Raw genomic sequence first — 288,358 nt, forward strand, 5'->3', positions numbered from 1 at the left:
TGTTGCGGTATGGTCAGGATGTTTGTGCCAGCAACTGATTATTGGCACAGTAGTACAGCAAATAACATTGCCTTCTCACAGATATTGGTTCTCTGGCTGAGTCCTTGGTTGTGGTTCCCTCTGTCTGCATATACTCCATGTCTCTGTGTGAGTTTTATCCCATTGTTTTGGTTTCTTGTCCCAGACCATCAGCTGTATTTTGTCACATGCTTTGTAGGAGGACCTCTGACCTGGATCCTACCTCTTCTAAAAATAGCCCTGCTCAGAAGTGTGAATAGACCATCATTAGAGCTTGTGTGTGGCCTAGTGACAGCATGATCATTATTTCTTTAACATTCTTCACAATCAGACCTCAGAAGTGTACACAGAAGTTCAGTACAGCTTTTCTAAGGGTAATGCACTATCTAAGAGCAAAAGGATGGAATACATTACAGTAATCATTATTTTTCACTTTACTCGCACTCAAACATCTGATGTTTATATGGGCAGTTGTTTTTTTTTGGGTAGGAGTAAGGCAGCATGCTGTGTGTGTGTGTGTGTGTGTGTGTGTGTGTGTGTGTGTGTGTGTGTGTGTGTGTGTGTGTGTACATAAATAGATATAAATATATATAGAGCGACAGCAACAAGTTGAAATATATTACTGCAGACATTTGTTTTTTTCACTTTTGTGCTTGTCTAACATCAGAGTAGTACACATAATGTGGTCCCTTTTGGGTAGGGTGAGGAAGCATGTTGTATATATGCCTGTCAGCAGCAACTTGAAATATCTAATTGGGCCATCTGTTCATAGGTTCATAGGTAGGTAGTAGGCTATTGGCCCTAGGGCCTATATAAGCCTAGCCAAATGGTACCCTGGCTTTTGCCACCCAAGAAAATTATTTTCCTGTGCACCTGTCATGCAGAGCCACAGAAGTGATCCCCAAGGTGAATTTCCTATCTCCCATCCAATCATCAAGATTTTTCTTGAAGAGTGCTAATGAGGAGCTTTGTTTGATATAGATAGGTAGTTTGTACCAGAATATGGGAAGTCTCTGGGACAGGAATCCATCCCTCCAACATGTTTTGTTTATTGTGGTGACAAAGTTTAGGTCCCTAGAGCACGTAGCTCAGAGGGATTGGGATTTCTTTACGTGGAGCATGTCTAACAGCTCTGGGTTTGACATAGCTTTGTATGTTAGGCAGAGATCGCCTCTGAGTAGGAGATATGCGACAGAGTAAAGCTGGAGTTTTTTGAGACGGTCTGCGTAGGGCATCTGTTTGAGGCCGATAATCCTCTTTGTGAGGTATTTCTGTGGCCTTTCCAGTTGTTGTAGATGTCTTGTGAGGTGCATACCAAAAGGGGCATTGTACTCTATAATGGGTCTAATGAGTGATGAGTAGAGGGGAACAATTACCTCTTTTTTCCTGGATGAGAAACCTTTTGTGATGAGGTGTGCCACGTAGAAGGATTTCCTGACTACTGTAGTGATGTGATTATCAAAGGAGAGACTACTGTCCACTTGTGTCCCAAGGTCTCTCATCACACTTTCGGTGTTAAGTAGACTACCGCCTATGTGGTAGTTCATGGGTACAGAGTTTTTACCAAAAGGGATGACAATGCACTTTTTGGCATTGTTCTTTTATTTTCATCACAATCTAACACCAAAGGAATACTTAGAAGGTAATTATCTTATTTTCTGGAGGGTAGAGAAGCAAGGTATTATTCCCAGATATGATTTATATATCCTGACAAGCACTTGTCTTCTCAATTTTTTGGGAACTGCTAGTTGGTCAGAGTTGAACAGTAAGCTTTGGCTACAACTCATTTCTTCCTTGAAATAACAAAAAACAAGATTGAATTTCTTTTCCTGCTCATGAATTTTGGAAAAAGCTTTACAACGCCCTTAAGACCATCTTGTACCCCATGATTTCAGGGAGCTGCCTGGCTTAATTCAGTTACTTCCTCAACAGTTATTATAGTGCTGTTGAGGCCAGTTAGGGAGTATTGAAAGAATGAAGGAAAATGCTAAAGGATAACAGAAAACATGAAAAAACAAGAAAGAAGTAATCTGTCTGGATGTTGTGATGTCAGGATAGGAGGAAACAGGGGGGGGGGCTCGATGCAGGGAGAACCCATGTGCAATGGTGGGGGGTACCCTGATGATCTTTGTCTAGGGCACTATTTCACCTAAGGCTAGATCTGTTGATCATAGTCGGACAAGATTATATAATAAAGTGCCTAGAATGAGTGGTCTCTGAGGCTGATGGTAAATGGTCACTGACCTGCCACAATATAGCTAATCCCCATTCCATTTAGCCCCATTTATTCAATTGCTTCCTTCCTTGCCCCTTGCTTTGAAGTCACCAGTCACTATTATGTTCATTACTCACAGTCCAAATGAGCTGATGAAAGAACAGTCCAGTCTGTAAGAAAAACTCTTCACCAATCTAATTCTCACAAAGCTCATATGTATTACCATTCTACTCCGTACAGTGATACTGGAGTAAGCTCTGCACAGCTGATGCTTGGTTGACAAATCATGAGTATTATATTTATTTTTTAATCCAATTTAATCCAATGAGTGTTCCTTCCAAATTTGTCCAGGAAAAACAATCAAAAAGCAAGATTCTTACAAATTCTAAGATGGGTGATAGTCCACCCAAACTTTACCTCTCCAATTACAACAGAAAGCATGGATAAACCATGATCCTATACCATACAAATGCATGATTAGTGCTATTGTAAGACATAACCAAAGATATATCCAGGACAGTCCTGAGCAGTTTCAACCAGAAAGCTGAAAATCCAAAAAGAGTCTTGCCCTGATGATTGAAGTAAGGATGACATCGTTCACTAACCAAAGTATACAGATATTGTCATGTATACTCCCTTAGCCAGCTACCCAAGATAAAGGTGAAATCTCCAAATCCAAGTTGAGTCATGAGGCGATCCAGAGTAACTTGAAGCCTAATGTGATTCTGCCAAAAAATAGAAAAACCCAGCCAAGCAAGAATTTTCACTGTGTGGTAACTTATGCCTCTTATAAAGCAGGACCATGGAATACATGCAAATGACCCCTTAAGGACATTAAGTGTTTCAGCTAAGTAAGTCTTTATGGTTACATTCAAGCCCATAAAGCCAAACCCCACTAGCTATGGGCAATACTGTTTCAGCCTTTTTATTACCTCGTCAGCACAGCATAAGTGGATAGTTTGGCTAGACTTCAGAAACCCAGGGTCTTTAATCCCAGCTGATACCTGTATAGATTAAGGCACCTGCAAAATATCCCAACTAATATCCAAACCAATGGCCAAAAAGGTCACATGGACAAATCATTCAGTCAAAACTGCAAGAAAAACCCAGCCAAGCTGATATTTTCACTGTATGATACTTAAAACCTCCTGTAATGGAGGTCCATGGGATATATGAAAATTGCCTCCTAAGGACAACAATTGTGTCAGCTACATAGCTTCTGAATGTCTATGACTTTTTTACTTTTTAAGTCTTTATGGTTATGCTCAGGCCAATAAAACCAAACCCATTAGCTGTGGACATCTATGTTTCGGCCTTTATAGAGAGAGAAAGAGAGAAAGTGTATGGCATTTACTGTATCAAAATTTCAGACATTTGTCATACGACTTAAATGATTCAACTCACAACGATTCAAATACACACTAGTTCAAATCACAAAAATTTGAAAGAACACAATCTATATTTTTGCAGAGGGCAAACCCCCCGCAACACACGCACGCATATGGCACACATGCACATCTCCTTGACACAGCTGTTAGGGTTGTCACCGTCAGTGACTAATGCTTAGGTAAGGAAGTTTCTCTTTTGGTTATGGTTGTGTCACTGCAGAGATAGTATATTATATATATAAAACAAGTGTTTTGCAGTTTTTATACTTTTATATTTTTTTATACTTTTATTTTTACCAATAGCAGAAGCACACTGTATGCTTTCCTTTTGTGATTCATAAAGCTTTGCTTAGATTTTGATTCACTAATGTAATAACGTGACATGTCAGCATGGCACACTGACTACAGACTAATGGGACTAACCTGGCCAACAAAGGACAAATGAAACAAATAAATAATGAAATAGCCTGTGTGTGTGTGTGTGTGTGTGTGTGTGTGTGTGTGTGTGTGTGTGTGTGTGTGTGTGTGTGTGTGTGCACGTGCATGCGTGTGTGTATGTGTGTAAATGTGTTTGAACTTTTGAAACTGTTTAGTACCCATAATGCATATAGTACTCAGCTTAGTATGGAAGAAGATGCTAAGATGGAAACACTGCTTTCAGTATGCTGCCATTATGTCCAGAAATAAAGTTGCATCATAACATTGAAATACTGAGTCTATCTATTGTCATTAGTTATATTGTAGGGTGGCATGACAGCATGCAAGTACAGAAAAAGAAACATACACCTAGAACAAAGCTCACCAGCATCGTATAGTCTGCTATATGGCCAGAGTATTTAAAATGTGAAGATATACTATGAAGCTGGCAAAGTACCAGAGTATAGCAGTGAATGCCTGAACACAGGTTTACTTTCAGCTTGGTAAATGAGGCTGTAAGGGGCTGAAACATATTGGGATAACTGAATTTCTGGTGTAGCAGAGACAGCTTGATATTATCTGCTAACTTACTTTGAGCTAATATATCTCAAAAGGACAATGTGGGAGTCCAACTTCATACCTAAGTATTTCTGAATAGGCATCTGGTGCAAATTCACAGGAAAGAACAGACAAAGCTATGGCAGAGGGCTAGTTATAGCTCCGGTACAGTAGTCACTGGTAAACAAGTATAACTTTTGTTTTTGTCAGGTACATTATTACAACACTGATAGTTCAATCATATTTCTTAGCCATGGAGTTCTACTTTTATTTTCCTGTTGAACATTTCAGGCAACTGGGTATTGGAGACAGATTGCATTGTCATTCACATTTAACCATACAGAAACAAATTATGGTTATAAACTATAGCACAATAATTCTTAAAATCAAAACATTTGAATTCTGCAATCCTGTAGAAATTCGAAAGTGATGTTGGTGAGATGACTGATTTTAAAAGAATAGGGCTGCATGGGTCCATTGGCTTATATACAAAGAGAATAGTTAGTAATATTCAGAGAAAGACCTATGTGAGTTGCTTGAGGAGAGCTGAATGCTGAAAAGTACTGAAGGTCTTGGGCAGAACCAAAGCAATGGCTAGAAAACATACATATCACAGGGAGATTAAATGACTTACTCAGCGTTGTCGTCTCACAGTAAGACGCTGACCGGTTCGACTCTTAGCTAGAGTGTCTTCTGCGTGGAGACATGCTTGAATGGGCGTACCTTCATTGAAGGTTGTGCGTTAGGGCTGGCAACTCAGCACGTAAAAATCAACTGCCAATCATTAGCGGACCAGAGTTCCACTGTGGCGACCCCTAACCGGGAAAAGCCGAAAGACACAACAACTCAGGGTCACTCAATGAGTAGCTATTACTGGATTCAGACTCTGGCCATCAGATTTGCATCATTTCATTTTAAACTCACACATTCACTGGAAAGGTGTAGCTGCAGTGCTCCATAATATGATGTATAAAATAATAACAATAAATGATTCACCTTCTGTGTTGCTGTCTCATAAAGGAATCATGTTCCCTACAGATTCTTAACATACATACTCCTTAGAGAGTTTCAGCCAAAGTCCCTTTAGAAAGGGTGTGGAGTAACTATTTGGTTTCAAGTAACATTGGCTTGTCATTGGAGAGAACATTAAAGTGATCAAACCTTTATTTTGGTTTGAAAGCCTTAAAGCTATTCCAGAGCTATAATTTGAAAAAAAAAATAAAAATAAAAAAAGAGTAGTACTTTTTCCTATGGCTTAAGTTCTGCTACAAGATTAAACATTACTGGTAGTGAAAAGGTTACAGAAGAAGGGCCTAACAATAAAGTAATTCATAGTGTCTGTGGGGCCCTCAGGCAAGCCTTGCTCCCCCCTAATTCTCCACCCAGTGCAAAGCTATTTTAAACGAACAGTGGCTCTGTTTCAAAGCTCCAGCCTCCAAGGCACAAGGCCAAGTTATGAAAGTAGTCAGAGAGAGAGAGAGAGAGAGAGAAAGAAAAGGGAGGACAGCCAGCCAGAGGGCTTCCACATGACTATGCAGACTGCACAGGGCCCCTCTCTGGTAGGCAGCACACCAACAGCAGCAATCGAGTGACAGAAGAGGAAGCTGGGGACTTAGCATCACAGGGCTGGAAGTCCCCAGCTGGTCTCAGCAATCTCTCACACACAGTAAAACTGCATCAGTCTACTTGAAATATTACAGTGTCAAACTACTACTGGCTTCCAGTACCACCCTCTGTCCTGTCACTGCTTAAAGGATCTCCTTAATCTATCTGCTCCCACCCCCTACCCCCCACACACACAAAGTGTAATGCCATCTACTATGACACCTACTGGATATTAATCTGAAATGAACTTCCTAAGTCTTATGCGGTGTGCATGACAGTCATAATCTTCCCAGCACGTGTCAGTTTCAGTGCAATTTAACTCAGTCACGGGGAGAGGCAGTTAGGAAGGTATCAGCGCATGAATAGCTACCGCTTTTCCAAAGCCACTTGTTGTTATTGTGGTGCCTTGGCAAAAATACAGTGTGTGTTCAAGGACAACAGCACACTCCCAAATACTTTTTTTGAGGTCATCTTAGAAAACTCACAGATTGACATGTATGGCTTATTTACATATATATTCTCTTTCTGCCTTTTTATCTTTTACATTTTCTTCCTCTTTTGTTTGTATCTTCTGGCACGATCAGGCATGCCCTTGCTGACACATACTTTGCCCTCTAATGCATAATACTCCATCCTTGCCTCTAGGGATCACAAATGCCTTTCTTGCATTCCTCAAATACAACCCTGCCCACTGAAACATAAACCACTTCTGTTTTAAAAACAAATACAGGGGTGCAGGAACTATCTGACCCCAACAGTCCAACAAAAGCTGTTGCAAAAAAAGAATTTTGCATAGCAGCAATTTACATTTGATAGATACCCAGTTTTAGCAATCCTGAAAAATGTACTTAGCAAATGTTAGAAAAATGAATTTGCATTTATAGAAATATTTTAGAACCCACCTACTTCACTAGAATATCCCCTAATACAGCAAAATATAAAAAAAAAACAAAAATCATTAAGAAATGCAATATAAGGGTGTCTTGGAACTGAGAAAAGTGGAAAAGCTGTAGTGTTGTTCAAAAAATGTAGTAAGAAGGGGAACGATGTCCTGTATCAAACAAAAGAGTAGGAAGAGAAGACAAAATGTTCTGACTTAAAAGAGAGAAATTAAGAAGAATGATCAATAAATACAGGAGAGCATACAAAAATGGCAAAAAGATAGGGGGGGTCCCATGAGTACACCAAAAAGGCAACAAAAGACCCCAAGTAGCCCTACAGAGGGAGGGAGGCTGTCAGAGGGGTATGGTGTGATAAGGGATGGGCTAAATAAATTCTTGAAATACTTTGGGGAAGAATGGAAGATTTAACAGGACATCGTGTTACTGTAAGCAGGGGGGAGAAGCCTGAAAATGCTATAGCTATTCATAAACACTGAATGAGGTTTTATAACTATTGTACATGTGAAGCATGAAGTAGGGTTCCAGTATAAGAAGGCACATTCAGCATGGACAGAGGCAAATGGACACATGAGAAGGCACAGTCGGCATGGACAGAGACAAATGGACACATGAGAAGGCACAGTCAGTATAGACAGAGACAAATAGATACATGAGAAGGCACAGTTGGCATGGACAGAGACAAATGGACATGAGAAAGTGAGTGGGAGACATGAAAAAGGAGCATCATTGATGGAAAAAAAGATGCACTATAAAATGCAGACACAGAAAAAGCTGGCAATGGGGCTTGGTAACCAGCTGTCAGAACTACAGAGTATTCCGTAAATAAAAGAGTGGTACCAAAGGGCTAGAGATTGGTGACAGTAGTTCTCTGACACATAATAGGAGCTAAGAAACAGCTGAAAATTTATAGCCATGTTAATGTCACATCTGTCCCAAAGAAGGTTATGGAAATGATTCTGTGGGCAGGCTAGCAGAGTCGATAAATGCTAACTCAGCTGCAGATGACCAACAGCACAGCATCTGGCAGCAGTGGTCATGCTAGCCAAGCTTGTGCCAGTTCTACAACTGAATTATCAGTGAGATGATGAAAGGGACCCTTGTGAATGGGATATAGTTAGACTTTAGTAAGATTCTTAACATATTTCACAGGAAGTTAATCAGTAGAGTGAACTGTGTGGAGTGTGGTACAGACTGGTGTAATGTATAATAAACTGGTTGACTGTCTAGAAATAGTGGATGGTACTCTGCTGATGGAGGGAAGTGCTGACTCAGGAAACAATAGAGTGCCACAGGGTTCACTGTCAGGAGAGATCCTTTTTAGCATGTGCATATCAAACCGTAGGATAGGGTTGGAAAATATACTGATCACATAGTCTGATGGCACTAGCATCTATGCAGTGGTTATAAATGGCTCTACCATTATCTAGAGATCTGCTATCTTTTTTCAAAATACAGCAGCTCTAATCACATTTCTAGGTTAATACAGCATGAAATCCAGTAACTTGGGCACACAACCTAAAGATAAGTATTTAAATATTACTGAGTTTTGAACAATAATTAAAAAAACACAGGCATTCATAAAGGGAAGCTTCACCACCCCCACACCATCTTACTTATACATTCATACTCTGAAGTCACTCCAGCACAAAGAAAGAAGTATCATTAAAGAAAAACATAAAACATACCTTACTCTTTTTCCAAGTTGCTGTGAGCTCAGTCTTTACAGCCGTATACTTCATACACACTTAACCTACTAACATCATTACAATATGGAACACACAAAAAAGTGACAAAAACACATTCCTGAGCAATCGTGCCTAAGTAAGTACAAAATTAGCACACAAGCATCAAGCAGCCAAATGGAAACTGTATCTACTGGCCTGACAACTAAATGAGTGGAGTTCAAAATGGACATAAAGTAGCATTATTTTACTCAGGGTGAAGGGGGTCCATAGAACAATGTCAGTCAGTCAGCACATGAGTTCAGTGATGCTTGGTACAGCTGGAAAAATATATAGGACAGGGGTGGGGGTAGGGCAGTGGCTTACATGTTAGCTGTAGCACACAGGTTAATTAGAAAAATCATAGGCTTTTCCAACTACATCCATGTACATTTCAGTAGTCTACAGATGCACTGAAGCTAAACAAAATAAGAGGTTCCTGCCCAGAGCATCTGCACAGAGTGCAGTATTCAGTGCCTGTTTACTGTGGTGTAGTTAATAGTTCAAGTAACTATAAGAGTAAGCTCACGGTCAATGCTCATGGTGTACACTGTAATAAAGTGGCTCCAAGTATGTCCGGGCCTCCAGGTGAATTTCTTCAAAGTATTTAATATGCAAAGAAGAAAAAGTGGCAACAATGTTATCAATGACTCAGTTGGGAAACGTCACAGAATTTAAACCACTGATCCTATCTTTATCTGCATACATAAACAGAACTGAACATGCTTTTTTTTTCCTGGAATACATCATTCCTGCAGAAAATGTGGCAACATTATTCAATGTTTTGAGTTCCCCCACATACAGTTTGCTTCAGAATCTAGTTCAACTGCAAAAAGCAAAGGATAGTGCCTACAGCCAGAATGCAGAAATGTTAAATGGACATTGTGTGCCAAAATTGCTGGCAACTTCAGAAAAATTTAATGTAACACGGTTAGATACTGCACCAAAGTAATGTGATGTGAACTGTAAATCTGGTTAGAGTTTAAATGAAGCAATTAATGATAAACTCATGAGTCACGTTCTCAGTGCATCTTGCCAGAGGAAACATCTTTCTGAAATGAACGCAAGGTTTCCAGAGGTATTCAAGATTGGCTTGAGCATGGAGATCACAAACAGAGATACATTACAGTTGATGAAACACAAGGTAAAAGTTAGTCGTGTACTCATGAAATACAAGCTAATCATGTTAAAGGCAAAAGGTATTATTATCCAGATGTTTGTAATTATAAAAAGGGTGGACACCACAAATAGAGAAAAGGCATGAGTAAAATAATAATTGTCACAGTAAAAAAAAAAAAAAAAAACTAAAGATTTATTTTATTTTATTCTACCTTTGTTTACCTAAATAGTCAGACTGGGTTTGTCATAAATCCCTATTTAGCAGATGCCTGGGGAGCAAAGCTTCATATATTGTACAATCATTAAAAAGAAATTAAGCAAACACAATTCAGACTTTTTACAGTGCAACAATCCACATTTGACATATGTATCCTACATACACCCACACACACACACATACACACACACACACACACACACACACATATATATATATATATATATATATATATATATATATATATATATATATATTTGTTGTGTCTTTCGGCTTATCCCGGGTTTGGGGTCGCCACAGCGGAACTCTGGTCTGCTAATGTTTGGTAGTGGATTTTTAAGTATAACATGATTTTGTGCATTTTCACATCTACCACCTTTTCAGTCAGACATTTGTTTTCATGCACGCCCCTAATTCATAGGTTCATAGGTACATAGGTTCATAGGTAGGTACTAGGCTATCAGCCCAAGGGCCTATGTAAGCCTAGCCAACAGGCTTGCTGTTCCTGAACTGTTTGAAAGTTTCTGTGAGGCCATTTTTGCTTGGGCTGGAGGAGGGTCTCTCTGTTGATCAGTGGCAGTGACTAACATTGAGCAGCTTCCCTGCCCCCCGTAGAGGTGGTTACTGACTTGAAACTGTAGTTTTATTGGCCACTAGGGGTCATTTCCATAACTCCTTCATCTTCCTCTCTTAAAACCTAGTTGCCTCGTGGTTTGGGTGTCTTTTCAGGCTTGTTGGCTGTTGGTGAAGCACCCTCCAAGAGGAAAAAACGCTGAGAGAAGAAGGGAGCCACATTTGAGATTTTAAGTATTTTTCTCTGTTTATTTGCTAAGTTTTTACGCATAGCTGCCTAGCTTGAGCATTTTCTGGCTTGTTAAACTTGATTTCTGTATTAGTAGCTGTATTTAGAGCACAACCAAAAGCTGTTTGCTGAATTTCCTGTTTGCACTTAATTTTAAATCGTTTTTTCTTAAAACTTGCATATTTTCTGTCCTTGACCTAGCACTCTTGTGTGGGGTCATTTACTGCACTGTTATAACTTGATATTACTTGTGAACCTCTGCTATCTCTGTAAAAACAAAAACAAAAAAAAAATCTTGCTTTTTCCCACTTTTCTGAGAGTTAAAAAGTTCAGTTACAGGCTTGCTGTTCCTGAACTGTTTGAAAGTTTCTGTGAGGCCATTTTGCTTGGGCTGGAGGAGGGTCTCTCTGTTGATCAGTGGCAGTGACTAACATTGAGCAGCTTCCCTGCCCGCGTAGAGGTGGTTACTGACTTGAAACTGTAGTTTTATTGGCCACTGAGGGTCATTTCCATAACTCCTTCATCTTCCTCTCTTAAAACCTAGTTGCCTCGTGGTTTGGGCGTCTTTTCAGGCTTGTTGGCTGTTGGTGAAGCACCCTCCAAGAGGAAAAAACGCTGAGAGAAGAAGGGAGCCACTTTTGAGATTTTAAGTATTTTTTCTCTGTTTATTTGCTAAGTTTTTCTGCATAGCTGCCTAGATTGAGCATTTTCTGACTTGTTAAACTTGATTTCTGTATTAGTAGCTGTATTTAGAGCACAACCAAAAGCTGTTTGCTGAATTTCCTGTTTGCACTTAATTTTAAATCTTTTTTTCTTAAAACTTGCATATTTTCTGTCCTTGACCTAGCACTCTTGTGTGGGGTCATTTACTGCACTGTTATAACTTGATATTACTTGTGAACCTCTGCTATCTCTGTAAAAAACAAAAACAAAAAAAAAATCTTGCTTTTTTCCCACTTTTCTGAGAGTTAAAAAAGTTCAGTTACAGGCTTGCTGTTCCTGAACTGTTTGAAAATTTCTGTGAGGCCATTTTTGCTTGGGCTGAAGGAGGGTCTCTCTGTTGATCAGTGGCAGTGACTAACATTGAGCAGCTTCCCTGCCCCCCGTAGAGGTGGTTACTGACTTGAAATTGTAGTTTTATTTTCCCTTTTGGGTCTATTCCTGCTTCTTTCCAGCCCCTGCTATCAAGCACGCTTGCCACTTGAGCAGCATCGGGCAGCGCCGGTTAAACAAGGTTAAACTCTTTCTGGGTCCAGAAAGTCTGTTCTTCAATTTTTCCCTTAGAACTGCTCTGTTAGGAACCTAAACAGTTTACACCTACACTAAAAAGTGCAGCACTTGTTCCAAATAGCTTTTTCTTCTCAAAAAGCTCAGCACTTGTCTTATAAGCATATCCCTTGTCTTATAAGCATTCTCTTTGCAGGTCAAGCACTCCTATATTATACAAATCACTCACTAGCAAAACCCCCCCAGGAGTGCCCACTTCCCTGCTAAACCCACTACTTTTCTGTCTCATACCAACTCATAATTCTTTCTAGCATGTCGAAGGGTCAGATGCTGGCGTCCTCTCCTGCCCAGTTGGTGAATCTGGGAATTCTGAGACAATGTTACAATTGCCTCATGTACACGGACAACCCTCTCCTCCTCCCACGTAACACTAACACTTGTGAGAGATGCAGCTATTTAGCCAGACTGGAGGCTGAGCTCTCTCAACTCAGGACTGGCAAGACCAGGCAGGAGGAGAAGGCAACTACACACACCACAATACCAGTCTCACATAACTCAACCACACCACTGAATCAAACACATAAACACACTAAGACATACTCGAGGCTCTGAGTAAAATTTACCTAAACAGCAGAGGCCTCCAAAGCAGACACCCAAGCAACTGCAAACTCAATACACCACACAAACAACACATAAACAACAAAATCAGTGTGCAAAGCAGTCACTGCCCTTAAGGCCAAATACAACACCAAACATACTTGTCATAGGTGACTCCATAGTCAGACACACTGGCGTCCGCTCACCAGACTGAGTAAGGAGAAGGTCACAGTAAGCTGCCTGTCGGGCGCTAGAATCCGCCACATAACACAAGCACTCAGGTCTCTCAACAGCAGGTACAAGTACGACTCAGTCATTGTCCACGCTGGTGTCAACGACCTGAGACGTACTTCCTTGGACTACATGAAAAGAGACATTGAGGAGCTCTCTGATTATGTAGCCCAGGCAGGTATGACCCTGACCTTGAGCAGTATCCTACCTTCACCTAGAATGATGCCACAATACAGTGATAAGATGATCAGCTTTAATAATTGGCTTAAATTCTGGTGTCATTCAAAGGGGATCCAATGTCTGTCTGCCTGGGATGACATGCTGGACAAGCCACGCTGCTTCGCAAGGGACGGCTTGCACCTGTCACCCCTAGGCTTCCGGATATTGGCAAAGGCTCTTGCCACCCCCATAGCGCCTTTTTTAGGCAAGACTCAAATTCTAAACCTACCACCCTAGAAGACAAAAAAGTAAAAAAACTAAGGGTAATGCTGCTCAATGCCAGAAGTCTCAATCTCAAGATGCACGCACTCGAGGCCCTTCTCAGTATGGAGAACATCGATGTCTGTGCTGTGACAGAAACCTGGTTCAAGGCTCCTGAGAGCACCCCAGCACTAGCAGGTTTCACCTCATATCATGCGTTCCGGCCCCAAAATCCGGACAACACCAAGAAAGGAGGGGGTGTCCATATTCATAAAGGACACCCACACCTCAAGGTTGGTGGCAATGCATGATGCATCGGAGACCATCCAGGTGCAATTAACCATAGGCAAGACTGCTCTGCAATTTATAGCATGTTACAGGCCACCCTCTCAAACTCAGGAACCTCACATGGCCTTCCTGAAAACAATGGAGGGGATAAATGTATCTCCAAACACCATCATACTAGGTGACTTCAACTACCCTAATATAGACTGGGAACAATACTCAAGCCCAAACACTCTAGCCCAAAGGTTCCTGGAGTTCATAAACTCAAATGCCATGGAACAACTAGTCACCATCCCCACAAGAGGAGAAAACATACTTGATCTCATCATCACGAACATGGGATCAAAATGTTCAACACCGGAAGTATACCCCTCACTGGTGAGATCAGATCATAAACTAATCTCGCTGGAGGTCCTCATCCCGCCCCCACCTGAAATAAAAAAGACCACAGTGAAAAATTTCTCAAAAGCCGACTTCACACTTCTAAAAACTAGTGTGGTCTCCTTTAAGGCCCCTGAGCCAGTGGTAAACATTACTCAAACCGCTGAATCACTTACAAATGCCTTCTACCAGCACCTACAGGACTGCATGGATCAGGCAATCCCAAACAAAACTAAGACTCTTTGTACCAAAGGCAAGCGTCCAGTCTGGTGGACCCCAGCCATAAACAAGCTCTACAACAAAAGGAGGAAGCTACTACAAGATAGAGCAAAATCCTTGAAAGGTAAGACACCTTTGATCATTATAAGTAAAAAACTAAGAGCTCTCATAAAATCATCCAAGGCAAATTTTGAGAGCAAAATCGCCAAGGACTCAAAAGACAATCATAAGGCCTTCTTTAGCTATGTTAGAAACCTAGGAGGAAACTCCCAGATATGCTCAGAATTAGTTCAAAATGATGTGAAGATTACTGAACCTACACACATTGCCAACATACTGGCTGACAGGTTCAGTGCAAACTTCTCCCCCCCTCCAAAAGGAGAGATATCTATACCAGAGGATTGTAGCCCCCCCAAACATCTCCAACGCCCAGGTGAGAACTGCTCTCTCCAAAGCAAAAACACAGCATCCATGGGACCGGATGGTGTCCCCGGCTGTGTGCTCCACGAACTCAATGAGGAATTAAACCCGCAGTTAGGACAGCTGTTTAATCTTAGCCTCACCTCAGGATACGTACCCAAGGAGTGGCGCACGGCGACTGTGGTCCCACTTCACAAGGGCGGTGCTTCCACCGACCCTGGAAATTACCGTCCCATTAGCTTGACAAGCCTTATCTGCAAAGCCATGGAGAGGATCATAATGGAACTCATAAATAAAGACATAGGGAACTTGCAGACTTTGGATCCAACCCAGTTTGGCTTTGTCAAAGGCAGATCATGCCTTTTAAACTTGGTTGACTTTTTCGAGACAGTCACCAAGGCCATTGATGAGGGAAAGGCAGTCCATACAGCCTACCTTGACCTGGCAAAGGCCTTCGACACAATACCCCACTCAGGTATCATCAAAACACTCATCAGCTTGAATGTAAACCCATACATCACAAGATGGGTTGCAAACTGGCTAAGTGACAGAACCCACAGGGTCAGAGTTGCTGGAGCCATGTCAGACTCAAAGCCTGTCACAAGTGATGTCCCACAGGGCTCAGTCCTGGGTCCACTCTTGTTCGGCATCTACTTTTCTGAAGTACAAGCAAACACAGGAGGGTTATGGCTGACAAAGTGTGCAGATGACTGCAAACTGGGCGCCATAGTCGAAAACACATCTGACACAGATATCCTTCAGAAGGGCCTCACAGAAACGGATAACTGGTGCCAGAGCCATGGCCTAAAGTTAAATGCCAAGAAATGCATAGTCATACCCTTCGGGAAAAACAAGGTTACCCCTAGCTACCATATAGGTGGCAATCCACTGAGCACAGAAGAAGTCATCAGGGATCTGGGGACCCAGGTTGACAGTAGCCTTCGCTTGACACTCATGTTGCTAAAGTAGTTAGGAAAACCTTTTACATTGCCCACCTGATCATGAAGGGATTCACATCTAGATCAAGGGAGGTCATCGTCCCCCTGTACTCATCACTCATTAGACCTATGATGGAGTACAATGCCCCATTCGGAATGTATCTGACCCGACACCTGCAGCAGCTGGAAAGGCCCCAAAAGTTCCTCACCAAAAGGATAAAGGGTCTCAAAATATGTCTTATGCTGCCCGACTGAAAGAACTCCAGCTCTATTCAGTCTCATACCGCTTGCTCAGAGGTGACCTGTGCCTGACATATAAGGCCATGTCAAACCCTGATTTGATAAATATGCTTCACCTCAAAAAATCTAGATCCCTCAGAACCACAAGGGCGGGAGACTTAAACCTTGACACGGTTATTAATAGAACGTGCTGGAGGGACAGATTCATCACCCAGAGACTCCCTATGCTGTGGAACAAAATCCCGGTACATGTGAGGCAGAGCACCTCGCTGGCCTTGTTCAAGAGAAATCTTGACCAATGGATGGGGGATCGCAGATATACCCCAGGGATTACTTCAGTGTCACTGCTTGACAGAGGCACAGCAAAATAATAGGCATAGTTTTATTCAAACTAAAGGGGTGGCGAAAGCCAAATAACTATGGGCTAGGCTTATAAATGCCCTTGGGCAGATAGCCTAGTATGAACCTATGAACCTATGAACCTATGAACAAGGTTCCCTGGCTTACGCCACCCAAGAAAGTTATTTTCCTATGCCACTGTCAAGCAGAGACACAGAAGTGATCCCCGGGGTGTATTTCCTATTTCCCATCCACTCATCAGAATTTTTCTTGAAGAGTGCTAATGAAGAACTTTGCTTGACATAGATGGGTAGCATGTTCCAGAGTATGGGAAGACCCTGGGACAGGAATCTATCCCTCCGGCGTTTCCTGTTTATTGCGGCGACAAGGTTTAGGTACCTAGAGCATGTAGCTCACAGGGATTGGGATTTCCTTAGGTGTGGCATGTCCAACAGCTCTGGGTTTGACATAGCTTTGTATGTTAGGCAGAGATCACCTCGTAGTAGGCGATATGCGACGGAGTAAAGCTGGAGCTTTTTGAGGCGGTCAGTGTACGGCATTTGTTTGAGGCCAGTAATCCTCTTCGTGAAGTACTTCTGTGGCCTTTCCAGCTGCTGCAGATGTCTTGTGAGGTACATTCCAAAAGGGGTGTTGCACTCTGTTGCCTAAACTATATAAAACTTGAACTCATCTATATGTGAGTCACACAAATGAGGATTCACTCATTTGTGCAGTTGCTGTTTTTTACACCCGCACAAACTTGTTGGCCAAATGAGTATTCTACCATTTGAATTGCAACTAAATAGTTTGTGAAGGAGGAATCAGCTGTAAAAGTTAATATTAAACTTGAAACAAATCAAGTATGTGAACCAAAATGTGTCATATGAGTTTAAATCAGTGCAAGAAGTGCTTAAACTAAATGCAGAAATGTCAAGATGAAGTGTGCTTTCATTTTATTGAATTGGGGTATTGCACCAAAGATTTACAAAAATCTTTGAAATATTTTATGTTTATTTGCATATTTAGTCCCTGTAATGTTTTGCATTACAGGGTAGACACAGTTATATTTTTCTGGCACGCCTGTCATGCCCTAAGCTAAAAACTGTATGGGCCTCCTCGAAATAGATTACATGCATACATCTGCATTGGTAGAACTGTATATATATCTGCTAACCTCATCAGATCCAAACACAGTGAAAGTTTTGAAACATGGAGAGATCAAATATAAGATGACTTCCCAGCTTAGTTTAGCAGAAGTATATAAGTGGGTAAAAAAACAAAACCAGAAGTAGACAAAACTCGGGCAACCACTGAATGTGCCAAACAACTGACGAAAGAATATAAGGAGAAGGATCAGTCGAGAAGGCAAGACATTTGCAAAAGGCATAAATACAGCTGCAAGCATAGAAAACTCCTGGAACAACCTCATGTAGATCAGCATCTGATGCAAGAATGGTTAAGGAGAGGGGAATTTAAACCAAAATATGAAAAGTTAATCTTAGCAGCCCAGGATAGTGGACTGCATGCACATTGGTTAATAAAGTCCGTTGAACATGTGTGAGAAACAGACAAATGCAGGTTCTGTAAAACAGAACTGGAATCAGTTGTACATTCTGTTGCTGGGTGTGATACACCAAAGGCAGAGGGCTTGTATACTGAAAGGCATAATAATGTGGCAAAACTGTTGCACTGGGGATCGTGTAAACATTACAATATTGTAGTAGCTGAGAAGCATTGGAAACATGAGTCACAAAGCATTATAGAGAATGAAGAAGTTTATATTATATGGGATCACCCATTACCAACAGTTCAAAAAATAGGTGTGAGTAAACCAGATCTAGTGGTTCACGAAAAGAAGGCAAAAGTAGCATTGATCATTGAAAATACTACACCCAGTGATGACAGTGTCTTATGTACAGAGAGACACAAAGTCATTAACTACCAGGATTTGCAGGCAGAAATGAGGGCACTGTGGAAAAAGGATACCCATACACTTCCAACAACAGTAGGAACAATGGGTCTCATAAAAAATAATTTATGGTCTTATTTAGATATGCTAGCGATACATGTAACACTATATGAATTGTAGAAGGAGTTAGTTCTGGGCACATTGCTGATGTTATGAAGTGCACTTTTGGCTACTATCAAAGATTGAAACAATACTAATTTCACGAGCTTTAATCATACTTCGACTCAGGAATGGGATCCATTCCCATCATGGTATTAGAAACCCAAAAAACTTGGAGAAATTTAACCGTGAATTACCATAACCTGTCTTTGCCTGTTTTTCTATCATAGTGTTGCTGAGTTCTTCCTTCATTGTCAGAGGGGCAGTTGGGCCCACCCTTCACTCATTCACACTTTATCCAGTGCAGCCTGTATCAATTTCTGACGTCAGTAATTTCTGTAAAGCAACATGTAACTATCCTTTCCCCACAGTGTGTCTCCTTCATATTATGTCCTATCACTCGCTGTCCCAAATCTGCCTGCTCCTAATATCTTCCTGTGCTCTTCACTTCATATTCTTTGGATTCATTTCTTATTATGCTATGTATATCCTAGATCTCCACCTTTCCTCTTCAGTCTTTCCTTACCCAGTGTACACTGTTCTTGTAATGTACATTTTATCAATACAAGGATGCTGTCTTATCTTTGGAATTTGATCCCTACCTTGTACTATAATGTTGGTGATAAAAAAGAATCCTTATGTAAGTGCTCCATTGTATTATTTCTCTCTGCTACTGTGAAGTACTCTGACAAAGCTGCAGTGCTGAAGGTTATTGACTTCTATGATTGTCTCAATATATTATATGTATTTAACATATCTGTTAGCTTCTTAAACATCAAGGACACCTCATCCTTCAGGAATTCAGTGTAATTCCTTTTCCTTTTGGTTTTGTCTAAATAAGAAACAAGACTGCTCAGATTCTGCCCTACATTAGGTCAATTAAAACTGCCCCCAGTACCAAGACTTGCAATCAGCTCAGGCAGCCGCTACTTCCTACTGGTGATGGATAGAACCCCAGTCCCCCTAGCAGCTCTCTGTCTCTCTCTCTCCCTACCACTAGCTCAGTCCCTCCAGCAGCTGGCTACCTGCCTTTAATTCTGTCCCCAACAGCTCTCTACCTACCATTAACTCTGTCCCCCTGACAACTCTCTAACTACCACAAGCTCTGTCCCCATCACAGCTGTCTACCTACCACTAACTCTGTCCCTCTGACAACTCTCTAACTACCACAAGCTCTGTCCCCATCACATCTCTCTTCCTACCACTAATGCTGTCACCCTGACAACTCTCTTACTACCACAAGCTCTGTCCCCATCACAGCTCTCTTCCTACCACTAATGCTGTCACCCCGACAACTCTCTTACTACCACAAGCTCTGTCCCCATCACAGCTGTCTACCTACCACTAACTCTGTCCCTCTGACAACTCTCTAACTACCACAAGCTCTGTCCCCATCACAGCTCTCTTCCTACCACTAATGCTGTCACCCTGACAACTCTCTTACTACCACAAGCTCTGTCACCAGCACAGCTGTCTACCTACCACTAACTCTGTCCCTCTGACAACTCTCTTACTACCACTAGGTCTGTCCCCTCACAGCTGTCTACCTAGCACTAACTATTGCTGCACATGCCCACTTCTGTAGTTCCTACCAATCTGTCTGGCATTTAAATACACTGGCATGGTCATAATTCCCACCACATTATCTGACCACACAGTATATGTACATATCATACTATATGTCCCTATATCACCCAGTGTTAAGTAGAGAGCCCTTGTAATGCCACTCTCCATATGACCTTTGAGTAAACAACCTCCTGCTGCAGTTCTTTTCAGCTCATGTTTCCAGCCAACAAGTATATTTATTTTCCTTTCTGTGAGACTGTGGTGTAACTCCTCATGTAATGTATGGCCCTTTATAGCACCCTCAACAATACCTCATGCCCTCAGTGCGCCAGTTTTTAATTTCTGCAGGACCTCATAGAGATAAACACCTGAAAATAGATTAGAATCTTGACTGCTGCATCCTGCAAAGGTGGTTCTTCTTACCTAGTTTTTCAGAAAATCTATTGTTTCAGCTGAGAACTTAGAAAATATACAGTTTGACTGCTGTCTTCACCTGAAGCTGTTCTGTTTTCTTTTTGCCAAGCTGACAAAATACTTATTGAGGCAGACAACGGTCCCCAAAATATTCTGTGCTAAATTAAATCCTCCAATATACTGCTCTATCACTGATTCCTCCCACATTTGACTCCTTCAACATACTATCAGCTCTCTATGGCCTCTCTCACATCATCTGAATCACTCAGCTTTCTGGCCCCTACAGTAGCTTGCCAAGACAAAAACCCTTCAACATACCATACCCTTAAACTGTGCATCTTCCCAGATGCAGGTTCCTTTGTATGACATGCACCATTCCTAAATAACAATGGCCTTTCCAATATCACTTTACATATATCACTTGATCTCCTAGCAAACTACAATCTAGGATCCTTGAGAGTGCATTCCCAGATCATGTTAACATTTCAAGTGCATGTCCTACTCCCCCTCCCCAATCTGGTTACAGCTCCCTCTCTATCACCCAACTGCCTATTTACTCTCTAGCTCCTAATAAACCAAAGGCCTAGGAACTATATTTCTGCAAAAATGTTCCTTTTCAGCAGAGCAAAAACACACTTAGATTTAGAACACAGCGACTAATCAGATGAGGCTGAAAATCATGAAACATTAGGTGAATGTGGTATTGAATGGGGTTGTGTGCTTCCAGAACAACCCTATTCAAAACAAGAACTGAAATCTTTTCTTTTCAAAACAACTTTTAAGCCTCCTTATATAAGAAAACACAATCAGATTTATTCGCATAGTAATTGTTCCTTTGTGATCTATGAGAAAATGAGGTATACAATTCAATGTACAATATCTTGTAGTATTTAAATTTAAATACTTAATTTAATACTTTCTGAGTTTATCTTTAATATATTTTATTTTTTCCCATTTAACTTGGCCTCCATAAATGATGGTACCTTTTTTGTTTAATATGATATGCATTTGTAAAAAATTACATAAACCCAGTTTAATAAACTGAACAAACAGAAAATATGTCACTTTGAGCTTTCATACTAGTGATTGCAAATGGTTCCAGAAGTGACCTTTGAAAAATGAGGACTATAATTAAAGAGAGAGAGAGAGAAAGAGATTGACACTGAGACAGAGAAAGTGAGATACTGAGAGAAGGCTATATTTGCTACAGATTCCTAAGTATGAAATATTCATCACAAAAGATATAACATATAAAATATACCAAAAGAAGATTAAACAGGTTATAGACTAAATGCAGTTATAATAAGTAAAATACGAATATGCACTTATAATTATGTTGTCATTAAAATCTAAATATCTTTTCAGTGATTATGACCAGCAGAGCATAGCATCTCATATGAAATCAGAACAGCAGGTTTGGTACTCAGTAAGCCTTTGTGTTCTTTATTGAAAAGCAACTTATTTACATTTGCCTACCGCTCAAAATAAATCCCATCATTCTCTGTAAGTGCAGAGAAGGACCTGTCTGTGGGAAATCACACAGGCACTGGGAGCACTAACTGCTACCAGGACCAATCACTGACAAGCTGGCAGATGTCAGGGGCAAAATAGGCATGCTGATTAAGAGGGTCAAGGGGTCAATTCAGGTTCTGTCTCCTCTAACTGTTCAACTTTTGCAAGGTCCTGACCTGTATGAAAGGAAGGGCCATTACCTCTGAACTGTTACATAAGGGGATCTTATTGATGAAGTTGGCATTGTGCTGTTGACATTTCTGACCTTCTATAAATAGCATTTATACAGCAAATTCATACTGCAGGGAATATCTGGTTTGGGTAGTCATTTTCATTCTACAAATAGTCAGCAGATACAAGGATGGTAATAATTAGATAGGACTGAAAAGATAATCGGGTTGCCTTTTTTTCTGTTATAAAATCAGTAACATGCAATGTATTTCTCATTATGATACTGGTTGTGGCTGTTCTTGAAATTTTGGACAATATCTGCATTATACTATGACCTCTGATGCCTCAACCGGTGGCTAAAGCACATTTTTTTACTTCCATCTTTAATCTTTAGCCCCGCCTCACACCACCTCCTTTACATAAGTCCATGTATCTGGGGTTAAGCACTTTGAAATGCTTTGGAAAAGGTGCTGTCTTTTTTATGCAGAGGGATAAACCCCTGGCCATGACCCAGATGATACAATCTGAGGTTGATTGCAGCCTGGTGCTGAAGAAGCTAAGTGGGAAGGGTGGGAGTAAGCAAACAATGCTGGCATACCCATCATGAGAAGAAGGGGTCACCCTGATCCACTGAAATACTGTGGGTTTTACATCAAGACTACACAAAGGTTCAAAGATGAGCATCTACTGTGTAGTGTCTCCATGTCCAGTAGGTGATACAATCACATACAGTAAAGAATAAATCTGTCCGTGGGCTGGCACTACCAGAAAATTTCTCTTCAGGTGTGCTGCTGTGGGGTTGCAGGAAGTTAAGGCAAACTTAGAAACCCAATGGATGTATGGATGATTTACCCTTCTGGACACTGGCTGAAGTGGGGGATAGTTGGCAGACAGTGGGCAATGGGTAGGAAAATATTCAGCAAAAAATGCTATGAAAAAATAAAATAGAAAATATTAGCACAGTCCCCTGTATTGTCAGAATCAGAACTCAAGCTGGCCTATGGAAACACTTTGTATACATGAGTCATGAAGTCTGCCAAGGAGTACTAGAATAACAGACTATTGATTGGTGTTCTGTGCAGCCATATAATTGCTGAAGTATATGCACTTGCCAGTTACGTATATATTATTTTGTCAAAATACATTTCCACCGAATACCTCTTCATCAACACCAAACCATTGAAATTCACTTTGGCGAATCTCAGAATTCTTCCTAGGGCAATGAAACAATTGCCCTGTAGCACAATGGAACACACAATGCACTAAATTAAACTCACCCATTTGGGGGGCTGCACCTTCCCAAATGCATGAGATTCCACTACATGGGGAAAAGGGCAAAGTTGTCGAGTTAGCCGACTACTTCCTTACCCTGGGAAAAATTCCGCAAATCATGGTAATGACTTTCGACTGTTTGGTGTCGATGAAGAGGTATTTGTTTGAAATGTATTTCGATAAACTAATATAGACCCTGCCAGTTTACTATTGGAGAATGTTCAAATACATGGAGATAAAATACAGTAACAAAATAAAAAAAATGAGGGAAAAGGGGTGATGCTTACTCTTTCTGAGATGCCTCTCAACTTTCAAAATACAGAATTCAAGGAAGATAACTAGGCAAACACATTCCTCTTCAACCACAGACATTAGTGGGTCGAAGTGACCCATGTCCACAGCAGATGAAGCACCTGTCAATGGAATGATTAGACTCTTTTAGTAGCTAGTGACAGAAGTAGGGAGTGAGCATGTGCCACAGCTGCTTATTCTCTGCCCTCTTCCAGTTGTTGTGGCCACTTCTTGCTGATTGGACAGTGACTCCCCTGCACATTTCCACATCTTCAGTGGTACAAAATCATGAGTCTTTTTAGAAATATTTCACTGAATCTACAGCCATAATTAATAAAGAAACTCAGTGTTTTAAGACCCATTTTCAGACTCCAATCCCAAAAACGTGAATAAATAGCTTTATCACTGACTGTCCCGCAGCAGTGTTTTAACTGCTGCATTACTCTACCTGAAATCTATCAGCCCCTAAAATGTGACTACTAACTCTTTCATAAGGTACTTAACATGCCCCTAAGATTAATTGTTTGTCCTCAGTTCACCTCAAGTACAGCTAGACTGACTTGTAAAATTAAGCAAAAAAACATATTCATGCACTCTCTGAGTCCATCTAAAATGATTTACTTCTCTAAAAGATGTGTTCAAGTTGTTTTCATTAACAACATTGACACCTTATTTGATTAGACATGTGAACTCTATTTTTTTCTGTAATTCTTTCTATCTGCAGCTAACCACGGATCTTTCAAAACACTTACAGGTTTAATTACAGAGCTACTTCCAAGCTTGGGAATGGTCATTTGGAGCTAGCCCTGCTACCTGAGACTTCAAAGATCCTAGTCTGCCCTTGGTTACTGATGTCAGTTATGTGAAGTCTGCATGGCTCTTCTATGTCTATGTGGGCACCCTCTGGGTGTTTGGTTTTCTCTTATTTCTTAGAAGTGAATCTACAGGAAACTATGAGATGGAGTCTACTTCCTGAAAACTGAATTATTGAGTGTGTGATGGTATATCAGGAATTAGAAAATGGAGCTGAGTTACACATAAAAGCATCTTTGTTAAGTTTCTGTAATTATCTAAATTGAATTTGGGAACAGTCCGTTAGGAAGCCTGGCAAGCCTATCTGAACTGAGCCTGAATTTGTATTTGGTAGAAATTTCAGATACTGGTATCTCTCTCTGTCACCATATCCCCTACTATGTCTGAGCTACTTGATACCACAGCTAGAGCGCCTGCTTCTGCCCTCTTTTTTTTTTTTAGACAGTTTAAGAGACAAGAAGGAGGACACCAGGAGCTCACCCACTGGTGTCACTATTTAACTCATTACTACTTGCCTCTGCCACCTGCCAGATGCTTTGGCTGTGTGGGATTGCTATAGATTTTTCTAGAACTTTTCTACCCCCTCAATGGCATGACATCACAAGCTTGCTTTTTTAAATGTTAAGCCGAAGAAGTGGCCATCTGCTTGTGATGAAACTATATTTATTGAATTAATTTTACACTCCAGTTTCTAATGCAAACAAAAGCAAATACCTTCTGCTTTTTGGCTTTTACTTCAACACCTCAGTTATTACTCTGCTGACTTGTTCTTTTCAACTGTCTTCCATTCACTATTAAGGATACTTAAAGTGACACTAATAGCATTTGTTTAGCCTCACTTGACCTCAAGTATATTTAGAATGCCAGTTTTTTAAAAGCCCTATTCAGCCACAATGTAATTGATGGCCCACCTAAAGGTATTTAATTACCCTGCATTTGTTGTCAGAAAAACTCAGTGCTTTAAATTGACACAGAAAGTCTGTTTACAGGATTTACAGTTTTTTTATTTACTTTTCCTAGCTGCAACTAGTCCTGTAAATGTTATGTAATGTTATGTTATTTTCAGCATTAATTGCTGCCCTTCCTCTTGAATCTTGCATCAAGCTACCCTATTTGCTCAGCAGTAAGTCAGACACCAGCTTATAAGACTATATTAAATGAAGAAACAGCTTTGTTCTGAGTTGTGTCCTCTATTCTCCACTCTCTTCCAAAACTAAAAGGTCACTCCACCTCAGTGTCCTTTTACCCAGCTCTTGTTCCATATGCTTTCTTGAACAGAAACCTTTAACAGTTCAAAATCTTTAATATAAGATTAGGACTTCATAAAAAAAAAACACAAATAAGGCCAACTTGGACTGCATAAGCTGAAAGAACATCTGTATTACAGAGGAGCATGATTGAGTAGATAAATACAAACTGGACATTGTACTCAGCCAAAAATATACCTAATGGTAAACAATCAAAATCATTTTTCTGAGTGACCCAAAGCTCTGCACACCCCAAAGCAGTAGGCTGCATGCCAAGCCCCCCCCCACTACTTAATATATTCAGCTTTGAGGTGGCTCCATCAATCCAGAAATATTGAAAAGGTTCCAGGTTTGGCTGCTATTTTGGCTATGTACCTTTGGAGAGGTTCCACTCTGCCAAGAAAACTACTTCCCATCATTAGGCATGCTATTCATTATATTCAGTATACTTATATAAAAAATACCATCTAATGACATTTTCCAATACTGCAAAAAATAATATAAAAGGAATATATTTACAAGGTGGTATACCCCTCCCTTATGTTAGAATATTAATATTTAATTTGCAACATATTAGATTTTGAAAACTTACAAATCTATAATCTTCATTTGTAAAGCATTAATATTCAGTGAAACCACAATTCATCTTTTGGAAGTATTCAGTATTATTTGTCTGCAATAGAAATGTCCAGGCAGCCAAACAGGCCTTTAGTAAAGCCAAAGTATTTTCCTGCTCTTTTAAAGAAATCATTTTGTTGCTGTCTTACATAATGCTTATGGTGAGTAGGAACATGCCTTTCATACATAGAATATCTATGCCAAACGGAAGCAAGCAAATCTGGATTTCAAAGCATTGCCTCTTTTGCTTACAACAGCTACTAGCAGGGCAGCTTCTCAGTTACTGCTTCAGTACATATGTGAAGTGTCCCTGGTAACTAAATGTTAGACCCTGCACTGCTCAATGAATCTTCCATTCATTTCTCAGGTTTGCATACTAAAACATAGTCTGTGAATGTAATTCTTGTTTGAGCTGTGTCACTCTTCAAAGATGAAATATTACCCGTGACCATGACACAGGCCCTGAACTTCTCTGAATTGTGGGGCATGGCTATGTGAGGCAGATGTGGGGCAACAAATGTAAATGTTTTGGGACTGCTGGCATTATGATGAGGGGCTTGTGAGAGCTGGACTATGGGTAGTACTCAGTATGCGATAATGCAAAGAGAAGCAAATCCACCATCCGGTATACTTAGGAAAAAAAGCAGTCATAGCATATATTGACACCTTCAGTGTCAGCCATATGAGGTTAAATGAAGAGCTGTGGAAACTGCAGGGGTACTGCTTTCTGCATGTGGAATAATGTACTCCCTCTTAAACAGAAGAAATATTGTAATGCATTATTTACACACTTTGACATTATATGTTATTTCCTTTGCACCTGAGGGTTCATAGATTAGTACTAGGCTAACTACCCTTGTGGCCCATTTCAAGCCTAGCCAATTACCCCATGTGAGAATCAAACCCAGCAACTTGTGTCTGTAAGGTAAAAACCTTAACCATTATACCATCCTGCACATTGAGTTCCATCTGTTCCTTACAAAATACAATGATTGAACAAAAAATTAATTGTTCTTTCACTGTAAAGAGTCTAACTCTATAGGCAGGCTTTTTTTTCATACGTCTTCAGGAAGTTACCTTTTCTTATGTGTGAGATACACCAAATGTCTGAGTTCTCTCTTTCTTTCTCTATGTTCACAAATAGTTGCTAGGCATACAGCCCAGGAGAACACTGAGAACCTGAGCCAACATCCCAGCTGACCAATAGCTGTCTGTTTAAGTGATTTGCTTAAACAGTAGGTAAATGTCAGTTGAGGGTATCAAACCCTATTCTTCAAGGAGCAGTTTATTAATAGTTCATAGCCTAAGTCCACTGCACTAGCTGCCAGATTGTGATGCCATCTAGCCAGGTACAGACAATTGTTTGGGGATCGTTTGAATTTTGCAGTTAGATCTTGCAACAGAGTGCACATTCATGAAATAAATAAGTAGGTTCCATAGCTACAGAAGTTTCAGATGGATTTGGGAGCCAGATAAACAGGTATAGTTGTTTTACTGAAGGACTACTTAAAACAATATATTGTTGCACTGACTGTCTAAGAAATACTAAATTAAATACACTGAAATGGCAGGAGACTGTGTTTATTGCTTCAAACAAAACATTTATAGTTCCCAAAGGAAAGAAAAGCAATAAAGATAAAATTAAGTAGACTTTGTTAGTCTGCTGTATTATGGCAAAGGGTTGAACAAACAAATCTGATAGGAAAGTACTTATACTCTGCCTCCTGTTGGAAAGGTTTAGTGATCAAAATATACTAAGGTCAGAAATCAAAGCAAGCCATTTTCAGATAAGAAACATCTCTTCAAAAGGCTAATGGATACTGCAGTAGAGAGTGCACATAATCCAGGTTCACAGCAGGCCAGATAGATGACAGCTATGCCTTCAGAGGCAGGGTTTCTTTATGTAACTCAGGCATATAGACCGAAGAGTAACACTAACGCAGACAGTTACTTAGCTTATGCAGTGTTTATTTTCTTACAACTGTAACAATATTCAAAGCTGATCTCCCCCCGCTTTATCCCCATGCCATTCCAATTAGCCCCACCCTCCTATTCAGCTGTCCTCTGAAGCCCTGCATTGCTTTGACGTCTTCTCCTACCCCTTCTTAGTTTTCTTTGTGGTTTCCCATAATGTATTAGAATTTGTGGCATATACATTCATCTACTTTGATCGAGTACATGTCAAAATAAAAAAACAGTCTTCTAAGGTATGGGCTAGCATGGAACACATACAGTTCAGATGTTGTCCTTTCGTGGCATGTCCACGGGTATAAAATGCGCATGAGTTGCCAATTTACTGTTTGTATAACACTGATGAACACATTATTCCTTCCTTCTAGGCATTCTAGAATTAACTTGCTGCATTGTAAATAGTACAGCACAGCACTGTGCACGAACTAGTGCGCCAGAATCTCACAAAACACACCCGTCTACAACACTCATGGCAAGGCTTCAGGAACAGTATAGTATATATCTTGGCTCCGTTATCACAAGCCAGATGCTCAATACATACTCATAAATATGTGTCAGATTACATCCTTTTCATTCTATTAGTTCATTTGTTCAGTATGTACAGGTGGGCTGCACATGGCTTCTCACATTAATATCTGATTAGCTGTCTCCAAGACACAGAGCTCTGCTGGGATGGGTTACTACTCAGTACATCAGTGTTGGCATGATAGTTTATTGGTCTGCAAACAATGTTATCTGTACATGCTGCCAGACAAATTCTTAGTGATGCAGTCTTTGTGAACCCATTTGAAAATATGCTTCTTTTCACTAAATAAGCAATCTATGGTTTGCCATCTGTGTATGTAGAAAAACATGAGCATATAAATACTTATATGATATTGTTGGATTCCAAAAATTATGGCTCTGAAGTTGTAAACACATTTTCAAAGCAGTTTTCTGTACAAGACATAAAACCAAGTTCCTATTCATAAGATTAAGCTTCATATGCGACTATATACTTTCCGTTAACTAAATAAATAATATCAGGCTAGGACAAATTCCAGTGCCTGTTATGCTATTTCTTGTTGTTTTCTCCATGCCCGTAATACATATCTGTGTAACAAATGGTACAATAAGGTTAATGAGGTTGCCAGATTTATTAAATAAGTAAACCTTAATGTAATTTCAGTTCAGTAACATCTGTAGGAGAGACAGCCTTTATGGTGGCTTTTGAATTAGTATCTGCAGGTCAAAACTATTTACCAACTCCAAGAAATGAAAACCAAGAAATAAAAATCTACAATTTATTCAGAGCTTTCATCTCACTATAAATTAAAAAGACTTCATCAAATCAAAATGAATAAAAGCTTTTTATCTAGACTTTAAATAACCTTCCTCTCAACAGCAAATAACCACGACCATGTGAACCAATTCAAAAATCTTGTACATTAAAAATAACCCAAAATATACATTTAAAAAATAATAGTTTATTTTTTATTCTGGCCTCAGTTTTAGCACTGCTTTAGTATTGGTGGAAGCAGTGAAGCCTGGATTTTTTACTTACATCAGGGTACAGTTGCCATTCCATTTCCCCCTCATCTAAGAGTGTTTCTAGGTCTTCCCTTTATTATCCAAATCTACATGATCCAGCACAAACCATTTACATTCCCCAAATTGACCATGAGTCAATGTATGCTTTCCCAATGCATTCCTGAGGCCTAGTTTTCTCCAGACATAAATGTGTTCTTAAATACTTTGTGACAGCTTTTGAAACATCCTGCCTGTAAAACACCTTGCAGCTGTCACAAGTTGTCAGATAAAAAACACCTATGGAATTACAAGCGCACCTTGTTTTAGTATTTAAACCTGTACCCAACTGTAGTGCAAAAGATGGTCTCTTACTGATGCCATATTTATAAATGCCCACAGCTTTATTTGTCATTTTCTTTTTCTTTTTTGAGCTATTTCTCTCCAAAATCATTCTTAAATTGTTGTTTGTCTTGTTAGTGAAAGCTGGCTTATTGCCCACAACTCAAAACACTTTGCAGTTACCTTACAAAATTCTCCAACTAGTTAGGATCATTTCTTTAATTTATTGACTATCCGCACCACAGTCTAATACAATGGAAATGGGTTATGTCCTTCTCCTCCTAGTCATGCACCTTTGTAATGATCTAAAGGAGAGGCTCATAGTAATGTGAAGCTGGAATGAGGTTTCTTCACAGGGTGGATTCGCTCATGTTCCATAACACAGGGAGGAGCCTGGGAACATGGTAGGACCTCAGAGTACAGCCACTGCTCCTCCATATTGAGAAGAGTCAGTTGAGGTTGTTTGGGTACCTTGTGAGAGTGCCCCTTAACACCTTCCATGGGAGGTGTAACATGTGTAACCCGCTAAGAGGAGAACATAAGCAGATTCCTGAATATCCTTTAGAACTGGAATTCTAAATGACAGGCCCAGATGAATCATGTAATGACCAGTCAGCAAGCATCTTGAAGAGTTTAGCTGGCTGCAGTAGATGCAGTGTGAAATACAAGTTTTAGTGTAAGTGCCAAATGTGAGTTTTTAGACTGATGTTCTAAATATTGGCAGTAAACCATCCAATTACACCTAAGAGATCAATTTGCAGCTCATGCCAGATGTAAATATGAGAACTACAAATTTTGACCAGATTATCTGCATATAATAATGGTTATAGATTAGGACGGACAGTCTGTAAACAGTTAAAAAAAATGATATGAGTGGAGGTGGCATAGAGACCTAAGTAACTGTAAGGTAATACAAGATGGAGTTAAAAGGGAGGAGGTTTGTTTGACTCTGAATGACTTAATTACTAAGTGTCCATTGAAGTGGGCCAGAGGATCCAAGTTAAACTTTTGTCAGTGTGGGTTTGAAGTAACATGGGGTGGGTGATTACATCAAAAGCTTTTATACACTCAAGAGACAGGGCCCCATTAAATAGGCCCAGTTCTATGTTAAAAATAAAGGAAGGTAGTCAATATCTAAACTGTTACAATGATGCTTCAGCCTTGCTAAAGAATATGATAGGAGTGGCCTCACAGCTCCAGGTTCAGGGTTCAATAATGACTTTCAGTCTCTCTCTGTAGAATTTGCATGTCTTCCTTATTTCTGTATAGACTTCCTCTGAGATTTACCTTATCCTTTTGGGCTGGGTCATGAATGGAAAGGTTTCATGGACCAGTCCACCTTCTCATTTAAAAAAAATGAATTACCAGTGTGTCTTTCCAGTCCAGGAGAATACAATCATGCTAAATAGAAAATGAAATAAGTGAATCACGTGTCTGTACATCAGCTTGCCACAGAGCTCGATGAACCAGGGGTAAAAGCTATCTGAGCTAGGACATCCAGTAAAAGGAAATTCTTCCAAAATTTCTAATACTCATGGCTGGCTTTATGCATAAACAAACTAGGGCCCACCTAGGATTCCACTCTGCTGGGCCTTTTTTTTCTATTTATTTATTTATTTATTTTCTTAAGGTATAAAAGGCAGCACTTCTTTACTTTATGAAAATAAATAAACAGTCTATCGTGCTCCAGTTCGAAGATAAAACAGCTGCAGTACCTGTGACTTTGCTAGATTTCTGCAGGTCAGTGTGTGTGTGTGTGTGTGTGTGTGTGTGTGTGTGTGTTTGTGTGTGTGAGTGAGTGCACTTGTGTGTTTAAAAAATGATGATTTTTATCTGTGAACACACACAATACTGCTGAACATGTATTTAACTTTTGTATAGTAGTAAAGAAAAAAGGAACAGTTAGCAAGTCATTATCATTCACAAATAAGGAATAAAATGAATTACAGAACAGCCAGATCACCAGAGCTTCTAGGGGGTTTGCTGGTCCTGACAACTCAGGTAGTATGAGTGGATTTTGTCCCAGGCTTATTCGCAGCCTCTGTCCTGAACCCCACATAGAAACTGGCCTTCAGAGGTGTGCATAGAAGGTCGCTGTAGGTTATGTCGGGAGGGCTGGAGATGGTGTGGTCATTATTTTATTATCTTTTCTCAGACCTCAGAGGTGTGCACAGAAGGTAAGTATAGCTTCTCTAGGGCAGTGTACTATTTAGGTACAGCAAGTTGGAATGTATTACTGTGATCATTATTTTTTTTTTCATTTTCCTGACAATCAAATCTCAAACATTATACAGGTGGCTAACTTTTGGGAATAGGGATAAGGAGACATGCTGTATATATGTTTGACAACAGCCACTTAAAATATATGATTGTGGGCATTCATGCCTTAAGTTTTATATCACTCTAACACTAGGGGATGCACAGAAGGTGATTATCTTTGACTATCTTTTTTAGTGGTGGGTAGGGAGGCAGGCACAATTCCAGGATATGATTTATGTATCCTCACAACCGTTTGTTTTATCAGTTTATTTTGGCAGACAAAAATGATTTCTTTCTTGAAAGATAAAAAAAATTAACATATTTCCTTTGTTGTGTCTCTTGCTCTGAAGGATTTCTTCCTTTTTAAAGCTACCATATCATTCAAAGAATCCAAAATTACTGTTACATGTAGATTATTCTACAAGTCCAAAGTACAGCAAGTTATGTATGGCTTGAACAATATTGACTGGTCAGCTCCCTGTCAGTCCACTAACCCTGCTCTTGCCCTATTATTATTTAAATATTGTATTCTCCCAATTATAGACACATTACTCAACTAAACAAAAGCAAATTAAAGGACATCACTGCTGCTGCTTAATTGCACCTAACCTGAAAGCCATGTAAGAAAACCGCTTGTAGGGAGTTAATGCTCTGTTGTAGCAGCCAAAGTAAGTACACTGAAAAAACGAAACTACAGAGCAAAACAATGAAGGGGCTCAAAGTGCTCACGCAAAGTCCCATATAACACCAAACAGCAGTCACAGGCAAAAAAATGCTCCAACGTTGTAAAAAATAGAAAATAGGAGTTTATTATAAGACAGGGTAGCGCTTTCGCTAAATAGCTTCTTCAGCCCAATATTGGGCTGAAGAAGCTATTTAGCGAAAGCGCTACCCTGTCTTATAATAAACTCCTATTTTCTATTTTTTACAGTAACCTGAAAGCCATAATGAAAAGTAAATGTAAACCCTGGGTACTGCAGAAAGAAAGCAATTCTCCAGAGCATCATTATGGTTTTCTTTCTATAAGATATGTTCATAATATAAAATTTGTTGAAGTCAATTCCTCATATCTAAGAAATAAGCAAAACATCATGGCTTCACAACCCAGACCCTTCTGCAGGATTATCAAAGACATTGCCTATTTATACAAAAGCTTTTCTAAGAAATCTCATCCATCTCTATGTGAAACCTGCATTTTCTCCTCACTTGTTCATCATTAGCACCTACTGTTAATAGCATAAACATCTCATTATCCAACCCCAAAATAATCATCAAGCCCACCCCAAACTCCATCATCATTCCAAATTAAACCACAGTTTTCTACATTCAATCTATCTTTTCCAGGGCTCTGAGGGAGCTTCCTAAAAAAAAAAATGATTAAAAATAGTCTATTTCGTATCCACCCATCTGTCCCCAGACTCACTGCTCTCTTTAGTTATACACCTAAAAAACATCTTTAACCTCCCCTTACCTTTACATGTAGTCCACCCACAGTTCAAGCATTCCCAGATGATCCCTGCCAAAAAAACAAAAACAAAACAAGCAATCCCTCTCTGTAATCCAGTATGTCAGACCACTTTAAATGCTCTAATCCATTAGGAAAATATTCAAAACTCATACATAGTCATCTGTTTGACCATGTCAACAAATGTTTATTTACTGATGTGTAACAGGGCTTTCAAACAGGGCACAATACCCATACAGCAGTCCATACTACAACGGAAAAAGTTTTCACAGCCACAAGGAAAGGTAGGTTTACTGGGGCACTGTTTATTGATCTCGGTAGCATATTTGAAAGTGTAAAACATCAATTCTACTTAACAAACTTGAAGTTGAAGGTTTCAGGCAAAACATGATATAATAGTTCAAAGGCTACCTTACCTACAGAACACTCAAGGCCCAGCCAGGTAGCTTAGTGGCAGAAGAAATTACATTCAGATCTGGTACCCCACAGGTGCAACCCTTGGGTCCTATTTTGTTCTCCTTTTAATCTATACTCAGCATTACTAACATGGTCTACTCTTTTTAAATACAATTTATGCTGACAGTATTATTCTACAAAGCACCTCCTCTGCACCCATCTGACAGGAACTACAAAAGATTTCCTAAATATATGTAGGTGGCTGCCCCTCAACCACCTTATCATTAACATCTCAAAATCTGATTCCAGGTTATATGGTACCCTTTAAAAGTTGTCTAATAGCAATTCTTTAACCATAGCTAATCCTCACAACATACAAATAACTCATGTATCTTATTCCCTATGCCTAAATCAGAGCTTTGCCTTTCCTTCAAAACCTCTACTCGTGCAATAATAAATTCATCACTTGATTAACAGCCTTTTACTCAGGCTCCAACCATCTCTTGCTAAAAGCTTGGTATGCCCCTGGTATTAATAAGCAGATACCCTAACCTGAATATGCTCTCCCTGTTGTTACACTTAATTCCTCCCAAAATGCAAATACCATTCAAACTACGTACTAACTGCAAATACAATGCTGCCACTCTCACACTCCAGAGAATTCCTTCCATCTTAGCCATATGAGAAAAAAGTTTTAGCAAAATTGTACCAGCTAGCTGAAGCCAACTCATGACTGTCCCTAGCCTCAGAAACTACCTGATCGCCTCACAGTAAGACGCTGTCCGGTTCGATTCTCAGCTAGAGCGTCTTCTGTGTGGAGACATGCATGAATGGGCGTACCTTCATTGAAGGTTGTGCGTCAGGGCTGGTAACTAGGCCCGTAAAAATCAACTACCAATCATTAGCGGACCAGAGTTCCGCTGTGGCAACCCCTAACCGGGAAAAGCTGAAAGACACAAGAGGAAAAAATAGACAGGCACTTCAAATTACATTATTGATGTTTTTGCATACTGTCAAGGCTTCATGTTTCTTTATATTCCTGTCATGTCTTTAAATTCGAACTTCTGTATCTATTTCCATTTGCAACATTTCCTGACTCTAGCATGACTAGGAAAAATCTAACATAGTATTTGAACAGTGCAGCAATAAAACCTTTGCAAACACATTACGTCCCCAACAGTGAAACTTATTAAACCACTGTAATTCTTCTCATGTCTTAATCTTGCTTCTACTGTCCTATCCCTTCTTGATCCTGAGAGCAAACACTTAATTTTACAGAGCATAACAGAATAATAATGAGGAAACACATAAGAGTAACACACCATAAAGATGGTCCTATATGTCTTATAAGCAAAACTCTTGGTATTTCTCTCTCCATCTCTCTCTCCCTGTCTCTCTCTCTTCATCCCCTCTGCTTCAATAAGTTGTCACTGGCTCTCCAATTGTATGATTTTAACTTTGTGAATTAGGAATTCCCTATTGGTCTGCTGAGATAATGCTCAAATTTATAGACTGTTTTTTTTTTGCAAATTTTCAATCGTTTTAACCCAGAAAAATGTCAAACTGGGAATGTGTGTTTTTATTAGGCTATTTTATGTGTAGCTGTTGATACACATTACTTTGAACCACCATTCTCCTGTTTCTGTCATAATCTACTTGGTCCCTGCCTTCCTCTTCCCCTTCCCTATGTCTCTTCCCCCTTCTGTGCCATCAGTCTGCCTCCTCAGCATTTGCCCAGTGCCTGACCCCGAGCAGCACCTGTAACTTAGGGGAAAATGGCAGTACACAGCTTATGGCAAAAGATTGTGAGTTTTTACCTTCGGACACATTGCTCTGGTGCCCTTCTTGTTACTGTGCTTAGCCTCACTGCACTGTGTACAGACAGGCTAATCTTCACGTGAACAAGCTACAGAGTTGAATGTAGACTATATAAGATGTTCCAATTGCAAATACTGCTGGGAAGCATGCTGCCCAAAAATTCCAGGCTGCATAACATATATGTAAATCATGACACATAACACCTTAAGCTAACACATCTTTGTTCTGCATGGGATCATTTATTATACTGCTGGCTGCAATGTATAACTTATATAATGTTAAAATTGTCATTACTATGATGAAATCTGATACCTACTTTCTCCCTCGCCTCATTTTATGATTGCCTCTTCAAACATGAAAAAATAAAGGTTGTGTTGACACAATTCACGTCTGTAAAATTATTGTTGGGATAGTGTCAAGCGTTCAAACCCAGAAATATGTGAATGTCATGTTTAATGTTTTATTTACATTACTACTATGTATGTAAGTGTTGTCTATAGATCATATTAACCTACCTTTATCCTGCTTATTGTGTCTTAGCCATGTTTCTACTTTTCAACCCCCGCTTGCATCCACAACATGACAGATTACTTATTAGGACAAATATAAGAGTAACACACCACAAAGATGTTAAAAAAATGTCCCAAAAATATAATATGCTTTGCCTGTCCCTGTTCCTGTCTCCATCTCTCTATTTGTTCCCACTTCTGCATCATCAAATTTTACTTTTGTATATTTATTATGCTACTGGATGTAATGTACACATTATGGGATTTTACAAATATTATGAGTGCAATGAAGATGAATGCATACATTCTCATTTGCTTCAGTCTATCAGATTTGAACTTTGAACTTTGTGAAGGAGTTCTTATGTGGTGTGGTTAGATAATACTCTGGTCCGTAGATTTGTTTTGGAATACTGACAAGGTTTGAATCCAAACACTACTCTCTTGCTGCTGTATGCTTGTTCCCAATACTTATCACTGTCTCTTACATATCTTGCCTGAGTAATTATGATGACAAACTGAAGAGTAACAACACAAAGATGTGCAGAAACAGACAATAAGCAAAGCTCTTCCTAGGTCTCTATCCCTGTTTTCCTCAGATTTTGCACAGAACTTGGCATCATGCAGCAATGCTGCCTAATGTTAAATAACATTTCACTTCTAATGGCAAATGTTGAAGATTTTAATTTTGACCACATTAGCATGGTTCACATTACACAGATGTGCTTAGCCCTGCTGTTCTATAGAGATACATAGTGGTAGTACTATTACGAGGCAGTTCATGTAAGATATGTATTATGCTGATAAGATGACATATAGGTTAATTGGTAAATATTAGGCTAGTTGTTCTTGTCAGCCATTGTAAGCTTAGCTAAATGCCTTTCCAAAGGTGAGAATCAAATCTTGTACCTTGTGTCTGTGAGGTAAACACTTTAACCATTATGCCAACCTCCAACTCCCCATTGGAAACACCTGATTGTATGTAACATGACAGGTTACTAATCAGGAAAAACACGACAGTAACCTTATGGGATGTTACACCTGTGCTTATTGAGATGAAGGCTGATGCCTACATTTTCCCCTTGCTTTAATCTTTTGTCAGTGTCCCTTCAAAGGTGTTTGTTACACCTTCTTGAGTTCCTGTGTTGAACTGAGATAATCCCCCTGTCTGTACACTTATTATATACTGTTAAGAGTTTGAATTCAGCAGTATGTCATACATTTATTTAATGTTTTCACATATTAGTAGTATGTGTGTATAAGTGTATCAAACAACAATATCCTCCTTATGTCCTCATCATATTGCCACTCTCCTGTCTTCATCCATATTGGAAACACTTTATTGTATATAGCAATACATCTGAATTGCACAGAGTTTCAAAGGCTATACACATTTCCGCATGTTAATGCTTGATGTTGTCATCCATACCCTTGAAAAAATATTGAGAATCAATGACAATTGGTGACATTAGGAAAGGCTATAGATCTGATTTTGTAAATTTATATAGTTCACAAATTGCAGGATAACAGCACAAATATGTGCAGAAATGAACCATAAACTAATCTCTTAGTATGTCTGTATGTGTTTCTCTGTCTCCAAATGTCCCCCTCTTCCCACTCCTGTGTCATCAAATAAAGCACCTTGATTCAAAACTCTTTCTATAAGCCATGTTTCCACCAGTAATAACATGTTTGGTCCCTCATGTGTTTCATAATCATTCACAGCATGCTCATGTTGTCCCAGAAATAACTGCATCATATGATGTACATTCAATGATTTTTTATTACTTTTTAAAACCATGCCACAATAGTCAGATGTGGACCATATTGCTGATATACAATTAAGGTGACAGGATTGAAGTGGCTGCATGTACTTCTATGTTCTAAGATAAAATAATTATGACACATACTTTGTTTATAGATGTATTGCCTGCAGAACTCAATCATGTTATATAAACACACAAAATTATGCAACAGCAATAGCAATATGCTACAAGTACATAAAAAGTCATTGTATTTGAGGACTGTGTAACCATACACCTGTATCATACATATACAGTGAAGGACTGTAACTGTCATGACAAATGTGTAAATCATGACACACAAGACATGACCATAACACATATCTGTTCTGTATGCCATTCGATTTAAACATGCTTGTATGTCTATGCTGCTTATTTGTGCAAAGGTTGGGACACAGCACCATAAACTACTACTAATTCCCAGTCTAAGTTCAGCACCTCAAGATATGATTACTCATGCACTAATACTTATAGGTTCATAGGTAACTACTGTGCCATCTGCCCTTGCAGGCCAATTTAAGCCTAGCCAACTTCTCATTTTGCGCTCAAAATTACCTAACCCATTTGGTTATAGATTGGCCTTACCCATCCCATGGTTGCTAATTATATATTACCCCAATCCAAATAACTGGGATCAAACCATAGATAATTTGAGAGGACCCATGCATGGGGTAAAGCATTTAGGAGCTGCCTCTGTCTATTGGTAGTACAGGGAGCAGTACTGGGGTAAACTTTCTATTTCTCAGCCTAAGTTGTGCTTGAATATGGACAGGTATAAACTTTGTTTTTTGTTGATGGGGACTCTGTCCCACAATATCAGTATCCTCTGTGAGATATACCTGTCTCGTCAAGCCATTATGTTGATGTTGCAGAAGAGGTTTACATCCCTAGACTGAGTATATCAGATGCGATCTGACTTGGTGATGTGCAGTAAATCCATCAGTAATGGGTCAGAGGATGCCTTGTATTCCAGACACTAATCACTTCTTAGAAGTCTGTAGGATACCAAGTATAGTGACAGGGTTTTGAGTCGGTCCATGTAAGACATGTTGTTTAGGCCTTGTATCCTTTTAGTAAGGTATTTCTGTGGGTATTCCAGCTGTTGAATGTGTCTGGACAGATACATGCCAAAAGGGGCATTATATTCAATGACTGGCCTAATGAGGGCTGAGTAAAGGGGGATAATAACATCCCTAGATCTAGACAAAATCCCTTTGTTTATAAGCTGTGCAATATAGAAGGACTTTCTTACGATAGACACATTTTGGTCAAAAGTTAGATCACTGTCAACATAAGTTCCCAAATCTCAAATGACTCTTAGGGGTGTTTTGTCAATATGGTAGTTTCCTGTGATAGATGACTTTCCAAAGGATACAATAATGAATTTTTTTGCATTTAGTTTCAGTCCAAGATTTTGGCATCAAGTTATTTATTTAAGTCTTCCTGCAGGATGGCTAAGCCATTTGGGGGATTAAATACCTGTTCTTAGCTTGCAGTCATCTGCAAACGTAGTCAGCCAGAGACCTTTGATACTGGCTTTTTCTTAAGAAAAGCAGATGCCAAACAGGAAAGGTCCCAGGACAGAACCCTGGGGGATTCCACTGGTGACTGGTCTCTTTCTGGAGGCAACTTCCCCTATTTAGATTAACTTTCACCTATCAGTGAGCCAGTTGGCAATCCATTGGGTGAAATAAGGGTTTATTCCCAGTTTATTTAGCTTTTCTGCTATACCTGAGTGGGAAATTGAGCCAGAAATTTTGCCAGGGGTGTGCTTCTGGGAAAGAGTTTTAAAAAATTACAAGAAAGAATTATGTGAATAGGTTGTGCAACTTCTGTATGTGTTAATGGAATTTTGTAACCAAGGCATCTGGATTTCACAGCGATGTTGACTCAGTTGATTTAGTCTGTTAATGTGTGTCTGCACTCCAGCACTTACACTTATAAATTTATGATTATGGTGTGTAACCTTTTCACACATAATCCATCAGTGTTATTTAGCAGTGTGCTGTCATGTTTTGGAAGTATTTGTATTGTCAATGTACATTGCCCAAGCATGAACCAATACAACTAACACGACAAAATAAATGATCACTATTTCCATACAATCATCTTGGGATGAGCTGTCATGAAATCTTGCTTGACAATCCACTGTTTACGATTGTAATTGTCATTGAAACACCATACATTGAAACAGGTATATGTCACTCCCAGTAATGCAATATACATGAATGATAGTATATAGATGTTATCAGAGCAGTATGTAATTACATGGGAAAGAACAGTGCTGTACATTGTCGAGTCCAGACTCATGCATACATCACAAAACCTGTGATGCAGACTAGCTGATCTTCAAACACTGATGCTGTGTCCACTTCTATTCATGAGAAAACTTTAACTTTGGAGACAACTTCCTCCGCATTTTATCCCACTTTTAACAACAGCAACTTCTCTGCAACCCACTGATGAGGTCATACTGTCAAAAGTGCACCCTCTCCCTCTCTAAGTCAGATTTCTTCTGTGGCATTTGCAATTCACACTGTGTCCTCCAACTTGTGTAACTCAATAGGTAGGAGGTTCAATTCCAACAATGCTGAACTTGCTTGTGTAGGTGCATCAAAAGTGTCATTTACATAGAGCTTCATTGACAGAAGTGCTGTATCTACTTCCACTCAGGAAAAGCATTTAAACTGGAAGATGACTCCCTATCCCACTTTTAACACCAACATCTCATCTGCACAACACCCATGAGGTCATCCCATCAAAAGTGCACTCTTGCACAGTAATAGTCAGACATCTTTGGTGCTTGTAGTTAATGCAGTGCTCTCTAGGTTGTTTGACTAGATAGGTAGGTGTTTGAAATCCAGAATTGCTTAAATAGTGTGACTGTGTGTACTGTTATGTACATGTGGCTACATCACAATACACATTATGTACACTTCCACTTAGGAGACATATTTACAGTGTCCGAGAGCTACCCTACACATTTCTAACATCCTCAGGCAAAAAAAAAAAAAACAGTAAAGCAACAAAATATAAGACTCCAAAAGAAATGTTGTACAGTTGTTAAGTAGTCAAACTCCACACCGCTTTGTCTCCAACCAGTTTATTCAAAGATTTAAAATGATAAAAAAGATAAGCACTTTCATCTTAAGTGTTAGTAAGACTTCATCAGATAAAAAATATATTCCGTTTGCTAGATTTAAAGTTCAAAGTATGTCACATGATAGCTAAAAGCTCTGCTGTTTAAAGCCACAGTAACTAAAAAACGTAATGCTCAGTTAATAAAATTTGCCCATTGGAATATAAAAACTGTCAGTTCAAAATCAACCATGACAATGCATAATAAATACATAATAAACACACAGTTAGCCTACTAAATATTGAAAACCATATAAAAACATACTATTTTTTTTAAAATCCCCAATACTATATTGTCTTATCTAAGATAAGCCTTCAACTTGAGTAAGCATGTAACCCATGTAAGTTCATTCAACCCTGGTGGGCTATTTGCGTTTAGGCATAATTGCCATCTTAACTCTTGTTTTTCAACAATAAACCCCATGGGCCTCACCTCCAGTTCATGCTAACTTGCTCTGCAATAACAAACTTAAAGAAGTGATTGGGGTTAGATAAAATGTACTTAGACAGTGTGTTAGTATTGTTCCCATTCCTAATCTGATATGACTGTTCGCAAACCCACTCCTTCAGCATGTGCTCGGTTTTCCCAACATAAAAACTTAGTCCTGGCATAATGCAATGTATACAATATGCTAATTCTTAAAATTATCCTTTCTTTTTATCACAAATCGTTGACCATTAATAGTGAATTTCCTGCATCAAAAAACATGTTTACTATACTTACAGGCGCCACACATATTCATAACCTCATCCATTTCCTGATGTACACGTGTGTGCATTTTGAAAGAAAGATTTTAGGCAAAGTCCTTTTCTAAATATAATTGTGGGCTGCCCCCCCCCCCCCCCAGTTATTTCATTCAATAGATGTCCAAATAGTGAGAATGCAGGAGAGGATAATGAATAAATTGGAGAGGGATAAGTCTGATTATCTTAATAGCAAGGCTTACCTTGTCCCACCTTTATTGCAACAATGGGGCCACAGAATGGTATATAACAGACGTCAACCCACTGCTGTAACACAACAACATGAGCATGGGGAAATTGGAGTGCAAGGGGAAGTTTACCTCTGGAAGTCCCTTTGGAGTATCCCCCACTTTGACGATCAGAATGTCTAAAGGGGAAACAACAAACTCAGTGACCACACTGACAGAATCAAATATACTCTCCACAATATTAGTCGAGAGTTTGGGGGAATCCTGGATTGAGGAAGAACAACTGGAAGCAATAACACAACATATGACCTCACTAGAGCAAGAATAAGAATACCAGTTGATAGTCAACCAAACAGGTGACTTTAAAATTTATAATTATAGTTCTTGTTTTATGCAACAACATCATGGTGACGTTTTATCCAAGGATTTTACTTTTATCATTGGTAGAAGGGTGAATGTTGTAGAAGCCCTGATTGACTTGAAGCTTTATATTATTAAGCTTAATTTAAACTTTAAAAAGCAAAAGCAAACTGCTGCACCAAAAGGGACTGTTCGTCACAAGAAAAAGAATTAGCAGAAACCACAACACGTACAGTCCCAACACGGATTTTTCTCTTGGAATTAAAGTTTTTTATTGAAGGAATCGTGTCGAAGGACTCATTTTGGATGTTTAGTATCCGTGTTGGGACTGTACGTGTTGTGGTTTCTGTTAATTTAAACTTTATGTTTAGAACTAATGATACGAGAGAGCAGGTTTGGAAACTACCTAGCTTATATAATCCACTACCCCACCAGTCATTGCAACTGTTTGAAAAAAAAATGTGCAAATTGGACTTTATATCCATTATGGGCAGAAAAACTCCTGCCCATAAGAACAACAAGGACTACAACTTATGTCATGAAGAAATAAAACTGTTGCGGGACTTAAAATCTTGTGATATCCAGACTATAAAAAACAGACGGGGGGGGGGGGGGCAAAGTGGTGATTATGGACAACATACAATACGCTGGAAGAACATATATTGTTTTTTTTCTGATGTTTCCAGACAGGTTTCTAAACATGATCTAAATATTACCTATGACAAAAATAATGTAGCTTTATATGATATGTTAATGCAAGGCCAGATCATGGTAGACTAATATAATTTTTTGTGCACCATATACTCCTCTATACTGACTATCTTTGGAGTACCCAAGTTACATAAAGACCTAAATAATCCACCAATGCACCTGATAGTGGATGCAAGAAATTCTGTAACATCTCCTCTGGCCAAATTTCTGGATTTTTATCTTAAGAACAAGGAGCAAAAGATTCCTTATTTAAGTAAAGATTCTTGGAACTTCCTTAATAAATGTAACTTATTGGGATTTTATGAAAATGTCATATTTCTGACAATTGATGTTATGGATCTGTACACCAGTATTCCTCATGATGTAGGAATACAATGGTTTACCGATTTTTTTATTTTCTGAAACTGGACTGCCCCAGGTTAAAGTGAACTTGTATGAACATTTACTATCTATGGTGTGGAATAATAATTAAATCTTTTTCTAGAATCAGTTTTTTTTTTTTGCAATTAAAAGGCGTAGCGATGGGGTCAGCATGTGGGTCACTATATGTGAACATTTTTACGGTGGAATAGGAGAAAAAATATGTTTTGAATATCACCTACAGGTATTTATGACACCTAGATTCTAGGTACTTAGTTGATATTGTTATTGTATGGAAAGGAGATATGGAATTGCTACTTGAATTTACTGAATACCTTAATAATACAACATCCTTCTTGGAATTTACACGACATAGGATGAGACTATATTTCATTTTTGGATGTCATGTTGGCAAAAGACTATTTGATAAAAGTACAAAGGACGGCTAAACCAAAGACCCGACTTCTTCTTTCGGCTTTTCCTGGTTAGAGGTCACCACAGCGCATAACCTGTCTGCTCATGATTGGCAGTGGAGTTTTACGGTGTTAAGTTGCCAGCCCAGCACCCAACCTTCCACAAAAGGCACACACACACACACACACACACACACATGCACTCATGCCTAGGGCTAGTTTAGAGTATTCAATCCACCTACAGCATGTCTTTGGGATGTGGGAGGAAACTGGAGCACTCGGAGGAAACCCACGCGACCACAGGGAGGACATGCAGACTCTGCACAGAAGGCACCCCATCCGAGGATCGAACCTGAGAACCTCTTGCTGCAAAGCTAACTGCTGCACCACCCCAGCCACCCCATCCAGCCCTCCAACAAGGCTCCAAAATGGAAAGAGCAGAAGCACAAACTCACCAATGCCTGCATAAAATATGATCCCTCTGTACAGCTCTCATCTCATCACATCTAGTGATGATGCACTACTAGGAAACAAAACTCTGAAATCTGTTAGAGGAAGGCTTGATAACAGGTAGAGGTAAACTCAAATTAATAAATTAAAGTAAAATCCAACATTTATTAATTTACAACATTAAAATAAGCAATTTCATCCATTTCACTTAATGGGCATTTAAACACTTAAACATTTCCTTCCGGCAAGTACAACCCTTCCCACCCGTTGTTAAAGCAACAATACCTCCCTTTACCAAAATTCATAAAAGCAGTGAGATGGAAGTAGGATAATCTACATTAAACACTAAAATACAAGAACTATTAGAAATAAAAATAATTATTAATATAGACTATTTAAACAAAAGGTTTATCTCAAGGATCTATAGGAAACTGACATACTCCAATTCCTCCTTACATTACACCAGTTTTCACACCATGACTCAGAAAAAAAGCTGTCCTCAGAGGCCAATTCATTCAGGCAGCAAGAATAACTATGAAATACAAGAATTTTATAGATGAATGAAATATATTAAAGACAATGTTTCAAAAAAGAGGGTACCCTGACTCTGACAGTTCTATGGAGGAAGTGATACATAAAAGAAGGGTGAACAATTTTACCCCAATTCTGGGAAAAGTAGATGAAGTGACTGGCAGCAGTTCAAATATTAATTAAGAGGCTATTAGTACAACACAGACTATATCATATAATGAGTAGAGCTGCAATTTAATTACCACATATTCTGCAGGCAGTATGGCGGTGAAATCAATTTTACATAAAAAATTAGTGTGTAATACATGAAAATAATGAGACGGGTAAAAAACTAGGGGGGCAGCCCACAATTATATTTACAAAAGTACTTAGCCTTAAATCTTTCTTTGAAAATGAACATACATCTACATCAGGAAGTGGATGGGGCTATGACTCTGTGCGGCACCTTCAAGAGTGTTATTCATGACATAACGAACATGCCTCTTCCTGTGGCATGAATGGTTGGGACATAGCTCTCTGATATCTGTCATGGCATGTGTTCAAGACTGGCAAGATGCAAATGTTGAATATGTCATTGATTGTTCCCAAGCTGTACTTATTTTCAAACTAGTGATACTCTGTATTGCATGCTTTCATCCAAACATTTACATATTCTTATAATTCTTTTCTTCACACTGTAGAGTTCTATAGGATGAGAACTTACCAAACATTTCTTACTGCATGACATGCTGCAAGATCATCAGAAAGGGTGATTTGGCGTGTGTTATGAGATTTGTTTGTGATTTGTCTTGTTTTTTTGCTGTTATGCTAGTGTTTACTGTAATTCCTTATGTGCATGCACAGTATAATGATGTAGTACATGCACTTCATTTACCAATAGAGACATTGAACTAATGAATGTCATCAGATACGTGCTGTCATTTGTTGCCTATATATTTTGACTGTTATTATATTATTGTTTGCAATTTACATAAATATAAAGCACATGCTTGTCTAATACACAAGTAAAGGCACTAAACCCACTATCTATCCCTGCAAGAGACAACATATGGCAAAGACATGCCTCTTTCTGAAGTTCATTTCTTCTTGTTCATACATGCTGAAGTAAAGAATACAGTAACACTGTCAGTTACCACTAATACATTCCTTGGATATACATCTTATATTCAATAACTACATTACATACAAATATCCCCTGCTGTATCTAGTGTCCCTGTATATACATCTTATATGCAATAACTACAGTATATACAACTATCCCTGCTGTATCTAGTGTCCCTGTATATACATCTTATATGCTATAACTACAGTATATACAACTATCCCCTGCTATATCTAGTGTCCCTGTATATACATATTATATGCAATAACTGCAGTATATGCAACTATCCCTGCTGTATCTAATGTCCCTGTTTATACATATTATATGCAATAACTGCAGTATATACAACTATCCCCTGATGTATCTAGTGTCCTTGCATATACATCTTACATGCAATAACTGCAGTATATACAACTATTCCAGCTATATCTAGTGTCCCTGTATATACATCTCATATGCAATAACTGCAGTATATACAAATACCCCCTGCTATATCTAGTGTCCATGTATATACATTTTATATGCAAAAACTGCAGTATATACAACTATTCCTGCTGTATCTAGTGTCCTTGCATATACATCTTACATGCAATAACTGCAGTATATACAACTATCCCTGCTGTATCTAATGTCCCTGTTTATACATATTATATGCAATAACTGCAGTATATACAATTATCCCCTGATGTATCTAGTGTCCTTGCATATACATCTTACATGCAATAACTGCAGTATATACAACTATCCCTGCTGTATCTAGTGTCCCTGTATATACATCTTATATGCAATAACTGCAGTATATACAACTATCCCCTGCTGTATCTAGTGTCTCTGTATATACATCTTATATGCAATAACTACAGTATATACAACTATCCCTGCTGTATCTAGTGTCCCTGTATATACATCTTATATGCAATAAATACAGTATATACAACTATCCCCTGCTATATCTAGTGTCCCTGTATATAAATATTATATGCAATAACTGCAGTATATACAACTATCCCCTGCTATATCTAGTGTCCCTGTATATACATATTATATGCAATAACTGCAGTGAATACAACTATCCCTGCTGTATCTAAAGTCCCTCTATATACATCTTATATGCAATAACTACAGTACATACAACTATCCCCTGCTGTATCTAGTGTCCCTGTATATACATCTTATATGCAATAACTACAATATATACAACTATCCCCTGCTATACCTAGTGTCCCTGTATATACATACTATATGCAATAACTGCAGTATATACAATTATCCCCTGCTATATCTAGTGTCTCTGTATATACAGTACATCTTATATGCAATAACTGCAGTATATACAACTATCCCCAGCTATATCTTGTGTCCCTCTATATACATTTTATATGCAATAACTACAGTATATACAACTATCCCCTGCTGTATCTAGTGTCCCTGTATATACATCTTATATGCAATAACTACAGTATATACAACTATCCCCTGCTGTATCTAGTGTGCCTGTATATACATCTTATATGCAATAACTGCAGTATATACAACTATCCCTGCTGTATCTAGTGTCCCTGTATACACATCTTATATGCAATAACTACAGTGCATACAACTATCCCCTGTTGTATCTAGTGTCCCTGTATATACAGCTTATATGCAATAACTACAGTATATACAACTATCCCCTGCTGTATCTAGTGTCCCTGTATATACATCTTATATGCAATAACTACAGTACATACAACTATCCCCTGCTGTATCTAGGGTCCCTGTATATTCAGCTTATATGCAATAACTGCAGTATATCCAACTATCCCCTGATGTATCTAGTGTCTCTGTATATACATCTTATGTGCAATAACTGCAGTATATCCAAGCATCCCCGATACACCTAGTGTCCTTGTATATACATCTTATATGCAATAACTGCTGTATATTCAACTATCCCCAGCTGTATCTAGTGTCCATGTATATACATCTTATATGCAAGAACTGCAGTATATACAACTATCCCCTGCTCAATCTAGTGTGCTTGTATATACATCTTATATGCAAAAACTGCAGTATATGCAACTATCCCCTGCTGTATCTAGTGTCCCTATATATACATCATATATGCAATAACTGCAGCATTTTCAACTATCCCCGATGCATCTAGTGTCCTTCCATATATATCTCACACACAATAACTGCAGTATATCCAACTATCCCCTGCTTTATCTAATGTCCCTCTATATACATCTTATATACAATAACTGCAGTATATCCAACTATCCCCTGATATATCTAGTGTCCTTGCATATACATCTTACATGCAATAACTGCAGTATATACAAATATCCTCTGCTGTATCCAGTGTCCCTGTATATACAGTACAGGTTATATGAAATAACTACAGTATATACAACTATCCCCTGTGTGTCTAGTGTCACTGTATATACATCTTATATGCAATAACTGCATTATATACAACTATCCCTTGCTGTATCAAGTGTCACTGTATATACATCTTATATGCAATAACTACAGTATATACAACTATCCCCTGCTGTATCTAGTGTCCCTGTATATACATCTTATATGCAATAACTGCAGGATATACAACTATCCCCTGATGCATCTAGTGTCCCTGTATATACATCTTATATGCAATAACTGCAGGATATACAACTATCCGCTAATGCATCTAGTGTTCCTGCATACACATCTTATATGCAATAACTGCAGTATATACAACTATCCCCTGCTGTATCTAGTGTCCCTCTATATACATCTTATATGCAATAACAGCAGTATATACAACTATCCCCTGCTGTATCTAGTGTCCCTGTATATACATCTTATATGCAATAACTGCAGTATTTCCAAATATCCCCTGAAGCATCTAATGTATTTGTATATACATCTTATATGCAAAAACTGCAGTATATACAACTATCCTCTGTTGTATCGAGTATTCCTGTATATACATCTTATATGCAATAACTACAGTATATACAACTATCCCCTGCTGTATCTAGTGCCCCTGTATATACAGTACATCTTATATGCAATAACTGCAGTATATACAAATATCCGCTGCTGTGTCTAGTGTCACTGTATATACATCTTATATGCAATAACTGCAGTATATACAACTATCCCTTGCTGTATCTAGTGTCCCTGTATATACATCTTATATGCAAAAACTGCAGTATATACAACTATCCTCTGCCGTATCTAGTGTCCCTGTATAAACATCTTATATGCAATAACTGCAGTATATACAACTATTCCCTGATGCATCTAGTGTCCCTGTATATACATCTTATATGCAATGACTGCAGTATATACAGCTATCCCCCAATGCATCTAGTGTCCCTGTATATACATCATATATGCAATAACTGCAGTATATCCAACTATCCCCTGATGCATCTAGTGTCCCTGTATATACATCTTATATGCAATAACTACGGTATATACAACAATCCCCTGCTGTATCTAGTGTCCTTGTATATACATCTTATATGCAATAACTAACTACAGTATATACAACTATTGCCTACTTTATCTATTGTCCCTGTATATACAGTAACTCTTATATGCAATAACTGCAGAATATACAACTATCCCCTGCTGTATCTAGTGTCCCTGTATATACATCCTATATGCAATAACAACAGCATATACAACTATCCCCCGCTGTATCTAGTGTCCCTGTATATACATCTTATATGCAATAACTGCAGTATATCCAACTATCCCCTGATGAATCTAGTATCCTTGCATATGCATCTTATACGCAATAACTTCAGTCTAACTTTCCCCTACTTTATCTAGTGTCCCTGTATATACATCTTATATGCAACAACTGCAGTAGATCCAGCTATCCCCAAATGTATCTAGTGTCCTTGTATATACATCTTATACACAATAACTGCAGTATATACAACTATCCCCTGCTGTATCTAGTGTCCCTGTATGTACATCTTATATACAATAATTGCAGTATATCCAACTATCCCCTGATGTATCTAGTGTCCTTGTATATACATCTTATATGCAATAACTGCAGTATATACAACTATCCCCTGCTGTATCTAGTGTCCCTGTATATACAGTATGTCTTATATGCAATAACTACAGTATATACAACTCTCCCCTGCTGTATCTGGTGTCCCTGTATATACATCTTATATGCAATAACTACAGTATATACACCTATCCCTTGCTCTAGCTAGTGTCCCTGTATATATAGCTTATATGCAATAACTACAGTATATACAACTATCCACTGCTGTATCTAGGGTCCCTCTATATACATTTTATATGCAATAACTACAGTATATACAACTACTGCCTACTGTAGCTAGTGTCCCTTTATTTTATTTATTATTTATTTATTTTACATTTGTTTACTGGGATAGTCCGACTGGATACATGTCCATTTTCAGTGGAAGCCCGGGGAGAAAAGCTCCACATAGATAAACTTACATAGATTACACACAAATTAAGAAACAATTATAAAAACAAAGTGATTATATACAATGGCTTAGTAGTGTTCCCTAGTAGGGACTCACAATTCTCATGGACAAACACAATTAAAAGTAAGAGACATCAGACTGGAAGCAAAGCTTGGTGACATAGTCACAAGTTATGATAATTACAGAATATGCTTTCAATTTATAACTTAATCAGGGTTGATACATGGGTGTAGCCAATTCACTTTGAGATACTGTTTGAGGTTTTTTTTGAAGAGACTTTTGGAGGATTGTAGGGTTATATAGTTTGGCAATGAATTCCAGGTTTTACCAATGAAATTAGCAAACAGGGATTCACCAGCAGAGTTATTAGCTTTGTGGGTTTGGACTAGTAGTTTTTCGGCTGACCATAGGGATCTCAGGTTGCTATGTGGCTTAATAATATTTTTAAATGAGGAGGTATTTTCAGGATGGTACAAAATTTTGTGCGCTATTAAGAGTTCATTGAATTGAATTAAGCTGGGCAGTTCTAGCCACTCTAGCTGTTTAAGGTTTTGGCAGTGGTGGGTTGTATAGGTGGAGCCAGTGGCGAATCTGGCAATATGACTGTAGCTATGGGACGGCTTACCTAGTTCGGATTTGTTGAGGTTTGAGAGTACAGGCGAGGCATATAAAAGAGTAGAGTAGGTGTGATCGGGTGACTGCAGTCCTAGCCAGTGGGGTTAAAAATGTTTTGTTTCTATACAATGATCCAAGCTTTTTATTGATGGTCTGTATGGTTTTGTTGACCTGTAGGTCAAATTTGAGATTATTGTCTATGATAACCCCTAGCAGTTTGGTGTAATGATCTGGGGAAATAGTGATACCATTGTTAGATGTGACAGGGAATGAAAGTGTGGTAAATCTACTAGTGGGGGAGAAGAGTAGAAGTGTAGCTTTATTGGGGTTCAGAAGTAGGCATTGGTTGGTGAGCCAGTTCTTGATAGTGTTAAATGTATTTTGGGTTAAGGTTTGCAGTTCGGATGGGGATGTAAATACATCGTATATGCAATAACTGCAGTAAATACAAATACCCCTGCTTTATCTAGTGTCCCGGTATAGACATCTTATATGCAGTAACTGCAGTATATCAAACTATCACCTGAAGCATCTAGTGTACTAGTATATACATGTTATAAGCAATAACTGCAGTATATCCAACTATCCCCTAATGTATCTGGTGTACTACTATATACATCTTTTACATAATAAATGCAGTATATCCAACTATCCCCTGCTGTACCTAGTATCCCTGTACATATATCTTATATGCAATAACTGCAGTATATACAACTATCCCCTGCTGTACCTAGTATCCCTGTGCATATATCTTATATCCAATAACTGCAGTATATCCAACTATCCCCTGATGCATCTAGTTTCCTTGTATATACATCTTATATGCAATAACTGCAGTATATACAACTATCCCCTGCTGTATCTAGTTTCCCTGTATATACATCTTATATGCAATAACTCCAGTATATACAACTATCCCCTGCTGTATCTAGTGTCCCTGTATATACATCTTATATGCAATAACTGCAGTATATACAACTATCCCCTGCTGTATCTAGTGTTCCTGTATATACATCTTATATGCAATAACTGCAGTATATCCAAATGCCCCCTAAAGCATCAAATGTATTTGTATATACATCTTATATGCAATAACTGCAGTATATCCAACTATCTCCTGCTTTATCTAGTGTCACTGTATATACATCTTATATGCAATAACTGCTGTATATCCAACTATACCCTGATGTATCTAGTGTCCTTGTATATACATCTTATACGCAATAACTGCAGTATATACAACTATCCCCTGCTGTATCAAGTGTCCCTGTATATACATCTTATATGCAATAACTGCAGTATATCCAACTATCCTCTGATGTATCTAATGTCCTTGTATATGCATCTCATATGCAATAACTGCAGTATATACAACTATCCCATGCTGTATCTAGTGTCCTTGTATATACATCTTATATGCAAAAACTGCAGTATATACAGCTATCCCCTGCTGTATCTAGTACCCCTGTATATACAGTACATCTTATATGCAATAACTGCAGTATATACAAATATCCCCTGCTGTATCTAGTGCCCCTGTATATACATCTTATATGCAATAACTGCAGTACATACAACTATCCCCTGCTGTATCTAGTGTCCCTGTATATACATCTTATATACAATAACTGCAGTATATACAACTGTCAATTGATGCATCTAGTGTCCCTGTATATACATTTTATATGCAATAACTACAGTATATACAACTATCCCCTGCTGTATCTAGTGTCCCTGTATATACAGTATAACTTATATGCAATAACTACAGTATATAAAACTATCCCTTGCTGTGTCTAGTGTCCCAGTATATACATCTTATATGCAACAACTACAGTATATACAACTATCCCTTGCTGTATCTAGTGCCCCTGTATATACATCTTATATGCAATAACTGCAGTATATCCAACTACCCTACAACTATCCCCTGCTGTATCTAAACTGAATCCAAATTGTAGCTTGCTACAGATACCCACCATGCCCCAGGATTCCCACTCCTCTTTTCTTGATGTACTGGAAAATATTAGGGTTCAACCAAGCACCCTAATAATGGGCGACTTCAACTACCCCACCATTAACTGGGAAAACTACTCATGTACTAACTACTTAGCGCAACGCTTTCTGGAATTCATAAACTCCAATGCCCTAGATCAACTTATCCACACCCCCACCAGGGGCAACAATATCCTAGACCTAGTCATTACCAACATGAGTGACCGGTGTTCCACACCTGAAGTCAACTCCTCGTTGGTCCGATCCGACCATAAGCTTATCACCTCTGATATCCACATCCCACCCCCACCCCCTATTAAGGAAACCACAGTAAGAAATTTCTCCAAAGCCAACTTCATGCTTCTTAAGACAGAAGTAGTGAACTTCATGACACCCATGCAGATGGACAATACAACCAAGACGCTATCCTCCAAAAAAAAGGAAGCCAATCTGGTGGTCCCCTGCCATAAACAAACTGTACAACAGAAGGAAGAAACTGTTGCAAAAGAGAGTAAAATCCCATGAGTGGAGGAGCTCCCTGGTCAGCCTCAGTAAGAAGCTGAGATCCTTTATAAGATCCTCCAAAGCTAGCTACAAAAATAAAATTGCCACTAATTCCAAGGACAACCACAAAGCATTCTATAGGTATGTCAAGAATCTCAATGGCAACACCCAGATCTGCTCTGAGTTACAGCACAAAGGCATGAAAATTACAGAACCAACTGGTATTGCCAACATCCTGGCAGATAGGTTCAGTGCTAACTTTACCCCCCCCACCCCCTAAAGGGCCCATATCTGTACAGGAAGAATGCAGAGTCCCTGTAATCACAACTACGCAGGTGAAAGCTGCACTCTCTAAAGCCAAAAACACAGCATCCATGGGACCGGACAACATCCCAGGCTGCGTTTTACATGAACTTCAGAATGAACTGGCTCCCAACTTAAGCACCATGTTCAATAATAGCCTCGCATGAGGCTTTGTGCCCACTGAATGGCGCACAGCAACAGTTATCCCACTCCACAAAGGGGGAGCCACCACTGATCCCAAGAACTATAGACCTATTAGCCTGATGAGCCTGGTCTGCAAAGCCATGGAACGTATCATCATGGAACTCATAAACAAAGACATTGGTAACCTCCAAACTCTGGATCCCACCCAGTTCGGGTTTGTGAAAGGCAGATCATACCTCCTGAACCTGATCGACTTCTTTGAGGCAGTCACCAAAGCCGTAGATGAGGGTAAAGTGGTTCACACTGCCTATCTTAATCTCACAAAGGCTTTCAAAACCATCCCCCATTCTGGAATTACAGCTAAACTCAATAAACTAGGCATAAATCCCTACGTCACAAGATGGGTTGCCAACTGGCTCACTGACAGAACCCACACTGTAAAAGTTGCAGACTCCAAATCTGACCTCAAACCAGTGACAAGTGGAGTACCACAGGGTTCCATCCTGGGACCGCTCCTGTTTGGTATCTACTTCTCTGAAGTACAGGCTAACACAGAAGGCCTCTGGCTAACGAAGTTCACAGATGACTGCAAACTAGGAGCCATAGTCAAGTCCCCAAATGATGTGAACATCCTACAGAAGGGCCTCTCTGAGACAGATGCCTGGTGTCAGAGCCATGGTCTCAAGCTCAATGCCAAAAAGTGCAGTGTCATCCCCTTTGGTAAAAACTCTGTACCCATGAACTACCACATAGGCAGCAATGTACTTAACACCAAATGCGTGATAAGAGACCTTGGGACCCAGGTGGACAGTAGTCTCTACTTTGATAGTCACATCGCCACAGTAGTCAGGAAGTCCTTCTACGTGGCACACCTCATCATAAAAGGGTTCTCGTCCAGGAAAAAAGAGGTCATCGTTACCCTCTACTCATGACTCATTAAACCCATTATAGAGTACAACACCCCTTTTGGAATGTACCCCACAAGACATCTGCAGCAGCTGGAAAGGCCACAGAAGTACCTCACAAAGAGGATTACTGGACTCAAAAAAATGCCCTACACTGACCACCTCAAAAAACTCCAGCTTTACTCCGTAGCATATCGCCTACTCAGAGGTGATCTCTGCCTAACATATAAAGCTATGTCAAACCCAGAGCTGTTGGACATGCTACACCTAAAGAAATCCCAATCCCTCCAAGCTACATGCTCTAGGGACCTAAACCTTGTCACCACAATAAACAGGACATGCTGGAAGGATAGATTCCTATCCCAGAGACTTCCCATACTCTGGAACAGGCTACCCATCTATGTCAAGCAAAGTTCTTCATTAGCACTCTTCAAGAAAAATCTTGATGAGTGGATGGGAAATAGGAAATACACCCCGGGGATCACTTCTGTGTCTCTGCTCGTCAGTGGCACAGGAAATTAACTTTCTTGGGTGGAGTAAGCCAGGGAACCTTGTTGGCTAGGCTTGCATAGGCCCTTGGGCTGACAGCCTAGTACCTACCTATGAACCTATGAACCCCTAATGTATCTAGTGTCCTTGCATATATATCTCACACACAATAACTGCAGTACATCCAACTATCCACTGCTTTATCTAGTGTCCCTGTATATACATCTCATACGCAATAACTGCAGTATATCCAACTAACCCCTGATGTCGCTAGTGTCCTTGTATATACATCTTATACGCAATTACTGCAGTATATCCAACTATCCCCTGATGCGTCTAGTGTCGCTGTATATACATCTTATATGCAATAACTACAGTATCTACAGCTATCCCCAGCTGTATCTAGTGTCCCTGTATATACAGTACATCCTATATGCAATAACTGCAGTATATACAACTATCCCCTGCTGTATCTAGTGTCTCTGTATATACATCTTATATGTAATAACTGCTGTATATACAACTATCCCTTGCTGTATCTAGTGTCCCTGTATATACATATTATATGCAATAACTACAGTATATACAACTATCCCCTGTTGTATCTAGTGTCCCTGTATATATATCTTATATGCAATAACTGCAGTATATACAACTATCCCCTGATGCATCTAGTGTCTCTGTATATACATCTTATATGCAATGACTGCAGTATAGACAACTATGCCCTGATGCATCTAGTGTCCCTGTATATACATCTTATATGCAATAACTGCAGTATATCCAACTATCCCCTGATGCATCTAGTGTCCATATATATACATATTATATGCAATAACTACAGTATATACAACTATCCCCTGTTGTATCTAGTGTCCCTGTATATACATCTTATATGCAATAACTGCAGTATATACAACTATCCCCTGCTGTATCTAGGGTCCCTGTATATACATCTTAGATGCAATAACTACAGCATATACAACTATCCCCTGCTGTATCTAGTGTCCCTGTATATACATCTTATATGCAATAACTGCAGTATATCCAACTATCCCGATGAATCTAGTGTCCTTGCATATACATCTTATATGCAATAACTGCAGTCTAACTATCCCCTGCTTTATTTAGTGTCCCTGTATATACATCTTATATGCAACAACTGCAGCATATCCAACTATCCCCTGATGTATCTAGTGTCCTTGTATATACACCTTATACACTATAACTGCAGTGTATACAACTATCCCCTGCTGTATCTAGTGTCCCTGTATATACATCTTATATACAATAACAGCAGTATATCCAACTATCCCCTGATGTATCTAGTGTCCTTGTATATATATATATCTTATATGCAATAACTGCAGTATATACAACTATCCCCTGCTGTATCTAGTGTCCCTGTATATACAGTATGTCTTATATGCAATAACTACAGTATATACAACTCTCCCCTGCTATATCTAGTGTCCCTGTATATACATCTGATATGCAGTATCTGCAGTATATACAACTATCACTGCTGTATCTGGTGTCCCTGTATATACAACTTATATGCAATAACTACAGTATATACACCTATCCCCTGCTCTAGCTAGTGTCCCTGTATATAGCTTATATGCAATAACTACAGTATATACAACTATCCACTGCTGTATCTAGGGTCCCTGTATATACATTTTATATACAATAACTACAGTAGATACAACTATTGCCTACTGTATCTAGTGTCCCTTTATTTTATTTATTATTTATTTATTTATTTTATATTTGTTTAGCGGGATAGTCCGACTGGATACATGCCCATTTTCAGAGGAAGCCCGGGCAGAAAAGCTCCATATAGATAAACTTACATAGATTACACACAAATTAAAAAACAATTATAAAAACAAAGTGATTATATACAATGGCTTAGTAGTGTTCCCTAGTAGGGACTCACAATTCTCATGGACAAACACAATTAAAAGTAAGAGACATCAGACTGGAAGCAAAGCTTGGTGACATAGTCACAAGTTATGATAATTACAGAATATGCTTTCAATTTATAACTTAATCAGGGTTGGTACATGGGTGTAGCCAATTCACTTTGAGATACTGTTTGAGGATTTTTTAAGAGACTTTTGGAGGATTGTAGGGTTATATAGTTTGGCAACGCATTCCAGGTTTTACCAACGAAGTTGGCAAACAGGGATTCACCAGCAGAGTTATTAGTTTTTTCGGCTGTCCGTAGGGATCTCAGGTTGCTATATGTCTAAATAATATTTTTAAGTGAGGGGGTATTTTCAGGATGGTACAAAATTTTGTGAGCTATTAAGAGTTCATTGAATTAAATTAAGCTGGGCAGTTTTAGCCACTCTAGTGGTTTAAGGTTCTGGCAGTGGTGGGTTGTATTGGTGGAGCCAGTGGCAAATCTGGCAATATGACTGTAGCTATGGGACAGCTTACTTAGTTCGGATTTGTTGAGGTTTGAGAGTACAGGCGAGGCATATAAAAGAGTAGAGAGTAGGTGTGATCGGGCAATTGCAGTCCTAGCCAGTTTGGTTAAAAATGTCTTGTTTCTATACAATGATCCAAGCTTCTTATTGATGGTCGGTATGGTTCTGTTGACCTGTAGGTCAAATTTGAGATTATTGTTTATGATAACCCCTAGCACTTTGGTGTGATGATTTGGGGAAATAGTGATACCATTGTTAGATGTGACAGGGAATGAAAGTGTGGTAAATCTACTAGTGGGGGAGAAGAGTAGAAGTTTAGTTTTATTGGGGTTCAGAAGTAGGCATTGGTTAGTGAGCCAGTTCTTGATAGTTAAATGTATTTTGGGTTAAGGTTTGCAGCTCGGATGGGGATGTAAATACATCATATATGCAATAACTGCAGTAAATACAAATACCCTCTGCTTTATCTAGTGTCCCGGTGTAGACATCTTATATGCAGTCACTGCAGTATATCAAACTATCACCTGATGTATCTGGTGTCCTAATATATACATCTTATATGCAATAACTGCAGTATATCCAACTATCCCCTGCTGTATCTAGTTTCCCTGTATATACATCTTATATGCAATAACTCCAGTATGTACAACTACCACCTGCTGTATCTAGTGTCCCTGTATATACATCTTATATGCAAAAACTGCAGTATATACAACTATCCCCTGCTGTATCTAGTGTTCCTCTATATACATCTTATATGCAATAACTGAGGTATATACAACTATCCCCTGCTGTATTTAGTGCCCCTGTATATACATTTTATATGCAATAACTGCAGTATATCCAGCTATCCCCTGATGTATCTAAGGTCCTTGTATATGCATCCTATATGCACTACCTGCAGTATGTACAACTATTCCCTGGTGTATCTAGTGTCCCTGTACATATATATTATATGCAATAACTGCAGTATTTCCAACTATCCCCTGATGCATCTAGTGTCTTTGTATTTACATCTTATATGCAATAACTGCAGTATATACAACTATCCCCTGCTGTACCTAGTATCCCTGTACATATATATTATATGCAATAACTGCAGTATTTCCAGCTATCCCCTGATGCATCTAGTGTCCTTGTATTTATATCTTATATGCAATAACTGCAGTATATACAACTATCACCTGCTGTATCTAGTTTCCCTGTATATACATCTTATATGCAATAACTCCAGTTTGTACAGCTATCACCTGCTGTATCTAGTGTCCCTGTATATACATCTTATTTGCAAAAACTGCAGTATATACAACTATCCCCTGCTGTATCTAGTGTTCCTCTATATACATCTTATATGCAATAACTGAGGTATATACAACTATCCCCTGCTGTATTTAGTGTACCTGTATATACATCTTATATGCAATAACTGCAGTATATCCAGCTATCCCCTGCTTTATCTAGTGTCTCTGTATATACATCTTATTTGCAATAACTGCAGTATATCCAGCTATCCCCTGATGTATCTAAGGTCTTTGTATATGCATCTTATATGCACTACCTGCAGTATATCCAGCTATCCCCTGCTGTACCTAGTATCCCTGTACATACATCTTATATGCAATAACTGCAGTATATACAACTATCCCCTGCTGTATCTAGTGTCCATGTATATACATCTTATATGCAATAACTCCAGTATGTACAACTATCCCCTGTTGTATCTAGTGTCCCTGTATACACATCTTATATGCAATAACTGCAGTATATACAACTATCCCCTGATGCATCAAGTGTCCCTGTATATACATCTTATATGCAATAACTGCAGTATATCCAACTATCCCCTGATGTATCTAGTGTCATTGTATATACATCTTATACGCAATAACTGCAATATATCCAACTATCTCCTGCTGTATCAAGTGTCACTGTATATACATCTTATATGCAATAACTGCAGTATAACCAGCTATCCCCTGATGTATCTAAGGTCCTTGTATATCCATCTTATATGCACTACCTGCAGTATATACAACTATTCACTGCTGTATCTAGTGTCCCTGTATATATATCTTATATGCAGTAACTGCAGTATATACAACTATCCCCTGCTGTATCTAGTGTTTCTGTATATACAGTGCATCTTATATGCAATAACTGCAGTATATACAACTATCCCCTGATGCATCAAATGTCCCTGTATATACATCTTATATGCAATATGCAGTACATACAACTATCACCTACTTTATCTAGTTTCACTGTATATACAGTACATCTTATATGCAATAACTGCAGTATATACAACTATCCCCTGCTGTATCTAGTGTCCCTGTATACACATCTTATATGCAATAACTACAGCATATACAACTATCCCCTGCTGTATCTAGTGTCCCTGTATATACATCTTATATGCAGTAACTGCAGTATATCCAACTATCCCCTGATGCATCTAGTGTCCTTGCATATATATCTTATGCGCAATAACTGCAGTATATCCAGATATCCCCTGCTTTATCTAGTGTCCCTGTATATACATCTTATATGCAATAAATGCAGTATAACCAATTATCCCCTGATGTGTCTAGTGTCCTTGTCTATACATCTTATACACAATAACTGCAGTATATACAACTATCCCCTACTGTATCTAGTGTCCCTGTATATACATCTTATATACAGTAACTGCAGTATATCCAACTATCCCCTGATGTGTCTAGTGGCCTTTTATATATATCTTAAATGCAATAAATGCAGTATATACAACAATCTTCTGCTGTATCTAGTGTCCCTGTATATACAGTACATCTTATGTGCAATAACTGCAGTATATACAACTATCCCCTGCTGTATCTAGTGTCCCTGTATATACATCTTATATGCAATGACTGTAGCATATACAACTATCCCTTGCTGTATCTAGTGTCCCTGTATATACATCTTAAATGCAATAATTGTAGTATATACAACTATCCCCTGCTGTATCTAGTGTCCCTGTATATACATCTTATATCCAATAACTGCAGTATATACAACTATCCCCCGATACATCTAGTTTCCCTGTATATACATCTTATATGCAATAACTGCAGTATAGACAACTATCCTCTGATGCGTCTAGTGTGCCTGTATATTCATCTTATATGCAATAACTACAGTATATACAACTATCCCCTGCTGTATCTAGTGTCTTTGCATATACATCTTATATGCAATTACTGCAGTATATACAACAATCACCTACTCTATCTAGTGTCCCTGTATATACAGTACATCTTATATGCAATAACTGCAGTATATACAACTATCCCCTGCTGTATCTAGTGTCCCTGTATATACATCTTATATGCAGCAACTGCAGCATATCCAACTATCTCCTGCTGTACCTAGTGTCCCTGTATATACATCTTATATGCAATAACTGCAGTATATCCAACAAATACCTGATGCATCTAGTGTACTTGTATATACATCTTATACGCAATAACTGCAGTATATCCAACTATCCACTGCTTTATCTAGTGTCCCTGTATATACATCTTATATGCAATAACTGCAGTATATCCAACTATCCCCTCAAGTATCTAGTGTCTTTGTATATACATCTTATACGCAATAACTGCAGTATATACAACTATCCCCTGCTGTATCTTGTGTCCCTGTATATACATCTTATATGCAATAACTACAGTATATACACCTATCCCCTGCTGTATCTAGTGTTACTGTATATACATCTTATATGCAATAACTACAGTATATACACCTATCCCTTGCTCTAGCTAGTGTCCCTGTATATATAGCTTATATGCAATAACTACAGTACATACAACTATCCACTGCTGTATCTAGGGTCCCTCTATATACATTTTATATGCAATAACTACAGTATACACAACTACTGCCTACTGTAGCTAGTGTCCCTTTATTTTATTTATTATTTATTTATTTATTTTACATTTGTTTACTGGGATAGTCTGACTGGATACATGTCCATTTTCAGTGGAAGCCCGGGGAGAAAAGCTCCACATAGATAAACTTACATAGATTACACACAAATTAAGAAACAATTATAAAAACAAAGTGATTATATACAATGGCTTAGTAGTGTTCCCTAGTAGGGACTCACAATTCTCATGGACAAACACAATTAAAAGTAAGAGACATCAGACTGGAAGCAAAGCTTGGTGACATAGTCACAAGTTATGATAATTACAGAATATGCTTTCAATTTATAACTTAATCAGGGTTGATACATGGGTGTAGCCAATTCACTTTGAGATACTGTTTGAGGGTTTTTTTGAAGAGACTTTTGGAGGATTGTAGGGTTATATAGTTTGGCAATGAATTCCAGGTTTTACCAATGAAATTAGCAAACAGGGATTCACCAGCAGAGTTATTAGCTTTGTGGGTTTGGACTAGTAGTTTTTCGGCTGACCGTAGGGATCTCAGGTTGCTATGTGGCTTAATAATATTTTTAAGTGAGGGGGTATTTTCAGGATGGTACAAAATTTTGTGCGCTATTAAGAGTTCATTAAATTGAATTAAGCTGGGCAGTTCTAGCCACTCTAGTTGTTTAAGGTTTTGGCAGTGGTGGGTTGTATAAGTGGAGCCAGTGGCGAATCTGGCAATATAACTGTAGCTATGGGACGGCTTAACTAGTTCAGATTTGTTGAGGTTTGAGAGTACAGGTGAGGCATATAAAAGAGTAGAGTAGATGTGATCGGGCGACTGCAGTCCTAGCCAGTGGGGTTAAAAATGTTTTGTTTCTATACAATGATCCAAGCTTCTTATTGATGGTCTGTATGGTTTTTTTGACCTGTAGGTCAAATTTGAGATTATTGTCTATGATAACCCCTAGCAGTTTGGTGTCATGATCTGGGGAAATAGTGATACCATTGTTAGATGTGACAGGGAATGAAAGTGTGGTAAATCTACTAGTGGGGGAGAAGAGTAGAAGTTTAGTTTTATTGGAGTTCAGAAGTAGGCATTGGTTGGTGAGCCAGTTCTTGATAGTGTTAAATTTATTTTGGGTTAAGGTTTGCAGTTCGGATGGGGATGTAAATACATCATATATGCAATAACTGCAGTAAATACAAATACCCCTGCTTTATCTAGTGTCCCGGTATAGACATCTTATATGCAGTGACTGCAGTATATCAAACTATCACCTGAAGCATCTAGTGTCCTAGTATATACATGTTATAAGCAATAACTGCAGTATATCCAACTTTCCCCTAATGTATCTGGTGTCCTAGTATATACATCTTTTACGCAATAAATGCAGTATATCCAATTATAACCTGCTGTACCTAGTATCCCTGTACATATATCTTATATGCAGTAACTGCAGTATATACAACTATCCCCTGCTGTACCTTTATCCCTGTACATATATATTATATGCAATAACTGCAGTATATCCAACTATCCTCTGATGCATCTAGTGTCCTTGTATATACATCTTATATGGAATAACTGCAGTATATACAACTATCACCTGCTGTATCTAGTTTCCCTGTATATACATCTTATATGCAATAACTCCAGTATGTACAACTATCACCTGCTGAATCTAGTGTCCCTGTATATATATCTTATATGCAAAAACTGCAGTATATACAACTATCCCCTGCTGTATCTAGTGTTCCTCTATATACATCTTATATGCAATAACTGAGGTATATACAACTATAACCTGCTGTATTTAGTGTACCTGTATATACATCTTATATGCAATAACTGCAGTATATCCAGCTATCCCCTGATGCATCTAGTGTCCCTGTATACGCATCTAATATGCAATAACTGCAGTATATCCAGCTATCCCCTGCTTTATCTAGTGTCTCTGTATATACATCTTATATGCAATAACAGCAGTATATCCAACTCTCCCCTCATGTATCTAGTGTCTCTGTATATACATCTTATTTGCAATAACTGCAGTATATCCAGCTATCCACTGATGTATCTAAGGTCTTTGTATAGGCATCTTATATGCAGTACCTGCAGTATATCCAACTATCCCCTGCTGTACCTAGTATCCCTGTACATACATCTTATATGCAATAACTGCAGTATATACAACTATCCCCTGCTGCATCAAGTTTCCCTGTATATACATATTATATGCAATAACTCCAGTATGTACAACTATCCCCTGCAGTATCTAGTGTCCCTGTATACACATCTTATATGCAGTAACTGCAGTATATACAACTATCCCCTGATGCATCAAGTGTCCCTGTATATGCATCTTATATGCAATAACTGCAGTATATCCAACTATCCCCTGATGTATCTAGTGTCCATGTATATACATCTTATACACAATAAACTGCAATATATCCAACTATCTCCTGCTGTATCCAGTGTCACTGTATATACATCTTATATGCAATAACTGCAGTATAACCAGCTATCCTCTGATGTATCTAAGGTCCTTGTATATCTATCTTATATGCACTACCTGCAGTATATACAACTATTCCCTGCTGTATCTAGTGTCCCTGTATATATATCTTATATGCAGTAACTGCAGTATATACAACTATCCCCTGCTGTATCTAGTGTCTCTGTATATACAGTGCATCTTATATGCAATAACTGCAGTTTATACAACTATCCCCTGATGCATCAAGTGTCCCTGTATATACATCTTATATGCAATAACTGCAGTATATACAACTATCTCCTACTTTATCTAGTTTTACTGTATATACAGTACATCTTATATGCAATAACTGCAGTATATACAACTATCCCCTGCTGTATCTAGTGTCCCTCTATATACATCTTATATGCAGTAACTGCAGTATATCCAACTATCCCCTGATGCATCTAGTGTCCTTGCATATATATCTTATGCGCAATAACTGCAGTATATCCAAATATCCCCTGCTTTATCTAGTGTCCCTGTATATACATCTTATATGCAATAAATGCAGTATAACCAACTATCCCCTGATGTATCTAGTGTCCTTGTCTATACATCTTATAAACAATAACTGCAGTATATACAACTATCCCCTGCTGTATCTAGTGTCCCTGTATATACATCTTATATACAATAACTGCAGTATATCAGACTATCCCCTGATGTGTCTAGTGGCCTTGTATATATATCTTAAATGCAATAAATGCAGTATATACAACTATCCCCTGCTGTATCTAGTGTCTTTGCATATACATCTTATATGCAATTACTGCAGTATACACAACAATCGCCAACTCTATCTAGTGTCCCTGTATATACAGTACATCTTATATGCAATAACTGCAGTATATACAACTATCCCCTGCTGTATCTAGTGTCCCTGTATATACATCTTATATGCAATAACTGCAGTATATCCAACAAACGCCTGATGCATCTAGTGTACTTGTATATACATCTTATACGCAATAACTGCAGTATATCCAACTATCCACTGCTTTATCTAGTATCCCTGTATATACATCTTATATGCAATAACTGCAGTATATCCAACTATCCCCTGAAGTATCTAGTGTCCTTGTATATACATCTTATAAGCAATAACTGCAGTATATACAACTATCCTCTGATGCGTCTAGTGTCCCTGTATATTCATCTTATATGCAATAACTACAGTATATACAACTATCCCCTGCTGTATCTAGCGTCTTTGCATATACATCTTATATGCAATTACTGCAGTATATACAACAATCGCCTACTCTATCTAGTGTCCCTGTATATACAGTACATCTTATATGCAATAACTGCAGTATATACAACTATCCCCTGCTGTATCTAGTGTCCCTGTATATACATCTTATATGCAGCAACTGCAGTATATCCAACTATCTCCTGCTGTACCTTGTGTCCCTGTATATACATCTTATATGCAATAACTGCAGTATATACAACAAATACCTGATGCATCTAGTGTACTTGTATATACATCTTATATGCAATAACTGCAGTGCATCCAACTATCCACTGCTTTATCTAGTGTCCCTGTATATACATCTTATATGCAATAACTGCAGTATATCCAACTATCCCCTAAAGTATCTAGTGTCCTTGTATATACATCTTATATGCAATAACTGCAGTATATCCAACAAACGCCTGATGCATCTAGTGTCCTTGTATATACATCTTATATGCAATAACTGCAGTATATCCAACTATCCCCTAAAGTATCTAGTGTCCCTGTATATACATCTTATATGCAATAACTGCAGTATATACAACTATCCCCTGCTGTATCTAGTGTCTTTGTATATACATCTTATATGCAATAACTACAGTATATACAACTATCCCTTGCTGTATCTAGTGTCCTTGTATATACATCTTATATGCAATGACTACAGTATATACAACTATCCCCTGCTGTATCTAGTGTCCCTGTACATAAATCTTATATGCAATAACTGCAAGTATATACAATTATCCCCTTCTGTATCTAGTGTCCCTGTATATACATCTTATATGCAATAACTGCAGTATATACAACTATCCCCCTGATGCATCTAGTGTCCCTGTAAACACATCTAATATGCAATAACTACAGCACATACAACTATCCCCTGCTGTATCTAGTGTCCTTGTATATACATCTTATATGCAATAACTGCAGTATATACATCTTTCACCTACTGTATCTAGTGTCCCTGTATGTACAGTACATCTTATATGCATTTAACTGCAGTGTTTACAACTGTCCCCTGCTGTATCCAGTTTCTCTGTATATACATCTTATATGCAATAACTGCAGTATATTAAACTATCCCCTGCTGTATCTAGTGTCCCTGTATATACATCTTATATGCAATAACTGCAGAATATTCAACTATAACCTAATGCATCTAGTGTCCTTGAATATACATTTTATACGCAATAACTGCATTATATCCAAGCATCCCCTGATCCATCTAGTGTCCTTCTATACACATCTTATATGCATTAACTGCAGTATATACAACTATCACGTGCTGTATCTAGTGTCCCTGTATAAACATCTTATATGCAATAACTGCAACATATCCAACAATGCCCGATGCATCTAGTGTCTTTGCATATATATCTTACACACAATAACTGCAGTATATCCAACTATTCCCTGCTTTATCTAGTGTCCCTGTATATACATCTTATACGGAATAACTGCTGTATATCCAACTAACCCCTGATGTATCTAGTGTCCTTGTATATACATCTTATATGCAAAAACTGCAGTATATACAACTATCCCCTGCTGTATCTAGTGTCCCTGTATATACAGTGCATCTTATATGCAATAACTGCAATATATACAGATAACCCCTGCTATGTCTAGTGTCCCTGTATATACATCTTATATGCAATAACTGCAGTATATACAACGATCCCCTGATGCATCTAATGTCCCTGTATGCACATTTTATATGCAATAACTGCAGTATATACAAATATCCCCTGATGCATCTAGTGTCCCTGTATATACATCTTATATGCAATAACTGCAGTATATCGAACTATCCCCTGCTGCATCTAGTGTTCTTGTATATACATCTTACATGCAATAACTACAGTATATGCAACTATCCCCTGCTGTATCTATTGTCCCAGTATATACATCTTATATGCAATGACTACAGCATCTACAACTATCCCCTGCTGTATCTAGTGTCCCTGTATATACATCTTATATGCAGTAACTGCAGTATATCCAACTATCCCCTGATGCATCTACTGTCCTTGCATATATATCATATACGGATAACTGCAGTATATCCAAATATCCCCTGCTTTATCTAGTGTCCCTGTATATACATCTTATATACAAAAACTGCAGTATATCCAACTATCCCCTGATGTATCAAGTGTCCTTGTATATATATCATATATGCAATAACTGCAGTATATACAACAATCCTCTGCTGTGTCTAGTGTCCCTGTATATACAGTACATCTTATATGCAAAAACTGCAGTATATACAACTATCCCCTGCTGTATCTAGTGTCCCTGTATATACAACTTATATGCAATAACTGCAGTATATACAACTATCCCCTGTTGTATCTAGTGTCCCTGTATATACATCTTATATGCAATAACTGCAGTATATACAACTATCCTTTGATGCATCTAGTGTCCCTTTATATACATCTTATATGCAATAACTGCAGTATATACAACTATCCAATGATGCATCTAGTGTCCCTGTATATACATCTTATATGCAATAACTGCAGTATATCCAACTATCCCCTGATGTATCTAGTGTCCGTGTATATTCATCTTATATGCAATAACTACAGTATATACAACTATCCCGTGCTGTATCTAGTGTCCTTGTATATACATCTTCTATGCAATAACTGCAGTATATACAACAATTGCCTACTCTATCTAGTGTCCCTGTATATACAGAACATCCTATATGCAATAACTGCAGTATATACAAGTATCCCCTGCTGTATCTAGTGTCCCTGTATATACACTTATATGCAGTAACTGCAGTATATCCAACTATCACCTGATGTATCTAGTGTCCTTGTATATACATCTTATATGCAATAACTGCAGTATATCCAACTATCCCCTAATGTATATAGTGTCCCTGTATATACATCTTATAAGCAGTAACTGCAATATATCCAACTATCCCCTGCTGGGCCTAGTGTTCCTGTATATACATCTTATATGCAATAACTATGGTATATACAACTATCCCTGGATGCATCTAGTGTCCCTGTATACACATCTTGTATGCAATAACTACAGCATATACAACTATCCCCTGCTGTATGTAGTGTCCTTGTATATACATCTTATATGCAATAGCTGCAGTATATACAACTATCCCTGGATGCATCTAGTGTCCCTGTATACACATCTTGTATGCAATAACTGCAGAATATTCAACTATAACCTAATGCATCTAGTGTCCTTGAATATACATTTTATACGCAATAACTGCATTATATCCAAGCATCCCCTGATCCATCTAGTGTCCTTCTATACACATCTTATATGCATTAACTGCAGTATATACATCTATCGCCTACTGTATCTAGTGTCTCTGTATATACATCTTATATGCAATAACTACAGTATATACAACTATCCCTTGCTGCATCTAGTGTCCTTGTATATACATCTTATATGTAATAACTACAGTATATACAACTTTCCCCTGCTGTATCTAGTGTCCCTGTATATACATCTTATATGCAATAACTGCAGTATATACAAGTATTCCCTGCTGTATCTAGTGTTCCTGTATATACATCTTATATGCAATAACTGTGGTATATACAACTATCCCCTGATGCATCTAGTGACCCTGTATATACTTCTTATATGCAATAACTGCAGTATATACAACTATCCCTGGATGCATCTAGTGTCCCTGTATACACATCTTGTATGCAATAACTACAGTATATACAACTATCCCCTGATGTATGTACTGTCCTTGTGTATACTTCTTATATGCAATAGCTGCAGTATATACATCTACCGCCTACTGTATCTAGTGTCCCTGTATATACAGTACATCTTATATGCATTTAATTGCAGTGTATACAACTGTTCCCTGCTGTATCCAGTGTCCCTGTATATACATCTTATATGCAATAACTGCAGTATATCCAACTATAACCTGATGTGTCTAATGTCCTTGAATATGCATCTTATATGCAATAACTGCAGTATATCAAACTATCCCCTGATGTATCTGGTGTCTCTGTATATACATCTTATATGCAATAACTGCAGTATATCCAAGCATCCCCTGATACATCTAGTGTCCCTGTATATACATCTTATATGCAATAACTACAGTATATACAACTATCCCCTGCTGTAGCTAGTGTCCCTGTATATAGATCCTATATGCAGTAACTGCAGTATATCCAACTATCACCTGATGTATTTAGTGTCATTGTATATACATCTTATAAGCAATAACTGCAGTATATCCAACTATCCACTGATGTATATAGTGTCCCTGTATATACATCTTATAAGCAGTAACTGCAATTTATCCAACTATCCCCTGCTGTGCCTAGTGTTCCTGTATATACATATTATATGCAATAACTGCAGTATATCCAACAATCCCCTGATGCATCTAGTGTACTTGTATATGCATCTTATACAAATAACTGCAGTATATCCAACAACCTACTGCTTTATCTAGTGTTCCTGTATATACATCTTATATGCAATAACTGCAACATATACATCTATCGCCTACTGTACCTAGTGTCCCTTTATATACAGTACATCTTATATGCATTTAACTGCAGTATATACAACTATCCCCTGTTGTATCTAGTGTCCATGTATATGCATGTGTTATGCAATAACTGCAGTATATACAACTATCCCCTGCTGTATCTAGTGTCCCTGAATATATATCTTATATGGAATAGCTGCAGTATATACAACTATCCCCTGATGCATCTAGTGTCCATGTATATACATCTTATATGAAAAAACTGCAGTATATCCAACTATCCCCTGATGCATCTAGTCTCCCTGTATATTCATCTTATATGCAATAACTGCAGTATATACAACTATCCCCTGCTGTATCTAGTGTCCTTGTATATACATCGTATATGCAATAACTGCAGTATATACAACAATCGCCTACTCTATCTAGTGTACCTGTATATACAGTACATCCTATATGCAATAACTACAATATATACAACTATCCCCTGCTGTAGCTAGTGTCCCTGTATATAGATCCTATATGCAGTAACTGCAGTATATCCAACTATCACCTGATGTATTTAGTGTCCTTGTATATACATCTTATAAGCAATAACTGCAGTATATCCAGCTATCCACTGATGTATATAGTGTCCCTGTAAATATATCTTATAAGCGATAACTGCAGTATATCCAACTATCCCCTGCTGTGCATAGTGTTCCTGTATATACCTCTTATATGCAATAACTGCAGTATATCCAACAATCCCCTGATGCATCTAGTGTACTTGTATATACATCTTATACACAATAACTGCAGTATATCCAACTATCCACTGCTTTATCTAGTGTCCCTGTATATACATCTTATATGCAATAATTGCAGTTTATCCAACTATTCCCTCATGTATCTACTGTCATTGTATATACATCTTATATGCAATAACTGCAGTACATACAACTATCCCCTGCTGTATCTTGTATCCCTGTATATAGAGTACATCTTATATGCAATAACTGTAGTATATACAACTATCCCCTGCTGTATCTAGTGTCTCTGTATATACATCTTATATGCAATAACTACAGTATATACAACTATCCCTTGCTGCATCTAGTGTCCTTTTATATACATCTTATATGCAATAACTACAGTATATACAACTATCCCCTGCTGTATCTAGTGTCCCTGTATATACATCTTATATGCAATAACTGCAGTATATACAACTATCCCCTGCTGTATCTAGTGTTACTGTATATACATCTTATATGCAATAACTGTGGTATATACAACTATCCTCTGATGCATCTAGTATCCCTGTATATACATCTTATATGCAATAACTGCAGTATATCCATATATCCCCCCTGCTTTATCTAGTGTCCCTGTTTATACATCTTATATGCAATAACTGAAGTATATACAACTATCCCCTGATGCATCTAGTGTCCCTGTATATACATCTTATATGCAATAACTGCAGTATATACAACTATCCGCTGATGCATCTAGTGTCCATATATATACATCTTATATGCAATAACTGCAGTATATCCAACTATCCCCTGATGCATCTAGTGTCCCTGTATATTCATCTTATATGCAATAACTACAGTATATACAACTATCCCCTGCTGTATCTGGTGTCCATGTATATACATCTTATATGCAATAACTGCAGTATATACAACAATCGCCTACTCTATCTAGTGTCCCTGTATATACAGTACATCTTATATGCAATAACTGCAGTATATACAACTATCCCCTGCTTTATCTAGTGTTACTGTATATACATCTTATATGCAATAACTACAGTATATACAACTATCCCCTGCTGTATCTAGTGTGCCTGTATATACATCTTATATGCAATAACTGCAGTATATCCAACTATCACCAACTATCACCTGATGTATCTAGTGTCCTTGTATATATGTCTTCTATGCAATAACTGCAGTATATCCAACTATCCCCTGATGTATATGGTGTCCCTGTATATACATCTTACACGCAATAACTGAAGTATATCCAACTATCCCTTGCTGTACCTAGTGTCCCTGTGAATACATCTTATATGCAATAACTGCAGTATATACAACTATCCCCTGCTTTATCTAGTGTTACTGTATATACTTCTTATATGCAGTAACTGCAGTATATCCAACTATCACCAACTATCACCTGATGTATCTAGTGTCCTTGTATATATGTCTTCTATGCAATAACTGCAGTATATCCAACTATCCCCTGATGTATATGGTGTCCCTGTATATACATCTTACACGCAATAACTGAAGTATATCCAACTATTCCTTGCTGTACCTAGTGTCCCTGTGAATACATCTTATATGCAATAACTGCAGTATATCCAGCTATCCACTGCGTTATCTAGTGTCCCTGTAGATACATCTTATATGCAATAACTGCAGTATATACAATGATCCCCTGCTGTATCTTGTGTCCCTGTATATACATCTTATATGCAATAACTGCAGTATATACAACTATCCCCTCATGTATCTAGTGTCCTTGTAGATACATCTTATATGCAATAACTGCAGTATATACAACGATCCCCTGCTGTATCTTGTGTCCCTGTATATACATCTTATATGCAATAACTGCAGTATATACAACTATCCCCTGCTGTATTTTGTGTCCCTGTATATACAGTACATCTTATATGCAATAACTGCAGTATATACAACTATCCCCTGCTGTATCTAGTGTCTCTGTATATACATCTTATATGCAATAACGGCAATATATACAACTATCCCCTGCTGTATCTAGTGTTCCTGTATATACATCTTATATACCATAACTGTGGTATATACAACTATCACCTGATGCATCTAGTGTCCCTGTATATACATCTTATATGCAATAACTGCAGTATATGCAACTATCCCCTGATGCATCTAGTGCCCCTGTATCTACATCTTATATGCAATAACGACAGCATATACAACTATCCCCTGCTGTATGTAGTGTCCTTGTATATACATCTTATATGCAATAACTGCAGTATATACATCTATCGCCTACTGTATCTAGTGTCCCTGTATATACAGTACTTCTTATATGCATTTAACTGCACTGTATACAACTGTCCCCTGCTGTATCCAGTGTCTCTGTATATACATCTTATATGCAATAACTGCAGTATATACAACTATCCCTTGCTGCATCTAGTGTCCTTGTATATACATCTTATATGCAATAACTACAGTATATACAACTATACCCTGCTGTATCTAGTGTCCCTGTATATACATCTTATATGCAATAACTGCAGTATATACAACTATCCCCTGCTGTATATATTGTCTCTGTATATATATATATATATATATATATATATATCTTATATGCAATAACTGCAATATATACAACTATTCTCTGCTGTACTTAGTGTCCCTGTATATACATCTTTTTATGCAATAACTGCAGTATATCCAACTATCCCCTGATGCATCTATTGTCCTTGTATATACATCTTATACGCAATAACTGCAGTATATCCAACTATCCGCTGCTTTATCTAGTGTCTCTGTATATACATCTTATATGCAATAACAGCAGTATATCCAACTCTCCCCTCATGTATCTAGTGTCTCTGTATATACATCTTATATGCAATAACTTCAGTATATACAACTATCCTCTGCTGTATCTAGTGTCCCTGTATGTACATCTTATATGTAGTAACTGCAGTATATACAACTATCCCCTGCTGTGTCGAGTTTCCCCTGTATATACAGTACATCTTATATGAAATAACTGCAGTATATATAACTATGCCTTGCTATATCTAGTGTTGCTGTATATACATCTTATATGCAATAACTGCAGTATATACAACTCTCCCCTGATGCATCCAGTGTCCCTGTATATACATCTTATATGCAATAACTACAGTATATACAACTATCCCCTGCTGTATCCAGTGTCCTTGTATATACATCTTATATGCAATAACTGCAGTATATACAACTCTCCCCTGATGCATCCAGTGTCCCTGTATATACATCTTATATGCAGTAACTACAGTATATACAACTATCCCCTGCTGTATCTAGTGTCTTTGTATATACATCTTATACGCAATAACTGCATATATAGAACTATCCCCTGCTGTATCTAGTGTCCCTGTATATACATCTTATACGCAATAACTGCAGTATATACAACTATCCCCTGCTGTATCTAGTTTCCCTGTATATAGATCTTATGCGCAATAACTGCGGTATATACAACTATCCCCTCCTGTGTCTAGTGTCCCTGTATATACATCTTATATGCTATAACTGCAATATATCCAACAATCCCTTGATGTAACTAGTGTCCCTATATATACATCTTACATGCAATAACTGCAGTACATACAACTATCCCCTGCTGTGTCTAGTATCCTTGCTAACTGCTATCTCAGATGAGCATCTTTTTGACATTTATATCACATTCACTCCCCTTGTTACACTGTTGCTTTGCTAGCATGCCTGTTTTTATTTATGTGCATGGGCCAATAATTCTGAACAGGATTAATTATTATTACATCAATATGAAAGTATTTATGTTAAAAATGGTCTTTGTGAAATAAGCACATTTTACTAAATTATCTAAGCACATTTCCCTGTTTATCCTCCCCTGTTTCTTATTGCAGCTCTAATCTCACTGTATTATGTGTACAACTCCCCCATGTAACTTCCCATGCATCTTAGTTCTGTCAATAAACTTGCTCTTGTTTTGTATTAGGTGTCTGCACATGCTCGCTTACTCTTTTGTTTACACTGTGTGCTCGAGTTTCCATGTACCTTTTTGTAGCCACTAACACTTCTGCTGGCCATGAAAAGGTGTTGATAAAAGTGTACGTTTCCTTAGCAGGGTGTATATTCAGTGAGCACTGCTGCTCATTGCGCTAAAACATAGTATTGTGTAGCCTTAATTTAAATGTTAAGTGTACACACTTGTCAATGATTCTCAGGGATTGTTTGGATCAGGATTCCATAAGTGATCATTCCACTTAGCATATTAACTTTCATAGAGTAAAACATAGATGTTAAAATATGTATATGTTAGGTTTCTCCACCGGCCTCCGCTGAAAATGTACTTGTTCCAAGTTGAGTTTCCCTGTAAACAAATGTTAAATAAATAAATTCATTGGAATACCAAATAGATATAGATATTGATATCTATATCTATCTGTCTATCTATCTATCTATCTATCTATCTATCTATATATTGATAGGTAGATATATATATAGGTAGAGATGATACATATATAGCTATAGATATAGATATTTGTATATATAAGTTATGGTCCTACCTTTTTTCTGTTTATTTTATATTTTCCATCCTTTATGGATGGACTTCAGTAGTCACTTTTAGTATGCAACTGCAATCTTTATTTCTTTTTATTTGTCTTGAAATCTCACCTAGAAAATGGTAAACTATCTTACTGTGAGTTAATGTACTCACCAAAATGGAAATAAATAAATAAATAAATCTACTAAGGAAAATACTAACATAACTGGTATTTGATGAAGTATTATGGTATCAAAGAAAAAAGTTACCCTAACCTAGAGAGCTTCTTCAAATATAAGACACACAGAAGTTGCAGTCAACAATCAGACATACAATGGCTGGCTCACTTGCACAGTAGGATGGTGTAAATCTCTGGAGCTTGTAGACCTGAGTTAGATTACATTATTCAGACACCAGTGAGCTAGTCAGGGAATGGAGAAAAAAGCAGCTGATGTTTTCCTTTGGGAAAGCGTGGGAGAATCTCACACCTCCACTGTATACCACAGGCAGATCCCTAGTATGGCAATAATGTTTTTACTAACATTCCTTTGGACATGAGCTCCACCACCTACAGCTATTGTGTGTGTGTGTGTGTGTGTGTGTGTGTGTGTGTGTGTGTGTGTGTGTGTGTGTGTGTGTGTGTGTGTGTGTGTGATACACTGTGGGAAGTGGTGATTTGACTGTATGTTTTCTGGGTTGCACCCTCAGCAGTAGTCACAGCATTACAGTTTGTGTTTTGCATTAAGCTTTATAAATAACAGCTGGCTTTGTCAGTACCATTTTTCTTTTTTGAAGTGTAGATCTTTAGTTCATGTTTAGTTTGTGTATTTTAGCATATAGTGCATTGTTTTCTTTACTTTTTCACAGAATAGCGATGTGTCATGCATACCACCCAAAGCCAGACATTCCCAATACCTGTGTTTGAATAGCTGCCCTCACACAGCATACTGAATTATCTCTTGGGCTGCATAAGAGAACAATCAGGTATATAGCTAACATTATTTCCATGTTTTAAAGGATGGAAGAAGAAAACAAACCAAAACCTGGTATCAGTCCATTACCTGCAGGTATTAAATCTTTTCCCCCTGTAAGGAGTTACTCTAGCACTATGCCTTTTGACTTTTGTTAGAATTTTCTTCTGCACTGTGCCTTTGGTCTCTGTAAGGAGTTAATCTAGCACTATGCTTTTGGTCTCTGTTAGAAATTATTCCAGCACTATGCCTTTGGTCTTTGTTAGAAGTTTCTTCAACACTATGTCTTTGGTCTCTATTAGGAGTTACTCCAGCACTGTGCCTTTGGTCTCTGTAAGGAGTTACTCTAGAACTATGCCTTTTGAGTTACGTTAGAATTTTCTTTAGCACTATGTCTTTGGTCACTGTAAGGAGTTAGTCTAGCACTATGCCTTTTAGCCTCTATTAGATGTTATTTGAGCACCACTCCAATGGACTCTGTCAGAAGTTACTCCAGCGTTACACCTTTGGCTTCTGTTAGAATTTACTCAAGCACTACACATTTGGCTTCTATTACAAGTTACTTGAGCACTACACCTTTGGTCACTGTTAGAAGGTACAACAGTATTATGCCTTCTGGCTTCTTTTAGAAGTTACTCTAGAACTATGCCTTTGATCTCTGTAAGGAGCTACTCTAGCACTAAGTCTTTGGTCTCTGTTAGAAATTACTTTAGCACTATGCCTTTGGTCTCTGCAAGTAGTTATTCTAGCACTATGCCTTTTGGCCTATGTTAGGAGTTTCTCAACACTACACCATTAGCATCTGTTAGAAGCTACTCCAGCACTACTCCAATGGCCTCTGTTAGAAGATACTCCAGCATTACACCTTTGGCCACTGTCAGAAGTTACTTGAGCACTGCACCTTTGGCCACTCTTAGAAGTTATTTGAGTACTACACCTTTGGCCACTGTTAGAAGGTACTACAGCACTATGCGTTTGGCATCTTTTAGGAGTTACTCTAGAACTATGTCTTTGGTCTCTGTAAGGAGTTAGTCTAGCACTAACCCTTTCATCTCTGTTAGAAATTTCTCCAGCATATGCCTTTGGTCACTGTAAGGAATTACTCAAGCATTATGCCTTTTGAGTTCTGTTAGAATTTTCTTCAGCACTGTGTCTTTGGTTTCTGTAAGGAGTTAGTCTAGTACTATGCCTTTTAACCTCTGTTAGAAGTTACTCAAACACACCATCAATGGCCTCTATTAGAAGTTGCTCCAGCATTACACCTTTGACCTCTGTTAGAAGTTACTTAAGCACTACACCTTTGGCCTCTGTTATAAGGTACTCCAGCACTATGACTTTGGCATCTTTTAGCAGTTACTCTAGAACTATGCTTTTGGTCTCTGTAAGGAACTACTCTAGCATTGTGCCTTTTGGCCTGTGTTAGAAGTTACTCAACACTACACCATTAGCATCTGTTAGAAGCTTCTCCAGCACTACTCCAATGGCCTCTGTTAGAGGTTACTCCAGCATTACACCTTTAGCCTGTTACAAGTTACTGGAGTACTACACCACTGGCTTCTGCTAAAAGTTACTCAACACTACACCTTTTACCTCTCATAGAAGGCACTCCAGCACTATGTCTTTGGCATCTTTTAGGAGTTACTCTAGAACTATGCCTTTGGTCTCTGTAAGGAGTTACTCTAGCACTATGCCTTTTGATTTCTGTTAGAAATTTCTTCAGCACTATGCCTTTGGTTTTTGTTATAAGTTTCTTCAACACTATGTTTTTTTAGTCTCTGTTAGAAATTACTCCAGCACTACACCTTTGGCATCTGATAGAAGGTATTCCAGCGCTACTCCAAGGCCCCTGTTAAAAGTTACTCCAGCATTACACCTTTGGCCTCTGTTAGAAGTTATTCAAGCACTACACCTTTGACCTCTATTAGAAGGTACTCCAGCATTATGCTTTAGGCATATTTTAGGAGTTACTCTAGAACTATGCCTTTGGTCTCTGTAAGGAGTTACTCTAGCATTATGTATTTTGGCCTCAGTTAGAAGTTACTCAACACTACACCTTTAGCATCTGATAGAAGTTACTCAAGCACTACACCTTTGGCCTCTGTTAAATGGAACTCCAGCGCTATGCCTTTGGCATCTTTTAGGAGTTACTCCAGCACTAAATACATCCCACTTCTTCCACATGTGTTGGAGTATAGCATATATAACTAAGGCTATGACTTGTTAGCAAGTTTTTTATCCGTAGTCTTGGATCTAATGCCCTTAATCTCTTCTTGTATATTTTGTGCTTATAATTGGGCCATTTAACAAGACTAACATCTCCAAACTGATGTCAAAAAGAGGGTCTTGTGCCTAGTGGAGTTTACCTGGTGGAATAAATAATTAAAAAAGTGAAGGGCTGGAGGGCAGCAGCTCAGTGACCATAGAATCATAACATGTAGGAAGTCCCTTGATGATTTACAAATGTCCACTTTCATTGCAGCTATATCTGTAAGGGCTCATGATTAGTGCAGCTGTAGCTGTGAAGGACAGTGCTCTATGCTGCTCTAATTTTGAGGGGCCCATGCTCAGTGCAGCTATATCTGTAAGGGCCCATGCTCACTGCAACTGTAGCTGTGAAAGTTACTGCCCTGTGCTGCTGTGACCCACTTGCCAAGTTCTCATGCAGTGGCTATAGCAGTGAAAGGTTCCTGACTACTCCTTTAGAGTGATGGCCACCAATAGAAGGCCCCTGTCCCACATGATCAAGGAATGATGGTGGCTGTAGGGATATTTGCACAATATTCATGAGCCATATCAGTTGTAAGAGTTCTGTATCACCTCAAGTGGCTCTTTTTTCACTGGGGAAGTGAACACATGCAAGTTATGCAGAATAACCCTTGATAACCAGCTCAGGATCAATATTCACATACAAAAGGCAATCAACAAAAACAGTTTCACTTTAGGCAAGCTGTACAGAGCAAAACATTCCAAAGAGATAAAGCTGTAGCTGGTGTAGCCAGATCATACTTTCTCCCTTCTCTCTTGTATTCTTCCCACTGTTGGACTTATCTAAACTCTACTGTTATAAACAACATTGAACAAGCTTACAATAGCTTTTGCATAAAAAAGCTGAGACAACCATTCCCTTTCATTTCAGGAATTTGGCTGGCTACCATTTAACTATTTCTTTACATCTGCACAAGTACACCTGGTTCAAAAAATTAGTTTGCAAACCTAACTGCTTATCTCCAGTTAGTACAATCACCTGGAGAGTTTCTCCTCTTCTTCCTCCTCAGATCCTTAAAAAAAACCTATATTTCACCAGGCTCCCATCCAAGTAACTATTCAATAAGCTTTATGACTCATGTTCTCGTTTTGGATTTGAACACTCTAGAATCACCTTACTCTTGAAATAAGAAACACAAAAGGCAAACAAATTCAAACCCATTCTGCCCACCCACTTCATAAAACCTTGATATGCAGCTGTGGCATTATCTGAGCTCACACACAACTCATATTCTGGTCAGGGAAGAGGTTCCAGGTACTCTTATTGAATCTCTTCAGGGCTCAGTGCCTCCAGTGTTTGTTAGGGCTGATGTCCCTTCCAAGAAGAAATAAACGAGTCAACTTTTGTACATCCCAAGGACCTCCAAAGGGAATGGCAGGAGTTTACTCAGGGTCTTAATGGCCCTGAAACCTCCCAAAGGATTTTCTGGGCCTCCCCCCCCTTGGACTTCAACTGCTTCTAAAAGGCCTAGAGAACCTGATCCCCCAGATAAGGATTCAGAGTCTGAAGGGTCCTTATCTTACTCTTCTCAGATGCCTTCTCCTTTGGCTTATGGCTCTGATGAACAGGAGTCCATTAGCCCTGACTTTCCTTTTGAGGAGTTGTCTTTTGCAGACAGAGTAGCCAGAATGATGGAATACTTTAAGAGGGATTCTTTTCAGGTGTCTGACATTTCTTAACCTTCCACAGTACCTCTTGTGTTGGCTGCTTTGTTAGGCATCTTTATGGCTCTCTCTAGGACTCCTGATTCTCAGTCCCTTGCTCCAAAGAAACCTGACAGGTTCTATAAGGTTCCTGAGGATTGTCAATTCCTGTTTAAGTGTCCTTCTGCTGATCCTGCTGTCGTGTCGGTCTCCTCTGACAAAGCCTTCTCAGCTTTTGCCCTCTACGATGCTTCTGACTTCAGATAAGGATAGTAGAGCCATGGAGAAACTTGGTAAGAAGGTCTATACTGCTTTCACTTTGGCCTTTACGCCCATCAACTACCAGACCCACATGACCAGATATGCTCTGGCCTTGCTTGCCCAGGCTTGTCAGGTTATATCTGACATCTATGACCCTGAAGATAAGTTTTCTGCTCTATCTACTTTGGGTTGTACTTCTCAGGTTGCTCACCACTCTATCAAATGCAGCTGTGATGCTTCTGATGCTTCTTCTAGAGCTGTTGCCTTTGAGTCTGTCATGAGGAATTACTCTTGGCTTCACCTGCAGTCATTACCTGAAGACATTAAGACCAAGTTTCTAAATGCGCCTTTGGATAATAAAAATCACTTTGGGGTGCTGCTGATAATATGTTTAAGTCTCTTCAAGAAAAAGGTAAAGCTCTGCAGGATCTTAAACATATTTTTGTGGCCCATGTCCCTAAGTTCCACAGAAACTATCCTAGTAGGTCAGCTTTTATTCACAGGCAGCCTCGTCAGGCCACTAAAGACAGGAAGAGTGGTAGACAAGCTCCTCCTGTTAAGTGTTCTCAGGCTCCTGTAGCTCAGAAGCCTCCTTTATCTGGCAAGCCTACTTCTCTTTGACACCTTGCCCCCCCCCCAACCCTCAGCCAGTTTTTTTTGTCCCTTTGGTTGTCCCACTGTCTTACTAATCTCCCTGTGTCTTACAAACTGGCAACTCATCTCCTCAGATTCTTGGGATCTGTTCATCATCTGTTAGGGTTACTTCATGGTGTGGAACTCCCTCCCTCTTTTTACAGGGATTCCTCAGCCTACTTGAGAACAGCTTCCTCATTTCTCAGAGGTTCTTGGGTCCCTGGTGGACCAGGGAACTATTCAGCCTGTCCATCCTTCCCAAGTAGGAAAATGATTTTACTTCAGAATGTCCCTAGTTCCTCAAAAGGAAGACTCCTGGAGGCCTATTCTGGATCTCTCCTGGCTCTACACCTTTCTCAAGGTTTCTTATTTTTGGGTGCTTTCTCCTCAAACCCTCTTTCCTCTGTTGCAGCCCCAGGTTTTTCTGGCATCCTCTAATCTGAAGGATGCTTAGTTTCATATTTCTATTCACCCTCTTGTCAGGAGGTTTATACATGTCTCTGTTTCTTCCTCTCATTTTCAGTTCTCTGCTTTGCTATTTGGCCTATTTACTGACCCAAGGGTATTCACAAAATGCCGAGCTCCTGTGATTACCTTTTGCAGGCTCCAAGGCATTCAGATTTTTCCTTATTTAGATGACTTGCTGATTCAAGCACCTTCTCCCAGTTGCCTGTTACAAGCTTTGGAATTCACCATATCTCTCTTTCAAAGTCTGGGGTTCACTGTCAACTTGCAAAAGTCTGTCTTGACTCCCTCTAAGGATGATGTGTATCTGGGCTGCAGGACTCAGACATACTGATGTTGGCTTTCTTTGATAGCTTTCTTTCAGTCTCTTCTTCCTCTGCCTGCCATTCTAGCCAGAGAGTTTCTTCAGGCCCAAGGATTCACAGCCTCTTCTATTCCAATGCTCCCTCCTGCCAGACTGTACATGTGGAAGCTTCAGTGGTACCTCAAGTCAGGTTAGCTTCAGCATTGCCACACTCTGGATTTCATAGTGCCTCTCCTTCCTTGTCTCAACTAGCAATTTGAGTGAAGAATTCAGCAACTTACCCTCAACCCAGACCTGCCCTGTAAGCCTTCAGTTCCTTCTCAAGAACTGTTCAGCGATGCCTCAGCCATCAGGGGGGCCTCCCGTGGTCACCTGAAAGTTCAGGGTCTCTGGCACCCCCATCAGAAGTCAGACCATATCAACATCAAAGAGATGAGAGCTCTGATTCTGGCCCTTCAGGCTTTTCACCCCATGCTCTCTGCAGGCCCTCTGAAGGTTTACACAGGCAACACCACAGTGATGCGGCATGCCAGAAAGCAAGGGGGCAACAAGTCTTATCTTCTTTGTGGTCTGGCTCTTCAGGCCTGGGATCTGGCTATCAGTTATCAACAAGCTCTTTGGGCAGTGTATACTCCTTCAGAACACAATTTAGTGATAGACTCTTTGAGCAGGTCCAAAATACAGGCTCACAAATGGATGCTTCACAGAGATGTGTTTCTGGACACAGTCCATTGGTGGAGTACTCCTCAGGTAGATCTTTTTGCCTTCACTCTGAACAGTCAGCTCCTTCTTTTCTGTTCCAGAGTGCCATGCCATCTGGTGTGGAAGATGGACATCCTTTCTTTCCCTTGGAAGGGGATGTTTCTCTATGCCCCCCCCCCTTCCTCTACTTCCAAGAGTTCTGCAGAAGATTCAGCTGACTCAGTAAAAATCTTGCTAGTGACTGCCTTTTGGCCAAGACAGCATGGGCTCCCCCTGTTAATGCATCTGACAGGGGCAATCACCACAAGTTACCTCACCAGCTGGATTTCCTCACGCAGGACAAGGGGTCACTCATCCATCCTCACTTGTTCACTCTTGAACTGATACTTTAGTTGATAGGGTTTTGATCCTTTTTAGGCGCCTGTTTTCTGAGGACGTGCTCAAGCTTTTACAGGAGGCAAGAAAACCTGCAACCAGATAATCATATATGTCCAAATGGAAAAGATTTTTGGTCTGGTGCCATTTTTGTAGCAGGGACCCCATTTCAGTGGGGTCCATCTGGTCCTCTCCTGTTTGTGTGAGCTGCTCCAGTCTGGCTTGGCCTGTTCTTTTGCAAGTGCCCATATGTCAGCTATTTCTGCTTGTCTGCCCTTAAATCCTCCTTTGCCTTCTTGTTTTGAGGTTAAACAGTTTCTCAAAAATGTCTTACATTTGAGGCCCCCAGGAAAACTTATTCCTCCTCCCTAGGACCTTAACTTTGTTTTGAAAAAAATGACCCAGGCTTCTTTTGAGCCTGCAGGATCAGCTACCCTGCAACACTGTACCAGGAAGACTGTTTTGTGGCTGTCTTGTACTTATGCTCAGATGGTTTCTGAGCTTCAGGCCATTATGGCCATGCCTTCTGTTTTGATATTTCATAGAGGCAGGGTGTCTCTTCGTACTAACCCTTGCTTTATGCCCAAGGTTGCTAATGGGTTGTCCTTGAATCAGACAGTACAACTCTCTTCCTTTTTTTCCTTCCCCTCAGTCTGCTAGTGAAAGGTTCCTGCATACCTTGGATTTTCACAGACAGCTCAGGTATTATTTGGAAAAAACTAAGAACTTTTGTAAGTCTGAGAAGCTTTCTGTTTCTTTTCATCCCAGGACATCGGGTTTGGCTGTTTCTAACAAACTGTCTCATCCTGGATATATAAGGCCATTTATGTATTTTTTTCATGCCTACTTCCACCAGAGCTCACTCCACTAGGGCTGTTGCCTCTTCTGGTGCTTTCTTCAAGGGTTTGGATACCATTTCCATCCTTGAAGCTGTTACTTGGTCTTCAGTGCATATCTTTACTGAGCATTATAAATTATATATGGTCTCCAGGACCAGAGTAGGTTTTGCTAGTGCCATCCTGCATGGGTTTGTTGAAGGCTCTTCCCAGCCTTTCACCTCCACTCCTTTGCTTGAGTTTTTGTACTCTCCCTAAGTTGAATAATTACTGCAAGAGTGATGTAGAAGGACATAGTACAGTTGTGTAAAATCTTACCATAACAGTAGATGTCTTTCTCTTCACTGTTGCAGTATTCCGTCCCTCCATCCATCCCTCTGTTTCTTTTGAGTTTCGATTGGGTCACCTTCCTGGGTGAGGGCCCCCTTTTTTACATCGGCATTTTCTCTCCTTGGATGTGCATAGTCTCATTTTGTCCTCTGGAGACTGTTTTCTACTGGGGCATTTCAGTTCTGGGTAATTGCGTCTGTTTGTCAACTTTATGCCCTACATCCTGTGTGAGGAGCATACTTGTGATGCACAGCACATACAAGATTTAAAGGCTTTGGTATACTGGCCAGATGTTGGGCTATCCTTCACATGAGATCCCTAAGGTGAAGAATACTGCAACAGTGATACAGAAGGACATTTTAAGTTATGGAGACCCTGCCCTGTGCTTATGGAATAGCATTAATAAATCTTCAGAAAATATGCTATCACCTGTTATACTCAAAAGAAAATTAAAGGTTATAGTTGTTCAGCATTCATATTGTGTTATGTTAGCATCAGATATTAGAAAAGCTTGCTATATAAGTCAGTAATCACTTTTTCATTCAATTTATTAATTTGGTAACCAGTTAAACAAACTAGCCAAAAAGATCTTTCACAGAAATAAAACAGACATAAGGTAGTAGTAAAACCATGCTACAACATTACTGTACTGCACGCAGCTACATAACATCAAGTAAATGTGCGCCTGAGTACTTCGTTGTAACATTACAGGATATAATAAACATTCAGAATATAAAAATAAAGGTAAATAAAGTGAAACATTTTTGAAAACACCTTTAACTATAAATACACATTTGCATGATTTGCATCATGGCTAATAATCAGATTATTACGCTCTGTCTGTCTATGCTCTTGTTCCCACCCCACATAACTAACTCTACTTATTTCACCCTCAATACCATATTCTACTTCTATACCTATGACATTTATTCTCTAATCAGTATTATGTTACATTTATTTAATTCTAGTACATTTCTTCCTATTGTTTTAACTGTTATGACTGCTATTCTAATTGATGAGTTCTACATTTGTTTGTTTACACAATATTAATAACTCTCTGTACTAATATTGTAACTGTTAAATGTTGAAAATACCTTCTGTTATGGAGCTTTTCTCCCCAGGACTCCATTGAAAACGGGTTCTTTATGGCCCAATGGACTATCCTGGTAAACCAACGGCAATAAATAAATAGATAAATAAATAAAATATACAAACCAGAAGACCATTATTCAATGCCAGGGCATCAATGGTATACAAAAACGGAATTACTAATACTCTTCTAGCTTCCTGCACGCAGCAAGTTCTGTAAGGATGTAGAAAGTATATGTGTGGAAAAAGACAGCTTTCTGTTCTTTTTATATTCACTAGACCAGGAAGCACAGTTTTACTTTGCATCATGGCTAATAATCAGATTATTACGCTCTGTCTGAAATCTGACAGCCACCCTTGTGTTCTATCAGCATACAAAACTCCCAGAGCTGACTTTTACATAGTTGGGAGGGGTGGAGAATAATAAAGCTTCCATTTGGCGTGTCTCCCAAGAACAGCTGTGGGAATTGTTAGTTTCTCCATCTATTAACTTCTTTGCTAGGCATGGCCAATGAAAAGAATCTCTCATCCCCAACCCCCCACCAATAATGGAAGTGTTGCCGTCAGAACTAGGAGGAAGTTTTCATGCCTCTCATTTTCTATCCTTTAGTGATCTTCACTACTATATTCAGGCATGCATTACAACTATACATTTCAAATTCATACATCAAGCTCTTATACAAGTCATGTAGCCTCTCCCAAAAAAGTGTCCTTTGGCCTACGGCAATGGCACGTATGCTTAATAAAAACATGTATATTTACAATACACACGTTCACATTCACATATTTTGTAATAAGTTGTTAATCAGCCTACAAGAAACAACAACAAAAAAATGCTAATTGCTTTTGCTGACTCCACTGTTTCATTTCTGCTACTTTTTCCCCTTTGGACATAACTTTTTTCATGATCTATGCCATGCAACAACTTGATATACAAACAACCAAAGAAAAAAAATCACCCTCTCTTAATTTGCATGCGTTGTAAAAAAAAATGTATGCAGCTGCCCAACAATCATCTAAATTACTGTCATTAATCATGAATTATCATTAACAACATGTCCTATGTGGACTGACTCAAGGCCCTGTAACTATGCAATGTATCCTGCAAACTGAAAAGAGGTGACCTGTGTTTGGCATACAAGGCATCTTCTGACTTAATATTGATAGCTTTTTTGCACATCAGTAAGTTCAATGGCATCAGAAATACTCGGTCTAGGGATCTAAACCTCTTCTGCAATGTCAACAGGATGGTTTGGAGGGACAGGTATATATCACAGAGGACATCACTGGTCTAATACAGACTTCTTAGCCACATTAAACAAAGCTCATCCCTGTCCATAATCAAACACAATTTGGGTCTATGGATGGGAAACAGAAAATTTACCCCAGTATTGCCCCTTGTGCTTTTAATGGGCAGAGGCAGCCCTTAAATGTTTTATCCCATGCATGGGTCCCCTCAAATGATGTATGGTATAATCCCAATTATTCTCATTAGGAGTAATATTCAATTATCCACATGGGATGGGTTAGGCAAGTCTCTAATCAAATGGGATAAGTTAATTCGATCACAACAAGAAAAGTTGGCATGGCTTAAAATGTCCCATAAGGGCAGCTAGCCAGGCACTGACCTATACATTATTAATATAAAACAATAAAATATTCATAAAGAATGCATGTATTGTTTATAAGAATTCATGTCTATACAGCTATGTGCACTCAGATCTGCTATCAGTGAGTCATAATCTCAAGAAACATTACTGCAAATGAGCATAATAAGTTTTACAGCTGAATAAATACATTTGTTATACACAATGTACTACATGAGTACTGTTTTATCTGTATCCTCTGTAAATATTTGCTCAAAAGGTGAACAGAAAACCAATAGGCAAAGACCACCTCACTGTATGTATATAAATATATATATATATATATATATATATATATATATATATATATATATATATATATATGTGTGTGTGTATATACACACCAGATTGCATATTTTTCTGTTATCCAAATGCTTTACTTACCTGCAGCTGGTATCTCAATATGCATCTGTAATATGTTGGTGAGTAGTAAACCTCAATGGAATGAAAATACTGTGTACCATTTGTAGCTCCTTATGAAATGCAAAAATGTTTAACTATTTCATAGGAGGTACTTTTATGCATGCATTATACATTCTTTTAATATTTTATTTCTTTTGCTGGTGCAACTGTAGTAATATACTGGAGATCTTCTCCCTGTGTCTCTACTGAAAATGGGATAAAAAACACTTTACATCCTGATAACTATAACATAAATGAAAGCAATAAATATAACTGTTGAAGTAGAATACATAAGTCCTAGAATCAGTCAAAATTATGTTTTCAGAATTAATTTGAACATTGAGGAGTACTTGATATTTCCTTGCCTATACCCTTGACTATAAAATCAAAACATCTAATTTTGTGGCAAAATGTCTTTCAGGAATTTTGAGGCAACGGCAATCTTTGTCACTAGCCTTTGAGGTTTCTCTTTCAAACAAAAATAAATAATATAATATAGCACATCTCTTATTTCAAATTCCTTAACTCACAGTGTTTAAAACTAATAGCAAAGTGACAAAACGTGTGGTAATAAATGGCATACACACACACACACACACACACACACACACACACACACACACACACACACACACACACACACACACACACACACATACACACACACACACACACACACACACACACACACACACACCCAAACAGACTCACCCAAACCTGGCACAATGCCTTGCCCTTATTTAGTTCCACCTTGCCACCCAAAGAAAGACACCAGTGTCAAAAGTGGTAGAAGGGCCCTTGGTTTAAAGCTTTAACTGAATGAAGACAGACCCCCATCAGTACATTGCGACACCAGTGCCAGGAATGGTATAAGCTGTGATGCCCACCACTGCTGCCACTACTTGATGGCCACAACTACCACCAATATGTGATGTCCCCATGCTGGGCCAGTAATCAAGGAGCCTGAATCCTCACCACTGACACTGGAGAGGGACGTGCACTTGGAATACAAATGGATAAACTCAGTATTTCCAGATGCAGCCCTTCCTGCATCAATTATAATTTCCCTTAAGATCACACAGGGAACACACCCACCACGGGTCTGGATTCTCTATATCTATCTCGCTTCAGTTCCCCAATAAGACTCCCCACTGGTACAGCTTCAGGGTTAGGTCCTCAGCCGACTGTCCAAGCCAAGTCCCCAAGCACTCTTTCTGTGAACCCAGTGCTTTGTGTCCCTGTCCCAAGTAGACACACACACACACACACACACACACACACACACACACACACACACACACACACACACACACACACACACTCACTCACTCTAAGATTTAATTTTCACACACACACACACACACACACACACACACACACACACACACACACACACACACACTTTAAGATTTAATTTTCACACACACACACACACACACACACACACACACACACACACACACACACACACACACACACCTGGGAAAGGCTGGCACAGATTACCCACTCTACTAACTTTTCCCAGACTACAAGGTAGATTCACTGCCACCAGTCAGCTACTATAAGGCTCTTGAAAGGATATCCAATTATTCCGAGTGAAGTTAATATTAACACAAATGATAGTAGCTGACCAAGACATCTAGGCCTTTTGGAGTGGCCCACACAGTGTCACCAACTAAATATAAGTGCTCTCTAAGGGTAGATACTTTCTACAAGGATCAGCCACAATAAAAGTTTTAAATATATTTAATAATAAGAATAAAACAACATGAAAATATTGAATATATATTTATAGTAAGCCACATAGTTCTAATCACAGAAAATATTGAAATTAATTTTGATGGACAGACTCATACAAATAAAGAAAAACACTCTCTAAACTAAGCTTCACTATATTCCTGACTGAATCTAAGAGAATTTACTGTTCCCTAATAAAATACTTGGGCAAGGCAAGATGAAATACGTGAACAATCTTTCTAGTCAGGCCCTCAAACAAAATACTCAAAACTCTGAGATTCATTTTTGTAATATCTAAAATATAATTTCCAAGAGGGCTGGCAGAATGACCACATCTGGTCACCTGACTCTAAGTTCTCACAGTATACCCCTTTGAAGCTGAGACAGGAATTTAGAATAGATGTCTACAATACACATCTAAATGTTTATGGCAGTGCCTGGGGCTTCCCCTCATTTTACCGAGCTAATGAACAAAGGCTTTTTCCAGACCTAAAGTCCCTGGTCCTATTCAGCACTGTGGGGTACTGTTTTAATGGTTTAATAGCTCATTTATATTTCCCTTATTTTTCTTAAAGCATGCTAGCTGGTTAACCGTTGCTGTCCTAGTATCCTCTATTAAAACATATATATTTAATTGAGTTACAATAACACATGTACATTTCTTTTCATTTTAGCAGGGTGCACTGTTGATACATTTTAACACAAGCAAAACTCACAAAAACATTTTCAGCACAAGCATCTGTACAAATCAGTCTGATATACAAATGACATACAGTTCTAATATATTTGTAACACAAGCAGCTTGTATAAATCAGTTTGATATTCAAATAACATATCATTCTTTACAAAACTCCAGCTGGCTATGCTGGCACTTGCTCATATCATCACATAAGCATCTTGGTTTTATGTCTCATCAAAAGAAAGGCACACCCCATCAATATAGTGGTGCACAATGTCAGGACAGGTAGAAGGGCCCTTGTTTTAATAACTCATCTGAAGGAAGGCACACCACCATCTGTACAGTGGCACACTAGTGCCAGAAATGGTAAAAAGGGGTCTTGGTGTAATACCTCATTGGAAGGAAAGCATACTTCATAATAACAGAGATACAGCAATGTCAGGAGTGGTAGTAGAATGACCCTTGGTTTAATCTCTCATATGAAAGGTACACCACTGCCAGGTATTATATGAATGGCTCTTGGGTTACTGTCTCATCTGAAGGAATGCATACCACATCAGTACTGCAGTACCCTAGTATCAGGAGTGGTAGAAGGGCCCTCATTTTAAAGTCTTACCTGAAGAAACAAAGCACAGCTCATCAGTACTGTGGTACCCTAGTGACAAGAATGGTAGAAGGCCCTTTGCTGCATACCTCTCATCAGTACAGATTTTCACAGAATGTCCAGACTTTTGCCTAATATTTTTGGTCTGTTTCTCATAAAATTGTGGTTTTCTGGCAAAATCACTGGCAAATCATTCAAGGCTGAAGTCAGAAAATAATGACAGACAACTGAGTTTCAGACTTCATATCCTTCATAAAAATACATGCTAATGTAAAACCTGTTATTCTATCAACTTTCTAGGTTTGTAAGAATAGTATTTAAAAAGTGTCCCTATTTTTGGACCTTTGTCCCTCCCCTCATTATTTATGGCTTTGTCCAGATTTCCTGCTCTATGATTTTGAGAGGTATGGCCCTTGGCTTAAAGTCTTATCTGAAAGAAAGTGTACCCTAGTGCCAGAAGTGGTAGAAGGACCTTGGCTTAAAGTCTCATTTAAAGGAAGGCAGACTTTGTGATTACAATGATACATATAGTGAAAAGGATAAACAACATAATTTTAAGTTTCAGATTTCAGTTAAACTTATTAGCATGCTTCATACATATAATAAAAGTAAAACGTAAGAAGTAATAAAGTAAATAAATAAAAATGCATAATAAGTTGTATAAGTAAAGAACTACCATGGAATCAACCTAAAAAAAAATGAACAAAAGCCACATGAGCTCCCTAACATACATAGTGACAAAAACCTGACTTGCAAACATACCTCTCAACCTCTTACACAAGAAATCTTGACAAAAATGATATTATTGGGGGACAAAGGCCCAGAATTATGGACAAATTTTAAATATTGCTCTCACAAACTTAGGAAGTTTACAGAATAACAAATTTTGCTTCAGCGTGCATTTTCTGAAGGATATGATTCTGAAACTCAAACGTCTGTCATTTAGTGACTTCAGTCCTCAGTGATTTGAGAGAAAAACAGAAATTTTATGGGGTGCAGGCCAAAAATATAAATAAAAAAAACAGACTTCCTGTGAAAATCTGGACAGCTAAATGAGGCATCCGACTAAGGTACTGTATCTTTATCAAGAGGATAAGACAGGGATACTCCCTATCAAAGTTGAAAGATATAAAACAGGAAGATGCCAGCAAATAAAAATACAAATTGCATTTCCGTGCATGCAGACATGAAGAATTGCTCTACGGATTTATACGTACCCTCTGTGTCTGCTTGCCTGCAAGAACAATAGTGTAATCTGCTTCAATACACTTAACTAAATAGTATTTGTATGTTTGACATACAATTGCTACACTGACCTATGAGTGACCCCTTGCAGGTGAGAATGCATATGCTACATGCAAGGAAAGAATGCTAGCCTTGCAAAGCCTATAGGCCAGCTCCAAACTGAAAAGGTTAAACTGCTTTTACAGCTTATACTCAGGAAAGATCACAATAACATGTGTTGGCACATGAAATAGACTTGTGCAGTGGCATACAGCTTTGAAGCACACCAAAAGTATGTTTGTTGTCACTGCTGGGGGTTCAAGCATTATCCTGACTTCACTTTACATCTATTTAGTAACCCTTGGGAAAGTTGCCAAGCCATCCAAGGCTTTGCATCAGCATTACCAATTCCAAAATTACTATTTATGCAGATAAGAGTAACTTCTTTACCAAGAAAAAACTTAGAAAATGCATATAACAAAATAGCATTTTCCAGTCTGTACTTGTTAAGGTGATACATGCTACAGCTTTCAGACAGCAAACTTACGGAATTCTTAACACTGTATTTCCAAGCTTCTAGTTAAATCTCACAGGACAAAAAACAGGTTTGTATGTTCACAGGATCTGTTGTCAAGTTTACATTCTACTGGCCTTGAAGAAGTTGGGTTGCTGTTTTCTAGCACTTAATCACTTACTTCTCCTGATATAGTAATGGGAAGCTTATCCATAATATTGGAAAGTGTTCAATAATGTAGATGCCACTTTTTGAATTAATAATATTTACTTTTTTCCATTAGGTTCCATGATGAGATATTAGATCCTCCAGCAGTGTTTTGCAACCATAGGCTTTCAAACAAAGAGTGGCGTACAGACCAGGCTGATTAAAAGAAAACATAAAGACAGTTCCTGATGCATTTCTGAATAGTTCAATATGACTTTTTCTGTTAAGAAGTCATTCCACTTTTTCAATTTCTTTCAAGTGGCTTGTTCGAAAGCCACAAATTGCAGTATTGTATTCAACAATGGGTCATATTATCACGAAATAAAGAGATACAATGATCTCTGGAGTGTCCAAATATGCTCTTTAGAATTAGGTGGAATACAGAATATGGTTTTCTGACCTTAACAGATGCACACTGTTTAAAGTTTAAAATGTTGTCTACCACTGTCCCTATATCTTTCATGATGGTATCATTTTTTTAAGATATGAACATTTATTTTTAATCATAATTTATGTCTTGTTTTGTGAAGTCTCATAATAGTATGTTTACTGACATTAAAAGTGAGTCATTACAACCGCATCAGGTATGTATTTATATAAAGCATCTTAGAGAAATTGGCATCTTTTATTTATTTATTTATTTATTTTTTAGCTTCATCACAGCTAACCATCAGCTGCTCTTAGGGGGGTTTTCTCAATCACCAGATATACCAAACCTCACTCCTTGGACTTTCTCTGGCCCATGATTAGAGCTGGTGAGCACACTGAGGCATCTTAGCACACTGTCAGGAGGATGATTTGTTATGTGCCTATTATCCCATCCCTTGCATGCAAAAGTCCCATCCAAGAGAATGATGTATATTGTCAGAGTGCCATCCTGCCTCCAGAGTAACTCAGCCACAGCCCTGACCCTTCTCTGGGGACAGTAGCCCACACGCATCCCTATTCTCCACAGGCATCAAAAGCGAGATGTTCCCAAACATGCATACCCATCACCAGGATGGGCATGCTCATCCTCTCTGCCTACACCATCAATAACCCAAGTTGCTAATTAAGCTCAGGTCACCTGTGCTGTAATCAAAGTTCTGCCCTTCTGTGTCTCTGCCAGAGGCTTAGAATTCAGCATTTTTTACTGAAATAAGTATGTATCCAATTTTCAGTCTTCATCAGTTTTCAGTTTCTACAACCAATTTCCCATTTTTATATCTAAGAATAAGCCAAAAAAAAGCAGAACTAGTACAGCTGCGTGTGTGTGTGTGTGTGTGTGTGTGTGTGTGTGTGTGTGTGTGTGTGTGTGTGTGTGTAACACTACTACCAACCACTGTCATGAAAGACAGGTACTCCCTATTGATGTGTGTGGAACCTACTGCCAAACACTGTCAGGGGAGACAGGTACCCCCTATGGCCAACCACTGTCAGGACAGACAGGTACCCCCAATGGATGTGGATGTGTGTGTGTGTGTGTGTGTGTGTGTGTGTGTGTGTGTGTGTGTGTGTGTGTGTGTGTGTGTGTGTGTGTGTGTGTGTGTGTGTGTGTGTGTGTGTGTGTGTGTGTGTGTGTGTGTGTGTGTGTGTGTGTGTGTGTGTGTGTGTGTGTGTGTGTGTGTGTGTGTGTGTGTGTGTGTGTGTGTGTGTGTGTGTGTGTGTGTGTGTGTGTGTGTGGTGTGTGTGTGTGTGTGTGTGTGTGTGTGTGTACCCCCTATGGTTACATGTGTGTAACATTACTGCAAACCACTATCAGGACAGATAGGTACCTCCTATGGATGTGTGTAAAACACTACTGCAAAAACTATCAGGGTGAACAGGTAAACCCTTCAAATGTCTTTGGAACCCAACTGCCAACCACTGTAAGCAGATACAAGTACACACCTATGGATATGTATGTGGAGCATCACTGCCAACCACTGCTAAGACAGAGCAATAACCTCTACAGAGGTGTGTGGAACACTACTGCCAACCACTGTCAGGCCAGACAGGTACCCCCTATGGATGCATGGAACACTAATGTAATGCTACTAATTTGTAAATTATTCCTGTTGTGTGGGATACTGTTGAATACCTTTGGAATGTTGAGACAAGCAGTATGCACTCTCTGTCTTCATTAAATGCCAATATTACCTCTCCAAAGAATTGCACAAGATTCAAAAGGTTAGCTTTCTCTTAACAAATTCATATTATTCCATATTTAAGAGAAGTATCTCCCCAGTGTTTTGGATAAGCTCCATGGTGACCTCTCCACAATTTTACTTAGAATGATGGTCAGGCAGATGGGTCTAAATTTGCTTGTGTCTGATGTCACTTCTCCTTTGTAGACTTGGATTAATAAAGCCTCTTTCTATAGGTCATAGATGTGAACACATGCTAACATGTTATTTAATATAAATAATATGTGTTTAGTGAGGGTTTCCTTGAGTCTGTGTGAAAAAAGCACGTTATGTTGCCTGATCCCACAGAACTTGTTTTTTTTTTTATTTTATTTGTGGTAGCACCTATCACATCTGCAGGGTACCTCTCAACTGAATCATTTAGCCCAAATTCTAGGCCTCATTCTGTTTTCCAGCTTCAGCCAGCTTTACCCATTTTAAGTCACTGGCTCAGCATAGCTCAACCCTCATTTACATTACTCCACTCATAATGGAGGAGCAGACAACCTGAGTGGAGAAGCCTTGCCTTTCCCATTAAAGAACCTCTGATGGAATGGTTAGGAGAGCAGTGCTGGAAGACAGTGTGGAGTTGGGAGTATGTGCCAGGTTTGATGCTGCTTTCTGCTAACTCTTGGGTATACCGTTTTCAAATTTGTGAATCTCATCTTGCTTTGTTTCTGTCCTAATGAGATATTGCTTCTTCCAGCTTTACCACTTGGGCTATAGCTTAATTGTTCATGCATTCCAAGAGGTAAGTGGTAAGATAATGGCATTATAGAGACTCAAACAAGTATCAGATTGTGAAGCAACAATAATTACTGGAAACCCAATAATGTTTTGTTGAGAGACAGGTTGTGCATGTTTTAGGACTGATTCTTCCAATAACAAAAACTCACAGAGTATGCTGTAACTTTAGCACATTAAATTAATTAACTGCAGGTGTTAATGAATTATATTTTGTTTGGTTGTTGTGTTAATAGTCAGAGATTTCTCCACAGGTGGTAGATGAATCCTTGTTTAAACTCCATATCAAGATCTTTGTATGTTATTTTTAGTGTTTACTTTTGTTGTAGAGAAGTGTTATATGAGGTACTGCAACTGCATAAATTTTAATTGCCACTGAAGTTTTGTATTAAAAGGGAAAAAAGAGAGGTAATGGATTCCTAAACACATTGATGTTCCTAAAACATATTTTAAGGCAAAAAAAAAAAAAAACATTTTAAAGATTTTGTTATGACATTAATATGTGACTCAAAAAGAGCACTTATATGCTACTAAAATGAAAGGATGTATAGGTATGTGTGGTCTTATCATATATTATATAGTTCATTTTGTGTTATTAATGCCAGTAAATGAAACATAGAAAAGTAATGTACATATGCACATATGAACAATTGTTACACAGAATGGTAACAGGAAAGATGAAAAAGGAGGAAAGGTAAAGGTAATTCTTTGGCAGTGAACAATCTAGTAAACTGTTAGACTAACAAATTGGAATGAAAATATGAAAACTTGGAAAAAATAAGAATAATTTATATTATGGGTTGATAATAAAAACTTTGCAGTCAGCTGTATGGCAATTAGTAAATGTTGTGAGGGAATAAAAACAAGTCTAAAAGGGCTTTGAAGCCAAAGAAAGTATTTTTTTCCTGGAGGGCACCTCATTGAAAGTTTGAAGATGAAGACTGTAAGAAACACAAATAAATAATAAAGCCATGCTCTCTGCAGTTGAAGTGCAGAAGAATTGCAACATGCATCATTTTTGGCAATTGGCTGCAGCAGACAGAAAAAAATGTGATACCTGTCATTCACAACTGGGAAGGAAAATGTAGAATATGTTGATATACTCTGTAAATAATACTGGACTTTCCAAAATGTGAAAGACAGGAAAGATATCTATGTATAGTGAATAGAATATTTATTTGTACTGTACACTGTTTGCACATAAGTAGGTATAGCTTGTTAACGTACAGGTGAAATGTACAATAAACGTAATACAATGATGGATGCTTTATCACAAGTTTTGAAGTTATTGCTTGGTCAGAAAATGAATATTACAGAAGGTTAAGGGAGAAAATGAGGTAAACTATACACTGTATAAACAGAAAAGGCATTATTTTGTGACACAAAGAGAAGTGAAATGAATAGTCATTTACGGACATTGTGTGATTGCTTAGATGGATGTTTTAAGTTTTAAAATTCAGTAAATAAAAAAGGATATTCTGATTTGAGTTCTAATCTTGACATTTAGCACCTTATTCTTCTTTAGTTAAAGTCTGTGTGTATGGCTTTGTTACAGAGTATAAATTTAGAGTTTCAGAGTTATGTACTACTGACATCTAAACATACAAGTTCACCATTATATTTTGAAGCTGAAGAAGGTTTAAAGCACTGTGTTTGCTGATCCTGACTCTTTGATGATGGAGCTTATGGTAGAGTAGTTTTCTAAATCCAGGATATCCCAGCATTTTGATTTCTCAGGCTGGTCCTAATCTTTAGAATGAAGTCTGGATCAATGACAATTTCACCTCTTATACTGGTGTACATAGTATGCCAAAACCTTCATTCACCATTGTGATTACATATTCTGAGTGTCATGATACAACTCTGAGTGGATGGTCTACATGCCTACCAGAGACACAAAGCTGCATGCCTCTAGAATAAGAGAGGGGACTTACCTTGCCTCCTGACAGGACAGATGTAATACATAATTATTTCTAAAATTTTCACCAAAGAGCAGATGACAGATGACTGATATTGGGAAACAGAGAGAAAGGACATGATGTTTTGGAAACTGGTTTCTTTAAGGAATGTTGAACAATGAGATAGATGCTACTGTTAACAAAGCCATTAAATGTCTAGAAAATAAAATCTCATTTTTAAGAATTCTAGAAGGATCATGTGGACCGCAGAATCATATTTAGTGTCATTTCTTCAAGTAGGAAATGTAAAAAGAAGGAGTTCGTATGTACATATGCAAATGAGTGTTAGGAGCAGGGCTTGTAGGGCAATTAAATATTTTTTGGAATAGGCAATGTCATGGGGGAAATACTTAATATTCATTGTGTTCTAGCTTAAGCGTTCATTGGAAAGGGGTTGGAAATTGTGTGGCATTAATTAAATATTTCATTGTTTTCTGGAATGTTTAGTTTGATCAAAGTAAATTGGATGCATTCCATGTATTCATGTAGACATGACTGCATTTATTTTTATCCTACTAGTAGCTTTTAGCTGAATGCATACTGTGTGTTTAGTATAATTACTACGATCCTGCTTCTAGCTTTTCCAAGCATTAACATGCGTCTTCTAAAATGTTTTCATATCAGTAGTTAATAAGATTGTTCTTTTACATGCTACTCTTTTATTGTGATAAAGAGAAGAGCTTATCCTGAATAGAGGTAAATGAATTAAAAAATGCAGGTAGAGGTGAGCTGAGATGTCCTCATTTCTAAAAGCAGTAATGATTCAATAGATTCAGACATTGATCAGTAGGGAAGTACAACTGAAGGTGATTTATTCGATTTAAAAGAACAAAAAAAAAATCTGAGCAATGATCATGAAGAATACTTGGAAGTGCCTGTACTAATATAGCTTTATGAGGAATATTTGTCATAAGCAAATCTCAGGCATAGCTTATGTTTGTATTAGAGTTATGTCGCTTTTCTTACTTTGGTTACCAACTGAGAGATTTAGCACCAAAGAGAAGTTTCTCTATAGCAGGAATTTGTTTTGTCCATTCCGATCTACATTTTAGGTCACCAAGAATAATTCATTTTTATTTTGTGGAAATGAGTGAAATTTGATGATTTTTTTAATCTGTTACTTGACTCACAGAAAGGACTTCCTAAAAGTAATTAGAAAATTAGCTAATTTAGTTTATTGTTAGTGATACCATTATGTTTAGTAATTATAGTTGGTGAAAGGTTTGCATTTTTCTTTACTAGAAAGGCTACTCCACCATCAACCACACTAATACTTGACCATTGATACTAAATCACTACCCCCACCACCACTACACTGATACTTACCTTGGCTGAGGATGAGACTCCATTTTATAGGTTCATAGGTTCATAGGTAGGTACTAGGCTATCGGCCATGGGGCCTATATAAGACTAGCCAAAAAGGTTCCCTGGCTTTTGCCACCCAAGAAAATTATTTTCCTGTGCCTCTGCCAAGCAGTGCTGCAGAAGTGATCCCCGGGGTGAATTTTTTATTTTCCATCCAGTCGTCAAGGCTTTTCTTAAAGAGGGCCAATGAGGAGCTTTGCTTGACATGAATGGGTAGTTTGTTCCAGAATATGGAAGTCTCTGGGACAGGAATCTATCCTTCCAGCATATTCTGTTTATTGTGGTGACAAGGTTTAGGTCCCTGGAGCGTGTGGTTCAGAGAGATTGGGATTTCATTAAGTGTAGCATGTTTGACATAGCATTGTATGTTAGGCAGAGATCACCTCTGAGTCGGCAATATGCGATGGAGTAGAGATGGAGTTTTTTGATACTGTCTGCGTATGGCATCTGTTTGAGGCTGGTGATCCTCTTAGTGAGGTATTTCTGTAGCCTTTCCAATTGTTGTAGGTGTCTTGTGAGATACATGCCAAATGGGGCATTGTACTCTATAATGGGTCTGATGAGGGATGAGTAGAGAGGAACAATTACCTCCTTTTTTCTAGAGGAGAACCCTTTTGTGATGAGGTGTGCCACGTAGCAGGATTTCCTGACTACTGTGGTGATGTGGTTATCATTCAGCTATATCGTCCAATGTTGGAACTATGCTGTGTATCACATTTAGTTTTGTTAAGTGTAAATGTAAATGGTTTCCGTTTTGTACATCTACTGTCTGCTTAGAGAAAATATGAATAGAACATAAAGAGAAAGATGATTTTTCTGCAATACTCTAATTTCACAATTAAGGCACGATAATATGCTCACATTTTGCAGTCATTTTGTCACTATCAAGATTGGATTCAGACAACTTTGCCACAATACAACAGCCATGCTTAGGGTATGTGCAATTCAAAGATACAGATACCACTAGCGGTAAACATGGAGCATCAGAGCTGGTCTTGGTATATGCTAATGGCTATATAATACAATGTCAATGAGCAACATTACTAAAATGAGCAGCTTGGTATATACAAATGAGGAAAATTAAGATGGCAGAACAATTCAGAAACATATAAATGCTGTGGCGTACAGTGCACCTGCCAATGAAGTAAGCATCACAGATTCTCCATATTCATTAATTCATTAAAAAAATGTTAGGGTTTGCCACTGCATTAGTAAATGAGTGTTTGCAACAGGAGGTCACTGCCACCCCAAGGCAAAGTGGTACATGACATCAACTCCAGATATGCAATGTCATCTGACATCTCTTAACATTGCATGCACTCCATCTTGCTAACATTACTGACAGCTACCGTATAGATAGGAATACCATGCAAATCATGATGGACACGTGTTGTCCTCATCTGCACCCCCAATGGGACTGTGGATTAACTATCTTAGGGGATGCCAAGGTATGCATGGCTTTATGTATGCAAGCTACAGACACATTTCAGCAACTTATTGGGAACACAGTGAGGGTATCTCAGGCATCTGCCTTTAGAAGACTACATCGGTTTCTCAGTTTCATGGTTCAGCAAGAGGGGAAAAGAAAAAACAGAACCAGCATAACGTAGATCCTGAAAACCTCAGTTTATTGTGACAGGTTATTAAACATTCACGTAGACAACACTTTTGCACCAGACCGGTTTCGGTAGGGTATACACAACCTTCTTCAGTGAAAATGAACACAGCAAAAATGTGACAGAATATATAGAGGTCACTGAATACCTATTGGATAATTCAAAAATTATCATTCAAGCCAGGTGGGAATAATCCCCCCAGTTTGATAATCCATTTCTTTTCCTTAGTGTTAAGAATTGAATGCCAACCTGCTTTGTTAGTCCTATTCCCTTGTATAATATCAATGGCCATAAATGTAAATTTAGCAGTGGTATGTGCCAAGGAATGTTTGTATAAAGCATTGGTTATTTTGTTTGTCTTGATATTACTGATGTGCTCTGAGATTCTGATTCTAAGTGGCCGAGAGGTCTGTCCTACATAAAAAGCACCACAGTGACAGCTGGCCAGATAAATAATCCAGTCACTGCTGCAGTTGGCAAAGAATTTGATGTCATAGACCTGGGAACAGTTCATACTGGAAAACTGTTTAGATTTGTTGATTTTATCACAGTTAGTACAGTGTCCACATGGAAAACAACCTGTAAGGGGGTCCCCTGAAAGTGTAGTTTGTTTAAATTGTGTGTGGTTGTTCTTACTACCATGTTTGAAATGATTAAAGAAACCCCCCAGGTTTTTGCCTTTTCTAAATGAAAACTGACACCGGTCAGGAATGAAATTGGAAATATCAGAATCATATTGTAAAATGTTCCAGTGGGTGTTGATACTGTCAATCAGTTGGTTCAAATTCCTAGCATAGATGGTAGTAAATCTTAATGTAGTGCTTTTATTAGGAATGTGTTTTTGGTACTGGAGAAAATTGTTTCTGTTGGAGGAGTTGGTCATGTTGCTGGCACTAGACACATGGCCCATAGCATAGCCTCTGGACCTGAATCTTTCCATGAGATCCCTCCTGTGATGTTGGAAGGCATTATCAGTGGAACAAATGCGTCTGATTCGAATGAATTGTGACTTAGGGATGTTCCGTATAACATGAGGGGGATGAAAACTGGAGGCGTGTAAGATGGTATTGTATTCAGGATGTTTCCTGAATACTTCCGTAGAGAGTGTATTGTCAGGCAATTTGGTAATAGCAACATCCAAAAAAGTAATTTTGCTATAATCATAATGTGCCATAAATTCCAAACCCCAAATGTTGTTGTTTAAATAGGAAATAAAATCCCTTAGACCATGTGTGTCCCCTCTCCAAACCATCCAGCAATCGTCTAGATAACGGCACGAAATGTCAATATGCTCCAGAAAAATATTGTTCTGACAATTATAAATTATGTGATGTTCCACAAAAGCCGTAAAGAGGTCAGCGTAAATTGGAGCAAAAGAAGCTCCCATGGCTGTTCCCTTAACCTGCCAGTAGCATTTGTCTTGATAAAAAAAGACGTTGCTGGTTAGAACAAATTTAGCTAGTTCAACCAAAAAAGAGTTAAAGAGAGGTTGATATAAACCAACTTGGTCCAACCAGAAGGACAGGGCCTCCAGACCGGACTTGTGAGGGATGTTGGTATACAAGGAACAAACATCTAGAGTGCACATTAACCAGTCCTCTTCCAACTGGCTATCAGATATTATATTGAGAAACATGCTGGTGTCGTGCATTCTTGATCGTACAAGACTCAGCAAGGGTTTCAGATGTTGAGTGAGAAACAAAGAGAGGGGTTCTGTGATGTACCCTCTCCCAGAAACAATTGGTCGCCCAGGAGGGTTGATAAGACTTTTATGGGTCTTTGGCAAAAAATAGATATATTGTAAAGTAGGGTCATGAACAATGAGTTGCTGTGCAATGTCATCTGTAATGATGGATTCATCCTTGGCCCAAAGAATGAAGTCTTCAATCTGTTTCTGAAACCTGGATGTTGGATTGATTGTCATTAGTGAGTAATACATTTGGTTAGACAATTGTCTAGTGGCTTCCTTATCATAGTCATGCCAATTCAAAATAACCACAGCACCCCCTTTGTCAGCTGAAATATTTACAATATTTTCATTTTTCTGTAGTTCAACAATAGCCTGCCTTTTGGCTGAGGAAATATTGTTGGATTTCCAACGTAATCCTTGACCAGAAAAATGTAGATCTTTGAGAATGTTGCGCTGAAATTGAAGCACATTGGGATGCATTGGTGGATTGAATTTAGATTTGTGATAAATGAATTTGGCACCAGTAGAACTATTGGAATCACCAAAAAACAATTTTGGGTTTAATAATCTACAGAAAGCAAGTACATCCTGAGCCATGCTGTCTTCAGTAACAGTAAACCCAGGTACAAATGATAACCCTTTATTCAAAATTGACAATTGGGTGGGAGAGAGTACAAAATCAGACAGATTCAGGACATTATTATCAAAAACAGGATTCATTTCTCCAATACCATTTGCAATAACCCCTGAATGTTGGTAATACCTTCTGTGTTTCCTGCCCCCCCCCTTGTTGCTTTGACCTAAAGGGACAAAACCTGGGTTTCTTTTGGGGGCCGGTGAACCCAAAAATGGACTGTGGCTCACTATCTGTATATGAGGATGCATCCTCAGTGGATGACCCTGAGGTATGTCCAGATTTTTTAAGAATGGATCTTGGTCTCTTTTTCCTGGAGGATCTGTTAAAGTTGGGGGTAAACCTTACTTGTTTAGTACTCACAGCAAAGGGATTAGAACCCTGGTAATCCCCTTGATCCCTCTGAAAATTCTTTAACTTCCTGTTACGTAATTGTTCCTCCAATGTTTTAATATCCCCTGCTATTTTATTAAGATGAGGTTTAAAAAATGGTTCATCTTCATAAGGTTTAATAGCCTCAACCAACCTGGTAACAGACTGAATCTCAGAATCTATAGTCCTGTCATAGAATTTGGATAGAGATTCCACAAAGGATATGGTCGCTCGTTGTTGGCAGCAAGAGGGGAAGCATATGTGGTTTCCACATACTGCAGAGGAGAGAGCAAACATCAAGCAAGACTTCTGTGATGTAGCCCCTTTTCCTTAGGTACTATAGGTCATAGGCTGCACCAACATTGAAATAAAGGCCTCACCTGGTAAACCAGGAAGGATGCATGTGAACCGCAAAGTGCATTACTTCATCAACTTCCAGGAGGTCTGTAACACACAGGATATCATCTACAATCTGTGTGTAGCCCAACCAGGCAGTTTTCATGACACACACATGTATTGCACACTTGTGACCTATACCAACTTTTTACAAGAGGTGACTTCCACCATGGCATCTTATTGGTGGTCCAGGATATGCCCTGACGCCTTAGCTGATGACACCACTCAAGAATCCACAAAGTAAAACAGACTGGGGGTAAAATGACATCTGTTTGCAAACAAGGGACATTATTGGGCTTGTATTTGGGCAGTGGAAGGCATTTTTTCACTGTTTGGATTCATCCAGCAACATCCTGCAGTATGATGCTGGCATACATGCAAAAATATTAGCAGTATGTGTAATGTTACACAGTATTGTATTGAGGAGGCCAATACAGCAATGAGGACAGTTGCTGGGGGACACTACATAGCTCACTAAGCACTGGAGGCAATGCCAGATAAGAAGTCAGTGGAGGAGCCAGGACAAACATGCAGGAAAGTGGCAGCACAGTATGCTCTGACATTGGAAAAGAGGCAGCAGCTTGCACTTAGCTTCAGCCCATAGCAAAGCAAAATCTAGTAAAGCAATTATACTACAGTAAAAATGATGCATGCAAAATAAAACACCAGACTATACTTATCCATGCATAGGCTGACCTCACTGTGCATCTGACATTGGCAAGTCAAGTAACACTGGCCAAAGGGCAGGGCATAGTTATTATTACCTGCATAAGTGGCAAAGGGATTACATGAGTGGATGCCTTTCAAAGGGATATGTGAGAGTACAGAGGACAAGTTGTGTGCAGTTGTGTGCAATGACAGGATTGGGGGATGGTTAATGGAAAAGGCATTATGATAAGTCATTGTCTCAGGAGGTGTGTGTATGTGTGTGTGTGTGTGTGTGTGTGTGTGTGTGTGTGTGTGTGTGTGTGTGTGTGTGTGTGTGTGTGTGTGTGTGTGTGTGTGTGTGTGTGTGTGTGTGTGTGATACACTGTGGGAAGTGGTGATTTGACTGCATGTTTTCTGGGTTGCACCCTCAGCAGTAGTCACAGCATTACAGTTTGATCTACTGGGCAGGTCCAGGGCATGCATGGTAGAGGGTTGAGCACCCCATCTGCACAGTGACCCATGGATGCTGGCTCAAGCAGGAGTAGCACTGTCTACACTATGTCTCTTGAAAGATATTGGCATGCTGCATGACCATGAGCAATGTACTACAACTGCTATGACCCTAGGGACATCCTCTCCAGGGTGTAGACACCTTCACAATACATGTAGCAGTTGATGTGTTAACACTGTAGGTGAGTGGTCTACCTTATCCACAACCACTCTGGCCACCATGTGTAGACGAACCAGTGGTATGGCTGTATTGATGTAGTTTCACACATAGGAGGAGAGCTTGAGAGGACAGGACACATTCCAGTAAGTGATTTAGTCTATCTTGCACATTCTACATTATCCTTACTAATTTGGCCATGGCTGTGGTGGTACTAGCCTATGCCTCCATGATGGCCCATGATTTACATCAGCTCCTATACGGCTACCACATGGTGGTTTCAACAGCAAATGCGTCGAGCATTTGGTTTGACATTGTCACCGTTTGTTTTGTTTCATTTTGGTATTACTATTCATTTTTCCATTCAAAGAAACAATAGTAAACCATGATGGGACTATTTTTTTATTCATGAATGCAGTTATAGAAAAAAGTAAAAAATGAAAGTAAAGGAGGAAAATGACAAATAGTTGAAGGAGTTGAAATAGCAGTTGCATTGGTATTTGCAGATGATATGGTGTTTATTGGTACAAACAAGGTGTAAACAAGAGAAGTACTAGATATAATGGAGACATTGCCATTGAATAAGAATAAAACTAAAGGAATTCAAAAACAAGTGCAGATAAGAGGAATTTATTATAATGAGAACTAAAGAAATGTTAGATATAATTTATATAAAGAAAGAAAAGACACAGCATAGCAGGGCTAATATAAAAGGATAAAGAAGGTGATTCATTTATGAAAAGCTTTCAGAATTATTTTGCCAAGAAAGTATATTTATTAAATGGGGCTATATTAATTTATTGCACAGGAGTAATTATATTATTCCAATTTTAATTTTATAATTTTATATACTGTTATAATCATAATTATATCTCACAGAGGATACTGCTGCTCTGGAACAGGCTCCCTATCCACATAAAACAAAGTTCAGCCCTGTCCATATTCAAGAACAACTTGGATCTATGGATAGGAAACAGAAACTTTACTCTAGGACTGACTCCTGTACTGCTACTAATGGATAGCGGCAAGTCATAGATGCTTTATCCCATGCATGTGTTCCTTCAAATTATCTGTGGTATGATCCCAGTTATTCTCATTAGGGATAATATATAATTGTCAACTCTGGGATGGGTAAGGCCAGTCTCTAACCAAATGGGATTGGTTAATTCAAGCACAAAAAGGGAAACTGGCTAAGCTTAAAATGGCTCTCAAGGGCAGCTGGCCTAATGCTTACCTATGAACCTATGAATGAATAGTTTATCAGGAAATAAGGAAAATAAATTGTTGCAAATAATTTGTATGTCCATTTGAGATTTAAGAGTACTCTCAGTTAAAAGGAAGACAGTATATGATATGTAAAGCAGAAAGGAGGTTTGGGTTTATCAAATACAATTTTCTACATCATTAAACGTGTTTTATTTTAAGCAAAGTATTTAACGAGACCAATAGCATATTTGGGAGCTTAATGAAGGTTAAATATAATGATATATAGGATATTTTAAGACAGGAAAAGAAGAGAACAGATAAAAATTAAAGTTTAACAAAAAGAACACTCTAAAGTAGAAAATAAATCTTGCTAGATTATAAGGTAAATGAAAAGACTGGTATAAATATTATGGAAGATTATTATTTTATGGATGCATGAAAGAATATAGATGAACAAAGAAAATCAGAAATTGTAAAGAGGTAATGGGGATTGTCATTGGATAAATTACTAATTAAATGAAATGTGAAATATAAATATTATAAATACTGATGGCATTAAAAGATAAATATATAATGTGGAAGAAGCTACTAGGCATGTTTTCATGAAATGTACTATTTTCAAGAATTTGTGGGAAAATAGTAAAATATGGTACAGTAGCTTGTTTAGAAATGCAGATTTTAGACAACATTATATGTAGAAATATGAGAATGAGAAAGATGAAGAAAATGACCATAAAAAAGTGCCTCAGTGAACAAGGAAACCCAGAACCAAAATAAGTACACTGCAAATGGTCTCCATCTGAAAACAGCAGACACCTACAAGTAGTGTATAAAAAACTCCAAGTTTAATGATAGATAAAAACTTTCAAAGGTACATACAAATATTACCCCAATAAACAAATATATCATTCCAAGTTGTGTAGAATAAGTTGAGCAAACACTTTTGTCCCTTTAAAGGTACAGGACTTTATCAGAACATAAGATAAAATACACTAGAAATGAAACAAATAAATACTGGTCCATATCTATAACCAACTGGTATTATTCATTTACGATGCTGGGATTTTAAGTACATTTAAGTTTTTTAAGTACTAGATTAATTACGTCATAGCGCAATAACTGGTTTTAAACTAAGTTCCCAGCTAAGGGAATAAGATTATAAAAATAATATTATGCACACACATTTTTAATATATATCCACTTTTTAAAATAATTTGGTTTTGGACACGTTTTAACAGATAAAAATCAAATGGTATTTAAAATTTAAAATGAAATATGTTTAATTGTTTAGGGTTTGTACATAGTTCCTGGGTTGGGTTGTGCCTTATTATCAAATATGATTACCATATGTAATTTGATTGTTCCATTTTGAATTGGTTAAGGGTATGGAACAGTATTTATTTACTTCATTTGTAGTGTATTTTATCTTATGCTCTGATGAAGTCCTGCGTCTTTGAAAGAATGAAAGCATTTGCTCAACTTATTCTACACAGCATGTAATCTTAAAATATTTACTTGTCGGGGTAATATTTGTATGTACCCTTGAACATTTTTATTAATCATTATTTATACACTACTTGTTGGTGTCTGCTATTTCCTGGTAAAGATGAAGAAAAATAGACCATATTTTAGTGTCTGACAGATTTTTTGGAAAGAATTGTGTCAAGAAGTCTACATAATAAACAGTGGAACGTGGAAGAAGTTTTACATAATATTAAATTTTAGATATGGCAGAAAGTGTAGGTGGTTAAAATGCTATGATATAAACATGTATTGACATACGTAAATAGTCCTAAATTGCTTTGAACTTAATGTAACTATGTTTTTGCAAATAAAACAACCCTGTTTTTAATAAGTGACAAGTTCTTTTACATCTTACCAGCAAGTCAAGTAGATAGGCCCTTGGTTTAATGATTCATTTAAATGACAACATACTCAGGAGTATAGTAACCCCTATATGCCACATTGCAGTGTCAGTATTTGAAAAAAAAATCTGAGCATATGATGTCAGAAAATAACTCACAGTCTTCTGATGTTTCAGCATCAAAGTACTGCAGTACACATCCTACTAAAATGATTCACAGTGCAAACTGGAGTTTTATCAAACTATCCTAGGACTTATTTAGTTACCTCAATGTTCGTTTATGGGGCTACTCTTATTAATTTACATATATCAGCTAACTACAGGATCAAGGTGGAAAAGTGAAAGAGTACAGTAAGTAGATAACCAAGCACTACAGTGAAAGGCAGTCACATTCTGTGAAATGCAAAAGAAATTCAAGTATATTTGTTCTCTGGCGAAGATGTTAAAGGACAAGTGGCTCATACCTTTCCCCTAAAATATAACACACTATTGCTTGGTCACAGTAGCCTCACTTTAGATAAATTGGACAACTCTTACTAATACAGTAGTGATAATCTTTAAAACCTAGTAACACAACTTGGTCAAAACAAGCCTTACAAACTTTACATTTACTCTGCCAGTGTGGTTTCTAAATATGTATGACAATGATTTCCTTCTTTTTTAGACATTTATCCCTTCATTATCTTTGTGCAACCATGGATTTAGTATTTATAAGCTACGGAAGGGTTTGCAGCTCACATTGGGGTTCAGTTTCCTCCCTGCAAAAACACATCTTATTTTATCATCAGTTTTATATGTCAAGCAGTTGTACCCAGTGAGTTGGTTCCTTAAGAATTAGTCACTCAATGAGTTATAGGAAAAGCGTTACAGGAAGTGTTTCATGGGAGTAAGGAAAAATGAAAAGTTGTGAGAGAAATTTAGAAATTGTTATACTGTTTATGTTTGCATTATTGATTTTTCAGGAGTGCTTGCATTGTTTTGATTAGTTTATTTAGTTATACTGGAATGTTTTAAATCAATGCTTTATACATGGCCAAGGAACCAAGGTACTGGGAGCAAATAATTAGAGAGGGGGGAAGGTAATAGAATAGGAAGAGGGTAAGAATACATTTTGTACTGCAGGCCACAGATTGTCTTTCCTGTCAAGGATGGATGTCAGAGTATAGGCAAAGAGAAAGGAATAGGGGGATCCTAAGTGAAAGACTGATAAGAGTTTTTAATAGAATCTAGAACAGAAGCTGCTGTTAAAAAAGGGATAATTAGTAGGGAGTATAAAATATTGGATGATAACTATTGAAGTCAATCAGAGGAGGTTTATATATATATATATACATATATATATATATATATAGCTCCCAAATATGCAAAAAAGTCTAGAAGATTTGGGATTTTTGCTTGGAAGTGTTTGCATAGGCATTTTTATACCCCAAGCAGACTCTGAAGAATTTTTTTTCAGCTAGATTAAAATGTTGGAGGTGTAATGGAGAAGAAAGAGGTAATCAGGAGCATATATTTTGGGAGTGCAATGAGTTGACAGACTTGAAAAACTCCCTGTAGACTGCCCTGTCATAAATACTGACTGAGCAAATTGGTGGAACTAAGGAAATGATTTTTTTGAACTGTGATACAGAATCAGAATTGCCTAGACATAGGAAAGCCATGCTGAGTTTAATTCTGGTGGCTGCCAAAAAAGCAATTACTAGAAAATATAAATCAAAGTGTAAACCAACAGTATTAAAAGTAGTGAATACAGAATATAGTAACAGAGATAAAAGATCCGGAAGTGAGATCTTAAGAAAAGAGTGGGAGAAAATTACATAGAAAAAATAGAATTGTGGGAACAATACAGGCAGAATAATGCTTTGGAGGAGGCTTGAGGTTTAAGGGAAGGCAAGAATGGAATGAGCTATGTAATGTTCAATTGACAAAGACAGTTTAGAAGATTATATCTGATATATAATGTTTGCAACTGAAAATATGTCAATATGATTTATTTTCATTTATTTAAATGTATGATTGGCTATGTCATAAGTAATAATTCAATAAAGATGTTTCTTGTTTAAAAAATGCTTTATACATGGTCATGTCCAAGTGTGGGGTAAACTGTTATTTTTTTATTTATTTGAGAATAATCTAATGTTTTGTTCAGATCTTAAATCTATAGGTAATGAGTTCCACAATTTAGCTATGTAGACTGAGTAAAGGGAAACTTCAGAAGTATTATAAGATTTAAGAAATTGTTGCTGATTTTGTGTTTTGGATCTGAGTTGTCTGGAGGGATTATATTTTTGTATAAGATGTAGTATCGAATGATTTTTGCTTGGTTTATGTAAACTGCTATGTACTATATTAAGTTGGGGGTAGTGATGAGAGTATAGAAATTCAAAACATTTTAACTTTTGCAGTGCTATACAGTAATGTATTTTCTTTGGAAGATTTATAGCAAATGAAATGTTTTATTATAGCTTTGTTCTAATTTATTAAGGATTTTTTTTTGAGTTTTGGTGTGAATTTGCAATGAGTGTACAAAACGGTAAAGCTGAATTATGCTTGCAGTTGCTTGCAAACTATGTGCTGTTAAAAGACTTTTTATTAACATTCTTAATTTTTATTAGTTTTGTGTAAATCATAATCTATTTTATGATCAAATCTCACTTTGTGTCCATAATAATACCAAGTCATTTGGTTTGGGTTACTTGTTCAATTATTATACTGTTTACAGATGGCATTTCAAAATGTGTGTGTGTGTGTGTGTGTGTGTGTGTGTGTGTGTGTGTGTGTGTGTGTGTGTGTGTGTGTGTGTGTGTGTGTGTGTGTGTGTGCGCGTGTGTGCACGTGTGTGTCTATGTTTGTATGTGTGAGTGTGTGTTTTGTGTGTGCTCTTGTTTTTACTAACTGGAATTGTTGAAGCTATTTTTATAAAGTATGAGAGGAGTTTTGTCTTGTGGTTTGAAGTTGTCTTAGACTATTGGTTAAGCATATTAATGCTGAATCATCAGCTTATAAATGATAAATATGTGCTATTTTAGGTCTATCACTGTATCACAAGTATTGACCCCTGATGCCCACCAACTATAACGGGCTGGTAAGTGGAGTAAGGATCTAACCAGTGAGTGCTTTGATTACAACCAGTAAGATGGCGTCTAACCCAGTTTAGAGGTTTAATGCTTAAAGATTTACTGGCATGACCTGCTAAAAAAATGTTTGGTGAGACAGTGTCAAAGGCTTTGCAAGGATCTAGAAAGAGAGATGCTAGAGCTTAACCTTGATTTATTTCTTTATGGATTGTCTCAAGAAATGCAGGTAGGTCAGTTTGTGCATTGTGACCTGAGCAATAAATATGTAGAGATTAGGTTATGTTATGGTAGATTTCTTGGATTTCTTTGTGAATGCTAATTTTCAAGGACTTTTGAGAGAGGTGATATGGTAGCTATGAGTCTATAGAATGTTTTTATGGAAAAGATGTACATGTGGCTTCTTCCATACAGAGAACACATATTTTTCTTGGCTAGATCAGTTTATCAGAATAGTTACTGGATTGGCTATGGATTTAGGTACTATACATAAAAAAGTCTGTTTGGAGATTGTCTGGAGCTAAAAATTTAGGATTTAGTAACTTTAGTACTTTTTTAATATATATTTTCAAACTTGGTGTACATTAAAGGAGTTAAAGTTTGTTCGTGTGTGCATTTTACTGATGTTGTAATATTAAAGTTGCTTAGTGTCTTAAATATCTTAGTGAAGTGTGTGATTAATTTACAGGCTGTATTATAGTTTGCTTCTATTTGCTTGATTTTATGAGTGTATTGATTTAAAGATTGTAAAAGTATTCTTATCTTTGTGCGCTTGACTTTTTACTTAAGTTTGAAGTGTCTTTTATTGTTGAGTTTTTTTTCTTGAGGTACTGAATGTTTTTTTTTTATTTTTCTCTTGCTTTATCTCTAACAGTTTTCATGTGTTTGCTTTGAGAGTTAACCATACCACTGTGATATATTTTAGTTTCTTTTTCACAGCAGGCTAAAGAATTAATGATGATATGGAAACTTTGACTGAAATAATACACCACCACATCAAGAGGAAGTTTCAAATTGGGGTCTAGTTACATATAGTTCCCTGAGAGGAACTTCTGGATCTCATCCATCTGTATGTAGTGACTTTTTTGTATTTCCAGATAGCATATACATAGAGTTGTGGTCACTTACAGAGTTTGACAGTGTACTTGTTCAGTAATGATTATAGAACTTTTAGTTAATAACCAGTCTGATTTTCTTTCTTTTCTGGTTGCTTTATCCGTTCTAGTTGGCTGTTGTATTAATTGTGTGAAAGCAAATAGTATTGTTTTCATATTTGTGTTTTTGCAAATGTCAGTGTGTAAGCCTGTTTAAAACTAGATATTAACCAAGACATACTTTTTTCTAATGTATGGATGTTGTTTGTTTGACTATTTGGGGGATAGACTGTGGCTATATGAAGTACCTCATGTTAATTTATTGTAAAGTGAAATGTTCCAATAAGAATTTCTGCTTTATGTAATGTAGACATTATTAATTTCAACCTAAAACTTTGGAGTTGATGCATGTAAGTGTAATTCCTCCTCTTCTTTTACTTTTCCTGACTATTCTTAGTGCATTGTGAACTGGTGGTAGTAATTCTTTGTCAGAAATATTTAATTTAAGCCATGTTTCTGTTATGCAAAGAATGTCACATTTGTAATGACCTTTGAATGTCTCTGTGGATTCCTTCTCAACACCCATCCTGGTATTCCACTATATGGTTCCATAACCCTCTCTAAGAGGAAGCATTTTCAAAGAACCAGAGTGCTACTAACCCCTATAGTCTTCTCTCTCTGTCTCCACATCCTACCCCTGTCCTTCCTTTTCAAGGAACCCCATTTACATTATCCTTGGATAATCTGAGCACCAACATTATATCCCACTTTTCTGACCTCGGCTCCTCTAGTTTCTTGTTATATTCTTTTCCCTCCATTGTACACACCATTCTAGTAGCTTTCCTACTGACTCCTTCCAGCAGCCTAATGTCTCGTTCCTGTATGACCTCCAAAACTGCATACAGAACTTAGGTATTTCCTAACCAAGGCCTAGTAGAGAGGACGCACTGTGTCTTTGCTTCTGGAGTCTTCCCTCATCAGGATATACCAAAGAATTCTGTTGGATGCTGTCACTGCCCTCCATCTCTGATCTTGGTGGTCCAGCCTGGATTCGAACAACATCCTCAGATCCCTTTCCTGCTTTTCTGCTAACTGTTATATTGTCCCAGGTGGTAGTATATTGCTGTGACACAAGAGCAGTACCTTGGCCTGCAATAAACCTCAAATGCTACGTTTCAGTTCACTTGTCAGCCCTTCCAAATCCTTCTTTAGCTGCTGCCCCTAATTTTCTGCTGCTATCAAGTAGGTAGATCTTGTTATCTTTTCTTTCAGATATATCTGAAAAGAATACATTGACGAGTAATGAACCAAGGGATGACCTATCCCATTTCTTTATTCCTGGTGTTGTTCTTCTCATCATAACATTCTGTGTCCTACCTTTGAGTCATTTAGCTTGATTCTACCCCAGTGTCTTCTTACATCTACATGTGCAGAACTGAGGAGAAGACCTTGGTGAAGACAAGGTAGATCATGTTTACTAATACTCATTTGTCAAGTTTTCCTGTAGCCCTGAAATAAAACTGGATCAGGTTTGATTGACAGATTTTCAGGCAATAACCGAATTGATTTTTTTGTTTGTTTTTTTTTTAAATGGAAGATTGTTGTCCTTTAGGAAAGCAAACCAGCCCTCCCCTTAGGACTCTCTCCATGACTTTCCCTATCAGTGCTGCTGAGCTAACAGACCTGCAGTTTCCTGAATTTTTCCTACCCCCCCCTGCACTCCTTTTGTACAAGGGTACTACATTATTTGTGGTTTCCTTGTCTACAGACATTTCTGCTATGGCCAGGGATCTACAGAAAGTCTCTGCCAGTGGATCTGTTAGATATTGTCTGGATTCCATAGGAGTCTGTGAGGAAACACTTCTGCTTGCTGTGCTTCATGCTCCCTTAAGGAAGCCTATTCTTCTCATCCTCCTTTCTGTCCTGTTATCTACCTACCGCTCACGCAACTCTGTCATGTCCCCCCTGCATGACACCCTCCCGCTGATTTCCTGTCTAATGACCGAAGCAAAATATAAACTCAGTATCTCTATATTTTTTCCAGCTTTCTGTGATTTTCTTCCCATTTCTGTTCAGCTTTGCCACTTCTGTCACTCACTTCTTTTTTCTGCTATACACTTAAAGAAGACTTTGTCTCGCTTCTTGATCCCTCGTACCAACTCCCTTTCATCTTGTGACTTTGCTGCCCCCATCTACTTTGTTACCTTTCTGCCTGTTTCCTTACACTGTATTTCTTCTCACTACCTTCAATCTCCTCTAAGCCTTGTCATTTGCCCTGATCACTAACTTCACCATCCTGTGTTAGCCACACTGTCTTTCATCTGCTTTTTTAAAAATATTTTCCAAATTCAGATTCAGATTTTATTCTGTTTCTTCAACATTTTGCTACAGCCACCTTATAAAACTGCTTCTTCAAAACTGCCATGCGTACAAGTGGTGATGAGTTGGTAAGCAGAGTGGTTAATTTTGTTTGCAAGACTGGTCTTGCCCCACGGGCACAGCTGTCATGTATGTGGGTGACAGCTAGGCAGATGCAATGGAAAGATATCTATTATTATTATGACATTCTACCTACAGTTGATATATGGTATGGTTTTCTTCATTTAAGGGCTTATACAAGGATGGATTAGATACCTGTTAGTGCCCTGATGTCAGGAGACTTGACGCAGGAGAGCCAGACACATGCAGAACTTCATTTGTTTTGTGGGAACGGCAAATACTAGGTAGATAGGAAGTTTGTATTATGAAATCGCTCTTTCAGTTTATGGTCAAGACTGAGTTCTTCATTTTAAGGTTCTATCACATGAATTCTGGGTACCTATCAATGTCCTGATGACACTGTTTGCCACTGAAGGAAGGTTAGCAAGGTAAAGCGATACAGTGATTCATGCGCCAAAGAACTCATAGTAATCTTCTATCATTTGTCTGTGTGGTAAATCATTTTAATCTTGTCCCATGGGAGTATGATTTGTTCTATCCTTATCACTGAAGGAATTTAGATTTTGTAGGTGTCACACTGTTTAATACAGCAGAACCTAAAATTTAGGTGAGTAACGATGGGTAGATATTTACATATAATAAAATTGCTAGATTTGCTGCCAGTTTACCATATCGCTCACATCATTGCCTTTCACTAAAAAACTTACAGTGGCTTGAATTTCACCATCAACTCCTTCTGTCTCAACTTCACCTCGAGCACTTCATTCTTTACCAACCCTACTCCCGCCCAGCTGCCTCTTCCCTCATCACTTCCTATGTCCTTAATCAGATTCACTATACAATCTCAAAATACTGAAATGTCAAATTTCAGTATTTCGAGACTGAATAGTCGAAAAACCACATACACGAAAACCCACAATCACAAATACTATAATTGCAACCATTCACACACACACACACACACACACACACACACACACACACACACACACACACACACACACACACACACACAAACCAGGGCATAATCACATACACACATACACCTACCTAACTAAATAAACATAACAACACACACAAACACACTTAACCTACCTATAAGCAGGGGGGCAAGCCCCCCTGCACCCCCAACCCCCCCACTTATATATTCTAACCCCATGGTCGCACTAAACACACAAACACACACTGCACACACTCACACACACTAAAATCCCTACCCATTATCCTCAAACACACAACACTTACCTGAAACCCCAGATAAATCCACAAACTGCACCACACGTCACGAGCACGACACCACGATAGTGGCGAATTCAACATTTGCGGATTCAGCATAGTGTAGTTTCGGTTAACTGCACTTTCCACTATTCGGTCTCGACGTACTGAATTTCGACATTTCAGTAAGTCGAGATTGTCTAGTGTATCCCCCTAATCGTAAGCGTTGCAGCTCAAACCAACACCTTCTCCATATTCACAAACCTAACAAATCCATTGGCAAACTTCTCTATAGAAACTCAGTAGCAACTGCCTCGAACAAACTGCCCCAACATATATGATTAATTTCTAATAGCAATTGTTTAAAAAAACACTAAAAGAGAATCTACTAAACTCTTGGACTTGCTCCTGCTCTGACACTACTTAATCTTCCCCTTCTCTCCTACTCTCCTATCCACTACCCCTCCTTCCAAATGCTCCTCTTCTTCCACTACTAACCCTCCTTTTATGCTACAGCTTATCTCTGTTTGCAATACTGATGCTTTACATCAATAAAAAAAAAAAAAAACTGAACTTTGTATAGGATGACATCTTTATGTGCCTAGTATTTGACTACGTGTTATTTTCTGTCAATTTTTCCATGTATGTATTGTTACTGTATGAAATTTCTATTTAACTGTATTGTGATTTTAAAATATGATTTACTTATGTTGTCTATTTTCTGGAGCTTTTCTCCTCAGGTCTCTGCTGAAAATGGGCACATGCCCAGTCAGACCAACCTGGTCAACAAATGTCAAATAAATAAATAAGATGCTAAGCTTCTTCGCTGATGGTAATCCAAACACTGTGCTTGCAAACAAATCAACACCAAAAGAAAGGGCAAAAATACCAAAAACCTTCACCAGATAAACACAACTGTTTTCAGATGGTAATAAGGGAGTATGGCAATGCATATTTTGAATTTAGTCCTGATGAGAACTGCTCATCTGGCATCTATGAAACTAATAACAAAGAATATGCTGAAGCAACAGCATTAAAAAAGAAAGAGGGGGGAGGGATGGCCTGAGCAGAAATGCAATAGAATGTTTAAAAATTGATTCCCACAGCTTTGCATTTTATTCCAAAATAATATAGATAACATACAGAGCAGTATGCCTTCACTTACCCACCATCCATAGTTAATCCACTAATTCACCTGTCCAACAAGGCTGGTGAAGAGTCAGTTGTTACCTTTGTCTTAAAATCCAGTAACGTGAAGCTTTTAGCAATGTAAACTGCTTCTCAATGAATTGCTCCATCAAAGGATAAGTAGCATGTAATATAAAGCAAATATAATTTATTTTCTTAATAATTAGAATGAAAGAAATATATGGCAAAATAAACTTTATTCTACAACTCAAATAATGAAGATAATTAGTTGCTAATAGATTTGGGCTATAATTATAGCAACATTCTGACATAAGTCAACAACTTGAATAACACAGGCCCTTTCTTCCATTTACAGTAGTCATATTTCCAGTCCCTCTTTTTGGTCCACCCCTAACTGACGAGAGCAGAAATACTCAAAATCAGACAACAGTTTCACAGAATACTGCAGAAGACGCAGTCATTAAGGTGTTAATGCTCAGCAGGTTGCACATTTGAAACCAGGAAGATGAGAATGTTACAGGTTCTGTCCCTGCAACAGGTGCTTGGATTCAGGCTCTTTACTGAAATGTCGAGTGCTGAAAAATCTCCCCAAAAAAGACCAAAAACTCAGAGAAGAGTGAATCTCAAAAATCGCTCTTCTTCTTAAAATTTCTTTTTACAGGGGGCAAGACCCCCCCTGCACCCCCTGAACTTATGTATACCAACTCCTAGATCAATATTCCCAGAAATGGCATCTCAGACTTAGTATATACAAGTCTGTTCTTTTGGCTATTCAGCCTCCATGTTTTGGGACTCGTTCTGGTGGGTCCCAGCATTTCAAATGGTTACCTTGGAAGGCATTCTCCAGCACTGATACTGGGATGAAACATTATTGGGGGCTTCTGCACTATTTTATTTTTTTTATTTCATTTTACATTTGTTGATCGGGATAGTCTGACTGGATATATGTCCATTTTCATCAGAGGCCCGAGGAAAAAAGCTCCAAAGGAAGTTATTCAGGCAAAGTTGACATAGTACACACTAAAGAACAATTAGAAGCAATTTAAACACAGTCTATTAGCTACTCGGAGTGTAGGTTAAATAATCTAACATGCCTATCGTCTGGTAAACTAAATTACAGTACAGTAGATATACATCAACAATATAATAACAGTACCCCAGTGTTGCCAAATATTTAGTCAGGCTTATCGCAAGGGCATAGCCATTGAGTCTTGAAGTACTGCTTGAGGGCTTTCTTGAATTGAAATAGGGTAGTGTATATTGTAATGTCAGCAGGTAGCGAGTTCCAGGTTTTGCCTACAGAGTTGGCAAACATGGAGTCACCGGCGGAGTTGCTGGATTTGGTGGTTTGTACTACAAGTCTATTGGATGAGCAAAGTGGTCTGAGGTTGGTGTGGGATCAGATGATGCTTTTCAAAGCAGGTGTATTGTCAGGTTGGTTAAGTACTTTATGAGCCACAATAAGTTGGGTATACTGAATCTGCCTACATAGCTCTAGCCAACCTAGATTTCTTAGGTTTATGCAGTGATGTGTTCTGTAGGGCAGGCCAGTGGCAACTCTAGCTATGCTATTGTAACAGGCAGAGAGTCTGTTAAGTTCAGTTTTGTTTGGGTTGACAAGTATAGGGGAAGCATAGAAGAGCGTGGAGAGCAGATGGGAGCGGGCGATGGCAGTCCTAGCAGGTGGGGTAAGGAATGGTTTTATTCTATATAGTGAGCCCAGCTTTTTATTAATGGATTTTATCATTTTATTAACGTGAGCATCAAATTTGAGGTTGTTGTCAACAATTACCCCAAGGAGTTTTGTGTGCACATCTGGGGAAATTATGGTGCCATTGTTAGACTTAATGGAGAAAGATATCATCGGGGAATTTTGGGTGGGGGAGAAAAGTAGTAGCTTTGTTTTGTTTGGATTTAGAATAAGACATCGGTCGGCAAGCCAATTTTCAACTAGGTTGAAAGTACTTCAGCTCAGCCTGGGTGGTACCAGTGCAGATCAACGTAGAGTCGTCTGCATACTGAATGCAGTTAGCATTTGGGATGACAGTGTGGAGATCATTAATAAATATGGAAAACAGTAGTGGTCCCAGAATAGACCCCTGAAGGACACCTAAGGTGTTGGGTAAGAGGTTGGATAGATGGTTCTGCCATATTATGGCTTGTTGTCTCTTGTGGAAATAGGATTGGATCCATTGAAGGGAGTGATGACCTAGGGACATTTTTTCAGGGTGTGAATAAGTAGATGGTGGTTAACCATATCAAAAGCTTTAGAGAGATCCAAAAAAAAGGGCTGAGGATAACTTGTTATTGTTTCTGTTATGGTTTATATCATTAGTGAAGGCGAAGAGGGCTGTGGTGGTACTGTGATGTGGTCTAAAGCCATGCTGAGATTTAGCCAGTAGATTGTTCTGGATTAGAAAGTACAGAAGTTGTTTGTGGACACACCTTTCCATGATTTTTGCCAATGGTGACAATATAGCTATGGGTCTATAGTTAGATAATTTGGTAAAGCTACCACCTTTATGGAGAGGTATGACATGAGATATTTACCAGATAGAGGGGACTTTGGCTTCAGATATGAATTGATTAATTAGAATGGAAATGGGGAATGCTATAGAATCTGTGGCTTTTTGTATATATTCAGCAGGGAGAAGGTCAGGGGCTGGGGTGGTAGGTTTAAGTTTTTTGATCAAATTATGAATCAAAGATGTGGAGACAAGTTGGAAGCTAAAGAAGGACTGGGTACTGAGACTGGTATCCTGAGTGTTAGTGGAGTTCAAAGGAAGCTGGCTAACTAGTGCTTGGATAGTTTCTGTAAAGAAACTATTAAAGGTGTTAGCAACATCCTCTGGTAGTTTATCAGTAGAGGCTGAAGGGGGTGGAGTGGTGGTTTGTCCTGAGTGTAGCAGTTTATTTATGTCTGCCCAGAATTTTTGAGGAGTATGTTGGTTGCCTTTCTGGGGATTAAAGTAATATTTTTTTTATCCAGTAAGATAGATCTTTTAGTCTAATTTCTTAACTGCCGAAATTTAATTTGATCTATAGGAGTGTTTGTGGTGTGCCAGGTAGCCCATGCTTTATTCCTGATTATAATTTTTGATTTGGTATCTTTAGATAGCCATGGGGCAACTTTAGTGCTAATCCTAGCAGAGCGAGCAGGTGCATGAGAGTCAAGGATGGGGAGGCATTTATTGTTAAAGTGGGCAATCGCTTTGTCAAGAGGCAGGGGTTTGAGGGGAGACCAGTTGCATGATTTAAGACATTAAACCAAAGTCCCATCTGCCTAAATTTCTGATGAATGTTAATAATATTAATGTACAGTGCACTCCTCTGCATCAGATAACAGGATAGCCAAAGTATACAGCAAGAAAAATTGAAAACAACTGCCAAAGACAAGTATAACAAACTTGTCATAAAAATGATGACACAAATGAACAAAGAAGGTATTTCCAGTAAATTAGTCCAGTATAGCAGTGGTCCTTGATCTGTCTGTAGCTCTTAGTGTGAGTCTAGAAAATGTTCCAGAGACTGCATGGGAGAAATTCCCAGGTGCATTATGTGTCTTGTGGAATAAATGCTACACACTTAGTAGCAAACTCAGCACATATGAGATAACAGTGGGTAAGGTAGGGTTTGAACCTACATTGCAAAGAGAAGCTAATAAAGTAATGTTTAATGCCGATAACTTTTTTTTTAAAAGAAACAGTCTCAGAGTAAACTTTCAGACCTCCATAACTATATTCACTGTGTAAGTTATAGGAAAAACAGCTGGCTTTGGAGGTAGAAATTCAGTGATGTCTGTTAAAGATCTATTTATAGAACATTTTGGTCACATACCTGAACTAAATGTAAAAAATGTATAAAATCACAAACAGGAAACATATGGAGTTATTGTGCAGCCTCAGACTAAATAATAACTAGCAGCATCAGGCAGAGGGAATATGTTTTTTCAAAAGCCAAAGAACCCATCACCTGAATGGCAGCACATTCAGAAAAGCACGACTGATTTCTGGATTTGAACTTCTCAGTGAAGCCAAGGTAGAAATAGTTTAATGAGAAAAAAACTCGGCTGACATGAACTGAACATCTCTTGCTCCTTGAGCTACTGGCTTAGCTGCAGATCCTTTATGGAAGTTAAAAATATCTGATTTCAGGCCACAGGGAAGTTGCTAAGCATGTGACAATAGTTAAGCAAGGCATTTTGGCAAGTCTACTTGAGTGAAGGATTTGGACACTAACACAGAAGAAGTATACAACAAAAATATATATATTTTTGTAATAGTAGTGGTTACAAAAACAAGTGCCACTACAAATACACATCTTTTATCTGTACTTAGTTGTTTTGCACATATTTGGGTTTTTTACAGTCTGGCCTGAATTGAGTTTGGTATGTGGCAGAAAAAAAGTAAGGACATGAGTTTTGTCTTTCTTCTGTTTGTAATAAGAGTGTGTTAGTGCCATTTTACTGGCACGCTGAAGGTAACAGCATGACTCTAACTGAGTGAAATGAGTGATCGCTCAGAAGTGGGGGATGGTGCACTTCCAGTATGCCAAAGTTCTTTGGCTAGTTTACACATGGGGAAGATGGACGTACTTTACAGCCATCGATACATTTTATACACTTCCTCCTGCGCTTAGACTCTACAAGGAAACAGCAGGTGTGCCTGTCTCTCTGCTACCTATCAATGTCAGTGTGAGTTCCATGTACATTTTTTCCACACCACTCTTGCAACAGCTGTATTAGTAGAAGTATTTATTACCCAGCAGTAAAGCTATCAAACAAACACTAAGTAATGCCTAAACAATAGTACTAATACATAACAAAATTATAAATCCACAGGCAAAGGTCAGGTAATGGTACCAAACCACTTGCATTCTTTCTTCTTTACCACAGCTTCTTCTGGCAACAAATACATTAAAATAAATATCACATATATAAAATATATTGCAGAACAAACTAAATAATATCAGTCAAATGTTTTGCACCACTTACTCTTCAATTTGCCTATTAAAGAGGAAAAATAATTTAAATCTGGCCCTATATCTGCAATTGTTCTTACCTGCCTCTCACTTAAAAAAAAAAGGTAGTACATTGCCAAAGTTATTTCCCAAAACATTTGTTGATCAACTCTAGTGCCATAGTCTAAATTCATGTTGCACCAAGCTGGGGGAACTAGCAACATGCACAGCTGATGTACTGCTACATTTTTCATTAGTTAAGCCAAAATATATGTTCTCTGCATCATGACCAAATGGACTCAGAGATTCTAAGACTCCCTTAAACCAAATAAAAGTTCCAAAATTTTCTTCGGGTACCAGAAAAGTACTTTGTGCCTCCCTGAACAAAAATTAAATATGCTACTCAAAATAGAAGCAGACCAACCTCATCAATACAAAGGACACAACGAACATGTCATCTGTCCATCATTCTGCAGAATGTCCTTGATTTTGCCTCATATTATTGGCCCAGCCTTCACATTTTTTTCAACTTTCTGGTAAATCACTGAAAATTACAATCAGTCAATAATGCCAGACATTAGAATTTCATACTTTTTATTGTTCATAAAATGCATATTTGCCCCCCCTTTGCCCGCCCCAATTATTATTGGCTTTGACTAGAAAATCTTGAGCAAAAAAGATGAGAGGTACAGAACACATAAGCACTCATTCTTTTACTACTGGCTTGCAACAAACACTCATAGGCATTGAATATTAACCTTCTAAATTCAGTTGTACAACATCAGCTGAGTACTGAATTATTAATGGTTTCAATACACATTTTCAAACTTGCATGAGCCTCCCTTGACTAATGCCTAGGCCTCTTCAGAAAAGCTGGACTTGCCATTTGAGAACAGATGTTGTAAAGTCTCAGAGATACAAAAACAATAATGAAAACAAATCCAGATATATAATACTTGATGATACATAATTAGACTGTGTACAAAGAATTGTTTTAGCAACACAATGCCTATAACTACCATTCACACAAATATATTTACATATATTACAGTCTTTACATCAGTACCAGCTAGTATCCCTAAACTGTTTGACACTTCTGCCTAAGAAGTCTCTTCATTAATTCATGAAAGTTGGTCTGTTAGAAAAAAAAAAAACAGCCTAGGAATATCACATACCAAATATTTAAACTGCATATCATTTGAGAAAATATCACAATAACTCAGAAGAATATCATGAATTTGGATATGTTAACAGAATATTTAGTTATTTTTAGTTACAAAAGGGATATTTACCTACCTCTGATTTTTGATTATGTATATATATATATATATATATATATATATATATATATATATATATATATATATCTTAACTACACATATACACACACAAGCAAAACAAGCATTTGAAACATTTTATTTTATTTTAGTTATTTTAAATTTGTTAACTGCGGCAGAGCACTGATCCCATTGGACCCATTTCGGTCTCAGCCCAGGAAAAACACAATAGTTACATGGCATTGTGAGTGAATGACAAAATGCAATATATACAAATATTTTATACAAAGCGAATATCATAGTTGCCCTGAGGGAATAAAGGCAATAGAAAAATGACATTATATACAGAGTGAATATAACATGCATTGTATATATAGTGGAAATCAGAGTTGGTATGCAGAAAAAATCACAATCAAAAATAAAGTCAGAACAAGGTATGTAGACAGAAGGGAATGAAGAGGTTAAGTTATATGACCAGAGAGATAGCAGTTGCATTTTCCTAGATTCCTGATATGTGGTTTTATTTCTGAACAGAAAATATAAAGCAACTTCCTTACTTTTTTTGCAGGGGGGGGCATGCCCACCAACCCCCTACTCCCCTACTTATATATACCAACTCTGAGGTCATACAACTGTGGAGAAAAGGGAAAAATCTCAACTCCCGTCACATGTTCTCGTACTAAGTTAATGTTCAGTGATCCAAGAAATGGCAAAAAGAGTCAACCAAACTGAAACCATATATGTACATATGTGTGTATACATACATACATATATATATATATATATATATATATATATATATATATATATATATATATACACATATATATATATATATATATATATATATATGAGTCTATATCACTTCATGAAATTCAGCGAATAGCCATTCATCAAAAACCTATTTAGCAAAGCCGCTGTTCATTGAACGACAGATTTTAAGTAGGGCAAACAAACAGTTGGTCAACTGAGCAACTGCATAAAAAAATAAATAAAATTTAAAACTTGCCAAGGTGTGGGAGCTATGCCCCTACACCCCTCTAACTAAATATACCAACTTCAAGATCGCACTACAGTGGGGAAAAAGACAAATTCCAGACAGCATCCAACTGCTGGTTTGCCCTAGTTAAAATTCGCCATTCGATGAAGAGTGGCTTCACTAAATAGCATTTGACTAAATAATATAGACTATATATATATATATATATATATATATATATATATATATATATATATATATAAGCGCTACAGAATCCTGAAAGCCCAAAATCCTGAAGACCAAAACCCTGAGACCAAAATCCTGAAAGTTCAAAATCCTGAAAACACACAGGATACCAACATTTACTATATTCCAGCACAAGTACATACAGAAACAAATAAAACACAAACCATATTAATCTTCTCCAAGCAGGAGGGCAAGCCCCCCTGCACCCCCCAGGTGGGGAGCTGCATCCTCCACACCCCCTGCTACTTAAATATATCAACTCCGAGATTGCACTTAGTGTACTGAAGTGCAGTCTCTGAGTTGTTATATTTAAGTAGCAGGGGGTGTGGGAGGTGCAGTGGGACTTGCCCCCTGTGTATAGTTGAAGGGTAATATGTTTCTGTATGTACTTGTGCTGGAATATAGTAAGTGTTGGTATCCTGTGTGTTTTCCGGATTTTGAGTTTTCAGGATTTTGAGTGTTAAGGATTTTGGACTTCAGGATTTTGGGCTTTCAGGATTCTGTAGCGCTTATATATATATATATATATATATATATATATATATATATATATATATACATATATATATATATATATATATACATATATATATATACATATAGATATATGTATAGACCAGTACCAGCTGAGTACAAATCATTCTTTTAATAAGAAACTGTAGCAGACCAGGGTTTTGCAAAGATATCAGACATGTATGGCATGAAGAAAAATTAAAACAAATGTAATCAATTACTTACTTGACTTGGGAATATATTTTCCCTTAAAAATAAATTAAATTATACATTAATACTAATTCTACCAATGTTTCTATGTTTTTTAACATGGAATTAAACAATAAAATGCTTCCTCAAAACTACTAAGATACTATACAATGCCTCAAAATACTAGTAAACATAATATACACACATATGGCTACATAAGTATTGGTCAACTGCAACATACAGTAACCAGCATATAACCAACAATGTTTGTGTCTTTCGGCTTTTCCCGATTAGGGGTCGCCACAGTGGACCTCTGGTCCGCTAATGATTGGCAGTTGATTTTTACGTACCGGCTTGCCAGGCCTGACGCACAACCTTCAACGAAGGTACACCCATTCACGCATGTCTCCACACAGAAGACGCTCTAGCTGAGAATCGAACCGGACAGCATCTTACTGTGAGGAGACAATGCTACCGCAGCACATAACCAACAATAAATGAGTGAAATAACACTTTACTGAAAAAAACATACCTCATCTAAACCACAAAAATAAAAATTCCAACCTAACACTAAACTACAAAACAAAACACAAAACATACAATACTTTTTGCACCCCCATCCCTCCTGATAAATATGTATATAAGAACTGAGAGATCATGTAACAGTGCGGAAGGGCATATTCACAGTTCCTGTTACACAAGTGATGATACACCAGTCCAATAGCTTACATAACAGAAACACATTCACACGCATGTCCTAGCAAATACACTGCTTTCTCATCACATAACACCTATACCGTAGTAATACACACACTAAATAAAAACACACATACATTACTACTATTCAGTCAGTAGTGTCATTACCTGCATTGCAAAAAAAAAGTCTGCATCGCAGGTACTAACTGAAACACAAAGAAAACCTTATACACCTGCTAATACTTCAGATAAACATCAACCCATACCCAAAACTTAATCACACACAACTAACACATACATGCATCTTCACACAAACATACACTCAGACAAATATGCACTTGCATGTACATTCATTTACTTATCCACACATCACCAAAAATGACAATCAAACATACATTCGCACAAAGTCAATACACACACACACACGCACACACACACACACACACACACACACACACACACACACACACACACAAATCAATAAAATTGCAGAATAAATTAAATAACACAAGTTCAATTGACGTATGCTGCCTATTTTTCAATTATGGCTTTCTGGTCCTTTCTTCCACTGCACTTGATACCATCAAATCTTTTGCTGTGCCCCTTACAACTAGACACCTATTATAAGGTCACCCATTTTTACCAGGAATGCTTGAAAAAGGCTTTCACTGGAAAAACATATCTGTCACCCGCAGCCCATGGGAATTCAAGTGGGTGAGCCCCATCGTTTCTCTCCCGCCAGCTCCTCAAGAACCTAAGCCAATATTAAAATCGAGGCTGCCTAGATCATAGTTAAGGTTCTATTCTTCTATACCACAAAGCTGACTTAAATTAAATGCATTTAGTATTATGAAATGAGTGATATTTCTCTGTTCTACCTTTTTTCAAATATCTTAATTTTTGCTTAAACAGTTTGATGAGATAATGATTAAACTAAAGTTCTTCCTAATTCAGCACCCCACATCCAGCATTCATTATATGTTCCTAACCAATATCATACTAAATATTTTCAATGATCAAGACTTCCTTATGTATTGTTATTTTTAAGATTTACAAAATTCACCTGAAAGCCTTGTAAGCACAGTTAGTATGGAGGAAGGATCATCTTTGAGGAGTAATTCCTTCCTTTTCTGGACACAAAACTAAATCCCATTCTCTCATACTCAGACAGATCTGAAATTGGGAAAGGTATCGTCCTCCTCAGCTTGAATACAAATTATTTGCCTCTTGTTGCTGCACCTTCTGCTACCTCGCAAATGGTCTCAAACAAAATCTATAGACCGATCACTTCCTTAGATAAGAACTCCACTGCATTACTCCATAAAATCTAAAAGGCTTCCAGTCAAACAAAGAGCAGTCTTTCTCCTTTTCTCCTAGGGTCTCAAGAGCCACCTCATACAACCCCAGAAATATTAGTCATTCTGGTTCTCTGATGCAAACCCCTCAATCCAAACTGCAGGCATCTAACCATGTTTTCATTATTATTGACCCCAAATTGTGGGAATCCTTTCTTTCCTCCTGAACTTAAAGACACTTCCTCCTTTCCTGAATTCTGAGTTCTGCTAAATTCACACGTAAGGAGTCTTGCAAAGTACATCTGCAATCCATCTGGACACATATTATAGCCTTTCCCTCCACTTTCCTGTCAGCCTTTCTCTTTCCGTCTTCATCTCTCCTACTTTGTTCTGTATCAAGTAGTTGTACATATTGTATTTAATGCTCTTTTTGTTCTATATCCATTCTACCTCATTATGCATGCACCATTTGTATACTACCTACCTCATTATGCATGCACCGTTTGTATACTACCTACCTTGTTATGCATGCACCGTTTGTATACTACCTACCTCGTTATGCATGCACCGTTTGTATCCTACCTACCTCGTTATGCATGCACCATTTGTATACTACTTACCTCGTTATGCATGCACCGTTTGTATGCTACCTACCTCGTTATGCATGCACCGTTTGTATACTACCTACCTCATTATGCATGCATCGTTTCTATACTACCTACCTTGTTATGCATGCACCATTTGTATACTACCTACCTCGTTATGCATGCACCGCTTGTATACTACCTACCTCATTATGCATGCACCATTTGTATACTACCTACATTGTTATGCATGCACCATTTGTATACTACCTGCCTCATTATGCATGCACCATTTGTATATTACCTACCTCATTATGTATGCACCGTTTGTATACTACCTACCTCGTTATGCATGCACCGTTTGTTTACTACCAACCTCGTTATGCATGCACCATTTGTTTACTACCTCCAGGCTGAGACTGAAATTGGTCACAACTGACCAGTACTGCAGCCCTGCAAACACATTCAAATAAATAAGTGTATAAATAAATAAATAAATAAATAAATAAATGGGAGGCTATATTAAAGGGGATTTAAGTATGCATGCCTAGGATTTACACATACTTCATACATACAGTTGTTACTATGTTCAGTTAAAGCAAGATCACACTACATACATTTACCAGCTGTAAAAATGCCACTGCTGCTAGTTCTGCTGGCTGCATCAAGACATTAGCTACCTAGTTATTCCTGAATAATCAATACATATATTAATAATCAAAACAAAAACAGACAAGTAAATATTTAATAACTATTGCTCATATAATTTGCCTGGACTCAAGGCAAGATAGTATAGTGAGATAGAAATATCTCAGTAATGGTTTTCACATATATTAATGCAAGGTGATGGCAGTGTCTTGTCCAAACCATTACAGAGTGCTGTGCAAGGAAATGTGTGTTATACACAGTTTCCTGAAAATCTACTCTTTGTTTAAATGTTGCCTATAATCCACAATACTGGGTGTTCCATAATATGGCCAATACTTACTCAAACATATTTTGAGGTTATCCATCCCCACCGGCAAGTAAGAATAATGCCCTATGACCCAGATGACCTTGGGTTCCATTAGTAGCCTGAGTTCCTGGGTGATCTGGTATGAGGAGAATGTGTCTATCCTGGCAAAAGAGGTTATAGTTGGTTCTCCTAGCAGGACTGGATGTCTATGCCTGCTTCAGGGGACGGCCTGCCTCCTGTGGGCAGCAGCATTTGTGGTAGCATGTATCCATGTATGCATGCATGCATTCAGTAAGCAAGTACTTATAGAAGTCATAGCCACAATGTGTGTGTATCTGTGTGTGTGTGTGTGTGTGTGTGTGTGTGTGTGTGTGTGTGTGTGTGTGTGTGTGTGTGTGTGTGTGTGTGTGTGTGTTGGGGAGGGTAAATTCTTTTTCCATATAATCACAGAGTGGTCTGCTACCCAACACCCAACTCTCACTGAAAAGAATGAATGGATCATTAGGCTGTCATCCCTGTCAGGGAACAAATGGGCTGTAAGACTCTTACCCCATTCAGAGAGTGAATGGACCTGGTTCATACCCCATAGAAGGAATGTATGAGCTAACTGGATATAGAGAAGCCATTGGACAGATAGTGTGGATGAAGTGGGGAAAGGAACTAAATGATTATCTATAGAGCACATTTTTTGTAACCAGAGCTTGGTAAGATCATAGATAAAACACCACCATCACACTTTATTAAAGTATATGACAACTAAATCTGCAATATAATCCTGATTTAATTGTGTTGGGCTGCACTGCGATTGCAGTAGTTTTATTTGGTCCCTACTGTCTGACCTCAGGTATCCAGGATCCTCATTGTGATCATATAAAAACATAGTTATTTATTTGTTGACATTTGTTTACCAGGGAGATCCAACTAGGCAATGGTACGCATTTTCAGAGGAAGCCTGGGTAGAAATTTTCCAGTATAGACAATATTAAGACAATCATAGACATAAGTAATATGTAAGATGAATAACTAAGACAATCAATTTAATATAATTGCGCAAGGAAATCAAAAACAATGATTTACTAGCAAAGACATATAAGCACAATAACATAGTTGCTATAGGAAGAACCTAAAGAGCAAGATTAACTGACAAATTCATTATAACATTAGTGTAGCAGGACACATATTAGGTACACTGAATAAAATGGCCGAAGCTGTGGAAAAGGAAAGGAAAAGGATAACAATCGCAAATTAGGCTTGAAGAAGGTAGAAGATTATTTAATTAATTATTTATTTATTTATTTTACATTTGTCTACATGGGAGAGTCCGACTCGAGACAAATCCTTTTTCATCGGAGACCCGGGGAGAAAAGTTCCAGATACAATTTAGATAGTTCTAAACAGTTCAGACAAGTACAAATCACATATTACACAGTTCAGAGTTTCACTGGTCAAAAAAGTACGAATCACCAGGTTACATAGCATAGCTATCTATTAATAATAGTTGGCAAAAGATGACATACAGCAAAAATACAACGAGGAACATTTGCAGATATTTTCACATATCAGAACACAATGAGGAACCTTAGTAGATAGTTTCATATGTAGGTAGTGCCAGTATAATGCTTCACATAGAAGCTTTGAATGTTATTTTACAAGTATAGCATTTTTATTATATATCCAGGTAGGTGGTGCAGTTATAGTAAACATATTTGGTGGACTATTTTCTCTATGGAAATTAGATTGAGATTAGGTTTAGATGGGGGATGAGTAGCTGAACAATGCTTATCCTGGGGAGTCACAGGATCATAGCCAGGAATCCATATAGTATGGTTTGAGAAGCTTTTTGAATTGGGTAGTGGAGCACATGGAAGTTAGGTGGTAATGTAAGGAGTTCCAAGCTTTAGCTGTGGAATAGCTAAAGAGATATTTTTCTGCATCATTGTTATGTTTGATGACTTCTTGGGTGCTGTATCTTAAGGTTCTAGTGGTGGAATAAGGTATAATTAAATTATGTCGCGCTAGAGTTTTAGTTGGTTGGTAGTATATTTTATGTGTAAATGACAATTGGTTGAGTTTCAACAGCTGTGGTAGCTCAAGTCACCCCAGCTGCTTGAGAGCTACACAGTGATGGGTCTTACATGGGGTTTCAGTAGCGAATCTAGCAATCTTGTTATAACAGGTTTTTAGCTTGTGTAGGTCAGTTTTGTGGAGGTTAGTAAGTATTGGAGATGTGTAGAGAAGGGTAGACAGCAGATGTGTTCTGGCTATGGTGGCTTTAGTTTGTTTAGTAAGAAAATTTTTATTGCGATAAAGGAGACTGAACTTTTTATGAACCTTATTGATAGTTTGGGCTATATGAATGTCATATTTAAGGTTGCAATCTATTTCTAATCCTAAGAGTTTAGTGTGGGAGGTAGGGCTGATTGTTATTTTGTTTCTGGATATTATGGTGAAGGTGTCATATGGGGGACAGGATCGACCTGTGCTGAATAGGAGAAATTTTGTTTTAGTTCGATTCAGGATTAACTGTGAGTTAGTGACCAAGTCTTGGCTTGAGAGAAGGACTGTTGAGTCAGGGTGTGTAGGTCATCTAATGTTTGTGCTGCACAAATCAGGGTGGTATCATCAGTGTATTGTACTACTGAGGCGTTAGGTGTGGAGGATGAGATCTGGTTGGTAAATAGAGAGAAGAGTAGTGGGCCCAGTATGGAGCCCTGAGGGACACCTATGGTAACAGGCAGAGGAGGGGATAGCTGGTTGTGCCATTTCACTGCTTGCTGATGACCTGATAGGTACCTTTTAAACCATGTTATACAGTGCGTGCTGATATTTAGGGTGGCTAGTGTATTAAGGAGACTGTTATGGTTGACCATGTCGAAGGCTTTAGACAGGTCTAGAAGAATGGCTGAAACTAGTTGTCCTTTATTTCTGTGGTGGTTAACTGTATTGGAGAAGGACATTAGTGCTGTTGTAGTGCTGTGGAAAGGCCTAAAGCCATGTTTTTTTTTAGATAACAGGTTGTTTGTTAGGAGGAAGTCTATGAGTTGGGTGTGAACAACTCATTCCAGAATCTTTGATAAGGGTGACAGAATAGCTATAGGTCAGTAGTTATTTAGTTCTATGAAATTTCCTCCCTTGTGTAATGGTATAATGTGAGAGATTTTCCATATGTTAGGAATTACACTCTGTTATAGATCTGTTAATTAGGATGGTTACGGGATAAGCTATGGCATCTGCAGCTAGCTGTAGGAACTCTGATGGTAGATTATCTGTGGCCAGGGTGGTTGATTTAAGCTTTTGCAGGAGTTTTAAAATGGATTTGATTGAGGATGGAGGTAGGGTAAAGTTGGTGATATTATGATATGTGGATGGGATGTTACAGGAAATGTGACAAAGAAAACTAATAGAAGAGTGAAGACAAGGAAGCAATAAGGAAGTAATAGATAGACTGAATTAAATAAATACAGGAGTGGTTGGTATTAGTGGAGACTAGTAAGGTATATATGTTTTGACTAGATGGTATAGTCCTCTTACATGGGGTGACTGATGGGAAGAAAGGCCTCAGAGATCTGATAGTGTGAGAAAAGATCACCCATCCTGATGAAGTGACATTAATATGCAGACCATGCAAATAAACCACATGCTTATCCTTTCCTCAAACATCTGTCTGTGGATCCTATAACAGGTATCTCAGGTATCCACCTACTGTTGTCACTAAAGAGGGTAGCTAAGTAGTCCAAATTCCTCACACCATTCAAAAAAGAAAAAAAAAGTTAGCTACAGGCCTTTACATCCCCCACCCCACCCAGCTATTTAGCACCTAGGTCACTTAATTAACCCCAGGTCATTGGAATCACAAATGTGAGCATTCCCTCTGCAGTACCACACATGCTAACAGCTGTAGAAAGATATTTGTAATAAGTAAAGCAGTGAAATACATTTTTTCAGACTGCTCAGGAATAAGTACATCTTTGACCTGTTCAGCAGAGTTGGTATTTACTGGCTGCTAGTTTTCCATTAATGGTGATGGTTTCAGACAGCTACCCATGAAACTAAAAGGAAACATATTGGATTAATCATTAATAAACAGTAAAATAATTTTAAACAACTGCTAAATGTTGCTCATGGAATAGTGATTACTCCTGTTTTTAAATACAAGCCCAAATGGGAGACCACAGTATTAACATCACAGTCTTTGACTTGAAAAAATATTTTAATAAAATACTAAACATGCTTAAAAACTATTTATTATTAGAAGGTGCTATAGCTTATATACAACAGAAAAACAAAGTAGACGAAAAACTAGTAAAAAGTAAGAGCAAGACGCCAACTGGATCCACGGAACAATTCCTTTTATTGGTAAAACACTACTGAGCGCAAAAACGCTTTCACCCACTACCTCCGTGGGTTTCATCAGAGTTAATAAAAAACTGGAGCAGTTACTTCTTATACACTACTAATAAAGACAAGGACCAATCACATCTTTGTACGACTTCCAAAATATGCATTTGTCAATTTACTCAATTGGAAATGATTAAGTAATCAAATAATCCAACCAACCTTTGTATACGACACCAAACTTTTTATGAAAACCTATGCTTTCCATACCATAAAATTCATATAATATTATTAAGTAAATGGATATGCAAAAAATATATATGTATAACCATATATGTGCACAATGTGCAAATATGCATAAAAATATAATGTGCACATAAAATTTAATGTGCAAAAACCTGTTTTATATATATATATATATATATATATATATTAAAAAAAATTTTTAAAAATTTTTAAAAAAATAATAAATTTTTTAAAAAATAATAATGATGTGCAAAAAAAGCAATTTATCTGTTTGTCTCAAAATGTCACAGAATATTATGCAAAAGAAAACATAAAAATTCATTTAAAAACATATATTGTGACAAATGAAAAAATAAATATAAAACATATATAGGTAAAAAATCCTTAGCAATTTCATACATATACAGTACAATATATCTACAAATATGTTAAATATATTAAAAAAATCAATTGATAACAAAACACCTAAAAAAACCTTATATAATGTATGATTTCATTTTTAAATAACTTGCAATGGATATGTATTCATTTAGTCCTGGTTGTGTACAAGCATTTAGCCTCAGCTGCCATAAGCATTCTTTTGTCTCCAGCAATGTATTCAAATCCCCTTCGTTGTTACAATTAATGTCTGGTACTCTATCTATAACAAAAAATAAAAACCTCTTAAAACATTTACATTTTGTACTATGTATATATAGGGAACTGGTAACCTTCTTATTTTTATAGATAGAGTACCAGACATTAACATATTTGTAGATATATTGTACTGTATATGTATGAAATTGCTAAGGATTTTTTACCTATATATGTTTTATATTTATTTTTTCATTTGTCACAATATATGTTTTTAAATGAATTTTTATGTTTTCTTTTGCATAATATTCTGTGACATTTTGAGACAAACAGATAAATTGCTTTTTTGCACATCATTATTATTTTTTAAAAAATTTATTATTTTTTTAAAAATTTTTAAAAAATTTTTTTAATATATATATATATATATATATATATATATATATATATAACAGGTTTTTGCACATTAAATTTTATGTGCACATTATATTTTTATGCATATTTGCACATTGTGCACATATATGGTTATACATATATATTTTTTGCATATCCATTTACTTAATAATATTATATGAATTTTATGGTATGGAAAGCATAGGTTTTCATAAAAAGTTTGGTGTCGTATACAAAGGTTGGTTGGATTATTTGATTACTTAATCATTTCCAATTGAGTAAATTGACAAATGCATATTTTGGAAGTCGTACAAAGATGTGATTGGTCCTTGTCTTTATTAGTAGTGTATAAGAAGTAACTGCTCCAGTTTTTTATTAACTCTGATGAAACCCACGGAGGTAGTGGGTGAAAGCGTTTTTGCGCTCAGTAGTGTTTTACCAATAAAAGGAATTGTTCCGTGGATCCAGTTGGCGTCTTGCTCTTACTTTTTGCTATAGCTTATATAATTCGGAACATTTAACAAATTTTAATACCAGTTAGGATAGTGCATAATTAGCATTAGAGTATCTGACTTAAATATAATTTTTAATGAAATACTAAACATGTTTGAAAACTGTTTATTATTAGAGGGTATTGCAGCTTGTACAGACTTCAGAAACATTTTACAAATCTTAGCACTAGTCACATTTGCAAAAAAATTATATAAATTAAAGTGCATCATAAAACCACTTCACTTTATTGGAATGTTTCAGAAACACTAAGGGTTAAAAATAAAAAGGTATGAAAAACTACAAAACCGAATAAAGCACTATAAAGAAAAAGTAGGAAATATTTGTTAACATTACAACATCAAAGCCAAAAACAAAAGAAATGTTAACATCTGTTAAGAGTAGACAAACAATTTAATAGGTGTACAAAATAAAATGGAAATTAGTGGGATTATTCATAATAAAATGGGCAACCAGAGAAAGACTACATAACATTTGGATATAGTAAACATTTTAGCAAGTCCTTCTGCCTATTTTTATCTACTTATTTATGTTTCGTCTATTAATTTTACAAATTATTTTATTTATTTGATTATTTGTTTGTTTTTTTTTATCTGTATTTGTTTACTGGGAAAGTCTGACTGGGCAGAATCCATTTTCAGTGGAAGCCTGAGGAGAAATGCTCCATATGTAAGTTACATACATAACTAAAATAAATTATAGTCCTTAGAATATGAAATATGCATATGAAGATTTTATACAAAATTCAGAAACATTTTACAAATTTTAGCACTAGTCACATTTTGTAAGAAAATTATATAAACTAAAATGTGTCATAAAACTACTGCAGTTTATTTAGAATGTTTCGGAAACAGTAGAGGTAAAAAATAAAGAGGTATGAGAAACCACAAACTAGAATAAAACACTATAAAGAAAAATGAGGAAATGGGATAAATAACATTAAAACATCAAAGCCAAGAACAAAAGAAACGTTGTTATACTCTGAGTAGGCAATTTAATCTGTATACAAAATAAAATGAAAATCAGTGGAATTATACAGAATAAAATGGTCAAACAGAGAAATACTGCATAACTATTGGATATTGTAAACATTTTAATGAGTCCTTCTGTCTGTTTTTAGTTCTCTGTTTAATTCTTTTTATTTGTTTATTTTTGCAAATTATTTTTATTTGTTTGTTTTTCTTTGTTTACTGGAAATTCCAACTGTGCAGAACCCATTTTCTGCCAAGACCACAGGTAGAAAAGCTCCACAAGTAAGTTACATATATAATTAAAACAGATTAGGATCTTAGGATATATAATATGTATATAAGCAGCTTATACAGAATTCAGAAACATTTTAGAAATCTTAGCATGTCACATTTGTAAGAAAATTATGTACAGGTATATTAGTTTGCTATACACTAGTATTAGTATTATGCAGTATTGGTTATTAGTATAGCATTTTGTATGTCAAGGTGGTTGAGAGAGACAACAGTCACAAGGACTAATAGAAAATTAGTTGGAGGGTTTAAATCCACAGATAGAGAGTGAAGAGAAAGGAAGTTGTATGGGGAATGGTCATGAAATAGGTATGAGAATGGAGTAGAGAAAAAGAGGAAAATAATTTTACTTGGCTTCAGATGTTATGAGAAAAAGATGTTTTGTAAAGTATACTGGGACTATATGATGAGAGATGTAGAAGAAAAATAATTCTGATATTTAAGTAATAATTATAGGTAGTAGAGGTGGCAAATAAATGTAACTGAGACTGACACTGGTTAGGGACTTGTTTACCTATGATGTGAGTAAATGTATTTTAAATTAAGTGTAATGCTATACTTAAATTATATTTATGGATACTGCTAACCTTGAGTAGTATACGAACAAAGCCAGTTCTTTTTTAGGTACAGTTTGAGCTTAGTTTTGAAGTCAGCTAGGTTATCAGTGACGTTGAGATCATGATGCCTAGAGTTCCAAAGTTTGGAAACATAGATTGACTATAGTGAATCACCTGTGCTGTTGTAGTTGTGAGTAATAGTGATTTTATTTTGAATCTTTGGTGTCTGTTACATGAATACGGTTGAAATGTATGTTGAAGTAAGGGGCATTTATCTTGTGTATAAATACGTTTATGACAGTGAGTAGTTGGGTGTATGGTAAATGATGGGGAAGTTCTAGCCAGTCTAGTGTTTTTAAACCAGCACAGTGAAGGGTTTTGATAGGGATGTTTGCAGCAAACTATTGTATAATTTTTATAGCATATCTGCAGTTTTGTTTTATTAGTTTTGTTCAAGTTTGTTAGTATTGGTGAAGCATAGAGAAGGGATGGGAGAAGGTAGGTTCTGGCTAAGGCCTTTTCTGCTAGACTCTGTAAGGTATTGTTTAGCCCTATAGAGGGAGTCTAGTTTTATGTGTGTGTTTTCTCGGTTGTTTATATTGAAAATTTTAACAACAAAACATTAATAAATGATAATAGAAATATTATAAAACAAATATACATATCTAAGATAACAATAATAAACTACTAAAATAGCTATTTACAATAGTGTCTACTATAAAACAAAGCTTTTTAAACAGAAAAAGAAATGTGATGAGTAGTTATTAGTTAATTATTAAAGCCAGTTTATCCAGCAGTTCTTTGAATTTTAACCATATATTATATGAAGAGGTCATTCTAAATGTTCTTGTCTTGATTGTGGTAAGTTAAAGATGACAAACGTCAGTTGGCAAGTGTACAAATTCCTTCATATTAGGAGTATCTGATTCTTCCAGATCTTGGTGATGACTTTTCTTGCTAATATTAAGATACCCCATAAAAGTGGGTGTTTTATTTTCTTGACACAAGTGGAAATAGGTGTATTATATAAAATAAGAGATTTGGTCGGCATAAATTTATCTTTAAAAACAGACTGTAAAAGAGAATTCATATTATCCTAATATGTTTCAAGTTTTATACAGTCTTAAAACATATGCTGCCAGTCACCTTTAACATTTAGTTTATATCTCCAGCATCCTATATCTTTATTAAACATTAGTTAGTTCAGTTTTATGTGGTGTGATAAAGATTCTGTGTAAGAACTTCCAAGAGACTATCCTCCACCTTAGTGATGAAGTAGTTTGTTTTGAAGATTGGTGTATTAGTTTTTTTATCATCTTTATTTGGGGAGTTATTATTAACAAGTCTAAAATAATCCCGGTAGCTTTCGCTGTGACGTACTGTTGATTTCGTAAGTACCTTATATATTTTAGATAGTAGTCCCTTTCCAATTATATTCTAGTGCATTAAAATAACCAATTCTCTACAGTTTTGAATTTCTAACCACATGTCTTAGATTAACTAAGACTTATTAATGATATAGTCAACATTTTGTAACTTCCCATTGTCTAGTAATTGATACCAGTATAACATGTTTTTGTCTTTAAATGTATGACTTGTAGTACGAGCTGGTCAAATTTTAGTTTTTCATCAATTATGACCCCTGATAATTTAGTCTGAGAGACTGTTTCTATTTTGGTGTTGTAGATTGAGGAAATGTGGAAGGAGGACTTTAAATATGAATAGTTTTGGGAGTAAAAAGCATTACTTTTGTTTTATTGGGGTTCAGTAGTAGGTGGGATCTGGACAGCCAGGATTCTATTGCTATGCAAGAGATCTGTGTGATTTCTAGTAGTTTAGGGATTGTGAGGCAGAGCAAATGAGGGTGAAGCCATCTGTAGATTGTACTATAGTGGCAAGATTTGTCGTAGTATCTAGTTTGTTTCTTTAGGAATTTGTCTCCTTTGCTCACACATCACATTGGTCATTACAATTTAAGATCTTTGGCCCAGGAAAAAATACGCAAATACATGATGATCTGGATATTAAGACTATAGAAAATCTGTATTAATAGGGTTGCCAGAAAATATTAACAGTATTAAGAGAAAAACAAGTAAAGCAACTAAGTTGTTTAATAATGTTTTAGGAAGAACACGTAGTATCAGACAATTAGAAGGAAACAAATATTGTTCCACTGTGTCAAAAAAGAAGCAAAACAAAAGATGTAAATTACAGAACGGTTAGTTGTACACTAACAGAGCAGTAAGTAAATAATATTTGAATGTTTTTTAAAGACATGGCACTGAAATATTGAGCACTACGATTTCTCACAAAGGAGAGCTCATGTCGAAAAATGGTTACATAATTAGAAGTTTTTTTCTCAGTTGAACTGTGAAGGCAATACACACTGAACAGATTATGCAGCTGGATTTTAGAAAATGAATAAGATAGTGTTAGGGAAAGAATGAAGAACTACATAGACATTGCCATGTGTTTTTTCCTGAGCCAAAGATTTTAAAATATGATTATCAATGTGATATATAAGCAAGGAGGTAACACTCCATGTGTAGAGTGCACAAAAAAATAATGTTGTGTGTTTTCAGTGTGTACGTTTATTAGTGTTGTTCTTCAACCATTTGTATAAATGTAATTGTGTTCATCAGGTCTGAACTCAACTTCTTTTAGAGGATCCACCTATTACTACATATGATTTAGTGTTTAAGGGATGATAAAGTCACAGGTTCTAACTGCAACTGGAATTTCTTGTATGCCAGCCCTCCTTTCACCTACACCAAAATGTAAACAGACAAAATCAGCAATGATATGTCTGCTTCATGAGTTAGCAATCCTCTGCTTGATATTTATGAAAATTAAATGCAAAAACAAAAATGTACTACAAAGAGGTTTGGGACATACCAGGTAGAGGTTTTAACTTCAGAACAAATGTTACAATTGCTGAGCCATTTGAGGGAAAGGCATGTGGTGCCAATGATACAAAGAGCAATCTTTGAACCTTTACTTAAAATCACACTCCTTGATGAAAGAACTCTTAGGTGCCAAAAATCAGCAGGGCATCTAGACAGTATCACAAAGAGTGTCACAGAGGCACAGAGAGACATGGAGACATAAAACCTGCCTCTTGAACTGTCACATATACGCTGGACCATTTGGTTGCACTTTTTTTTTTTTTTTGAGGTCCAGGGCACATGATGTAAATTTGAATACAAAAAGTGGATTCCTAGAAACATAAGTTCATAATAGTATTTTCTTAGATGACATTTTGATTTGATGTACCCAGGCCGAGTGGGACATATTATTTTATATGGATAAATATATAAGGGCAGACTGTGTTTTATATACTACTTTGGTATGAAGTACATATCAGATGTTCTTTGTGTAACACCTCTCATTTTGCTTTTATATATATGATTAACTGTGCGATATGATGCACATGGCAAGACAATGAATTTGTATACCACACCAGTGGGTGTTGATTTTTTTTTTGTATAATTTAGATGCCTCTCTAAAATTACAGAAAGTATCAACTTGCCAACTATCTGAGTACTATGAAAAGACTCCATCATGATGCAAAAATTGTGTTTCTCATTTCTTTATGAATTTTCATATTCCAATATAACTCTGTACTTCAGTATTTACTTATTATTAGTCATGCAAAAAGTTATTTTTTGTATAATTTTAATCTAGTTTAATGATTAGATAGGTAAAGTATGGAGTTTCTAATCTGCACTTTCCTAAATACTGTTTAATAGTGATTACTTGCCTGATATATTTGTTCTTTTGTAAATGCAAAAGAGTCTTGGTTCAGTTAACCTGCTAACTCTGAAGAATTGTCTAAATGTGATGTTGTTCTGTAAAATCTATTTTCGCTATGTTTTGCTTCCAAGGGTCTATTAACTTACAAAATGGAGATGTGCATTTAGATATCACCACAGGAAGAGATATTCATCTAATGTTTTGCGTCCCAGTAGTGTAGTCGTGCCTTCTCTGTTTGATGCCTTGTTGACAGTGTCACACAGAAAACTCTCTCCCTCAGAATCATATCATCTCATCCCCCACTTCCCATCAGCCACCAAAACACCTTTTCTGTCCAGGACCTCAGATCACTATAACAATAAGAGACATTGTTCCTCTTATGTCTGATGGTCTTTCCTTTAACAGTCTGTTTAATGGTATCAGTATGTGAAAATAATTCAATTAAGTAGTAGTAAAGGCCAGTCTTAAGGCACCAGACTGTCATTCTATATCCATATTTGAAAGATTCTCCAGTTCATTGTTTCTGCCTTCTGTCAGCCTCAACAATGAACAGGATATACAAAAAGTACAGGAATTTGCAACTTTTTAGTCTATTTATTTGTTAACTGGGTTAAGTAACTGGACTTTCTCATTCCCATATGAACAGTGAGCCATGTCTCAAGGGCAAAGAAGAATATGTACAGTTTGTGGTGCAGCTGTAGCACTGTTGTCTCAAAGCAAGAGGTTCTCCCGTTCGATTCTCGGCTGGAGCGCCTTCATTGTGGAGTCTGCATGTCCTCCCTGCGGTTGAGTGACATTCGAAAGACATGCGTAGAATGGACATGCCTTTGTTGAAGGTTGGGCATCGAGCTGGCACCTCGGCACCCATAAAAAATCTACTGCCAATCATTAGCGGACCGGAGTTCTACTGTGGCGACCCCTAACCAGGAAAAGACGAAGGAAGAAGAAGTGTAGTCCACATAGACATTACAGACAGTGATAATATATCAAGATTGAACCCCCAAACCCTTCAGCTGTGTTGCATAAAAACTTAAACCACCCCAAACCGTGGGCAGCAAAGCAAAAGCAGGTGGAGTTTCAATATATATTAAAGACATATACACCTCCAGGCTGGTCAAATAGTATGACATGCAGGAGACACTCCAGGTACAGTTAACTGTTGACAAGACCCCTATTCAAATCATAGGCCCCCAACTTTGACTCAAGATGCCCACTCCACCTATCTGGACTTCTTCAAATCAATCAAGATTCAACCCTTACCCTTTACCCTGATCCTGGGCGACTTTAACTATCCAACCATAGACTGGAACTACTCATGCTTAAACACAAATCACCAGAGATTCCTTGATTTTGTCAATGCAAAGGCCGTGGACCAGCTGGTCGCAAACCCCACAAGAAGTGATGATATCTTGGACTTGGTATTAACCAACATGAGTAACCACTGCAGCATCCCTACAGTGTCATCCTCCCTGGTATAATCCAACCACAAAGCAGTCACTTTCAAAGTCACCATCTCCCCCGACCCCCCCCCCCCCAAAGATAGGGTCAAACATAAAAACTTTTCCAAAGCTGATTACAACCTCTTGAGAGAAGGTATAAACAGCTTCATATCCCCCTCCCCTCAATAGGAACTGGCACAAATGTCCAGACCTATACCAGAGTACTATACGAGCATTTATATAGCTGCATGGAATCAGGAAAACCTGCCAGGGCAAAATCATCCTCCACAAGGAAGAGTAAACCTGTCTGGTGGACATCTGCAATAAATAAACTCTATTATAAAAGGAAAAAAATGCTGTCCAGGACCAAGAAGGAGCAGGTGCCTAACTGAACAAGAAAATAAGAGCACTAGTGAAATCCTCCAAAGCGAACCTCAAGTCCAAACTGGACACATCTACTAAAGATAATCATAAGGCCTTCTTCACATATGTCTGCAATCTCAAAGGAAGCACTCAGATCTGCTCAGAATGGTTGGTCAAGGACACCACATACACAAACGCTGTAGATATAGCCAATCTGCTGGCAGATAGGTTCAGTGAAAACTTCACTCCTCTGTCCCCCCCATCAGTAAATCAGGACATCCCCAGCACCTGCCCCTCCCCCTTATCTCTAGGGAGAAAGTCATCGCTGCCCTCTCAAAAGCAAAAATATAGCCTCCGTGGGACCCAATAACATCCCACGCTGCATCCTACATGAACTCAGGCAGGAACTTGCAGCACCATTAGGCACCCTATTCAACCAAAGCCTAAGTACCGGCTTCATCCCAGATGAATGGAGGACAGCCACTGTCATCCCTTTACAGAAAGATGAAGCATACAGGAAATTATAGACCCATCAGCCTAACTAGCCTGATCTGCAAGGCCATGGAACAGATTGTCATGGACCTCATTAACGAGGACATCAACAACCTCCAAACACTCGATCCCATACAGTTTGGTTTTGTCAAGGGGAGGTCATGCCTGTTAAATTTGGTCGACTTCTTTGAGACAGTCACTAAAGCCATGGATGAGGGGAAGATGGGGCACACCTCTTACCTTGACCTGGCCAAAGCCTTCGATGCTATTCCCCACTCAGGTATAATAGATAAACTCTCTCAACTAGGCATCAATTCGTATGTTTCCAAATGGGTAGCAAACTGGTTCACTGACAGAACCCACCTGGTCAAAATAGGGGAAGCCACCTCAAACAGTAGACCTGTAATGAGCAGTGTACCCCAGGGTTCGGTCTTGGGGCCTCTGTTGTTTGAGATATACATTTCTGAGGTGCAGGCCAAAACCAGTGGGCTATGGCTGACCAACTTTGCAGATGACTGCAAGCTGGGCACTGTCATCAATTCCCTTAGTGATGTGGACATCCTCCAAGAGGGTCTCACACAAACAAATGACTGGTGCCAAAAACATCGCCTCAAACTGAATGCCAAAACATGTGTTATCATCCTCTATGTTGAGAGTGACATCCCCACAAACTATCACATTAATAACAAGGTCCTACGCATGCAATTGTGAGGGATTTGGACACTCAGATTTATAGCAAACTGACTTTTGACCATCATATTGCCTCCGTTGTACGGAAAGCTTTCTATATGGACCACCTCATTAGGATGGGCATCTCATCCAGGGACAAGAAGGTCATAACATCCCTGTATTCTTCCCTTATAAGACCTATTATTGATTACAATGCCTGTTTGGCATGTACCTCACAAAACACATGCAGCAGCTGGAGAGACCACAGAGGTTTCTCATGAGGAGAATCCAGGGCCTCAAACATCTACCCTACATAAATAGGCTAAAAGCCCTTCCCCTCTACTCAGTCTCATGCAGACTCCTCTGAGGTGACCTTGGTCTGGCATACAAAGCAATCTCAGACCCCACCTTGATGGGACTGTTGCATATCCGCAAGTCAAGCTCAACTCCAGTAACCCGCACAGGTGACCTCAACCTGGTCTTTGACATCACAATAGGACTGGATGGTGGGAGAGATTTGTGTCCCAAAGACTCTCCCTTCTGTGGAATAGACTCCCTCTCCACATCAAATCAGAGTTCCTCATTAACTCTTTATAAGTGCAACCTGGATAACTGAATGGGAACAGAAAATACACCCCTGGGATTCCACCTGTGTCTTTGCTGGACAGAGGCATTGGGCGCTGACTTGTCAGAACATGGGCTAAATTCTTGGCTAGGCTTGTAAGGGCCTCAGGACCAATAACCTAGTAACTTCCAATGATCCTATGACAACATGCTAAACAGAAGCATGGAAAAGCACAGCATTCTGGACCTGGAGAAAATGATGCATAAGAAACAGAAGTGTATCAATTTCTGATAAGTGCTTCACTCCAGGGCTTTGGATAATACGTTCTGCACAGAATAAGGCATACTGCATTTTGACAATGTCAATTCTTAAAGCAAACAAGCATGTATGCATATTGTTTTATGTATCTGTACTACATTAACCAGTTTGGTTCATTTGGGCAGAGAGAGAAAAGTTCCAGTAAAGGACTGCAGCAGTCATTGGATCACAAAGTACACATACTGAAGATGGCAAATGTATGCAACAGGATTATATCTCATGTGTTACTTCATCAGAGTCTGAGGCACAGACAATGATATTTCTGGAAATAAGTGTTAAAGTATTTTATGTTTTTTCTGGAAACATAATATGAAATACAGAAGAGGTAAAAGTAAAAAAGAAAGTATGAAACACAGACTGAATTTTATCTTTTTTTTTTCATTTTACTTTTTCATCTAGACAACTGTTATTTGACAAAATGGGGAGCACCACCAGTTCCATGAATGGCGTGTGCCCTAGACATGGAATGAAGCATTAGGGTAGTTATTCTAAAGGAAGGAAAGACTCTTGATCCAGTATCATACAAGCCCACTTTGATTCTGAATCATGACAACAAAGTGCTGACAATTTTATAATAATTTGGATGGCGCAGTGGTGTAGCAGTAGCATTGTCGCCTCACAGCAAGAGGTTCTCCAGCTCAGTTTTCAGCTGGGGTGCCTAGTGTGTGGAGTCTGCATGTCCTCTGGCATTTGTGTGGGTTTCCTCTGGTGCTCCAGTTTCCTCCCATGCTACAATGACATCCATCTGGAGCATTTCTCCTTGAGCCTCCACTGAAAATTGTCTTTATTGCAAGTCAAACTTTCCCACTTAACAAATGTTAAATAAATAACCACATTATTATGTGCCCAAGACATGGAGGCCAACAAATTTACATCAAAAGCAAAGCTTGAGAGGTGAATCTTGGCTTCCATATCAAGAACGAATAATGGAGGCTTACATTCATAGACCTGATCATAATTTTTTGTAATGCATGGAGCTTTATTTGCTCCATGTGCAACTGGATACAAAAACAAACAAAAAAGCGCATCAGCTTTGGAAGCTGGTAAAGCCCTTAGCGAGCTCTGTCAGACAGATAGCAGCAGTCGTAGTAAAAGACCTCTCAGCTGTTTTTTTTTTGGCAGACACAACACTTATTTTTTATTAATGATGTCAGAGATAGTATTAGTAAGGCATTCATGCATAATGCTGATGCTCACAGTGACACTAAGGTATTCAAAATGCGTCCATTAGTTTGGACTATGCACAAAATGTTTTATGTCAGTTAATGGAAAGATTTTTTACATGCATGGGGTATGTTTTAAAAAAAATTGTAGCAATGGGCATATATCCATGGAGCTTGTTAGCTAAGCCAAAGAGCATGGGACTTTCTTTTACAGATATTTAAAAAAATAGATGATTTGATATAAGCCAACTATAAAGGATAGGCTAAATTAGCAGTCCAAGAAACAAAGAGGTCAAAGGTAAACCAGGGGTGTTTATACAGACCAATATTATCTTAAGGCATTTAACAGACATAGTGTTAGAAGTGGTAGTGACATGAATGATGGGGCCGGTACAGTCAGCATGCACAACCTTACCCAATCACTGCCTGGAGATTACATGAAATGGTTTTATGGGAAGGATTTGTTTGCCAAGACGGTCAGGAAATTTGTCTTCTCTCTTTGCAAATAATGTCTTGGGTTCATTTAACATGACTACCTCTCAGGACAGCCACATTGGTAGAAGGATGGCACATGCCACAGAACACCATCCCTCTTATACTGGATCCAGGCCAGATGTCAGTGTTTTAATATTACCTCAGTCCTTTCTTGAGCCTTGAAGCAACGGCCTCCAGATTCTGGGACAGATATGCTGTCAAATGCATTTTACCAATGTAATTCTTGCATTTTTGCTTATATTCCTTTCTTTACCATAAAGTAAGACTTTATTGTAGGAAATGGTAAAGGCAGATAATAGAATTTTTCTTCCTGTTTTCATCATGCTTGAGCCCAGAAATAAGTGTTGTCTCCACCAGTAATTCTTCACATCTCTATTGTCTACAAGCAGCAGCTTTAAAATTGCTTGATGTATCCATCCATCCATCCATCCATCCATCCACAAACCCTTTTTCTCATTTCTGCAGATGTGGTCAGCATGTCACTTCAACTGTGACAGTCATCTAGATCCTGTGTTCACACTGCTGGGTGGCCAGCTCTGCCACAGTTCTTCTTCCATATAAGATATACATACTGTCACACTGACGGCCAATTTAGAGTGTCCAGTCTACATACTGCATGTGTTTGGAATGTGGGGGGAAACTGGAGCACAAGAGAAAAGCCACATGAACACAGGGAGGGCATGCAGGCTCCACACAGACGGTACCCCAGCTGGGAATCAAACCAGAGGACCTCTTTCTGTGAGACAACAGTGCTATCCGCTGCACTACTGTACCACTACAAATTTTCTAAACTTCACATCTCCATATCTTTTTAGATTCCAAATTAACTTGATGCATGAATTTTAGTTTGACATAAGATTTACTCCAGTCTAGAAATTTCCTGTGGTACTAACATCTACCCCATTTTCTATTCATCCAAGATTTCATATTGCAAGAGTCTACATTACAAAGTACCTCCAGTAGTCAGGGCATTTTCCTTTAGCAGTATATTTTCCTTTACTATTTCTCTTTGATACAGGATAACTACAGAGCTGTTTTGTATAAACATTTATTTCACTTTTATTTTAATGTGATGTACTTTGCAACTTTACTATACATCACCATGTACAAAGTACATATAAACATATACCATTACAAATAAAAGATAAACCCTAAAGGTAATCCAGCAATTAGAAGTAAGGGTGGTGAGAGATTATCCTTGAATTTGTTCCACTGTTGCTCATAATTCAGAAAGAAGAACAACTTTAGCTTAAAACAACGGAACAATTTAAGCTTAGCAACTGTAGTTTCTGTATTAAATTACTATAGTTTGCTGTTGTTACTATTAGACTGTTACATATCAAACTCCAGGACTGACATAACTCAGATAAAAAGGCAAATTTCTCATTGCAGCAATTCTAGAATTAAAAAGAGGACCACCCTGACAATCTAAGACTCGTAGATTGCTGTAAGAAGGTCAGGCCTACAAAAAGCAGGACTTTTCTAACTTCAAGTGATAGACTAAGACCTATACCAAAGCGGCAGGTGCAAAAATCCTGCTGATTACACACTGTCCCAGTTTGTACTTTTTTTTTCCCCAAACAAGCTGACCTCAGAAATCAACTACTGGATATAAAGTATACCTCACAAGTTCAGCCCCACTGCACTACTGAAAATATAGGTCAGACTTTTTTCCAGCAAAGTTTATGCAGGTTATCAGCCCTCCTCCATCTTCTCCAGCCAGTGACCCTTGAAATCTTGGCAGCATTATACACACCACAGACTCATAATATCATATCTCACATTTTCAAACGACAGCTGCAGAAACCTCAGTGCACTGGGACCCTCACAAATGTTAGTTTACTGTAACATAAAAAGACCGGAAAAAGCTACAAAGTGAGATAAGAACCCAGCATGCTAATTTGCTATAAATATAAACTTTTCAGTGAGGTTTGTGGTGAATGTGATTTAAATTGGCTCAAAATGACAAAACAAAAGTGATCAGGCAGTTCAGAAATGTTGGGATATTCTATACGGTTTACATTTAAAGTCACTAAATTAATTTTACATTTCAACAGCAAAAATGACCTTCTATACTGTACCCCCACACACCACACCTCCTACCAAAGATATTAGACGGCATCTCTTCCTGGTATAGAATCACAGAGTTATCAGATTTGTTTCACATTTTCCCCAAGCTCCATGGGGATTTTCCTGTTTTTCTTCCCACTGTTACATTTACTATCATCAAACAGGAATTGCTATTGTGTTGTCCTGTATTAACAATGCAGTCTGCTTGTAAACAGTAGCAGCACACACAGATCATTAAGGAAAAGGAAACCTAACTCTGGGAGCCCTACCAGTACATTTCATTAGTAGTATTGTTTTATTTTTTATTTATTTTTATTTTTATTTGTATTTATTTATTTACTTATTTGGCTTTGTAAAATGTAAACTGTACCATATGACAAATTCCTCAGAGTACACATCAAATGAGAGAAAATTATAGAAACAAGCGAAGCAAACACTTACAGCCTAATACAGACAGTGAGAGAGAAAGGGAGAGCTGGCAGCCCGAAGGCTCTGCTACAGCAGCACGCTCCAACATGCACATAAACTTTCTTCAAACTTTCCGCAGAGCTCCCCAGGGCTCCAAACAGAGAGTATTTTTAGTAACTTCTGCCAAGCTGTAGCTGGGGAAGCTATCAGAAATCCAGGGTGGAGTTGTTAAAACAAACAAAAAAGCCAAACAAGAAAATCCCAGGTTCCTAACACTTCCTCATGTTAAATAGAGAGAAAGAGAGAGAGACAGAGACATAGAGACAGAGTGTAAGAAGGCAAGGAGGGAGCCAGACAGAGCATGCCTGAAAGGAAATGGTTGCAAAAATAACTTCTGCAGGTCAAAGGAAAAGTTTGTTCCTTGTCAGAGTAGAGTGTAGGCGAGTCTATAAACAACTGATGTGAGATGCATTATATATCCATTTGGAGGAGGGGGGGGGTGGAGAAGGCTGTGCACAGCAGAGTTTGGTACCGTCTCACTCAAACTTCCCAACATTTACAAACAGGGTTTGGGAGGGAGCAAAATGGAGATGGGGTTTGTTTGCATCACTTTCCACCTCATGTTCTTGACACATCACATTTGTCCTCAATGGACTGGGGTCAATCTGCAAGGCTCCTCCCAAAAAGGTTTGATCAAGAAAGCTTTTTTTTTCTCATTGTTTTAAAAATGTACACGTGGATAAATTTTTCACAGCACATTTTTAAATCCATGCTACTTTTGCAGTCCAGGTGTTTAAATCTGGAAGGAAAGTGGTAACCTGACAAAAAAGATGATCTAATTTTATGGTGTGAAGACAGCAACGTACAACAGGACTTTGATTCCTGTCTGCATTCTAAGTAGTGTGAGCAAACTGGCTGAAACAACTACCAATCTGTTATTACTTCCTTGGGAATGTGCTCAGACTATCGGGGATGGAAGAAAACTAGAGGACTGAGTGGCCAGACAGTTTTACTTCTTTTCTGTAGCCAGGGGGTCTGTCTGCCTGCCAGTGGTTCCAGCAAAGGTTGAGACTTTTTATGTCCTGGGGGAGGGCGAGGCAAGCAAGCTTGGTGGAGGATATCCTGTGGTGAAGCACAGAAATTTTCAGTGCTGTGCTAAGCATGTCCTTAATAAAATATGTCTGTACTGTTGTCCGTGCTTATCTTGTATCCTAAAGAAATGAAAGCAATGGAAAAATGTTGGCCAGCAGGATGGATAGCCTTAGTCAGCCACAAACATCATCATCTTAACTTGTAAGACTACTTACTGCCTGACTAGGAGGTACGAAATTAGTAAATGTTACAGCAGCATGGCAAAACACACCAAGATGACTGGCAAGGAAGCACCACAAAGAATAACTTTCTTTGTTTGCTACTAAACAGCTACAATACATTGAAGAAGTGTATAGAATACATATCTCCTGATCCATACATCACCACCAGATCACAGTTCACAACAGACATTATTTTAACTTTTCACAGCCAAAGTGACAAGTAGTAATCCTACCTGTGTCACTATGCTGCTCAGAGTTTTCAGGCTTTTCTATTGTTTCCTCTACATAATTATTTATTTAATTATTGTATATTATCAACCTAGGATCTCTAGGATCAGTGAAACACTTCTTCTAGCTCTTTTTTGGTGAAGCTATACTTGCTGTCTATCATAGAACCTCCCTTGAATGGCCCATTGTTGCATTGTATTTGTCCCCTCGTGTCATGTTATATGGACTAGGGGAGCTGAGTGATAAAGGACTAGAGCAGTTGTATTTACAATGGCATGGAAGAGATTTTCTAATACTGCTTTAAGGTGGTTGTCAGCATCCAGCAGTTTGTATGTCATATCAGGAGGCATGTGCGCACTACCATTCGCATGCTTCTACCTGGACAACTGCCAGATGCCCTTACAAACTGAACACACTGTTCAAAATCATGTCATGCAGATGTAAAGGGGTCATCCTAGGCAGGAGACACCCTATTCTCCACCCTCAAGAGAAGACAGCAGTCTACTAGCAGTCTGGCACCCTTCCCCAAGCGGTCTGTCTGCAACCCAGGGCATGCCAAGTCCATAGCATCACTGGCACAGGCTGTACTACACTGTTCCCAAGTCAGCAGCTTGGCTTAGAATGGCTAAAACATACTCATCCTGTAAAAATAAATTACACATTATACATCACAACTATCCTCCATCCTGTGACAGATGTCATGATCTTCGACTGTCATCTAGGCAGGAGGTAATGTATCTAGTGGTAGCCAAGCTTCTTTGAAAAACACTACTGATTGACACTTATTTGTGTGATCACTAGTATGTAGACAGTTAGCATTTCAGTGGAAGGTCAAATTGCTATTGGACCAGGGATTTCCCCTTTACCCACGACATATGACCTTTGAGTTGGTAAATACAAGTAGTAAAAAAAACGTTTAGTGTGAATTTTCACTTCTGAATACTTTTCATGTTTAGAAGCTTTCACTGTAATCATAATTCTGTGAGATGATCATAAATGTATTTATTTTTTTTATTTATTTGTCCTTTGGTAACCAGGAAAGTCCGATTGAGTCAATGGCCCATTTTCAGTTTAGGCTCTGGGAAAAAAGCACCACAACAGATTCAAAAAACATTTAAACGATAATTATTAAGTAACTATATACAAGGGAATAAAAGCCCTGAAATGGCTTAATTAATTTACAATAAGCTGATGAGTAATTATATACAAGGAGAGAAAAGTCCCAGAACAAATTAATATTTTATAATAAGTGGGGAGACAGGTTCCATGAACACACATAAAAACATTTTGTAATAGCGGATAAGTAATTATACACAGTAGGGGAAAAGCCCCACAACAGGTAAAACACCTTACATTAGATTGGAGTGTATCTTATATAGAAGGGGATAAGAGACCCCACAACAAATTGAAATGCATTAACAGAATATTACTAGGAGAGATTGAGATCAAGAATACAATGTGTACTGCAAGTAACAAGACACTTTGAAGATGTGGATACCCTATGACAAGTAAAGTAAAATATAGTTATTAAAAATATTGACTATGTTTCTAATAATATATGGACCTGAGAAATAATAGAATATTCTGATGTCTAAACAGACAAGAGTACTAGAATGAGTTGAGGAATACTAATGTGCAAGAGGGAAAATTAAGGACATGGAGAGAGAGAGAGAGAGAGAGAGAGAGTTGATTAGTATTAGAGAGATGAGAATGTTACGGAGTGACACTAGAGATAAAATAAATAATAGTAAGTGTTGGTTAGGATGAAAAGGTGGAAGACAATGGACCAGATTCACGAAGGCTTGCACGGAGTCTAAGAGTAGTGTAAGCCGGCAGACAGTCAATATGTCTGCTGAGCCAGCAACAGCTGGCAGGGGCGTGCACGAGAGCTCCTAAAACTACTCTTGCACGGACAGTGTTATGTTATGCAAATTACCTCATTTGCTGCCGAAAGCTATGCAAATGAGGTAAATTTGCGATCCAGGAAACACTAACCTGTCCGTGGAAGAGTAGAGTTATTTGCAGAAATGTACTCCATTGGTAACGGAGTACCGTTCTGAAAATAGCAAAACGGAGCTATGACAGCTCCAAATAAAGGATGCATCCAGTTGAGGAAGCATGCCAATGGCCAAATATAAGGACATTGGCATTTTTATCTGTTGAAAATTAATAAAAATCATTTTTTTCCCCAATCTCCGATGTTTAAGTGTAGCGCCGCACAAATGTGCGGTGCTTTAGTTCAGAGATGAGTACTAAGCTAACTGCCCTTGTAAGTCATTTTAAGCCTAGCCAATTGTCCCTTGTGAGACTCAAACCCTGCACCTTGTGTTTGCAAGGCAAACACCTTAACGATTATGCCACCCTCCCAACCAAAAAAAAAAACAGAAAATAAAAAAAAGCCAAAAATAGGCATTCTTATTAAAAATATTCTTCTGCCATGCAGGTGAATGGCAGGCTGAAGACAACATGACTACTGAGTAGTGGTTGCTAAGGGGGGAAGCTCAGTTTGAGAGATGTAACCAAGCATTAGTAGGCAATCCTATGCAAATGAGGATAAGGATAGTGAATCCCAATTTTCCCTGGTATGTGAGCCATGTCCCTAGAGTGTAAGTGTAGGAGTAGAGGACTAGTAGAGTAGAAGATAGGTGACATCATGAGGGGGTATGTATGAAAGTCTGTAAGCTTATTGGAGCAGAGTGGCTTGTGTTTGCTGTGAGTTACTCAGGATTGGAAGAGGCGTGTCTACAGTTGTCTTAACTGAAACCCAGAAACCGGTGTATGCCGTGGATATCACTGAAATTTCTTGCAAACGTGCTTACACCATGTGCGCACATGTGCACGCCTGTAAACCCGTCTATGCCTGTATGCGCGCGTGTGCACTCATGTGCACATGTTTGCGCTTGTTTGCACGGCACTGCCCCCTGTGGAAACAGAAAGGAAAAAGGAAGGAAAAGAAGTAGTAGGAAGTTAAACAAGGAGAACTAGCAGAGCTGCCAGGTGAAATCAATCAGAATCAGCCAATTACACAGGCAGTACACTAGCCCAGCCCTTAAAACTCTGCAAACAACATTCCCCCATGTTTTTTCTCAGAAACACTGCAACACTACAGTATACAAAGAGAGTGAAAACTTAAAAAGCTTAACCCAGACAAAAAAATGTTAAGGACTGCCATTGCTATTATAAGGCAACATGTGCAAGATACTGAGGGTGGTGCCATTGTAAATGCTGCTGAGCAACCCACAGTGAGGAGATGGAGAAGAGTGTACAGACCCAGGGTAACCTACCAGGGGCTACATGAGCTGGAGATAGTGCAGCGCTATAGAGTGGACAGAGACCTCCTGCAGCAAATTGTTGAGCTGTGCAGGCCATACCTCACACACAGAACCAACAGAGGGGAACCCATCCCAGTGGAAACCAAGGTATGTGTTGGCCTAAGAATACTAGCAACAGGTACCTTCCAGAGACCAACTGGTGATATGATGGGGATTTCACAGGCATCAGCATCCAGGGTACTGCACCAGTTCCTGAATGCCATGTCAGCACATGTCGGTGATCATGTATATTTTCCAATTCCTGTGAGGCATTGGCCAGCAATATGCGTCTCTTCCAGCAAATAGCGGAATACCCTGAGGTAGTGGGTGCAATTGACTGCACGCACATACACATCAAAGCACCAGCCAGTGAGCGGGGTAGGGCCTACATCAACCACAATGGCTTCCCCTCCATCAACTGCCAGGTTGTGTGCGATGCCCAGGGCATAATACTGAATGTGTTTGCTGGCTGCCCTGGAAGTTACCACGATTCCCATATCTGGCATATGACGCAGCTGTACCAGACATTTGCCAATGGGGACATCCCTGATGGTCACCTAGTGGGGGATGCTGGATATGCACTGGAGCCATGGCTGATGACACCCATCAGAAATGCACACACACCTGAACAAGAACTCCATAATGAGGCACATGCACAAACACAAAATGTAATCAAGCATGTGTTTGGGGTGCACAGGTCACGGTTCCGGTGCCCGGACACATCTGGTGGAGCCTTGCAGTACCCACCAACTACATGTACCCGAATTGTCATGGTATGTGCCATGCTACACAATATGATCCTGCAAAAACAGCTGCAGCAGGAACAGCATGGGGCAGGGCCAAACAACCCCCCACCATTGCCAAGGCCATCACAGGCACAGTGTGACTCAGAGGAGGAACAACCTGAGCCTGCCCCAGTAGGCAGAAGGAGGCATGCCCAGTATGCCTTGGCCTTGGCAAAGAGGCAACACATAGCACATACACTGGTAGGAACCCTGGAAATGATACCTCTCTCTGACTCGCAAATAAAATAAAAGGGATGCCTAACTTGACACTACCTGTTTTCAAACATGTATAGGGAGTGTACAATGTGCATCTGACATAGGCAGCCCTGCAGCACCACCTGAGGCATGATTGCCATGTTTTAAGCAATATAAAGCAGTGCTAAGCAGCTTTTACCACTATTTTGTATATGTAAACAAAATTGCCTGCGCTAACTAGTGCAACGTCGGGCAACGTTGAGCAATGTTGGGCAAGGTCAGACAAAGTTGAGCAAAGTCAGGTAAACATGCTCATATTTGCTGTACTGTTCCTTGAGCAGTCCGGTCTGCCCAGCATGAAAATAAAAAGCAGTGACAGAGCTCGAACCCAGGATACTGTGCACTATAGTCACAGTACTGAACCACTAATCCATGACAGCATTACACTGGCACAGACACAGCAGAACAATTGTATACTAATGCAAACACAAAGAAATGCTGTATCATGACCCTAAAGAGGCATATGGGTAACCTCCCCCACAGGCCTATGCAGACAGAGAACAGCAGGCCAGGTGGTGTGATGTGGGTTGGGTAGGCTATGAAGTCGCAATCTAATGTACGTGACATTGGATGCTAAGATCCGTAGTACAGTAGTATGCCTCAAGCCAGTACGATAGGCAACAGTACAGACTGAAATGGTGTACCTTACATGGCTGTGCAGGCCTAGCAAATGTGTATAAGTGTCAGGTGAACCCCTCATCCTATGTACACTCACAGTAACAATCAGGTGTGCCCCCGGGTAGAAATGTACAAAGAATAGCTGTCCCCCCTGTATGTAGAAATGTTGATAAGTCTATGCAAAGTGTCTCATGGAAGCCCTGCAGGCACAGCATGATCCCTGTTGAGTTATGACACAAAGGTGAGCCCTGCAGTAAAAATACAACTTGATTTTCCATGCACATATAGTATAAATGTGTATACCGGGCATGCTCAGACACTTCAACAAATGTAGTGGCTTTCATTCAGCAACACACTGAAAGGTCATACTGGGCATGCTCACACACTTAGGCAATGTCTGAGTACAGCAGTGGGCCACACATATCTGGCAGTTGCATGTTTCACCCCAGTAACCTGTCACTATTCACCAATCCTGCCTTGTGCACACAGTTATATAAAAACAGACACATATAATATATTGGAACCCTGTCATAATCAAACTATGTACCACAAATACTTAAGTTGTTCACAGAAAGTGAAAAAGCAAAGAAGATCAATAAACCTGCAATCAGTATCATCAACAAACAATGTGCACTCCAAATATTACCCAATCCATGTTCTGGCAAAATAATCTGTGAAGGAGTCCATAGAGAACCATGATGCTTCTTTCCGCTATGTCATAAATGGCAATGTACACTCATATATGTCCTGAGTCAGTGCAAACTGTAAATGTCTGACATTGCCAGCATCCTGTCAGACAGGCCCATACATACATACCACCCTCTCACTGACAAAAGGCCCTATCATCATACCTGGAGATTGTGAAAGCACAGATATCACATATAGAATGGGTAAACAGCTCTTTCCAAACCTGAAAATACGGCGTCTATGGGATTACATTGTTTCCCTAGCTGTGTCATAAGTGAACTCCAGAACAAACAGAGCCTGCACCTGAACAGTCTGTTGAGACTCACCCTCTGTACAGGATATGAAACTGTTGACTGTGTTACAGCAACATTTGACACACTCCAGAAGTGTTGGTGCACAACAGAACATGGGAACTATTGTCTTATAAGCCTATTAAGCGTTATCTGCAAGGCCATGGAGTCCATCATGATGGAACTCATAAACAGAGCTATTGGGAGCCTACAAACACCCAACCCTACCAATTTCAGTTTGGTCATGGGCAGATCATGGTTCCCAAACCTGCTAGACTGTTTACAAGGCAGACACCCAGGACATACATCAATGAAATGAGCTACACACATCCCACATAGACCTTGAAAAGCCCTTTGCCAACATCCCAGACACATGTCGTATCCACAAAATCAACAACCTGTGCATAAATATGTCTGTCATCTGATGGATTGCCAACTGGGGCACAGATAGATTACACAAGGTAAGAATTGTGGTCTCCTGTACAAGCTGTTAACAACTGCTGTCCCCCGTAGCTCAGTCCTGGGACCCCTCCTGTCTGGTGTATACTTATCAGAAATACAGTCAAACACACGAGGGCTATGTTTAGCAAAGTTTGTGGATGACTGACAAAAAGTTGTGATAATTGATGTTTGGGACAACAGAGACATCCTTAAAAAGGGTCTTAGTCAGACAGATGTGGTGTCAAAAGTATGTCCTCAAGCTACAGTCATACAAATACCACATAGGTGCCAGCACCCTAAATATGGAGGTGATAATCTCATCTCAACTCATAATCCCCTACAATAATCTTAACTCTCTCCGCTCCTCCAGTAAACTATTGGCTAATTCCATAAAATCAAATAACACTGCTGGACTCCTTTTCACCAATTCAGTAGGTAGAAAATGGAATCTACTTCCTAGCAACATAACAACCATTGCATCATTACCTCTTTTCAAACTAAACATTAAACTTCACTTCCAAAATCACTGGCTGTGCACCTGTAGTAAACCTGATTAATCCTTCCACTACTTAGACTCTACTTCATTACTATCTCCTACTTCTTACTTACTCTATCATCCACCTGGTTTTCCTCTTCTTCTGCCACTTGTTTTCCTACTACTTCTTTGCTTATAGACTGGCTTCTAGCTCTCATTGTTTGCTGACTATCTTACTTGCTCTCCTTCCTACAACCTACCTCTTCTAATTTCTCATATTCTTAGCTCTCATTCTCATACTTCCTACCTTATCTTTATCTCTCAAAGTATTTTTTAACTTCATATGATGTCTTTGAGTTTAACTGTGTGTGGTAGTATTTATTTCATTTAGTTATCTTTATCAGACTTAGTATATTATAGTTATATAAGTATTTTTGTGACTGTAACTATGTGAGTCAGTATTAAACTCACTAGTAATAATGAGTAACTGTAGAGTTGTTAGTTTCTGTCTTTTAAAACTTTCTTTAAAACACTAGTATGTTTGCCTTAATGTATTCTCTGTGGAGCTTTTCTCCCCAGGCCTCTACTGAAAATGGAAATATCTCCAGTTAGACTAGCCCGGTCAACAAATGTAAAATAAAATAAAATAAAAATAAATAAAATAATAAGGGATCTATGGACAAATGTGGATAGTCATCTGTACTTCCAGAAAGACATTCACAAAGTGGTCAGAAAATCATGCTATGTGTTCCCACAAACTGCCAAGGTCTTTGCATGTAGGTCAAAGGAGGTTCCCTCTACTCATCAGTCATCAGACCCATCAGAGAGTACCATAACACACCTGCGATGAATCTGACTAGGCACCTTCAGCAGCTGGAAAGACCAATGAAGTACCTCAACAGGAGGATTACTGGCCTCAAACAGTTGCCCGATGCAACAAGACTAAATTTAACTCAATCTGTATTCTGCTGCATACTGTCTACTCAGGAGATCTCTGCCCAGCAGACAGGTCCATGTCATGGAAACACTCAGATCTGCTCTGAGTTACAGCTCAATGGCACTAAATATACAGACCCAACTGATATTGCCAACATCCTGGCAGATAGGATCAGTGTTAACCTTACCCCCCTTTCACCCATGAAAGAGCACATCTCTATAATGGAAGACAGCAAAGTTGCTGTCATCATGGCTGCACAGGTAAAAAACACTCTCCAAAGCCAGTATCACAGCATCCATGGGACCATATAACTTCCCAGGCTGTGTTCTACACAAACTACAGAACGAACAGGCACCCCACTGACGTACCATGTTCAGTGATAGCCTCACCTCAGGCTTTGTGCCTGCTGAATGGTGCACAGTGATGGTTATCCCACTACACAAGGGTGGAGACACCACAGACCCCAGGAACTAGTGCCCCATTAGCCTGATGAGCCTGCTCTGCAAGGCCATGGAATGTATCATCATACAACTTATAAAAAAAGACAATGGTAATCTCCAAACTCTGGACCACAACCATGTTGGGTTTGTAAAATGCAGATCATGTCTCCTAAACCTGATAGATGACATTGAAGCAGTCACCAGAACCGTAGACAAGGGTAAGGTGTTTCGCACAGCCTATGTAGATCTTGCCACAGCTTTCAACACCACCCCACACTCTGGAATTATAGATAAACCCACTAAACTAGGTATACATTGCTATGTCACAAGATGGGTTGCCAACTGACTTACTGACAGAACACACACTGTGAAAGTAGCAGACTCCAAGTATGATTTTGGACCAGTGATGAGTGCAGTACCACAGGGCCCAGTCCTGGGTTCTGTCCTGTTTTGTATCTACTTCCCTGAAGTAAACTTTAACATGGAGGGTCTGTGGCTAATGAAGTTTCCAGATGACTGCAAACTAGGAGCCATAATTGTAAATACTAAAGATGTGGACATCCTACAAAAGGGCCTCACTGAGACAGATGGCTGGTATCAAAGCCATGGGCTCAAGCTCAATGCCAAAAAGTGCATTGTCATCCCCTTTGGTAAAAACTCTGTAGCCATGAACTATAACATAGGCGGTAGTATAGTTAACACTGAAAGTGTGATAAGAGACCTTGGGTCACAGGTGGACAGTGGACACACCTGTGATAATCACATCCCCACAGTAGTCAGGAAATCCTTCTATGTGGCACACCTCATCACAAAAGGTGTCTCATGCAGAACAGAAGAGGACATTGTTCCCCTCTACTCATCACTCACTAGATCCATAATAGAGTACAATGCCCCTTTTGCTATGTACCTCACAAGACATGTACAACAACTGGAAAGCCTGCAGCAATACCTCACAAAGAGCATTAGTGGCCTGAAATACATGCCATACACAGACCATCTCAAAATGCTCTAGCTGTACTCTCTCGCATATCGCCTACTCAGAGGTGATCTCTGCCTAACATACAAAGCTATGTCAAACACAGAGCTGTTGGACATGCTCCACATAAAACACTCACAATTCCTCTGATCTTCGGCCCCAAAAGCACGAGTGAAATACAAAAGGAAGGGGTGTATCCATTTACCTTATGGATACCACACCTTCAGGTTAGTGGCACAGCATGAGGCCTTGGAGACCATGCAAGTGCAACTAACATTGGGCAAAGCTGCTTATCAGATTGTAGCCTGCTATAGATCACCTACCTTGTCTCAGGAACCTCACTCAGTATTCCTGAGAACAGTGGAAAATATAAAGATCCTATCAAAGACCATTATATGAGGAGATTACAACTACCCAAACATTGAGTGGGAGAATTACTTGTGTACAACATCCTTTGCCCAATGTTTCCTAAAGTTTAAAAACTCAAATGCCCTGGAATAGCTGGTCACCATGCCCACTAGAGGTGACAACATACTGGACCTGATCATCACCAACATGGGGTACCAGTGTTCCATGACAGAGATAAACCCCTCGCTGGTAATATCAGATCATAAAGTAATCACACTGGATATCCACCCCCCCAGTCAAGGAAACCACTGTGAAGACATTTTCAAAAGCAAACTGCACACTTCCCAAGACCAAAGTGGAAAGTTCCAAAGCTCCCTTGCTATAGGATAATGCTATACAATCTGCCAAATCATTTATAAGTGCATTCTATGAGCATCTACAGGGATGCATGGATTGAGACATGCCAAATAAAACCAAGATACACTCCTCCAAAAATAAGAAACCAATCTGGTGGTCGCCGCCCATAAAAAAGCTATACAACAGAAGGAGGAAACAAACACATGATAGAGCAAACTTCACAAAAGGAAAGGCATCACTGATCATTATTAGGAAGACACAATGATTGCTCATAAAATAATCCAAGGCCAGTTTCTAAAGACAAATTGCCAAGGAATGTAAGAATAACAACCACAAAGCCTTCATTAGCTATACCAAATATTTAGGTGGCAACTTCCAAATATGCTGTCAGCTACTGACAAATGGCAAGAAATACACTGAACCAACTTACATTGCCCACATCCTGGGGGACAGGTTCAGTGCAAACTCCACCGCCATCACCCCCAAAAAGGCCTGTGTCCATCCCAGAAGAATGCAGAGCCCCAGACTTCATGGACATGCAGGTAAAGACAGCCCTCTCCAAAGCTAAGAACACAGCATGAATGGGACAGGATGGTCTTCCAGGCTGCATCTTACACCAGCCCCAAAAGGAACTGCACCCTTCACCTAGATTCACTGTCCAGACACAACCTTACCACAGGCTATGTACCCAAAGAATGGCATACACCAACAGTCATCCAGCTCCACAAAGGGGGTGCCACAACAGAACCTAGAAACCATTGCCCTATAGGTCTACTCAGCCTGGTCTGCAAAGCTATGGAGCAAATTATCATGGAACCCATAAACAGAGACATTGGGGACCACCAGACACTGGACTCTACCCAACCTGGCTTTGTTAAAGGCAGATCCTGCCTCCTAAACCTAGTTGACTCATTTGAAACAGTTACCAAGGACATAGATGAAGGTGAAAGTAGTCCACACAGCCCACCTGGACCTCACTAAAGACTTTCAACACCATTATCCACTCTGTCATCATGGACAAGCTTACCAGCTTGAACATTAATAGCTATGTCACAGGATGGGTGGGCAACTGGCTCACAGATCAAACACAGAAGTTCAGAGTTGCAGGTGCCATGTCCGACTATAAACCAGTCACAAATGGCATCCCACAGGTCTTGGTCCTGGGACACCACCTGTTCAGTAGATACTGCTCAGAGGTACAGGCAAGCATGGGAGGAGTATGGCTGAACAGGTTTGCAGATGACTGCTAACTGTGGTCCATAATCGACTCTATGGCTGACACAGACATCCTCCAGAAGGGTCTTACAGAGACAGATACCTGGTGTCAAAACAATGCCCTCAAGCAGAATGCCAAAGAATGCATAGTCATCCCCTTTGGATAAAACAAAGTGCACACAAATTACCACATAGGTGGTAATCTAGTATGTACGGAGAAAGTAATTATGGCCCTGGGGACCCAGGTAGATAGTAAACTCTCCTTTGATGATCACATGGCCAAAGTGTTTAGAAATTCCTTCTATGTAGCCCACCTAATGTCACCTAATGTAACCCACTTTGTCTAGTCTGATGATGTCACCATCCTACAAATATATCTGTGGAAAAGAGAACTCACAATAATGTGTATAGCGTGTCATGTAAATGTGTATCCCTCTAGTATCCTAATGTAGTTAGGTAGGGGTTTGAATCCTGCACTTGACAACTGCTTGTGTGTGATCTCTTTTGAAAGGAGCAGCCTTTTTGGAGACTACTAAAACACCTTAAAAGTGGTATACTTATCTTTGTCAAGTCTGATGATGTCACCATCCTACAAATATACCTGTGGAAAGGAAAACTTCCAGTAATGTGTATAGCGTGTTGTGTTAATGCGTACTTCTCTAGTATCATAAAGTAGTTCGATAGGGGTTTGAATCCTGTATTTGTGTGCCATCTCCTTGGAGAGGAGCAACCTTTTTGGAGAGTACTAAAATACCTTAAAAGTGGTATACTTATCTTTGTCAAATCTGATGATGTCGCCATCCTACAAATATACCTGTGGGAAAGAGAACTCACGGTAATGTGTATAGCGTATCATGTTAATGCATACTCCTCTAGTATCATTAAGTAGGGGTTTGAATCCTGCACTTGCCAACCGTGTGTGATCTCCTTGGAGAAAAGCAACCTTTTTGGAGAGTAGTAAAACACCTTAAAAGTGGTATACTTATCTTTGTCAAGTCTGATGATGTCACCATCCTACAAATATACCTGTGGAAACAAAAACTTCCAGTAATGTGTATAGCACGTCGTGTTAATGTGTACTGTTCTATTATCATAAAGTAGTTAGGTAGGGGTTTGAATCCTGCGCTTGGTGTGTATGTGTGCACTCTATGTGTGGGACACTGTTGGTCAATGTGTTGCGGGTTTTGCTTTTACAACAGTATGTACATTGCACATGTCAGGTAGCTGTGTGGCAAATACATATACGTACATGTGACCTCAATTATTTCATAGGTGGGAACCCTGCTTTCTCCATAAACACATCTGTCATCTTTGCCAGAGTGTGCTGCCACTTTCCAGACCTTAGGTCACATCTGTATGCTTGTGACAAGCCCAGCCAATGCAGCGATCCCTGGCCTAGGATATCAGTGTCACACACACTCATTACGGTTTCTATTGAATAGTGTGAGTGATGGTTTATGGCTGAGGTATATTTCAGACCTGTTCAAACGCAGCAAAGTCTGTCAATGATGGCTATTCATTATAGGTGTACAACAACCTTTGTGGATATGCATGCAGACCCCTTATTGCTTATGCGATCCACCGAGGGATTTCAAAATATCTTTGAAAATGTGATTACCAAAGGAGAAATGACGTAACACTTGGCTGCATGTACACATTGGTACCTGTTCAACATGTTGGTGGCTACTACCTATGTGGTACTGTGGGGATACTATGTTTTGTAAAGGTGGATGACTATGCTTTAGTTGGCTTATAGCTTTACAGCATGGGTTTGACAACAAGTATCTGTCTGTATGATACCCTTGTGGAGGATGTGTGTGTCATCTGGAGAATGCATTATAGGCCACAGTATGCATTTCCAGACATGGACGGACATATCCCTACTGTGATTGCTTGTACCTAAGAGAGCTATATGCCAAACAGGAGTGTTCTCAGGAATGGGTGCAGGTGAATACCACTGGTTACTGGCATAGTATAGTACCTGAAGGATCCAAATGTTACTGTGTGTCCTACATGTGTGTGTTAGTTGTCAAGACATCATCTAAAGATTGTTTATGGTCAGGCTGTTGAGGTTATGTATACTACCAGAATACAAAACAATGACAGATAGTAACAGTATCACCCACAGCACAGTGTCAAACCATGTCATACACACATGTGTACTCATGTGTGCGGGTATGTGTTAGCCCTAGGTGTCTGGTTTATGTGTGTAGTACAATGCATACTGGCCACCAATAGAAACTATGGAGTGTTACTGTTTAATACAGGGCATGTCACCCTGCCCATGTGTCCACTATGCATGTACATGCAGACAGTGCACCTCCACTATGTTCATAAATGTACACCTGCAAATCTGTGCTACACACATCCCACACATACTTTCCACTCTCTAACACATGCTGCCAATACTACACACATCAGCCAAGTGGCATGTGGGTGGACAATATACTATTGGAACTAACACTGGTGTAAACAATACTACATTGACAATCATAGCTTTAATGCATCATGCCTGCTCAGCTACACCTTCAAGAATATCATTCCACTTTACTGCTGACAACATGCTAACATTGCTATACTGCTATAAAGTCGCCCTGTGCATCAGCACCATGGTAGCCTGTTCCTGCATCAATATTACAGATGACAGGAGGTGGCATGGGTTTGATCATATGCACAGGGTGTGTTGTTGGTTTGCCAGAGGCCTACATTGAGCCATACAATCGACATGTATGTGTGTGTGTGTGTGTGTGTGTGTGTGTGTGTGTGTGTGTGTGTGTGTGTGAGGGCCAAGAGTACTGCTATGGGCCAATGTTGATGTAATGTGTGCAGGTATGTGTTAGCCCTAGGTGTCTGGTTTATTTGTGTGTGTGTCTGCATGCACACAGTTCCACCATGTGGCTGGCATATACGGGGATTTGTGGGACAGCCACAGACTGTACCTGCCAGGCTTTACAGATCACCGTCTCTGGCCACGGATATGGTACCTGTGCCTGGCAGGTGTGCTACTGACAGTATCAGGTACTAAGCCAGACTGGGTACTATCCTCAGAGGTGGACAGATGTACACTGGACCCAGGTCCCTGTTGGGACTGTCCAGAGCCATGTGCACGTGGTCTTCTAGGACGGTCTATGGACAGCCCACCCCAACATTGCTGGGGCTGGTACTGGCACTACGGGAGCAGCTGTGACTTGAGGGACGTCCGCAGCGACTGCCAGTTGCTGATGTTGCTGGCATACGTCCACATCAATGTCTCAACCATCCCGCACTGTCCTGACACATGGACATGACACTGCGGAGGACATCTAATCTCTCACCCCAACGTCTATCAGTGACCTCAGTGTAATTACAGATGGCACCTGCTAGGTCACGGATACTCTCAATTACAGCAGTGTTATGTGCCCTCTGTGCCCTTAGTCCCTGTCTGGTGTACCATTCCATATGTGCCTGTGCCTCCATGACAGGCTGAAACATGCATGAGGTTGTAAGACCTGTGGCACGTCTGCCAGGGGCATGATGAGTAGCAGTGCTCTGATGAGAACCCCTGGACATCTGCCTATGTGGTACCATTCCAGACATCTGGGTATGGCTGCTGTGTCGGGATGCATGTGTCATAGATACCACACTGTCCTGGCCAATGCTGACTGTACACTGTCCCTCAGCTAAGGACATTGGTGATGGATGTATTGGCAGTATGACTGTGTGCAGGGATGGGGTGGACACTTGTGTACTGTCAATTGGTGGCCCAACAACAGACCCTGGCAAACATGCCTGTGCCTCAACACACCTATCCTCATTATCACTATTTGGCTCAGTGACATCAGGTTCCCTGCTGCAGTGAACCAGCCCAACCTCAGCACCTGTGAGAGGAAAACAGGAAACACACTTTACAACCTGTACATGATGTCGGAACACATGCACACATGAACACATGCACACGTACACATGAACACATGAACACATGCACACATGAACACATGAACACATGCACACATGAACACATGAACACATGCACAAATGCACACATGCACACAAATACACTCCTCACTAAAGCAGACACACACACACACACACACACACACACACACACACACACACACACACCACCACCACCAGCAATCCAGAACATACTCAATAGCAGTTGATGGTGGGGTACAGTATAACAAGCCAAACAGTCATATCACGTGTCAGCATGCAGGATGTGTGTTGCTCAACAGCATGCAGTGCCAGTGTTGACAGTCCTTGCTAATAACAGTATACATGGCTTTGATGCATGTGTGTTGTTGTTCAGTGATTGGCCTCACCCTGGAATGCAATCTGTGCATGGACACAACATTGCTGTGCAAGTCTTAAAAGCTCTTCAATGTCCTGTGCACCATCACTCACAGGTATACATACCATGGCCAGATGTGTATCTGTGTGTCACACAGATATCCATTTCTGATTAGAGCGTCTGTGTCTTTAGCAGATAATTGTGGACACAGGTTTAGCTCATGCATGCTATGTATACACACAGGATGAGTGGTGCATGTATACCTGATGGAATACCATTGCTCAACATAGCCATGTACAGTGGTTATGGTGAGTGTAGAACATATTGTGGACATGCCAGTGCCAGCCATGACATGGCATGCTACATCATAACTGCAACATTAAACATCACACATACCCAATGTGTGTCATGTGACCTACACACTCAGTAGCATTACAAAACATATACGTGTCACTTTGTGCATATGGTGATTGCTATGCATATTGTGTATAGGTGCATATGTTTGCACACATGCAACTTTGAGGTGTATAGCAATGAATGCTATGTGTAGTACTGTGGTTACTGTAACTGGATGGGGTGTAGTACCATGAGCCATAATCATACAGCATCATGTGGTCACTCAAGACTACTAATGTGTGCCAGACCGGCAACTATCATGCTGTACCTGAACTTTAGTACCGTGGTTGGTACCATTTGACCATTGGTCACCATTTCACAGACAGTTGTTACATGGGTTTGTAAGGTGCCCAATAGGGAGCATTGCCTAACATGAATGTGTTGTGTGTTGAAGAGTGTCACACCGCCACATGATAGGCCTCTACCCCTCAGGTATATTATGTGTGCTGTGTGGATGACATGTGGGATACTGGAGTGTGACCTTACAGCGGGTGTCTGAATATGCCATGTGTAGCATATTAACGTGTACTGAGTATGACAAAGTTGTGTATGTTGTATGCATGTGTATTGTCCACTACAGTGTAGCCACAATTGTTTGGGATGCTCTGTGTAGTGCATTTGTTTGAGGCCACTACTCACATTTCTGAGATGTGCATAGTCTCACAGCAAACATGCACAGCATGCATTATGCGTAGGTGTGTTACATGTGTACATGGCCTACACCTCACCTATGACATGCACATGTTATTTGCAATATTAAATGTAGAACACACTCATCAGCATGGGTCTGCTGCCTTGCTGTCACACCAGAGGGACCTACAAGGATATGAGACAGTTTGTCAGTGGCAACAGCTGTGGCATTGCTACTGTGGGTTTGCAATCTTACAGTAGTACAATGGTTGACAGTCACAGGCCTACAGATTATGTTCCAAATTATCAGTATTGCACAACATCAGCCTCCACATCTTCTAACTACACAGTACACATCTCACATATGCATGATCTACCAATCGAGGTAACAGTAGTCTACAGATATGCCATGTTACCTGCACGCTCTGTGTGAACTTGCTGGGTGGCTCCGGCCTCCATGATGACACGTGTGTTGTTGTTGTTGTTGGCCAGGAGCCACCAGGCTCAGGAGCAGCTCCTCCACTCTGGTGAGGGGGGGTGGATGGTTACCCCACTACCTGTGGCAAGCTGTTGTCTATGGACATCAGACGCATGCTGCCAGACATGTCTAAGTAAATCACTGCAGTGATGGCGTACCTGCTCATATGTCCGTTTATGCATGCCTATATCATTTACCCTGTGGACAACATCTTGCCACAGTGCAGTCCACTCTTGCTGGTCCTGGCTGGTTCTGGAGAAAAGCAGGGTGTAGTGCTGAACCAGACTGGTTGTTATTATGTCATCCTCAGCTGGACTATAGGTACGGTTGCGATGGTGGGCCATGACCCTGGAATACAATGAAACAATATGTGTGAGCAAGTCATGTGGCACACTTAACATTCTAAAGTAAAGATATCACTGAACTGCCATATATAGCAACCTTTTGGCTGTCAGAGGATACACACTTTCAATACCACATATCAGTGCTCAACCCACAACTGCCTGACAGTGCCTGGTAAGCTCTATATATTAAACCATGTTCTGCACAGCAACAAAGAGAAACCAGTATGTAAGACTATACAACAGTACATGGCACACTGTATGCAACACAATGCACCACTTAGCCACAGGAGGTATATATCAACCTAATGCATAAAGAAATATGTCATCCATTGCAATGATTGTAAAGGCCAGTTACAGTATTACCAGTATACCACACTAGTTGTTGATGGCAAACCCCTTCCTAACATATGTGCACATTTGTGAATATAGGTGGCATACTACTGTACTAGACTATACATGTTGCTAGATACGCACTTATATCCTGTAACACATACATATGACCGAGGGCATGTTACAGGCATACCCACACACACATCAGACATACATACAAGACACAAAGGTATGGCAACCCAGATGAGCTTTACCTGTGTACCATACAGTACTGTGTGTCAGTACTTACAAAACCTTATGCCTGAGGTATGTAATCTGTGAGGACTACAGGGAACACACAGAACTGTGGTTCCAAGCAATGTGGACATACACCATACTGTACTGTTTAGGCTTACAGCTTCAGGTAGTACTACATTTCATACGGGATTTGGATTCACCAGCAGTACCAATCAATAAGCATACATGTACTGCTTTAGCATACAATGGCACACTCCAGTCAACACCAAGGGACTATGTCAGACCACATGCCATACTGCTTTTTCTGCCTAGCAATAGCATACACATCTTTTGCTGGGATCAGAACTAGGGCACAAAATACCATGACAGAAACAGTTTCCCACTAAGCTATCACACATATACACAACTTTGACACATTTACCAACACATTCACCATCACACTCAGTCAACCTCACATAGCAATTATTGCAACAAGTACATGTGGGTGTGTATCAGTTCATAGGTAGGTAATAGGCTATTGGCCCTAGGGCCTATAGAAGCCTAGCCATACTGTACCCTGGCCTTTGACACCCATGTAATTTAATTTCATGTGCCCCTGTCAAGCAGAGCCACAGAGGTGATTCCTGGGGTGTATTTCCTATCTCCCATCCAATCATCAGGATTATTCATGATGACTGATAATGAGGAGCTTTGTTTGCTATTGATAGGTAGGTTGTTCCAGAGTATGGGATGTCTCTCAGATGGGGATCTATCCCTCCAGCATGTTCTGTTTATTGAGGTGACAAGGTTTAGGTCCCTAGAGCGTGTAGCTCATAGGGATTGTGATCTGTTTACGTGGAGCATGTCCAACAGCTCTGGGTTTGACATAGCTTTGTATGTTAGGCAGAGGTCACCTCTGGGTAGGCAGTATGTGACACAGTCTAGCTGTGGTTTTGTGAGACGGTCTGCATAGGGCATCTGTTTGAGGCCGGTAATACTCTTTGTGAGGTATGTCTGTGGCCTTTCCAGTTGCTGTAGATGTCTTGTGAGGTACATACCAAAAGGGGCATTGTACTCTATAATGGGTTTTATGAGTGATGAGTAGAGGGGAACACTGACCTGTTTTTCCCTGGATGACACACCTTTTGTGATGGGGTGTGCCACGTAGATAGATTACATGACTAGTGTGGCACTGTGATTATCAAAGGGGAGACTACTGTCCACCTGTGTCCCATGGTCTCTTATCACACTTTTGGTGTTAAGTAGACTACCACCTATGTGGTAGTTCATGGGTACAGAGTTTTTACCAAAAGGGATGCCAATGCATTTTCAACATTGAGCTTGAGGCCATGGCTTTGTCACCAGGCATCTGTCACAGTAAATATGACCCTGTCTCTCTCTCTCTCTCTCTATATATATATATATATATATATATATATACACATATATATAAACATCCATTGGTGTACATATAGATATAAATATAGGCACATATACAGTCCACCTTTCATGGTGGGAATATCAATTATGCAAAGGTTGTGAGGTATACAGCTATGTAATACTATTGCACAGTCTTGTGCGGAATGCATTGAAGGTGTTCTCAGCCCATGTAGCTTTAGCAGGCCTCACTGGCTGCAACACTGCAAACCTAACAAATCATACCCACTGTGTTTAACCACCACATGTCATATACCAGCACTGTATGCTGTCTTGTTTGCCACACACTACAACCTACATAGAAATATGCACATAACAACCTTCACCAACATATATATATATATATATATGTCCACCCTTCACAAACAGTTGCAGTATGTCCCTTGCTCTATGCACATGTACAGATGCTAATATATCTGACACAGAAATATCTCTCCGTATGTGTGTGCCATACACACACAAGGTCCATGCTGTTGTAAGTCCGTGGACCTCACGGCTGACCTGTTGGGCCTTGCTGCAACATGAACAGGTGTCACATGTGAGCACACAGTAATATTAGAGGGTGTATATATAGCTGCAAATGCTAGATGAACATAATAGCCTGATACAGCAGTTGCCAATGCTAAGCTACACATTAATATGACTATCATGCATGTGCTACTCTGTCACATCCATGTTTATATAGCTGTATGCGCTACTCCCCCAAACAGCCATTGTGCACACTACTGTACAGAACACAGATAACATGGATCAGATGTTTGACATTTAATGCTGAGCTACATATGTCACAGTTATGTCCCACTGCACACAGCTACACACTGATTTGTCCATGGCAGTAGTTATGCAGAGCATCTGTGCATAGATACATACTGCTGCCACATATGGATGTTTCAAAGTATGTAGAGTACTCTTCAAAAACATCTACTACATGTCAGTAAATACATATCTGTTACATACCTTTCATTTGTATGTGTTTGTAGTTTTCAGTTCCATGTGTCTTTTTTTTTTCTGTTGATGTGGAGGTTCATGTGGGTGGGTGTCTGTCTGTCTGTCTCTCTCTCTCTCTCTCTCTCTCTCTCTCAATAGCTGCAATGGAATGACTGCATGTGTGGACAGCAAGTACAGCCTGCTTTTATAGGTATTTGCACATGTGCATGTGATGGCCTGTGCACCAATTGGTGGCCACCATTTGGTAATTGCAGTACTCACTGTCATAGCAACCCAATGCTATAAATTGCTAAGTCAGGTAGGCGTAGCCCTGTCAGCTTTCCAAAGTGGGGCCCATGCTTGTTTGCTGTGGACACCGTTGTTTAAGTCAGAAGGTTGGTATACTTCTTATATCTGAAGCTAGGGGTGTAGCCAGTGATTTAAATGTTGTACTCAGACCTGAATGTTGCCACTTCCAGTACACTGTTGTCAGTGTAGAATTGTACTCACCCCTACAAATGCTAACACATGATACATGGGAGTATGCAGTTTCTTTTCTACTTATACAATTAACTGCCATACATAAGTAGTTATTGAGATGTATTCATCTGGCACATGAACTGTTTGTGAACTGCTATACTGTGAATATTAATGTACTCACTTCTGCACAGTTTGTGTTTTTTTATTGTTGACATTAGCACAGGATACTCAAGAATACTGGACAATTCCAGTATTGAGTATGCCTACCTACATCCTTGGTGGACCCTGAACACACAGGTATAGGGTTGCCACCTTTCCAAATGCCCAAAGTGGGACATTTGTGCTACAAACATCAGATTTTGCAGGGCAAAACATACCCACGGCCAGTACAAAGGACAGAACTTCAGTTTTTTGCCTGAATAAAAGTTTATTCTTGTAGCATTTTAGTTCCTTATTCTGTTTCTTATAACATTTAGGTGTTTCAGATACAGAATAACTGTTTTATGCAACTATTACATAAAATATAGAAAATAATTTTGTCCTAAAATCTCAGGACATTTGCCATTTTTTCACATTTTTTGCAGGACACAACTGCCCAAAGAGGGACTGTCCCTCGCAAAGTGGGACAGGTGGTAACCCTACACAGGTATATTGTACATTTGGGTGGGTTTTGTCCTGGTATGATACTGTGTGGGGGTTGTAAAGTGGTGTTGTAAAATTATTTACTGCTAGAATGGCTGGTTCTCTTATCACAGTCATGTAATGCAATTCCACAACAACTGCTGGTAAAATTCCACAAAACAGGTTTTGTGTTATGGCATTCCTATCTTTCCTTTACATTCACTCATTCAGATGCATGATATATCTATTTCAGCAACAACCTGCTGTATAGCTACTGTGGCTTAGTGGTACTTTATGCAGTCTAGTGTGTCCAAGGTCCAGGGATCGAGACTGACAGAGGTGTTTTATTTTGCTGCTGAGCAGAACAAGGGCTCTCACATGCAGGGTGACTAAGGCACTTTTAAGCAGTTGTGCGCGGGTTTGCGTGAAGCTTAGCAATACTTAGCTAAGCGCACACTTGAGCAAGCCCGCTAACTACTGCTTAAAAGTGCTTACTCCCGCTAACCCCCACGCTCATTTCTTTGAAAGAAAAGAAAATGGGGAGATAGGAGAGTGGTGAAAAAGGGGTACAAAGAGGGAAAGACAGTAGGGAAAACAGCTCGGGATGTGCAGGACGAGTGTAGGGAAGGTCCATAGCTGCTCATTTCTTTAACAGCAACAGCTGTACATATGCAATAAATTTGGAGGGAAATATGAAACCTTCCACCCCTGAGACAGGGGTGAGGACAACAGAGTATGTTGTACTGCCAATTAATTATCAGTTTATGTGTCCAGCGGACATGTGTGCAAAATGGGCAGCTATGTATGGGGTGTAATTTTTTTTTGGGAGCAGATTGCCCTTTTTCTTTTCAGGTGAGAGTGGAATGTGGGGTAGGGGAAGTAGGTATATTTGGGAAGGTAGGTTGGTGAGGTAAACAGACAAGACAAACAAGATGCATACAGGGGTGGAATATGACACATGTGGTGGGTGAACACCATTGACGGGGAAGGATGTTTGGAAATCGCAAGCCCATGAGCCCACAGATGGCAACAGTGGAACTGAGATCCCACCCATGGGCACTCACCACTGCACCTTCACAGCCCAGAGGGTGACTGTGCTGGGGGCTACGTAGGAGGGGCAGGCTCACCCGTGAGTCGCGCCACTTGTGCCTCAAGCTGTTGTAGAGGATCAGCGATTGAGTGCTTGATCTCCATATGCACCACATCCCGGACTGTTTGGAGGGTGATAGGTGGCCCTCCTCTGGCCACGCTTGCATGGGGGGGTGAGCCCCATCCCCTGCAGCGCTTCCACCCAAAGGTGGCACAGGGCCAATGGAGGAGGAGGTCCCGGGCTGGGCACCGGACCTGCTGGTGCCAGGTGCCATCGCTAGCTGAGGTGGGACTGGTGGGTCCGCTGGGACAGGCCTTCCCATACGTTCTATGTTTAGGAGGATTTAATGACAATATGGGTTGGTAACAGCCAACAGCATTCCAAATTATTTGTAACAGCATGCAGTAGTATTCCCATTAACCCAACACACTAGAGTTCCAACAGTTGAACAGCACGCATAACACATGCATATATAGAACAACAGCGGACATTCCAACAGCATGCATGATTGATTGGTGGCAACAGGCCACCAAGATTGTGGTATTTGAACAAGGCACATGCATCAAAGTAAATACAGGTATTTATAAACCAATAGGTCATATGTCCCAACAAGTATTTTGAGATTAGACATACCCATTGAGGTGTGGAATTGCATTGTTTATGCACATACAGTAGGGTGTAAAAAGATACCTCCATTAACAACTTATATATACTTATAATTTACACTACATTCCTATTGACTGCAGGTATATATCCCCTACATGTATTATTACACTAGGCAATGTCTGTTAAATTGTGAAATGGGTTTTGCTAGTTCTTTATATACCTGACCTGTATCTGACATACAAACTGTCCAGGATGCAGATGTTACTGCTACATATTTATATATTTTATTTATATTTATATATCTACATATCTGGATGTGTTCAGGTGACATTATCAGTTATATTTTAACAGCCCCCTACATTTCTAGCAGCACACTGACATTTCTGGGGAACACAACAACAAGCTACTCATGTGCCAGATTAACCTGTACATGCCGGCCATAAACCAACAGTTGAGGACTGTATATATGCTTAACAGCTACTGGTACTCCCTTCAGGGGATAAGAGACCCCACAACAAATTGAAATGCATTAACAGAATATTACTAGGAGAGATTGAGATCAAGAATACAATGTGTACTGCAAGTAACAAGACACTTTGAAGATGTGGATACCCTATGACAAGTAAAGTAAAATATAGTTATTAAAAATATTGACTATGTTTCTAATAATATATGGACCTGAGAAATAATAGAATATTCTGATGTCTAAACAGACAAGAGTACTAGAATGAGTTGAGGAATACTGATGTGCAAGAGGGAAAAGTAAGGACATGGAGAGAGAGAGAGAGAGAGAGAGAGAGTTGATTAGTATTAGAGAGATGAGAATGTTACAAAGTGACACTAGAGATAAAATAAATAATAGTAAGTGTTGGTTAGGATGAAATGGTGGAAGACAATGGGTCGGATTCACGAAGGCTTGCACGGAGTCTAAGAGTAGTGTAAGCCGGCAGACAGTCAATATGTCTGCTGAGCGATCCAGCAACAGCTGGCAAGGGCATGCACGAGAGCTCCTAAAACTACTCTTGCACGGACAGTGTTATGTTATGCAAATTACCTCATTTGCTGCCAAAAGCTATGCAAATGAGGTAAATTTGCGATCCAGGAAACACTAACCTGTCCGTGGAAGAGTAGAGTTATTTGCAGAAATGTACTCCATTGGTAACGGAGTACCGTTCTGAAAATAGCAAAACGGAGCTATGACAGCTCCAAATAAAGGATGCTTCCAGTTGAGGAAGCATGCCAATGGCCAAATATAAGACCATTTGCATTTTTATCTGTTCAAAATTAATAAAAATCATTTTTTTCCCCAATCTCCGATGTTTAAGTGTAGCGCCGCGCAAATGTGCGGTGCTTTAGTTTAGAGATGAGTACTAAGCTAACTGCCCTTCTGTGTCATTTTAGCCTAGCCAATTGTCCCTTGTGAGACTCAAACCCTGCACCTTGTGTTTGCAAGGCAAACACCTTAACCATTAGGCCACCCTCCCAACCAAAAAAAAAAACAGAAAATAAAAAAAAGCCAAAAATAGGCATTCTTATTAAAAATATTCTTCTGCCATGCATGTGAATGGCAGGCTGAAGACAACATGACTACTGAGTAGTGGTTGCTAAGGGGGGAAGCTCAGTTTGAGAGATGTAACCAAGCATTAGTAGGCAATCCTATGCAAATGAGGATAAGGATAGTGAATCCCAATTTTCCCTGGTATGTGAGCCATGTCCCTAGAGTGTAAGTGTAGGAGTAGGGGAGTAGTAGAGTAGAAGATAGGTGACATCATGAGGGGGTATGTATGAAAGACTGTAAGCTTATTGGAGCTTATTGGAGCAGAGTGGCTTGTGTTTGCTGTGAGTTACTCAGGATTGGAAGAGGCGTGTCTACAGTTGTCTTAACTGAAACCCAGAAACCGGTGTACGCCGTGGATATCACTGAAATTTCTTGCAAACGTGCTTACACCATGTGCGCACATGTGCGCGCCTGTAAACCCGTCTATGCCTGTGTGCACACGTATGCACTCATGTGCACATGTTTGCGCTTGTTTGCGCGGCCCTGCCCCCTGTGGAAACAGAAAGGGAAAAGGAAGGAAAAGAAGGAAAAGAAGTAGTAGGAAGTTAAAAAAGGAGAACTAGCAGAGCTGCCAGGTGAAATCAATCAGAATCAGCCAATTACACAGGCAGTACACTAGCCCAGCACTTAAAACTCTGCAAACAACATTCCCCCATGTTTTTCTCAGAAACACTGCAACACTACAGTATACAAAGAGAATGAAAACTTAAAAAGCTTAACTCAGACAAAAAAATGTTAGGGACTGCCATTGCTATTATAAGGCAACATGTGCAAGATACTGAGGGTGGTACCATTGTGAATGCTGCTGAGCAACCCACAGTGAGGAGATGGAGAAGAGTGTACAGACCCAGGGTAACCTACCAGGGGCTACATGAGCTGTAGATAGTGGAGCGCTATAGAGTGGACTGAGACTACCTGCAGCAAATTGTTGAGCTGTGCAGGCCATACCTCACACACAGAACCAACAGAGGGGAACCCATCCCAGTGGAAACCAAGGTATGTGTTGGCCTAAGAATACTAGCAACAGGTACCTTCCAGAGACCAACTGGTGATATGATGGGGATTTCACAGGCATCAGCATCCAGGGTACTGCACCAGTTCCTGAATGCCATGTCAGCACATGTCGGTGATCATGTATATTTCCCAATTCCCGTGAGGCATTGGCCAGCAATATGCATCTCTTCCAGCAAATAGTGGAATACCCTGAGGTAGTGGGTGCAATTGACTGCATGCACATACACATCAAAGCACCAGCCAGTGAGTGGGGTAGGGCCTACATCAACCACAACGGCTTCCCCTCCATCAACTGCCAGGTTGTGTGCGATGCCCAGGGCATAATACTGAATGTGTGTGCTGGCTGCCCTGGAAGTTACCACGAATCCCATATCTGGCATATGACGCAGCTGTACAAGACATTTGCCAATGGGGACATCCCTGATGGTCACCTAGTGGGGGATGCTGGATATGCACTGGAGCCATGGCTGATGACACCCATCAGAAATGCACACACACCCGAACAAGAACTCCATAATGAGGCACATGCACAAACACGAATTGTAATCAAGCATGTGTTTGGGATGCTCAGGTCACGGTTCCGGTGCCTGGACACATCTGGTAGAGCCTTGCAGTACCCACCAACTACATGTACCCAAATTGTCATGGTATGTGCCATGCTACACAATATGATCCTGCAAAAACAGCTGCAGTAGGAACAGCATGGGGCAGGGCCAAACAGCCCCCCACCATTGCCAAGGCCATCACAGGCACAGTGTGACTCAGAGGAGGAACAACCTGAGCCTGCCCCAGTAGGCAGAAGGAGGCATGCCCAGTATGCCTTGGCCTTGGCAAAGAGGCAACACATAGCACATACACTGGTAGGAACCCTGGAAATGATACCTCTCTCTGACTCGCAAATAAAATAAAAGGGATGCCTAACTTGACACTACCTGTTTTCAAACATGTATAGGGAGTGTACTATGTGCATCTGACATAGGCAGCCCTGCAGCACCACCTGAGGCATGATTGCCATGTTTTAAGCAATATAAAGCAGTGCTAAGCTGCTTTTACCACTATTTTGTATATGTAAACAAAATTGCCTGCGCTAACTAGTGCAACGTCGGGCAACGTTGAGCAATGTTGGGCAATGTCGGACAAAGTTGAGCAAAGTCAGGTAAACGTGCTCATATTTGCTGTACTGTTCCTTGAGCAGGCTTGTCTGCCCAGCATGAAAATAAAAAACAGTGACAGAGCTCGAACCCAGGATACTGTGCACTATAGTCACAGTACTGAACCACTAATCCATGACAGCATTACACTGGCACAGACACAGCAGGACAATTGTATACTAATGCAAACACAAAGAAATGCTGTATCCTGACCCTAAAGAGGCATATGGGTAACCTCCCCTACAGGCCTATGCAGACAGAGAACAGCAGGCCAGGTGGTATGATGTGGGTTGGGTAGGCTATGAAGTCGCAATCTAATATACGTGACATTGGATGCTAAGATCCGTAGTACAGTAGTATGCCTCAAGCCAGTACGATAGGCAACAGTACAGACTGAAATGGTGTACCTTACATAGCTGTGCAGGCCTAGCAAATGTGTATAAGTGTCAGGTGAACCCCTCATCCTATGTACACTCATAGTAACAATCAGGTGTGCCCCCCGGTAGAAATGTACAAAGAATAGCTGTCCCCCCTGTATGTAGAAATGTTGATAAGTCTATGCAAAGTGTCTCATGGAAGCCCTGCAGGCACAGCATGATCCCTGTTGAGTTATGACACAAAGGTGAGCCCTACAGTAAAAATACAACTTGATTTTCCACACACATATAGTATAAATGTGTATACCGGGCGTGCTCACACACTTCAACAAATGTAGTGGATTTCATTCAGCAACACACTGAAAGGTCATACTGGGCATGCTCACACACTTAGGCAATGTCTGAGTACAGCAGTGGGCCACACATATCTGGCAGTTGCATGTTTCACCCCAGTAACCTGTCACTATTCACCAATCCTGCCTTGTGCACACAGTTATATAAAAACAGACACATATAATATATTGGAACTCTGTCATAATCAAACTATGTACCACAAGTACTTAAGTTGTTCACAGAAAGTGAAAAAGCAAAGAAGATCAATAAACCTGCAATCAGTATCATCAACAAATAATGTGCACTCCAAATATTACCCAATCCATGTTCTGGCAAAATAATCTGTGAAGGAGTCCATAGAGAACCATGACGCTTCTTTCCGCTATGTCATAAATAGCAATGTACACTCATATATGTCCTGAGTCAGTGCAAACTGTAAATGTCTGACATTGCCAGCATCCTGTCAGAAAGGCCCATACATACATACCACCCTCTCACTGACAAAAGGCCCTATCATCATACCTGGAGATTGTGAAAGCACAGATATCACATATAGAATGGGTAAACAGCTCCTTCCAAACCTGAAAACATGGTGTTTATGGGATCACATTGTTTCCCTAGCTGTGTCATAAGTGAACTCCAGAACAAACAGACCCTGCACCTGAACAGTCTGTTGAGACTCACCCTCTGTACAGGATATGAAACTGTTGACTGTGTTACAGCAACATTTGACACACTCCACAAGTGTTGGTGCACAACAGAACATGGGAACTATTGTCTTATAAGCCTATTAAGCGTGATCTGCAAGGCCATGGAGTCCATCATAATGGAACACATAAACAGAGCTATTGGGAGCCTACAAACACCCAACCCTACCAATTTCAGTTTGGTCATGGGCAGATCATGGTTCCCAAACCTGCTAGACTGTTTACAAGGTAGTCCCCCAGGACATACATCAATGAAATGAGCTACACACATCCCACATAGACCTTGAAAAGCCCTTTGCCAACATCCCAGACACATGTCGTATCCACAAAATCAACAACCTGTGCATAAATATGTCTGTCATCTGATGGATTGCCAACTGGGGCACAGATAGATTACACAAGGTAAGAATAGTGGTCTCCTGTGCAAGCTGGTAACAACTGCTGTCCCCCGTAGCTCAGTCCTGGGACCCCTCCTGTCTGGTGTATACTTATCAGAAATACAGTCAAACACACGAGGGCTATGTTTAGCAACGTTTGTGGATGACTGACAAAAAGTTGTCATAACTGATGTTTGGGACAACAGAGACATCCTTAAAAAGGGTCTTAGTCAGACAGATGTGGTGTCAAAAGTATGTCCTCAAGCTACAGTCATACAAATACCACATAGGTGCCAACACCCTAAATATGGAGGTGATAATAAGGGATCGATGGACAAATGTGGATAGTCATCTGTACTTCCAGAAACACATTCACAAAGTGGTCAGAAAATCATGCTATGTGTTCCCACAAACTACCAAGGTCTTTGCATGTAGGTCAAAGGAGGTTCCCTCTACTCATCAGTCATCAGACCAGTCAGAGAGTACCATAACACACCTGCGATGAATCTGACTAGGCACCTTCAGCAGCTGGAAAGACCAATGAAGTACCTCAACAGGAGGATTACTGGCCTCAAACAGTTGCCCCATGCAACAAGACTAAATTTAACTCAATCTGTACTCTGCTGTATACTGTCTACTCAGGAGATCTCTGCCCAACAGACAGGTCCATGTCATGGAAACACTCAGATCTGCTCTGAGTTACAGCTCAATGGCACTAAATATACAGACCCAACTGATATTGCCAACATCCTGGCAGATAGGATCGGTGTTAACCTTACCCCCCTCTCACCCATGAAAGAGCACATCTCTATAATGGAAGACTGCAAAGTTGCTGTCATCACGGCTGCACAGGTAAAAAACACTCGCCAAAGCCAGTATCACAGCATCCATGGGACCATATAACTTCCCAGGCTGTGTTCTACACAAACTACAGAATGAACAGGCACCACACTGACGTACCATGTTCAGTCATAGCCTCACCTCAGGCTTTGTGCCTGCTGAATGGTGCACAGTGATGGTTATCCCACTACACAAGGGTGGAGACACCACAGACCCCAGGAACTAGTGCCCCATTAGCCTGATGAGCCTGCTCTGCAAGGCCATGGAATGTATCATCATACAACTTATAAAAAAAGACAATGGTAATCTCCAAACTCTGGACCACCACCATGTTGGGTTTGTAAAATGCAGATCATGTCTCCTAAACCTGATAGATGACATTGAAGCAGTCACCAGAACCGTAGACAAGGGTAAGGTGTTTCGCACAGCCTATGCAGATCTTGCCACAGTTTTCAACACCACCCCACACTCTGGAATTATAGATAAACCCACTAAACTAGGTATACATTGCTATGTCACAAGATGGGTTGCCAATTGGCTTACTGACAGAACACACACTGTGAAAGTAGCAGACTCCAAGTATGACTTTGGACCAGTGATGAGTGCAGTACCACAGGGCCCAGTCCTGGGTTCTGTCCTGTTTTGAAGTAAACTTTAACATGGAGGGTCTGTGGCTAATGAAGTTTCCAGATGACTGCAAACTAGGAGCCATAATTGTAAATACTAAAGATGTGGACATCCTACAAAAGGGCCTCACTGAGACAGATGGCTGGTATCAAAGCCATGGGCTCAAGCTCAATGCCAAAAAGTGCATTGTCGTCCCCTTTGGTAAAAACTCTGTAGCCATGAACTATAACATAGGCGGTAGTATAGTTAACACTGAAAGTGTGATAAGAGACCTTGGGTCACAGGTGGACAGTGGACACACCTGTGATAATCACATCCCCACAGTAGTCAGGAAATCCTTCTATGTGGCACACCTCATCACAAAAGGTGTCTTATGCAGAACAGAAGAGGACATTGTTCCCCTCTACTCATCACTCACTAGATCCATAATAGAGTACAATGCCCCTTTTGCTATGTACCTCACAAGACATGTACAACAACTGGAAAGCCTGCAGCAATACCTCACAAAGAGCATTAGCGGCCTGAAATACATGCCATACACGGACCATCTCAAAATGCTCCAGCTGTACTCTCTCGCATATCGCCTACTCAGAGGTGATCTCTGCCTAACATACAAAGCTATGTCAAACACAGAGCTGTTGGACATGCTCCACATAAAACATTCACAATTCCTCTGATCTTCGGCCCCAAAACCACAAGTGAAATACAAAAGGAAGGGGTGTATCCATTTACCTTATGGATACCACACCTTCAGGTTAGTGGCACAGCATGAGGCCTTGGAGACCATGCAAGTGCAACTAACATTGGGCAAAGCTGCTTATCAGATTGTAGCCTGCTATAGATCACCTACCTTGTCTCAGGAACCTCACTCAGTATTCCTGAGAACAGTGGAAAATATAAAGATCCTATCAAAGACCATTATATGAGGAGATTACAACTACCCAAATATTGAGTGGGAGAATTATTTGTGTACAACATCCTTTGCCCAATGTTTCCTGAAGTTTAAAAACTCAAAAGCCCTGGAACAGCTGGTCACCATGCCCACTAGAGGTGACAACATACTGGACCTGATCATCACCAACATGGGGTACCAGTGTTCCATGACAGAGATAAAACCCTCACTGGTAATATCAGATCATAAAGTAATCACACTGGATATCCACCCCCCCCCCAGTCAAGGAAACCACTGTGAAGACATTTTCAAAAGCAAACTTCACACTTCCCAAGACCAAAGTGGAAAGTTCCAAAGCTCCCTTGCTATAGGATAATGCTATACAATCTGCCAAATCATTTACAAGTGCATTCTATGAGCATCTACAGGGATGCATGGATTGAGACATGCCAAATAAAACCAAGATACACTCCTCCAAAAATAAGAAACCAATCTGGTGGTCGTCGCCCATAAAAAAGCTATACAACAGAAGGAGGAAACAAACACATGATAAAGCAAACTTCACAAAAGGAAAGGCATCACTGATCATTATTAGTAAGACACAATGATCGCTCATAAAATAATCCAAGGCCAGTTTCTAAAGACAAATTGCCAAGGAATGTAAGAATAACAACCACAAAGCCTTCATTAGCTATACCAAACATTTAGGTGGCAACTTCCAAATATGCTGTCAGCTACTGACAAATGGCAAGAAATACACTGAACCAACTTACATTGCCCACATCCTGGGGGACAGGTTCAGTGCAAACTCCACCACCACCACCCCCAAAAGGGCCTGTGTCCATCCCAGAAGAATTCAGAGCCCCAGACTTCATGGACATGCAGGTAAAGACAGCCCTCTCCAAAGCTAAGAACACAGCATGAATGGGACAGGATGGTGTTCCAGGCTGCGTCTTACACCAGCCCCAAAAGGAACTGCACCCTCACCTACATTCACTGTCCAGACTCAACCTTACCACAGGCTATGTACCCAAAGAATGGCATACACCAACAGTCATCCAGCTCCACAAAGGGGGTGCCACAACAGAACCTAGAAACCATTGCCCTATAGGTCTACTCAGCCTGGTCTGCAAAGCTATGGAGCAAATTATCATGGAACCCATAAACAGAGACACTGGGGACCTCCAGACACTGGACTCTACCCAACCTGGCTTTGTTAAAGGCAGATCCTGCCTCCTAAACCTAGTTGACTCATTTGAAACAGTTACCAAGGACATAGATGGAGGTGAAAGTAGTCCACACAGCCCACCTGGACCTCACTAAAGACTTTCAACACCATTCCCCACTCTGTCATCATGGACAAGCTTACCAGCTTGAACATTAATAGCTATGTCACAGGATGGGTGGGCAACTGGCTCACAGATCAAACACAGAAGTTCAGAGTTGTGGGTGCCATGTCCGACTATAAACCAGTCACAAATGGCATCCCACAGGTCTTGGTCCTGGGATACCACCTGTTCAGTAGATACTGCTCAGAGGTACAGGCAAGCATGGGAGGAGTATGGCTGAACAGGTTTGCAGATGACTGCTAACTGTGGTCCATAATCGACTCTATGGCTGACACAGACATCCTTCAGAAGGGTCTTACAGAGACAGATACCTGGTGTCAAAACAATGCCCTCAAGCAGAATGCCAAAGAATGCATAGTCATCCCCTTTGGATAAAACAAAGTGCACACAAATTACCACATAGGTGGTAATCTAGTATGTATGGAGAAAGTAATTATGGCCCTGGGGACCCAGGTAGATAGTAAACTCTCCTTTGATGATCACATGGCCAAAGTGTTTAGAAATTCCTTCTATGTAGCCCACCTAATGTCACCTAATGTAACCCACTTTGTCTAGTCCGATGATGTCACCATCCTACAAATATATCTGGAAAGGCAAACTCACAATAATGTGTATAGCGTGTCATGTAAATGTGTATCCCTCTAGTATCATAAAGTAGTTAGGTAGGGGTTTGAATCCTGCACTTGGCAACTGCTTGTGTGTGATCTCTTTTGAAAGGAGCAGCCTTTTATGGAGACTACTAAAACACTTTAAAAGTGGTATACTTATCTTTGTCAAGTCTGATGATGTCACCATCCTACAAATATACCTGTGGAAAGGAAAACTTCCAGTAATGTGTATAGCGTGTCATGTTAATGCGTACTTTTCTAGTATCATAAAGTAGTTAGATAGGGGTTTGAATCCTGCACTTGACAAGTTTGTGTGCCATCTTCTTGGAGAGGAGCAACCTTTTTGGAGAGTACTAAAATACCTTAAAAGTGGTATACTTATCTTTGTCAAGTCTGATGATGTCACCATCCTACAAATATACCTGTGGGAACGAGAACTCACGGTAACATGTATAGCATGTCATGTTAATGCATACTCCTCTAGTATCATTAAGTAGGGGTTTGAATCCTGCACTTGCCAACCGTGTGTGATCTCCTTGGAGAAAAGCAGCCTTTTTGGAGAGTAGTAAAACACCTTAAAAGTGATATACTTATCTTTGTCAAGTCTGATGATGTCACCATCCTACAAATATACCTGTGGAAAGAAAAACTTCCAGTAATGTGTATAGCATGTCGTGTTAATGTGTACTGTTCTGTTATCATAAAGTAGTTAGGTAGGGGTTTGAATCCTGTGCTTGGCGTGTATGTGTGCACTCTATGTGTGTGACACTGTTGGTCAATGTGTTGCAGGTTTTGCTTTTACAACACTATGTACATTGCACGTGTCAGGTAGCTGTGTGGCAAATACATATACGTACATGTGACCTCAATTATTTCATAGGTGGGAACCCTGCTTTCTCCATGAACACATCTGTCATCTTTGCCAGAGTGTGCTACCGCTTTCCAGATCTTAGGTCACATCTGTATACTTGTGACAAGCCCAGCCAATGCAGCAATCCCTGGCCTAGGTCATCCATGTCACACACACTCATTACGGTTTCTATTGAATAGTGTGAGTGATGGTTTATGGCTGAGGTATATTTCAGACCTGTTCAAACGCAGCAAAGTCTGTCAATGATGGCTATTCATTATAGGTGTGCAACAACCTTTGTGGATATGCATGCAGACCCCTTATTGCTTATGCGATCCACCGAGGGATTTCAAAATACCTTTGAAAATGTGATTACCAAAGGAGAGATGACGTAACACTTGGCTGCATGTACACATTGGTACCTGTTCAACATGTTGGTGGCTACTACCTATGTGGTACTGTGGGGATACTATGTTTTGTAAAGGTGGATGACTATGCTTTAGTTGGCTTATAGCTTTACAGCATGGGTTTGACAACAGGTATCTGTCTGTATGATACCCTTGTGGAGGATATGTGTGTCATCTGGAGAATGCATTATAGGCCACAGTATGCATTTCCAGACATGGACGGACATATCCCTACTGTGATTGCTTGTACCTAAGAGAGCTATATGCCAAACAGGAGTGTTCTCAGGAATGGGTGCAGGTGAATACCACTGGTTACTGGCATAGTATAGTACCTGATGGATCCAAATGTTACTGTGTGTCCTACATCTGTGTGTTAGTTGTCAAGACATCATCTAAAGATTGTTTATGGTCAGGCTGTTGAGGTTATGTATACTACCAGAATACAAAACAATGACAGATAGTAACAGTATCACCCACAACACAATGTCAAACCATGTCATACACACATGTGTACTCATGTGTGCGGATATGTGTTAGCCCTAGGTGTCTGGTTTACGTGTGTAGTACAATGCATACTGGCCACCAATAGAAACTATGGAGTATTACTGTTTAATACAGGGCATGTCACCCTGCCCATGTGTCCACTATGCATGTACATGCAGACAGTGCACCTCCACTATGTTCACAAATGTACACCTGCAAATCTGTGCTACACACATCCCACACATACTGTCCACTCTCTAACACATGCTGCCAATACGACACACATCAGCCAAGTGGCATGTGGGTGGACAATATACTATTGGAACTAACACTGGTGTAAACAATACTACATTGACAATCATAGCTTTAATGCATCATGCCTGCTCAGCTACACCTTCAAGAATATCATTTCAATTTACTGCTGACAACATGCTAACATTGCTATACTGCTATAAAGTCACTCTGTGCATTAGCACCATGGTAGCCTGTTCCTGCATCAATGTTACAGATGACAGGAGGTGGCATAGGTTTCATCATATGCACAGGGTGTGTTGTTGGTTTGCCAGAGGCCTACATTGAGCCATACAATCAACATGTATGTGTGTGTGTGAGGGCCAAGAGTACTGCTATGGGCCAATGTTGATGTAATGTGTGTGGGTATGTGTTAGCCCTAGGTGTCTGGTTTGTGTGTGTGTCTGCATGCACACAGTTCCACCATGTGGCTGGCATATATGGGGATTTGTGGGACAGCCACAGACTGTACCTGCCAGGCTTTACAGATCACCGTCTCTGGCCACGGATATGGTACCTGAGCCTGGCAGGTGTGCTACTGACAGTATCAGGTACTAAGCCAGACTAGGCACTATCCTCAGAGGTGGACAGATGTACACTGGACCCAGGTGCCTGTTGGGACTGTCCAGAGCCATGTGCACGTGGTCTTCTAGGACGGTCTATGGACAGCCCACCCCCAACATTGATGGGGCTGGTAGTGGCACTACGGGAGCAGCTGTGACTTGAGGGACGTCCGCAGCGACTGCCAGCTACTGATGTTGCTGGCATACGTCCACGTCAATGTCTCAACTATCCCGCACTGTCCTGACACATGGACATGACACTGCGGAGGACATCTAATGTCTCACCCCAACGTCTATCAGTGACCTCAGTGTAATTACAGATGGCACCTGCTAGGTCACGGATACTGTCAATTACAGCAGTGTTATGTGCCATCTGTGCCCATAGTCCCTGTCTGGTGTACCATTCCATATGTGCCTGTGCCTCCATGACAGCCTGGAACATGCATAAGGTTGTAAGACCTGTGGCACGTCTGCCAGGGGCATGATGAGTAGCAGTGCTCTGACGAGAACCCCTGGACATCTGCCTATGTGGTACCATTCCAGACATCTGGGTATGGCTACTGTGTCGGGATGCATGTGCCATAGATACCACACTGTCCTGGCCAATGCCGACTGTACACTGTCCCTCAGCTAAGGGCATTGGTGATGGATGTATTGGCAGTATGACTGTGTGCAGGGATGGGGTGGACACTTGTGTACTGTCGATTGGTGGCCCAATGACAGACCCTGGCAAACATGCCTGTGCCTCAACATACCTATCCTCATTATCACTATTTGGCTCAGTGACATCAGGTTCCCTGCTGCAGTGAACCAGCCCAACCTCAGCACCTGTGAGAGGAAGACAGGAAACACACTTTACAACCTGTACATGATGTCGGAACACATGCACACATGCACACATGAACACATGCACACATGCACACATGCACACAGGAACACATGCACGCATGAACACACGAACACATGCACACATGAACACACACACACACACACACACACACACACACACACACACACACACACACACACACACACACACCACCAGCAATCCAGAACATACTCAATAGCAGTTGATGGTGGGGTACAGTATAACAAGCCAGTCATATCACATGTGTCAGCATGCAGGATGTGTGTTGCTCAACAGCATGCAGTGCCAGTGTTGACAGTCCTTGCTAATAACAGTATACATGGCTTTGATGCATGTGTGTTGTTGTTCAGTGATTGGCCTCACCCTGGAATGCAATGTGTACATGGACACAATATTGCTGTGCAAGTCTTAAAAGCTCTTCAATGTCCTGTGCACCATCACTCACAGGTATACATACCATGGCCGGATGTGTATCTGTGTGTCACATAGATATCCATTTCTGATTAGAGCGTCTGTGTCTTTAGCAGATAATTGTGGACACAGGTTTAGCTCATGCATGCTATGTATACACACAGGATGAGTGGTGCATGTATACCTGATGGAATACCATTGCTCAACATAGCCATTGTACAGTGGTTATGGTGAGTGTAGAACATATTGTGGACATGCCAGTGCCAGCCATGACATGGCATGCTACACCATAACTGCAACATTAAACATCACACATACCCAATGTGTGTCATGTGACCTACACACTCAGTAGCATTACAAGACATATATGTGTCACTTTGTGCATATGGTGATTGCTATGCATATTGTGTATAGGTGCATATGTTTGCACACACACAACTTTGAGGTGTATAGCAATGAATGCTATGTGTAGTACTGTGGAACTGTAACTGGATGGGGTGTAGTACCATGAGCCATAATCATACAGCATCATGTGGTCACTCAAGGCTACTAATGTGTGCCAGACCAGCAACTATCATGCTGTACCTGAACTTCAGTAACGTGGCTACATTCACCATTTCACAGACAGTTGTTACATGGGTTTGTAAGGTGCCCAATAGGGAGCATTGCCTAACATGAATGTGTTGTGTGTTGAAGAGTGTCGCACCACCACATGATAGGCCTCTACCCCTCAGGTATATTATGTGTGCTGTGTGGATGACATGTGGGATACTGGAGTGTGACCTTACAGCGGGTGTCTGAATACGCAATGTGTACATATTAATGTGTACTGAGTATGACAAAGTTGTGTATGTTGTATGCATGTGTATTGTCCACTACAGTGTAGCCACAATTGTTTGGGCTGCTCTGTGTAGTGCATGTGTTTGAGGCCACTACTCACATTACTGAGATGTGCATAGTCTCACAGCAAACATGCACAGCATGCATTATGCGTAGGTGTGTTACATGTGTACATGGCCTACACCTCACCTATGACATGCACATGTTATTTGCAATATTAAATGTAGAACACACTCACCAGCATGGGTCTGCTGCCTTGCTGTCACACCAGAGGGACCTACAAGGATATGAGACAGTTTGTCAGTGGCAACAGCTGTGGCATTGCTACTGTGGGTTTGCAATCTTACAGTAGTACAATGGTTGACAGTCACAGGCCTACAGATTATGTTCCAAATTATCAGTATTGCACAACATCAGGCTCCACATCTTCTAACTACACAGTACACATCTCACATATGCATGATCTACCAATCGAGGTAACAGTAGTCTACAGATATGCCATGTTACCTGCACGCTCTGTGTGAACTTGCTGGGTGGCTCCGGCCTCCATGATGATACATGTGTGTTGTTGTTGTTGTTGTTGGCCAGGAGCCACCAGCCTCAGGAGCAGCTCCTCCACTCTGGTGAGGGGGGGGTGGATGGTTACCCCACCACCTGTGGCAAGCTGTTGTCTATGGACATCAGACGCACGCTGCCAGACATGTCTAAGTAAATCACTGCAGTGATGGCGTACCTGCTCATATGTCCGGTTATGCATGCCTATGTCATTTACCCTACGGACAACATCTTGCCACAGTGCAGTCCGCTCTTGCTGGTCCTGGCTGGTTCTGGAGAAAAGCAGGGTGTAGTGCTGAACCAGACTGGTTGTTATTATGTCATCCTCAGCTGGACTATAGGTACGGTTGCAATGGTGGGCCATGACCCTGGAATACAATGAAACAATATGTGTGAGCAAGTCATGTGGCACACTTAACATTCTAAAGTGCAGATATCACTGAACTGCCATATATAGCAACCTATTGGCTGTCAGAGGATACACACTTTCAATACCACATATCAGTGCTCAACCCACAACTGCCTGACAGTGCCTGGTAAGCTCTATATATTAAACCATGCTCTGCACAGCAAAAAAGAGAAACCAGTATGTAAGACTATACAACAGTACATGGCACACTGTATGCGACACAATGCACCACCTAGCCACAGGAGGTATATATCAACCTAATGCATAAAGAAATATGTCATCCATTGCAATGATTGTAAAGGCCAGTTACAGTATTACCAGTATACCACACTAGTTGTTGATGGCAAACCCTTTCCTAACATATGTGCACATTTGTGAATATAGGTGGCATACTGCTGTACTAGACTATACATGTTGCTAGATACGCACTTATATCCTGTAACACACATATGACCGAGGGCATGTTACAGGCATACCCACACACACATCAGACATACATACAAGACACAAAGGTATGGCAACCCAGATGAGCTTTACCTGTGTACCATACAGTACTGTGTGCCAGTACTTACAAAACCTTATGCCTGAGTTATGTAATCTGTGAGGACTACAGGGAACACACAAAACTGTGGTTCCAAGCAATGTGGACATACACCATACTGTGCTGTTTAGGCCTACACCTTCAGGTAGTACTACATTTCATACGGGATTTGGATTCACCAGCAGTACCAATCAATAAGCATACATGTACTGCTTTAGCCTACAATGGCACACTCCAGTCAACACCAAGGGACTATGTCAGACTGTATGCCATACTGCTTTTTCTGCCTAGCAATAGCATACACATCTTTTGCTGGGATCAGAACGAGGACACAAAATACCATGACAGAAACAGTTTCCCACTAAGCTATCACACATATACACAACTTTGACACATTCACCAACACATTCACCATCACACTCAGTCAACCTCACATAGCAATTATTGCAACAAGTACATGTGGGTGTGTATCAGTTCATAGGTAGGTAATAGGATATTGGCCCTAGGGCCTATAGAAGCCTAGCCATACGGTACCCTGGCCTTTGACACCCGTGTAATTTAATTTAATGTGCCCCTGTCAAGCAGAGCCACAGAGGTGATTCCCAGGGTGTATTTCCTATCTCCCATCCAATCATCAGGATTATTCATGATGACTGCTAATGAGGAGCTTTGTTTGCTATTGATAGGTAGGTTGTTCCAGAGTATGGGATGTCTCTGAGATAGGGATCTATCCCACCAGCATGTTCTGTTTATTGAGGTGACAAGGTTTAGGTCTTTAGAGCATGTAGCTCGTAGGGATTGTGATCTGTTTACGTGGAGCATGTCCAACAGCTCTGGGTTTGACATAGCTTTGTATGTTAGGCAGAGGTCACCTCTGGGTAGGCAGTATGTGACACAGTCTAGCTGTGGTTTTGTGAGACTGTCTGCATAGGGCATCTGTTTGAGGCCGGTAATACTCTTTGTGAGGTATGTCTGTGGCCTTTCCAGTTGCTGTAGATGTCTTGTGAGGTACATACCAAAAGGGGCATTGTACTCTATAATGGGTTTTATGAGTGATGAGTAGAGGGGAACACTGACCTGTTTTTCCCTGGATGACACACCTTTTGTGATGGGGTGTGCCACGTAGACAGATTACATGACTAGTGTGGCACTGTGATTATCAAAGGGGAGACTACTGTCCACCTGTGTCACATGGTCTCTTATTACACTTTTGGTGTTAAGTAGACTACCACCTATGTGGTAGTTCATGGGTACAGAGTTTTTACCAAAAGGGATGCCAATGCATTTTCAACATTGAGCTTGAGGCCATGGCTTTGTCACCAGGCATCTGTCACAGTAAATATGACCCTGTCTCTCTCTCTCTCTCTCTCTCTCTCTCTATATATATATATATATATATATATATATATATATATACACATATATATAAACATCCATTGGTGTACATATAGATATAAATATAGGCACATATACAGTCCACCTTTCATGGTGGGAATATCAATTATGCAAAGGTTGTGAGGTATACAGTTATGTAATAATATTGCACAGTCTTGTGCGGAATGCATTGAAGGTGTTCTCAGCCCATGTAGTTTTAGCAGGCCTCACTGGCTGCAACACTGCAAACCTAACAAATCATACCCACTGTGTTTAACCACCACATGTCATATACCAGCACTGTATGCTGTCTTGTTTGCCACACACTACAACCTACATAGAAATATGCACATAACAACCTTCACCAACATATATATATGTCCACCCTTCACAAACAGTTGCAGTATGTCCCTTGCTCTATGCACATGTACAGATGCTAATATATATGACACAGAAATATCTCTCCGTATGTGTGTGCCATACACACACAAGGTCCACGCTGTTGTAAGTCCATGGACCTCACGGCTGACCTGTTGGGCCTTGCTGCAACATGAACAGGTGTCACATGTGAGCACACAGTAATATTAGAGGGTGTATATATAGCTGCAAATGCTAGATTAACATACTAGCCTGACACAGCAGTTGCCAAATAAGCTACACGTTAATATGACTATCATGCATGTGTTCCTCTGTCACATCCATGTTTATATAGCTGTATGCGCTACTCCCCCACTCAGCCATTCTACACACTACTGTACAGAAAACAGATAACATGGATCAGATGTTTGACATTTAATGCTGAGCTACATATGCCACAGTTATGTTCCACTGCACACAGCTACACACTGATTTGTCCATGGCAGTAGTTATGCAGAGCATCTGTGCATAGATACATACTGCTGCCACATATGGATGTTTCAAAGTATGTAGAGTACTCTTCAAAAACATCTACTACATGTCAGTAAATACATATCTGTAACATACCTTTCATTTGTATGTGTTTGTAGTTTTCAGTTCCATGTGTCTTTTTTTTTTCTGTTGATGTGGAGGTTGATGTGGGTGGGTGGGTGTCTGTCTGTCTGTCTCTCTCTCTCTCTCAATAGCTGCAATGGAATGACTGCATGTGTGGACAGCAAGTACAGCCTGCTTTTATAGGTATCTGCACATGTGCATGTGATGGCCTGTGCACCAATTGGTGGCCACCATTTGGTAATTGCAGTACTCACTGTCATAGCAACCCAATGCTATAAATTGCTAAGTCAGGTAGGCGTAGCCCTTTCAGCTTTCCAAAGTGGGGCCCATGCTTGTTTGCTGTGGACACCATTGTTTAAGTCAGAAGGTTGGTATACTTCTTATATCTGAAGCTAGGGGTGTAGCCAGTGATTTAAATGTTGTACTCAGACCTGAATGTTGCCACTTCCAGTACACTGTTGTCAGTCTAGAATTGTACTCACCCCTACAAATGCTAACACAGGATACATGGGAGTATGCAGTTTCTTTTCTACTTATACAATTAACTGCCATACATAAGTAGTTATTGAGATGTATTCATCTGGCACATGAACTGTTTGTGAACTGCTATACTGTGAATATTAATGTACTCACTTCTGCACAGTTTGTGTTTTTTTATTGTTGACATTAGCACAGGATGCTCAAGAATACTGGACAATTCCAGTACTGAGTATGCCTACCTACATCCTTGGTGGACCCTGAACACACAGGTATAGGGTTGCCACCTTTCCAAATGCCCAAAGTGGGACATCTGTGCTACAAACATCAGATTTTGCAGGGCAAAACATACCCACGGCCAGCACAAAGGACAGAACTTCAGTTTTTTCCCTGAATAAAAGTTTATTCTTGTAGCATTTTAGTTCCTTATTCTGTTTCTTATAACATTTAGGTGTTTCAGATACAGAATAACTGTTTTAAGCAACTATTACATAAAATATAGAAAATAATTTTGTCCTAAAATCTCAGGACATTTGCCATTTTTTCACATTTTTTTGCAGGACACAACTGCCCAAAGAGGGACTGTCCCTCGCAAAGTGGGACAGGTGGTAACCCTACACAGGTATATTGTACATTTTGGTGGGTTTTGTCCTGGTATGATACTGTGTGGGGGTTGTAAAGTGGTGCTGTAATATTATTTACTGCTAGAATGGCTGGTTCTCTTATCACAGTCATGTAATGCAATTCCACAACAACTGCTGGTAAAATTCCACAAAACAGGTTTTGTGTTATGGCATTCCTATCTTTCCTTTACATTCACTCATTCAGATGCATGATATATCTATTTCAGCAACAACCTGCTGTATATCTACTGTGGCTTAGTGGCACTTTATGCAGTCTAGTGTGTCCAAGGTCCAGGGATCGAGACTGACAGAGGTGTTTTATTTTGCTGCTGAGCAGAACAAGGGCTCTCACATGCAGGGTGACTAAGGCACTTTTAAGCAGTTGTAAGCGGGTTTGCGCGGGTTTGCGTGAAGCTTAGCAATACTTAGCTAAGCGCACACTTGCACAAGCCCGCTAACTACTGCTTAAAAGTGCTTACTCCCGCTAACCCCCATGCTCATTTTTCTGAACGAAACGAAAATGGGGAGATAGGAAAGTGGTGAAAAAGGGGTACAAAGAGGGAAAGACAGTAGGGAAAACAGCTCAGGATGTGCAGGCGAGTGTAGGGAAGGTCCATAGCTGCTCATTTCTTTAACAGCAACAGCTGTACATATGCAATAAATTTGGAGGGAAATATGAAACCTTCCACCCCTGAGACAGGGGTGAGGACAACAAAATATGTTGTACTGCCAATTAATTATCAGTTTATGTGGCCAGCGTACATGTGTGCAAAATGGGCAGCTATGTATGGGGCGTAATTGTTTTTGGGAGCAGATTGCCCTTTTTCTTTTCAGGTGAGAGTGGAATGTGGGGTAGGGGAAGTAGGTATATTTGGGAAGGTAGGTTGGTGAGGTAAACAGACAAGACAAACAAGATGCATACAGGGGTGGAATATGACACATGTGGTGGGTGAACACCATTGACGGGGAAGGATGTTTGGAAATCGCAAGCCCATGAGCCCACAGATGGCAACAGTGGAACTGAGATCCCCACCCATGGGCAGTCACCACTCCACCTTCACAGCCCAGAGGGTGGCTGTGCTGGGGGCTATGTAGGAGGGGCAGGCTCACCCATGAGTCACGCCACTCATGCCTCAAGCTGTTGTAGAGGATCAGCGACTGAACGCTTGATCTCCCTATGCACCACAGCCCGGACTGTTCGGAGGGTGATAGGTGGCCCTCCTCTGGCCACGCTTGCACGGGGGGGGGCGAGCCCCATCCCCTGCAGCGCTTCCACCCAAAGGTGGCACAGGGCCAATGGAGGAGGAGGTCCCGGGCTGGGCACCAGACCTGCTGGTGCCAGGTGCCATCGCTAGCTGAGGTGGAACTGGTGGGTCCGCTGGGACAGGCCTTCCCATACGTTCTATGTTTAGGAGGATTTAATGACAATATGGGTTGTTAACAGCCAACAGCATTCCAAATTAGTTGTAACAGCATGCAGTAGTATTCCCATTAACCCAACACACTAGAGTTCCAACAGTTGAACAGCACGCATAACACATGCATATATAGAACAACAGCGGACATTCCAACAGCATGCATGATTGATTGGTGGCAACAGGCCACCAAGATTGTGATATTTGAACAAGGCACATGCATCAAAGTAAATGCAAGTATTTTTAAACCAATAGGACATATGTCCCAACAAATGTTTTGAGATTAGACATACCCATTGAGGTGTGGAATTGCATTGTTTATGCACATACAGTAGGGTGTAAAAAGATACCTCCATTAACAACTTATATATACTTATAATTTACACTACATTCCTAGTGACTGCAGGTATATATCCCCTACATGTATTATTACACTAGGCAATGTCCGTTAAATTGTGAAATGGGTTTTGCTAGTTCTTTATATACCTGACCTGTATCTGACATACAAACTGTCCAGGATGCAGATGTTACTGCTACGTATTTATATATTTTATTTATATTTATATATCTACATATCTGGATGTGTTCAGGTGACATTATCAGTTATATTTTAACAGCCCCCTACATTTCTAGCAGCACACTGACATTTCTGGGGAACACAATAACAAGCTACTCATGTGCCAGATTAACCTGTGCATGCCGGCCATAAACCAACAGTTGAGGACTGTATATATGCTTAACAGCTACTGGCACTCCCTTCATCCACTTTATATGGGCCTACCCAAGTGTGGGTTGACAGCACTTAATACAACAGTACTATTTCTATAATGCAAGAGTACAACAGCATATCAAGGAATGTGACACGGCACACTCCAGGAATTATACCTTTATTAATTACATTACACACTTTTCTAGAGGCTCTCTCACTTATTTTACATAACAGTACATGCAGAGAAGTTATTCAAGACTTATTATACCTTTATTATTGGGCTACAACACTTTTATCAGGCTCGCTCACTTATTTTATATAACAATACATGCAGAATAATTACTAACTTGCCTGGTGGCACAGCCTTAGCAGCCTATCTGTATAGGCTTGCTTATTCGCAGCACAACACCTGCAGCTGTGAAGTAAATGAAGTGATATTGAGACATATACCTATCCATAATATAGACTACAATAGCAATTCTTACATACTTTATTCCATGGTTACCTACTCAGTAGGGGGGCATTTTCCATCCCACGGGCCTCCTGTATCCACTGGTTCAGTTGGTCCTCCTTGCGTCTCTTCAGGTCTAAGTAGTGGTGTCTGACCTGCTCACCAGTCCAAGGGACACCTGTGGCACTGGTGAGATTATGTACTAGACGGTTCTAGGCCTACGCTTTGTATTCAGTGTCCTGGAACTGGCCCTGCAGGAGTCTGTCATCATGATTATGGACGAGGAGCCAAACCATCAGTTTTGACTCCTCAATGCCCCACCGTTGCTCGAAAGCGAGAGCCCTCTCCAACACCAGTCATGCTGCCTGCAGATGGGAGCTACAACCAGTTATGGCAAGTATTCCCGCCTATGGGGCTTAAATATGCCTCATTTCCCGCACTTATTTGTGATTGGCCGGTTTTGAAAAATCTCAGCTGAAAGCACACCTGCTTAGCACTGGGCAAACTTTCATTAATATGTATGTGTGTGTTGAAAGCGCATGCATATCAAAAGCTGTCATGGCTTAGTGTTTCAGTACTGTGATTATGGCGCACAATATCCTGGGTTCGAGGCCTGTCATTGCTTTTTATTTTACTACTGGCCAGACAGGCTAGGAGGTGTGGCTGTGTTTAGTCGACTTTGCTCAACTTTGCGCAACTTTGCCCAACGTTGCTCTACGTTGCTCTACAGTGCTCTATATTGCCCAACGTTGCCCGACGATGTGCTAGTTAGCGCGGTGCACAGCTACGCGCAAACATGTTTTGTTTTCGCTAGTTGGCGCGATGCGCAGCTCCGCACAAAGCCATTGCGCTAGTTAAAGCAGTGCTAAGCTATGAGCAAGTATACTTAAATGTGCTTAATACTGGTAAACTTTGCTTAGCAGTGCTTCACATTGCTTAAAATACGTTACTTATGCATTCATCCGTACGCATAACCATTTCACCTTCCTATAAATATATATATATATATATATATATAGATATATATATATATATATATATATATATATATATATATATATATACATAAAATATCGTTCACTACTACATAGGCCATTTCAATGCTTTTTACTAAAATTTAAAAGATAAATGTCAGGAATTATTTTTCTATACAGATTTCCTACAGAAAATAGAAAGGGGAGTGGTGGGACTCAAACCGGGAATGCCTCCTCTTTGTGCAAAGGCTCTACCAGTACATTATTGCTATTTGGCTTAATTTGCATATAAGTTTCTTATTATCCTCTTCGATCTCTAAACTGCTAACTGTAGCTAAGCAATGGGCAAACCCACGCAAACACGCGCACATACGGGCAGCTATTTTGGGAATAATAAAAAAAAAATTTAATTTTACTTTTTATAATTGTACAGGGGTTTAGAATGTGGGGGAGTGTAGTGTTGGGTATGTACACATTTGAGCGGACTCGCTCATGTCAGTTGACATTTGCCAATTGAGGGACTTGCAGGGGCGTGGATATTTGGACTGCTCGGCAGTCCGACACGCCACCTGCACTTGTGCACTCTCCGTGTTAGCCTTAGAGTTGAGTCAGCGCACCCTCATGAATATGTATCATGCACTGACATCTTCCTCTTAGGCTGCAGTTTCCATGTAAGACTTATTTAGTCTTACACGGAGGATTAGTGAATCCCGGGGAATACGTTAGTAGTACAGTAAAGTGAGATCTACTTTAGATGTTAGGCCATTACTTCTTGCTAAGATATGGAGGTGTTAGTGATTGAGAGTGTGAAAGGCATAGTTATTATAAGTGGATGGTCATGTATCTGTTTTGAGGGTTGTGCAGGTACAAGTGTCAGATAGATGTTTTTTTTTTATATTGGTCGCAAAACTGGAAAGGTTGCTAGTATTTTTAAGGGATATGAGGAAGGAGTTCCAACTTCCAGGAGTGGGCTACATAGCTGGAATTACACAGACTCTCCTGCTGACAGGTGTGGTTTGTAGGTAGTGAGGGGCATTTTGTTTCAGATCAGAGTGGCTTAGTGGGGCTGTATGTATGCAACAAGTTTAGTAGGGCTTTACTTTATTCTGCTTTGCATATTCACTTGTGGGCTAGGAGTAGTCAGGTGTAAGTGAGTTGCTTTGTAATTCAAGCCAATCAAGCTGTTTTAAGGCAAAGCAGTGATGGATTCTATTTGGTGAGTTAGTGGCAAATTCTGCTATTTTATTGTACCACTGAGGTGAATATTTGTCAGGGACCCTATCCAGTACCTCTGTGTGAAGGGAGACATTTCTTAATCATTTTTAATTCCTGGCATCAATGGCTACAGTGAGTTCCTGGCAGAAGCACATGAAGCCACTAATCACTGGAGCAGTGTTTGGAATCTGGAAACTACACTACCATCTGTAGTCAGCCCGACAGAATAACAGAAGGCTGCTTTTCATTCCTGACAGTTCTCTGATTATCCAGACTACAAACAGACATCGAATGTACCAGCCAGGCATGTTAATACTGTCACTGAGCAAAGACAGCTAGTTTTGTAAGCTGTTTTATGATTAGCACTGTTTTCATCACATCACTGATCCTTTTGCACACATACAGCCTATTAAACAAAGACCTAGGAAGACTGGGGCACTTGCCCAATATCATATCAGTGATTTGTGGAATGGTAATATATTCCTATCACTCACTGCTGAGTAATAGACCCTAACTAGAGAGCAACTTACCCACTATACTCATTTACTGGGCTCAGATCATATGATTTCAGATACATCTCTACCACGGACTACATCCTGTAGTGGGGTTTGATCAGTGAAGACTAAGAAATGCCTAGTATGGGCTTCCACTGTAATAGACCTTTATCAGGAAATACTGACTCATACCCATCACAGATAACTACTGACCTTATAATGGATTTTGGTCAGCATATGGTGATATATACCAATGACATAATACCCTGAAATTAACTTAGCTTGTGGAATGATAATACATATCCACTACACATTGCTGTTTAATGGACTTAGGTCAAGGAATGCTTATAAGTACCCATTTTAGACCACTCTGTAATAAATTGAGTTTACAGAATGCTAATAGACAGTAGCCATTATTTGACCCTCTAATATATTTCATTTAGGGAATACTGACTCAGTACAGACTGCTCCCGCAACCTGAATACCAGGACATGCCTACCACAGTGGCACAGGAAAATAATTTTCTTGGGTGGCAAAAGCCAGAGTACCTTTTTGGCTGGGCTTGTATAGGCCCCAGGGCCGATAGCCTAGTACCTACCTATAAATCTATGAACCTATGAGCAGTACAGACTGCTCCCACAACTTGAATTCCAGGACATACCTACCACAGCCTACCTCCAGTAATGGGGTTTGATCCAGAACTTCTGATAAATACCTACCACAGACTACCTCCAGCAATGGAGTTTGATCCAGGAATTCTGATACATACCTATAAACACTATGCTATAATGAACTTAGATACATGTCAACCACAGATTTCTTTGTAATGGAGTTCAGCTGAACAATCTGATATATGCTACTCACTGACTAGCCCTGTAATCAACTTAGGTGAGGCAATGCTGATAGATACCCAAAACACACTACTGTAATAAGCTTATGCTAGGCAAGACATGACTACGTACCACAGACTTTCTCCATAATGGATTGCAGTCAGTGAGTACACTTAGGTGCCAAGCACAGACTACGCACCTACTCCTGTAATGGATTTCTGTTGGTAAATGGTAATATTTATTTTGCAAACTTTTTGTTCCACCACAAAGGACCCACCAGTTTAATACTGGGTATTACGTATTCACTCAGGAAGTGAAATGTTGGGCAGTGGGACCCTAGGAGTTATTGTTCAGGAGGTCAGATATATACAGCTGAAAGCACCATTGTCCAGTGGTGTTCACACCATTTGTGGTTTAAAGTGGAAAGAGAGTAGGGATAACTCAGAGGGACACAAAATGATGAACTGGGGAGAGGGTAAAAGATGAGTTAAAAGGACAAAAGCAAACTGAGAGTATAAAAAAGTTATGGGAAAGGGTCAGGGACATCTCATGGTTATGGGCACAGTTTAAGAAAGAAACAAAAGGGAAATACAGGAGAAGGCCAACATGGCTAAATGAGAGCACTGGGACAGCAAGTGGGTCAAAAGAGAGGAAAAATCGAAGAGGTGGGAGGACAGAAGTTGGGAGGTGGAAGAGGCACAAGCAGTAGGGTGGCAAAAAAGGGTGAGGTCAGAAAAGGTGTAATGGAGTTTGTAGAATAGATCAAGAAGGGGAATACAAAATGTAGACATTTTGCTGAAAGGAAGCAGAAGCTACAGAAATGGTCAGAAGGAAGGAAAGGAGATCACAGAAAACGGAGAAATCAGTGCTGCTGAATAAATACTTCCTGGTTGTAAAGGATGTTAGGGAAGGCAGAGTTTCATACTGAAAGGGAAGTACAGAATAGTGAGAGCAGCAGTTGATGGACAACAGGATATAAACAGAGGTCACTCAATGGGATTTAGCAAATCTAAGAAAGAGTAAGACACAGTGTCCTAATAGGCTGCTTCATGGCATTACCCAGAATATGACCAGTGTGCCCACAGATCTCTATTGTAGATCTTTAATAGATTATTAGCAAGTGCAGAATTGCTGAAGTGCTGGAAAATGGCAGGACTGGAATTCCTTTTTTTCGAGGGAGGGGGCAGTAGCAGGAAAAATCAAGTCAACTACTAGTTAGTCTAAAAATGGCAGCAGGGAAAGTGATGATGAAGATCCTTAAGAAAGACTGGTTACTTTTGTAAAGGACAACACTATCTAGTACAACAACCAACAGAGGCTCATAGCCAGATGATGTTATCTGTCAAACCAGATCCATTTTTCCAGCTAGTTTACAGAACAACTAGACAGTCAAATACCAGCACACGTGATCTACTTAGAATTCTACAAGGCTTCTGACTTGGTCCCATCAGTCATCAGCTAGAAAAAGTGAAGGAAATGGTCATATCAATGTTGAGGAAATGGACTGCAGCTTGTGATGATGACAATCCTTAAGGAAAGACTGGTTACTTTTGTAAAGGACAACACTATCTAGTACAACAACCAACAGAGGCTCATAGCCAGATGATGTTATCTGTCAAACCAGATCCAGTTTTCCAGCTAGTTTACAGAACAACTAGACAGTCAAATACCAGCACACGTGATCTACTTAGACTTCTACAAGGCTTCTGACTTGGTCCCATCAGTCATCAGCTAGAAAAAGTGCAGGAAATGGTCATATCAATGTTGAGGAAATGGACTGCAGCTTGTCTGGAGGGTATTACAGGGAGAGCTCTGTTGAGACAGACATAGTCATGAATAAGAAAAGCAACTTCCCAAAAATCCTCAGCTGTTGGCACAGTCCATTATACTGTTTAGCTGTGTCAACCCCCCTCCCCACTCAAGTGGCCTGTTACCACTGCACGTATATGTAACAGCAGAGCTAAAGAAAGAGCGAAGCAAAAGGATAGCTGCCTCTGCTGCCAGGTTATAATGGAGTGCCAAAATGGCTAATTTATCAACTACATATAATAAATAAGGAAAGTTAAACAAAACAAAAGCGTACTTGTTATTCTGTCTGGCTACAGCTTTTTGCTGATGTCTGCTCTCAACCCATTTTCTACATATAAAAAATGCTGTTCTTCTCTAAATCAGTAGGCTACCTGCTGACGTTTTATTTATTTTATTTTATTTTATTTTTTTACTTTATTATACATTTGTTTAGCGGGAAAATCCAACTGGGCCAAATGGCCCATTTTCAGCCGAGCTCTGGGAGAAAAGCTCCATTACAAAGGAATTTTTACAAGAGTAATAAATTATATACACTTACAAGCATAGGTGAGGTGAATTATGCAATACATGTTATAGACATAAATGGTTCAGATATAAAGTGAATAGCATGAATATTTTACAAACAACTGAAGGCATGAAATAATGCGTAACAGGGGAAAAAAACAAGCAGAGCGAGTATCAATAGAGACACAAGCGAGCTTCTGAGTACTACTGCTGTACAATCTAGTAATAGACTGGATAAGAACATTTGAGGTTAAGAACTGGAAAGGAGAGAAATAGGTAAAAGGAAAAGGCGAGGAACTGATAAAAGAGAGGGGGATAGTATGTAAGAGTGTAGGTAGAGACTTGGTTGGCAATGTCCTATCATAAGAATTGTGGTTGTTCTGGGCTTCCAACAGTATTCTAATCCAAGAGCAGGAGCATGTGGTACACAACATTTAAATGCATAAAAGAGAAATTAATAATTTTTCTATGTGAAGCATGTAATATTGTTGTTCTGGAATGGAGAGAGACACTTTGGAGACATTGTAAGCTTTTTTCAGCAATCAGCTTCATTCAGCTTGGAGAGTCTTGCAGCTTCATTTACTGTTCCTGCTGCCCCCCCCCCTTCCCAAATTGGGATGTGTACAACTCAGAACATTTGCATTTTTGAGAAGTTAAAAGAAATACACTTAGTACCACTAAGACACCTACAAGATATTGTAGAATTTAGAGTTATTATCACAAAACATCTGATGCAATGTTTAAAATATTATTGCTAGAGGTTGTCGTGGGATATCACAATAGAGGAAAGCCTCTAGTATTCCTACCTTTACCAGGAATGATTCTGAGGTACAAAGAAAGGATGAGCAATTTCAACAATTGGCTCAGTAGCTAGCATCATTCAAGGAGGTTCCATTACGTGTTAGCAAGAAATGAACTGCTGCACAACCCCACTTGCTTTACCAAGGGTTGCTAGCACCTCTCATTTCAAGTCTCAAGCACACCGGCTAAAGTCTTTGCTGCTCCCAGTGTCTTTTTTCGTCAGAGTCTGGCCAATGGATCTTCCACCCTAAAAAACATAAACATAGAACTGGACAATATGAAATGTGGCACTGCTCAATGCTAGGTATCTAAGTAACAAATTGCCTGACCTTGAAGCCCTCCTGCATTTCGGACACATTCATGTGTGTATTATTATTGAAACTTGGTTTAAGAGTACAGAAAACACTCATCTGTACCAGAGTTTGTATCTATCGTGCTTTTAGACCCAAGGGAAATTGTTTTGGAAAATACATATTTGTTACAGAACTCATTACCTCAAGACAGATTCTCAGAGACCCTTGAACTGAACTTACTGAGATTCAAATCAGCCTAAATAAAACCAACTATCAGATCATAGCATGCTGCAAGACTCCTTTGACAACCTTTGAAAACCATGCATAGTTCTTAAATACATTGCATGAACCTGATAAACACAAAAGCTCTATTATCCTGGGAGATTTAACTACCTATCGATAAACTAGAAGAGCTATACCTCAAATGTAAGCTACACCCAAAAATTCCTTGATTTCATAGGTTCATAGGTTCATACTTGGCTATCTGCCCTAGGGCATTTATAAGCCTAGCCAGAGTGTGTTTGGCTTTCGCCACCCATTTTAAATTAATTTTGCTATGCCCTTTTTCGAGGTTAGTATACTGTGCCTCTGTCTAACAGTGACACAGACGTGATACCCGGGGTAAACCTATGATCCCCCATCCACTCATCAAGATTCCTCTTGAAGAGAGTCAATGAGGGACTCTGCCTAACCTGGACTGGGATTTTATTCCAGAGAGAAGGGAGCCTCTGGGTTATGAATCTGTCTCTCCAGCATGTCCTATTTATTTCAGTGCTGAGATTCAAGTCTCTCGAGCACGTAGCTCGATGGGATTTGGATTTTCTGAGGTGCAGCATGTCCATTAATTCTGGGTTGGACATGGCTTTATATATCAGGCACAGATCACCTCTGAGCAGGCGGTATGCCACTGAGTAGAGCTGGAGTTTCTTTAACCAGGCAGCATATGGCATCTGTTTGAGCCCTTTGATCCTCTTGGTGAGGTACTTTTGGGGTCTATCCAGTTGCTGGAGGTGTCTGGTAAGGTACATCCCAAAAGGGGCATTGTACTCAACTATGGGCCTGATGAGGGATGAATAAAGAGGCACGATGACCTCCCCTGATCTAGATGTGAATCCCTTCATGATTAGGTGGGCTATATAAAATGTTTTTCTAACCACTTTGGCCACGTGGTTGTCAAATGAGAGGTTGCTATCAGCTTGGGTCCCCAGGTCCCTAATTACTTCTTCCGTACTTAATGGATTACCACCTATGTGGTAATTTGTGGGCACTTTGTTTTTGCCAAAGGGGATGACTATACACTTTTTGGCGTTTAGCTTGAGGCCATGGCTCTGGCACCAGTTGTCTGTTTCTATGAGGCCCTTTTGTAGGATGATTGTGTTGGCTGGAGAGTCAATTATGGTGGCCAGTTTGCAGTCATCTACGAACTTGGTCAGCCACAGTCCTTCCATGTTGGCCTGTACCTCCGAGAAATATATTCCAAACAAGAGAGGTCCCAGGACTGAGCCTTGTGGGACGCCACTTGTAACTGGTTTGGAGTCTGACATGGCTCCAGCAATTCTAACCATGTGGGTTCTGTCCTTGAGCCAGTTTGCAACCCATCTAGTGACATAGGGGTTTATATGTAAGCTGGTGAGCTTATCTATAATGCCCGAGTGGGGTATTGTATCAAAGGCTTTTGCGAGGTCCAGGTAGGCTGTGTGGACAACCTTCCCCTTGTCAATGGCCTTGGTGATTGTTTCAAAGAAATTGACCAGGTTTAAGAGGCAGGATATGACCTTAACAAAACCAAACTGGGTAGGATCCAGTGTCTGTAGGTCCCCAATATCTTTATTTATGAGGTCCATGATGTTCCTTTCCATAGCTTTGCAGACTAAGCTAGTCAGGCTTATGGGGCGATAGTTTCCAGGATCTGTTGAGGCACCACCTTTGTGGAGAGGGACCACTGTTGCTGTACGCCACTCTTTGGGTACATATCCTGTGGTAAGGCTGAGATTGAACAGTTGTTTTATGTTTGGGTTTAGCTCTTCTTGGAGTTCATGTAGGACGCAGCCCAGGACACCGTCTGGTCCCATTGATGCTGTGTTTTTTGCTTTGGAGAGGGCGGCTATTACCTGAGAATCTGAGATGTCAGGGGGGGCAGCACTCTGCTGGGATAGATATTTGCCCTTTTGGTGGGGGAAGTTTGCGCTGAACCTATCAGCTAGGATGTTGGCAATGTCTGTGGGTTCAGTGTATTTTTTGTCATTTTGGACTAATTCTGAGCATATCTGGGAATTCCCACCCAGGTTCCTAACATAACTAAAGAAAGCCTTGTGATTATCCTTAGTGTCCTGTGCAAGTTTTCTCTCGAAGCTGGCCTTAGACGATTTTATGAATGCCCGTAGTTTTTTGCTAACACTGATCAGAGATGCCTTCCCTTTTTGGGATTTTGCTCTATCATGTCGTAGCTTCCTCCTTCTATTGTATAGGTTGTTTATGGCTGGGGTCCACCAGACAGGACGCCTGCCTTTGGAGGATTGGGTCTTGGTTTTATTTGGGATTGCATGATCCATGCATTCATGAAGGTGTTCATAGAATGCTTTTATAAAGGATTCTGCGGTCTGGGCCATATTTTCCACAGGCCTGGGGGCTTTGAAGGATTCCACCTCGGTTTTGAGGAGTGTGAAATTTGCTTTAGAGAAGTTTTCACTGTGGTTTTATGGGCAGGGTGTGGGGTCGCGATGTGAATATCCAGTGAGATTAGTTTATGGTCTGATCTTACCAGTGAGGGATATACTTCTGGTCTGGAGCATAGAGTCCCCATGTTGGTGATGATCAGATCCAGTATGTTTTCCTCTCTTGTGGGAGTGGTAACAAGTTGTTCCATAGCATTTGAGTTTATAAATTCTAGGAACCTTTGAGCTAGGGTGTTGGAGCGAGAGTAATGCTCCCAGTCTATGTTTGGGTAGTTGAAGTCGCCCAATATAATGGTGTTTGGAAAGACCTTCATATTTTCCAGTGTTCTCAGGAAGGCCGAGTGGGGTTCCTGGGTTTGGGAGGGTGGTCTGTAGCAGGCTATAAACTGGAAGGTAGTTTTACCCACTGTTAGTTGCACATGGATAGTCTCTGATGCTTCGTTCTGTGCCACCAACCTGGAGGTGTGGGTATCTTTGACGAATATTGATACTCCCCCTCCTTTTCTGGTTTGGTCCAAGTTTTGGGGCCAAAAAGCATGGCATGAGGTATAACCTGGTAGTGCTGGGGTGCTCTCGGGAGCCTTGAACCAGGTTTCTGTTACTGCACAGATATCGATGTTCTCCATGCTAAGGAGAGTTTCGAGTGCATGCATCTTGAGGTTTAGACTTCTGGCATTGAGTAGCATTACTCTTAGTTTCTTATCCCTTGTGATACCTATGGAGGTGGGTTTGTCTTTTGAGCCTTGCCTAAAAAAGGCACTATGGGGTTAGCAAGAGCCTTTGCCAATATCCGAAAGCCCAGGGGTGACAGGTGCAAGCCATCCCTAGTGAAGCATCGTGGCTTGTCGAGCATGTCATCCCAGGCTGACAGGCATTGGATCCCCTTTGAATGACACCAATACTTAAGCCAATTGTTGAAATTAATCATCTTGTCTTCATATTGTGGCATCATTCTTGGTGAGGGTAAGATGCTACTCAAGGTCAGGGTCATACCGGCCTGGGCTACATGCTCAGAGAGCTCCTCTATGTCTCTTTTCATGTAGTCCAGGGAGGTACATCTCAGGTCATTCACACCAGCATGGACAATGACTGAGTCATATTTGTACTTGCCTTGGAGTGACCTGAGTGATTGTGTTATGTGGCGGATCCTAGCTCCCGACAGGCAGCTCACCTTCTCCTTGTTCAGCCTGGTGAGCGGGACAACAGTGTGCCTGATGATAGAGTCACCTATTACAAGTGTATCAGGTGTGTTGTTTAGCCTTAAGGGCTGTGACTGTTCGGCACACTGGCTTTATGAGCTATGTGTTTCGCGTGTTTTGTTTTGGGGTAGCAGTTGCTTGGGTGTCTGCTTTGGAGGTCTCTGCTGCTTAGGCAGATTTTTATTTAGAGCCTCCGAGTATGTTTTTGTGTGTTTATGTGTTTGGTTTGCTGTCGTGGTAGGTCTATGTGAGCCTGGAATTGTAGTGAGTGTGGTTTCCTTCTCCTCCTGACTGGTTACGCCAGTACTGAGTTGAGAGAGCTTAGCCTCCAGTTTGGCTATATGGTTGCATCTCTCACATGTGTTGGAATTTGTTGGGAGGAGGAGAGGGTTGTCTGTGTACATGAGGCAGTTGTAACATTGCCTCAAGTTTCCCAGATTCACCAGCTGGACCGGAGAGGAGATTGACAACTGACCTTTGGACATGCTAGAATAGTATTGGGAATTCCTTTATAATTGAAAAAAAGGGCCAATGGGGAACAAGGTACTCAAGGTTAGTTTGTGAGGGTGTAGTGCTTTTAATTTTTTTAGTGCTGACTTATATAACTGCTTTAGTGAGCAAGTGCCAGGTAACTTAAATGCAATGTGTTACAGGTAATGTAAATCCAAAAACGACAAACAGCAACTTTCTTTCAAGTGAAACAAGGAAATAAGTACAGTAAGCAATGCAGATATCACTAGGGATCCACAGAAGCACTGAAAAGCTGTGTTTTAGGTGGAATTAGCGTTTCAGGGGAAACAACAAGCAAACAAGCAAACAAACAAAGCTAGATTCAGCAGGCCTGGACATAAACAAGAATTCCTTGGATCAAATAGTCAAACAGCCCACTAGAGGTCAAAATGTTCTTGATCGTCTCCTTACAAATGTGGAAACTATATGTACTATCCCACAGTCAGACGCATATCTGGTTCAACCAGGCTCTCTCCTGGTACCACGAACTAATACCTGAACCCCTCAGCTCTTCAAGTAAAGAACAAAAAAAAAAAAGTGACCAGATACATGACAGTTCTCCTCCTTCCTGCCCCAGCTAATCAGTCTCCATTTCTGAACCCTGCCCACTAACCTTCTTCCTCTTATCTTAGGTTCATAGGTTCATACTAGGCTATCTTCCCTAGAGCATTTATAAGCCTAGCCAGAGTGTGTGTGTGGCTTTCACCACCCCTTAGGATGAGAATACTATACCCATTAGTTTGCTGTGCCTCTGTCCAGCAGTGACACAGAGATGATTCCCGGGGTAAACCTACGATCTCCCATCCACTCGTCAAGATTTCTCTTGAACAGAGTCAGTGAGGGGCTCTGCCTCACATGGACTGGGATTCTGTTCCATAGTGTAGGGAGTCTCTGGGTGATGAATCTGTCCCTCCAGCACGTCCTATTTATATCCGTGTTGAGGTTTAAGTCTCTTGCTCTCGTGGCTCTGGTGGATTTGGATTTTTTCAGGTGGAGCATGTCCATTAATTCCGGGTTGGACATGGCCTTGTATGTCAGGCACAGATCACCTCTGAGCAGACGGTATGCGACTGAATAGAGCTGGAGTTTCTTCAGTCGGGCATCGTATGACATATGTTTGAGCCCCTTAATCCTTTTGGTGAGGAACTTTTGGGGTCTTTCCAACTGCTGCAGGTGTCGGGTAAGGTACATTCCAAATGGGGCGTTGTACTCAATCATTGGTCTGATAAGTGAAGAGTACAGGGGTACAATGACCTCTCCTGATCTGGATGTGAATCCCTTCATGATCAGGTGGGCAATGTAGAAGGTCTTCCTAACCACTTTGGCAATGTGAGTGTCAAAGAGAGGTTACTGGCAACTTGGGTCCCCAAGTCCCTGATAACTTCTTCCGTGTTTAATGGATTACCACCTATGTGGTAATTAGGGTTACCTTGTTTTTCCCAAAGGGTATGACTATACATTTTTGGCATTTAGCTTAAGGCCATGGCTCTGGCACCAGTTATCCATTTCTATGAGACCTCTCTGGAGGATGTCTGTGTCTGATGGAGTGTCAATTATGGTGCCCAGTTTGCAGTCATCTGCAAATTTTGTCAGCCACAATCCCCTATGTTTGCCTGCACTTCAGAAAAATAAATGCCGAACAAGAGGGACCCAGGACTGAGCCCTGTGGGACACCTCGTGACCGGCTTAGAGTCTGACATGGCACCAGCAACTCTAACCCTGTGTGTTCTGTCCTTGAGCCAGTTTGCAACCCATCTTGTGACATATGGGTTTACATCTAAGCTGGTGAGCTTTTCTATGATGCCCGAGTGGGGTATTGTGTCGAGCGCTTTTGCTAGGTCAAGGTAGGCTGTGTGAACTGCCTTACCCTCATCAATGGCCTTAGTGACTGTTTCGAAAAAGTCGACCAAGTTCAAGAGGCAGGATCTGCCCTTGACAAAGCCAAATTGGGTAGGATCCAGTGTCTGTAGGTCCCCAATGTCTTTATTTATGAGTTCCATTATGATCCTCTCCATAGCTTTGCAGACAAGGCTCGTCAAGCTTATGGGGCGGTAATTTCCAGGGTCCGTAGAAGCACCACCTTTGTGGAGTGGGACCACAGTTGCCGTATGCCATTCTTAGTAAATAAAAAGAAAAAAAATGTTTTCTTTTAAACTGTAGCAAAGAGTTGCTAAAGTTTACGCACTGCATGGAGCACTATGGCAATCAGATTTTACTTTAAAAAATAGAGGCAATTATTTTCTCTTTTAAACTGTAACAAACTGCTTTCGATAGTTTATACCCTGCTCAGAGCACTACAGTACTCATGTTTTAGTTTTTTAAAAAGGAAGCAAATCTGTTCTCTTTTAAATTGTAGCAAACATTGCTACAGTTTAGACCACAGATGGAGCGCTACAGTACTCAGATTTGACCTCAAATACAATACCAGCTTTCAAAATAATAAATACCAATCAAGATGACAGATCAGATGGCCATTTGTGACCCCTAACACAATGGGCAGTTACCACCTTCATCCCCACCCTAGCTACACTATTGACCGTATGTATACCCTGCACCAATCAAGTATGACCACAAATTTGTAACCTTCTCTTTCAAAATCCCTAAACCAGATGAGGCAAATATCATAATATTCAAGGATCTCAAACACAGAAACTTCCTACAATTCTGTAATAAACTCTCTAAGTTCAAATATAACTGTATTCCCCAAAATGTAGGCATGACTTGTAGCTATGCAAGTAAATTCTGCAGTCACCTAGAAAACTGTATAAACCTGTCAGTCTCCACCACTACTTAACAAAAATGAAAAGGGAAATGATAGAATATACCAGCTTGATGGTCCACATGTATAAATAAACTGTACAAAATAAGAGAAAAAGCTCATTAGAATACATAGCAAAACTAAAGACCCAAAAATGAAGGTTAACATCAAAATGTTATCCAAGGTACTAAAAAACACCATCAGGAAAACTAAAGCTTCCAGTGAACTTAGGCTAGCATTGGAAGTTATGTATAATTACAAATGTTCTTTACCTGCATCAGAAAGTTACAAAATAACACCCAGCATTGCTCAACATGACACTACTGACTCTGATCCAGAGAATTATCACAGATATCATAGGATCATAAGAGGTTACTAGGCTACTGGCTCTGAGGCCCATGTTTAGACAAGTCAGCACCCAGAGTCCCTGTCCAGCAGGGACACAGGTGGAATCCCAGGAGTGTATTTTCTGTTCCCCCATCTAGTTATCCAGGCTGCGCTTGAAAAAGGGATAATGAGGCACTTTGCTTGATGTGGAGAGGGAGTCTATTCCACAGATGGTGGAGCCTCTGGGACTCAAATCTGTCCCACCAACAAGTCCTATTGATATCACAGACCAGGTTGAGGTCACACGTATGGGTTGCTCTAGTGGAGCTTGGCTTGCAGATATACAGCGGTCCTATCAAGGCGGGGTCTGAGATTGCTTTGTATGTGAGACAGAGGTCACCTCTGAGGAGTCTGTATGAAACTGAGTAGAAGGACAGGGCTTTTAGCCTATCTGCGTATGGTTGGTGTTTGAGGCGCTGGATTCTCCTGGTGAGGAACCTCTGTGGTCTCTCCAGCTGCTGCATGTGCTTTGCAAGGTACATGCCGAAGGGGTCATTGTACTCAATAATTGGTCTTATAAGGGAAGAATACGGGGATCTTATGACTACTTTGTCCCTGGATGAGATACCCTTACTTATGAGGTGGGCCATGTAGAAAGCTTTCCGTACAACGGAAGCAAGATGGTAGTCAAAAGTCAGGTTGCTGTCAACCTGGGTGCCCACATCCCTCACTACTGATTGTGTACTTAGGATGTTATTAATGTGATAATATGTGGGGACGTCACTCTCCCCAAAGGGGATAATGATGCATTTTTTGGCATTCAGCTTGAGGCCATGTTTCTAGCACCAGTCATTTGTTTGGGTGAGACCCTCTTGGAAGACATCCACATCACTTGGGGAATTGATGACTGCACCCAGCTTGCAATCATCTGCAAACGTGGTCAGCCATAACCCAGTGGTTTTGGCCTGCACTTCAGAGAAGTATATCCCAAATAACAGAGGCCCCATGACTGGTACCTGGGGTACGATGCTTGTTACGGGTCTACTGCTTGAGGTGGTTTCCCCTATTTTGATTAGGTGGGTTCTATCAGTGAGCCAGTTTTCTACCCATCTGGTATCATATGGATTGATGCCTAGTTGAGAGAGTTTATCTACTATGCCTGAGTGGGGAATAGTGTCGAAGGCTTTGGCCAGGTCAAGGTAGGTGGTGTGCACTGTCTTCCCCTTGTCCATGGCTTTGGTGACTGTCTCAAAGAATTCAAAACAAATTCAATGCTAATTTCACCACAGAGACATCTATAGCAAAACCTACATATACCCAAAGACCTAAGAACCCCTATAATCACAAAAGAATGCTTGTTAAAAGTACATTCCAAAACAAAAAATATGTCCTGTATAGGACATATTCCAGGTTGTCTGCTAAACAGCACTGAACATGCACTACTGGCTCCTCTCCTTCAACTATTCAGCCTAGGCTTAGCCACTTTCTTTGTCCCCAAGGTTTGGTGCACAACAGCTGTGATGCCCTTTCACCATGGAACCAAGAAATTACAGACTCATCAGCCTGATGTGCATCATCTACAAAGCCATGGAGCAGGTTATAACAGCACTGCTAAACTATGAATATATAAAAAAATCTTATAATACTTCAGCCCTAACAGTTTGGATTTGTTATGGTTAGAGCCTGTTTAATAAATATGGTGAATTTCTTTGACAGAGTAATGCAAGCTATGGACAGTAGTTATGCTGTTCTTACAGCACAGTGGGCAGCACAGTGGTGCAGTGGTTAACATTGTCACCTCACAGCAAGAGGTTCTCTGGTTCGATTCTCGGCTGGGGTGCCTTCTGTGTGGAGTTTGCATGTTCTCCCTGTGTTCGCGTGGGTTTCCGCCGGGTACTCCGGTTTCCTCCCACATTCCAAAGACATGCATCTGGAGCATTTCTCCCCGGGCCTCCGCTGAAAACAGGCTCTGTGGAACCTAGTCGGACATTCCTGGTCAACAAATGTTAAATAAATAAATAAAATAAAATAAATAAATAAAATAAATACAGCATATCTTGGCCTAGTCAAAGTGTTTGATACTATACCACATGCCAATATTATCAACAAGGTAAATGCACTCCAAATTGATTCCTGTGTAGTTAGATGGATAGCTAATTGGTTTAAGGACAGAACACACAATATGAGGGTGGCAGGCATAGCCTCAGAGAGTATGAAAGTAACCAGCAGGGTACCACAATGTTCTGTGCTAGGACCTTTGCTATTTGGCATATACTTCTCCATTCCCCAAATCAAAAATCAGTTACTCTTGTTAAGCATGTTTGTTGATGATTATTGTAAACTGGGAGTTCTATTTGAATCCCATTCTGATATGTAGAAGCAACTGAGTAAATTTGTACTTGTTACTAGCTGGTACGCTGACAACAGGCTACAACTAAATGCTGAAAAAAACAATATTTTTGCATTTGGCAAACAAACCCTCTACCCAGGTTATAGTTTCCAAAGCACCCCACCCCAAAATAAAAATGTAAGAGACCTTGGAACATGGGTAAATAATTCCCTCTCCTTTAAGCATCATTTTGCAACAGTGGTCAGGAAATCCTTCTGTCTGGAACAGCTGCTCACAAAGGGTATTTCCTTTAGGTCCAAAGAAGTCCTGACCCCTCTGTGATGATATGGGCTAGTGCCAGCATACCGAGCTGGAGTTGTGTAAAGAATGACATGTCCTTTGAATATCAAACTGATTTATACAAAATGCTTGTATTACAAATGTATTAGAACTGTATGGCATTTGAATATCAAACTGATTTGTACAGATGCTTATGTCACAAATGTATTAGAACTGTATGGCATTTGAAAATCAAAATATGTTTGTAACTTTGCTAGTGTTAAAAAAATGAATCAACAGTGGGACCTGCTGGACAGAGAAGGAATATACATATGAGACTGTATGTATATATGTTAGCAAGGGACACTGGAAGGGGTTAAACAGCTAGCTTATTTCTTAGTTTAAGAAAAATACTGTTAATTGGACCATCTGTTGGGCCATGGAAGTGCTCATCTCACAGCTCTGAATAGGACTGGAGATAGCATGTCTGGAAGAAGCCTTTGTTCATTAGCTCAGTAAAAAGAGGGGACGCCCCAAGTACTGCCATAAACATTAGCAAAACTTTAGATATGCATCTTATCACATCCTTGCTGACATCCTGTCTCAAGCTTCAAAGGGGAATAGTGTGAGAACCTAGAGTCAGGTGAGGAGATGAGGTCATTCTGTCAGCCATCTTGGAAAGTTTAGATATTAAAAGAGAAATTCTCACTATTGAATATTCTGTCTTGGGCCTGACAGCAAGAAGGACCATTCACCACATCATCTGCCTTGCTCTATTAAGTAAGTATGGAATAGCAATTCTCATAGATTCAGTCAGGAAAATATAGTGAAGCTTAGTTTAGAGATTGTTTTTCTTTATTTGTCTGAGTCTGTCCATCAATGTTATTTTCGATATTTCCTGTGGTTTGGACTCTGGGGTTTACTGTAAATATATATTCAGTATTTTCATGTTCTTTCATTATTTATTATTAAATATATTTAAAACTTTTATTGTGGCTGTCCTTTTAGAAAGTATTTAACCTTTGAGAGTGATTTTATTTATTTGGTGACACTGTGTGGGCCAGTCCAGAACGCCAAGCTGTCTTGATCACCTACTACCATTTGTATTAGTATTAATATTACACAGTATAATTGGACACTCTTTGTTAAGGGAATTAGAGTAGCTGATTGTGGGGTGTCTGGTGACAGTGATAACTACCTTATACTCTGGGCAGAAGGGGGCAGAGCAGGTAAACCTGTGCCAGCCTTACCCAGGTGTGTGTGTGTGTGTGTGTGTGTGTGTGTGTGTGTGTGTGTGTGTGTGTGTGTGTGTGTGTGTGTGTGTGTGTGTGAAAAATTAAATCTCGCAGTGTGTGAGTGTCAGCTAGTTGGAGCAGGGACACAAAGCACTGGTTTCACAGACAGGGTGCTGGAGGATTTGGCTTGTGCACTTGGCTGAGGATTTAACCCTGTAGCTCTGCTAGTGGGGGAGCATTACTGGGACCCGGGAAGGAGACAGATATAAAAAACCCCAGACCCTGGGCTGACTGCATTCCTTGTGTGCTCTTAAAGGAAATTGCACTTGGTACAGAAAGCTGCATCAGGAAATACTGAGTGCATCCATTTGTACTCCAAGTGAACGCCCCTCTCCAGTGTCAGTGGTGAAGATTCAGGCTCCTTGATTACTGACCAACTGCAGGGATGTCACATATTGGTGAGCAATGGTGGAATCATCTCATCTTGGTTGGCAGTGGTGGGACCATCACATGTCACAACCTCTATATTCTACACTGATGTGACCATCATAGAACACAATGTCCCTTTGGGATGTACCTTACTAAAAATATCAAGAATTTAGATTGACTGCTAAGGTTCCTCACAAAAAAAATCATGGGACTAAATGACCTGAGCTATAAAAAGAGACTGAAGGCCTTGTCCCTTAATTCAGTGTGCTACAGACTCCTTGGGGAGATCTTCAGACCATTAGGGATCTGGCAGCCCAAGACCTCTTATTTTTCCATTTCTTCACAAATCAAACAGCCCTGCAAACACTAGAACCAGAGAACTGAAACTGCTTCAACAAATAAACAAACTATGGTAAAAGGAAAGATCCATCATGCAGCGGCTACCCCTTCTATGGAACAAACTTCCTCTCCAGATCAAGCAATATGACACACTATCTTCTTCTAAGAATGAATTAGGTAATTTAATGGGTATTCATAAATGTACTGTTTGTATGACTAGACTATTGCTCTTTGGAAAAGGAGGTAAAGTCTAATGGTGGGTACTAGCAAGGTGCAAATGGTCATATAGCCCAGTCACCTTCTACATTCTGTGATTCTGTTTGAAAAGAAACATAAGATAATATTGCTCTAGCAGTCCCAAATAGGAGATTGAGATTCACAGAAAGAAATTTAGAAACTAATAATACTCTGCCCCAGGACAGGCTATTGCTATCCTATTTGTGTAGGTTCTGTTTATTACTGCTGTGTGCTTTACTTTTATGCAGTACAGCATATGGGAGGAGCTACATTACTGAGTGTGCAGTGTACATTAAAGCTGGGCATTTCAAGTACCAACATTTCAACAGGGAGCCTAAATAATAAATATAACAAATGTTGTCATTATCAACAGTAACTGAAATTTGTAAACCCTGCTCTTAAAGAGTAAAAGTCTGGCCCATTGAACAAGGGAGAAAATAACTGCTTGTGATTTGGAGATAATACATTTCATAATGTAGGGCAGCACAAACTGTCACTAGCTTTCAGTGTGGCTGAACTCATCATTGAAGATATTGTGCTGATTACTGGGGGGGTCAGCATAGTGTGTGGTTGAAACTTACTTAAAATGTCTTTCTACACATGTATTACAGATGCTCTTTGCTACTGTGCCATATAGTGCTGTGGTATCAAGGGTGAGCTGGTAGCAAAACAGGGCCAAGAGGTGTGTTGGCAAACATTGCAATGCTAATGATATAGCAATGTTCCATTCCATTATATCTATACTGTAACACTGTGCAAGTATACATGGTATTTCTATATTGCAGGTTCATTCCCCCTACGATAATAATGAGTGGTATAAGGAGTTTTTTTTATAAATCATTTGTGTATTTTTCTTCTCTGAGGAAATTAATAGTTCTGTACAGCACAGGATGTCACATGGGACTGATACACTGTAGTAGGAGATTATAGGTCATTACATGTGTATTTCAGTAGGGTGAGCTTGCAGGTAGGGCTACCATTGACTGGGGAGGGACCAGGCAAGGAGCTGAAACTGGCACGGGGCTAGAGGTGGGGCGAGTAGGAATAAAATAAGTGTGTCATCCTGGACACCAAACTTAATTTCCACAGTTATGAGTAATAGAACAGTGTAATACAACTGCTACATGTATTACATATGGTGCAGTATATGCCCCTAGTCAGAATGTGTGTATTTAACATACAGTGAAGTATATGTCCTTGGTCAGAATGTAGCAGGTATTTACCATACAGTGAAGTGCATGCCCACAGACAGAAAGCAGGAATTTAACATGCAGTGAAGTGTGCACCCAGAATGTGGGGCATTTATCATAAGGTGAAGTACACACCCACAGTCAGAATGCAGGTGTTTACCATACAGTGAGGTGTACGCCCACAGTCAAAATGCAGGTATTTACCATTCAGGGAAGTTTATGCCCACAGTCAGAATGCAGGTATTTACCATAGAGTGAAATGTATGCCCACAGTCAGAATGCAGGTATTTACCATACAATGAAGTGTATGCCCACAGTCAGAATGTGTGTATTTACCATACAGTGAAGTATATGCCCATGATCAGAATGCAGCATACAGTGAAGTGTACTCCCAGAGACAGAATGCAGGAATTTAGCATACAGTGAAGTTTACGCCCACAATTAGAATGCAGGTATTTACCATAGAGTGAAATGTATGCCCACAGTCAGAATGCAGGTATTTACCATACAATGAAGTGTACGCCCACAGTCAGAATGTGTGTATTTACCATACAGTGAAGTATATGCCCATGATCAGAATGCAGCATACAGTGAAGTGTACTCCCAGAGACAGAATGCAGGAATTTAGCATACAGTGAAGTTTACGCCCACAATTAGAATGCAGGTATTTACCATAGAGTGAAATGTATGCCCACAGTCAGAATGCAGGTATTTACCATACAATGAAGTGTACGCCCACAGTCAGAATGTGTGTATTTACCATACAGTGAAGTATATGCCCATGATCAGAATGCAGCATACAGTGAAGTGTACTCCCAGAGACAGAATGCAGGAATTTAGCATACAGTGAAGTGTATGCCCACAGTTAGAATGCAGGTATTTACCATAAGGTGATGTGTACACAAATGGTCAAAATGCAGCAGGTATTTAACATCCAGTGAACTGCATGCTCACAGATAGAATGTGGGTATTTACCATATAGTGCAGTGTACACCCATGCACAGAATGCAGATATTTACCTTAAGGTGAATTGTATGCCAGTAGACAGAATGTGGGTATTTACCACACAGAGTAGTGTATGGCCATGATCAGAATCCAGGTATTTATCATATGGTGAAGTGAATGTCCATAGACAGACTGCAGGTATTTACCATACGGTGAAGTGTATGCCTACAGACATAATGTGGATATTTACCATATGGTGAAGTGTATGCCCATAGACAGAATGCTGGTATATAGCTTAAGATACTTTTATGCCATGTGATAAATAGCAGTCACAATCTTTGCAGTAAGACAAGCAGAAGCCCTGTGCGAAGAGATGAACAAAGCCTCACTTCTGATTTGAGACAGTAATAATTAGATAAGATGATAGCAGGTTTCCAAAATATCTTGATTATCCAAGTCATCTTAGTTACAAACTAGATGAACATTAGACAATAAGCCTCTATTTGCCGTCAGAAATGAAATACCACATAAAGCACATTGTATTTTATTTTTATTATGCAAGTTATAGAGTCGCAGTGAACACAGGCCTTTCTACAGGGGAGACACAAAAAGTTATCCCTCCATAAGGACTGTACAGCAGCTACAAGTAGTATACAAATAAATGGACATTAGCAGACATTATGATGTAGGGTTATAGTAAAGAAGTACTGGTATATGTAGGTAAATTGTTGGACGAGGTCAAAAGACATAGTAGGGCATAACTGTATAGAGATTATATATATTTTTTATAGGCAAAAGGAATTGACAGTATTCAAATTCATTAGAAAGAAAATCCAGATATGATGAAAAATTTTGCAGAGATAGTCAGATTACAAAAATGCCAAACCTGAGAAATAATATTAATCTCGTTAAATGTTAGGGACAGTTTTCTTTGAAATTACATCTTGAAATGTTTAGACCTGGCAAAACCTTTGTATAATATGCCAAGACCAGTGGCATTGGTCAGAGGTAGATATAGAAGAGAAGATAGTGCACTGAGATGGTAAGTACATTGGAGGATAAATATTTTTGCTGTAACAGCAATTCTGACGCAAATTAAATGTTAATACAGTGCATGGAGTAATGTGCTAAAATCTCAAACCACACTGAGTGGAAATATACTCCATGTGAAAGCAAAATGATTGTAGTCATGTAAGCATTTCAGGCAGCTGAACCAGTAACGGGTTTTGTAAAATTATAAAAATATCACATGCATCATTTATAGAGTTATACAAGATGATCAGTCTAGGATTTTCTCATTGACAAGTGATACAGCTACAGTTACAAAACAAAAATGTAAAGTTTCAGCAGTTTCTTCTGTCCGTTATCTTAGTTTTGTAGGTAACACAGATGTAATAAATGAGTGTGAAGCTAGAGATGCACTGACAAATAAACGTAACCAATTTTAGGTGTGTATGGCACAGAAAAAAACACTGAAAGTTTATGCAAAGAGTGTTGGTATAAAGATAGTCAAAGTGTACAATTTGCCAGCAGTAAGACAAGAAGGTTACCACATTAAAGTTTTTATAACATGCACCTTGTATGGATAAGAGAATTAGTGGGAAAAAGACAAGCTATTAAAAGTGTTCAATGCAAGATATTTTTGTGTATAGTGAAATCACATAATCTATCCAATTTATAATATCCAGCTTTGAAAATGCAGACAGTTAAGAAGAAACATTATCACTATCTTACAACCCAGATTCATAGGTTTAATTAAGATTAATTACATGCAGGGAAGGGAAGCACTTGCCTTATAATACACAGTTTGACAGATGAAGAAGTACACACACACACACACACACACACACACACACACACACACACATATATATATATATATATATAGAGAGAGAGAGAGAGAAAGAGAGAGATCCACTTTGGATTTTCAAAATTCCACAATCCCGATGCTCTAAATACCAACACTCAGAACTTCGAGATTGTGGAATCTCAAAACCTGTAAATGGAACAGGAACATTACCATTCTGTAGTGCAATCTCAGAGTTAGTATATTTAAGCTGCAGGGGGTGTGGGGGTGAAAATGCGTTTTTTAATGTATTCTTGTTTTTTTTTTTTTAATTTTTTTTTTTTAATTTCGAGATTCTACAATCTCGAGGTTCTGAGCTTTGGTATTTAGAACGTCGGGATTGTGGAATTTCGAGACTCTATAGTGGATGAATATATATATATATATATATATATATATATATATATATATATATATATATGAATCTTAATTGAAAAAAAAATTGCACTTTATTCATCTGCTTTTACTGTATTTGTGCTTCCTCTTACTTTATTTTGCTTTTGCCTCTTCTTAAAATTACTCAATTTTATTTATTCTGCTGCATTTATTACTGCTTCGTAGTAGCCTGATTAAATTGTAACTGTCATTCTAAGTCTTTTAGTTTAAGCACTAGAGCTTCATACCAGTTGTTTTACATTAAGAAGGTTTGTGGTCTACACTGTTGTGGCAGGACAGGTAGTTTACATCCTTCTAAGCTGAGAATTGCTGATTGAAGGCTCAGTGTCTGCTATTCTAAAAGTGTATTAGTTCTGGTTTAAGCACTTGGGCTTCAGGCCAGTTATTCTACATTAAGAATGTTTGTGGTCTGCACTCTTGTGGGAGGAGAGGCTGGATTCTGCCCTTCTGAGCTGGGAATTTCTGGTCACAGGCTTATTGTGCCTGCTTATTTGAACTGTTTCTTTCAGAATTGGTGTGTCTTGTTGCTGTAGCATAGACCAGATTCAAGCCTGCTGAATCTAACTTTGTTTGTACAACTTGAGCACTGATCCAGACCATCTTTTTTTGAAGAAGGTTCCCCTGCACCCTAGTGGCAGGAGTGTGCAGTTAGAACTTGTCTGATTGAAGACTGCTGAAACAGGGCTCAGTTTTGAGCTTTTTTCTGGTTAATTGGTTAACTTGTTTAAATCAGTTTGTTCGTTTTCTATTGTTTTATATATAAAAAAATTGCACTTTATACATCTGCTTTTACTGTATTTGTGTTTCTTCCTATTTTATTACTAGGGGCATTGACTACAACTCTGATCTGAGATATTTAACAATAAGTATCCTTTTCTCTGCATTTAAAGTGTTTTTTTGATTGTATCTGCTTTATTTTCTGAAAAAAAAAAAAAAATATATATATATATATATATATATATATATATATATATATATATATATACTTGTTTCCCACCTTTCTAAGCTAGTATAGTCCAGTTTTCAGGTTAGTGCTGAATTCAGGGCTGTGTTACAAATCTCTGTGTTTACCCACACCTTACTTAGATAGAAGGAAGTTTCTCTGTTCACCTGTGAGAGAGGGGAGCTTCATGAAGCCTATATATCCCTGGAGGAGTGGTTTCAGCCCATAAATTAGTAGTTTATTGGCAATTTTGGGCTAATTTCTATCTCTTTCATTTCCCTGCTATAAAAAATGCATTTGCCCAGTTTTAAGGGCCAGGCAACCCCGGTTAGCTAGGGTATAACTATTCCTGGCTCCACAAAGTCTCCTCTTTAATTTTTCCCTTGGAACTAGACAAACTTTCAACTTAAGCACTCAAGTCATTCATTTCTCAGCCCAGCACTTGCTCAAAACTCATAGCAAGCATTTATAAACCCTAGCACTAGACCCCCCTTTACTGTACAGAAGGACAAGGCTCTCTATTCGACCTTACTAGTCAATCAGTAAAACAGTTCACTGTACCTATCCAGGCATGTCCAAAGGGCAGTTTCAGGTGTACTCTCCAGTCCAACTGGTGAATCTGGACATTTTGAGGCAATGTTACAACTGCCTCATGTACACAGACAACCCTCTCCTCCTACCACCAAACACTAATACATGCGAGAGATGCAATTATACAGCCAAATTGGAGGCTAAGCTCTCTCAACCCAAGACTGGATCAGACAGTCAAGAGGAGAAGGGAAATACTTGCATCACACCACCAGTCTCACATAGACCCATTAAACCAGCACCGGCAAAAACACACATAAATACACAAAAACATACTCTGAGGCTCTAAATAAAAATCTGCAAAAGCAACAGAGACCTCCAAAGCAGACATCTAAGCAAACTCCACCCCTCAATACAAACCATGAAACACATACTTCACAAAACCAGTGTGCCATGTAATCACAGCCCTCAAGGCAAAATAACATACCCAATATACTAGTAATAGGTGACTCTATAGTCAGGCACACTGACGTCCCACTCACTAGGCTGAATAAGGAGAAGTTACTGTTAGCTGCCTGTTGGGTGCCAGGATCCGCCACATAACACAAGCACTCAGGTCACTCCAGAACAAGTACAAATATGACTCTGTCATTGTCCATGTTAGTGTGAATGACTTGAGCCATACCTCCCTGGACTACATGAAAAGAGAAATGGAAGAGCTCTCTGATCACATAGTCCAGGCCGGTATGACCCTGACCCTGAGGAGCATCCTGCCTTCACCAAGAATGATACCATGGTATAAAGAAAAAATTATCAATTTCAACAACCGGCTAAGTTTCTGGTGTAAATCAAAGGGGATCCAGTGTCTGTCCACCTGGGATGACATGCTCGATAAGCCATGCTGCTTTACTAGAGACGGCTTGCACCTGTCACCCTTAGGCTTTTTAATACTGACCAAGGCTCTTGCCACCCCCAAAGTGCCTTTTTAGGCAAGGCTCAAAAGACAAACCCATTGCCATAAATAGCACAAGTAACAAAAAACTGAGGGTAATGCTGCTCAATGCCAGAAGTCTAAACCTCAAAATGTACACACTCGAGGCACTCCTCAGTATGGAGAAAATCGATATATGTGCAGTAACAGAAACCTGGTTTAAGGCTCCAGAGAGCACCCCAGCACTACCAGGCTACAACTCATACCATACATTTCGGCCACAGAATCCGGACCGAAATACAAAAGGTGGGGGCGTATCCATATTCATCAAGGATACCCACACCTCTAGGTTAGTGGCACAGCACGATGCTTCAGAGCTCATCCACATGCAACTAACAATGGGCAAAACTGCAATTCAAATTGTAGCTTGCTGCAGATCACCCACCATGTCCCAGGACCCCCATTCCATGTTTCTGGAAACACTGGGAAACATAAAGGTCCTACCAAACACCCTAATATTTGGTGATTTCAATTACCCAAACATTAACTTGGAGAACTACTCAAGTACTAACTCCCTTGCCCAACATTTTTTAGAATTTATAAACTCAAATGCCCTGGATCAACTGGTCAACACTCCCACCAGAGGTGACAACATATTGGACCTGGTCATCACCAACATGGGAGACCGATGTTCCACACCGGTCAACCCCTCACTGGTTAGATCTAACCATAAACAAATCACTTTGGATATCCACATTCCACCCCCACCTCTGGACAAGGAAACCACCATCAAAAACTTTCCAAAAGCAAACTTCACATTACTTAAGACCGAGTTGGAAAGTTTCAAAGCCCCCATGCTAAAGAATAACACTGTCCAAGCTGCAAAATCCTTTACTAATGCATTCTACTGGCACCTACAAGAATGCATGGATCATGCTATCCCAAGCAAAACCAAGACTCACTCCTCCAAGAAAAGGAAACTAGTCTGGTGGATCCCTGCCATAAACAAGCTATACAATAGAAGGAGGAAACTAGTGCAGAAAAGAGTAAAATCCCAAGAAGGGAAGACATCCGTGATCAGTATCATCAAGAAACTACGATCCCTCATAAAATCATCCAAGACGAGCTTTGAAAGAAAAATTGCCAAGGACTCCAAAGATAACCACAAGGCATTCTTTAGCTATGTCAAGAATCTAAGTGGCAATGCTCAGATCTGCTCGGAGTTAGCACAGAATGGCACAAAATACACTGAGCCAACCGATATCGCCAACATCCTGGCAGACAAGTTCAGTGCAAACTTCACCCCTGTCTCACCCCCAAAAGGGCCCATAACCATACCAGAAGAATGTAGAGTCCCTGAAATCACAGACACTCAGGTTAAAACAGCCCTCTCCAAAGCCAAAAACACAGCATCAGTGGGACTGGACAGTGTCCCAGGCTGCATCCTACACGAGCTCAAAGATGAACTAACCCCTCAACTAAACACACAGTTCCAACTCAGCCTCTCCACAGGCTACGTCCCCATAGAGCAGTGCACAGCAATGGTTATTCCGCTCCACAAAGGTGGAGCCACAATAGACCCCGGGAACTATGCTTGGACTGCAAGGCTATGGAGCGCATCATCATGGAACTCATTAACAGAGACATTGGGAACCTCCAAACACTGGACCCTACCCAGTTAGGCTTTGTTAAGGCCAGATCATGCCTCCTAAACCTGGTGGACATTTGTGAGACAGTTACCAAGGCTATAGACGAGGGAAAGGTGGTACACACAGCCTACCTAGACCTCACAAAGGCCTTCGACACCATTCCCCATTCTGGTATTATAGACAAGCTCACCAGCCTGAACATAAGCCCCTACATCACAATATGGGGTTGCCAACTGGCTCACAAACAGAACCCACATGGTGAGAGTTGCAGGAGCTAGGTCCAACTCTAAACCGGTTACAAGTTGGGTCCCCCAGGGTTCACTCCTAGGACTCCTCCTGTTCGGTATATACTTCTCAGAGGTACAGGTAAGCACAGGAGGACTATGGCTGACCAAGATCGTAGATGACTGCAAACTAGGGGCTATAACTGACTCTCCATCTGACACAGATATCCTTCAAAAGGGTCTCACTAAGATGGATACCTGGTGTCAAAATCATGGCCTCAAGCTAAATGCCAGAAAGTGCATAGTCATCCCCTTTGGAAAAAACAAAGTACCCACAAACTACCAGATAGGTGGTAGTACCCTAAATACGGAAGAAGTAATAAGGGATTTGGGGACCCAAGTAGATAGTAATCTCTCCTTTGATAATCACATTGCCAAAGTGATTAGAAAATCCTTCTATGTGGCCCACCTAATCACAAAAGGATTTGCATCCAGATCAAAAGAAGTCATTGTGCCCCTCTACTCATCACTCATCAGACCCATCATAGAGTACAACGCCCCATTTGGGATGTACTTTACAAGACACCTGCAACAGCTGGAAAGACCACAGAAGTATTTCACCAAGAGGATCACTGGCCTCAAACAGATGCCCTCTGCAGCTCAACTGAAGAAACTCCAGCTGTACTCGGTTACATGCCACCTACTCAGAGGTGATCTCTACCTGACATACAAAGCCATGTCCAACCCAGAATTGATGGACATGCTCCACCTAAAGAAAACCATATTCCCTCGAGCCACACACTCTGGGGATCTAAATCTCACCACAACAATAAATAGGATGTGCTGGAGGAATAGATTCCTGTCGCAGAGACTTCCAATGCTTTGGAACAAGATTCCAGTGTACATTAGGCAGATCTCCTTGCTAACACTCTTCAAGAGAAACCTTGACGAGTGGATGGGAAACCGAAATTTTACCCAGGGGATCACTTCAGTGGCTCTGCTGGACAGAGGCACAGGAAACTAATCTAAGGGGGTGGCAAAAGCCAATACATTCTAGTTAGGCTCATAAATGCCTTTGGGCAAATAGCCTAGTACCTACCTATGAACCTATGAACCTATGACTCCTTATTTTTTATTTGTATTTCTGTTCTGCGTTACAGCACAGATTGCCATGAACCTTTTTCAGACTCAGCCCTGGAGCAGTATCTGGTTAAGTGACTTGCTCAGAGTCATACAGGCAATTGAATCAGAGGGAATCAAACCTTGTACCACTGGACCACATGAAATAGCTCCTTAATTCCCTAAACCAACTGCCAGACACAAAAACAAAAACAAACAAAAAAAACATTGCATACAAAGCACTCAAACAAATGCGCTCAAAATTCCAGCATTTGAACACATTTTAAAAAATATAGAAAAAAAATAAACTATTGTTTTTGCCCCCATGCATCCCTGATCCCCCCCCCCCCCCCCGTCTGCTATGTGTATATACCAACTTCAAGTTTCAGTACTGTGGAGAAAGGGCAAATATATAGTCCCCATTGTACCATGATCTCACACATGAGAAGATCATCAATTTATGATCACTTTTGCCAATCTTGTTGAACAGGAATCACTGTTCAAACAATACTGCTGCCTGGCACCCATATGTATTCAGCTGTTAATGGAAATTACATTACTCTGAATGCTGAGGTAACTGTTCAATCACTGAAGAAAAAAGATGCATAGACAGACTGATCACATTTTTAAAATGTGTCTAAAATTATTTTAATGGGAGTGTTAATACATAATTAGGGTGAATGAGGAAAACTGATGGCACCAAAAGCAATACAAAATGGTACATATTTGCCATGAGATTAGAGGTGTGGACAACAAAGGCAACATTTACTATAGCAGGCATTTAATTAGCAAAATATGTACAGTGATATTATCAATATGATAGCAGATGCTTAATTTGTTAACTTAACCTGGAGAGTATAGCATGGAGAGGATCATGGCCATATATCAATGAAACAAGTCATGGTTTGCAGTGTAATGTAGAGCACTGGAATACGTTATTTTTTAAACAGTTATTGATCTTAAAAGACTGAGTCTCAGAAAGAGAGGAAGCTATGCATTCATAATTACAGACGACAAAATACAACAGCAGCAACATTATGGATAGTTTTCATCTTATACCAAATGTCTCCTGCAATCCAAACAGATTAAGGGGCTCATTTTCCAAGTATTATTAAAGTTTGATATAAGACATCTCTGGTTGCCCATGTGTCTGGTATCCTGCACCTGTAAGAATAGGAGACAGGCTTGCTGAGATTCTAACAAATAGAAATCTGTCTAAAACAAACAAAAAATATTAGCTGTCAGCTTTCCTTATTTTTAAACAGCAATAGGAGGATAAGTACATGCCACAACCAAATTCATTCCACATTAGATGATGACCAAGATAGAATGTATGCTTCCTTCCTGTACCAAAGGAACCCTTAAAGTAGTAAACAAACTCACTTTTCATAGACATTGTGGGGTTACATTACTGACACAGCAGTTAAAATAGTCTACATGAGCAGTAAAAGATGTTAGATAGCAAGCAGTTACTGCGTCTGCTGCCTTGTTTCACAGATCAATGCCAAAAGTGTATCAAGTCATAACATAGTCTTCTAACATCAGTGCATATATAAGTTTTGGAAGGGAGGTACATAACTTAATTATGATTGGTAGGAAATACATTCAAAACATTGGGCATCGCAAATATCAAAACTAAAATGAGCAGCCCCGGAATGTGGAAACTCAAAACACTGAAAATAAAAAAGTAAAGAAAACACACTCTGTATGTGGGTGTGTGTGGGGGGGGGGGCTCACTGGAACTTCAAACTCCCTGTTAACTCTATATACCAGTTCTGAGGTTGCACCACTGGAAGGAAAGGGCAAATACCCAGTCCTCACTGTACCTCACTCTCATGCTAAAAACACTGGTCATTGTTTTGGGTGTTGACCTTTTTGGGTCATTCTTTTGAGATTCGATACTTAGAGCATTCGGTGTCCTGCATGTATCCCCTTGGTAGTTGGTAAAAGACAGATTTTTTTTAGAAGTTCTATAAAATACAGATAAAATACTAAATGACATTTGAACTTTTTGAACTGGAATAAATAAATATGTAGCCATCTGTTTGTAAAACATGGCCAGCACTGAGCTGATCATCGCCAATAATAAGCGCCTCAAGAGTAGCATTTACCACCCTAGTTATACACAGTGGTCCAGCACAACTCACAGGCTTCTTTCATGATAAAAACAATACCGCACCAGTAAATGTACTAATATTCAGACATCTGACTGTATGCTGAAGCTCTAAATAGTATTTAAGTATGCAATGAGGTTCAAGAGGGTATGAACAGTACAGATATTGCCACACACACACAAACACACAAACACACACACACACACACACACACACGCACACACGCACACGCACACACACACACACACACACACACACACACACACAAGAATTGTAAAGCACTTGCCCTTAAGGTTTGTGTCTCACAACACCCCTGGGCATGTGATAATATCTATATCACTCGCACCAAACATGCATTACTCCACTTATAAAATGGAAATCTGTATTTTTCTGCAGTTTGAATTTTACATTTAGTTTATGTGTGATAATTAAGTGGTTTACAGTGTATTTTAATATAAAATAGTTCATCTGTCCATTTCACCTAATTTATTGATGTGCAGGGTTGAAAGTTTTTAATCTTGTAGAAGTTTTGTATGAAACTTTCTGTATAGTCATTTAAGGGACCCTTCTGTCAAACAGTTGTGTGCTGTTGTACAGTCCATTATATAAGTGGGTCCTAATTATATAAAGCATCTCAACTGACCTCTTACGGAGACCGAGAATGAGTCCAGATTTGGAGACTTGCATGTCAACAGCACAGTGCCTTACAAACATATATACTGTTTTCTGTGTAATACAGAATCTGAAATATTCACAAGAGTAAATTAGTTTTGATGGCAACTACAAGCACTGAAAGGCCGACAGCAATGCCCCCCCTCTACCAACCCACATAATTTTTTAAGTTGTTTTAGCTGAAGATGTGCTTAAGGAACTCTACAAATATTCACAGGAGTAATCATTTTGGTGGCAACTCTAAAGAACTAAAAAACACATATGTAAGAAGTAATGCTCCCTCACTTCAATCATTTTTTTTAAGTTGGTATAGCTGAAGGTATACGTGTAGCCTTTACTTAATTGGGTTTCTATTGTAATTTAATGTGTGTTTTACTTCTATTTTGATATGCATTTGTATTCATGCAGTGTTTCACCTGTGTGGACTTTTATCTTCAGATTTACTTCTTAGGTCAAACTCTGCCTGGCTGAGTCTTTCTATTACATTTGTGTGTATATGTGTGTAATTTGACTCTTTAGTCATGGTGGCTGTTTTCTGTTGCAATGGAAAATGCTGTTTTTGCTTTATATTATTTCCATCCTGTCCCTTCCTACCTGATTCAGTGCCTGTTTATGAGTTTATGCTTTCACTTTCATCAGGAGATTGTGTTTTCCTGGTTGTAAAACATACTTAAATATGAGATGTTGGTGCTTTTATTATGGTAAAGCATGTTTCATTCGTGTCACAGTCCTGATTTTGTTTCTTTTTCTCTTTTGTTACTATTTTCATGAAGACTTAATAATGTATTTGAGATGGAGGTTATTTCTGGTGTGATTTTTCTGTTTTTTTTTTCATTGTATTTATGTTTGATAGAATTTCCCTGCTAAATGACCTCTGGATATAGTGGTGATTTGTTGGATTTCGCCTCTGTGAGTGAGCACTGATCTTTCACTGAATGTGAAGGTCTCTCCCATGTATGGAACAGATCTGATGCACAGGCAGCTGTCAACCTGACTGATAATTTTTCCCTGCCCATTTTATAATGCTGGTTACAATTTACCTATATCTTATCTTCATATTTTTATAGTATGCAGATCAATATTGTTAAATGAAGGTTAGTACTGGCAGTTAATTACCTGAGATTCATATACCTCCTACAAACAGACAGGAAGAACTGGGTAAGCCAGGAGACGTTTCTGTTTTATTTAGTAAACCCCCCCATGGCTTATCATTAAAAAAGGATAACACTCTGGATAGTATATACTGTATTCACCAGTTATTACTACTACAACGGGACAGTGTTAGTCGATATTAGACACACAGACACAAGGTAAACTTTAGCAATATAGATAGCTAGACTTTCTAAAGCAGATGCACACACACATATGTAAATGTGTGTGTGTGTGTGTGTGTGTGTGTATATATATATATATATATATATATATATATATATACACACAGACACACACACACACACATACATATGTACACATACACATACACAAACACACACATATATATATATATATATATATATATATATATATATATATATATATACATGCAACTTAAATATTCATAATCTAACATACAAAATCTTGTTGAGGTTAATTATGGAATCTGTTCTTTCCATGTAGACACATAATTATTGGGAGTACTACAAAAATGTGAATGGCATAAGAACTAAAAGGTATATCTACAGGTCCACACTGAACAGCAATCAGGAAAAGTACTTCACCACTTGAAATTCACCTATATATTTTCTAATGTTCTTCCAAAGGTTGGTAGAAAAGCTATTGGTTTAAATACTCTTATTCCAGGACTACAATATGGCCTCCCAATCTTTGCTTTCACTTTAGTCCATTTTACATATTTAGTACAGAAGTCTGAAATCAAAATTCATAGATTTCTATATATCTAGCTCAGTGGAGTGAATATCATTGTATTACAATACATAAAGTTATTTGGCTCCGCCATGAAACAGAGTGCATAATTTCTTCTCAATATTTAGTAAGTTAGTTATTACATTTGTGAGCTGGGTAAGGGAATTGGTCTGTAAGACCTTTTAGAGGCATGGCCCAGGCCAAGAAGGTAGACACACACACACACACACACACACACACACACACACACACACACACACACACACACACATACACACAAAAAACAACCAGAACAAAAAGTACAAATTTAATTTACGACAAAGCATTAACAATCATAAAAAAATATAAGGTGAATTTGCAATAAAAAATGAAGATATAGCCAGTAATGCCACCTGTGTTTTTGAGGTATTCATAGCTAGACTCGTAGTAATTAACCCATTTCAAAGGTGCATGAATTCCCGTTGTAAGCTCCTGCTGATGGTGTTTGCATGTAGGAGAGCTTGTTTAATGACAATATAATCTCTCTTTTTTAATTTCTCCAAGTCTTTTGGGTTTCTAATACCATGATGGGAATGGACTCTATTCCTAAGTCAAAGTATGATTCAAGTTCAAGAAATTAGTATTGTTTCAGTCTTTGATGTTAGTCAGAAGTGCTCTTTGCAGCACTAGCAATGTGCCCAGTAATGACTCCTTCTGCAATTCATACAGAGCTACATGTACCAGTAACACATCTAAGTATGATGGTAAATTCTTATCCTTCTTCCACATTGTCCTCATATCTGCCTGCAAATCCTGGTATTTTATGACTTTGTGTCTCTTTGTACGTAAGACACTGTAGTCACTGGGTGTAGCAATTTCAATGATCAACGCTACTTTTATCTTCTTTTCATGGACTACGTCTGGTTTTCTCACATCTATTTTTGAACTCTTGGTAATGCGTTATCTCATGTGATATAAACTTCATCATTTTCTATATTGCTTTGTGTCTCATGTTTCCAGTGATTTTCAGCTACATTGTAATATTTGCACAATCCCCAATGCAATAGTCTTGCCACATTATTATGTCTTTCAGTATGCTGTCCTTCTGCCATTAGTATATCACAACCAGTAACAAGATGTGCAGCTGTTTCCAATTCTGTTTCACAAAACCTACATTTGTCTGTTTCTCCCACATGTTTAATGGACTTTGTAAACCAATGTGTAAGTAGCCGACTATCTTAGGCCACCAATATTAACCTTTCATCTTTTGGTTTAAATTCACCTCTCCTTAATAATTCCTGTGTTTGATCCTGATCAACATGAGGTTGTCCCAAGAGTTTTCTATACTTGCAACTATATTTATGCACTTTCCACATTTCTTGCCTTTTCATCTGATCCTTCACCTTATATTTTTTTTTTTTTTTTTTTTTGGCACATTAATTTCCTGCCTGGCTTTTATCTACTTCTGGTCTGATTTCCATCCCCTCTTGACACCAATATGTGTCTGCTAAAGTAAGCAGGGAAGTCATCTTAGACTTATTCTCCTCAAATTTCAAAACTTTCACAACATTTGGGTCATTTGAGGCCAGCAAACATGTATGCAGCCCCACGATTGCAAATCTAAACATGTAATCAATTTTGAGGAGGGATATACCTCCGTCAGAATGGGGGGACTATATAGTCTTGGCATGCACTGATTTTTATAAATCATTTGATGAGCATGAAGCATCCTTCTTGTTTGCCTGTCCAACCAATCCAACACCTTTTGGGGCCAGTCAGTCACTCCAAAACTGTAATTAAGGACAAAAAGATCAAATTGGTTTATAGCTTGGACGTTGTCCCTAGACATCAATGCTGTCTTCAGTATTAATTTTAGTCTTCTAAAGTATTCCTTACTAAGCTTTATTCGCATTTGTTCATGTTTTATTGATGACCCTTCATCAGTTCCCAAATATTTATACACACTCTCTTGCTCAGGTTCTTTCCCAAAGTTCTTTCCTGTCCCAAACTGATGTTTTCTTTTGTGCTGCAGCTCTCCTGCTTTAAAGGTTGCTTTTGCACTTTTATCAAGACCAAATCACAACCTTATATCATCTGGAAAAGGTTTGACCACTTGCAGTTGTGCTTTCAGTTCCTCATCTGATGAACTATACCGTTTTAAATCATCTACAAAAAGAAGATGAGAAGTATTTACATGTTGTTGTTTTATAGGAGCCAAACTGTAGCCATGGCCTAATCAATTAAGTAAACAGCTTAATGGGTTAAGAGCAAGACAAAAGAGCAGAGGTGACAGAGAGTCACCCTGGAATATCCCCTTTTGGATTTTTATCCCTGGAATAACAATTTGTCCTTTATTATGGCTTAACTGCAAAGTGGTTTGCCACTGTTCCATGGCCGCTGCAATGTAATAAATCAGTGTAGGGTGTATCTTAATAATTTTTAAGCTCTCTTTTATCCATGAATATGGGATACTGTCAAATGCTTTTTTATAGTCTACCCATGCCATACTTAGATTCTTCCCATTTTTACAGCTCTCCATTATGACTTTAACAACAAATGATCCCTTGTTCCATATGACTTTTTTTGTTACCCTTTTGTTCTATTGCCATAATTGAGTTTTCTTCTAAATGACTATAAACTCTGTTGGCATCAATTCCCATGTATTGTTTATACATTGTCAGAAGGCAGGTTATTGATCTATAGCTTTTAGGGAGCTTGCAGGTTCACTCTTAAGTAGGACCATTGTTTTTCCTGTTGTTAACCAGGCTGGTGTCTGTTCAGGGTGCACATATAAATAGTTCTTATTTGTGGCTAAATCATCATTTAAAGATGTTAATACTTTTAGTCAGAAGTTAGGTATTGCATCTGGGTCTGGAATTTTCCATTTAGGGGCTTTTCTTTACTTTGTTTCAATCTCTCTGGCCATTACTTCATTCCATTTCATATCTTGTACATTTAAACTTCTTATTCTTTCTTTTACTTCTTCTGCCCATTTAGAATCTTTGCTATGTTCCACAGGATCTTCCCAAATGTATATATTTCTTCTTTTTTGTTTCTATTTCAATTCCATTTGCCTTGTTTCCCAATTTTCTATAATACTTTTTTGGGTCCTCAATAAATTGCTTATTTTGTACTTTTCCTTTATATTTATCTGCATATCTTCTAAGTATTTCTGCCTGTACTGATATTTTTAGTTTTTATTATTTGTGATTCTGCACAATAGATCCTGATCTGTTCTAATATTGTGCATCACTTTTATCACATCTATCGTTCTAAGTATTTTTGTTGATCTTTCTGTTCTATATTCTTCTAACAGTGACACCTCTTGTCTTAATTGCTTTATAGTATTCTCTATTCGATACTTCCATGATGGCATTTGATTTCTCACCTTCCTTTCCCTTACTGCCCTGTGTTTTTGTGGTAAGACTATCTGTTGTTAATTTACTGCTCAGCAATATATCCTATTTAGTTCTGTTATATCACATGAATCTCTATGAACAGTTCTAATTACTGTGTTTATTTGTTTTATCAAACATCTAATTTTTGGGGGTTTTATTGACTTTCTGCAGTCTATTTCTTATATCGATCTTAAAATGTCTGTCCATCTCTATTAAGTCAATCAACTCTTCTCTTAGATCATTTTCTTCTAAACTGAGGGCACATTCTTTGTTCTCCATTTCATGCAGGCATTATGTAGAAAGTTCCAGATATCTTCCTGTGTCATATTCTCTTCAGTTTCATCACTGGTCTATCACTCCACAACAGTGACTGTCAGAGTTACCATGGGTTCCTGTTCCTTCCCTTGCTGTGCAACTCCAACTGAACCTTTGTACTGATTTCCTGTGGAAGGCTCCAAAGTATCTTCATATGGCAACTGATCAGATGTTTCCTGCTCCACTGGTTTGTCCTTAACTTGAGGATCCATTGCTCTATCCTGCAGTGATGTTATCAAAGTTAGATTTTCTACGTTAAATCCTTCACTTCACAGGTAATCCATAACCTCACTTTCTATTTCTTCAACTTCTCCATTACTAATCCTCTTTTCTACTTTTCCTCTTTGCCTTCTTATGTTTTGTTTTGTAAAATTTTCCATATCTGGATGCCTTTGCCTGTATTTCTCTTTAAATATCTTTGGTGCTGCTCTTTTTGTATTATTTTATTTATTTTATTTTACATTTGTTGACCGGGCTAGTCTAGCTGGAATATTTCCATTTTCAATAGAGGCCCAGGGAGAAAAGCTCCACACAGAAATACACATAAAAAGAAAAAAAAAAACCTTACAATTAAAAAGCAATTACAATAATAACAAATGGCAATATAATGTCAAAATAAAAACTTAATTAAAGAAGATATATCAAAAGTATAACTTGTATGAGTAACAAAGATTCAAGTTAAAGGATGAGATGACAGTGAGAAAAATATAGGGTGACAAGTTGTTGTACAGAGAGAGTTAGAGGTAAGCAAAAGGGTAAAATATCAGAGAAAGAGGGCAAAAATACTATAAGTGGGTAAAAAAGGAAGCCATCTAAGAGATGACTGTAAAACAAAAGAAGCAAAAAAGACTTGCTAGATATGAGAAAAAGAGAGGTAGAGAAAAATAAGAGTAAGGAAGAAAGAGTTATAAAAAGAAAAGAAAATGAAAGAAAAAAGAAAAGAAGAGATAGTGGCGGAAAAATGAGGAGGAGGATAGACAAATGTAGGTAGGAAGATTAGTCAGGCTTTATACAGGAACAGAGCCAATGGCTTTTGAAGTAATTCTTAATTTCTTGTTTGAAGAGAGGCAGAGATGTGAGTAGAGTGATTTCACTGGGTAGTGAATTCCAGCTCCTTCCAATTGTATTAGAGAAAAGGGAGTCACCGGCTGAGTTATTGGACTTTGTAGGGCAGGCCATAAGTTTCTTAGAAGATCTAAGAGAGTTGAGATTATTATAAGGGATTAAAAGTTGAGAAAGAATAGGAGTGTTATTGGGCTGATATAGTAATTTGTGGGCAATATTGAGTTGGGGAATAAGCAAAAGGTGTTGAAATTCCATCCATCCTAGTTGTTTCAGGTTCACACAGTGATGTGTTCTATAAGGGTTACCAGTAGCAAATCTGGCAATGTTGTAATAGGATGTGGCAAGTTTGTTAAGGTTGGCTTTCTTAAGGTTGGTAAAGATAGGAGAAGCATAAAGGAGTGTAGATATAAGATGGGAGTGGGCAATTGTGGCTCTGGCAGAAGCAGTTAGGTAGGGTTTAATTCTATATAAGGATCAAATTTTTCTGTTTACTAATTTGATAGTGATGTTAATGTGTTGATCAAAAGAGAGATTATTATCAATTGTTATTCCTAATAGTTTTGTTGTTGATTCAGGGGAAATGACAGTAGCATTATTTGATGAGATGGTGAAATCAATGGGGTGGGGATCGAGAGGTAGGGGTGAAGAGGAGAAGTTTAGTTTTTTTGGCATTAAGAAGAAGGTAGCGTTTAGAAAACCATGTTTCAACTGTGTTGAAGATGCTTTGAGTAAGTGAATGAAGTGTTGTAGAAGAAGACGCTGAGCAAATTAGGGTAGAGTCATCAGCATATTGTATGACGGTTGCTTGAGGAATTGCTAGATGTAGGTCATTAATGAATAGTGTGAAAAGAAGAGGTCCGAGAATTGAGCCCTGAGGGACACCAATAGTTACAGGTAAAAGAGAGGAAGTTTGGTTTCCCCAAAGAACTGCTTGTTGTCTATTCCTAAGATAAGATGTAAACCATTTAATGGCAAGGTTGTCAAAGGAAAGGGATGTGAGTATATTGATTAATATAGAGTGGTTAACCATGTCGAAAGCTTTAGAAAGATCGATAAATAGTGCAGAAGAGAGAAGGTTATTGTTGCGGTTCTTATTTATGGTGTCTATAAAGGAAAGAAGAGCAGTGGTAGTACTATGATGGGGTCTAAAGCCATGTTGACAGTTGGCTATTAAGTTATGTACTGAGAGATGATTTAGAAGTTGTTGGTGTATACATTTTTCCATAATTTTTGCTAATGGAGAAAGGAGTGCGATTGGTCTATAGTTAGAATAGTCGATAGAGTTGCCTCCTTTGTGTAAAGGGATAATGTAGGACACTTTCCAGATGTCAGGGATAGTACCCTCTTGGATTGTTCTGTTTATGAGAATGGAAATAGGATATGCGATTGCTTTTGCAGCCTTTTGGAGAAAAAGAGAAGGGAGGTTATCAGCAGAGGGGGTACAAGGCTTGAGTTTGTGGATGAGTTTATAGATGAAAGAGGTAGAGATAGGTTGTAGTTTAAAGTTAGGGGACGAAGCAGCTTGGATTTGTGAGGAGTTTGAGTTATTGATGTTCATTTGCTTGTTTAGGGAATGAATAGTTTCAGTAAAGAATAGGTTGAAAGCGTTAGCAGTTAGGAGAGGGGTGTCTGGGTCCGCATTAAGTGGGCTAGGTGTTTTAGCTGTACCTGGGGACAGGAGTTTATTTACTGAGGACCAGAAGGCCTTTGGATTGTTATGATGAGTCTGTTGAAGTCTGCTGTAAAAGTTTTTTTTGTCTGCAATTATAGCCTTTTTAGTAAGGTTTCTAAGCTGGCGAAAGTGCAGCAGGTCCGGATTATTTCTGTAACATCTCCATTTAGACCAGATTTTATTTCTGGAGAGAATTAGATTTTTCGTTTCTCTTGAGAGCCATGGGGCTATATTGGACTTCATTTTAATGGTACGCTCAGGAGCATGTCTATTAAGTATGGATAAGAAATTTGTGTTAAAGTATGATACTGCATCTTCAAGAGGAAGTGTTTTTAAGGGATTATAGTTGCATTTACTAAGTTCCATTTGAAATGAGTCTACGTCAAACTGTTTTGTGGAGCGTATTTTTCTAGTATTAGGGAGGTTAGTAAAGTCAGTCTTTTCTCTTTCTATATAAGTCAAGGAATGGTCACTGACATCATCTGGCAGGGTTCCTACTTTGTAGGTGTGTTTGGTATTATTTATCAATATCCAGTCTAGAATACTTTTTTTATTATTAGGCTTATTGATTCTTGTAGTTGAGGTAATGGTTTGGGTAAAGCCTTGGAGGTTTATATGGGAAGTTGGATTCTTGGTATTTATGCAGTTCCAGTCTATATTAAAGTCACCTAGAATTATTGTTTCTTGGGGGAGAGTTGTAGATACCCAGCTAAGAAAGGCTTCTAAAATGGGTATGCTATTACCTGGGGGTAGGTATATACAGATAATGTTAAGGGATTTCTTGGTGTTCAAGTGAAGTTTGATTATGATGGCTTCTACTTTGCTATCTGGGGTTGGGTCTATTGTTAGGGTGGAGATATTTAATTGATTGTTAAAAAGAATTGCTACTCCGCCACCTTTACGTTTAGTACGGTCATATCTAACAATATTATAGCCTTAGGGTATAATTTCTGTGTCTTTAGTGTCAGGCTTAAGCCAGGTTTCAGAGAGGCAAATAATGTCAAAGGAATGGATATCAAGGAGAGCATGTAGGTGAAGTACTTTATTGTTTATGCTTTGAATGTTTAGATGTCCTATTAAGAGAGTATTGTTAAGTTTAGTTTTAGGAGTAAGAGGTGAAGGGTTGATAGGGCCAGGGTTAGGGTGTATGTCCCCATCCTGTAAAGGTGTGGTTCTTTGGTTTGGTTATCACGATGTTGTTAAAGTAGGATTTTAGTTTCATTTTTCTATCTGTAGAGAGGCCATGCTTAATGTGTATGAGTCTGTGGAATTTAGGTAGAATGTAGTTGGGGGTAGAGGTACTGTTGGAATATGACTTAAAAGACATATCCAAGCAAGGTAGAGTTTGCTTATGTGAGAGGGTAGGCTGGCCATAGAGAGGGGTTTCAAAGAATGTCAGAAGGTAGAGTGAGAATAGTGTATGTAAGAGTAATACAGAAAGTATGAACATAGTTTGGAAATAGGAAGCCATAATTAAAGAGGAGATAAAAGTAGATTAAATGAAAAGATTATGTTAGAGGAATATAGAAAACTAATGAGATTCTGTTTTGGGAAAGGTATAATGAGATAGAAAAGGTAGATGGGAAGAGAATGGTCAATAGAGGAATTATAAGTGAGAGAGGTAGGAAATAAGGAGGTTAGGCTAGCAATGGTAAAAAGATAGAATGGTGAGGTAGGATGTGTAGTTAAGATATCAGTTATCTATTAATTAGTTTTGCTTTCTATTTTGCATAAATATTGCACCTTATCAAATCTCTTTCTCTTTCCCATGTCCATACTTCTTCTTTAGATGTCTTCTGCTCTTCCTGTTTCTCCTTACTTGGAGGACTTGTTCCATCATACTGTGAAATAACCTGTGTTAGGCTTTCTACACTAAATCCTTCACTTCACAAGCATTCCATAACTTCAACTTTATTTTTTTAATGTCTACTTTACTAATCTTCTGTTATACATTCCCCTTTGTGATCTTATTTTTTGTATTGTGAAATGTTCCATATCTGGATACCTTTGCCTGCATTTTTCTTTGAATATCTTTGGTGATGCTTCTTCTGTATTGATTAATTTGGCTTTCTCCTTTGCATAAATATTGCACCATATCAGATCTCTCTTTCTTTCCATATGAATATTTCTTTTTTAAACCTTTCAAAAATCTCTAGATTTTGTTCTTTATATTTTTGAACTTCCTCATTTGTTTCTTTAGAATAAAAAGGCCCAAGGTTTCCTTGTCTATATAATGTTTTTCATAAATCTGTTGTATTAATGAACACAAAAATTGTTATTGGAAGCTTCTGGCAGTTTTTCTTTTGCAAGTATTTTCCTTCCTCTAATTTATCTCTTAATCTTTTGTATATCTTCTGTTTGGAAATTCTGGGCTTCTTGCATAATAGTAACAATACATAATTTCTTTCTTATCTTCAATAGTCCACTCTATCATCTTTATGGCTCTTTTTTGGTCTATCACTTTTTGTGATTTTTGAAGGCTACTACTTCATTCTACAATGGGGGGGGGGGCTCTTTCCCCTGGACATGGACAAGCCCCATTGTAGGAATGTTTCCATGTCTTGAGGATTCTACACTGTCATTTTTCCAGTCCTGGTACCAGTACACCTACCAGGATTGGGCACTTTTTTATCCTGGGTCTTGTGCACCCAGCTATCTTTTTTTATTTTTGAACCTACCTTTGTCCATGATATATACTTTATAAAATAAAGTCTATATATCAGTGTCAGCTTGGTGAGATTTTGAGTAAAAGAGGGTCTACCTCGTGAAGGTACTCACCAAGACTTGAGGATGAATTCAATTTCAGCAACACTACTCTCATTTGCTTGCTGATTTATCATCTCTCTTCTTAATTTCTCCAAATCTTTTGGGTTTCTAATACCATGACGGGAATGGACCTCATTCCTAAGTCAAAGTAGGGTTAAAGTTCATGAAATTAGTATTGTTTCAATCTTCACATCTCTCCACAAAGGATGTAATTATGTTGCAGATGATTTCATGGTAAATGATTAAAAAAATAATATGAGTTATCTTTTATCATACTAATTCATGACACATTCCATTATCCACTTCTATTATGTGTTTTTTTTTCTTTCCTCCAGTAACTTCTCCCTGTACTACTCCTGTACAGTATCCTAACTCTACTTTGCAGTTATTTCCTATTTTACTTTATGCAATAACATATATCATACTCCACTTGTTGTTATTGTGTCTTTCGGCTTATCCCGGTTAGGGGTTGCCACAGCGGTACTCCGGTTCGCTAATGTTTGGTAGTGGATTTTTACATGCCGAGTAAACAGCCCTGATACACAACCTTCAACAAAGGCACGCTCATTCACGCATGCCTCCACACAGAAGACACTCTAGCTGAGAATCGAACGGGACAACTATTTCTCTCATAATCATATTTTTTCCTGTTTTACCTCTAGTAACTTCAACTCTCTTCACCCCTTACCAATACTTGCCTTGACTTATTTGTAAATATCTATTGCTAACTATCTAAAATGTCATTTTATTCGCAAGTATTGTAAATATCTATCACTTACTATTCTAAAATGTCTTTTTTTTAACAAGTATAAAATCTGTTTTTTCTTGGATGATTCACAAAAAATCTTTTAGTTTCTTATAGAATTATACTACTGTAACTTCCTTATTGCATGTTTTTCACTATGGATTATTATGTAAAACTCTGAATATATTGTTTATTATAAATCTTATGTGTTTATAAACATTACTTAACCACTGGAGCTTTTCTCCTCAGGTCTCCACTGAAAATGGGCCTCTGCCTCAGTTGGACCAACCCGGTTAACATATGTCAAATAAATAAATAAACAAACAAATAAATAAATAAATATGATCAAAAAAGGGAATAGCACAGAAACTGAGGGACCCCTGAAGTTAACATGGCAGTTTCAATTTGATGTTTTGGTCCTTTTAATCTCAATATTGTGCTAGTAAGGTAGTTTTTAAACCGAGTGTTAAACTCGCTGGAAAAATCTACAGTATGCTTGCTCTATCGCCTTTATGGCTCTTTTTTGGCCTATCAGTTTTTGTGATTTGTGAAGACTACTACTTCATTCTACAATGGAGGGAGGCATCCTCCCTCTGGGCCTGGCCTAGCCCCATTATATGAATGTTTCCATGTCTTGAGGATTCTACACTGTCATTTTTTTTCCAGTCCTGGCACCAGTGTACCTACCAGGATTGAGCACTTTTTTTATCCTGGGTCTTGTGCACCCAGCTATCTTTTTTATTTTTTAACCTACCTTTGTCCATGATATGCTTTATAAAATACAGTCAATATATCAGTGTCGACTTGGTGAGATTTTGAGTAATACAGGGTTCGCCTCGTGAAGGTACTCACCAAGACTTGAGGATGAATTCAATTTCAGCAATACTACTCTCATTTGCTTGCTGATTTATCATCTCTCTTCTTAATTTCTCCAAATCATTTGGGTTTCTAATACCATGAGGGAAAGGTCCTCATTCCTAAGTCAAAGTACAATTAAAGTTCATGAAATTAGTATTGTTTCAATCTTCACTTCTCTCCATAAAGGATGTATTTATGTTACAGATGATTCCATGGTAAATGATTAAAACATAATATGAGCAAAAAAGGGCCGGCTCAGAAACTGAGGGACTGCTGGAGTTAACATGGCAGTTTCAGTTTGAAGTGTTGGTCTGTTTACTCTGAGTGTTCTGCTAGTAACGTAGTTTTTAAACCAAGTGTTAAACTCGCTGGAAAAATCTACAGTCTGTTTGCTTCTGCAGAAGAGGAGTATGGTCTACTATCTCAAATGCACATTTCCTATCAAGGAAACTAGCCTAGGTTAGTAGTCCACTGTCCATATTTTTGTATATATGATTACTGAGATAATATAAAACAGTGATTGTACTCTACCTGGGGGGAAACCCATGCTGCTCTTCAACCACAATTTACTGACATAGCCCGAAATTTGGTTTGCAGATTGTTCATATTATTTAATGTACTTATTTATTAATTTGCTTATTTATTTATTTATTTATTTATTTATTTATTTATTTATTCATTCATTGAGAAATTTTGCAATTCGGCAAAGGTTAACTATTTGCCTAAAATCTATGGCAGATGAGAGTAATGGAACTTTGAACAATGGGACAATGAGGGAGTGTTTAAAGCTATTAGGGACTGTACCAGTAGTAAGAGATATTGTAAGGAGATCCTAACATAATATTTGACTATCTGGTCTCAGCAAACTTAGATGTATAGTGTGACAATTGAATATGTTGTCTTTGCTGTGTCAGTATGTATTAGTATGTATTCTGGCCTTCTTACTAGGTTTCTGGAATACAGTACACCGAATATGATCATTGAACATCTTAATATACAAGTACCTACATGACTACTACTGCTCCTGTTTTAGGAGCAAGCTAAAAATCCTACTCTCCATATCATTACTTAGAAACAGCAATACTTTACTCATCCACATCTCCCTTTCAATGAGCTATCGGGAACATGCATTTTATCCAGCAATCCCTTGTCAGATGAATTAAGACAATTAATACTCTTCTAATGTTTCATAAGCAGCTCAAAATATTCCTCCAGGAAAGATCTCAATATAATTGTTTTTGAGTTAAAAGGGGGAGCTCTATATATGTTTTTTTTTCTATTATTATTATATATGCAATCTATTCACAATATTTAAATGTGCATAAAACTACTGCATATTATTTTCACTTGCAACAGCTGATATATGTATTTGAGTCTGTCCTTTGTTAAGTTCAAATACTACTTATACACCAAATAACTGTAAAATATTGTATTCTGTCATATTTGCCTATTGGTCTGGGAAACATCTGAAAAGGGTTCTCAGACCAGTTCATTCCTCTGGTTTACAAACTTAAATAAATAAATAAACAAATTAATTCATGACTTCTAGTATGATATTCTAGCAGGGAATACATTATCCGGATTGCTAATAAATAAGCAGTTAAAATTGGGCATTTTATTAAGACTTATATAAGTAATAAAAAGTGGATATCTTGCTTGGCTGCTAAACAGAAGAAAAAGCAAGCAGGGTCTTCAGTAAGTTTGGTACACTGCAGTCTTGGCCACATGACAGACATCACAGGTAATGGCTCTTATGCTGCAGAGGAAACTAACAGACAGAGATCGATACTTAAGGTAGCACTAACTTACTTTTGTGCAAGCTTCAAAATGTCATTACCAAAATAGAACAGAAAGTCCAGATATGTGTGCCAAAACATCAGAACCAAAAGCAACCACACAGAAGGGATGTGACTGGTACCTATTAAGAGTTGTGCAGAAATTCAACTGTGTTACTGATTGTGTTTTACTGGTGAAAGTTTTCAGCTTGCTGTGTACAAGTCCCAGAAACAGTATAATTTCTGTGTGGTTGCTTTTGGTTTAAAACCAAAATAGATGATATTATGGAAAAACATGATTTAGGAATACATAATATGATCAAGTGCTCTCAGATCACTCAGACAATCTGATCAGCCTAGAAAAGTAGAATTGGCAATTGAAAGAAATAGTATTAGCTCTGGAGTCAAAAGTATGAGAAACTCATGGAAAAGCAGATAGATATGCAAGGCAGAGCAAAGAGGAAAAGTCTCCGTATCATTGGAGCACCAGAGTGCATGAAGGACATGACAGCATGACTTATGTGCAGCAACACCTAGACAAATGAACTGGAATAGCTGCAGACTCAGAATAGAATGGGTAGATAGACTCTCCGTTCTGAGAGGCAGCATAAGGAATACTAAGCTGTGGCACATCTGGTGTGACTGGAAACCTTTTTGACGAAACAGGTAGTTTTAAGTTAGATTGAAAGTCAGGGGTCCAATGTAAAGTAGGTGATCATTGTATTTTTATCAGTAATGATTATAATCAGGAGCCTCCAGGATGTGAAGAGCCCTTCAGCAATAAGGCAATGTCATATTAAGAGAATGTGATGTAAGCTTCTATATCCAAAATACTTCAAAATGCTTCTGCCAAATGGGCAAAGACTTTTTTGCATGCACAGGAGGAGTTAAGCTTCCTGAAGGAAAGACTGACTGAAACACATAACTCAGAAGATGGATGAGCAAAGATATAGAAGGAGCAGAAAGTGACCAGGTTGCTACTATATCACAAGACAGAACAGAGAAGATCACATGCACTTTCCAGATCTTCAGTCAGGGGAATTGTTAAATAAACAAGTAGCTGTCTCCAAGGTATGCCATCATATGACTTTTTCATTTTTTAACTGGCTAAAACATTTGGGTGACAAGGAAGAAACTGTAATGATGGACAATGATAAACTGATAGGTGAACAGTAGTAAATGCGTGTTAAAGGTTGATGGTTATATTACTTTTTTCAAATGCTGTGATGATTTAATATGCTAAAAACAGGGTTGCTACTTTAACAATACTTTTCATACCATAATAAAATCTGAGCTACAGTAAGTCGCGGTGGTGCAGCGGTAGCATTGTTGCCTCACAGCAAGAGGTTCTCCCATTCAATTCTCGGCTGGAGCGCCCTCTGTGTGGAGTCTGCATGTCCTTCCCGTGGTCAAGTGGCATTTGAAAGACATGTGTAGAATGAGCGTGCCTTCGTTGAAGGTTGGGCGTCGAGCTGGCACCTCGGCACCTGTAAAAAATCTACTGCCAATCATTAGCGGACTTGAATTCAGCTGTGGCGACCCCTAACCGGGAAAAGCCAAAAGAAGAACAATAAAATCTGAGCTACAACCAGGTCATGTGTTAAGTATAAGCCAATCAAAGGGTGTCTAAATATTTATAAGAATGAACTGGAAGTAGATGAATGAAAGTGCAGAAGGGGGGAGGGGTCTCAACTATATAAATGAACATTTTGAAACAAAGATGAATGGACTGGGAAATACAAATATTTGTGAAAGGTTTTTAAATACCACGCTTTTTCCTATGCTCCTAGGAGGGCAAGTTCAGTTTAAGGAACTGTTGGAATAAACACAATAAATAAGTATAATAAAGTCTATTATGGGTGGATCAGATGAAACCTGAAAAAGGGTATGAATTCAGGTAAAACCTATTATTGCACTGAGATGCATATGTAGCCTTTAAATGGTAGAAGGGCATTAGGGAAATGGGAGGAGGAGTAAGTCATTAAAAACAGTGCAGACAAACGCTATCTGAGTACAGGTCCTGAATGGGATTTAAATAAGGGCCCAATACTATTCATTGCAAGTAATACCTAAGGATCACAAATGGGAAGCAAAACACTGTATACAGTTAAGTGGAAAAATTGAAAGAATTTTTGGTTTAGTTAAAAAGTTTACATGTTTTTACTAAATGTTCCTTCTGTTATTAATTATTATCTAGATCGTTTGCCTTTGATTGGCCCATACCGAACACATGACCTTTTCCTGAGTTATAGCTCAGGGTCCATACACTGAAAAATCTTATAAAGATTTATCAGTGGGTATAGTAAAATATTTAATATATGTGAAGCAACAGATTGATTAAAGGAAAGCAAAAGGAATGGGTTATGCTAGGACTCATACAACACAGAGATTAGTTTAATTATGTTTGTTTGTTTGCTTGTTTGTCTTTTTGGCTTTTCCCAGTTAGGGGTCGCCACAGTGGAACTCTGGTCCGCTAATGATTGGCAGTAGATTTGTTTTTTTATGGTGCCGAGTTGCCTGAGAAAGAAAATTAAGCACTATTTGAATTCATAGGGAAAAGGTTAAAAGTTATGACATGGAATGTTAAAGGGCTGACCCACCCAGTTTCACTATTTACATCAAGTTAGCCAGTATTAAATGGATAAAGCTTTAACTATGGGCCAGTAGACCCAAATTTGATCAGTGGCTCAGGGATATGTGGATCTGTCAGGGTAGGATGGGCAAGCCAATCCTGGAGGGAGAAAGGAGTTGGTGCATACAGAGACACACAAAGTGATCAGGTTTTCTGGCCAAAATGACCATGAAGTACTGCCTGAGAGTGGGTGGGGAAGTGGAAGAGAGGAAATGTCCAGAGCAGCTCACTCAATTGCATGTCCAACCCACAGAGTTCTACCATGCATGTGCAGAAAAGGAGTGATTAACAGGGAAAAAACATAATCCCATGGCATCAGTGTGGCACACACCCAGGACACCTTCATCTCTTTGCTGATCCAAAATCTTAATCGTAAATAGTCCTGGAGGAGATCAGTAGGGGTAGGTAGATGCAGCAATTGTGGACAGACACTGGAGTCTGCTGATGGTCAGCTGGGTATGAGACAAAAAGAAAAGCAAAAAAATATATATGTAAATCAAGTAAAACACAAGACATTCGCCATGTAAGTGGCAAACCTGAGGGGGAACAAAAGGATGTTAATGAGACAGAAGTATAACCTCAGCATGCAGATGAGGCAAAAGATAGGGAGTTGCTTTATTAGTATCTAGTAGTTGCCCATGCTTAATAAAAGATGCTGTAGTGAATTCCAGTGGAAGGTATACATGTCTCAGAGGTAGATAATGAAGCTTTCAGACTACCAGTAGTTAGTATATATTTCCTTCTGTAGTGGGTTCCAAGTAGAATTTAGAGAAATTATGGTATCTGTATTGCAATTTTATGAAAGAGTTTTAGTCTGTCTAGGAGACAAGAATGTAGTAACTAATAAGATGAATGTGAGCGAAGCCGAGAGGCCTGTAAGTCAATCAGTCCAGGAAGACAGGTCAAAAGCTACTTGAAAAACCTGTTGCTTAGAGATGATTCTGTGAAGTGCGATTGTAGACTGGTGCACATTTATTATTCTACAACAGTCAGTCTGCTTCTGGACTAGATTGAATGTATATCTCAGGAGAACTTTGGTTATTAGTATAGTAACCCCCCCTGAAGTTATTGAAGATCATTCCCCAGTCACTATTTAAATAAATAACCCAAACACAATTGCAGTAGAAAGGAACTGAAGGATCTCAGCCTAATACTTAAAAGATGAATTGCTCAGAGATCAGTCTATCAATCTTTTAAAGAGGCAGATGCTGTAAGTAGAAGCGCAAGGTAAGGAATTGGTGCAAGTTTGAATTAAGTTTAAACAGAAGAGATTAGAGTGCATACAAAAGAACTTTGTGAGAATTAAGAAGTAAGATGCAATTGCTGGGGGAAGGGAGAATACGAAAGATGGCGAGGAGGAGGTAAGTTAACAGAGATAATGTTTTGTTGAATGACAGATACTCAAAATGTGTTTGTGTCAATGTGTAAATGTCAAATGTAAATATTTTTGAATAGGAATTTGATTGAATGTAGTGTGTGTGTGTGTGTGTGTGTGTGTGTGTGTGTGTGTGTGTGTGTGTGTGTGTGTGTGTGTGTGTGTGTGTGTGTATTTATTAATGCAGTATGTGGATATTTGGTCAAATGAAGTTTTGGTAGGCTGTAGGTGTGCTTAAGTTTTGTCAGTCTGTAGAGCAGGAAGTTTGATGCAGGAAGGTATGTGTTTTTTAGACAACTATGCTAGAAATTTCTGTAATACCACAAGTTTTGGCATTGGTGTGTGTGTGCGCGTGTGTGTGTGTGTGCACGCGTGTGTGTGTGTGTGTGTGTGTGTGTGTGTGTGTGTGTGTGTGTGTGTGTGTGTGTGTGTGTGTGTGTGTGTGTGTTTGTGCACATGCATGTCTGCTAAAGGTCTGTAGTCAGCTCAATATTGTAAAGGCTAAGTAAGGGGATAGATTTAGAGTGTGTATTGTTGCTTGTGATGCGTATCTGAGTAGAATGTTTTTTTTCAAATAACTTTTTATTGAATTTTACAAAAAAGGACAATGAAACAATATGGCATGACAATATAATCAAGATAAAACAGAATTAAATACAAAGTGAAACAGGTATGTCATGAATATATATATATTATACTGTAGTCCTCTTATATAACATAAGCTGTAACAGAAAAAAAAGGGGGGGGGACAGAAAGAAGAACTACATACAAGATTATCATAAATATATATATATATATATATATATATATATATATATATATATATATATATACAAGAAAAGATTACCCAAGGTTATATAGAAAGGTTCTACTGTGATTTCTATAGAATGGAATCATGTAATTCTGTAATAAAGCCACAATTATACAAGGGGGTAGATCAGAATAGCCAGGTTGAGAAACTGAAGCATCTTGGATAATTAGATCATACACCTTCTAATCACCCCGAAAAACATCAAAAATTATTTTCCATATTTTCTTGTAATATTCTCGCTTATTTGGGTTATTTATGAACATTTTTTGTGAAGATATGTACTTTATCGCTAAATTTTTGAGGCCGCACCAAGAAAGTTTAGTGCGATCTAACCAGTTTTTAGTTATATAGAATTTGGTCAATAAGCATAAAATGATGAGTGCATGAAGCTTCAATCTAGGTAATCTAAGGTCAGTAACATGCAGGATTGCTAGATCCCATGAAAGGGTCGATGTTTGATAACCCATCTAGTCTAACTTCGAGGGAGAACCAAAGTTTATATGTGTGACTACAGGACCAAAGAATGTGTAACAAATCTGCTTGAGGAAAGGAGCAGCAAGGACATGATGGGGATGTATTAGAATTAAATTTATTTAAGATACATGGGGTAAAATAAGTATTATTATTTATCATTAGTTGTGTGTAAATCAACTTTTTAAAAGGAGAAAACTTAAGGGTTAATTCTATTGCTCTGAGTTTTTGGTCTTTACTGAGATTACTATCCTGCTGATTCCAGTAGTTGGAAAAAAGTACTGCATTCTGATGCTTGGAGGCCATCAATAGTTTCGAAGTATTAGATATCATGTTTTTACTTCTAGACAGACGTTTTGTGATTTCCAAAGTAGCAGAAATGTTATTTCCAATATTTGGATCATCTGACACTACTGCTGTTAGGAGTTCTCTAATTTGACGAAGGATGATAGTGTACTTCTGGCCAAGTTTTAGCTCTTCCTTAAATTCACACAGTGATTTCTCCTTGTGTCCATATATATCCCAAACAGTGCAGTTTCTTATTAAGGGGTAATCAAGTAAATTAATCATTCTGTTGTTTAACCTAATATTAGGGTTCATCTGGATTGTTTGTAATAAGTGAAGAGTATTCTCTAACTCCATGAAACTTATTAGATTCTGGAAGTCTTTAACCTTTGCTTTATGGTGCTATTTATGGGAATAGAATTCAGGCTTTTAGGTGATAAGAAAGGCAAAGCTGTTTCGGCTTTTCCCATTTAGAGGTCGCCACAGCGGAACTCCGGTCCACTCATGATTGGCAGTGGATTTTTACAGTGCTAAGTTGCCAGCCCGATGCCCAACCTTCAACGAAGGCATGCCCACTCACGCCCGCACCTACCTGCATGTCTTTAGCATCACTTGACCACGGGGAGGACATGCAGACTCCACACAGAAAGGGAAAGCTATAGGGTTGATATTGTTACTGATCACTGGCCTAGGCCAGAGTTGTATCCATTGAGGTACCATACTTTATCTACCTAAGAGAAAGTGGAGATTCGTATAACCCTACTTGCACATATTATCAAGTAATAAAGACGAAAGCCAGGCAAGCTTAGACCACCTTGTAATTTAGGATAACATAATTTCTGATAACTTATTCTAGTCACCTTAGGGAACCATATGAACTTAGCCAACTCTTTGTTAGTCCTTTGAAAGAAAGTGTTTGGGATGGTTAGATTTAAAGTATTAAATTGATAGAGTGACTTAGGTAGGACATTCATCCTTATAACTGCAGCTTTGGACAGGGGGGTAAATTTAGTTGTTACCATCTATGCAAGTCCTGTAAAATACCTATCCATACCTTCAAGAAATTATTCTGGTACATTGACTGAGAAGTATGGTCAAATTGTATACCCAGATATTTAAGGGAATAACTAATTTTGAAAGGGGATTCTGCGAACAAATATTCTTTATGACCTGATGGATTTATGGGGAAAATCAGTGATTTCTTTGAGTTTATTAGATACTTCTAAACTCCAGAAAAGGAGTCTGTTGTATCAGCTAATCTCCTAATGTCCGAGATGGGGCTTTCAAAATAGATGTTTAGGTCATCTGCGTATGCCGATATGCTTGTCTTGATATTTAAAGTTTTAGGGATAGGGGTAGAGTGAAATGTAATTTGGGATATTGAGAGAAGTAGGGGCTCAAAGTAGACGTTAAAAAGATATGGCAACAAGGGACATCCCTGTCTCATTCCATTCAATATTTAGATGGGTTTAGATAGGGTCTTATTAATATAAAGGTAGGTATAAGTTTTGCTGTACAGGTTTTCAATAGTGTTGATAAGACTTTTAGGGATATTGAAATGGGACATGGTAGTAATAAGAATTTCCAATTCACCCTATCAAAAGCTTTACAGGCGTCGAGTATTAGCCCATATATAAGGCTATAAGTTCTCCTGTTAAGATGCACCATAGCATCTAATGTTTAGGTATTGTCCCACTTTTGTTTATTCATCATGAAACCTGTTTGCTCCAGGGAGAATATGTGAGGCATGATTTATTTCATTCGTTCAGCTAAAATTGAAGAGATAATTTTAATATCTACATTTAATAGGGATATGGGTCTATAATTATGTGGATTAGACTTATCTAAGGGGTTCTTAGGTATGAAAATTGTTTTGGAATTATTAAGATGATAATCAGATATACCATAAGTTTTGATGTGATTCTATACTTTCAGTAATATAGGTGACATGGAAACTATAAAAGTCTTATAGAATTCTGAGGTGTATCCATCCAGGCCGCGTGCTTTCCCTTTCTTCAGTCTTCCTACGGCATCAGTCACTTCTTGCAAAGTAAGGGGGGCATCCAGGTATTCCACATTCTGTTTATTTAATTTAGGGAATGTTTTCTCAAGGAATTCTGTTATGTCATCAGCAGAGGGTTGTTTGTCATTCATGCTATATAATTCAGAGTAGATCAGGTGAAATATCTCAAGTATTTGGGCATCTGTTTTAAATACTTTATCCTGATACTGAAGAAGTAAAATTCTACCTGTTTCCTGTTTGTTTGCAATAATACTTGCTAAGGCTTGGGGAGGTAGTTGTGCCCACTCCGAGTATTTAGCTATACATTTTAACTCATATATAGAGTATTTTGCTGATGCAATTCATGTCATTGTCTCTTGAGTATTTTTAATCAGATTATCAGTATTTGGATCAGGTTTATCTTGGTACTTCTTTTCTAGGTCTAATAAGTCTGCTACTAGCTTTCTTTCTTTTCCTAGTGCAACTTTTTTAAGATAGGAAGCTTTCTGAATAAGGATTCCCCTAATCTGCATTTTACAAGCTGCCCATTGGATGTCATATGGAATATCTATATCCTCCATGCTACTATTTAGCTGTGATAAAATGCTATACACTTACCAAATAATCTCTGAATTATATAATAGGTTGTTATTCAAGGACCAGTTAGAGTTTTTAACCCTTTTAGCCAACTTATTAGGTGAAAGGAGTTTTAAAGTAATTTTAGAATGATCCAAGAAATGTCTCTGTTCCGACTGGTATTTAATATCTCCTTCCACCAGTGATTCTGAAATAAGGAAGAAATCTATTCTAGAGCAGGTATTGTGGCATTTAGAAAAGTAAGTGTAAATACCTTTCCTCTCCTGCCCTTCACCAAAAGATATAGGGTCAATCAGGCATAAGTCAGTCATTAGTTCACCTAAGGCAGTTGACGCTTGCATATTTTGGGATAAGGAGTTACTAGTACGATCAATCCCCAGATCAATAACCGAGTTCCAGTCACCACCCAATATAAGTTCATGGTCAGGAAAGTTTCGTAAGATATTGTGGATTTCTGAGATAAAATCCTGTTGTCTCTGACAGGGACTATATACGTTGAGTAAAAGGGTTTGTTTCTTATTAATTAGTAGTTATAAAATAATACCATCTACCCTTCTCATCCGAGAGTTGGTTTAGGATTGTTGTTTGAAGTGATTTTTTAATAAAAATAGCTACCCCTTTTGACCTTGAGTTGTCCCCGACTGCAATTATTTCTTTAATCCATGTTTTATTTGAGATTCCCTTCCAGTCTTCACTCAGCATGTGTGTCTCCTGCAAAAAACATATGTGTGCCTCAGATTTAAAAATTAGATGCATCAATAAGTTTCTCTTATCTTTATCCTGCAACCCCCTCACTTTCCAGGAGTCTATGATCCACATTCCCAACTACAGCTTAATAGGGCAGTTGTTTTTGTTAAGGAAATGTGATATTTTGGATTACAAGGTTCCAATGGAAAGGAAAGAACATACTAAAAATAGGAACAGGAAATAAAAACACATAAAGTAGCATATTTACAGTAGCCCTATAACACTCTTCCAGCAACAGCCCTGTGCCTACCCACTTACCCCAAATAAAAGGAAGAATGTGATGAAATGCAATCATATTGAGGGATCGTATAACCTAAGAGTAAAGTAATCTCCAATACTGTAAACCTTTTAAGCAATCTAAAACATATATACAATGACACTATGATTCCTAGAGTCATCATCCTTACCCTTCTACCAATATAGCTATCTTCTCCTTTAAGAGAAAAGTTCAAATAGGTATGGTGCTAAAACAGCCATCGCATTAAATCACTGAGTACAGATACTTCAGCTATATTTCAGTTAGTGACACTACAATGACTGCTGAAAAGAAACTATAACAGGAGACATATTTACAATTATATGTCAGAGATGTGGAGACAAATATATAGTATAACGAATAATTTGCTGTATTAGTATATAGGATATAAGCAATACATTGAGCAGGCTTGATCTAAAAGTTATCTAGCCCCAAAAACATTCAAGATAGTGTAAATAATGCTTATTTAAACCCTCAGAAATAATCTAACAAACTCTTAACAGAAACAGAGGCATCAAATTAGGAAAAATAAATAGGTGGATTGGACACTCTAAATTGGCCCTAGGTGTGAGTGTGTGCATGCGTGTGCCTTCTGTGGAAGGTTGGGTGGCAACTCGACACTGTAAAACTCTTCTGCCAATCATGAGTGGACAGATGATCCGCTGTTGCGACCCCTAACTGGGAAAAGCCGAAAGAAGAAGAAGATCCTCTTTGTTTTAATACGGAACACCTTGCTTAAGCATAAGGCCCAAAAACTTCCAAATAAATGAATACGTGTGCATGTAAAGCATGCCTGCCTGCATGCCAGACCGTGAACTCTTACCTTGAAAATAAGCTATGATTATATCTTACAAAAAAGCTGCAATACTACTGAATGCTTATGTTACCACACTCAGAGCTAGAATTCAAAAAAAAAAAACTACAACCTATCTGAGTAACAATTATCTAGATACCAATGTGTCCTACAGCAACATTACTAGAGCCCTTTGTGGTAAAATAAAAAATAAATAAATAAAAACTTAAACAGCATATGTAATACTATATATATATATATATATATATATATATATATATATATATATTGAATCTTCCTTATGTACCATTTATGCAGCATGTTAACTAGTTATGTATTTTTCTTATGTTTTAGTAACAACAAAACATGAAATGTTCTACCTGCATACAAAAAAGAAACATAGGCTTGACATATTTATGTGCTAATGTCCTTATAGATATCTCTTTACAGTCCTTTATTTAATTAGCTGATTGTAGATGTAGTTCTTTAGCAAAAGGAGTGGGTTCCCTACCAAAGTACCTTCCAGTTGTTGAAAAATGTTAAAAGGGAACTCACATTGCTCAGACTAAAGCATCAGTATAAACTCTGCATCTGTGTAGGCTGCAATCCTTAAATCCAGAGCGACTGCGATCACACTGTAGTCATTTGAAAATCAAGTTTTATCATTTGGAACATGCAAACAGTACTGACAGTCCATAAGAAGGTGTATGGGTGGAAAGCAGACAACTGTATCATAATATCTATCCTACCATACAACGAAAACCAGCAAATACGTTCCTAGAGGGGGTACTTCCTGTCTGGCGTGCACTTCTGGGTCCATTAGATGCGGTTTACTTTTTAATAAGACTAAAAGCTTTAAATCTTCAACATTCTACAAAAAAGAGGTATTTTGGCATCAAAAATAGCTTATGAGGTTAGCGACAACCTCCGGTGAGGAAAACAGACCATTTCCTTTTCTCGAAAGAGTTAAGCATCAGGGGCATTTCCAAAACATTTCAGAAAGACGGCTTTGGCATCTTTAGGTGAGCCTGCAGTATATTTATTATCATTATATGTAAAGCTAAGGGTATTTGGATACCGCATTTGGAATTTAACATTTCTTTTAATGAGATCAGCACAGAAAGGGGAGAGTTTTTGGTGCCTTTCTTTAATGGCTATTGGGAGATCCTGCGACACAGTTATTTTATGACCATTCCAGGAGATTAGTTTCTGTTTTCTAGCCGCTGAAAGAATTCTCTGAACATCCTGAAAATTTTGTAGTTTGACATAGATTTGTCTCGGAGCATTAGACAGTTGTCTAGTATGTAAAGCAATATGTGCTGTCTCAATTATAATGTTGTTGTCATGTGCACTAGATTTTAGAATAAAATTAAACAATTGAAGTAAGGTCTCAGTCAGTTGGTTGGTGGCATATGATTCAGGTAGACCTCTTACTATAATATTATTCCTTCTGCTCCTGGCTTCTAAATCAAGGAGTTTTTGCTGGATTTCAGTTAAAGTGGTATTTTTGGTGCTCAAATCTTTTAGCAGCGCAGTCTCATTATTTTTGGTAGTTTGTTCAATCTGTTCCATACGTTCCATAGCCTGATTCAGTTTATTGCCAAAACCAGAAAGCTGTTCAGAGAAACCTTGAACAACCAGCTGCAATGGTAACAAGGCTTCCTTCAAATCTTCCATGTGGATGTTGGCCTCCAGCTTTTGTTTAGCACTGTATTTTGAAGTGTCTAATTGTTTAATTTTCTGTCTTTTAGAAATGGTTTCCTTTTCAGAGGAAACTATTACAGACAGTTTAGTTTTGCTGGTTTGTGTCTCCATGATTTCAGATTCCTTCGACATAGTTTGGCAGTGGAAACAGCGTATAATCACCTCCAACCTGTGTTGTGCCTATTCAGGCCTAGAAAATACGCTTGAAAAGTAGCTCTGTGGAACTCTTGAGATTTAATAGTAGAGAATATGCTCACAAAATGTAACCAGGGGAAAACGTATTGCAGAGATGAGAGCAGCTAGGATCTGGCTTTAGGTTGTGAAAGGATGGTTAAAAGCCCATACTTAGTTTAGTTAGATAGGAGCCTCATGGAAAGGGTGTCACAGGATGTCCGCCATCTTGGAAACGTATCTGAGTAGAATGTAAGTGTGTATTTCTGATGTTAATGCTCAATGTTTTCAGTTTAATGGAATAGTTTTGGCTTTAGGAGGTGGGAGTATGTGTGTGAGAGAGTGTTCTGGTTACTTATTAATTTATTTATTTCTTTATTTTATTTTACATTTGTTTACCGAGGAGGTCCAACTGGACAGAGCTGTCCGTTTTCAGTGGAGGGCTAGGGAGAAAAAGCTCCACAATTGCTAACATACTATGCATAAGATATTTACATGATCATTGTGGTTTAGACAAACAGTTAAAAAATATAGCAGATAATAACATATGATTGCATAAGATATTTACATAAGCACAGTGATTTACACATACAATTAAAAGTATAGCAGGTAGTAACATATCATTGTTGTTCATACAGTACGTTTAGTAGATATAATCTTGAAAATGTAGTGAAGATAAAAAACGAAAGGAAAAACTAAAAAATACTAGCCAGATATGGTCTGAGTTAGGACTAGGGAAGTGGATAAGTTTATTTATTTATTTATTTATTGACATTTGTTGACCGGGAAAGTTCACTAGGTCAGAAACCCATTTTCAGTGGAGAAACGGGGAGAAAAGCTCCATATACAGTAAAACAGATAGATACAATTTAAAGCTTCATTTACAGTAAAACATATAACAGATAGATACAATTTACATTATTTGAAGAGAATGCTTTTTATACAATTGCAGTGGTGATAATAAGGAAAAATAAGTAAAACTATACAGTCAGGTTAAGTGTAGGCACTGGGTATTCACTTAGTTGCAATCTATTCATCTTTATATTCTGATAGGACAGAGTCTGGAAACAAAGTTAATTATTTTAGTGTACAAATCATCCTTTCCAGTATTCAGCATGGTTTCTGACCAAACCATAGCACCACCACTGCCTTACTCTCCTTTACTAACACCATCCTTCAGCATAAAAACAATGGCTATCTCTCCTCTGCTACTTTCCTAGACCTATCTAAAGCATTTGACATAGTCCCACACAAACAACTTATCTCTGTCCTCAATAACCTATCCTTCTCACAATCGGTCACCAACTGGTTTCAGAGTTACCTGTCTGACCACCAACAATCCGTTGTATGGCAGAATGACATATCTCCCCAACTACCTGTCTCCATAGGGGTTCCCCAAGGATCCATCCTTGGACCCCTACTCTTCTCTGTTTTCACCAATAATCTAGCCTCTGCCACCAAACATGGCACACTCATACAATACGCAGATGACTCAACCATCATCTGCTCAGCCCAGTCCCTACCCAAACTGCAAAAAGTCACACAGGAAGCCTTTTCCTCTGTTGAAACTTGGTTATCCGATGCCCAATTAATACTCAACCCAAACAAAACTAAACTACTCATCTTCCAACCCACCAAACATACTCAAAACAACTCTCACTTTAACATCACAGCAAAGACAACACCACTATATACCCAACTGAACACACCAAATTGCTAGGAGTGGAAATAGACAATAAACTAAAATTTGACATTCACATATCCATGACCATAAAAAAAGTCCACATAAAACTAGGAGCGTTATACAGAAATAAGCAACTTCTCACCAAAGCAGCAAAGATTTCAATAGAAAATTCCCACCTTATCTCCACCCTACTTTAAGCCTCTCCAATATATACCAACCTAAGGCAATGCGATCTAAACAAGCTAGAGACCTGCTACAACAAAATCGCCAAATTCGTCACAGGAGCATCCTACCGTAGTCACCACTGTCTCTCACTTGCTGAAGTGGGCTGGCTTGAACTCCCTCACCTCCTTCAATGGTATCCACTCTCACTCGCCCACAGACTAGTAAACCATCCACTAAATGTCCCATCCCTCCAGAATCTACTACAACCCTATCGCACCATGAGACCACTAAGATCCAGCAACAAAAATCACTTGCAGATCACTAAAGCCAATAACTCTGCTGGTGAAGCACTATTCTCTTGCGCCATAGCCAAATTATGGAACTTCCTCCCACCCACAATTACCTCCATACCATCATGCACCCACTTCAAAACTTTACTAAAAGCACACCTAAAAACATGCTGGCTATGCCCTTGCAACTCCCACTCTAATATCACCCACCCCATCCAACCACTACCTTTCTTTCCACTCCACTAGCTACCTTGATTATAGCAAGCTCAGATGCTCATAAGCATAGTACTTATTATAAAGCAGGAACTTCTTATTATAACATTTTTTAATGTCTGTTATGTACTTCACAGATAGATTCTAGTTGTCTACTGATGTACTATGTTCTTCATCTGTAAATATGTTGTAAGAAATTGCTATGTAAATTGTTAATCGCTATGTAATCCAATGTAACTACTGTCTGTTTGTTTTAACTGTGGAGCTTTTCTCCCCAGGCCTCCACTGAAAATGGGCCTACGTCTAGTTGGACACTCCCGGTTAACAAATATAAATAAATAAATAAATAAATAAAATAAAATAAATAAATAAAAAATGGAGTTCATGAAAAAAAGTTTGAGAGGTTTATTCTTTCAAGACTCGTCAGGCTATGTAAAGAAAATTAGCAGTGAGATTAAGGCAACAAAGACAGTCACATATCATCACATCTTCCATTCCACACAGAACAGAAAAGAACAGATGTGGCGCTAAAAATAGTGGTAGAGTCAAAGTCAAAGTAAACTTTATTGTTGATCAGATATACACAGCAGTCCAAGCTGAATGGAATTACATTGCTTTGGTCCCTGTGTAAGACATAACAATGAACACATAGTTTGAAATACAGTAAGACTAATGCACACACAGTAATAATTAAAATATTAACAACACAATAAATTACCACAATTGGACAGGAAGACATTAGACAATATTATACTAGTAGGTATTGCAAGGCAATGACTTCACATTGTGATTGCTTAGAATATTGCACTTCATCAGTTGTAGTATGATTTATTCTGAGGTTCATATTGCATACGTATGGAGTGGCGACACACTCCTGACTGTTGCACATTTAGGAAATAATAGCATAAGAAATCAGGCTAACTGTACCAATTATTGAAGCAATTTGCCAGAGCGATCACTATAGCTGATACTTAATAGCAAGTGGCATATTGATCTAATTATTCTCTGTCATACCTGGCAGTCAGGTTCAGCAACCTTATGGACAGAGGGAAGAAGTTCCTGTTCAGTCTAGATATTTTGCAGTGTAAGCTGCGATACCACCTGCCTGAGGAAAGGTGAAAGTACTTGCCAAGGGCAGGGTGAGTGGGGTCTTTGATTAACTTTCTATCGCTTCACACACACTGAGTCTCATGCAGATCATCCATGGATGATGGAACCAATAACTTTTTCTGCTGTCTTCACTACACTCAGGAAAGCCTTGCAGTCAGATGCTTTGCAGTTACCATACCAAACTATGATGTTATTTGAGAAGATGCTCTTGATGGTCCACCTGTAGAAGGCTTTGATGATGGACTTGAGATAGGTTTGCCTTCCTCAGTTTCCATAGGAAGTGCAGACATTGTTGTGCCTTCTTCACTGTGTGGCTAATATGAGTCGACTAGGATAGGTCATCTGAGATGTGCACCCCCAGGAACTTGGTGTTTTTGACTCTTTCCACTGCTACACCCTTAATTTCCAGAGGTTGATGTATCTCTTGAACCCTCCTGAAGTCCACTATTAATTCTTTGGTCTTGCTTACATTTAAGGCCAGATTGTTACTGTCACACCAGCCTATCAGATGCTCCACTTCATCCCTGTAGGCTATTTCCTCACCATTTTTGACAAGATCTATGACAGTGGTATCGTCCGCGAACTTGATGATTTTGTTGGATTCATGCTTGGCCATACAGCTGTGCGTCAACAAGGTGAACAGCAGAGGACTCAGGACACAGCCCTGAGGCACACCCATGCTCAATGTAATACTGATTTGAACTGTTTTTTCCCACACATACTTTTTGGGATCTGTTGATGAGAAAGTCCAGTATCCAGTTACATTGGGGGGGGGGGGGTGTTGTTGCCCAAATGGATCAGCTTTGATATCAAATTCTGGGGGATGATAGTGTTAAAGGCAGAACTAAAATCGATGAACAGCATTCTGATATACCAATTTTTGTTCACTAGATGTGCCAAGGATTTATGAAGTGCTGTAGCTATTGCATCAGCTGTGCAATAGTTAGATCTATAAGCAAACTGTAATGTATCCAGTGTTATAGTTAGGCTTGAAGGGATATGGTTCTTGATTGATTGCTCAAAACACTTCATTACTGTTAATGTAAGAGCAACTGGCTGGTAATCATTTAGGCTTGTCGTCTGGGATTTTTTGGGTAAGGAAATGGGAATGACCGATTATTATTTATTAATAATTAATAAAATTAGTATAATAATAATTATTATTGATTATTATGGGGCATCATACACATTTTATCTGGAATGGAGCTGGAGCAGCTGTCCAGATTTTCACAGAACACCCAGATTTTTGACTCATATTTTTGGTCCCTTTCCTCATAAAATTGTAATTTTCTGGCAAATCACTGACAAATCATTGAGGACTGAAGTCAGAAAATAGTGGAAGACATTTGATTTTCAGACTTCATATCCTTCAGAAAATTCACGCTAATGCAAAACCTGTTATTCTATTAACCTTCTAATTTTGTAAGAGCAATATTTAAGAAGTGTCCCTGTTTTGGGGCTTTTGTCCCCCATTAGTTGTGGCTTTGTCCAGATTTCTTGCTCTAAGAGGTTAAGAGGTATGATAGAAGTGGAGCAGTCAAAGAGGTTATTGTTCTCAAAAAATACATCTAAGCAGCGATGGGTTATTAATAATTAAGTTTAGGGAAAGACACCTAGTGCAGATGGTCTCCCTCTAGGTCTCTGGAAACAAGTAAGTAGGACATTGACTCATGGTATCTTCTCCCTTCAGTTGACATTCAGTTGACAATCAGCAGTTCCCATGGCTTTGCCTTGTCCACTGGGTTTGCTAATCCTCCTTGCTTCCCCAGACTGACTCTGACCCATATTCAGAGATCAAGGCCATGTACTGTCACACTGCTGCCTGGAGAGTGTTTTCTGCTAAGGCCAACCCCTCTCCGTACCTGCACTTGTGTCATCCAATGGGATGGCATGCAATGGGCTTTTGCAAATCATCTATCCCTCTGCAAGCAAATCAGCAAGAGCTGCACTCACTTTATTGGCAGCAATCTGCACACACACACACCGGTCACCACCAGGGATCAACCAAGGAGGTGTGTCCAAATGTTTACCCTCCTTCCAGGATGGGTAGGCCATCCTACCTACCTCTCTGTCAAGTGACAAAGCATCTAATCAAACTCAGGACATCTGGGCAATAGTCAAGGATCTAGCCCTCTTTGCTGCCAGTGAGGTTAATTCTGTAATAAAATTATGAGAAAGGGGTGCATTCCGGGTTCTTGGGGGAGAGCTGTGTTAATTATGTTTCAAAAGGAAGGGGAAGATCTTGAGTTGACATCTACTCAAAGGCAAATTTCAGTACAGAGCCTTGATTGTGAGATATTAATGGCTTTATTAGCCTCTAGGCTACAAGACTTGACAGACCTGGATCAAACTGTGCTTGTTAAAGGATGGCATACTTTCGATAATATTATGAAAAGAGAATTGACTATGAAAAATGTACAAGTAATAAGAAACAAGGTTATAATGATTAGTTTAGATGCAGATAAAGTGCCTGACAAAATGGAGTGGACTTATTTAAAATATATTTAAAAAGATATTACCTTAACAGGTTATTACCTATTGCTGAAAGTGTGATTCTACTTCCTTTTAGCGTATTTGAATTGTACTCAACTGATAGAGCTGTTTTTTTTTATTTACTTGATGTAAGTGTATCTGTGTAACTGTATTTTGTTTATGGAACATGCTCTTCTGAGTGACTGTTATTCTAATGGGAAATGTTTTTTGTTGAGCTGTCAAACTGTGACTCATCATTCCAAAAGCAGCTAATTTCTGGTTCTTAGAGTCAGGTATTCTGGTTTGTGTGTGCATTGCTGCAATTTAAATTTAATGTCCTAACTGCTTCACTAATACGACCCATGGTTAAATTGGCTGTGTAGACACACACGTTTTGATGCAGGGTTTGTGTTACTGTGTTTAATCAAGATATTACTGTTGTATTTTATTGTGTTTAATATCATATTACTGCTGTAAAATGTTCTAGCTTTATTATTTTCTCTAATTTTATTCCATTTAACACAAATGTCTGAATCGATGGATTGCAACGCTTCTTCTGCATCCGCTCTTTGTCGGTTGTCTTTTTACTCTGGTTTCATTCCCCACTCTGTTTTCCTTTTTGGCTATACTTTCCATCTTATTCTCTCCCATCCCATCCTGTATATGCTGTATTCTACCCCCAAAACCCCCTTTGTCCTGCTTCTTCATGACCTGTGTTTCCACTCCTAGCATTGTGCTATTTCATAATTGCGCATAAGCTGCTCTCTTGTGGCTTTATTTATTTATTTTTATTTATTTTATATTTGTTAACCAGGGGTGTCTGACTGAGCAGAAAAGGCCCTTGTTCAGCAGAGGCCTGGGAGAAAAGCTCCACATAGAAAAATTACAGATACATTTAGATAGTTAGACATGGTCAGTATACACACAAATTACAATAGATATGTTTTTACAGTGGCATGCAGCACATCAACAGTTACAGTGGAGAGAACAAACAATTAATAGATTTGTGGTATACAGCTGAAATTTGGAACATAGGTAGAATACATACATAGTACACAGGTACAGTACATACATTGTAGACAGCCAGTGTTTGTGAGTAAGAGTGAAAACTATTATTGAGTACTCTAGGTTTAGTATGTGTACCTTAAGAGCTTAACCTTATATTTTCTGTCCTTATTTTTGCTCCCACCTATTTCTGCTGCGTATAGTCCCTTGCATACATTCTTTTTGTTTCTTTCTTGTACTCATTTTAACTATTAACCTGTAGTTTCTGTATATTTCATTATAATACAGTTTGCTTTGCTTCCTCCCTGTATTAAGTGCTTCTTATTGGTGTTGCGTTTTTATGTTATGTCCCTCTCTTCTTTTCAGCCACCCCTTAAATAGAATGACTGCTTGTCTACCCTTCACCAGCCTGGTTGTTTGGATGTCAATACAATGAAAAATTGCTGGACCATTGCCAAGCTCCATATCAACATATATTTTCAAGATGATATCCTCTCTATCATTTACAACATACATGCTGCTTATGGTTTTTGTGACCTCTGTGGTCCCAGTCCTATCTTAACTTGTTGGACTTGATTCATTTAGCTAACTTGGACTTAAGGCTTCTGCTTTAGCTTGGGCTTTCACATTTGCATAAAGGGCTCTCGAGAGTGTTTATTCCCCCATTTTGATTTCTCCTCCTTTCTAAGCTCCTGACCCTCTTCCTTAGGCTAGTTATTTTTCAATTTTTTTCTTTTCTTTTCCTCTCTCCCCTCACTAGATGACACTGTTCCACCAGAGAAAGTGGTTCACTTAACTAGCCCACCTTACCAGGTTTTCTGAGACTCCTTTATACAGTTACAAGTAGAATATTTTTTTATTTTCCTCATATGTGAATACTACACTTGCCTACTAGTGCCTGCCCTGACTAGGGACATAGAATCCAGGTGCCAGACCTTAGTGGTATCACTTTCCCTATTTCAATCCTACAGTAACCCCCTTGATTTCTGACTAACATAGTCTCCTGTATAAACTCCCAATTGTTTTTATAAACCATCCATTTACTTCATTCATTCAGTCCAACCCACTCCGTTTGCCCTCGCTGCACTCGGGATCACTCCACTCCCCTACCCTACCCCCATTCCTACCCACCCGATATCATTTCTTTTATTCTTACCCCTTGTTAGCCACACCCCTGCTAATCCCTCCCTCCAACCCCTACTTTCCAATCACATAGCCCCCTCCATTTTTTTAGCTCTACCTTAATCTGCCTACCTCTTTAGGCATCACATCCTCTAGCTATCAGGGTCTATATCAGAACATGGAAGCTTTAAAACTTCAAATGTTCTAATATCGATCTGTTTTGAGCGAACGCTAAAAATAGCAAAGCTGCAGAACACTGAATTCTTTCCTAGGGAAATAATTTGGGTGGCCGGTTCTGTAGCTTCACTATTTTCAGAGCTGTGGTGGAAATTTACGGGTCAGGTTCAGTTAAGTGTGCGATTGTGTGGTTGTTAGGATTAGGGCACGGGTTAGGTGAGTTAGGCTTAGGGTGCGGGTTAGGTGAGTTAAGGTTAGGGGTGGGTTAAGTGAGTTAGGGTTAGGGCACAGGTTAGGTGAGTGTGCGATAGTGACGGACCTTAGGTTTAGGGTTTGGGTTAAGGTAAGTGGATAGATAGTAGTGTATGTATAGTTTAGTGTAGTGTTAGTTTTAGGATTATAAGTGTATGTGTGTGTATTGATGTTTTTTAGGTGTGCTTTTATTGTGTGCATGTGTTTCGGAATAGCAAATTTTTTCCCAAGGAAAAAATTCGCTGTTCTGAATGTTTGATATGTGGTTTAAATATTTTAGGTTCGATGAAATAGCATTTGCTATTTTCATCTTTTGATAACGTAATATAAACGCTAGGTATCACACTATAACTCTCCCTGCTCTTATTACTTATCCTACTTACATCTGTTCTACACATACAACTTCCTTTATCTATTCAACACTCTACCATGACAAACATCACCCTCCTCCTAGCACTTTTAACTGCTTCTACCCTAACAATCTTATATAACCTCACCACATATAGCTTTCCCCTTAAACCCAACTACCAATCACCTACCTCGACCAATCCCCCTGTCTTCACACAACTCCCCCACTCACTTATAAACACATTCTCAACCACTCTATCAAAAAACCTTCCCTGTTAACTCAAAGCTAATCACTCCTAAGTCAACTTTCCAAAAAGGAAAACCTAAATACTATCTACTATACACCCCTTCTCCATATCCAATCCCTAATCTCTTGTGCCTGTTAACTGCAGGTGACATGCCCCCTAACTCAGGCCCAGCTCCCCCCACATAGTATAACCTCCATACAGTACACCTCTCCCCACTCCTATATCCCAGTTAAACATATATCTATATATGCTGTTAACACGAGAAGCATTATAAACAAAACCACTGAATTCCACTCATGGATATCTGTACACTCCACAGACATAATAGCTCTCTGTGAAACTTGGTTAAAGCCCCATATTCCAGACAAATCCATCCTTTCCTCTCGCTACAACATCTTAAGACTAGATAAAATAAAAAAAACGGTGGCGGCATTGCTATCATATTCTCTGACCAACTTACCCTTACCCCACTAACTATCCCCTCTTCCATAGCTTCACCTGTAGAAATTCTTGTAGCTAATTATAAATTGAATACTCACACCTCAGTAATTATAGCTGTATCTACATCCCACCTGGTGATAACATTGCAGTACTGGAAAGTACACTTTTCTCACTTTGCACTGACATCCCCAACAAAACTATACTCCTTGGAGATGTCAACATCAACTGGTTAACCCTCTCCTCTGAATCTCCCTCTGCCTCTATTAATTTTCATGGTTTTACACAACTAATATCCATACTTACTTATACCTCTAAATCCACTAATCATTATTCATCTCTTCTTGACTAGATCCTAGTAACACCCCCCCCCCCATAAGTATTATTTCCTTGAAACCCTACCAGATACCCTTAGTGATCACTGCCCTATTAAAGTCCTCCATTTTTCTCCTCACATGTATAAACCTCACAAGATCAAAGCGAAAAATTAAACAATTTTGACTCAAACAAACTAAACAGCCACCTCTCAGCTATCATCTGGTCATTACTTAGACACTTAAACATTGATAATGGAGTATTGGAATTTAACATAATATTCATTAACATACTTAACTCCCTAGCCCCCATACATAATATTAGAATAAAATCAGTTTTATCCCCTTGGCTCACAAATACCACCTGTACCCTAACGTCTCAGAGGTTTAAATCCTGGAAACTCTGGACTAAAACCAAACTCCTCTCCCATCTCTAACAGTATAGACACCTATGCAACCTTACTAAAAATCTGTCAACAATGATAAGAGAAACTACTACGCCAACCCTCCTGACACACACCTAAACAAAAAAAAAAAAGAAATTCTGGCATACAATTCACCATATCCTTCATCCTGGAAACCCATCCTTGCCCCAACCTAGCTTGAAAAATACTCCTCTCTAAATTGCTACTAATTGTAACTCCTATTTTATAGACTCCATCAGTAAACTAACCAATCATCCTATCTCCAACTCTTACTCTACTTCACCCACCATCCCACCAAAAACCTTCAACACCTCCTCAGCCTTCATCCTGAACACTGTATCTACCAACTGCATTAAATCCCTACTTCTTAAACTTAAGCCATGCTCCATAGCCCTACCCATCTCCATTTTCATAAACCGATCTACCACTGAGGCTAAAGTCCCAGCAATCTGAAAAAAAATTCTTCACCCTACCCATCCATAAAGGTGGCATTTCCACTGAAATATCCAACTTTAGGCTCATTGCAATTATATCAACCCTCTCAAAGATCCTAGAAAAATGTGTTCACAAACAAGTTTTACAATACCTCATACAAGAGAACCTAATCACTCCCACCCAGCATGGATTTCGCCCTAGTAACAGTACCTCTACTGTCCTCATCTCCTTTATTAACACTGTCTCTCAAGCCAGAGACCAAAACAAACTAGTCTTCTGCCTCTTTCTTGACCTCTCAAAAGCTTTTGACACCATCTCTCACCCTCTACTCTTAAACTTTCTGAGCTCAACCTATCTACCTCTACAATCTCTTGGTTCTCTAGCTACCTTAGCAATTGCTTCCAATCTGTGAAATGGATTTCTGCTATCTCCCCAAACTCCCTATAAACATGGGAGTTCCTCAAGGCTCAGTACTAGGCCCATTACTATTTAGTATTTTTACTAATCAATTATCTACCTCCACTCCTCAGTCTTCTCTGGTACAGTATGCTGATGACTCCACAGTCATCACCATTGCTGATACCCTCTCTGATCTACATATTACATCTCAGAATTCCTTTTTGACTATTGAAAAATGGCTCAACCAAAACCAACTAATCTTAAACCGTAAGAAGACTAAACTCTTGCTTTTTGTCCCAAAAACAGTGTATAATCTAAAACCCTCTTTCTCTATCTCTTCCCACAGTAACATACCTATCACGGTTGATACTCACACCAAACTACTTGATGTCATTATTGATGACCAGCTACAATTTTACCAACAAGTATTCAGTAATATCAAAAAAAAATCAAAAACTAGGACTGCTCTACAGGAACAAAAACGTTGTGTGTAGTAATGCCAAAACTGCCCTATTTCACACCTCTCTACTACCAACCATTCTCTGTGGCTCTCAAATACTCACCAACTTACAAACCACACTCCTCTCTAAAATAGAAACCACCTGCAACAAGATTGCTAAATTTGCTGCTGAACTCCAATGCTTTTCTCATCACTGCTTGGCTCTCAGGAAACTAAACTGGTTAGAGCTTCCCCATAACCTTCTTTTCTCTCATCTTCAGATAGTTTACTCTATACTGCACCAGCCATCTTTCTGTCCCAGCATTACCTCTATTATCTCCTCCTACTCTCCACCTACAACACTTAGAAGCTCTGAACAACATCTCCTTACTATATACAAGCCAAAGAGCAACTTCAGCAAAAACCTCTACAGCTATTGACCAGCTAAACCTGGAATAAACTTCCACTTGACATTCGAATCATTAAGTCCAAATATCAGTTCAGAAATGCATTACAAAATCTAAGTAATATAAGACTATGTCGGTGTAATCATCCCCCAGATTGATTTTGCTTCTCTCTGTCTAACCTGTCTCCCTACCCCTCCCTCACCAGTATCACCCTACTTCCTTTCTCTCCCACCTAAACTCACTGTATTACTCCTACTTCTTCTATCTTACTCTACCTTGTACCTGCATTTTACTATACACATAAATAGATACAATTCTACCTAACGTTTTTCTTTCCTACTGCTTCTATGCAGAACTGAAGATAAAGAATGTCATTTTTTTTCTATTTGTGTAGCATTCACTCTGTACTGTAATAGCCTGCACATCTCTGATTCTTAGACTCTATTAACAATCTCATATCATATCTCTAATCTGTACAGTTTCCTTAACTGTCAACCTTGTTGTATATATCTATATTTTTATGTTTTTTGTAGTTATGCATTGCAATGTCTATCTATATGTGGAGCTTTTCTCCCCGGGTCTCCACTGAAAAAGGGCTTAGGCTGAACTGGACCAACCCAGTCAACAAATGTCAAATAAATAAAATAATAAATAATAAAAAGTACTACTAAAGTTTGAAAATCAGATGTTCAAACTGCTGTTTGAAATATATAAAAGCCTCTAAGGCAAGCGTCAAAATTCAGTTTAGGTTGTTGAAGTCATTTCTGGTATCCAGGAGGAATCAGTAAGGGATTTTTCTATTTCTTTTACTGTTTACATTATGCCTGGAGTCACTGGTTGATACAATATCTGCCTCTGAGATACAGGTGGCATCTTTCAGGTTGGTCAGAACAAAAAGTATTTCTGTATACTTATGATATGTTACTGTTTCATGCAAATCTAAGCAAAAGTTTCAAAAGACTCCTTGAGAGACTACAGGGGTAATCAGTTGATACTCTTAGTGCTACTCCCAGAAAAGGAGACCCGAGAAATGTCCCGATTTGCATATACCAAGTATGAGATTGCCTTTACTCAGACTATACCCTTTTGTACAAGGTGTGTAGAGATCTCAGAGCTGGTATATATAAGTTCAGAGAGTATAGAGGGCTTGACCTCCATACTGGGAGTACAGGGGGTTTGCACCCTGTATAAAACATATTTAAAGAACAGGGGGGGAAAGGAAAGCAATATAAAGGTACCTCAGACAATGGTAACCTTGGTTTACCTTTGTTAATACAATGATCTAAGGAATGGTAGAGAAAAATTTACATACAATGGAACTAGAGTAAATTGGGCCAATAATTGGCACAAAGAGAATCAACCAGGAGAAATGTTTTGAAATCTATTTTTGTGGCACTGCGTTTATACTGGAAATATGAGATGTAGCAATATCATTAAGGTAGGGGAACTGAGATTACATTTGTCTTTTGTTTTTCAATAACACTGGAATATCGGATTTGGAGCTATTTGTTTTATTTTTTGTAAAAGAAAGCTGAGAAATAAATAAAGCATTATGGAAAATTAATACAGCTGAGACACCAGCAATGCAATTGACTGTATACAAGCAAACTGGAATGCGGATTCTTCCACGCAAGCATTAAAAAATTGTGCTATTAACTAAAGCACAAGTCATAGTTTGCTGTGAAAAGAGTATCTGGTAGTAACTCTTTCTGGATTCCTTTTGGCAGGAATACTTTCCAAGTTCTCCCCCATGTTCTTCATGTTGATCTCCTAGAGCCGTTGTGGACACTTCGCTCCCTTTACAAAGGGCAAACACTCTCTAACTGTTCTTGTCCTAGCACTCTTTTTATATTATTTCTACATGCTCTTTAAACAAATCTATGTTTTCTAATATAGATTGGCTTCTCCCTGCTTTTAAAATAACAAATATAAATGAACACTGATAAGATTTAATGAAAACAGCACTCTGTTTACTTACTCTTGGGTCATGAACATTATTTACACTGCTATGCACACATTTTTGGATCACATACTTTATTTACATAAATATTTACACATTTTGAGTCACTTTGTACTGTTCTATCTAATGACAACCATCTCACTTTGTTACAGCATGTTAAAAAAGAAAATTATATCTACATGTGGGCATAAAATCCCAAGACAATGGTGTGGAATTCTAAAAGACAAAAAAATTAAGTTCTTATAGATGAAACCCTGAGAGTTAAATACAGCATTTTTGTTTTTGTTTTTTGAGAGTTAAGTACAAGTTGACATTATCTCTAAATCTGTAACCATTTGGTATTCTGAATTTTATTAATGATTAGTGTGAGCTGCAGTGGTGTAGCGGTAGCATTGTCGCCTCACAGCAAGAGGTACTCCTGTTCGATTCATTCTCGGCTGGAGTGCCTTCTGTGTGGAGTCTGCATGTCCTCCCCATGGTCGAGGGGCGTTCAAAATACATGCGTGAATGGGCATGCCTTCGTTGAAGGATGGGCATCAGGCTGGCACCTCGGCACTGTAAAAACCTACTGCCAATCATTAGCGGACCAGAGTTTCGCTGTGGCGACCCCTAACCGGGAAAAGCCGAAAGAAAAACAAGTGTGAGTCACAGAATAGTGAAACTGGATGAAAGAAAACAAGGCCTTGCATATACCAGGTCTTTAAGCTACCATTTCCATGAGTATTTCATTTTCTCTGAGGTATGGCAATCTTGGAGATGGGATATATACGTCGGAGTGTTGGTGGGGGAGCTTGGCCCTGCAAAAAACAACTTTAAAGGAGTGCAACAATGTTTGACATTCTTTCATGATTCAAAGGCTTGCACTTACAAGTCTTGGAATTACAATAGTCAATAAGTCATGTGCCTACAGATGGCTGGGAAATGACACAAATCCAATGCTGAGTCACACGTTACTAAGCAAGGTAAAACTGTTCATTGGGGAAGTTACTAAACTTAGCTTAAAAGCAAACAGTTGTAATGAATGGTCAGCTGACATGGAATCACAATGCATAATTTATTTGGTTAATGAGAACTTATACATAGCAGTTGCAAGATTATACCTTCAACAACAGAACTGACGTCTGTATAATATTTAAAACTGGGGATACAAAAGGATACAAACTCTCTGCCTGTCATGTCAATCTCAGCTTCTCTGACAATTTTTGAAGAACTAGACATACAGCATTTTTCCACTGATTGTAACATGAAAAGCTGAGACCTTGTGCACTGAGCATGTGTTCACTCATGAAAAAGTCTTAAACTATCAAGACGTGCAGGAAATGACCAACTTAATGTGCCATAAAGAAGTGTGACTTCACTGCAGAATTACAGTTGAAAGGGTAAGCCTTGAACTTTCTTTTATCACAGTGCAATGCATTATACCAATTTTGATGCTATCCTCTCATGATTTAGGTGGGGGGGGGGTTCCTGTCTATGTTATATATTTATGTTAGGTATTGTAGTCCTTGTAATATTATTTTATAGTTATCAAGATTAGTGACTTTGGTCTTGTAGTCCTTTCCTCCTCCTTATTTGATATAGTCCCTTCATATTTGTTTTCATTTATTTATTTTTGATGGGCATTCTGTCTGTGCAATATTTATTTAATGCTGTTGTCAGAAAGGGTGTTCAAATGTTTTTGCCACTAATCTTTTTATCAGTAGTACAGTCTTAAGAACATAATGTTTTGTTTATTTCTCCAACTGCAGATTATCATGTCATAGTTTTAACTACTTGCTGTATTTCTGTTATCTTCTGAGAATAGTGCCTGCTGTCATGAAAAGTTGTTTGTTTTTTTTGTTTTTTTTGTGTGATTAATATTTTTTATGCCTTTACTGAAAAAATATTTTCAAAATTTCATAGAACAGTAGTTTGCATATACAACTGTTTAAGGAGTTATCGCCATGGAGTGGGAGGAGTTAGACAGGAAAGGTGGGTTGACAGCAAATAGTGGCTCACTCACCTCAAAAGGACAGATGTATGGGGAGCCTCATTTGAAATGACTCCAGGTAGAAGGAACACCTTCCTCAGTTAAGAGGGAGCCTGGGATGTACAGCATATCAGCAAGCAATGCAGATGTGATAGCACAAATGCATGCTACATGTAAAGACCAAAGTGGAATATAAAACACTGCAGATCAAACGCATGAGACATGGGGATGCTCGGCACATGGAATAAAATCCATTAGAAGTGATGCATTATCATCAGCTCACTGTTAACTACCCAAGATAGATTGGAGGAATGAATACTATATCCTGCTATGGCAGCTAGATGTTCTGGGGCAGCAGTGTGGAAGAAATAATTATTGGCTTTAAACTTGAGAGGCATCTCAAGGTATTCTGTCAAAGATGTAGAAGCAGAACTTGGTGTATGTTTCACACAAGTGTCTTCACTAGCTGAATGTGTGGAACTGGTCCAAGCAAAATTATATTCTAATGACAAAACATCCTCAGAAGTAGTCATTTTCAGATGTGAGAACTGTAGTATATGTATTTATAATAAATAGGCACATTTGAATACTGGAGTTCTGTAGCAGAATTCAATATACACGTCTATGTATAATATTACATACTTATCATTGTGTACTTCTTTGCATTCTAATGCAGGTAAAGACAATATAGTTTACATGATTATAATAGTAAACTTAACAACATGAAGAGACCTATGGATAATGTTCTTGCAAAACATATTAAAAAGCAATTTCCTAAGTTCAGTATAAGCATAAACAGCAAAATCCCTACTTAAGATGGGCCTTTTATATTTTGAAAATCCTCCTGCATTTGTTTGCAGAAAACCCCAAGTTGTTGCTTTTATTCATCACTGCTCTTCCTTGCAAACTGTTCTCTGCTACATTCCATTTTAGACAGAACATATAACTGAGATGGTCAATGCAGTAGGAGTGAGGTGGGAAGAAACAGCATAAAGCAATCCCATCGGGCTAGCAGGTGTAACGGTCTGCATGTTCATAAAATGTACTTGTTTTCAGCAGTATGGAATAAGGCAACACCATGGGGAAACATTATTCGAGTGTGCAGTGACTCACTGTGAAATGTATTTGAAGTGATTCTTTCTAATTATTGTAATGATAACTCTTTGTGTTCAACAGTGTTTAATGAGCGCCACAGGCCCCATTAAAGGGTACTTCTCAATGTGAATTTAAAAGAGTAAAAATGAAATATGGTACAATAAAAATCCAGACAGTATCACCTTAAATCCATTATTTCATATTACAAAAATGAACATTTTGTACTTAGGATTGCTACGTGATTTAATTGCCCTTAGGTAATTCAGCAAATATGCTCATGGATAGATAATGTAGTACAATAAAATAGTACTCCACGAGACTTGTTACTGGTATACAATAAAGTAGTACTCCATGAGACGTGTTACTGGTATACAATAAAGTAGTACTCCATGAGACTTGTTACTGGTATACAATAAAGTAGTACTCCATGAGACTTGTTACTGGTATACAATAAAGTAGTACTCCATGAGACTTGCTACTGGTATACAATAAAGTGGTACTCCATGAGACTTGTTACTGGTATACAATAAAGTAGTACTCCATGAGACTTGCTACTGATATACAATAAAGTAGTACTCCATGAGAGTCTATATTAAATCAGCGAATGCTTAAAAAAGCGAATGCTGATTTATCGACCTCATGTAAGTGAAAGCTAACAATCCTGAACACTTAGAACAGCGATTTTTTAAATCGCTGTTCCAAAAAAATAAAAAAAACCTTTAAAATATTAAATAAAGTGGGGGGCTTTGCTCCCCCCACACTTAAATATACCATCTCCGAGATCGCATGGCAAACTAATGAAGACAGCCAAATGATTTCTTTCCCAGGTAAAGAATTAGTTTATATGACATTTCAGTATTTTGCCGTTTCGTGCTTTCAAGTTCGATCAAGACGCATTCGAAAGAATGCATCTTCGATCATATAATAGGGAACCCTCAATGAGACTTGTTACTGGTATACAATAAAGTAGTACTCCATGAAAATTGCTACTGGTATACAATAAAGTAGTACTCCATGAGACTTATTGCTGGTATTGCACTTTCCCCAAAAGTTATGGCATCATTAACATTTTCAAAGTGAAATAGGTTAGAAAGTCATTTGACAGCCTAAATTAGAGAACAAGGCTTACTTAAGATGAACTAAAATGGTCAAACATACATTTTGTACTTGCAGAATTAAGGAAGATCAGTATTGATTTTTAGAGTATAATCTCACCAATAAAATGCAATGATGACTTGCGAGTGGTCTACAATGTTAGTAGAAGATGGCCATCAATCAAGCACCAATCAGGAAGTTAAAGTTAACAAGTTATGCATAAATTGAAACTGAATTATCCAGCTTTCCACACATTTGCCCATTAGCAATCCCTTTTTCTATGTGGGATTCCAAACTGATATTTGGGCAGCATGGTAGCCTAGTGTTTAAAACTCCTACCTCACAGTGTCAGGGTCTGTAGTTTGACTTTGACATCTGATCATTGTTATGGGGAGTCTGACTTTTCTCCTCATGCCTGTTTGGGTTTCTGCATATTCTCTTCCTGTCTGTTTTGGTTTCCTCCAAACATTGTGTTGTTTCTTCCTGCTTCTGAAAAACATATTGGCTGAATGACTGACTATGTTAAACTGCCCGTCTGTACTATAGTTGCCCCTGTGAAATGGATCATGAATGAAAAGGTTTAGAGACAGACCAATTCACTTACCTAGTTAATAAAATGAACAAAAAAATGTTCAAATGTAAAGATTCCAAAATGATCATTTGGTCATTTTATTTGAATGTACTTTTTAGTAAATGTGTTTTTGTGCAATGGAATAATGCTCATCCAATGAAGTTGACTCTGTTTTGTCGACTGTTCCCTGGTCCACTGTATTTTTTATATTCCTATAAAAAAGCCACATCCATCTGTGTGATACTTTCAGTGCATGCCAATGGGAAAGCAAAATTTTCCAAGGGGAAAATAAGTACCACAAAAGAAGACAGCAATCAGAAAAAAAAAATGACTGTCACTAAGAAGGGTTATGTAAGAAGAAAGGCATATAATACATTAAGAGAAAATATAAAATATTCAATTTATGCACACCGAAAATAAGACAGCATTGAAGATTACTATCCTGCCAATATCTGAAATAGACTGTGACACACAACATTTGAGCCCCATAGAAGTGGACAGCCAGATCTCAGAAAACAAATCATTATACTTAACAGGGCATTACAGATTAGCTGCTTTACTATTACACGTGTCGGGGCAGAAAGTATATACTGTATATAAAGGGACAGTTAGACCACATGACAAGACTCTAAGATGTGCTAGACAAACTAAATGACTTCTATGATCCCAAGAAATGTCGAATTTGAAGTGTATAATTTTAGATATACATGACAAGTAAAATGAGTCCATACAGCTGTATTATGTAGAGCTGAGGCTAACTGCTATTTTGGCAATTCAGGTAAAGAACTCTGAAAAATGTAAAGAGAAAGGCTAATAAAATAGAATCAGAGAGAGAGAGAAGAATATAAACAAAACAGGTTGAAACGGAAGTTTGTGTAAGTGCTGTAGAAAACAAAACAACTTAGAAAAGATGGTATAAGTCCAGTGGAAGAGAGTACCCTCATACCAGAAAGTGTCTGGACTTTGTATTAACAAAGTCTGTGCAAGGGATATGAAAAAAGTATTATTTTGATAAAGTATGTAACTAAGGATCAACAATAGAGAGAAAATAAATTATAAAACAGAAGGAGCCAGCAAGACAAAGTAGCACAGCAAATGTAAGAAACAAGAATTAAATTAATGGCAAAGAGACAGAAAATGAAGACAAAGAAGAAGAAAGCAACACGTGTAAGTACAAATGACAATGTGGAAAGGCAAGTAAAAGCGATGAACATATAAAGTCAGGGTCTCAGTTCAGTATCATGGCTCCCACTTTTCCAAAAATGAGTAACTTTTATTTTAGCTTTTTTATAACTCTAATTTTTATGCCTAACACTTTCAAACATGCTTACGTTATTCCTCTATCAAAAGTTACTTCCCATTGACACTTGATGATATCACCCAACTGCTAACCAATGTACCCTCACAAACATTTTTAAAACAGTGAAATACTCACAAATTGAAATATTAATAAATATGGCATACTGCCTAGTGTCAATCATAGTTTGGATAATGGCTTTAGCACTATTGTTGCCACTGGGTCTATATTATGTTACGGAAAAGTGAGTTCGCTGAACTCCATCTACATCAGAAATGCAGTTCAGCGAACTGTTGATGGTGAGATCGCAGTATAGTGAAGACTGGAAAATTTGCCCTTTCCTCACTGTAGTGCGATCTTGGAGTTAATATATATAATTAGCGGGGGGAGGGGCTCAGCCCCTCCACAAGAGCGAATTCACTGAACTGCATTTCTGATGTAGATGCAGTTCGGTGAATTCACTTTTCAATTACATAATATAGACCCGTTGCCACCTACAAAGTCACATACAGATTATGGCTTACTCACTGCTTCCATCTTTGTAGACGTAACTTGCACTTTTGAGTCCATTAATCATTACTTTTTAGTCTCTAAACTTGAACAGCTTTGCTTTGAGCCAGATATGATCAGCTAATTTCAAAACTATCTCTATCAATGTCCTTATCAAGGGGTCATATAGCCCACACCTTTAACTGCATCATGCAAGGTTTCTCAAGGAGCAGTGTTGGTTGGCATTTAATCCAAACTTGACCATGTATGCAGATTACCTTATTACTAGCCACAGGAAAATCTGCCCTATATATTAAAATAAATATGATTTTAACTCATTCTGGAACTGGTAACACAAAAGTTGCTTGCAATCAAAAAAAAAAAAAAGAAAAAAAAAAAGAAAAGAAAAAAAAAGGGGAGACTGCAATCATGACATTTGGAACTCACCGAAGGATGGCATCTGATAGCCCCGTTATTATTAAAGATCCACTACATAGTGTAATCAAGCACAATAAACAAAATAAGTTACTACACATCCAACAAAATTCCACTCCCTCTTTTAAACATTGCATGAAACATTTGTTAGCAAAGTGCTTCTACAGCCAAAACTGAGCAAGAGAATCTTAAACCTTCTGCTCCCTCAAACAAGAAGAACCCTCGGCATTAGCATGTGGCAACCCTTTCTATAGTCCCCTAAGCCTGGTGCAGATGGCTTTATACCAGCTCTGCAGGTTTATGCTTCTATCATGACAGATGATTCACCACTGCCATCTTCTTCAGACAGCTAAATGGTTACCTGTTATGGACAAAGACATTACTTTGTTTGCTACCTTCATTTGTATGTTGTTTAACTTCAACATTTCTCCCCATCTACCATTAATACTTTCAATCAAAACAAGTAAATGCTATCCAAGAACTAACAGTGAAAGTGCTTCCACACTGGCAAGACCATGAACTGGTTTAGCTATGGGTGGAAAGGCATTCTTCAAAGCTAGATCGGTCTACTGGAACTAATTACAAGCTTAAGTGCACAATGAATCTACACTCAGAAGCTTATAAGATAAGCTTAAAGAACATCTGAAGTGACTATATGAATGCAGTTTCTTCAAAGACTTAGGCTAAAAAGTCAAAGCATAAATTAATTTGCTGCATGGACTCAGTCTAATAGGTTAAAGGCTGCAAGCCCTTAATGTTTTTCTTTCTTTGGGTGTTTTATTCACATTCTTGATAAATTTCATTCATTTACTCAATGAATTCTCATAGGCATGTTTTTTGCTTAGGTCTCCTAGGTTTTGTTTACCTCCATGTCCACTAACCATCAAGCCTTCCCAGACTGAAACTCAGACCATTTGTTCTCCCATATTCGATATCTACAGCAGACAGGCACGAGTGATCTGGAAGAGGTAATCATTTAAGCAGCTGTGAGGGTGCTTTTTCCCCTCACCAGCATACTGGCAATGATGACATATGACAGAGGCCCCAACCCTCCTCTACTGGCAGGGACCAAGCAACCAGTATTACTGTAGGAGCCACAATGCTTCCCACATCACCATGCTCTAGTGCACCTGCAAAGATGGCTACTGTTTTTGAGGCATTGTGGCTGAATGCCCATGCCAAGGCCATACTTTGCATCACTACCTTGCCTCCAAAGGACTGTGACATTGGATGATCCTAGTCCTTCCACTGTCGCCACCCATAGTAGGCATGCACATCTTCCCCACTTGTCATCTCCAACAAATGCCTCAGGTGCTAACTAAGCTTGGTTTGCCTGGGTCATAGTCAAGGCTTTGTCCCTCTATGTAGTTGGAGCTAGGAGTATTCTAATAAGTACTGTCGATAGGTATGTTATAGTGATGAATCTATTCTCTTACATATGTGTGTATCTAATAAGTATATACATATATATATATATATATATATATATATGTGTGTGTGTCTGTGTGTGTCTGTGTGTGTGTGTGTGTGTGTGTGTGTGTGTGTGTGTGTGTGTGTGTGTGTGTGTGTGTGTGTGTGTGTGTGTGTGTGTGTGTGTGTGCATTTATAGTTCATATTTTATCTTTTCACATGACTGCATCTTTCTGCGTATATGTTATATTAACCTTCTCAAATTTGAGCCTGAGTCATGGAGTAAAAGGGACTTTGAACTAGTCAACCTAGCCTGTAAACAAACAGAAAGACAAGCCTGAAATAAAATAAACAGAATTGTAACTACGTTGATAGACACAGAATCATTAATCACCATATTAAAAGATTTTATTTTACATTTCTTAACCTAGAAGCTGAAATGGTCTGAAGATTGTTTTCAGCCATGACCTGGGCCATAAGGCATACGAGACATAAATATAGACAAAATAACAAAACAATTAATTCTAGTACAAAATCAAAAATACTAAAGTATTCAGAGAAAGTACAAATGAGAACGTTAGCAGATATATCAAACACTGAATATGTAAAAAAAAAGTGATATCATTTTCTAAATTTGACACAGCACTTGTGATTAGCTTGCAGCCAAAGGGCACAGAAAAGGAGAAACATTGTGGGTTGTACAGCTTATGTGGGAGTCATGAAGAATTATGTGAACCATGATCAACATGAACAAAAGTTAAACTATATGAGATGTATAGTAAGCCAAGGTCAAAGTCAGTACTTCATAATCCAAGAAAAGAGGCTACATGTATAGCTCACAAAGAACACTAATTATTAAAGACTGTTTTCAATAGGAGATTAGAGTAAAAAGTGGCACAATAATAACAAACTTTCATGTGTTAGAGGTAAAAGAATCCAAACTGTAGTATTATAGTCTAACAAAGAAAATTCATATGGTAAAGAAAATTGTTTACCTTTTAGAAGAAAAGGAGGAACTCTGGAACATAGGAAAACTGAGACAATACAAGGCAAGTGATCACTGGGACCATGAGATGCCCAGCCATATACACCTTTTAGTAGACACACACAAAGGTTCTTCCCATCTTTACAGCGGCCACCTCTCAAATCAAGCAGGGACATTCATGACAACCCTGATATACATTTGTGACTACCCACCCAATCTCCAAGACAAGCCTTAAAGGCAGACAAAGTAATACTTTGCTTGACCTGTAATAGTAACTAAAAACAGTTGCTGGGATAATATTGAGTTAGGAGCCTATTTTTTCAGTGAGTCTTGTTTATTTGTTAGCATAATTTTACATCCATATTACAGTTGTTTGCACAGCTACTGGTTTCACAAAGAAATAAGAGGTCAGTAAGACTGGGCCTGTCATGTCTTGAAAAGCAAAGCATAGGTCACGTTAGAGCAGCTGGTAGGCTACTAGGTATAAGGAAAGCTGTGAATATCTGTCAGAGTGATGATAGGAGGTACTGCCAGCTAGGCCAGGAGAAGAAGGGCATTGGAGGTGTAACATATGACAGCACAGCTAGCTGGAATTTAGTAAAGAAATATGCGTTATTTGAATATCAAACTGATTTGTACAGATGCTTGTGTTGAAAATGCATTTGTAAAGTTGCTTGTGTTAAAAATGTATCAACAGTATGCCTTGCTGGAAGGAAAAGAAATGTACATGCATTATTGTAACTGTTTAAATGTATATATTGTAACAGAGGATACTGCAAGAGAAGATGTTAATCCCAGTCCACCTGACTTTGAGAAATACTGGGCCTAGGCCATAAAGATGTTATCTCACAGTTTTGAATACAGCCAGAGACAAAAATCCTGTACCAGAATCATCATCGCAGCATTGTTCTTGTGATACAGACTCTAGATCTCAGAGCGAACTAGACATTATTTAACCTATACTTCCATTCCTGAAAATATTCCAAATACTTTCAAAGTTGAACATTCTATAGAGACAACTCCAGTTGCTAAACCTAATTCCCAGTTTATTATGACACATGATATGGTCGAATATCCAGGCCTAGTGTGAAATATGCAGCAACATGGACATAACTGTAGATATATATATATATATATATATATATATATATATATATTAAAGTAGGGGGGGTGGGAGTGCAGGGGGCAAAGCCCCCTGCAGAAACGTAGATTTTTTTTTTGAACTACACATACACGGAAGCGCTTTTCGATGTTAAGTGCTTTCATGTATGTGTGTTCGATGTTTTGTGATTCGGACACATGCTAGTCGAGCATGTGTCCTAGACCCACACACACACATATATATATATATATATATATATATATATATATATATATATATATATATATATATAAAAAACGCCAAACCAACGCCTGTGCACGTATAACGTAAAAAGGCATGCTCGGATAGCCAAGTAATATCACCAAAGAAAGTTCCAGCACTGCCAAAATGAATAAAACAAATATGCTAGAAATGGGACGAATTCAATCTTTATTCCAAACTCGCAGACAGCGGAAAAAATATATCCAAACCGGTTTCACTCTCTAGGCATCATCAGTGGATAACAAAATCACATTTCAATCATCTTTTTATATATATCTCCCTTAGAGAGACAACCAATAAAATAAGATCTACATAGTCATACTCGCTTCATTTGTTACATCCCATTAAAGGGGTATAACCATATGTATCCATACACACATATACTTCAACCATATCTACTAAATAACTTAAAGCTACCAATTCTCATTCAACCCAGGTTTATACAAAGCCCCTAAAGTCAAAATCCACATTCTCTCTTTCTTATCCAGTATTGTATGTCTAACATCATCTCCTATAACATTTTTATTTATAGTATCTATCCCTACAAATATAAAATGGGCTGTATTATGGTCTATTGTGTGTTTATATAATGCACTCCTTACTCTTTGACATCTAATATCGCTAACATGTAATGCAACCCTATTTTTAAAAGGCTTATATGTCTGGCCTATATAGAATGCCCCACAACGACATATTGCCATATAAACAACCCATTGTGTTCTACATGTAATTAAATACTTAATGTCGAACACTTTTGAAGTATTAATAGACGTAAAAGATTTAGTTTTGGGAATAATATTGCAATATGTACACCTTCCACATGGATTACATCCTGTACTTTTAGATATATTTTTCTTTTCTGTTCTCATAGTTTTATACCATGAAAGAGATTCACCAATATTTCTACCTCTTTTGTACCCAAATTTACAAAAGTCGCTCAAAATGCTTCCAAAGAACTCGTCTTGTTTCAAAATATACCAATTATTATTAATTATCCGACGAACTTCAAAAGTATTCGTACCGTACGTTGTAATCAACCTACATATAGCATTTTCGCTATTTATTTTAGGTACATTTTTTGGTTGCAAATTCCTCATCATGCTTGAACAGTTTGACACTTCTTTATCTATAATGCTCTTGTTGTAACCTCTCAATTTAAATCTAGAACCCATCTTATTTATTTCTTCATTGAATTCTTTATCATCGCTACAAATACGTCTTACTCTTTGCATTTGGTTTTTCGGTATATTTGAAATAACATGTTTTGGATGGCAACTATCCGCCCTTAATAAATTTTTAGTATACGGTTTTCTATATAAACTAGTTTTTAGGGTACCATCATCTTTCAAAACCACATATACATCCAAAAATTCAATGGCCTTTTTCTCTTTTTTATCAACAAAAACAATATCGTATATATTGAAGTTCAGATGTTCAACAAAGCATTCCCACTCATGTGATGAACCGGACCAAATGGCCCAACAGTCGTCTAAATATCAACGCCACATTATAAGTTTGGATTTAAATGGAACATCTTCCCCATAGATCATGCTACATTCCATATAACCCATAAATAGGTCTGCATATATTGGTGCAAATCTTGTACCCATCGCTGTGCCATTTATTTGTAGGTAACATTCATTTCCAAAAAAGAAAACATTATTTTGTAATACTATTTCAATTAGTTCTATTAACATAGAACAATGTTCTGGAGAATACAAATCATATTGTTTTAACCAATATTTAACAGCCTCTATGCCCCCTAGGTGAGGTATACTTGTATACAATGATTGTAGATCTAATGTACATAAATAACAATCTTCAGACAACCATATATCATCCATTAATTGTAGAAACTCATTAGTATCTTTAATCCTAGACCTAACAAGTTCTAATAATGGTTTCAGCTGTTGTTCTAAATAAGCTGAAATTGACTCAGTCAAAGACCCCAAACCTGAAACTATTGGTCTACCTGGGGGAGGAAAATTTTTTTTATGTATCTTGGGTAATATGTAAAACAACTGGCGTTTAGGAGTGTTTACCATCAATTCTTTTAATAGATTTTCATCTATAGTTCCTTTCGTTACTAGCTGTTTTAACTTTCTATCAATGTTCTGTTTTAATTCCAAAGTAGGATCAAACAGAAGTTACAAGTAAAACTTGTCATTCCTGTGTATCCCATAATACTAAGGCACCTCCTTTATCCGCTTTTACTATTACCAAATCTTTATTTTCCATTAATCCCTTTAAAGCAGCTCTTTGCTTAAAAGTCAAATTATACCCATGGTGTCTGAAGATGTTGTTTTGATTCCTATGTATTTCACTAAGTATATTCTTTTCAAACAGTCTCACCCTCGGATGATATGGGGGCATAAAGTTACTTTTTTTAAATTTAAAATTGTATGGATAGATACTATAAATAAAAATGTTATAGGAGATGATGTTAGACATACAATACTGGATAAGAAAGAGAGAATGTGGATTTTGACTTTAGGGGCTTTGCATAAACCTGGGTTGAATGAGAATTGGTAGCTTTAAGTTATTTAAGTAGATATAGTTGAAGTATATGTGTGTGTATGGATACATATGGTTATACCCCTTTAATGGGATGCAACAAATGAAGCGAGTATGACTACGTAGATCTTATTTTATTGGTTGTCTCTCTAAGGGAGATATATATAAAAAGATGATTGAAATGTGATTTTGTTATCCACTGATGACGCCTAGAGGGTGAAACCGGTCTGGATATATTTTTTCTGCTGTCTGCGAGCTTGGAATAAAGATTGAATTTGTCCCATTTCTAGCGTATTTGTTTTATTCATTTTGGCAGTGCTGGAACTTTCTTTGGTGATATATATATATATATATATATATATATATACACATAGGTTCATAGATTAGTACTAGGCTAATTGCCCTTGCGAGCCATTTTAAGCCTAGCCAATTATCCCGTGGGAGACTCAAACCTTGTACCTTGTGTTTGTAAGGCAAACACCTTAACCATTAGGCCACCCTCCCAACCAATATATATATATATATATATATATATATATATATATATATATATATATATATATATATATATATATATATATATATATGCACTAGTCTTGTATAATTACATGACAAAGAACTACTTGTAATATCTGCATGACGTTGCACGATTTCTCAAAGAGGGAAGATGTAGATCGGAGTGTATGTGCTGTGTCTTTAAGAATCATATCAAGGACTGAACGTGCACATATAAACACCAGGCAGGTGCACTTCCCAGTGCCATTTTGAGAGTGCAGCCAGAGAGTAAGCATGTATGATTGCAGTAGTTAGTTTGTATATAAGTTACTTAAGTTAAAGTCAGTAAACTTCTATCGTAATGTTTGTATACACTAAAGCTGCTTGAACAGAACCCACAAAGATTCTTCTAATGTGTCAAAAGTAGGAGAGAGACAATGCCCATTTCAATTAAACTAAAAAAAATACTCTCTTCTTCTTGGGTGTAAAAAGACCAGGACCAAATAAAAAATTCTTAGTTAATAAGTGGATATCAGTAGTTGTTTTAATATTAAACTAAGAAGCAGTATAATTAGTAGTTTTTTACAGGCATTATTAAATTCTACATTTTTACATGTTGCCATCGAGTGCCTTTGTTGTCATTCTGCACTGATCTACATTACTGCTATTTGCAGTGCATATGCTTCACACCAGCAACTATTCGTTTAACTCTCCTCAATAGGGCTTTCACAATACTCCTTGTTGTGGTTCCTTAGTTAACTATTTGGAAGACAACAAGCTTTAAATGGCAACAAACCTACTCATCCTTTCAGCCAGTTACTACAGGTGCCCCCCAGGGCTCTATTCTGGGCCCCCTCCTATTTAATACAGTTATTAATGACCTCCACACCTCCACTCACCATGCTAGTTTAGTTCAATACACAGATGACTCAACATTTATATGTGCAGCCTCAACAATAAATAAGCTCCAAGTCATCACCCAAAAATCTTTCTCTTCTGTTGAAACCAGGCTCAAAGAATCAAACTTACTACTAAACCCCAAGAAAACTAAGTTAATGCTTTTCACCTCAAAAAGTTGTCAAAATCAAAAGCAATCTTTTACTATAAAGTCAGCAAATAATACTGTCATTAAAACTGTAACTTACAGTAAGCTTCTAGGCATTACAATATGTGACAGTCTCAAATATGACCATCACATACTGCACACCATTAAATCTACACACCAGAAACTAGGCTCCCTTTATAGGATCAACGAATTCCTTACAAATGTTGTTTGTTTTTCGGCTTTTCCCGGTAAGGGGTCACCACAGCGGAACTCCGGTCCGCTAATGATTGGCAGTAGATTTTTACGGAACGCTGAGGTGACAGCTCAATGCTCAACCTTCAATGAAGGCACGCCCATTTACACACGCATGTCTTTTGAACGCTACCCAACCGCGGGGAGGACATGTAGACTCCACACAGAAGGCACTCCCAAGCCCAGCCGAGAATCAAACAGGAGAACCTCTTGCTGTGAGATAACAACACTACCGCCGTACCACCGCGGCAGTTTACTGCAAGAAAATCTCTATCCACCACCTTTTTACTGCTGACTCTCTTATACGCCACTCCTAGCCTCAAAGAAAGAAACTTGCCTCCTGCTTCAATAAAATAGCTAAATTTGCCACTAGTCTCTCCCATAGGACCCTCCATTGTCTTAGATTAAAGCAATTAAACTGTCTTGAACTGCATAATTGTCTAACATACTCACAACTGACTACAGCACACAAACTCATTCATCATCCAGAAAATGCCCTGCATGATAAAACTTATTACTGCCGTACTGTCCAGCAAGGGACCTCCGTTCTCTAGTAACAAATTCTTATTACTTACAAATAAGTAAAATGATGTTGCAGGAGACTCGATCTACTTCCAATGCATTGCTAAACTCTAGAATGGTATCCCTATGCAAATAAAACTCTCCGACAAACTCAGTAGTTTTAAACCACTGCTTAAACAACATCTTAACCAATCCTTGTCCTGTACATACTTATCACAGGGTTAAAACTTTTTCACTGTACAATACTATCAAAATACTCTCCTTAAACATAGTATTCTCAATGGCAAAACAATTTTTATACATAACTACTGCCTGTACAATCCACTAAGTTGCATGTGTGCTTTCAAGGTTGCCACCCATCCCGTTGTCAGTGGGACACTCACGGGTTAAGCCATCTTATCCCGTTGCCTGCTGTATCAAGTAGTGGGACCTCAAAAGTCCCGCTTTTGCAATCGCAGTGAATTGCCATGGAAAAGTCGCAATTACTTCCGGCTTTTTCACGGCAATTCAGTTATGTCACCAACCCGGACCTGCAGGCAAAGCTGCTGCCTGTTAGGTCTGAGTGCATTAATTCATGCAGCAATTGGATGCAATTCATGAAAGGGGTGGGATTGGGGCAGGAAGAGCCCTGCAAAGATCGCAGCTATAGGAGCGCTTTGTTTTAAGCGCTTCTACAGCCGCTAAAAAAAGACCGAGATTTTTTTTTTTTTATAACAAGCGATCCAGCCAGCCAGCCATCCTCCTCCATCCAGCCAGCCAGCCATCATCCTTCTCCAGCCAGCCAGCCAGCCAGCCAGCCAGCCATCCTCCTCCTCCATCCATCCATCCAGCCAGCCATCCTCCTCCTCAATCCAACCAGCCAGCCATCCTCCTCCTCCATCCATCCATCCAGCCAGCCAGCCAGCCAGCCATCCTCCATCCATCCATCCATCCATCCATCCATCCATCCATCCATCCATCCATCCATCCATCCATCCATCCATCCATCCAGCCAGCCAGCCATCCATCCATTCATGCAGCCAGTTATCCATCCAACCAGGCATCCATCCATCAAGCCATCCATCCAGCAGCTACTCCCACCAACCAGCTAGCCACTCCAGCAGCCATCCGTTGTGCCCATAGCAGCATCTCGTTTACCACTCTGGTGATGACGTCATGGTAGAGGGTGTGGCCAGTGCCATATTGGCCACATCCCCATGTCCCACTTTGGCCGGCTTAAAAGGTGGCAGCCCTATGTGCTTTCTCTTTAGTAACTTCCACCTCTGTAAAATCTTTGAAATCTATGTATAAATGCAACTACCATCTGTGTATAAATGTAAATTGAAATGTAACTACAGTTTGCGTATAAATGTAAATAGAAATGTAGTTACTCTGTGTTTGACTGGAACTTAGTATAATACAATATAAGCAAATGGAGCTTTTCTCCCCGAGCCTCCTCTGAGAATGGGTATTAACCAGTCGGACTTTCCCAGTAAACAAAGACAAATAAATACATAGATAAATAAATACATACATACATATGCATGTACTTATTTAGAAAGTTGTTAGAAAAACATCCATCAGCTAAATTCAAACTGTGCTTGAATGATCATTTTATTTAAAGCAAACCAATTTTATAATTGTATTATTGTCATTTATATGCATATCAGGGTTAGAAACGGTAAGGAGTAAAGCATTAATATACAAAATCAGTAGATTGTTGGTTACCATTATTCATTAAAACTAAGATATGTACAATTAAAGTGATTGCATTTCAGTGATCTTTTAAAGCTGCCAGAGTGGACCAAATCTTCCAAAGCTAGTGAGTTTAAATGGGAAGCTGTCTGATAAGGAAAGCTACAGATAACTGATATTTCTATCTGGCCTCTGGGAGTCAGTAGTTGTCCTACTGCAGCCAAGAAATGTTGGACTGGCTGACAGGGGGTATACAGCACGTTTAGGTAGACAGGAAGCAAACTGTGTAGAGCTGGGCATATATGCGCCAGATTCGTCTCCTTTTCCCTCAACACCTTGGGTTGTCCTGTAGTTTATGCAGCATAAGTATGATATGATATGATATGATATATGATTAAAATGGGAAGTATCCCTCAACAACCAGGTTGCATAGTACTGACAGTAGCATCTGAGGTCTTTACTAGGAAACATCAGACAAAGGTTTTGCAATCATGCAAAGCAAAACGACCATTCATGGGCCATTACTGCTAGGTATCTAATGTGGATATTACCAAACAGACAGAAACAAGAAGCTTCAATAACAAATGCAATTTGGTCGCAAAGTGCCTAGTGATCACTGACATTATGCAACTTTGCGACAACATTATGCAACTTTGCGACAAACTCCAAACTATTTCCTCCACAGATATTTTTGTGGGTAAAAGGCAAAGAACTGTGGAGGGACAGATGTTTACACATCTGGTTAATGTTTTAGTACTTGGTAGTGTTAAGCCTTTTTATCATCTAAGTCAGGCTGACGTCCAAAGTATCCTCAGGGAAATCCAGAGCCATCATATGTTCTTGGTATTAGAAAGGTACATCTTGGTATAATCCCCATAAAAGTAATGTCTCAGTTTTCTCCCTTGAATGACATCTCCTAATGGAAGCAGATAAACTAAGAAAAATAATGACCCAGCATAACTACACAATGCAGGAGCAGCATGAAGAAGTAGCAGTCATTCTTTGTATTTGTCCCAAGAAGCAGGGGACAAACTGCCAGAGGACTGTGGAAGTAAGTCCAGAGTGAAGATGCAGACACTCCAACAGGATCTGATGGTCTGTGGTGCCAAATGCAGCTGAGAGATAAGAATAGCCAAACTTGAATAGAAGCATAGATCTCTCATAGTTAGGAAGTCATTAACAGTACTGATGAGACCCATCTCAGTGTTTTCATGAGTCCTAAAACCAAAGTGAAAAGGGTTAAGAATAGAATGAGCTGTTAAGACTGACTCAGGCTGTACACTAGTAATTTTCTGAATAACATTTCTCTTAAATAGCAAGTTAGATAGAGATATGGTGGAAATTTTTTAGTGTATGAGAAACACAGATGTAGTCTTAAAAAAGGAAAATTAAGGCCTCCTTAAAACTAGGTAGAACATTCCAGTCCTTGGAGAAATCCTAATAGTTTAGGAAAATAAGTGGACCAAGGATATGCAGTAAAATAACATGCCTTTTTTTCACTTTGCTACACAGAATAGTGTTCATTCAGCAGAAGTCCCTCCTCAAGCAAGCTCCTCCTTCCTTATTGTGTTCCATCATTTAACATTCTTGTCTTAAACGAGTGAGGTTCTGATCATACAAAAGCTATCGTGCCTCAGTAGACAGACAAATGAAATGTAATGAAGTGATCAGAATGTCAGCGATACCCTCATTGTAGGCCAAGAAAAACTGCTCATTATCATCTATGCCACAATCCAGAGGGAAGCTGGGTAAGCACCAGAATCTGGCTACCACACATATCATTTCTTAAATTCCTGTAATCAAACAACTCTGGATTAAGTGACCTGATTATGGGAAGCTCCAAGTTAACATGGACCAGATGACTCTATCAATCATGACATTTGACATGCCAGAGCCTAGCTAGAAAATAAAGACCACTGAGTTATCTTACAAAAATGTTACAGTGATAATCACCTAAACAAATCCAAATCCCACATAATATTCAAGATTGCTTTAGTAAGAGTCTCTGACTCATCAACAACACAAATAATGACATAATGCAAGAATAACTGATCTGGGTTCCGCAGCTGTGACCCAATAAGGAAACTGATGATTCCTGGAGGTATTTTATATATGTAAATAGATGTCATCACATTATTAAGATCTTTTCCCAATCAACCACTAACTGAGAGTATTCGACTGCTGCAATGAGATGCTCTTCTGTGACATCTAAAAGGTCAAGCCTGACCCACCAAACAGTCATCAACTATTTTTTATACAACTGTGATGTCTCAGAGTTAGTTACATTAATTAAGGTAGATGCCTCAGAGTTAGTTACATTAATTAAAGTAGTGCAAGGGCAATCTTCTTTAAATGGGAATTATGAAGAATGTTGCCCAAATGAAAAAAATACCAATCCCTACATGTTCAATGAGTATATCTTGAAAGATCAGGTGACTGAAAATTAATTCAGTTTAATGATCCATAAATATGGCTTGTCTTTCTTTGTTTCTTGTCACATATCTAGTTCATACATTTACAGTAATCTACTGTAAGACATATGAATAGAGAAAGTAAGGTGCATCCTATCTCAGCTCTTAGTTCAGCTATTTCTTAGGCAGATATAGATATGAATGTATGCTCCAACACATATCCTTCAGACACTAATGAAAGTCCACATACATTCACATGCATTCTCTACATAAACCAGCGCAAGTACAACCACACCAAACTGCCTGCATATACCAGTGCAAGTACAACATTCTCACCTGCGTATATATACCAGTGCAAGTGCAACCACACCTAAATTCCCTCATACACCAGTGCAAGTACAACCACACCCAACTGCCTGAATACACCAGTATAAGTACAACCACGCTCAACTGCCTGCATACCTCTCATACCCTTGTAGCAAGAAATCTGAGCAAAGCCATAAACAAAAGTGGGACAAAGGCCCAAAAATAGGGACAATTTTTAAATATTGCTCTTATAAACTTAGAAAGTTGATAAAATAAAAGGTTTTTAATTAGCATGAATTTTCTTTAGGGTATGAAGTCTGAAACTCAATTGTCTGCCATTATTTTCTAACTTCAATCTTTAAAGATTTGCCTCTACTTTGCCAGAAAAAACACAATTTTATAAAAAATGGACCAAAAATATAAGGGAAAAATCTGGACATTCTGCAAAAATCTGTACAGTTGTGAGGTATGCCTGCCTGCATTTACAAGTGCAACTAAAACATACCCAACTGCCTGTATATACTAGTGCAAGTATAACCAAGCCCAACTGTCTGCAAATACCAGTGCAAGCATAATTATACCCAACTGCCTGCTTACACAAGTGCAAACACAAACAACTGCCTGCGTACACCAGTTCAAATACAACCACACCCAACTGCCTGTAAACACCAGTGCAAGTGGTTGCAGAGTCACAACAGCTGATCCCACACATATTAATTAGTATATTAGTGCAGCTACTGCATGTATACCAACACACAGACCTTCCCCTCAATAAACCAAAGAAAGACAATCTTCTCCATGTACTTACCTGTAAAATTAAAGCTTTCTGTTCTGAAGGAGCCTGATATAACAGAAATATCACATTTCTGTGTACAGTTCTCAGACAGAGGTCTAACAAAGTCCCTGCACCTACAAAAATGCAGTTGTTTCTTTTATATGTCACTATACTTTTTAAAGGGTGTGTAAAATTTAATTTTTAGTATTGTCAGCCATGAACTACAGGAAGGAATATAAGAGAAGTGGACCACTTAATTGCTGCTGTTCTCTTCCATTGAGAACAGTGTTCCCCAGGAGTCCATGCTGTGTTTTTCTTTCTTGTTTTTCTTCATAAATGGATGAACTAATCCACAACTTTTGTAGTAATTGTGAACACAGGAGAACTAAAAGGTGAACCAGAAAACTAGAAGCCAATGAGCCTCACATTAGTTGCAGGAATAAATGGTGGGGCCTTAAAAATGAAGTCTGAAACCTTTCTAGAAAGAAAGTACTAGATTTTAAGGATGAGCATCAAATTAGAATTATCTTGTTAAGACACTGGTAACCAGGCTGCAGGAGCATTAACAGTGAATGAAAAGAGAACGCCCACAGAAGGAGAAGCTGACTCATGTTCATGAGTAACTAGCAGGAATCCTGATAGACTTCCATCTCTGCAAAAATCAGTGCCACTTGCCATGCGGCTCAGCATCATATTTGTTATATATTTGCTTAATGTTTTATTTTTTATTTTCTTATCACTTTAATAATGCTTAGTTGGCAGGCACATAAAATTCAATCTGAACAAAAGAATGATTTGACATTACTAATGTTTATCTTTCCTACTTACAGATGCTACCATGCATAATTTTAAAATAACCATGCCTTTTAAACATTTATACCATTAAAATCTTGAACGTACAAACATATATCATCAACGATTTCCAAATAGGTTTAAGTAAGACAAATTGAATGGAAGGACCTCCACAGAAAGCAAACTTATCAACATACTTAGAACCACACT

The sequence above is a fragment of the Protopterus annectens genome, chromosome 8.part0, assembly GCF_019279795.1.
Source record: "Protopterus annectens isolate FY-2018-M chromosome 8.part0, PAN1.0, whole genome shotgun sequence".
In the NCBI taxonomy this organism is placed as follows: Eukaryota; Metazoa; Chordata; order Ceratodontiformes; family Protopteridae; genus Protopterus; species Protopterus annectens.